The sequence below is a fragment of the Homo sapiens genome, chromosome 3 (assembly GCF_000001405.40).
Source record: "Homo sapiens chromosome 3, GRCh38.p14 Primary Assembly".
Classification (NCBI taxonomy): domain Eukaryota; kingdom Metazoa; phylum Chordata; class Mammalia; order Primates; family Hominidae; genus Homo; species Homo sapiens.
This window is the reverse complement of record NC_000003.12, coordinates 112,516,724-112,800,458: the sequence shown is the minus strand read 5'-3', so window position 1 is coordinate 112,800,458 and position 283,735 is coordinate 112,516,724. Positions and strand designations below refer to the sequence as shown.

The 283,735-nt window shown below is 39.3% G+C and overlaps 3 protein-coding genes, 1 long non-coding RNA gene, 1 other non-coding gene and 2 pseudogenes across 16 annotated transcripts, besides 12 other annotated features; 5 read left to right on the top strand and 2 right to left on the bottom strand.

The window, feature by feature from the left end:
• Positions 30,063–30,357: an enhancer, noted in NCBI's record as "tiled region #12929; HepG2 Activating non-DNase unmatched - State 24:Quies, and K562 Activating DNase matched - State 8:EnhW". NCBI's record gives its function as "activates a minimal TATA promoter and a strong SV40 promoter by Sharpr-MPRA in HepG2 and K562 cells {active_cell/tissue: HepG2 | K562}" and the evidence as "EXISTENCE:reporter gene assay evidence [ECO:0000049][PMID:27701403]".
• Positions 51,140–64,010, top strand: LINC02042 (long intergenic non-protein coding RNA 2042). Its single transcript, NR_110017.1, has 5 exons — positions 51,140–51,228; positions 58,544–58,760; positions 59,448–60,765; positions 61,634–61,781; positions 63,763–64,010. It is a non-coding gene; the product is annotated as a long intergenic non-protein coding RNA 2042 (long non-coding RNA).
• Positions 54,858–55,712: an enhancer, noted in NCBI's record as "NANOG hESC enhancer chr3:112463594-112464448 (GRCh37/hg19 assembly coordinates)". NCBI's record gives its function as "activates a minimal SCP1, AML or CMV promoter by ChIP-STARR-seq in naive H9 embryonic stem cells {active_cell/tissue: H9 hESC(naive)}" and the evidence as "EXISTENCE:reporter gene assay evidence [ECO:0000049][PMID:30033119]".
• On the bottom strand, positions 63,278–63,370 carry MIR9900 (microRNA 9900). The gene has a single exon (NR_162092.1). It is a non-coding gene; the product is annotated as a microRNA 9900 (primary transcript).
• Positions 97,052–105,051, top strand: MAT2AP1 (MAT2A pseudogene 1; annotated as a pseudogene).
• Positions 113,548–114,137: an enhancer, noted in NCBI's record as "OCT4-NANOG hESC enhancer chr3:112405169-112405758 (GRCh37/hg19 assembly coordinates)". NCBI's record gives its function as "activates a minimal SCP1, AML or CMV promoter by ChIP-STARR-seq in primed H9 embryonic stem cells {active_cell/tissue: H9 hESC(primed)}" and the evidence as "EXISTENCE:reporter gene assay evidence [ECO:0000049][PMID:30033119]".
• Positions 135,008–135,581: an enhancer, noted in NCBI's record as "H3K27ac-H3K4me1 hESC enhancer chr3:112383725-112384298 (GRCh37/hg19 assembly coordinates)". NCBI's record gives its function as "activates a minimal SCP1, AML or CMV promoter by ChIP-STARR-seq in primed H9 embryonic stem cells {active_cell/tissue: H9 hESC(primed)}" and the evidence as "EXISTENCE:reporter gene assay evidence [ECO:0000049][PMID:30033119]".
• CCDC80 (coiled-coil domain containing 80) lies at positions 159,316–203,662 on the top strand. Of its 3 annotated transcripts, none has more exons than NM_199512.3 (8): positions 159,316–159,535; positions 160,543–162,431; positions 170,190–170,346; positions 181,355–181,491; positions 183,601–183,749; positions 190,378–190,481; positions 193,203–193,283; positions 194,696–203,662. In NM_199512.3, exons 2-8 carry the CDS (start codon positions 160,554–160,556, stop codon positions 195,040–195,042), a joined length of 2,853 nt encoding a protein of 950 aa, NP_955806.1. In that variant the 5' UTR covers positions 159,316–159,535; positions 160,543–160,553; the 3' UTR covers positions 195,043–203,662. The 3 variants fall into 3 exon arrangements, with proteins under 3 accessions (NP_955806.1, NP_955805.1, XP_047303451.1); NM_199511.3 differs by having other exon boundaries at positions 159,316–160,132; XM_047447495.1 differs by lacking the exon at positions 159,316–159,535 and having other exon boundaries at positions 160,051–162,431.
• Positions 196,402–196,571: an enhancer, noted in NCBI's record as "experimental_64338 CRE fragment used in MPRA reporter constructs". NCBI's record gives its function as "activates a minimal promoter by MPRAs in K562 erythroleukemia cells, with activity observed for both the introgressed and non-introgressed 3:112322820 variant alleles {active_cell/tissue: K562}" and the evidence as "EXISTENCE:reporter gene assay evidence [ECO:0000049][PMID:34662402]".
• SLC35A5 (solute carrier family 35 member A5) lies at positions 214,880–239,139 on the bottom strand. Of its 8 annotated transcripts, NM_001348910.2 has the most exons (8): positions 238,186–238,414; positions 236,926–237,074; positions 231,190–231,288; positions 229,789–229,919; positions 226,503–226,570; positions 219,753–219,913; positions 219,133–219,280; positions 214,880–217,788 (listed from the first exon to the last, which is right to left on the bottom strand). In NM_001348910.2, exons 2-7 carry the CDS (start codon positions 237,053–237,055, stop codon positions 219,162–219,164), a joined length of 708 nt encoding a protein of 235 aa, NP_001335839.1. In that variant the 5' UTR covers positions 237,056–237,074; positions 238,186–238,414; the 3' UTR covers positions 214,880–217,788; positions 219,133–219,161. The 8 variants fall into 8 exon arrangements, with proteins under 8 accessions (NP_001335839.1, NP_001335835.1, NP_001335834.1 ...); NM_001348906.2 differs by lacking the exon at positions 238,186–238,414 and adding an exon at positions 238,985–239,139 and having other exon boundaries at positions 219,133–219,913; NM_001348905.2 differs by lacking the exon at positions 238,186–238,414 and adding an exon at positions 238,637–238,779 and having other exon boundaries at positions 219,133–219,913.
• Positions 234,876–235,685: an enhancer, noted in NCBI's record as "OCT4-NANOG-H3K27ac hESC enhancer chr3:112283621-112284430 (GRCh37/hg19 assembly coordinates)". NCBI's record gives its function as "activates a minimal SCP1, AML or CMV promoter by ChIP-STARR-seq in naive H9 embryonic stem cells {active_cell/tissue: H9 hESC(naive)}" and the evidence as "EXISTENCE:reporter gene assay evidence [ECO:0000049][PMID:30033119]".
• Positions 235,686–236,495: an enhancer, noted in NCBI's record as "OCT4-NANOG-H3K27ac hESC enhancer chr3:112282811-112283620 (GRCh37/hg19 assembly coordinates)". NCBI's record gives its function as "activates a minimal SCP1, AML or CMV promoter by ChIP-STARR-seq in naive H9 embryonic stem cells {active_cell/tissue: H9 hESC(naive)}" and the evidence as "EXISTENCE:reporter gene assay evidence [ECO:0000049][PMID:30033119]".
• Positions 238,116–238,925: an enhancer, noted in NCBI's record as "H3K27ac hESC enhancer chr3:112280381-112281190 (GRCh37/hg19 assembly coordinates)". NCBI's record gives its function as "activates a minimal SCP1, AML or CMV promoter by ChIP-STARR-seq in primed H9 embryonic stem cells {active_cell/tissue: H9 hESC(primed)}" and the evidence as "EXISTENCE:reporter gene assay evidence [ECO:0000049][PMID:30033119]".
• Positions 238,497–267,949, top strand: ATG3 (autophagy related 3). 3 transcript variants are annotated; one of them, XM_011513074.1, is made up of 12 exons: positions 238,497–238,613; positions 242,042–242,083; positions 247,130–247,179; positions 250,197–250,267; positions 251,819–251,926; positions 256,353–256,402; positions 258,575–258,656; positions 262,279–262,313; positions 262,569–262,724; positions 263,857–263,984; positions 266,122–266,190; positions 267,679–267,949. In XM_011513074.1, the coding sequence occupies exons 5-12, from the start codon at positions 251,845–251,847 to the stop codon at positions 267,758–267,760; spliced, it is 684 nt and encodes a 227-aa protein (XP_011511376.1). In that variant the 5' UTR covers positions 238,497–238,613; positions 242,042–242,083; positions 247,130–247,179; positions 250,197–250,267; positions 251,819–251,844; the 3' UTR covers positions 267,761–267,949. The 3 variants fall into 3 exon arrangements, with proteins under 3 accessions (XP_011511376.1, NP_071933.2, NP_001265641.1); NM_022488.5 differs by having other exon boundaries at positions 238,497–239,002; NM_001278712.2 differs by having other exon boundaries at positions 238,497–239,002; positions 266,122–267,949.
• Positions 238,926–239,735: an enhancer, noted in NCBI's record as "H3K27ac hESC enhancer chr3:112279571-112280380 (GRCh37/hg19 assembly coordinates)". NCBI's record gives its function as "activates a minimal SCP1, AML or CMV promoter by ChIP-STARR-seq in primed H9 embryonic stem cells {active_cell/tissue: H9 hESC(primed)}" and the evidence as "EXISTENCE:reporter gene assay evidence [ECO:0000049][PMID:30033119]".
• Positions 260,187–260,276: an enhancer, noted in NCBI's record as "active region_20245". NCBI's record gives its function as "activates an Ori minimal core promoter by ATAC-STARR-seq in GM12878 lymphoblastoid cells {active_cell/tissue: GM12878}" and the evidence as "EXISTENCE:reporter gene assay evidence [ECO:0000049][PMID:35858748]".
• Positions 260,357–260,406: an enhancer, noted in NCBI's record as "active region_20244". NCBI's record gives its function as "activates an Ori minimal core promoter by ATAC-STARR-seq in GM12878 lymphoblastoid cells {active_cell/tissue: GM12878}" and the evidence as "EXISTENCE:reporter gene assay evidence [ECO:0000049][PMID:35858748]".
• On the top strand, positions 275,259–276,273 carry OR7E100P (olfactory receptor family 7 subfamily E member 100 pseudogene; annotated as a pseudogene).
• Positions 278,031–278,531: an enhancer, noted in NCBI's record as "H3K4me1 hESC enhancer chr3:112240775-112241275 (GRCh37/hg19 assembly coordinates)". NCBI's record gives its function as "activates a minimal SCP1, AML or CMV promoter by ChIP-STARR-seq in primed H9 embryonic stem cells {active_cell/tissue: H9 hESC(primed)}" and the evidence as "EXISTENCE:reporter gene assay evidence [ECO:0000049][PMID:30033119]".

The window sequence follows — 283,735 nt, the reverse complement described above, 5'->3', positions numbered from 1 at the left end:
TCAGAGCCACCCAGCCAGTAGCAAGTTCAATTTCGTTTTTTCCTTGGCTGAAAATCTAAAACTTTTTTCTCTTCCATTATGTCCCCTACCATCTTGAAATTTGGATATAAAATTTGAAGACACATGTCCAAGTTGATCTACTGTCAGCTGATATTTTACCTAATATCTTTGAGTGCTTCCTAGGCATCTGGCTCCATTCCAGAGTCATTCATAATATTCCCTTAAATCTTATCAGAACTCTGTGAGTTACAGTATTATAATCCCTGCTTCACAAATGAAGAAAGGGAGGCCTAGAAACTAAACAGTTTACTCATGCCACCTCACCAGGAAGTAGTGGAGTAAATATGCAAACCTACAACTTCTGGCTCAACTAAGTGCTTTTCCTTCTAACATTGGTATTTTAATATTCTCAAGGAAGAGCTCTCATCAGCAGACAATACAAACCTTGAATAAGGTTTACCCCCAAATAGACACATGCCCTTCAGTCTAGGTTAACTGCATTTTGTAGGACACTTGTCAAGCGAATCAGTGTAGCTTGGAGTGTTTTTATATGTGGCTGGGAGCCATCTGGTCATATTAGAAAAACAAACCATTTCTAAATAATGTCATGTGTGAGCCAACAAGAGATCCATTCTTTCGCTTCTTCTCAGGGGGCCTCCTAACCTCCTCTACTGGAATGAGTGTTAAGGCTCTCCTTATACTGACCCAGAGTAATTTGTTTTAGTAATGTCTGAGCACTCTGAGGTAATGGTCTTAATGACCTCCACTAGTGCTTTTAAGGGAGTAAGAACCATGAATAAGTAGAACATTTTAATATTTTTCTTTTTTTCTACATTTAAAAATAACTAGCAAATTGACTGTCTAACAGTGAATTAGGATGCATGTCACCATAAACCTCAGGAAAGGGAATTTGAAAGAATATAGTTACAGGGCAAATTTGAAAATGGCAGACATCTTAGAGAAAAAAAGAGCAAGAAAGAGAATAATAACAGACTACTTTCCTAGACTGCTAACTTGTATGAATGATGAAAACATTGTTTATGGGTGTTTACGTATACCAGGCATTTTATAGGAAGTAACTAATTCCATCCTCATAAAAACCCAGTGAAGTAGGTTTGTCTTATTAGTTCCATATTATAGATGAAGAAGCCGAAGCTAGAAAGTGGCAAGGCTAGAATTCAAACCCAAATCTATCTCTGCCTTTAAAAGTTAGGTCTCCTTTTCACACCAGCTCCCACACTGAGGGCAGAGCATGGAATCCACACTAGTGGGTTCCTGAGTATTGTTGAAAAAGGAGCTCAGGGTAAAAATTTGGGAGAGTTTCTCATTCTTCCCAAATGGGCTTCAGAATTGTCTTCATTCTTCTATCTGAAAAGGAAGTTCTTGGGAGCTCAGTCACAGCCATGGTCAAAAGGAAGAGATGCATTCAGAAGCTGACAAGCAGCCCTTCACTTTGCCAACTTGGAGAGAGGGTGTTGGTCTCTGTGGGTACCTTTAAAAATTTATAAAATGTAATTGCTTCTCTTTTGGATATAAGCCATTTTAATTGCATAAGATGGTATTTCATTATAGCTTTAGTTCTGATTTTCTTTTATCTGATGATCAATAATGTTGAGCACTTTTTTCCTCGTTTTTCTTTTTCTTTTTTTTTGAGCCAGAGTCTTGCTCTGTTGCCCAGGCTGGAGTGCAGTGGCAGGATCTAAGCTCACTGCAACCTCTGCTTCCCCGCCTCAAGTGATTCTCCTGCCTCAGCTTCCTGAGTAGCTGGGACTACAGGCATGCACCACCACACCTGGCTAATTTTGTAATTTTAGTAGAGACAGGGTTTTACCCTGTTGGCCAGACTGGTCTCAAACTCCTGACCTCAAATGATCCACTTGCCTAGGCCTTCCAAAGTGCTGGGATTACAGGTGTGAGCCACCGCACCTGGCCTGTTGAGCACATTTTCATATGCCTGTTTGCCATTTGTTTGTCTTCTTTTGAGAAATACCTATTTAAATCTTTTGCCCATTTTTTTTTATCAAATTAGATTTTTTCCCATAGAGTTGTTTTTAAAAAAAGATGTAAACAGTAAAAGAGAAATACCTCATCAACTTCTCAGCTTAAGAAACAAAACTTGACAAACCCAATTAAAGCCCTCTATGTGCCCCTCCCTGATTTCATCTCCTTTCTCCCTTCTACAGATAACCATGGTCCTGAACTCAAGGTGTGTCATTGTCTTGAAATTCTCTATAGCTTCCACATATATTTGTATCCTTATAAAATATATTTTTAAATTTTGCATATTTTAAATTTTATATAAATGGTTTCATATGTGTTCATTCTCCTGAAATTTATAGGTTTTGCTTCTTCTCATCATGTCCGAAGTATTTATCCATGTTACTGTGTGTAGCTGTTCTTCTTTCATTTTCATTGCTAAATAATATTCCATTGTTTGAATATATCACCATTCGTTTAGATATTCTACCATTGATGGATATTCTCCACAATTTTTCTATGATACATAATGCTGCTAATCCTACATGTCTTATTATGTATATATCAAGAGTTTGTCTTGTAAATATAGCTATATTTACTAAAATTGAGTTTTCTTTCTGAACAATTTTATTTCAAGGATTATCTCTGTAAAAAACTCTTGAGGCTGGGCACAGTGGCTCATGCCTGTAATCCCAGCACTTTGGAAGGCTGAGGCAGGTGGATCACCTGAGGTCAGGAGTTTGAGCCCAGCCTGACCTGATTAACATGGTGAAACCCTGTCTCTACTACAAATACAAAATTAGCCAGGTGTGGTGGTGCATGCCTGTAATCCCAGCTACTTGGGAGGCTGAGGCAGGAGAATCGCTTGAACCTGGGAGGCGGAGGTTGCAGTGAGTGAAGATGGAGCCATTGCACTCCAGCTTGGGCAACAAGAATGAAACTCCTTCTCAAAAACAAAAACAAAAACAAAACAAAACAAAACAACAACAAAAAAACTCTTAACATGTACATAGTGAGATGTAAAATGTCGTAACTCCCAGTTCTCCTAATTGGCTGTGTCAATTTACACTTTAATTTTATTTTGTAGAGACAGAACCTTGCTGTGTCACCCAGTCTGGTCTCACACTCCTGGCCTCAAGCAATCTTCCTTCTTTGGTCTCCCAAAGCACTGGGATTACAGGCATGAGCCATAGTCCCTGGCCTACACTTTAATGGTTTTATTTTTTAATATCATCTCCAATTTGGTTTTGTTAGACTTTTTATCTTTTGCTACTCTGAAGGACCGAAAGAGTATCTCATGATTTTAAAATACATATCTTTGATTATTAGTCAGGTTGAGTGGCTTTTCATTTGTTCATAAGCCATTTTTTTCTTGTGCTATCATTTGTCATTGTTCATATTTATGTTTCCTATTGATTTGTGGGTGTTCTTTATATATTCAGGCTATAATTTTTTTGTCTATGTATGCATTGCAAGTAACTTCCCCTATCTGTAATTGTTTTTGTATCTTGACTTTAGCATTAGCAATGCCAAGTAGACAAAACAAATCACTATTTTACAATTTTTGGTGCTATCGTTTTTACTTTTCAAGAACATTACAATGGGATTTGTATGAAGACTATTGTGATTTAAAATTATCAATGTCACTGGTACTTGTAGTGAAACTTCCATAGAGTTCTCCATTTCAGATAAATTTGAACTTCCATGTAATTTTCTTTTAGGACAAAATAATCATGTAATCAGCTCAAGCGAAGTTTTTACATGTGAATAATTTGGACATAATTTTATGTGACTTTTTTTCTCTTGTTTCAGAAGATGAGAAGAATTGTGTTTTTAGCAAAGCATTTAGATATCAGTATGTTTTAAAACAAATGTAACCAGCTAAAAACTGGAATGTGCTTGTTGGGGTGAGTTCCCTTCAAAGCAAAGATCAAAATTAAAGTTGTCCTCTAATTTACAAGGACAGTTCTTCACAACTTGGTTCTTGGTCATCTCGTGCTAACTACCATCTATCCTGTGTGGATAATTTAGCCTTTCCCTAGTGTAAAATTGAGAAGCAATATAGCATAGTGGCTAAGGCTTTGTGGTCAGAAAGCTCCATCATTTTCCACAGGTTCTTTTTGATCAAATTACTTAAAATATTTAAACCCCAGTTTCTGAATCTGAAAATATGACAAATGCTGCCTTTGTCATGAGCCTTTCTTGGTGGTTAAATTAGATGACATCTGTATTGTACCTGCACATTCAATTAACAGTAGTTACTATTACATGGTTGTAATGAAACCCTCATCCAATTGAAAATAAGCTTTCAAAATGCTATAGCTTCTCAGAAGAAGCACGCTTCATTTTATTCTCTTTAGAGGCACTTGTTGAGGACTAAGGATTTCTCTAAAGAAGGTACAGTTCTGAGAAAGGGAATGAAAGTTAACTTTTTCTTTCTTGATCTTCAAATGCAACCATTGGTTTTGTTGGGCAACTCAGCTACACAAGAACATAGTGTGTTAGGTTGGGCCTCAAAGGCCAACAGAACCTGAAAATATGACCCATTCATATTCGGATGATAGAGACCTAGCCCATGTTGCCCCTGGCAGAACATTTTGTTTGGCCACAATGTTTTTCAAAGCTACAGAACACTCTAGTTGTTCTGTTGTATACAATGTACTTATTCTTTGGCTTTATCCTGCTCTATATTGAAGCTTATTTGTGTATCCCATGGACACCTCTAATACACACACACAGAAACACACCCTTTGCACACACTAATGCTTAAATCGAACTAATGACCTATACACAGAAAGCAACTCTTGGTAACATAATTAAGAGAGACTGGTTTAGACTTCCTTTGCCAATTGTGATCTACCGGTTTCTCCCAGAGACACATAATTTGCTTAGAATTTCATAAATACATGTCTGGTTTTTCTAACAGGGATTCAGACTCTCTTAATGTTAGAAAGTTTCAGTCTTAAGCCACCTATGTTAAACTAACAAATAAACCTAAACATGCTTTGGTGAAATATACATCTGAAAAGGCTACAAATGGGTAAAGAGAATCAGAAATCTTAGCTTGGAATCCTCGGGATTCTATATCATTTACTAGCTGTGGGACCTGAAATGAGTCACTTAATCCCTCTGAGCCTCAGTTTACCTCATTTATAAAGTGAGGATGCTAAAAGAAGTATAAAAACAGAGAGTAAAGACTTGGGCTGCTGGTTATTTGATCAAAGTGAATGCAGGAAAATGCCCTATGAAAACTATATAGTTTGCACTTTTCCAGAATATATCTCTTAGTTTGCACATGAAAATCTATATCCTTTTAAAAGACTTCTAACTTGTTATCTTTACAAGGATAACAAGGGATTTCTGCAGAACCCTGCTGATATCACAAGTCTCACAGGCACCGAGGCAGTAGATAAAGGTATCTGGTTCTGAAGGTCATCTCTCAGGTCACCTAGGCCCAGTAAAGAGGGAAACAGAAGCGGCTCCTTGACCTCATTTTCCCTACTCTGGGCCCGTCTGTAAACAAGTGGCTTGAGGGAAGTATGAGGTCTGCTTGTTGCCAGGGGTTCTGTTGCTTCCTCTTAACAGAAAAAGCTCTTTCTGCTATTTTCAAAGGCAGCAGCTTCTGGCAGGAGCCAGGTAGGACAGGGCTGCCTTTGGCTCACTAACATCAGAATCGTTGCTGACAGGCGCCTGAAGGGTAGGGTCTAGGGCAGGAAAATGTCTTCTCAATGTTTACCTCTCAGAGGTCATTTAAGCCCATGTCCTGGGAGGCAGGTCTCATCTCTTATGGGGTGGAGACTGGAGTGGGCAGGGAAACTGAACTCAAGAGGGAAGGTCGGTTAATCCTGCCTTAGAAAGAAGCAAGGACATTGTGATCAGAGATTCCAAGATTGTTGTGGGTGCTGTTACCTTCAAGGTGACCATCTCAGTTCGGAATTTTCTGCTGAGGGGAAATGAAAGCTCCACAAGCGTTGCTATATGACGAGAAATGTGTCTCCAAGGATAACATGCCCAAACTCAAGATTTTTCTCAAGTGGATTGTGTTCCAATCCGGTGTAGCCTTTCTGGGGAGGGGCTGTGGTATGGCCCGCAGGAACTAGAGGACTCACTTTAAAGGACCCATTCTGTTGAGTTCAAATAGGGCTACTTTTAGCAGTAGTTGCTGCTTCCAGAATAACTTGTTAAATATGTGTTTGAGTGTTTTGTTGAGATATCATTGTTTTCTTTTTGCCTTGTGTTTTCCTTTCCTTCTCCCAGGAAGGTAGCTTTGCCCTCTGAGCCTTTCCCTTGCCTCAAGAGAGGTTTATGTGGTGGGCATAGGAAGCAAAAATTACTATAAACCATGGGTCTTTCTGGCTCTTATGTTCCCAATAACTGAGCCCTTTGAGTGGATTGTACTAGGGAGATGGGGGAGAAATAAGTGTTTTTTGAGAAGGGTGATTCTTTAAGACTGGAGTGAATGGAAATCTGCATGGAGAGTCGGGGGATGTGCTCCCTGCACCATGAAGAAACTCAGGGAGGAGACAAAACTGAAGAAAGCTGCAGCTAAGGTGGCTGGATGCCAGCACAGGGCTCTGCCCACAGACAGCAGGGGATTCTACACAGACACCAGACTCTACAGTATCCTGGAACAATGAAACCTGGACAATGAGCATGTATCATCATCAGGGTGAACTGAAGGCCTCCCTTCAGTTCTCCCTCTATTTCCTACATTCTAGTTGGAGCCTGAGTCTCCCAGATTATAGGTGAAGCCTGAAGGGAAGATTCCTCCCGACCAACCCCAGTAATGAGAGGTTGAATTTTTCTACACCTTAGAAGGCAGGAGGTTTGTGGGGCAGGAAAAATTTTTCCTGTACCCTCATAGGTTTAGTACTTGGTGCCTTCCCAATTAAACTGACAAAAGCAAATTGGCAAGAGACAAGACAAATTTTATGCATGAATGTACACAGAAGTTTGTAGAAAAATATGACTCAAGGAAGTGGTTAAAGTTGAGGGCTTATGTACCATCTTTAGTAGGGGAAGGGGAGTGGGACAAAGGGCATTTACAGGAAAACAAAAGACTTTTAGGAAAGGTAAACTGGCCTTTAAGAGAATGGATGGGAGATAAAGATAGTTTTCTGGCGATGTTTGTTTAGAGAAATTCTTATCCTGGTGCCAACTTCTCCTCTCTAGCCATAGGAGTCAATCTTCCCTGGTTAACTCTCAAGGAGGGGATTTATAATCATTGAATTCCTTTGGGAGGCTCTGCTTTCAAAAAGATAGCTAAGGAGAGCTCAAGAAAAAAATCTCTTCACATATATTCAGCATTTTTTCACACTCAAATTTGGATTAAATTTGAAGAAAGAAATGAGATACTTCTCTTACACCCAACTTTATGGAGTAAGAGGTTTGTATAGGCTACAAATGCACAGGACCCTGGGAGCTAAAATACACAAAATAGACTCAATGGGTGACAATTCAGTGCAGATTGTTTCATCAGGATAGACTCACACTGGAACTAATTTCCTAAAAATGGGACAGATGAGTGGAAAATTTTGAGAAGACTAAAAAAGAGCAAGAGATGAAGACTCACTGGTAGCAGTTGGTTAAAACATTGAGCCATTTTTATGGGACTCCGGTATATGACTTTTTCTATTTATCTATAGCCCAACTTTCTCCACAAGTCTCTTTATCCTTCAAAATCAAATAATCATTAGCACCTGGAGAAAAAAAGTACTGATAAGTGCATAACAATTCCTGTGTGTGTACCTGTTCTCTCTTCCAATCTTCAGAGGACAGTGTGCATAAAATTCTTCTTTTAAAAAATACCTTCCATAACTGGGTGATACCATAAGGTAAATTATTATTTTTGCAATTTTCATTCTTTTTAATTTTTAAAAATTTTTATGTTTTTTAGAGACAAGGTCTCACACTGTCGCCTAGGCTGAAGTGCAGTGGTGCCATCATAGCTCACTCACTACAGCCTTGAACTCCTGGTCTCAAGCAACCTTCTTGCTTCAGCCTCCCTGATAGCTAGTACTACAGGTGTGTGCCACCATGCCAGGCTAATTTTATTTTTGTAGAGTTGAGGTCTCTTTATACTGCTCAGGCTGGTCTTGAACTCCTGGCCTCAAGTGATCCTCTTGTGTAGCCCAAAGTGCTCCCAAAAGTGCTGGAATTATAGGCATGAGTCACTACACTCAGCCTCATCCTTTTTTTATTTTATTTTATTTTTTTAAATGTTTTGTCCCTGCTACATCTTTACCAGTCTGGGATTATCCTAGCTTTCTGATGGCTTCTGAATATAGTCTTTTTTTCATCCCCTTGCTAACTTCAACACTTTTGCATTTCCCTAAACCACTAGCAACAGGAGAATTATTGAACGATACATTATTTACTGAAACTCTGTTAAGGATGAGAGGGGATACCATTTTTCTTATATGCTCCACAGCAAACTCTTTCAAAACACTGTTAAATATCTCTGTTTCCCAAAGTTCGCATTATGGCTACTCAGCAAATGGGGTGTTTCCTTTTTGCTTTTTCCAAGCATGGTCCAGTTTCCTCTATTTTGCTGAGTAATTCAGTTCTTCTCCTAAATTTGCATTCCCTACTTAGCTAGGTGCTCAACAAAGCAAAAAAATCTACAATATATATGACTCCCTTCTCCTCTTAGAAGGAAGTTTAGTGACTGTTACTACTTGAAAATGGACTTGAATATCTCACTCTGCCCTATTTTCAACTCATCCCTGCTATGTAGTTGATCAAAGTGTGTTTTCCCAAATATACAGAGCAATTTCTCTTAGAAGAGTGTTGGTAAATGTAATTTTCTATGCCTAATTCCCTAATAATATGGCTGCCTATCAGGGCCCATTGGCTGTTAGCAGATTCTAGGAACACCAAGATGTTGGAAAGTTCAGCAGTCAAGTGTGTTAGAAAAGATGCCCCTTCCCTGAGGGTGACCCGAAACTTCTGATTTTCTTAAATTTGGAAACGGCCTGAATAATAGTGAGAGACAGGACTAGCTGGATTTCCTAGGCCAACTAAGAATCCCTAGGCCTAGCTGGGAAGGTGACCGCATCCACCTTTTTTTTTTTTTTTTTTTTTTTTTTGAGAGGGAGTCTCGCTCTGTTGCCCAGGCTGGAGTGCAGTGGCGCAATCTTGGCTCACTGCAAGCTCCACCTCCCGGGTTCATGCCATTCTCCTGCCTCAGCCTCCCAAGTAGCTGGGACTACAGGCGCCTGCCACCCCGCCCCCACCCCGGCTAATTTTTTGTATTTTTTAGTAGAGACGGGGTTTCATTGTGTTAGCCAGGATGGTCTTGATTTCCTGACCTCGTGATCCGCCCGCCTCAGCCTCCCGAAGTGCTGGAATTACAGGTGTGAGCCACCGCCCCCGGCCCGCATCCACCTTTAAACACGGGGCTTGCAATTTAGCTCATACCCGACCAGTCAGGTAGTAAAGAGAGTTCATTAAAATGCTAATTAGGCTAAAACAGGAGGTAAAGAAATAGCCAGTCATCTATCGCCTGAGAGCACAGGGGGAGGGACAATAATCGGGATATAAACCCAGGCATTGGAGCCAGCAAGGGCAACCCCCTTTGGGTCCCCTCCCATTTTATGGGCGCTGTTTTCACTCTATTAAATCTTGCAACTGCACACTTTTCTGGTCTGTGTTTGTTATGGCTCCAGCTGAGCTTTCACTGGCCATCCACCACTGCTGTTTGCCGCCATCACAGACCTGACGCTGTCTTCCACCCCTCCAGATGCAGCAGGGTGTCCCCCTGCGCTCCTGATCCAGCAAGGCTCCCACTGCTGCTCCTGATCAGGCTAAACGCTCGCCATTGTTCCTGCACAGCTAAGTGCCTGGGTTTGTCCTAAGCAAGCTGAATACTAATCGCTGGGTTGCACGGTTCTCTTCCGTGACCCATGGCTTCTAATAGAGCTATAACACTCACCGCATGGCCCAAGATTCCATTCCTTGGAATCCGTGAGGCCAAGAACCCCAGGTCAGAGAACAAGAGGCTTGCCGCCGTCTTGGAAGCGGCCTGTCACCATCTTGGCAGCTCTAAGGAAAAGGAACACTCCCCCCACTCCGCTGCCTGCCCCATAACAATAGGAAATAAAAGTGACTACGAAATAATTCTGTTTTGGCTACTATTGCTTCATAACAAATTACCCTAAAACTTAGTGGCTTAAAACAACCATTTTAAAACAACTGTTTTATTTTGCTAATAATTCTTTGGGGCTAGGAATGTGGGAAGAGCTTGGCTGGGTATTTCTGGCATAAGATCTCTCAAGCAGTTGGAGTCAGATGTCACGGAGCTGCTGTCCTCTGAAGATTAGACTGGTGTAGACATTCAAGACAACTCTCCCACTGTTGGTGTTGACTGTTTGCTGGGAATGACACTGGGCTGTCAAGTGCAGTACCCACTTAATGGCCTTTCCATCGAGTTTGGCTTCCTGACATCATGGTGACCTCAGGGTAGTTGAGCTTCTTAACAGGGCAGCTCTGGACTCCAAGTGTAAACATTCTAGCAAACAAGGCAAAAACTACATTATCTATTATGACTCAGTCTTTGAAATCACACAGCATCACCTCTGCTGTATTCTACTAGTAGGAGTAGCCATATGCTTTTTCCGGATTCAAACTGAGGAGAATTAGACTCCCTTCAAGATATGGGTGTGGTGAGATCACATAATAAGAGCAGGAAAGATGGAAATATTGTTGTAGCCATTTTGGAAAATGCAATATCTCCCTTTCTGTGGAGGTAACAGCCAGAGGCAACTATGTGGGTGAACAAAAATCCAATGTAGAATGGGGTTATCAACGTCCTTTCAAAAGAAACAGTTCCACAACCTTCTGCCATTGCCACCATCTCCTACTAGATCATTCATCATTGCGTCAAAGGAAACACACCTGAGGAGACGTGGCTTGAATTTCTTTCTTTTTTTTTTTGAGACAGAGTCTCGCTGTGTTGCCCAGGCTGGAGTGCAGTGGCACAATCTCGGCTCACTGCAAGCTCCTCCTCTGGGTTCACACCATTCTCCTGCCTCAGCCTCCCAAGTAGCTGGGACCACAGGCACCCACCACCACGCCCGGCTAATTTTTTGTATTTTTAGTAGAGACGGGGTTTCACTGTGTTAGCCAGGATGGTCTTGATCTCCTGACCTCGTGATCCACCCTCCTCGGCCTCCCAAAGTGCTGGGATTACAGGTGTGAGCCACTGCGCCTGGCCCGTGGCTTGAATTTCTATGACTGTTAGTAGAAAGAGAGTGTGTAGAGGTCTGAAGGTATATAATAGGTTTCCTCCTTGGGATTTAAGTTCACAATTTTACATGGAAATATAATAATTTTGTTTTAGTTAAAAAGGTTGATTGAACCTAATCATACCTGGGCCTGGACAATCTATTCCACTGGTTTGGCCTACTGAGGACCATGGCAGTATTAGATCTTTAGTCTATGGAAACCTACACAGTGGAGACGTGCCACCCTATTTATATCTTTCTCCAGCTACTCTGTTACCAAGCCCACACAATACCAAATGTTCAGATTGGGCTGAACTAATTATGTATCAAGAAAATAGATTAGATTTGGTGCTATAAAGATTTCTGATGGGTTTGTTTCATACTACAAAGGGATATAGAATGCCCTCACTAGTTTATCCACTGAAAAACTTCAGACATCATTGACTAGCAGGTAGACTCTACGGCTATGGTACATTAAATGGCAAAACATGTGTATGTGAATATAGAGTGCCTTTTCTTCTGGTGAAATTTTAGAATTTCCTTTTATTATATTTTAACTTCTGAGTTACAGGGGTCAACACTGTTTAGTATTAGAAATTTATTTTTTCCTAAATGAAAATATAATACCAAGCCACACTGAGCAGACTGTTTATATTTCTGCATAACTGAAGAGTCCAACTTTATTTAATGGGATCTTTGGGCTCAGCATAGTGGGAAAAACAGGATACCATATCTCACAGAGCCATGGGGCAGTCTTGGAAAATAAACTCCCGATAAAGCTGTAATCCCTTTGTTGGGTTAACTGTGATTAGATTTGAGACAGTGGAAAACACCACAAAGGCTTCGCATGTAAAATGGATGATACCTTTATTATGCACATATTCTCAGGGGGACTGCGGGGAGAGATATCATGTTTTTTGCTAAATGCATCATTTCAGCAATGCTTTAAATTTGAATCAGATGTACCTCAAATTCTGAGATTTGAAATCCTGGTCTTACCTTCACTCCTCTGAGCATCAGATGCATGTAATTCACATGGCAATTAGGAAGGAGGTAATATACTTTCCAGGTCAACGTGAATTATGGGGCAGAGGATGAGCTCTCATTATTTGATTATGGGTTTAAATTCATCTTGACTCAATATCATGTCCAAGAAGAAAACAGCAGGCCAAGAAGTCATCCTTGGCCTACTACATCTACCCTGATAGAAGGATGGGTGGGCTTTGATTAGTCCTGGTAGCTTTGACTCAAATCTGTGAGGTTTTATATTGCTAGAAAGTGCAGGCCGGGTACGGTGGCTCACGCCTGTAATCCCAGCACTTTAGGAGGCTGAGGCAGGTGGATCACAGGGTCAGGAGCTCGAGACCATCCTGGCTAACATGGTGAAATCCTGTCTCTACTAAAAATACAAGATACTAGCCGGGCATGATGGTGGGCACCTGTAGTACCAGATACTCAGGAGGCTGAGGCAGGAGAGTGGCATGAACTTGTGTAATCCTTCTTATTGTGTCCCAAAGAATCCTGATTTTCAGGTAGAGAGTCTGGGCCTCAGAATGTAACTGCTGAAGGGGTTCACTTTGCTGGCTGCCTAGACAGAGCCAATTCATCAAGACAGGGGAATTGCAATAGAGAAAGAGTAATTCATGCAGAGCCAGCTGTGCGGGAGGCCAGAAGTCTTATTATTACTCAAATCAGTCTACCCAAGCAATCAGGGAGCAGAGTTTTTAAGGACAATTTGGTGGGTGGGGGGAAGCCAGTGAGCCAGGAGTGCTGATTGGTCAGGGTTGAAATCATAAGGCGTTGAAGTTGTCTTCTTGTGCTGAGTCATTTTCCCGGTGGGGGCCACAAGATCAGATGATCTGGTTTATTGCTCTGGGTGGTGCCAGCTGATCCATCAAGTGCAGGGTCTGCAAAAATACCTCAAGCACTAATCTTAGGAGCAGGTTAGGGAGGGTCAGAATCTTGTATCCTCCAGTGGCATGACTCCTAAATCATAATTTCTAATCTTGTGGCTAATGTTAGTCCCACAAAGGCAATCTAATCTGCAGGCAAGAAGGAGGTCTGCTTTGGGAAAGGACTGTTATCGTCTTTGTTTTAAACTATAAACTATAAACTAAATTTATCCCAAAGTAAGTACAGCCTACACCCAGGAATGAACAAGGACAGCTTGGAGGTTAGAAGCAAGATGGAATTGATTAAGTTAGATCTCTTTCACTGTCTTAGTCATAATTTTGCAAAGGCAGTTTCAAGAAGCAGGTTTGAGAGCATTGGGCCTCACATCACACTCTTGTCTAGGACCAGAAAAATGGGGAGAGTTTCAAAATTCTGAGGTCAAGACTGTACCTAGCCTAATTAAATCCAAAATGCTGGGGGTGAGGGTCCAGGCTTCAGTAGTTTTTAAAGATTTTAAGGGACTCCCTTACATAAGTCAGGTTGAGAACCACGGTTCCCAATTTCTGCATACAACGTTAGTGAACCAGGGCTATAAATCTCCTGACCTGTGGAATATAACACTTTGTTGGAGGAATTTGGGAATTTAGGATAGGACTGATCTTCACTGTAGATTCAACAGAGATGGAAGGAGTTGAACTCATAAACTCCATCAGGAGTCAGGTCAAAGGCATTAAAAAATATTTTTTATAAAAGCCAGCCCCCTATAGTGGAGTTTTGCCATTTTTTCTCTCTCTCCTTTTCTTTGTGGTTTCTACATCCTTTCATTCACCATCCCAACCCCAGAGTGCTAGCTGGCTATGTTCCTATTTTTAACTAAAAAAAATAAACTCGGGTTATGCTGCCTGTTGCTTGCCCCCACTGATAAGGCAGTCAGCAGCTGTGTTCACAAATATCTGGAAAACGGATCTGTTCCACTAATCTGGAAAATTATGCTGTAGACCACAAAGATTTGCTGCAGTGGGGCCATTGAGTGAGGGTGATAAAGTCTGTTGTATTTCCTTTTTGAAACTGGATGAAGCTATGTGGATAAGGGAGCAAGAATTCTGTAGGAAGTGATATACATAGTTTTGTTGCTACTTATCTCCTCACTTAAAGATAAGGAAGTTGGAAAACAAGTGTCTTTAGAATGGAAAGCTCTTCAGTGTCCTTTCAGACTAGTTGCCTTGAGGCTGGCACCTGATAAGCTCATTCCTGGACAGAATGTGTGTGGGGTACAATCTTACATTAGGTGCTGGAGCACTTACAACTTCTTTCATCCATTATTTTCACATCCATTTCACTGGAAGAAATCATCTTTCAAACTTACAGAGGAAAAATGTAAACAGCCCAATATCCAAAAAGTTTATTTATCATGCAGGTTGAAAATCCTGTTAAGTAAGCTAGACAAAAATTTCACGTGGAAGTATTTGCTAAAATTCCTGCCTCTCTTCCGAAACCTGGATAATATATTCTGCTTTGCTCTTAAACGTCTCATAGTGATGATGATAAAACCATGAAAACGGTGATCCTGCTCTTGGAAAACACACACACAGCTGTTTTTGTATATGGTTGGGATGTGTGCTGCTCTAATTAAATATGAAGTGGTTTGTCTGTGTCATAGTTCATTTTGTGTGGCTGTAACAGAATACCTGAGACTGGGTAATTTATAAAAATAAAGATTTATTTCTTATAGTTCGGGAGGCTGGGAAGTCCAAGGTCTTGGGGCCCACATCTGGCAAGCACCTTCTTGCTGCATCATCCCATGGAGGAAGGCAGAGGGCAAGAGAGCACAAGCTCGGTGGACGGTGGAAGGGGACTGAATTCATCCTAACCACCTTAATCCCCACATCAGGGCAGAGCCTTCACGACCCAATTACCTCTTAAAGGTCCCACCTCTCAACAGTGTTGCATTGGGGATTAAGTTTCCAACGTATGAATTCAAGGGTCACATTCAACTCATAGCAGTCTGTTTTGGGAAACAGTATCTTGAGTTATGCTTAGCTTTACAATTATTTGCTCAAATTATTTTTTGTTGTTGTTGTTTAGAAAATTTTTTTCTGCTCTGAATAACTCCAATCAGTTGATGAAAGTGGATTGATATGTATATCACAAGTGTACATTTTATAAAATGAAGCAATATATGTTCATTAGAGAAAAATAAACAAGGATTTTTCTTTTAAATTTCATAGGGAAGATTAAAGCAAGCACAGTTCAAGACTTTTCTTACTGTCTTTTGCCACTTTAACATCCTCTAGTGTGTCTGAGGCAATATAGGATAGTGGAATAAATAGCTAGCTATCAACTTGCCAGAGTTCAGATCCCAGCTCCATCACCACGGGCCAGGTGGCTTTGAGCAGATTAGTCAGCTTTTCCAAAGCTCAATCTCCACACCTATAAATACAAAATTTAAAATACTATCTACCTCATAGGGTAGATGTGAAGATTAAGCCAGATCATAAAGGCAAAGTAAGTATTAGAATATTTCAAAGATCTCACTTTAGTTTAATATAGCAGTTATTTTTTACTTTTAGAAGGAATTTTTATCTTGATTATAGAAACCAGTTCAAACAAGTTGACTGAACTCAGACCTTTCTTGAGACATATAAGGCATTAAAATTCATAACTACTTTTGAAAATTAGAATGTACTTTTTATTTCTTTATGAAAACTAATAAAAATACAGTGTTATTCCTTAAGAAATGTTGAGCCTTACCAAATAAGATATAATCCAGTTAATAAACTTGAGATTTTTTCCATCCTGCTTTAGATCTTAGATCCTGGAATGTTGAAGCTAAATAGAACCTTAAAGAACATCTCTCCTGTCAGGTCTTTGGAGCCCAAGCTAAGCCATATCCCCCGTGACCTTCACATATACATCCATGGCCTGAAGCAGCTGAAGATCCACAAAAGAAGTGAAAATAGCCAGGTCCTGCCTTAACTTATGACATTCCACCATTGTGATTTGTTTCTGCCCCACCCTAACTGATCAATTGACTTTGTGACAATATACCGTCCCCACCCTTAAGAAGGTACTTTGTAATGTTATCCCCCCACCCTTAAGAACGTACTTCGTAAGATTCTCCCCACCCTTGAGAATGTACTTTGTAAGAAGATATACCCCCTGCCGGCAAAAAATCGCTCCTAACTCCACTGCCTATCCCAAACCTATAAGAACTAATGATAATCCCACCACCCTTTGCTAACTCTCTTTTCAGACTCAGCCCGCCTGCACCCATGTGATTAAAAAGTTTTATTGCTCGCACAAAGCCTGTTTGGTGGTCTCTTCACATGGATGTGCATGACATTTTCAAGTGTAGCTGTGGAGGGAGTAACATATTCAAGCCTTCAAAAGGAGGGAGTCCCATGAAGACACGATCTCTCATCTCTCTTTTCTGTGTCTCTTTCTTTTTCTCCCTCTCTTTTTCCCTCCCACTCCTTCTCTCTCTCATTATTTTCTCTGACAATTCCACTCTTTCCTGGTAAGAAACAGATTCTGTTGTCCTCCTCCCTACCACCCAGTCCCGTTTTGCATCTGTAAACCCCAAATATCAGAGACAGATCTCAGTCAATTCAGGCAGTTTATTTTGCCAAGGTTAAGGACTCACCTATGACACAGCCTCAGCAGGTGCTGACGGCATGTACCCAAGGTGGTCGGGGCACAGCTTGGTTTTATACATTTGTAGGGAGACAGGAGATATCAATCAATATATGTAAGATATACATTGGTTCATTTCAGCAAGGCGGGACAACTCAAAGCAGGGAGGGGGCTTCTAGGTCATAGATAGATAAGAGACAAATGATTACATTCTTTTGAGTTTCTGATTAGTATTTCCAAAGGAAGCAATCAGATGTGCATTTATCTCAGTGAGTAGAGAGATAACTTTGAGTTCTGTCTGTCCTTTGTCCGCAAGGAATTTCCTTGTGGACAAATTGTGAGGGAGGTATATAGTTTTTTGTTTTTTTTTTTTCTTAGTAGCTATCTTTTTTAGAAATAGAATGAGAGGCAAGTTTGCCCTAAGCAATTTCTAGCTTGACTTTTCACTTTGGCTTAGTGAATTTGGTTTCCCTAGATTTATTTTCCCTTCACACATCCTTCACATTTTAGGTGCCTCAGTCCTGGACTGAATGCTGATGAAGACTCCCACTCAGGTATTGCATCAGGGCAGAAAGGTGTGATGCCTTTCCTTACCCATCATAAGGGTCACCACCAACATTCTTGTAGCAAAAGACAGTTTAACAAGCAAAAAGCATAATACAAATTCTTATGTCACATGGGAACTTTCAGAAATGAAGACCAAAAGACCCAGGGAAAAGTGTCCGTTTTTACACTTAAGTTTGATGAAGAAAGCACAGCTGTGTAGAAACGTGCCTAGGCAAAAAGGTATGATCTAATGTTGATAGACTGAGGGGATAAACCCAGCAAGGGCTGTCTGCTCAGATTCTTTCTGGCCTCTCTCTGTAGCATTCCTTTCCCTGGGGCTGGACCCTCTGGAGTGAGGGTCTTGCAGGATGAAGAGAGAGAGTGACCTTTCTAGTTTTCATAGCTTGCTTTGGGCGAGTGGAGTTCTAGTTTTTATGATCTGCCATGGGGAAGAGGAATTCTGGTTTCTCTGACTCCCTTCAGGGAAGAAAGGGAAGTGGAAGACCAGAGGGCGGGGGAAGGTCAGAGAGACCTTGCTTCTGAGGTCCTTCCAATCTCCTTCAGTTCAAAGTACTTAGCATGCCAAGGCACCATACTTTGCAGTATCATGTTCTAAGCCCCCAAATTGCTGACTGTAGATGAGGAGGGTTTGAATTCCAGCCAATGAGAGAAGGTAAAACTGTTGACATCACTTTATTTTGGTCTACTTATCACTTAGCATTCTGGTTTATTTCTTGCTGATTTTCCCAGGGAGCAAGCCACACGTTGCTAGAATGAGCAGTCATTTTTTGGGAGGACAACACAATCTAATCTTATAAGGAGAAAGGGTATTCCTTTTGAAACCAAAACTTTGACCCTATCTCTTATGGAAACATGACCTTAATAACCTTAATAACAGGACCTACTGGCAGTAAATGGCTCTCTTTGCCATTCTGGAGAGTCAGAATCAGCTTTAGGAGGCCAGAGGGCAGAGATTTATCTGCTTTGTTCATTGCTGTATCCCTTGCATATAAGCACAAAGCAAAAGCTAAATATATATTGGTTGAAATAATAAATTTGTTTATCCTCCAAAGTGTCTATCCTGTCCTGCACCCATGAGAAGAAGGAAATTTTAAATTCATCCTGCAATACATGTGCACACACATACACACATACATACTGTTTGGATCTTTCTTTGCAGGGGTAGAAGGCCAGATGCTTTTAGGTCCAGGCTGTTTTTGGTTCCAAGAGACTACTGGTGAACTGTAGAATAGTACATCATTTGCTTTATGGCTGAAGGTGAGTATATCCAAGGGAGAAGTTGAGGAGGGGAAATCTTGGGGTGAGATGATAGGCTATCTAAATATGTTATCTATCTTAAGGAGCTTGGCAGAAAGGGTGAGTCAGGGTATAGAGCCATTGGGATGGAGCGAGTCAGAGATAAAATAAGAAAATATGTTCTAAGTATAACATGGAAGAGTCAAATTTTGGAATCTCCCAGGCAGGGAGCAGCCATGGCTTTTAGAGGGTGCTCATGACCACAGTGGGTAAGGAGATAGTAAAGACATATATAACCATGTGATTATATATGTATATATATGTAAATGTATGTGTGTGTATATGTATCCACACGTATATAACCACACCAACTTGCTGTCTTTACTCTCTCCTTACCCACTGAGGCCATGAGTACCCTGTAAAAGGGGATAGACTTTACAAAATCTACCAGTCCACAAGATAAGGAATTTGTAATTATTTCTTAAGGTTTGAGTCCATTTGAAGAGTGGTTTGTGTCAAGCAATGAAAAAGCCAAATACGATGTAGTATAAATCAGGATCCAGAGAGGAAAGCTCAGTTCGTGCCAGGTGTCCAATAGAAATAATTTAATACAGGGCACGAGGTACAAAAAGACTGGAAGAGCTGAGAAGCCAAATAGGGCTTCTTAAAGATTAGCAGCTTAAAGATTAGTAACAGCAGGAAGCCACTACCACCCACAGGACTGAAGGGACAAAGAAAGGAGATAGTGTGTACCAGAGCTTGGAAGTCAGAGTCACCTGGAGCTGGATGTGTAACATGTGTAAGATGGCTGCTTGGTGGGAGCTGGGACCATGGAAAAGGGCCCATTGGCATTGGCTGGGATTATGGAGAAGACCATGTCAACACTGGAGATACTGCTGGAAGCAGAGGAAGGGAAGATAAATCCCCTGGCTTCTCCATTCCTCTTATTCCTCAATTTCCTCCTAGTGCTGCCAATGACCATATCTAGCTGGAGGCAGTTGGCAAGGGAGTTTGGAAATTTTATTTATAGGTAAGGGTCCAAAATAAATTTTGGAACAAGCAGGTAAATAACCTGTACAGTGAATTAAATAAAGAGAATTCTCTTGGTCTTTCCCTGAGCACCTGAGGTGGCTGGGACAGCTCCAGCTCTAATGTCCATGCGCAAGGTAGGAAGAAGAGGGAAAGGCTATGCCAATCATTTATGTCTCCATTTACCAGCAAAACTAATTTCTATTTTCCAGAATGTGCCCAGTTGACTTCTATTTAGTTCTCACTGGCCTGGACTGAGCAGCTGAGAAACGGGGAAAAGAATGGTCATAATTGGCTTAGTCCATTTATCCCCATCTGAAGTGGTGCACAATGTTATTATAACCAAAATAAAGGTTTCAGATGGTGAGTAAAAGTGGGAAGTGGAGAGTGAGTAGGTAGCTAAAGTGTCTGCCAAAGAATTAAATGTCTTCTGGACTTTCAATCTTTGCTGACTTACTTTGGACTTTAAAGCTTCTGAGCAGCTTGGTATCCTGGTCCTCACTGAATTTTAACTGTTGGCCCCTCCCTGTTAGATATTTCACTATTTGTTCATAACTTAGTTTGAATCACTAGCACTTGTCCTTAATACTCTGAACTTCCTTCTTTAGTCTATTGTCTCCCAGTTTTGATTACATAAGGACAAATTCAGTATCTACTATGTACCAGGCATTGTTCTAGGAAGGTGAGATACATCAGCGAACAAAACTGGCAAAAAAAATCCTTAACCTCTGTAGAGCTTACATTCTGGTGAACCGAGACAGACAATAAAAAGTAAATAGCATATTAGAAGGAAGTAAGTGCTATGGAAAAAAACAGAGTAAAGTGGTTGGGATGGGAAGTTTCAGGGTGGAGTGTTCTCAATTTAAAATAGGACACTCAGGGTAGGGCTCTTGGAAGCTGAAGCCTCATCTGACTACTATCTGCATGGTTCTATTTCTCACAGAAAAGGTCAGGCTGGCCTTTCTCATAGTTAGGGAACCTTCCACTTTTCCTGGCTCTAGGGAAAAGCCATGAAAGTTTTCTTGATTCAGTTTTTCTAGCTTTCAAAGAGTAATAATTATGTTATTTGAAGTTAGAATTTATATACTTATTTTGTTCCGGACTGCTGAAAAGAACATGTTAACAGCAAAATCATTCAAGATTTAAGAAAATAAATCTGCTTGCACCAGCAATTTTAAAGTTTGATTAGTTTCCATCAACATATCCCTTATCTAAACATTTCTGAATTAAATAGCTTTTAAAATAGATATGCTACTGTAAAATAAAAATATACTTGAAGAATTTCTAATCATTGACTTCACACTAATTTCATGCTTAACCATGTAATTCTTCTGATTTAAAATTTTGATCTTTTGAACACAGTTTCTTTTTCCCAAGAAGGGGGTGCTATATAAAGATAATTGCTTGGTTGCAAAGACCAAAGTGTTGCTGACCTTTTGCTTGAATATCCATCCCTTTCCTCTTATATTTCACCAGCTTTTAATATATTTCCATCCTTTTCCTCTTATATTTCACCATTAACTCCATCCCTTTCCTCTTATATTTCACCATTAACTCCAAATGAGCCAGGCCTCATCTTTCACCCTATTCCTATCCTAACCAGTAGCCACAATAAGTTCAGAGTGAGATTCCTCAGATACATCCTACCTGCTGTATCCTGAATAAACCAGCTTGACTTGCAGAATTTTAAGCAGGGTAGCCTGAGCTTGTGGGTAATCATTCTTTGAGAAGGTCAGGAGCAATTGTCACTTAAATCCAAAGCCTTACTGTTACCCCAATTTACATTTTCCTCTATTTATGGAATACTACCTCATTTTCATCACTTTCCTAGAACCTATTAGAAATATGTTTTCTTCTATGACCCTAATAGTAACTCAGGAATACTTATATGTTTTGACATAATCTGGAATTTGTGTTTAGAGATTAAAATCTAAGATAATCCAATTCTGTTATATTATTTTAGTGCTGAATTATGTTTTTTAAAATTGTAGACAAAGTCTTCAGTAATCTCTATGCTGATGATTAAAGAAAACATTGCTATTTTCATAGGTCATAGAGAGGATAACTGAGGAATTCATTGGCAAGCTTGTGGGTGTTGCTTTTTACAGTAATTTATTGTGAAATATAGGTGAGTCATTACCATATTACTGCTACAAAACTGCAATAACCTCAAAAAATTTTTATAAAACATTTCAAATTGGGGTAGAAAAAGAACTTCTGAAGAAGAAAAGAGACATATAAATCAAACGTGTCCACGTGTAGTACTATGTGGTGGCGGGGGGATCCTGATATATCTTTAATCCCTCTTGGAATGTATTGAGTGTATAGAATGTAGAATATCTTTGTTTTAGTCTGTGTATTCTTAACATACCACTACCACCTGACTGAGACCAGCGTTTGCTCTAATACTTACTATGCAACCGTAACACTGGCATTGCAGTGATTCATCATATGGAATTGTAGGCAGAGAAAAGCTATTAGCCAGCCCATGCAATAATTGAACCCTTGAAAGAAAGTTTATTGACAGATTACTGTGCCTACTTTGCAAGGCACTGGGGATGCAGAGATGAATAAGCACAGTTTTTATTTTCAAGAAATTTATAGTACAATCCAGGGCAGATATGACTCTTTTTTTCTTTCCAAGCCTGGATGCTCAGTGGACACACTTTTTCACACAGCGATCTAGGAAGCCATCACATTTCCAGCCCCATCTCCATGATCCTCTGGGTTCAGCCATATTATCTTCAGATCCTTGAACCTGTCCTACACTTTAGCCTTTGAGCTATTGAACTTGCCATTCCTTCCTCCAAAATCACTGCCCTGCCCACACCCACAGACCTCTTCTTTGCTTGGTTCACTTCTACTGGTCCTTTGCATCTGGATTTAGCTCTCACTTCCTCTAGGAAGTCTTTTCTGCCCCACTCTGCCTCCCCCTGCCCTCCTAAGTGTTCCCACTTCCCCATCCCAGTATTTATCACATCTTCCTGAAATTGCCTTTTTACTGAATTCTGTCTCTCACTAGGCAATAGTCTCCATGACCATAGGGACAGAGTCTTGTTCACAACTGTATCTCCAGGAAGGATGAGCATGCCTGTTTCATAGTAGACGGTCCATAAATGTTTTTGAGTGAAGAATCTGGCGCAGTTTTTAGAGCTGGGGGTCAAAGTCAGAGACAGATTAGAGGCCAGAGTGATTGGGTCCAGGACTTAGATAGGTGGGCAAGATTGGGTAAACTTCTCTTCTTGGGCCTGTCTATTCTGGGGCAGGGAAAACCTTTGGATGGGTTTAGGGGCCTCACTTGGAGGGCCACAGAGGCTTGAATCCAGCAGGGCATGGTTCCAGAAGGTAGAGAAAAGGACACTCATTAATACCAATTTGACACCAAATTGGAGAGACAAACCCCCAGCAGATGCCCTCCTCTGGATGCCATAGGGTCTAGCTTGAGCCCTGCTGCCTGTACGCAGGAGTGGGAGGAGGAGATGGGGATGGAATATGCTGTAAAGGGAGAAAACATGGGTAAGGGGAAACTGTAACAGAGTTCCTTCTAGACCCAGATCTCAAGCCTTTACTTCTTTTATTCCTTGTTATTTTACTCATCTCAGCACCCCCCACTGCCTGCACACCAGATCCCTGTCCCTAAACCCAGCACCACTGTCACCTTTCAACCTGTCTCTTCCACTCTTCCATCAGATGCTCCTTGTTTAAATCATCCTTGCCTTTGCAACATCAGTCCCTGCCTTCTCTAAGGGGTTCATTGTAAGCATCATTGTTTCTTAGGCTGACCCACTTTCTAACCCTGGTCTTCACAGGACCTTGATCTCTCTCTCTCTTGAGCCAGCTGTTGGCCCAGGCTTCAGGCCCCTCGGATTCCCATCCTGCCACACATCAGACTAATGCTTCAACCGTAGCTTAACCACCCTCCAGCTGAGATGTTTGTATCAGATTTCAACATTTCTTTAATTTTTTTTTTTTTGAGACAGAGTTTTGCTCTTTTTGCCCAGGCTGGAGTGCAATGGTGCCATCTCGGCTCACTGCAACCTCTGCCTCCCCAGTTCAAACAATCATCCTGCCTCAGCCTCCTGAGTAGCTGGGACTACCACCACCACGCCCAGCTAATTTTTTTGTATTTTTAGTAGACGCAGGGCTTCACCATGTTGGCCAGACTGGTCTTGAACTCCTGACCTCGTGATCCGCCCACCCTCACCTCCCAAAGTGCTAGGATTACAGGTGTGAGCCACTGCGCCTGGCCCATTTCTTTAATTTTAATCAATATTTACCTTATGGTATCAATGGCCATGTGGGAAAGTGAGAGTGGTCTCAAGCCTTAGTGAGATCTGAGAACTAAGTGAGGAGCCCTGTCCTTCACTGACTTCTCACTCATCAACAAATATCTGTTGCTAGATGTCAGCTTATTGCTGTACCGAAAAAATTACATGGAATAAAAAGTAATGAAAAATAAACAATATTTTAAATTGGTGATCTATTGCTATGCCAATATAAATCTTTTTTCACTATCTTCTCTAGCATCCAAAAATTTGAATACTTAGCAGACAGGTCTGAGACCAGAGTGTGAAAGCCTAGAGTCCATCAGCATCACGTGATTGTTGCTTCACTAGGCAGGAAGCTGCTTGCTCATCACCTGATTCAGAGTTTCTTTCTCTGCTTCTCATCCCTGGGGGCTACAAACCTTCATATATCCAAGTGTCAATTTCACTTCCTAGCAGCTTCAGCACAATTGGGAGCCAGAGCGTTACCTTTTAGAAGGGGAGGATGACCAAGTAAGAAACAGCTCACCAGTGGGTGAGGCAATGGGTGAATTGCATGGCTTCTGCCTTTGAAGTTTAATGAACTCTTATGAGACAGACATACACAGAGGAAACAAAATTTTACTGACTTGCCTCTCATAAAACGGAGTATGATGTGGATGCCAGACTGGATTTAGATGGTACACTTACATGAGCCTCCGCATCTCTCCCGGAGCTATATTCATCATCCCCAGGGAGCCTGAGACACACATCTCCTGCTTCACCTACCAAAGAATTATCAGATGTCCAAGTTCTTCAGTGACTACTGCTTAGATCTTTTACACTCTCTGGTACTAACAGGCATTGAGCCCAGAGCCCTCCAAGGTAACTGTTGATAGTGCATGGTCTTCCAGAGAAAATGTGGGCTTAATTCTAAAGAATGAGTTAAATAGTGGCATTTCTGGTATTCCAGGCTGTGGAGAGATCTTTGACAATAGAATAATTTTCTGGAATAAGGGACATTCAGTGCCCCTGACCCATCAAGTTGCATCATCATCTTCCAGCTTCTCCAGGGCCTTGAGCCACTGAAGGGCTGTCCTCCCTTCGTGGTTCTCTGCCTTTTGTCCTGGGCTGACATCATCCATCAGTGACAATGCTTCCCAGAGGCAGGGATTTTACCCACAGGGAATGAACTAGAGGTCCACATCCTTCTAGAGTGTGGAGGTCAGAAGCCCCTGGGGAGGCACGTTGAAGCTCTCCTCCCCATTAGGGTGATTCTGATTCCCCCTTGTTTCATAATCCCCACAGGGCTTAGGGCTCTAGAGTGCAGAATAGCACAGACTGCTAAATCAGCCACGTGTCTTAGAGCTGTTTCTCCATCCAACTTGGACAGAAGTCTCTCAGACAGATGATGTCAGTGCAACTGGAGGGGAGATGTTAAAAATCTGTGCTCTCTCTGGCTGCAAAAACCTTTCCCGGAATGCTCAGGACCTGATGGTGGGATTGTAGACTGGGGTAGTCATTCTGGAGAGCAATTTGGCAGTACATGGTGAAATGAAGTGTGTCTACACCCTGTGACCCAACCACCCCTTTCTAGAGCCTACACCCCAGACAAACCCAGGCATGGACCCATAAAAGGATGTGTATGAGGGTGTTCATTGCGGCACTGGGTGTGGGAATAAAAACGATGATACAGATGCTGATGGCTAACACTTGCTAGATGCTTATGTGTGCTAAACACTTTACATCTTCTCAATACTCTTACTATCTCCACTTTAGAAATGAGAAAACTGAGGCATGGGAGGTGTAGCAAATGGGCTAAGTTCGCACAGCTGGTGAATAGGGTGTCATGCCAGGCAGCCTGCTTCCTGTGGATGAAGCCTTAACCATTAGGCTTGATGCTCTACCTCTGTGTCCACCGCTGGGGAATGGGTAGGTAAATAGGGAACAGTGTGCGTCAAGCTCTGGACAACTCTAAAAGCATAATGCTGAGTGAAAAAGGAAGAGAAAGAATGAGCTTTATAGTTACTACCATTTATATATAGAGAATAGACAGAGATAATGCAACATCATAAAATTTCAAATGTATTGCTATATACACACACCCAAGAACACTCAGTGAGCACGTATTGCGGGGAGGTTGGGGGCAAGTAGAAGTCAGGGATGACTCACATAAAACAAAAAAGAGCAAACAAAACGAGAAAGAGCCTTGCCCAGAGTGATGATGACTGGACACCATGAATTAATGATGTGCTTAATTCTGCTCTCTCCTCCTGATGTTCATATCCTGCACCCCACAATAATTTTTTTTATGAAACTAGATTTAAAGCTTCATTTCTACTTTAGGGAGGATCAGAGAAGGCACATTCATTCTCTTTCTCTTGAGGACTCCATTCAGTGAGCAGCAGAGTCCTGCAATAGGTGTACATTCTAGTTAGTGTTTTATTCCACCTCATGATATAAGCTCATTTCCTTCCATTTCACAGATGTGCAGAGAAGCAGGTCAGAGAGGAAGCAACTCTGCAAGTTATCAGCTGATCTTGCACTTGACTCAGGTCCTGGCACAGAGGTTTAGCCCTGTGGTTTACAGAACACCTCTATTAATTGTCCTGGCAACCACTGGTTTTATTTGTAGAAATAGCCACCTGTGGCTGGGCGTGGTGGCTCACGCTTGTAATCCCAGCACTTTCCGAGGCCGAGGTGGGTGGATCACGAGGTCAGGAGTTCAAGAACAGTGGCAAACACAGTGAAAACCTGTCTCTACTAAAAATACAAAAATTAGATGAGCGTGGTGGCGGGTGCCTGTAATTCCAGCTACTCAGGAGGCTGAGGCACGAGAATCTCTTGAACCCAAAAGACGGAGGTGGCAGTGAGCCAAAAATGTGCCACTGCACTCCAGCCTGGGTGACAGAGATAGATTCCATCTCAAAAAAAAAAAAAAAAAAAAAAAAAAAAAAGAAAGAAAAGAAAGAAAAGAAAAAAGAAATAGCTACCTGTTTCCCAGAAACAGAGCATTTGCCAGTATTACTTGATGAAGACCTCAAAGAGAGGACCATGCCTTCAGGGATGATAGTAAAATTATTTTAATTAAATTTTTCTGAGGTTACATAGAAATAAGGCATCATTGCAGACATTTGAGAACATTATTTATTTACATGTCATGTATCTCTGGTGGCAGCTGACCCTAACGCTTGTCATTGTTTACAACACCCCCACACCTGCATGGCATGCTTGTCTGCAAATGAACATCCCTCAGTCCACTCTTGCCAGTATTTCTTTTTCTTTTCTTTCTTTCTTTCTTTTTTTTTTTTTTTGAAGACGGAGTCTCACTCTTGTCGCCCAGGCTGGAGTGCAATGGCGCGATCTCGGCTTGCTGCAACCTCTGCCTCTCTGGTTCAAGTGATTCTCCCGCTTTAGCCTCCTGAGTAGCTGTGATTACAGGCACCCGCCACCACGCCCGGCTAATCTTTGTATTTTTACTAGAGATCAGGTTTCACCATGTTGGCCAAGCTGGTCTCAAACTCCTGACCTCAGGCGATCCGCCCACCTCGGCCTCCCAAAGTGCTGGGATTACAGGCGTGAGCTACTGCTCCCAGCCTCTTGCCAGTATTTCTAAATGAGTTAAACATGGACATAGTTCACATTACTGCATATCATTGTTTCCTATACAGATGGAGAATTAATTCATAGTTAACGCTGTAATCAGACAGACTCCAAGGAATGATTTAGCAGGACATTATTTGGCAAATGCACAACGACTATAAAATGTCACCTTTTAAGAGTCCTGTTGGCAGGAGAACTCTGTTTCTTTCAGTCCCTGGAGATTTTATTCTCATGACGCTTATTTTTAAGTTGCCTCCTGTTTCTCTGACACTGTGTTGGTAAAAGATATGGCTCTAGTTGGGGGACAAGTTGGCTGTGAAACTGACCAGACTATGACATATGGGATATGAGAACAATGCTGGCTTGTACAGCCCAAACTGTGATTGCAGGTGAGAGCTGGCCTCTTCACAGATCATGTAAACAGCTTACATTAAGGTCCTAAGGAAACTGTTGGGGAGATTTGGAGAGGCAGAGAGGAGGAGGCAAGAAGGAAGAATAGCAGCCCCAAAGTGTGAAGTCAGGAATGAGGAAGAGGATGGAGGTGGATGGTAGGGGTAAGGACAGTGATGAATGAGCCTGAGAAGGGATTGCTTGGCAGGGAGAGGAGGGACAGGCCTGAGGAGGTTGGGGGTCAGGTGGAGATGGAGGGCGTTAGGGCCAGGCTTGGCCTTGGAGACTTGGAGACTTACAGGGACATGGCTGAAAGTAGGTTCTCCCTCATCCTGACTTGTGGATCTGAAAGCCTGTGTGTTCATGAGATTCTGAGTGAGGCCCATTTGGATGTGCACTTTCAGCTCTAATTACTAGAGGCAGAAAAGAGTCTGCCAGGTGGCAGAACATATTTCCCTGGAAGCAGTTGTCAGAATGCTCAGATTCAGGCCGTTCATGAAAGATGCCCCAAATGCTCAGAGCACTCCTGTCCTGAGCATTTGCCCAGGCCGCTCCTCTCACTGGGATAGTCTTCCTCTTTTCTTTCCAGCTCTCTAGACCTGCGCCATCCAGTACAGTGGCCAGTAGCCATATAAACCCTGCAAATGTGGCTAGTCCAAAATAGAGATGTGCTGTAAATCTCATGTGTGCAGTTTCTCAAAATAATCCCTTCAAAATGATCCTTATGACGAGGAGGCATATTTGGGGGTATCATTTTCAGGTCTCCTACAGTCCTACTCTGGATGGCACATTTTTGGTCTTCTACAGCAATAATTATTTAGGTTTGGATATGTGATTCTGACCAATGAAGCAGAAGGACTAATCTGATGGGAGAGTGCTAATCTGATGGGAGAGTGCTAATCTGATGGGAGAGTACAACACAGAGATGTGCTGTAATAGAAAATATCCACAGGATTTCAAAGACTTTTAAACAGTGAAATATCAGTATTTTAAAAATAGTGAACTATCTCATCACTAATTTTATTCTTGTATTTCTTACATGTGGAAATAATATCTTGGATATATCAGGTTAAAATGTAATATTGAAACTAATTTCACCTCGTTCTTGCTTTTTCATATGTGGCTGCTAGATTATTTAAAACCACATATGTGGCTCACTTTCCATGTCTACTGGACAACCTTGCCTTTGCAAGAGGTTCCACTGCATAGTAGTAAAGTTCTCAAGCTCTGAAGACAGGCTGCTGAAAGTTCAAATCCTGGATTCAGATCTTGCCACTTCAACACATGTGACCCAGGGCTCTGTACCAAATCTTTACATGCCTCAGTTTTCTTCTCTCTAACAACAGTGCCTGCCTCATGGGGCAGAGCAAGACCCAGATGCAGTGTCTGCTGTCTCTCTGAGGCCCTCCCCTACACCTTGTTGCGTGAGCCTTCCCTCAAGCAGTGGCTCTCCTTTGGCACTGAGTGTACATGGGTTCATGGTAAAGTTGTTTTGTCACTTCACAAGGCTTCTCATGAGGTTGAACCTTGATAACTCTTCATTGCCTCTCTTATCTTTCTGCCCACTCTCATGGAGGAGATGAGGCATCTCCTCCCAGAAAGGCTGCAGAGCTCCAAGTCAGACTCACATGGGAACCATATTCCACATAATTTTTTTTTTTTTTTTGAGACAGAGTTTCCCTCTTGTCATCCAAGCTGGAGCGCAATGGCATGATCTTGGCTCACTGCAACCGCGGCTTCCCGGGCTCAAGTGATTCTTCTACCTCAGCCTCCTGAGTAGCTGGGATTACAGGCACCCACCACCACGCCTGGTTAATTTTTGTATTTTTAGTAGAGATGGGTTTCACCATGCTGGCCAGGCTGGACTCGAACTCCTGACCTCAGATGATCCACCCGCCTTGGCCTCTCAAAGTGCTGGATTACAGGTGTGAGCCACCATGCCCAGACTTACCACAGAATTTTTATTAACATATAACACACTCAGACAAATATAAAACTCATAAATGTGTACAAATTGATGAATTTTTAAAAACCAGAAATGTGTATCCTTCATAAAATCAAGAAATAGAACATAAAAATCATTCCAGAATTTCCCCTGTGTCTCTCTCAGTCACTTCCCACTCCCCTAAAGATAACTGCTATCTTGATGTGATCACCATAACTTGTTTTTGTCATTTCAAATTTATGTAAATGAATTTGTAACTGCCCAAGGGGTTCACCTTGCCCTCTGCAATAGAGAAAGAGTAATTCACACAGGGCCGGCTGTGTGGGAGACCAGAGTTTTATTATTACTCAAATCAGTCTCCCCAAGCATTTAGGGAGCAGAGTTTTTTAGGACAATTTGGTGGGTGGGGAAAAGCCAGTGGGGCCAGAAGTGCTGATTGGTCAGGGATGAAATCATAGGGAGCTGAAGCTGTCTTCTTACGCTGAGTCAGTTCCTGGGCGGGGCCACAAGATCAGATGAGCCAGTTAATCATCTGGGTGGTGCCAGCTGATCCAACAAGTGCAGGGTCTGCAAAATATCTCAAGCCCTGATCTTAGGAGCAGTTTAGGGAGAATCAGAATCTTGTAGCTTCCAGCTGCATGACTCCTAAACCATAATTTCTAATCTTGTGGCTAATGTTGGTCTAGTCCCCAGGAAAGAAGGAGGTATGCTTTGGGAAAGAGCTGTTACCATCTTTGCTTAAATTATAAACTACAAACTAAGTTTCTCCCAAAGTTAGTTCAACCTACACCCAGTAATGAACAAGGACAGCTTGGAAGTTAGAAGCAAGATGGAGTCAGTTAAGTTAGATCTCTTTCACTGTCTCAGTCATAATTTTGCAAAGGCAGTTTCAAAATCATTCTCATGTTGGGCTTCTTTTACTATGTTTGTGAGACTCATCCACATTGCTATGTTAGTGCTAGTTCATTTCCATTGCTGAGTAATATCCCATTTTCATACATTTATCACAATGTGCTTATTCATTCTATTGTTAATGAATATTTGGGCTGGTTTCAGTTGGGACTCAAACTGCTGCTATGACTATTCTTGTGCACTAAGGAATGGAATTTTGGATTATAGGGTATGTGTTTATATAGCTATTAGTAGATACTTCTATTAAAAATATATTTCCAAAATGTTCATACCAATTTTGCTCCCAAAAACAATGTATGAGAATTCCAGATGTTCCATGTCTTTGTCACCACCCTTTCCCCCCCATTCTGAGAGCAAGGGATGGTTTCAATTTGCATTTCCCTGAATATCTTGTGAAGTTCAAGTCTTTTGCCATTTGCCTCTCCTCTCATAAAATTGTATTTACAATGGACCCTTGAACAACATGGGTTTGAACTGTGCAAGTCCGCTTATGTGCAGATTTCTTTCTGCTTCCACCACCCCTGAGACAGCAAGACCAACTCCTTCTCTTCCTCTTCCTCAGCCTACTCAAAGTGAAGATCATGAGGATGAAGACTTTTATGATGTTTCATTTCCACTTAATGAATAGTACATATATCTTCTCTTCCTTATTATTTTCTTTTCTTTGGCTTACTTTATTGAAAGAAGACAGTATATAATACATAGAACATACAAAATATGTGTCAACCGACTGTTTATGCTATCAATAAGGCTTCTGGTCAACAGTAGGCTATTAGTAGTTAAGTTTCTGGGGAGTCAAAAGTTATACCTAGATTTTCAACTGCACAGGGATTGCTGCCCCCTAACCCCTTCGTTGTTCAAGGAGTCACTGTATTTGAGTCAACTGTCCTTTTCTTATTGATGTGTGATTTCTTTAAGTACATTAAATACTGAATCTTTGTTGGATAGATGAGTTGCAAATATTTTTTCTAAGTCTGTGGCATGTCTTTTTACTCTCTTAGTGGTATCTTTTTTGAGAAGTTCTTGGAATTAATGAAGTCTGCTTTATCAGTCTTTTTCTGTATAAGCAATTTATTTTTGTAATCTGTTTAAGAAATCTTTGCTTACATGATACAGCCTATTTAATGTTAGGAAATTTTATCAACCATGTCACAGTGTTGGAGACCAAAAACTAACTAGAACTTGCCATATAAGACTTCTGAGAATCCACCTGACACAACACACGTTTATACTACTCTAAATGGTGTTAAGTTCTATCCTTTGAGGCTCATTCCACTGCCTCTCCACTGCCCCAAATATCACATTCAGATTCAATGTTTTTTCTGTGGTCTTTCCCTGTTTGGCCTTTCCATTCCCCTTTTTTTTTTTTTTTTGAGACGGAATCTTTCTCTGTCACCCAGGCTGGAGTGCAGTGTCACGATCTCGGCTAACTGCAACCTCCGCCTCCAGGTTCAAGCGATTCTCCTGCCTCAGCCTCCCGAGTACCTGGGACTATAGGTGTGTGCCATCAAACCTGGCTAATTTTTTCAGTAGAGACAGGGTTTCACCGTGTTAGCCAGGATGGTCTCGATCTCCTGACTTCATGATCTGCCCACCTCGGCCTCTCAAAGTGCTGAGATTACAGGCTTGAGCCACCACGCCCAGCCCTTTCCATTCTCTTGACCTCATACACCCCACTCCTGGGCTACCTTTGTGTTCTATGTCAAATATTCTTGGGGCTCTTTTTCATACTTACAATGTCAAAAAACAAAATTTCAATAGATGTAGTTCAATAATCTAACTGGCTTTTGTTAGCAATTCATGAATCAGGCAGCATCTATGAAATATAAAGGCACTCTGCCAAGCTGGCAGGATAGTTGGTTTTTGTAGGGTAGCTTGAACAGGAACACGAAGAAATAGTGTAGTACAAAAAACCAGTAGGATGCTAATGATTAAATATGCAACAAGGCTCACCAAAATTAAGATAAATAATTATAGAAATAAAATTTTCAGAGGGTAATAGAAGAAGCAAAGTTTTCTGAGGGAGGTTTCCTGGGTGAGGTGATCTGAACATCTGCCTACTGCAGGTAAATATTATGGGACAGAGTCATGGGGCTGAGGGTCAGGGGAGGAATGCAAGGAAAGAAGCTTGAAGAATGGAGCTGAGGCTGCCTTTTAGCCCCACAGGAGGGAGGGAGGGAAGTTGGGACAGGGTTGAGCATCCCACACCCTATGAGGGGCTGGTTAGACCCAGCAGCTGAGGAGACCTAGGGGGCTGCTTCCACCTCTCACCAACCTGCTTCTGGGTGTGGCAGTAATGTCTTGTGGGTGAGTCCTTTTCAGTTCCCCTCTCCCTCACTCACACTCTCTCTGTGGGATTTCCATGGTGATAAGATGAGAGAACATGTCAAATGTACCCAAATGAGGAGAGTTAAATGTGGTCTTTGTGGCTTTGGCTCAGCTGTCCAACTGCAGCCTTCCTAAGGTACCTCTTGAGATCAAGACACAGGGAGAAGGAACAACACACACACTCCCTGCTGGATTTAGAGAGAACTGAGAGGAGGCTGCGGTTTAACTGGACCTTCCTTAGGAAAGACTGTCGCAACATTTGTAGAGCACATGATGTGGCTAAGAACATAAAACTTCAAGTTTTCTCATATTTGAATTACAACTGCTTAGCAATCTAACCTAAAACTGGAGACTTTCTTCTTGTGATATTTGTACATATGATATTCTTGTTAATCTAAATATTCCAAAGCAGAAACTCTAAAATAGGAAGGTATGTAAACAAGGGGGTTGATCACTCTCGCATTAGTGTTTACACCCAGCTCAAGAAAGAAACAGAGGTCTCTCTTTGTTCCTAATGTTCTTCCTGTGGACATCCACCTGGACTGACATTTTCCAAGATTCTCTCAGATCAAGGATGGAATCTGGCACTTATGCTGGAGGCAGCAATTGGAAACATATTAGGAATTTAGAACAGTGGTGTTAGGAATAGGCAAATGTGTATGTAGAGTGTGGTATGGTTTGGTGTACATGCATATATGTGCAGGAATTTGGCAGAAGTGTGAAAAGAATTCTCTTTGGTACCCACCCAAGCACCTACCTGTCCCCATCATTGCCCTGTTCTTTTCTCCAATGATCTTTCAGACCCCTCGTGTTACCCTGCTCTTACTCCGGGCCCAAGTCCTAACGCAAAGCTCGTTTCAATCCATCCAGGCTGCTATAGCAAAATGCCTTAGACTGGGTAATTTATAAACAACAGAAATGTAATGCTTACAGTTCTGCAGGCTGGGGAGTCCAAGATCAAGGCACCAGTAGATCTAGTGTCTGGCGAGGTCCTGTTCCTCATAGACGGCACCTTCTGTGTGTCCTCACATGGAGGAAGGGACTTATAAGCTCCTTGGGTCTCTTTTATAAGAATACTAATTCCATGCATAAAGGCTCTGCCTTCATGACCTAATCACCTCCCAAGGGCCCCAACTCTTAATACCACCACAGTGGGGATTCAATTTCAACTATGAACTGAGGGACACGAACATTCAGACCATGGAAAAAGTTTTTAAACCTTTCTAACTGTGATCATGGGAAGAAATATTTGCTTTACAAAGACATACACACATTGAAAAAAGTTTGTGAAACAATATCTACCTGTACCATCTATCTTCTACTTTAATGCTTTCTATTTTTTTTTATTTAAAAATTGTGAACTGCATCTATCAAACTAATTTCACAACCCATGGCGTTTCATAAAGCATGACCTCACCTAGTCCCAGGAAAGGTGTTGATAAGCTAGGTGGATTATTGTTTTGCTTTGCTTTGGTTTTCAATAAGCATCAAGGTTTTGCTACCGCTTGAGCTTTTTGAATTTTATCTGTGAGCTCCAGAAGGCTCTCTCGGCAGCCTGGGTAATGAAAAGAGTTTGTACATAGACTTTTGCTTGCATCCAACTTGGGAGGGCGGCCCCCAGGACTCTTGGGTGCTACTCTGCAAGCTGTGTGGGAAGGACTTGCAGCAGTGGGTGCTCCTCCAAAGCACACTAGAGAGCGCAGTGGGCAAGAGGTGCAGTAGCTTTCCCAACATTTGAATTAATTTATCTTGTTGACATAATACTATAGGAAGTTCTTTGAAACACAGCATTAGTATGATTCATCATAACCATTTTCATTTTAACCTTTGTTTACTTTGAGAACTAAGAAGGTGGTCTTGCAGCATCAGGTTCATGGGCTGCTCCCTGTTTCAAGAAGAAGAGTAGGATGTCACTGGCACACCAATGCTAGTAGGTAGGGACTGAAAATGTCTTTGGGAAAGGCTAAAGCAGGGTTCCTGTGGGGAGAAAGGCAAGAGCTACAATAGACTTAGCTAAAATAAGGCTGCAATGGAGTTGCAGTTACTGGCCAAATGAAGAAGCCAGTAATGTGGCTTTCAGATCATAACAATGAAAAATAAACAAGCCAAATCAGGAACATTAAAGATAGTTAAACATCGATCTGAAAATCAGGGAGGTATATGAATAGAAAAAGTGAGTATTCCTCTACAGTGACTCTGATATAGAAAAGTGATCAGATTTGTAGTTCATTTTCCATTCACTAAGCATCTGCTCAAATTGAAGGGATTTGTCTAAGGTCACACAGCTTGGAACTGGATTTAAATCCAGATCTTGGCCAGGTGCGGTAGCTTACGCCTGTAATCCCAGCACTTTGGGAGGCTGAGGCGGTTAGATCACTTGAGGCCAGGAGTTCGAGACCAGCCTGGACAACATGGCAAAACTCCGTCTCTACTAAAAATCTAAAAGTTAGCTGGGCATGGTGGTACGCATGTGTAGTCCCCGCTACTCAGGAAGCCAAGGCAGGAGAATTGCTTGAACCTGGGAGGTGGAGGTTGCAGTGAGCTGAGATGGCGCCATTGCACTCCAGCCTGGGTGACAGAGTCAGACTTCATCTCAAAATAAAATAAAATAAAATAAAATAAAATAAAATAAAATAAAATAAAATAATCCAGATCTCTCTGATTCCAAAGGTCATGTTCTTTTCACAAAATTCACAGAATTCCACAGACTCCCAAGATTGTTTCTAATCTAGTAGGACTATAAGTGGGTGGTTTTTGTGTGTTTGTTTTTCCTCCCTCCTTTTCTATATTTTTTGATTTTTTTCCTGATTATCTTGAGTGCTTTTTTCTTAAATGAAAAGCAAACCCAATATACTCTGTGTTTTAAAAACATTGCCCACTAGAGAATGATTGCCAGTCCAGAAAAGAAACAGCATTTCATCTATCTCAAACTGTTTTACCACCACTGGTTTTTTTTTTTATTTATTTTTATTTTTTTTCATTGTCTATATTTCTTTTCTGGCCATTTTATTACTTGTATCATCTCATGATTATTTCTGAAAATATTTTTATGTATAGGGGAAGGGGTTGCTCAAAATGATGTACTCTGGACCTAAATTAAAATATAATTGGTACCACCTGTTCATGGAATATTCATACCACTAGTAGTTTTGATAAACATTTTAAAAATGAAAGAATTGCTAAACCCATAGCGACTTAACAAGGGATATTTCATTATATAAGAGCCTGGTGGGTTGGTGGGGAGTAGAAATTTTTATTCTTTTTTTTTTTTTTTGAGACAGAGTCTTTCTCTGTCACCCAGGCTGGAGTGCAGTGGCGTGATCTCGGCTCACTGCAAGCTCCGCTTCCCAGGTTCACGCCATTCTCCTGCCTCAGCCTCCCGAGTAGCTGAGATTACAGGTGCCCACCACCACACCTGGCTAATTTTTTGTATTTTTTAGTAGAGACGGGGTTTCACTGTGTTAGCCAGGATGGTCTTGATCTCTTGACCTCGTGATCTGCCCTCCTCAGCCTCCACGAGTGCTGGGATTACAGGCGTGAGCCACCATGCCTGGTCGCCACTGGTTTAATCTATCTCTAAACATTTTTCAGACTAGAATGCATTTCTTACTTGAGATATTCCTTACTCTAATAATCTGGTCATTCTGGGGCCACATTTTTAGGCTTAATTCCATTTTCTTTCCTCTCTTTATTAGTCAAAACACAGTTAAACTTTCTAGCTCATTTTTTTTTTTATTGGGGGCAGGGGTTGACATAAAGTCCCCAGTGGAAGGAAGTGCATGGAGAGAAAGACTTCTAATTATTAAGGTTAAATAATGGTTAGTATAGCCGGGACTGAAGAGCTCTGATCTTTGAAAGCCTACAGAGAAGTTTTCTCTTTATAATAAAAGGGCACTATAATAAAACGGATTTAGGAAAGTTCAGGAAAGGGGCTGCATAAGCTTATCCTCTTCACAATTAACTTTTTGTTTAACTGCCCTTAATTCTGGGCCATTTTCTCACTCCTATTATCTTCATATGTGAATTGAGCAATCATGACCTCATGCTACTTAGATCCAAAGGTTACCTAAGAAAACACTTGCATGGACTATCTATAACTTGCATCCTGAGAAAATAACCCCACTAATGTGAACATGAACAGGGAAAGTAAGGTAAGTGTGGATTAACCAAACTGGAAAATATGAGCATAATAATTTCGTCAAATGAAACCACAATCTTCTACCCCTCTCTGTCTCCCCGAAACTTGTTTGCAGTGTATACCTTGCTAATTTTTTTTTTTTGCATGTGATCATTTTATCCTCATGGTAAAATAAGAAATAAGTAGTGATTGCTTTATTCCAGTCTTTGGCTGGCTAATTCTTGTTATCATAAAGGGATGGGCAAATTAGAGCATCTTCTGTGGCCTAAGGCTCACTTGTTTCCCCAGAGACAAAAGAGACTGAATGCAAATACTCTAGACAGGTCTAAAGAGCAGATTTTTTGTGGACTGAATAATCAAATCAGAGGTACAAATCACTTAGAAAGTGCCCCAAGAAAACTAAGCACTTCGGACCATGTGTTGCCAAATTTTATTAAGCAAATATCAAAGTTGCAGTGTAATATACATAAGAAATATTGCTGTGGCTGCATTTCTGGAGTGTGCCCTAGAAGGGAAAAGTGGTCAGGGTCTGGATAAGTCTTTCATGTTCTTGTGACACTGGGCATAAACAATCCTAAGTAATGAAATTTCCAGGTTATAACCTGGAAATCTTCTGCAATATGAGAGAAGGCCAAAGAAGAGTTATGAGGGACAATGGGAAGGAGACTTGCTTTGGGAGAAAGAAGTGCATTTCTGTAGAAGGAGTAAAAACCACAAGGAAACTCCCCATCCAGTGTAACACCAGACTGCAGTTCCCAAAGAGAACCATTCTGAAAGGGTATAATCAACTGGCCAATTTCATGGCCTCCGGATCAAATGTAATCAACCAATTAAGAATGGATGTGGACCAGAATTCTCCTGGTCATGACAACAGCAAGGAGAATCAACCAGAAGTGCATCCTTCTGCTGTGTCTGGAAATGCGATTTTAAGTTGGAATCCAAATCAAGGCCTTTCTTGTGAGCACCTCCATTCTGATTCCTTTCTCTGAAACGCCTGGCTCTGGCGCTTTGGCAAGTTGGGCTTCGAATCAGGCCATTTACTTAAGTCAAAAGGCTCTCTCTCTCTCTCTTTCTCTCCCTGTCCTTCCCACTCTCTTTTAGGAAAAAGAAGCCCAAACCTAGAAGCCTTGGGCCCTGATCTCATCTGTGGCCCATGCCAGCAGCATAGTGGCAGAACACACTGCTTTGCTCAAGATGGCTTTTAAGCTTTAATCTTCTCAAATTAGAGGGGATTAAACCTTTTCTAATATTTCTGGCAAACTTGAGGAATATGCATCCATAGAGGTATAAACTTTTCTTTCTCCTTTTCTGTTCACCACTGTCTTTCAGAGATTGCTGCATTAAGAAAGCATTGAACTGCATCTGCTTCTAAACTGGCTCTGACTGACTGAACTGAGGGTCAGAATCAGAGAAGGAAAAACCTACTGAATGCTATACCTGGGGTAGTGGAATGGAGTAGGAGGTGAAGTTAAAAGCATTTGGCACTCCCCTAATTTTAGACAAAATTCATTCAGTAACTTCGATTCTTGTAAATTCTGGTGGTTTAGGGGTCTTGTCTTTGTGAATTAGCTATGAAATCTACATTGATGGAAAAAGTTAGTAAAGCGGGCCAGTCTCTTAACTAGGAGAGAATGTGGACCTCTATGGGAATGTGCTCTTGTTTCCAGGGTTTCCACAAGAAAAAAACTTGAAGCAGTATTTTTTTTTTTTTTTTTTTTTTTTTGCTATAGGGAAATGCACTTCTCATTTATTGAGTTCTATCTTTTTATTCTTCATTGCCTTTTGGGAATGATTTAGCATGTTTATTACTTGATACAGTGAAAAGTAGTTTGAGCTCCACATTCACTTTGAGAGAGTCTGACCACAGAAATCAAAGAAGATGAAACTGTCCAGAGCTCTGCTGTACACCACATGAAGTATTTTCAAAGAGGCAGGTATGGTATGTCTTAACTCTGTCAACTTCTTGTACTATCATCTTCCATATGGTGGGTTCACACCAAAAGCAAAGGAAATGATGGCATTTCCTTTAACTGTGAGTGGGATTTTAGGGAAGACTTCTTTTGTTGTTGTTAAAATTACTCATATAAGCTAAGTATGTCTCCAACAGGATGATGGCATAATGCCTGCTCCTATACTTGTACCTCACCAGTGTTTGGATCAGTTGCATATGGGCCTATTATTAGATTACAGTTAGGTGTGTAGTGGTATATCTCACTTGTTTCTTTATCACCAGCTCCTAGCTGAATTCCTGCCTCATACTAAAAACTCAATAATATTTTCTTACTTAAATTAATTATGGACTCTGATATTTTACTTAGCTTTGGCATGTAGCAAATGGTGCCCCTACCCCAAATATATGTCCCTGTCTTTATACCTGGAACCTGTGAATGTGACCTTGTTTAGAAAAAGGCTCTTTGCAGATGTAATTAAGTTAAGGGTTTTGAGATGAGCTCATCCTGGATGATCCAGGTGGGCCCCAAATTCAAAAACAAATATCCTTATAAGAGACACACAGAGGACAGACCACACAGAGGAGAAGGTAATGTGAAGATGAAGGCAGAGGTTGGAGTGGTGCATTTACAAGTCAATGAATACCCGTAATTGCTGGCAAAAGCTAGAAGAGAAGCATGGAACTGATTCTCCCTCAGAGCTTCCAGAAAGAACCAGCACTGTTCACACTTGAATTCCAGACTTCTAGCCTCCAGAACGGTGAGAGAATGAATTCCTGTTGCTTTAAGCCACCACATTTATGGTAATTCATTATGGTGGCCACAAGAAACTAACACAGGATCTATAGGAAATGCAGAGAAAGCAGAGTATTTATTTTTCAAACATCCCTGTGGAACTGACAGTTTCCATTCCATAGTATGTATAGGTTGACAGGCAGAACGTGGGCCACCATGTTTAACCCAGGGTGCTGTACTCTACTGCAAAGTTTACTGAACAAAGACCTTCTGCTTCTGAGTTCTGGTCCAGCTTCACCTTGGGTGAGTTACTCTTTCTTCCTGCTCTTCAGTTTCCTTGTTACAAAATGGAGGTGCTCTCTCAGGCTGGATCCCATACATCTCACAGAAGTGTCAGAGGCGGGGTGAAGGATAGTGAATTTGTAGAAGGGGTGTAAGTGAGAGAATAATATGAGTGGCATGATTTAAGGCCTAGCTAGCAAAGCATTAACTAGTACGAGATGTCTAGATTTAGTAATAGCCTCCTACCGCGGGTTTATGGCTCCTGTGTAATTTTAGAGAGGGGGCACTTGCTCACTTTTTTTCCACCCAGACCCAGACCAAAGCTATATGTGTGTATCATTACATTTATATGAGGAATTAACAATCTTCAGATGACAACACAGCTGTGTCAGCAGAGTGCCTGCAGCTGAGTCAATATAAATTGTAACCAAGAACATTATACGCTAGAAAAATGGTATATGCTCAAAGAACATCAGTCCCAAGAGAGGCCACCTGGTGACTTGAGCTTTCACATGGGAGGCTAGACCTTCCTCATCAGCCCTTCAAACAGAGCCATCCTTGCTGTTCCACAGCTAGCTTGGGCCCAAGCAGCTGCTGCATGAAATGATTGGGATGCTGCAGACCCTCCCCTTACCTCATCCTGAAAGCTCATGTCAGGGAGCCCCCTGTCTTCTTAGTGCTATGGATCAGCTGAGGGTGGAATGCAGGAACCTGCTCTGAAGGGCCCACAGCAGAAGATGATTCTTAGTCCCCATGAGGGCCCTGTTCCTGCCCTTGTCTGGGTGCCAGAAGTTGTTAATGCAGACTGAGCAATGCCTTGTTGGTCATCCAGCTGAGAAGATTTTGTTAGCAGAGTTTAATTTTCTGAAGGGCCCATGCCACAGAACACACATGGCTAATACTCTGAGGCCTGAAAGCAGGCAGAGCTTATCTCACATGGCCCTTCCTAGCACCTGGTCTAGAGCCTGATTATCTGGACTGGAATCTTGACTCTGTCCTTTCCAGCTGTAGAACTTCTCTAAGTCTCAGTTTCTTCATTTGTAAAATAATACTAATACGAGGTATTGTTATAAATATATAGTCAGATAATTCTTAATAGAATTAATAAAATTAGAAAGGTCAAAATCATACATAATGTATTCTTTGACCATTACACATTTCTACTCATGGGTGAAAGATGAAAGCACAAGGAAAATTAGAAAACACGTTGATATGAATAAAAATAAGAATAGAAAGATAAACTATAGCTTTAAATGCATATATTAGAAAATCTGCAAGGTATAAAAACAATGACATAAGTTTCCACCTGCAGAATCTGGAAGAGCAGGAGCAAAGTAAACACAAACTAAGTAGAAGAAAGGAAATAATTAAGAAGAAAACTCAATAAAACTAAATGTCAACAAGTAGAATCCAATAATATGGCAAAAGGATAATAGAGCATGGCCAAGTAGGTTTTATCTTAGGAATGCAAGTTCGGTTTAACATTCAAAAATCAATTAATGTTATTCACTATATTAACAGAATAAAAGTGAAGAATCATATTGTTTCAATGTGCACAAAGCATTTGAAATATTCAGCATCCTATCATCAAGCTAGGAAGAGTAGGAAACTTCCTTAAACTGATCAAAACAAAACAAAACAAACCCTACAATGAATATCATTCTTTCTGGTGAAAGACTGAATTGCTACACCTCAAATCAAGAAACAGGTCCCTGCTCACCCTCACCACTTCTATTCAATATGTTTTGAAGGTTTTAGCCAGTATGATAAGAAAAAAAATTAAAAATAAGCCATAAAAAGTTGAAAGGAAAAAGAATTTGCAGATGATATGATTGCTCATGTAGAAAATATTAAGAACTCTACAAAACAACTGCTAGAACTGATGAATGAATTTAGAAATGCCACAGGCTATGAGGTTAATATACAATAATCAATTGTTCCTTATACATTACTAGCAAACAATATGAAAATTAAATTTAAAAAATACAATTTCATTTACAGTAGCAAATGAACAACATAAAATACTTAGGAATAACTGTAATAAAAAATGTCCAAGACCTCTACACTCGAAATTGCAAAACATGCTTAGAGAAGTTTGAGAAAACTAAGTAAATGGGGAAGCATGACATGATTATGAATTAGAAGACTTGAGATCATGAAGATTTCAATTATCACCAAATTTGTCAGTGCAATACCAATAACAATTCTAGCAAGCTCTTTTGTAGAAGTTGGAAAGCTGATTTGAAATTATATATGGAAGTGAAAAACACCTAAAATGACCTAACTGATTTTTCAAAAAAGGAACAAAGTTGGAGGACTTGTTCTACCTGATTTCTAGACTTATTATAAAGTCATAGTAACAGAGACATTTTGGCATTGGTAAAAAGATTATATATCTATTAATCTATCAATGGAACAGAATAGAGTCTAGAAATAGACCCACAGATACATGATCAATTGATTGATTACAAAGGTGCAATGGAAATTTAATGAGAAAAAAATGGCTTTTCAAAAAGTTGATGCTTGATATGAATATGAAAAATATCAACCTCTACCTCACAGCATACACAAAAGTTATCCTGAAATGGATGAAGGGCCTAAATGTAAAATGTAAAATTATAAAACTTCAGGAAGAAACACAAGAGAAAATCTTTGCTACCATGGGGTAGGCAAAGATTTCTCAGACCATAAAAAACAAAAACTATAAAAGAAAAGGGATTATAAAATTGGACTTCATCAAAATAAAAACATTGGTTCTTCAAAAGAAAGCAAAAGGGCAAGCCACAAACTTGGATAAAATGTTTGGAACACGTATATCTACCAAAGAACTTGTTTCTAAAACATATAAAAACCCTTAAATATAAGAAGATAAGCAGAAGTCTTATTCAGATACTTCACATAAGAAGATATATGCATGACAAATTAACATGAAAACATGCTTAACATCATTAGTCATTAGAGAAATGTGAACTAAAACCACAATGAGTTATCAGTACACACCTAATACAATAACTAAAATAAGTGACCAATCAAGTTTTGGTAAGGATATGGAACAACTGGAACTCTTCTGGACTACTAGTGGAAATGTAAAATGGTATAGCTATTTTGAAAAAAAGTTTGACAGTTCCTTAAAAAACTAAAAACAATAACTAAAAAACAAACAAACAAAAAACAAACACCTATCACAGACCAGGCCATTTTTCTCCTAGAAAATAGAAGACCTACACCCCCATAAAGACTTGTATACAAATGCTCATAGCTGCTTTATTTTTAATAACCAAAACCTAGAAACAGCTCAGATGTATATCAACAGGTGAAAGGATAAATAAATTATGGTACAGCCATGCATCACTTAATGAAATTGATATATTCCAAGAAATGTGTCATTAGGCAATTTTATCTTTGTGCAAACATCATATGTACTTAGAAAAACCTGCATGGTATAGCCTACTACACACCTAGGCTATATGCTGTAACCCATTGCTCCTAGGCTACACACCTGTACAATATATTACTATACTAAATACTGTGGGAAATTTTAACACAATGATAAGTATTTGTGTATCTAACCACAGAAAAGGTACAGTAAAAAACAGTATTATAATCTTATAAGACCACTGTCATATATGTGGTCTGTTCTTGACCAAGGCACTGTAATTCAGCACATGACTTTATATTCATACACTGGGAAACTACTCGATGGTAAAATGGATAAATTGTTGAGATATGTAACAATGTGCATGTATTAGTCCATTCCCATGCTGCTGTAAAGAACTGCCTGAGACTTGGTAACTTATAAAGAAAAGAGGTTTAATTGACTCACAGTTCCGCATGGCTGAGGAGGCCTCAGGAAACTTACAATCATGGCAGAAAGGGAAGCAAACACGTCCTTCTTCACATGATGGCAGGAAGGAGAAGTCTTAAACAAAAGGGGGAAAATCCCCTTATAAAGCCATCAGAACTCATGAAAACTCACTCACTATCACGAGAACAGCATGAGGTTAACCACTCCCATGATTAAATTACCTCCCACCAGGACCCCTTGCGGCATGTGGGGATTATGGGAACTACAATTCAAGATAAGATTTGGGTGAGGACACAGCCAACCCATATCAGTGCCTAAATCTCAAAATAATTATGCTGAGTTAAGGAATCCAAGCAAAAAAAGAGCACATATTAATATCATTTAATTTGTTAAAAATAAACTGAGGCACATTAAAATATTCAAGAGTTTATTTCAGCAAACAGGGAGTCATGAATCAGGCAACTCCAGACCACAAGTGGTTTGGAGGCTTCCCCAAAGGGTTATGAGGGAAACACTTTTATAGACTAAATGAGGAAGCAAGGCAAAACAGTTTTTAAAAATTGGTCAAAGTGGAGCAGTAACCTTGTTTGGATCATTCCAGTGGAAAGTCCCTAATAAGAGGTTAGTTGCTAGTTTCTGATTGGTTAAGCTTTGTTTTATTTACAGTGAGTTGGGTTTTGGTTTGCTTATGTAGGGACCCAGAGCCCTGGAGCTACCTCAGCCTAAAGGTCTTGTAATTAATATTTTTTAACACATTTACATAAAATTATAGAAAAAATGTAATCTACAGTGACAAAACAGATCAGTGGTTGCCTGGGGACAGTGGTGGATGGAGGAATGGATCACAAACAGGCATGAAGAAAACTTTTGGAAGTAATGGAAATGTTTGTTATCTTGATTTTTGCGATGACTTTAAGGGTGTATAATATGTCAAAACTCATCAACTTATACACTTTTAATGTGTGAAGTGTACTTCAATTATATCTCAAAAAATGTAAAAGAATTTTAAAATGACATAGGCAGAGCAAAAGAAAAAAATTAAACAAAGAATAAAGATAAACCATGTTACATAATTTTAACAACTGTTGAATATGGATGCTAAATACAGAGAGGTTCATTATATTTTGCGCATTTTAGAAAATTTTCATAATATCATTTTTGGAAGTACAATTAACATGCCCATTTGGGAATTATACCCTGCAGAGTTGGAGAGATATAAACTTTTTTTTTTTTTTTTAAAGACAGAGTCTCGCTCTCTTGCCAGGCTGGAGTGCAGTGGCGCAATCTCGGCTCACCGCAATATCTGCCTCCTGGGTTTAAGGGATTCTCCTGCCTCAGCCTTTCAAGTAGCTGGGATTACAGGCGTGAGCTACTGCGCCTGGCTAATTTTTGTATTTATAGTGGAAACGGGTTTTTGTCATGTTGGCCAGGCTGGTCTCGAGCTCCTGAACTCAAGTGATCTGCCCGCCTCGGCCTCCCAAAGTGCCGGGATTATAGGCATGAGCCACCGTTCCCAGCCTAAACTTCAAATCTATAGCCATTACATGGTTTGGTGACTCAAAAGTTATAACACGTAGGTCAAGAAACCAGTGGCAGAAGGAGTGATTCCTCTCACTGTCACTCCCAGTGACCCTCTCAGGACATTTGTACTTCCATTCTAGCACTTTTAGGCTCTGCTGCAGTGGAGGTACTAGTTCACAGGTGTTAAAGTGAACTAAATATGGCCTGAGAAGGACTCCGTAGTTCTACATTTGAGTCCCTGTGGACCAACCGGAACACAACTTAATAGGCAAACATGATTGAAACCTAACTTAGGACTAAGTTAGTTAAGTCTTGGCCAATCCCAGCAGCAGTACGTCAACCACTCATACACTGCTGTGAGTGTTCAAACTGTGTTCAAGTAAGGCAAACACCAACCTATAACCAATCCAGCCGTTTTGTACCTCACTTCCAATTTCTGTACGTCACTTTCCGTTTTTTTTTGTCTGTAAATTTGTTCTGACCACGAGGCATCCCTGGAGTCTCTCTGAATCTGCTGTGATTCTGGAGGCTGCCTGATTAGTGCATCATTTTGTTTTCTTGCTCAATTAAACTCCGTACAATTTAATTTGTCCGAAGTTTTCTTTTAACACAGGGAAGAGTCACAATTATTAGGGAATACTGTCAGTGTGCCATTAAAACTAAAGCAGAGGTCTCACATACTTTGCTCTCAGGGATCTTTTACACTCTTTGCAGACCAATGAGTTTTATTTGTGTGGGTTTTTCTCTACCACTAAATACCCTATTCATAATTAAAACTAAAAATTTTCTTTAGTATTTTAAAATGTAAATAAATTTTAGTATTTAAAATGTAAATAAATATGGTTATTTTAAAATAACCATAGTAAACCCATTACGTTATTATAAATAACACATTTTAATGAAAAATAAATTATTTCCAAACCAAAAAGGTTTAATGAGAGAATGCCATTGTTTTATATTTTCACAAAACCTTTAAATATCTGGTTTAATAGGACATAGATTCTCATATCGGCTTCAGTATTCACTCTGCTGTGATATGTTGTTTTTGTTTAAGTACATGAAGAAAATTTGGTCTCTTGCAGATACGCAGTTGAAAATAGTGGACCTCTGTCACTGGGAACTCTCAGGGCTCTTCAGACCTCTCTTTGAGATCTTCTTACCTAAAGATATAACTTCCTCCTAATCATTTTGGATTCCACATACTAATAGATCAACAGTAAAGACGAGAATTACTATAGTGGGAGTGGTCATTGGTCCTGATTACTGTAAATAAATCAGATTGCTTAGCCAGGTGCCGTGGTTCACGCCTGTAATCCCAGCAATTTGGGAGGCCAAGGCAGGCAGACCATGAGGTCAAGAGATCAAGACCATCCTGGCCAACACGGTGAAACTCCATCTCTACTAAAAATACAAAAATTAGCCAGGCATGGTGGCATGTGCCTGTAGTCCCAGTTACTCAGGAGGCTGAGGCAGGAGCATCACCTGAACCCAGGAGGTGGAGGTTGCAGTGAGCTGAGATCACACTACTGCACTCCAGCCTGGTGACAGAGCAAGACTCTGTCTCGAAAAAAAAAAAAAAAAAAAAAAGAAAAAAAAGAAAAGAAAAGAAATAGGATTGCTCATACGAAATGCCAGCAGGAAAGATGTCTAGAACTCAGTAAATTCATTGGGGCACTTTTTATTGAGTTCATGCACTGTGATCCTTATGACCAGGTAATTCAAGCAGTCATAGTTTAACAAGAGCATAGTAATCAGGGACTCAGATCCCCCAGGAATGAAAGTGTATGTTATCACACGAAGCAAACAACCTAGACTAGCAGGACTGCTAAACAAGGGGTAGAAGAGGGAGATAGCAATTATCAGGGGTGACTTTGGGATCAACTGCAGCTGTCTAGATTGTATCTTACCCTATTAAACTTTCTGTTGTCTTTCTTCTTTTTTTCCCCTCTTTTGAAATTCTGACCAATCATCTCCTGAAAAATCAGTGTCAGGATTGTGTCCATTTAACATGGGACCCAAAGGAATCTGAGTGATACAAAGGCTGGACTGCAGCAGACACTGTTGGTGCCCAACCCATATCCTCTCAGCACTCACTAGTTCCTTACATGCTGGTGGCTTTCTACTCCAAGCTCCTGAGACCCAGGACACTCAACACCATACAAGAAGGGCAATGGAAGTTCTTGGAAAGATGATGTCTGCCAGATCTGTCCCACAGATCCTGGCCAAGCAATGGGTAAAAGGAGTACTCAGGGCTGGGCACCGGTGGCTCACGCCTGCAATCCCAGCACTTTGGGAGGCCAAGGTGGGCGGATCACAAGGTCAAGAGATTGAGACCGTCCTGGCCAACTTTGTGAAACCCTGTCTCTATTAAAAATACAAAAATTAGCTGGACGTGGTGGCACGCACCTGTAACCCCAGCTAGTCAGGAGGCTGAGGCAGGAGAATTGCTTGAACCCGGGAGGTGGAGGTTGCAGTGAGCCGAGATCGCACCACTGCATTCCAGCCTGGCGACAATGTGAGACTCTGTCTCAAAAAAAGAAAAAAAAAAAAAGAAAGAAAGGAGTACTCAGACACAGGTATGCAGTGTAAAAGCAGCTAGGGGACTGCCCGGCACTAGTTGCCAAAGAGTGAGCAGTCTCTAACAGCTGGAGCTACTTGCTTTTATTCAGTACTGACATAATGCCAAAGCCTGGAGCAAACACAATCTGTGGGTAATTAACATTATTGTTCCTCTGTGTCACATGCATGGATGATCAAAGGTGGGTTCCTGGTCAACATAAGTAAACAGGCCTGTTTAAGATAAATTCCCCTACACTTCCTTGTACCTACTCCTTGCCCTCTGACTCAAGGGCAGAGAACAGCTGCCTTCAGCTCTTCTCCCCCAAAGCTATGCAGAGCCTTCTGAATAGTCAGAGCCTTTCCCTGTTGCTTCTCCCACCACTCTGACCAATCTCCTACAGATGTCCCTGGAGCATCCCTCAACCAATGATGAAAGGCAGTTGGTGGATAAATACCCCAGTTCCTTACACCTTGGTTGGGAAAACTCTGAGATGTGTTATGTGTAGTGTCCTAGAGGTCCCCTGTGGGATAAGTCCCAGTTGCCACAGAAGTAAATGGCTCATTATCACACCCCGTTATTCTTTTTTCTTTTCTCTATTTCACTTCACCTCTCCCTGACCCTTGATTCCTTGGCTATGACATCAAATAAATTGCTAGTACTTAAATCTTTGTCTTGACAACTGCTTCTGGGAGAACCAAGTGAAACTTATCTGACCTGGGTGTCATTACAGCAGAGGCATTCCACCTAAGTAACAATTACATGCATTCAAATAAACTGTTCACAGTAGATTTATGTGCTACTTAAATCATGTGCTTCCACATAAAGATGTAAGGTTATAGCAACCTGAAACATAATAAATTAAAAAAATGTGATGTGGAAAAAGAAAACAATGGGTGGGTGGATGGGCGACTAGATGGCTGAGGAGATATGTTGCCATAGCAGGGCCCTTCTTATTATGTTATGGGGAGGCATGAGCTTGGCATGCAGACTGGTCACTTCTTGAACTACTTTTTCTTTTTCTTTTTGGTCACCCTTGCATTCTAATGTGTTAGCATTCTGTTTCCAATATGTGTTTAGCACTCTTTAAAATTTATTGTAAATAAAATTATTTCCATCAAAACTCTATGATCAGCCTTAGATATATCGTTCCATATACTTCTTGTGAAATTCCCATTTTACAAAGAAATGTATATATGGACTTTCACAATAATTCTTTAAATGCAAGAGAGAACAAACATTTTGTCATGTTGTAATCATTCTTCTGGTTAAAAAAAAAAGCATATATTTGGATTGGTTAAGAAAAAAAAAGAGGATATAGAAAATGGCTTATACAACTGCAGCTGTAAGCCAGATTTAAAAGTCCAAAATAGCTACTATATGTACATTTGTGGAGAACTGTATTTGTGTGTTTGTTTCATGATAGCATGATATACAGGCTACCTTTACTGCTAGTTTTGGAGAATTTAAAGCTATTCTTAAAACAGAGCTTTAAATTTTTATCTTGGGAACAATCATTGAACAAACTGGCTAAAATGTAGATTCCTGGGTGCCACTCAAGCCTTACTGAATCACAATCGTTAGCCTGGGGCTCAGGAATCTGCATTTTAAGTGATAATCCCTGGAGATCCTACTGTGGATGGTTCTTGAGTCAGACTCTGACAAACACATAGGCTCTCTTGACTAGAACTCAAGTGGAAATCTTACATTAAAATTTGTCAAAGTTTTAAGAGGGAACTCTGGAGGGACAAATTTTAAAATGGTGCTGTCTATGTTGAGGTCAATTAGGAGGAAATTAGAAACCTGAGTAGGATCCCATGTGAAGCTGGGTCAACTTTTGGTAAACATCTCAGATATTAGGACAAGGTCTGTAAACCCAGGCCCCAGCTAGCTATGGAACAATTATGTGGTACTTCGAAAGTCAGACAAATTTGATCCACTGGTATATTATTTGCTTGTGTCCCTGTTGTTCTCTCTTGGCATGTAACAAAGCCGTCTTGGAAGTTACAGCTTGATTGTATCTATAGCAGACTTTAAAAGGTAATTTACACTCCTCTGGGTCCAAATATGGTGGTGGCTACAGTGTCTAACTTCGGAGAACCCCATGTAGAAGTGTGAGATTTGGAGGGATAAAATTGGAGCTGTTTAATAAGCTCCCTACTTCTACACTGGATTTTCATTTCTGGATAGTCATTGAAAGTTCTGGGTTTTATTTTAATAGAAAAGTAATTTTCCCTACCAGCTTCCTGGGTGTTTGTAATGAACATTTTAAGCCAGTTTTCAGCTACAAGTAGTAGAAAACTGCAAGAAAATTAATTTAAGCAAGGAAATGAATAAATCCGTAGGTAGGGTGGGCTGCAAAAATGGCTGAGTTCGTGACTCAACAAAGTCTTCAGACATTGTGATATTTTCCATTTCTCTCTGTCTCACAGCTTTTGAACATCTTAAGGTTGCCTCCTCAATTTTAGGGGATTATAATATGTTATAAGGTTATTGGAGTTATATGGGATTATAAGATAGCTGCCATTAGGAATCAAGGAGATATGCTTTTTTTTTTTATGTCCAGCAGGATAGAGCAATCGCATCTCTTCCAATCTTGAAATAAAAGTCATTTCCTTTTATCTAACTGGGCCAGTGCCCCAGGTAGTTCACACTCCCCAGCCCTGGACCAGTAGCTGAAACAAGAGGGAATACCATGAGATAATTGGCTTAAGCCTGGATCCTGGACCAATCACTGACAATGGGGATGGGATAACCATGCTTGGATCGATAAGAAGCCACCCCCAAACTGGGAATAGGGTCAGCTTCCCCTAAGTAACAAGGACTACAAAGAAAAGGGGTAGTGGACACCTAAAAATATTTGGGATCTGTTTGGAAAAGATGGAAAAGGGAATAGATACTAGAGAAGCAATCAGTGGTTGACTATACTTAACGTTACAGAGCTTTCCATTTAAAGGTCTCTATCCCAGCCTACATGTAAACTTCTGCCACCCAATCTTTCCACATACAGTTGGAGAGCCTCTTCCCTATGACCCGTGGAAGATTCCAGGGAGCCCCTCAGGCTTAAGGTGTTTTGGAATGTAGTGGCAAGGTGGCTCATAGAGTGCCACCACAAAGAGCATAACATTCTATGGCAAGAATGGTTGCTGTGCCCATCAGGCAGTCAATTTAGTGAAGTCATGATACAGATGGAGAAATAGTCCCCCTGAGGTCTTGCGCACAGATTTTAAGATGATTCTCACTTACAAGAACACTGAGTGGTAAGTTGAGAAAACTATGATTCTCATGTTCAAGACTATTTTCCAATTGTTCACCCTATATTTCCTGTTCAATGCCCCTTTACCCACTTTCTCTGCCCCAACCTGTTTTCCCAGATAATTCTCCCCATCTAGTAACTCCCCTTTCCTTTTGCTCATTATCCCCAACTTTTAGTACTTTCCAGAGTGCCAGCTCTGGACCCTTTATCCTTCAGGCTCAAAGCCCTGTACTATTTTATTTTCTCTGGTGCAATTATCCTCCATAACTGAAATCCAGAGCTCAAATCACTAACAACTAAAAGCTAACTTCTAAGGATGCTTAGTCATCATACACTTCCTAGAAGGGAATAAGAAATATTTACCTTCCCGGCTGGGCGCGGTGGCTCACGCCTGTAATCCCAGCACTTTGGGAGGCCGAGGCGGGCGGATCACAAGGTCAGGAGATCGAGACCATCTTGGCTAACACGGTGAAACCCCGTCTCTACTAAAAATACAAAAAATTAGCCGGGCGCGGTGGCGGGCGCCTGTAGTCCCAGCTACTCGGGAGGCTGAGGCAGGAGAATGGCGTGAACCTGGGAGGCGGAGCTTGCAGTGAGCCGAGATTGCGCCACTGCAATCCGGCCTGGGCTAAACAGCGGGACTCCGTCTCAAAAAAAAAAAAAAAAAAAAAAAAAAAAAAAAGAAATATTTACCTTCCCTCCTGGGTGTGGGGAGTGATGGGAACCAAGTGGGAGCAGAGAAAGTTCCCTCCCTCCTAGAATGGGTTTAATTACTCCTTCCCTTGCAAAGAAGCAAAGAGAAACAGAAAACAGGTAGTGATGTCACCATATCAAAACTGGTTAAAAACTCATATGCTGTTACCTTTATATTACCATATGCTGTGTCTTGTATGTTCAGAATAATTTCTTATAATTAAGGGAAGAAAATTATGATGCCCTTAGAGCTTCATGTGTGTTGGCTTCTGTTCGTCCTCTGTTTGATCATGTCCCAGTGGGCTGGTGGAAAGGATCTGGTGAAAGTGATTTCTTTATAAATTTCTCTTTTATTATTACATTATCTGGGCCCTGGTCACCAAATCTCCCCAGCATCCTTGGCTTAGGTGGAATATTGTTACACTGAGCAGCTTGGATATCCTTGTAGTGTGGAAATGAAAAATGAATAAGAAAAATCAGTTGTGCTTTCATTAGAAAAATCCTTAGATACTACAATGTGCAAGTCAGAGGATTATGGGAATAAGTGATACCAGAAAAAAACCCACCTTGCTCTCTGTTGAGCCAACTCTTGAAGCTTTAAGGACTGAAATATTTTTCTGGTGTGCATAGATAAAGACTTAAAGTTTCAGGTTTGCTTGTCTCTTATTAAAAGGAAGAAAAATATGTCTCTCCCTCCCACCTTTAACCACTTCATTTCAGACCGCAGAGCTTATTAATATTCAGTAATATGTCTAGGCTTGAACAGATAAAAATAGCCAAGCCTTTCATTTAGAAACAGACTTCTCTAAGCACAAGCTTATTTTCTCTATCGCTGCAAGTATAACTGCCTGTCTCTGCAGATAGATCATCCGTCTCCTTCCAGTGACCAGCATGTGAAATGATGGTCACTGTCACTTATTTTGTTTCATGAAAGGCTGCCTGTTAGCACATTTGTCTGTTTCTCTTTCAACCATACTTGAACCTGCACCCCCCCCCCAAAATATTAAAATACGTTAAATATCTGTTAAATATCCCTTCTATCTGTTAAGGGGAAGATTATCCTTCAGTAAGAGGTGATCCTTGGTCACCCCCAATGTTAGCATTATCTGCACATTATAGAGCTGTGCTGTTTAATACAGCAGCTGCTAGTCATGTGAAGATTTTACATTTAAATTTATTAAAATAAAATAATTCAGTTTCTCAGTTGCACCAGCCACATTTCAAGGGCTTAGTAGTTGCATGTGGCTAGTGATTACTCCACTGGGCGGCACAGAGTATTTCAATTTTTTCAGAAAGTTCTATTAGACAGCACTGCTATAGAAGCTCAACTGAGTAAATATATCTGTTGACTAAAGAAAAAAAAATCAAGCTTTTAGAGAATTAAAGTTAATTTTATTCAGAAGTCTTACTGAGGACTATAGACTACCGTCTATAGCCCCAGGGCAGTTCTGTCAGACTGTTTCAGCACAATATTTTAGCCTACAGCTTATGTACATGTGGTAGGGGTTCTGTACTTGTGAAATCACATAAAACTTGCTCTGAAGTTATATTAAAGCAGAATCACCTCGAAGTTTGGGTGTAAAAAGACATCTGGTTGTAGATTACAGAAGCATAATCACTAACTCTGTCAGACATTATCTTATGTCCAGGAAAAGGCAAGGATGAGGGTCATTTATCTTTTACGAAATGTAGTGACTCAGGCAAAAGACGTGAGGTGGGAGGGAGGTGTGTGCTCTCCGTGTTTTGTCTTCAAAACATCTTTCAAAAGAGCTGCATATCATCATAGAGTCAGAGGCTCTGTGAAATTATAATAGCAAATGGAAATGGGCAAACATGGCTTCTTTGCTACTTTGTCTCATATAGTATATAGAAAGCCATTTCAAATTCCAAGTTGACTATGACTATTATTTTTATGACAGTTCATGATTTTTAACTAACTATAAGTTTTGTGGGGGGTTTTTTGTCAAATAGTTCATGTTTTTAGTTTCTTTTTTCTTTTTTTGAGACAGAGTCTTATTCTGTCACCCCTGCTGATGTGCAGTGGCGCTGCCTCAGCTCACTGCAACTTCTGCCTCCCAGGTTCAAGCGATTCTCGTGCCTCAGTCTCCCAAGTAGCTGGGACTACAGGCGCCCGCCACCACGCCTGGCTAATTTTTGTATTTTTAGTAGAGACGGGGTATTACTATGTTGGCCACGCTGGTCTCAACTCCTGACCTCAAGTGATCCACCCACCTCAGCCTCCCAAAGTGCTGGGATTACAGGCATAAGCCTTGGTGCCCGGCCTCATGTCTTTCAATCTGAAAAAAAAAAAAACCCAAAAAAACAAAAAACAAAAAAAAGCCTCTTGGATGCACCACTAGAGAGTAATAATCCAAAAATCAGGCAGTCCTTGGTCTAGTTCATATGTCACCACCACCAGCTGTATGTCTCCCTTAACCTCTGAGTGTAGATTCTTTCCTATAAAATGGAGACAGTGATGTTGCCTGCCCTGCTGTTTCATCATCAATAAGCAGGGATTGTGTCTTATGTCTTATTTATCTTTGTAACCATGAAGCTTAAAACAGTGAGTGGTACACAGCTGGTGCTCAATAAATGTTAATTAAGCTAAACAATGAAATAATTTACATGGCTCCCCTTCATTCCATCAACGTGTTCTTTGATATATAACTAGGTCGAGGGACTTTATCTGCTAAAATTTGAGGGAAGGTGCTGATGGCAACATAAAACTTAGGCAGAAGAAAACATGTCTAAAAAGGATGTTTAGAAAGTTTTAAGGAAATTACAACAAAGATCTAGTAAATTCTTGAAAGCTTTCTGAGTCAGAGTGATGCGATTTAACTGTTACCCTTGGTTGCACCTGGCTTCAAAGCAAGAGTGACTGGGCCTAGTTGTATACAGGTTATAGTTATATGAGAGATTAAAAACAGAGCGTGTAAATTAGTTTCTTAGGACCATTTAAATGATAAAGCATCTTTTTCTCTTTTACCTTCTGTTCCCCACAAGCCTCACTACCTCCAAGTCTATATGATAGCCATAGTTTTGAGAGGGTTTAGAGAGAACACAATAACTTCTTGCCCAGTAGATACCAGCATTTTTTCACAGGTATTATGTATAGGAAGCCACAGTTTTAAAATGAACACTCACAAGGCAAAGCATTGGAGACCACTGACCAATAGGCATGTTTAAAAGTCAGATTTTTTCAAGCAGCTTCTAAATTACCAGGGAAACAAGCCAACCAGCCAGATGTGTGTGCAGTAGAATTCCAGCTGAGAGAAGCACAGAAGTCAGGCTGTACTGGCAGTTTGGAGGAAGGGTTGGGTTACTCTGGGAAGACATTCTGGAAAGAAGGACCAAATGTTCAAAACAGATTAGCACCCTGACAGATTGGGAACGGGTTGAAGGATCTTTTGGGCCAAAAGACTATGAGGTTTACATTGTTCTTTGCTTTTCTTTGTAAAGTCAGAGCCCAGATGTGCTGAGCTCCAGGGGTGAGCTGACCAAGCACATTGCCAGGTCTCAACTCTCTATTTACTTCACAATGAGATGAAAGTCAGCTCTCTGCAGCTCCTTAGCACAGAAGAGCTTGGTTCAGTGTTTTGCCATTCATTATATGCCACCTTTGCTTAGGTGGTTTCACATACATTCGTCTTCATTAGGTGATGCTTTGTGGGCCTACACTCATTTGCATGTTTTACAAGACTTCTATCATGTCATTGAAGTGGTAAAATGGCCCTGGCTGTCTCTTTTCCAATCTGGCTTCTATATCTTATCATCTTCTTTATTTAATGAAATGGGAGTGATGTACAGATGAGGAGGTCTGGGGAGGTATTCATTTTTCTGTCTGGTATTACTTTTATCTGTTATTGATCATATTCTCAAAATACACTTTAAGGATGGTGGAAAATATACTCTCCAAATGTTGATTTGATGCAGACCTAATTCTGCAAATTCAATAAATAACAAATTAATATTCCAAATGCTTTTCCTGACACTTTTGTTTTTTTAGGATAGTGATTCCAGATCTGAGTTCCTTTAGGATGTCAGAAGCTCTTTTGCAGACATCAGGCAGCATTTCAAGTCTTCTCATTTCTATGCTAAAACATTATTATGTCCTTTGGCTCCTTAGGATGCATGGGAGTCTGGATCCTTTTGGCCTAATGCTGGTCATGGTCATATAAGTGATTGGTCAGTCTCAAATCTTGGGCATTGTCCCATCCTCTCATCCACCCTTTTCCAAAACACACACAAACACAGCTCATCCTGGGAGACTGTGTGGTCCAGGGAAAGAATACTGGACAGACAGGGAGTACAGAGGCCTGGGTTCTAGTTGCCAGCAACTAGCATAGGCAATTCTCTCCACCCCTCTGTTTTCTTCAACTGCAAAGTGATAAAGCTGGAACAGGTCATCGATAAGGCTCTGCCAGCTATTACATGGCTTAAATCCATGAAGCCTGGAGAATACTAAGGCAAAAACAATAGGGAGGGCAGAACTCATAAAAAGACTGCATCTTCTCATTGCAAATGTAAGAAAATTTGAAGCAGCAGACTTAGACTTCTCAGTTGGTACTTTTCATCTGGTTCAGAAAGAAATCAGAAAGTAAAAGATATAAGAAACACTTGCTTAAAACTGCTTCTTTTAATGTATTTCTTTTTTTAAAAAATTGCCCTAAGTGTTTCTCCAGAAATAAGAGATTTTTTTCTTTCCCACATCTCTGATTCCAGGAAGTTTCTAAGTTCTCTGTGTTGCAGAACATTTGGTAAAGTATTTGACTTATTGTATGGGATGATGACTATGAGAGAGCTATTTTTGGATACTTTTATCTGAAAATCTTTATGCACTTTTTTTTTTTTTTTTTTTTTTGGAGAAGGAGTCTTGCTGTGTCGCCCAGGCTGGAGTGCAGTGGCACAATCTCAGCTCACTGCAGGCTTCGCCTCCTGGGTTCACGCCATTCTCCTGCCTCAGCCTCCCAAGTAGCTGGGATTACAGGCACCCACTACCATGCCTGGCTAATTTTTTTGTATTTTTAGTAGAGATGAGGTTTCACCGTGTTAGCCAGGATGGTCTCCATCTCCTGACCTTGTGATCTGCCCACCTTGGCCTCCCAAAGTGCTGGGATTACAGGTGTGAGCCACCGTGCCCGGCCTATGCACTCTTAAATACAGTTTTTAAATGTGTGTGTGCATCCATGTCTTAGAATTCATAGTGTATATCAAGAGGAAAATGGATTAATTTCTCAAAAAAGTAAAATTTCATAAATATGTCTACTGTGCAAATTAGCAGCATATTCCTTAGTGTCTTCCCTAAGTTTCCTCACTGAGTTTCTGTGTCATATTGCTTCTCCTCCTGGTGTACTCTTTTCCCACTCCTTTGCCCCAACCACATACACACTAGGTTTTAGAGCAGCAGCTTCTAGCCCATTTTCACAGTCTCTGGTCCTGGCAGAACACCTGTTGAATCTTTGGTCTTTATATCACAACCTTTCGTTCATTCATCTAATCCAAAGAATATTTTATATGCCAGACATTTTGCTAGATAGCGAAGATGTGTCATAAATAAAAGAGAAGAGCCCTGTTCAACCTCTCCACCCAATTGTGGGAGAAATTGACATTAAATAAATAATAGCTGATTATTTTGTTAAAATTATAATAGTGTTACATAGGAGAAGTCACTGTGTCTCAGGAGTGTAGAACGGGGAAACTAATTAGTCAGTGATTGTGTGAGAGGAGTGTTAGGGAAGACCCCTCAGAGGAAATGATATTTTCTTAGACTTTAAAAGAGGATGAAGAGTTGTCTAGTTGAAGATAAAGTGGGGTGATGCCTAATATATTGCTCAATAAATATTTTTTTAATGGATTTGTAAACAAAACTTCCAGAAAGAATTATGGGTATTGATTATATGCTAATCATAGTAGTCAGCATGTATAAGAAGGTAAAAACTACATATATTTTAGGACCAGGCAGCTCTTATTCATTCTGGCAGTGACATGGAAGTGAGAAAGGCCAGCTGACCTAAAGAGATCAAACTTTTGACCTTGCCCTCTTTAATCCAGGACCCTAAACCACTGTGGTAACTAGACAATTGTGATATATGAATACTTTGAAAACCTTAAAAATGAAGAACATTGAGTCTTTCATGAAAATACTCCTGATCACAGTGTTTGCATTACAAACTGAAATCCAGTGGAATAAACCCTGGTGGGCCTATGTGGTAAAACTATCATATTTTTCCTAATGACTGTGCAAACTCATTATAAAATCATAATTTTGAGGTTTCATACCCATCATGAGTCAAGATAGGTTAGTTTTGGCAAAATACATCTTCTTGGCTTTAGAGACTGTGATCCATCTTTGTGGCATCAAAGAAGGGCAGCATAAGTGTTGACTGGAATCCCAAACTTTTCACCTCCCTTTGATGCCAAGCCAAGCCTAAGCTTTCATCAAAAGTACATAAATTCTTTTATATGGTGTAATTAGGAGTTTGTAGCATAATTTGCAACAGAGGTTGCTTTACTTGCATGCTTTTTCCCTTCCTGGATCTTTTTCCCTGACCTGAGAGAATGAAAATAAATCTCACATCATCTTCACCAATTTTCTCTTCATCCCACCTGGATGTGCTTCCTCTTAGGTTACCAACTGCCCAACAGATACGTCAACTGCAAGATGTTCTATCAAGCAATTCACTACTTCCTCCCTTCTCAATCTTCAGGCTCTGCATATGGAAATGAACATTTCATTATGACCCTATGACCTACAAAGCTCCCTCTCTGTCACTCCTTATCATCTTTCCTAGGGAGGCAATCAAAATGAAATGATTTTAAGATTCTAGCACTCCCAACTCTAAGGTAAATAGCATCTGACATCTTCATTAAGTCCATATTCAGTTTTTAGGTCTTCTGGTTGAAAGAAGAATAATCTAGAAGGACAATTAATATTTAAAAAAGTCTTTCCCCTATAACTTAATATTGTAGGTGGTAGTACTTTTTAGGACAGCACAGACTTGGTTTGGAAATCTCAAAATAACAAAAGGTGGTTTAATTTTCTTACCCCTATGTCAAGTTTTACCTGTTTTTTGTTTGTTTGTTTTAATTCTCTAAGTGGGGATAGAACATTTTGTGGTATGAAAAACTATGAAAGATCTTACCTCTGAAAAAAACTCCATTTGAATGAACCCTAATTTAATGGACAGGTGAAAGGTCAGCAACCTAGAAAATTGGAGTGTAGTCACAGAATTTACAACACCTTCTAACATTTCTGGGCCTAAATTTCACGTGTATCTAAAGTAGAAAGAATGGTCCCCAGCCCTTTCCAGAGTTTTAATGAAAGAGTCTATTGCTTTAAATTAAAGACACATCTGCTAGGTTCCTTTAACAGCATCAGAGTTGATGTTCAAACATATTATTTCAAAATTATTTTGCGAAATGTTGAGGTTATCTGTCTTTAAAGTGCTGTTGCAAAAGTATATTGTTGAATTTGTAACTCACAGCTAGAAAGCGATATAAATCTTACAAGTTGCACTGAGATCTTTCTAGATGAAAATGATGCAGCAATCATGAACTCCTGTGTTATCTGTCACTATCTCATAAGTCACATGATTTGAAGAGAAGATCATTCGGAGCAGTGGAAAAATGAAATCAAACATAGCTGCTACCTCAGATTGAAGAGATGTCCTCTCCGATTCTTTAAAGTATTTCCTATTCTCCTACCCACCTCCTCTGTTGTTTGCAAGACTCAAAAAGATAAATTTATAGTGAAATAAGAATCCTCCAACTTACATATTAGAGCTTCTGCAATTAAAGAAAAACAGAAATCAGGCTGGGCGCAGTGGCTCACGCCTGTAATCCCAGCACTCTGGGAGGCCAAGGTGGGTGGATCACCTGAGGTCAGGAGCTTGAGACCAGCCTGGCCAACATGGCAAAACCCCATCTTTACTAAAAATACAAAAATCAGCTGGGTGTGGTGGTGGGTGGCTGTAATCCCAGCTATTCAGGAGGCTGAGTCAGGAGAATCCCTTGAACCCAGGAGGCAGATGTTGCAGTGAGCCGAGATGGCACCACTGCACTCCAGCCTGAGTGACAGAGTGATACTCTGTCTCAAAAAGAAAAAAAGAAAAAGAGAAATCTATGGGTGAAGACAAATGGAATGGCAATACCTTGGAGTAGCATTTACTAATTCAAGCCATATAAACCATACTAAGGTTGTCAGCCCAGAGGGGAGTCCATCTGCTATGTAGATGAGAGAATGCGACCAGGAAAGTCAGGACACAAAGCCATGATTCTTTCAACTTTTTGGCACTTTAATAAGTGAATTGCATGTCCTGTCTTCTCCATGAACTCAGCAAAGCTACAACTAAGCTCCTCATCTTGAGAGTTCACCATGTGCCCACTTTGACCTATGGATGGGCCCCTTGGCACTCTACCTTTTCAGTGTCCTCAACTGCACAAACTTCCTGGGCTGCACTGACTGCTGTACCCAGGCAATTTTTTGGGAGCTCCAATGTCTTGTCTAGCACATGACATGAGGCTGTAGCATGTTCTTTCAAGTATTAGTGCTAAAGAGGTCCCATTCTACTTTCTCTGACTGATCAGGTCACTGTTTTCAGCTACCTGGCCCTTCTAAGTCAGGGTCACTAGAGTATTGGGAGGTTTGTAACTTCTTCATTGGTGTCTTGTGTTTTCCTGTCTTTGAACTTGAGGAAAGCTGGCCCTGGATGTTCACAACATCAACCAAGCAATGAAAACCACAGCACCCTACAGGAAATTCTGCATTTCTCTCAAAACATGCAAAACACAAAATTGGGTGGAACCACAGAAGGTTATGGATAACTCACTACAGTTTGGACTTTCAAAGGTAAAATGTAATATTTGACTCATGGCTATCACTTCTGGGAGATTTTTCAGGAGAGATATCTATGTTTCTGAAAGTCTGTATGCTTGCCTTTATTTTTTCTAACTTACTATAAATTCTTGTCAGTTCTGGACATTTTGGTTAAACTTGTTTCTACTGTTACTTGTTCATGCTGTCGACTAATAAAAAAGACAGTGTTTTTAAGACTGTGCTTCATGGAGCCCTAGGGGCTTGAAAAAGCATTTCAGGAGCTATTTTGGGGCCAGGGAGAGGCTGAGTGAGTCAGGAACCAGATCATGCTGTTTCTGTCACCAAATACAAACACACACACACAGATACAATATCAAGTATAAAATCAGACACAAACTCCAATAAAAATAATCCCTTGTATATACTATAAATAATATGTATTATATATATGTGTATATATACATATATGTGTATGTATATATCTATATGTATACATGGTATATATACATATATACTATGAGGTTGTATATATACTATGCCTCACATAGTATATACACACATCTATAGCATATATGTGTATATACTCTGTGTGTGTGTGTATATATATATATTTGTTTTTAAACTACGAAACTGTACATAAAACTTTGGAGAAACGAGTTCGTTAATTAAAATGAGTTTGAAAATCTCTGGGTCAACTATCCAAAAATGTGTATATAGTTGAATACAATCCATGAAATCCTAAGTAATATACCAGTAGAGAATAGAATTTGCAAGATTACATTCCTTTTAATCAAGTTCTGTGCACATTAGAAAGAATTTAGTACAGACAAAAAGCCATGCTCATTCATTTAGACATTCATTCTGCTACTATTTACTGACACTTTTTTTGTATGTGTTCCAGGCCCTGGGAAAACTATCCTACTTTTGTGAGATACTATTGTTCTACCTGTAATGCAAGTGAACAGATCTTAATAAGGACAAATAACAATTTTTTAAATGTTTACCATATTTTCTCATTTGTTCCTTTCATCAAGCATCCAACCTGCCAGGTAATTATTATTATCTGCTTGCTTCAAATAAGGAAAGTAAACCTCAGAGAAATTAAGCAATTTTTTCATGGTCAGTCATCCAGTGAATAGCCTTTCAACTCTTTCCTAACCCTCTCCAGTTTGTCAGCTTAGCTGTGGGAGCTCAGACAGGGCACACTCTCTCTGAGCTCAGCTGAATCACATATAAAATACATGTAATATCTTTCCTATCTCATATGGTTGCAAAACTTTAAAAGAGCTAATATGTGATAGTGCTTTTCAAGGCAAAAATCAAGCCATATTATACTGGTACCAGGTGATGAATTATTTTTACTGGACTTTGTGCTTGATTTTTCTACCCTGGGCTTTGCTAATCAGAAGGTCAGAATCAATCATTATACAACTATGGATCAAAAGCAAGGCATGGGCAATTGAAAAGACCACAAGTTAGAACAATGCTTCTCAAAATATCTGGGATTAAAAACCAGCTAGTTCTTTTAAATTCCCAGTTCCTCATGGATGAATACACAAAATATAAACACCTCTTTTTTTGTCATTAGCTTTAAGGGATTTAAAATTATTGCATTCTAAATGCAATTCTCAATTTCGGTATGAATCTTGTCATGAACTGATAAGAAACAGTTGTCAGTAGTCTGTGAACACACTTTCAACACTACTGGGTTAGGATATCCTCAAATTGGTTGAAGTTTGAATTTTCAAAATTCTTTACAGAGTTGTCCTTGAACCTACAAATATGAACCAAAAATCAGCCCCCAAAAAAAGAGAATGGGAGAAGAAAAAAGGTTCTTCACACTCTATATCAGGTTCCCTAGTCTAGAGAAATATAAAGGGGAAATTTTGTCCAAAAGCAGTCATTTCATGATTTATGTAATAGAGATGCTCCAACCAAGGACACCATAAAACCAATTTGTGTAAAGCAGGTTTTATGTATATCCATCAGAAAACTCCTCTAAATGCTTCAACTAAAATTGAGAGGTAGTTGAAGGATTTTGCTTTCTCCTCTATAGAGTGAGAGGTTATATTAATATTCCTTCTAATATTTTGTGCTTTTGCATTGGAAGCTAACTCAGTGCCTGGGTATTAGAACAAACCAGCAGAATTTCTCTGGTAGGAACTTTCTGCCCAGAGACCTCTGTTCTATTGCTTTTCCCTTGCTGTTACTCACAACCGCGTGTAACAATCTCATACCTTAGTTCTCTTCTTTTTTCCTGATATTTAGAATGCCTAGTAGAGCCGCAAATGGCATGTCATATTTTGTCAGGAGATGGCATTGACTAATGTGTGCAGAAAACACCCCTGAGTTAGATACTTTGAGTCATGTACGATGACCAGTTCAGTATTTAACACTTGACAAAGCTCAAAGCTGTTTACATGAAATGTATATTTTTGGCTTCTGGTAGTCTATGCTGCTATTACGGAAGGTTATAGTTAGCAGGTTTAAGAAATATTTTTTTGGGCTTTCTAGAATGAATAATTTGAATGGTACCAGCAGCAATTCTTTGTGAGCTGAAGGCTTGATGCAGTCTCTTAGGACCTGTCCTTTTAGAAGTAAGAGCGGGTTCTTAGAGGCCACATCCTGCCTTTCAGATAGAGATATCAGCTTCTACCAGGAATAGTTCCTTTCATACTACACTTAAGTAGGCAGTGAGAATAATCAGCACGATTGAAACTACCTTTGCAAAATTATGACTGAGACAGCGAAAGAGATCTAACTTAACTGACTCCATCTTGCTTCTAACCTCCATGCTGTCTTTTTCATTCCTGGGCGTAGGACGAACTAACTTTGAGAGAAATTTAGTTTATAGTTTAAAAAAAAAGATGGTAACAGCCCTTTCCCAAAGCAGACCTCCTTCTTGCCTGGGGACTAGACCAATATTAGCCAGAAGGTTAGAAATTACGGTTTAGGAGTCATGCAGCTGGAGGCTATAAGAATCTGACTCCCTAAACTGCTCCTAAGATCAGTGCTTGAGATACTTTGCAGACCCTGCACTTGATGGATCAGCTGGCACCACCCAAATCAATAAACCGGCTCATCTGATCTTGTGGCACCCACCCAAGAACTGACTCAGCACAAGGAGACAGCTTCGACTCCCTGTGATTTCATCCCTGTCAACCAGCACTCCTGGCTCACTGGCTTCCCCCCACCCAACCAAGTTATCCTTAAAAACTCTGCTCCCTGAATGCTCAGGGAGTTTGATTTGAATAATAATAAAACTCCAGTCTCCTGCACAGCCGGCTCTATAAATTACTCTTTCTCTATTGCAATTCCCCTGTCTTGATGAATCGGCTCTGTCTAGGCACCGGGCAAGGTGAACCCCTTGGGTGGTTACACTAGCATTGGTTTTTGTTTGCCACTGCAGCATTAATTATGTGTTTTTTATGGCAATAGAAATTTTTTTTTACTGCCTTTCCTCAATGTTACATGAAGACATATTTCACAAGTAGGCCAAGTACAAAGTAGGAATAGAAGCTAGAATGGAATCATAGACCAGATTCTTACATAGATCACATCAGCCAGGCTGAGGCTCCATCTGTGTGCATGGCACGGCACAGCTGCGTTGGTTGCTTATAGCTAGCATCTGTTCTGATTGGTTGGTGCCTGTGGCTTTTCAGTTGCTCAGAGTTTTGAATACCAACCCTGGGTACACAGTTATCTCTGAAAGCTAAAATGGTGAAATATAACACATAATGAATGCAATGAGCCAGCTCTAGACACAACCAAGAGAATTCCCGTAACTGGGAACCTGAGAAAGTATAAAAGCACTTAATTGAAGGTGTAAATGAGAGAAAGCAGGTTTGAAATGCAACCAAAACAAAGCCCACACATAGACAACTGTATTTATAAGTTGTTTCTAAATGGGAATGGAACGGTGTTTTTCCGGGAATCTAGGGAACAGTCTCTCTACGGCGACTTTTCTCATGTGAGAAAACAGACATTTAGCAGAAAACCAGAAAATGTTCATTGGCTTCGGTGAACTTTTATTCCAAGTTTCAATGAGGGACCCTGTGCAGAGGCTTGGGACACGGAGACCTCCCTCTGCTGCCTTTAAGGAAGGTCATTAAAAAAAAAAAAATTCCGTTTTTTTTTTTTTTTTAAAGACGGAGTCTCGTTCTGTCGCCAGGCTGGAGTGCAGTGGCCTGATCTCGGCTCACTGCAACCTACGCCTCCCAGGTTCAAGAGACTCTCCTGCCCCAGCCTCCTGAGTACCTGGGACCACAGGCGCCCGCCACCACGCACAGCTAATTTTTGTATTTTTAGTAGAGATGGGGTTTGAGCATGCTGGCCAGGATGGCCCCGATCTCTTGACCTCGTGATCCGCCCGCCCCAGCCTCCCAAAGTGCTGGGATTATAGGCGTGAGCCACCGCCCTTCTAACTTTTCTATTGTACCACACTGATGGCAAGGAAGGGCGGTAGGAAAGCCTGCCAAGGAAAGGGAGGACCGGCCTGCATATTCTTAAGCGCTGTGGGACACTGTTCTGTAGACGTTGCCCATCCCATTGCTCTCTCAGGGAGGGATGAGCCACGGCCAGGAGCAGCTCCTGGTCATCTACTGTACCACGTGTGCAGAGGGAAGACACACTCCCAGAGAAGAAAATGCTGGGAAAAAGAGACCACAGCCTTTGTATGGTGGCTCAATGTAAGTACTTCTTGACATGTCCAGTTGTACAGCTCCTCTTTGGGGTTGGAGCGCTTTGCTTTCCAGGGTGTAGATTGGGGTCTGGGGAAGTGGTGAAGTGGAGTGAAACTGGAGGCCTGGAGCTCCCCCTAGAGGCCAAATGTATTTTACCCTGACTCAAGAAAACCTGGAGCTGGAAGCTTGGCTCATCAAACCTAAAGTAAGAGTAAGAATCAGCAGTATTGTCGGCACTACCCCGGGAAGGGAGAGATACTAAACCTAGTGAACAGTGCAGGTCCGGAATCCTTTATGTGAAGTTCTAAAACTCAAAAAACTTTGAAAATGGAAACTCTTTTGAGACCTATTTGGCAACAACGTTTACCTGCAATATGAGGACATAGTCTTTATTATCTTAATGTGAGTATTTTTATCTTTTATGACAGATATATTAATTAATGTGTTTAATCATGAGAGGCTGCCCATATTCCTAGTAGGAACGTTAAAAGGTAGAGTACCCACTAGGGGTGTTTTAATGTACAGTATATGAACTGTTTACTTCTCTCAAATCTTAAAAATTCAGAAATCTGAACTACATCTGGCCCCAATCAGCCAAAGGACTATAGGCCTGGGTATTATAATGCTCACTACTGTGTGGGCCTCAATCACAGCTCAACCTGTGCCATGTGACTTTCAACAAGTGACTCACTGGCTAGAAGGCTCAGCTTCTTCTTTAGTAAGATGGAAATATCACTAGTTTAGATATTAAATGAGTTTATGCACCGTGTTCAGCCCAGGACCTGGCAAATAGTAAACATCTAAGAGTGTTAGTGATTATTATCATACTTTGTTATTATTACTTGATCTGAGAGAGTGCATACCTCACTTTACTCTGATTCACAGTCACCAAAGAGTCATTTGACTACCAGCCACCAGGCCCACTATTACCAGGAAGGTGGAATCTTGAAAGACGAACATGAGCTTTTGGGCCACTGATGATCCATTATAAATCAATAATTTGATATTCTAGATCCTATCTCAATCTCTTGAATATCTAGAAAAATCAAATCAAACAAAAATCAGAGATACTCTTGGTTCTGAGACACACCTATACACCTAAAACCTTACTGGTTGCAAGCAGGCTTAAGTTACAGACAGCCAGACAGCCAAGAGCATTTTGAAGGTGGGAAAACTAAGGCAAAGAAATAGAATGATTTTTTTTGACATGAGCACAATAATTGTATGTGGGTCTTGGCTAATGGTTTGTGATTAGTTTACAATGATCCAAGAATCTAGAATAAGATTTTCTTTTCTTTTCTTGTCTTGTCTTGTCTTTTCTTGACATGCAGCCTCACTCTGTTCCCCAGGCTGGAATGCATTGGCACTATCTCGGCTCACTGCAACCTCTGCCTCTTGGGTTCAAGTGATGCTCCTGCTTCAGCATCCCTGAGTAGCTGGGACTACAGGCATGTGCCACCACTCCCAGCTAAATTTTGTATTTTTAGTAGAGACAGGGTTTTGCCGTGTTGGCCAGGCTGGTCTCAAACTCCTGACCTCAGGTGATCTGCCTGCCTTGGCCTCCCAGAGTGCTGGGATTACAGGTGTGAGCCACTGCACTTGGCCTAGAATAAAATTTTCTAAAATGTTGTACATAAAATACTAGTGCTGCAAGAGGTTCTTTGAATAAAAAATTTCCCCAAATTATTTAAAAATGAAACCCTTCTTTCAGGGAATATTTATTAACACCCACAGAATTTGGGTTAGATAGAGTGTACCTGGGGAAATACTGTTTTAGAGAGTATCAACTTCTGTATATAATTCAGGTAGATAATTCTTGGCTATTGGGTAATTTCAAGGGTGTCAAAATTTAATTTTTAAAAAATAAAATAATCACTCTCATCTGAATGTAAAATGAATACATATCAAATATTTTATTTAATACATTAATTAATGAAGGAATCAGTAAGATGTTAAAACTGATTCAAAGAGAATCTGAAGAATAGACACATATAGGCACTCAGCAATACAGAAACAAATTTACCAATTGATGCAGAACTATTTAATGTTTATAGGACAATAAAATGTAACATTTGAAATGATCTTTCCAGCCAGGCATGGTGGCTCATGCCTGTAATCCCAGCACTTTGGGAGGCTGAAGCGGGTGGATCACTTGAGGTCAGGAGTTTGAGACCAGCCTGGCCAATATGGTGAAACTCTGTCTCTACTAAAAATACAAAAATTAGCCGGACGTGGTGGTGGGCACCTGTAGCCCCAGCTACTCAGGAGGCTGAGGCAGGAGAATCACTGGAGCCCAGGAGGCAGAGGTTGCAGTGAGCTGAGATTGCACCACTGCACTCCAGCCTGGGTGACAAAGCAAGATCTTTCCTACAAGGCATAAATCAATTACATACCAGTTAGACAAAATGCATTTGTATTTCTACAGAGAAGAATTATTTGCATCACCCTCAGTTTCTCCATCTAATAAAATGATAAAACAGTGATGGGAATCAGGACATGCTACCCCAAAATATGGCACCTTTGCATATGGAATATATAAATACATTGGTATGCTTTTCTCTTGTTAATCTATATCTTGTTATAGGTGCCCCAGCAAGTGAGGCTAAGATCCATAGAAAGAGATGTGCCATGTGACTTTGAACAAGTGACTCACTGGTTCTAAGGCTCACCTTCTTCTTTAGTAAGATGGGGATATCACTAGTTTAGATATTAAGTGAGATGCACAGCCCAGGGCCTGGGAAATAGTAAACAGCCTTGTCAAAGCAAGGAGAATGTTTCTATAGAATCAGATAACTCCCAGGTTGTCCATTAGATAACAATGAGCATTCCAGTGAACGCACACTGTGGTAGGCAGAATAGTACCCCTCCAGCCCCCTACCCCAAGATGTCTATGTCCTAATTCCCAAAACCTATTAATATGTTATGTTACAAGGAAAAGAGGAATGAAGGTTGTAGATGAAATTCAGTGCTAATCTAATGACTTTAAAATAAGGAAACTCTCCTGGTTTATCCAGATGGACTCAATGTAACCACAAGTGTCCTTTAAAATAGAAAAGGGGAGCAGAGGGAGAGGTCATAGTCAGAGAGAGACTTGAAGATACCACACTGCTGGCTTTGAAGACAGAAGAAGAGGCCACAAGCCAAGGAATGCACTGACCTCTAGAAGCTGGAGAGACAAGAAAATGGATTTTCCTCTACAGCCTTCGGAAGAAAAGAGGCTCTACCAACACCTTGATTTTAGCTTAGCGAGACCCATTTCAGACTTCTCACCTCCAAAGGTATAAAATAATAAATTTGTGTTGTTTTGATCTACTAGGTTTATGGTGTTGGGGCTCAGAAGACACTACCCCAAATATTCAGAAATGAAAGAGCTTGGGAGGACCTCAGAAGCAAGAAGGTCATTGTGACCTTCACCTACTTTTCTGCTTGAGAACTGATCAAAAAAGAAATTCTCTGACCTAACTTGCCTGAAAATATTTCATAAGATGCTCATTCCAGAGAGGTCCTGCCCCATACCTGGGAGAAAGGAATGTTATAGAGAGAAGCCAAGAAGAATCTGAGCAGACAGGTCTTGCCGGGTTTCCCCCTCAGTCTATTACCATTAGATCACACCCTTTTGTCCAGTCACATTTCTACACAGCTGTCCATTCTTCATCAAACCTAAGCATAAAAATAGACAGTTTCCTCTGGGTCTTTGGCTCTTCATTCTTTTTCTTTCTCTTTTCTTTTCTTTACTTTTTTTTTTTTTTTTGAGACAGAGCCTTACTTTGTTGCCCAGGCTGGAGTGCAGTGGCGTGATCTTGGCTCACTGCAACCTCTGCCTCATAGGTTCAAGCAATTCTCATACCTCAGCCTCCCAACATAGCTGGAATTACAGGCATGCACCAGCATGCCTGGCTAATTTTTGTAATTTTAGTAGAGACAGGGTTTCACCATGTTAGCCAGGCTGGTCTCGAACTCCTGTCCTCAGGCAATCTGCTTGCCTTGGCCTCCCAAAGTGTTGGGATTACAGGCATGAGCCACTGTACTTGGCCCTTAGGTCTTCATTTCTGAAGGCTCCTGTATCATATTAAACTTTGGTTAAGTAATGTGTTATGCTTTTCTTTTGCTAACCTGTCTTTTTTTATAGGAGTATCCACCTTGACCCTTATGATGGATGAGGAAAAGTATCACATCTTCCCGCCGCTACAGTGGTAATTTCTCATGGTAGTTAAGAGAAAACCAATAGACACCAAGTAATCTCTGTGCCCATTTCAAAGTCTTTTATAAACGTTTCTAATAAAAGTACCAAACTTTATAAAAGTGAATTTAAAAACTTATAAAACTTCTTTAAATACTTAAAATTTATAATGTAAAATAGTGCATGATAATATAGATAAAAGTACTTAAATTGTTTATCAAATAGAAAAATTACAAGCACAGTAAAAAGAAGTAATTAAAAATATTTGGCTAAGATTATGAAACAATCTAGAAGTCTCTTCAGACTTTTAACAGAGATGAGGTTTTAATGGTTTCTTATAGAATTAGTAAACACTGTGATCATACTATAAATGTCTGCTAAAGAGCCTTACCTAGGGGCTGAGCCAGATCCTGTATTTGAGGCCTTTTGCCTAGATTAGGTACTCATGTAGATACTGCTCTGAATGCAATATCCTCTGCCTACAACTAGGTGGGGATTTTGTTGTTTTGCAAATCATATTTTAGGAACAAGTGAATTTTTTTACCAAAGGGGATTTAACTAATTGTGAACTCTTCAAGGGCTCACTTTTTTTTTAAATTTTATTATTATTATACTTTAAGTTTTAGGGTACATGTGCACAATGTGCAGGTTAGTTACATATGTATACATGTGCCATGCTGGTGTGCTGCACCCATTAACTCGTCATTTAGCATTAGGTATATCTCCTAATGCTATCCCTCCCCCCAACCCCCACCCCACAACAGTCCCCAGAGTGTGATGTTCCCCTTCCTGTGTCCATGTGTTCTCATTGTTCAGTTCCCACCTATGAGTGAGAACATGCAGTGTTTGGTTTTTTGTCCTTGCGATAGTTTACTGAGAATGATGATTTCCAATTTCATCCATGTCCCTACAAAGGACATGAACTCATCATTTTTTATGGCTGCATAGTATTCCATGGTGTATATGTGCCACATTTTCTTAATCCAGTCTATCATTGTTGGACATTTGGGTTGGTTCCAAGTCTTTGCTATTGTGAATAGTGCCACAATAAACATACGTGTGCATGTGTCTTCATAGCAGCATGATTTATAGTCCTTTGGGTATATACCCAGTAATGGGATGGCTGGGTCAAATGGTATTTCTAGTTCTAGATCCCTGAGGAAATGCCACACTGACTTCCACAATGGTTGAACTAGTTTACAGTCCCACCAACAGTGTAAAAGTGTTCCTATTTCTCCACATCCTCTCCAGCACCTGTTGTTTCCTGACTTTTTAATGATTGCCATTCTAACTGGTGTGAGATGGTATCTCATTGTGGTTTTGATTTGCATTTCTCTGATGGCCAGTGATGGTGAGCATTTTTTCATGTGTTTTTTGGCTGCATAAATGTCTTCTTTTGAGAAGTGTCTGTTCATGTCCTTCGCCCACTTTTTGATGGGGTTGTTTGTTTTTTTCTTGTAAATTTGTTTGTGTTCATTGTAGATTCTGGATATTAGCCCTTCGTCAGATGAGTAGGTTGCGAAAATTTTCTCCCTTTTTGTAGGTTGCCTGTTCACTCTGATGGTAGTTTCTTTTGCTATGCAGAAGCTCTTTAGTTTAATTAGATCCCATTTGTCAATTTTGGCTTTTGTTGCCATTGCTTTTTGTGTTTTAGACATGAAGTCCTTGCCCATGCCAATGTCCTGAATGGTAATGCCTAGGTTTTCTTCTAGGGTTTTTATGGTTTTAGGTCTAATGTTTAAGTCTTTAATCCATCTTGAATTAATTTTTGTGTAAGGTGTAAGGAAGGGATCCAGTTTCAGCTTTCTACATATGGCTAGCCAGTTTTCCCAGCACCATTTATTAAATAGGGAATCCTTTCCCCATTGCTTGTTTTTCTCAGGTTTGTCAAAGATCAGATAGTTGTAGATATGCAGCATTATTTCTGAGGGCTCTGTTCTGTTCCATTGATCTATATCTCTGTTTTGGTACCAGTACCATGCTGTTTTGGTTACTGTAGCCTTGTAGTGTAGTTTGAAGTCAGGTAGCGTGATGCCTCCAGCTTTGTTCTTTTGGCTTAGGATTGACTTGGCGATGAGGGCTCTTTTTTGGTTCCATATGAACTTTAGTTTTTTCCAATTATGTGAAGAAAGTCATTGGTAGCTTCATGGGGATGGCACTGAATCTATAAATTACCTTGGGCAGTATGGCCATTTTCACAATGTTGATTCTTCCTACCCATGAGCATGGAATGTTCTTCCATTTGTTTGTATCCTCTTTCATTTCATTGAGCAGTGGTTTGTAGTTCTCCTTGAAGAGGTCCTTCACATCCCTTGTAAGTTGGATTCCTAGGTATTTTATTCTCTTTGAAGCAGTTGTGAATGGGAGTTCACTCATGATTTGGCTCTCTGTTTGTCTGTTATTGGTGTATAAGAATGCTTGTGATTTTTGTACATTGATTTTGTATCCTGAGACTTTGCTGAAGTTGCTTATCAGCTTAAGGAGATTTTGGGCTGAGACGATGGGGTTTTCTAGATATACAATCATGTCATCTGCAAATAGGGACAATTTGACTTCCTCTTTTCCTAATTGAATACACTTTAGTTCCTTCTCCTGCCTAATTGCCCTGGCCAGAACTTCCAACACTATGTTGAATAGGAGTGGTGAGAGAGGGCATCCCTGTCTCATGCCAGTTTTCAAAGGGAATGCTTCCAGTTTTTGCCCATTCAGTATGATATTGGCTGTGGGTTTGTCATAGATAGTTCTTATTATTTTGAGATATGTCCCATCAATATCTAATTTATTGAGAGTTTTTAGCATGAAGGTTGTTGAATTTTGTCAAAGGGCTTTTCTGCATCTATTGAGATAATCACGTGGTTTTTGTATTTGGCTCTGTTTATATGCTGGATTACATTTATTGATTTGTGTATATTGAACCAGCCTTGCATCCCAGGGATGAAGCCCACTTGATCATGGTGGATAAGCTTTTTGATGTGCTGCTGGATTCGGTTTGCCAGTATTTTATTGAGGATTTTTGCATCAATGTTCATCAAGGATATTGGTCTAAAATTCTCTTTTTTGGTTGTGTCTCTGCCCGGCTTTGGTATCAGGATGATGCTGGCCTCATAAAATGAGTTAGGGTGGATTCCCTCTTTTTCTATTGATTGGAATAGTTTCAGAAGGAATGGTACCAGTTCCTCCTTGTACCTCTGGTAGAATTCGGCTGTGAATCCATCTGGTCCTGGACTCTTTTTGGTTGGTAAGCTATTGATTATTGCCACAATTTCAGAGCCTGTTATTGGTCTATTCAGAGATTCAACTTCTTCCTGGTTTAGTCTTGGGAGGGTGTATGTGTCGAGGAATTTATCCATTTCTTCTAGATTTTCTAGTTTATTTGCATAGAGGTTGTTTGTAGTATTCTCTGATGGTAGTTTGTATTTCTGTGGGATCGGTGGTGATATCCCCTTTATCATTTTTTATTGCGACTATTTGATTCTTCTCTTTTTTTCTTTATTAGTCTTGCTAGCAGTCTATCAATTTTGTTGATCCTTTCAAAAAACCAGCTCCTGGATTCATTAATTTTTGAAGGGTTTTTTGTGTCTCTATTTCCTTCAGTTCTGCTCTGATCTTAGTTATTTCTTGCCTTCTGCTAGCTTTTGAATGTGTTTGCTCTTGCTTTTCTAGTTCTTTTAATTGTGATGTTAGGGTGTCAATTTTGGATCTTTCCTGCTTTCTCTTGTGGGCATTTAGTGCTATAAATTTCCCTCTACACACTGCTTTGAATGTGTCCCAGAGATTCTGGTATGTTGTGTCTTTGTTCTCGTTGGTTTCAAAGAACATCTTTATTTCTGCCTTCATTTTGTTATGTACCCCATATTCATTCAGGAGCAGATTGTTCAGTTTCCATGTAGTTGAGCGGTTTTGAGTGAGATTCTTAATCCTGAGTTCTAGTTTGATTGCACTGTGGTCTGAGAGACAGTTTGTTATAATTTCTGTTCTTTTACATTTGCTGAGGAGAGCTTTACTTCCAACTATGTGGTCAATTTTGGAATAGGTGTGGTGTGGTGCTGAAAAAAATGTATATTCTGTTGATTTGGGGTGGAGAGTTCTGTAGATGTCTATTAGGTCTGCTTGGTGCAGAGCTGAGTTCAATTCCTGGGCATCCTTGTTAACTTTCTGTCTCGTTGATCTGTCTAATGTTGACAGTGGGGTGTTAAAGTCTGCCATTATTATTGTGTGGGAGTCTAAGTCTCTTTGTAAGTCACTCAGGACTTGCTTTATGAATCTGGGTGCTCCTGTATTGGGTGCATATATATTTAGGATAGTTAGCTCTTCTTGTTGAATTGATCCCTTTACCATTATGTAATGGCCTTCTTTGTCTCTTTTGATCTTTGTTGGTTTAAAGTCTGTTTTATCAGAGACTAGGATTGCAACCCCTGCCTTTTTTTGTTTTCCATTTGCTTGGTAGATCTTCCTCCATCCTTTTATTTTGAGCCTGTGCGTCTCTCTGCATGTGAGGTGGGTTTCCTGAATACAGCACACTGATGGGTCTTGACTCTTTATCCAATTTGCCAGTCTGTGTCTTTTAATTGGAGCATTTAGTCCATTTACATTTAAAGTTAATATTTTTATGTGTGAATTTGATCCTGTCATTATGATGTTAGCTGGTTATTTTGCTCATTAGTTGATGCGGTTTCTTCCTAGTCTCGATAGTCTTTACATTTTGGCATGATTTTGCAGCAGCTGGTACCGGATGTTCCTTTCCATGTTTAGTGCTTCCTTCAGGAGCTCTTTTAGGGCAGGCCTGGTGGTGACAAAATCTCTCAGCATTTGCTTGTCTGTAAAGTATTTTATTTCTCCTTCACTTATGAAGCTTAGCTTGGCTGGATATGAAATTCTGGGTTGAAAATTCTTTTCTTTAAGAATGTTGAATACTGGCCCCCACTCTCTTCTGGCTTGTAGAGTTTCTGTCGAGAGATCTGCTGTTAGTCTGATGGGCTTCCCTTTGTGGGTAACCCGACCTTTCTCTCTGGCTGCCCTTAACATTTTTTCCTTCATTTCAACTTTGGTGAATCTGACAATTATGTGTCTTGGAGTTGCTGTTCTCGAGGAGTATCTTTGTGGCGTTCTCTGTATTTCCTGAATCTGAACGTTGGCCTGCCTTGCTAGATTGGGGAAGTTCTCCTGGATAATATCCTGCAGAGTGTTTTCCAACTTGTTTCCATTCTCCCTGTCACTTTCAGGTACACCAATCAGACGTAGATTTGGTCTTTTCACATAGTCCCATATTTCTTGGAGGCTTTGTTCGTTTCTTTTTATTCTTTTTTCTCTAAACTTCCCTTCTCGCTTCATTTCATTCATTTCATCTTCCATCACTGATACCCTTTCTTCCAGTTGATTGCATCAGCTCCTGAGGCTTCTGCATTCTTCACGTCATTCTTGAGCCTTGGCTTTCAGCTCCATCAGCTCCTTTAAGCACTTCTCTGTATTGGTTATTCTAGTTATACATTCATCTAAATTTTTTTCAAAGTTTTTAACTTCTTTGCCTTTGGTTTGAATTTCCTCCTGTAGCTCGGAGTAGTTTGATCCTCTGAAGCCTTCTTCTCTCAACTCGTCAAAGTCATTCTCCGTCCAGCTTTGTTCCGTTGCTGGTGAGGAACTGTGTTCCTTTGGAGGAGGAGAGGTGCTCTGCTTTTTAGAGTTTCCAGTTTTTCTGCTCTGTTTTTTCCCCCATCTTTGTGGTTTTATCTACTTTTTGTCTTTGATGATGGTGATGTACAGATGGGTTTTTGGTGTGGATGTCCTTTCTGTTTGTTAGTTTTCCTTCTAACAGACAGGACCCTCAACTGCAGGTCTGTTGGAGTTTGCTAGAGGTCCACTCCAGACCCTGTTTGCCTGGGTATCAGCAACGGTGGCTGCAGAACAGCAGATTTTTGTGAACCGCGAATGCTGCTGTCTGATTGTTCCTCTGGAAGTTTTGTCTCAGAGGAGTACCCGGCCATGTGAGATGTCAGTCTGCCCCTACTAGGGGGTGCCTCCCAGTTAGGCTGCTCGAGGGTCAGGGGTCAGGGACCCACTTGAGGAGGCAGTCTGCCCATTCTCAGATCTCCAGCTGCGTGCTGGGAGAACCACTGCTCTCTTCAAAGCTGTCAGACAGGGACATTTAAGTCTGCAGAGGTTACTGCTGTCTTTTTGTTTGTCTGTGCCCTGCCCCCAGAGGTGGAGCCTACAGAGGCAGGCAGGCCTCCTTGAGCTGTGGTGGGCTCCACCCAGTTTGAGCTTCCCAGCTGCTTTGTTTACCTAATCAAGCCTGGGCAGTGGCGGGAGCTCCTCCCCCAGCCTCACTGCTGCCTTGCAGTTCGATCTCAGACTGCTGTGCTAGCAATCAGTGAGACTCCATGGGCGTAGGACCCTCTGAGCCAGGTGTGGGATATAATCTCCTGGTGCACCATTTTTTAAGCCCATCGGAAAAGCACAGTATTAGGGTGGGAGTGACCCGATTTTCCAGTGACCCGATCACCCCTTTCTTTGACTAGGAAAGGGAACTCCCTGACCCCTTGCGCTTCCCAAGTGAGGCAATGCCTCGCCCTGCTTCGGCTCGTGTACCGTGCGCTGCACCCACCGTCCTGCGCCCACTGTCTGCCACTCCCTAGTGAGATGAACCCGGTACCTCAGATGGAAATGCAGAAATCACCCGTCTTCTGCATCACTCACACTGGGAGCTGTAGACCAGAGCTGTTCCTATTTGGCCATCTTGGCTGCCCTCCTCTTCAAGGACTCACTTTGCAAATAGTAATAGTTGTGCCATCCATTGCTTGAGAAAGGTCATTCTGTCAGCTGGCTTAATGGAAAGAAAGGCTTCTATAAATTATTGTGTAGCAGAGTGGTATGTAAAGTACAGTTGATTCTTGAATAACACAGGTTTGAAGTGTATGGGCCCTCTTACATGTAATTTTTTTTCAATAAATATATTGGAAGATTTTTTGGAGATTTGCAACAAAAAATCAATTTCCTCACCCATCTTAAGGGTCAAAGTGGATATTCCTACAACAAAAGACAGGTTAGCAAGAGAAAAGCATAACACATTTATCTAATCAAAGTTTTATATGATGCAGGAAATTTCAGAAATGAAGACTCAAAGACCCAGAGGAAATTTAAAAAAATTCATAGATGAACCATGTAGCCTGGAAATATAAAAAAAAAATTAAGAAAACAGGTATGCCAAGAATGCCCTAAGTATATGTAGATATTAGTCTATTTTATAATTTACTAGTATGAAATGTACACAAATCTGTTATAAAAGTTAAATTTATCAAAACTTAAGCACACAAACATAAATGGTGCCATTTGCCATTTTCAGTGGAGAGAAATGTAAACAAATGTAAAGATGCAGTATGAAATCACAGCCGCATGAAATAACCTGTCATTATTGCAGTGAGCCCAAGTGTCATGACTATCCACTTAAAACATCTCGTTAAGCGAATCGTCTCTGTGTGAGCAGTTTGTCTCTCCAGTGAACTGCATATCGAGGTAAAAAGTGATGTCTCATGGTTGTCATGTATCTTGCATTGTGTTTAGTGCAATAGTGCAAACCTTGAATAACACCATGAGTCCCATACGAAGTACCACTAGCGATGCTGAAAGTGCTCCCAAGAAGCCAAGAAAAGTTATGACATTATAAGAAAAAGTTGAATTACTTGATATGTACCATAGGTTGAGGTCTGCAGCTGCAGTTGCTCACCATTTTAGACAGGTGGTTCAACTTGTAAACAGACACATAAATGTATGATATACATAAATACATTATAGTACTGTAAATGTATTTTCTCTTCCTTATATTTTCCTAGTAATATTTTCTTTTCTCTAGTTTGCTTTATTGTAAAAGTACAGTATATAATACATGTAACATGCAAAGTATGTGTTATCAACTTTATGTTATGGCTAAGGCTTCTGGTCAACAGTAGGCTATTAGTAGTTAAGTTTTGAGGTAGTCAAAAGTTATACATGGATTTTCCACTGCATGGGAGTCAATGCTCCTAGTCCCCTTGTTGTTCAAGAGTCAACCATAGTAATGGAATGTACCCCTACTGCTCCCTTTCCCACTGGGAAGTTTAATTGAAAATGGTTGTTGTGGATACAAGCCACCTTGAAAATAATGACCCAGAATCCAAATTACCGAATTAAAAGGTTGTTGTTGAGGAAAGTTATCTACTCCTATTCCTTGCCCCAGGAGGTAACAATGACAAGCTTCAGGAGACAGCTGAAGAAAGAGTGCTTGAAAATGAAAAACAGAGAGGGGTGTTGGTGTTGGTGGTGATGTGTTGCATGCATGTATGCATTTGTGCATGTGTGTATGCATTTCTGCATGCATAGGAACATGTGTCTGTATGTTTGTGTATGAGGAGAGGGGTTGCTGGATAGGTCTCCCTGCAAAGTTTGGGAAGTCAAAGAGCAGGGCATAAAGTCATTCTATACCTTGGATGAATTTTACTGAGCACGGCTTTAGAATTGCAGCCAGCACCACAGGGCTATATGGAAACAGGGCAGCAAGGCTCAAAGAAAGCAAAGATTTCCCTGCATGCTGCACCCAATTTTCTTCCCTGGTTCGCAATTTGTGGGACTTTGTAATTTTATTGTGGCTCTATAGAACTCCGGATGTCAGTTGGTAGTGTACATTTATTTGCCAACTCTAAGAGGCCACTTGGTTATCAAGGCAACAGACAGACACAAAGGATGCTCGTTGACTTCTGCCTGGGGGAAGAGGTAGAAGTGGCTATAGTTTCCTGAAATCAACTGAAGTCACAAATCTTCCTAGGGAGAAGATGGTTGTCACATTTTAGCCAGTTTTCAGCTACTAGTCAATGTCAGCTGCTGAGCCTGAGACCAGACTTAATGAGCTCTTTAGTAATGCAGAGATAGTGCAGGACAAATATTAGAAAGTATGGGCATTCCCCTTTATTCTCTCCAGGGCTATTGATCCCAAACTGGCTTGGAGAAGAAAAGAAAGAAATATTTATGTGAATTGAGTGGTTAGTATAATACTTTTGAATTTGACTGGATGAGAGTAAGTATCTGAAAGTGACTAGATTAATTTTCTGCCATCATCACAAATAGAAATTTGAAATCACAAGGTTTATGCTGTTATGGAACAAACTGTTTTTGTGCTCCTGAGTTAGGTGGACAGTTGTAATGGGAAAATATCATACCAGTTTTATCAAGATGAAGAAAATAATCCAGGAGAGAAGTCAGGAGGAACAATATCCCAAAAGAACAATGGAATCGAAACCGTTGTCTAGAAGTTAATGTGTACAGAAAGTAACTCAGAGGAAGGAGTAATTGCATCTTCTGAAAAAGTAGCAGCAATTGAGTCTCTCCTCAAACCCACTAACTGCTGGCTGTTTTGCTGATCTCTTTGGGAATTAATAATACCGCAGCCAAAGGAATCTGGAATGTATTGTTGGTGACTTTGAAGTCCAGGCTACAAATCGAAGCATGTGGAGCCTTGGAAGAGGAAAAGGCACCAGGGAAGTGAACCATTGGCCACAGAAATTATTTTAAAGTGTTGTAGGCCATGATTTTTCATGCCAGAACATCTGAGCCTTGGCAAGGATGATGTGCACCCCATGAGAAAAGGAAAACTGTGTTTGATAGAACTTCTAACCTGTTCAAAAGGGATTTAACCTGAAATATGAAAGAGGATGAGGGGAAAAGAAACCATAGACAAAGCTCTAAAATAAATCTGGTGATTAACTGATACCACATTGGAAGAACCATTGCCAAGAAAGTGCTCAGTTATTCTAACAAGAAAATATCAAGGAAGAGAATCAACAAGTAAATTTATGACCTTGTCTTACTATATATTCCAATGCATAGAGAATGGCTAGAAGCTAATAGAACTTGACATTTAACACAGGTGGTCAATGTGATTTCAGGACATCACTGTGAAGACATAAAGAGATGGGGCTTATAATTGTGAAATGCTGTATGAAGGGTGATAATTAAGAGTACTCCAGCTGGTGCAGCCACATCAAAGAGCAAAGTGGCAGCTCTTGGTCAGATTTACTATATGTATGTCAGCAACCCAGCAATTTGGCCTTTGGGCATATATCTCAGGTTCATCATTATGAACTTAGGCAGGTTCATAATTTATTGCAGCCATTTTGGTGGTGATAGGGAATTGAAAGCAATCAGGGTGTCCTTCGGGGGAAAAGTGGATAACCACATGTGGTAGGTGAATGCCAGAAAGCATCATGCAGCAGTTAGAACCAGCAGACTAGAAGTAGACATAGCCCCATGTATGGAGCTAAAAAAGATGGTACTGAGTAAAAATGTAAGAAATAGGATGATATACACGTAATAGAATATCAATTATATGTTCTAAAATACATTCACATGGAAAAATCATGCACATTTTGAAAGTACATTTATTAACACATGAATTCATTAGACATAGGAGAATGGTTTGGACAGGTTGGGGTATGGTGATAAAAAGAACTTGGACAGACTAATATGATAGTATATCATGAACTAAACAGTATGAAGGGAGGAAGAGAGAAAGATAGCAAGGGGAGGGGTGAGAGAGAGAGAGCAAGAGTGAGCGAGAGAGAGAGGGAGAGAGGATGTTTTAGTAGAAAGAAAGAAGCAGTAGGATCTCTATAGAACAAAATGTACTGAATTACACTTGTAGAGAAACCCATGTGTATGTCTTTGTTCCCGACAAAATCCTGTATGATGTGTTATCAATAACTGGAAGGAAGATGTAAACGTAATACTTAAAAACTTTTGATGAGACACAAACCTGGAATAATTTGTTACTATGTTGGGTAGTGAAAATCAGAAATAACATCTTAGGAGTAACCAGATAAATGGTGGCTCCCAAGCCTAGTGCCACTGTCTTTCTCTGATGGTGAGGTGTAAGATATTTTCGTTGGCAAAGAAGAATCTAGTAATAGGCAGCCAGACTGCTAGAGAAAACAGAGCTGTATCTCTGCATTTATGGGCCATTACTGACTCAATTTTTTTTACTGTAATGGGAGACACTCAGGAAGAGCCCCTCTACATACACCATGGGACCTGAGCTGCCCTGATACCCATGATTTTTCCTTCTTATGAAAAACATAAGGAATTAATATTATATCATTATTCCCTGTTTTTCTAAAGTAATGTTATTAATAATCAGCATTTACTAAACTCATATTGTGACTCTAGTACTATTTTAAATTCTTTAAAGAATTTCTTTTAATCACTTTACAATGACTCTATAAAGTACTATCATTTACTAAACTCATATTGTGACTCTAGTACTATTATAAATTTTTTAAAGAATTTATTTTAATCACTTTATAATGACTCTATAAAGTAATACTACCATTATCCCACATTTGTAGGTTTGGAAAGAAACTGAAGAAAAGTTAAGAAATGTGTCCAAGGTCACACAGCAAAAGGTACTAGAACCAAAATTCATACCCAAACTATCTGATTCTAAATCTATTCTTTTAACCATTACACTGTAGCTCTCCAAGAGTTGAGCTGTATATTGCATCAAGGAAAGAGAACATGTAATATTGCCAAATTCACTACTAAAAGGCCTTTTTAGGTTGGAAGGTGCCTGCTTGCTTTTTAGTTTTTGGGGTTTTGTTTTTTTCTTTGTTTTACAATCGGCAAATGATGTCTTTATTTTCTCTGTTATGCACTAGGTTTGCAAGTTTGCACAGTCAGCTTTATTCTTGACTCTCTCAGGCCAAGCCTGCAGGGCTTAACAGTAGTGGAAGATGATCCTTTTATCAGAAGCATTTGTACACCTGAGAACAGGCACTTGGCTAAATCAATCCATTTCTCCAATTAACTCTGTTTTCTTCAGTGCTTGCTTTCTTTTTGTATCTCTAAAAGAAGAAAGAAAAACCTGCTCATAATATTCCAAATTTAACAGAAGAGTAGTGATAGGATGACACTGTGCTATGCAAGGCAGGCCCTCCTGCTGTCAGCCTCAGGTCACTGAGGGAGCAATGCTAGACCTGGGGCCCAGAACCTTTGGAGAAATGAAGAATCCCACTTTCAGGCAGAGGCCAGACATCCATGTGAGTAATTGCTGAGGATGGCTTGGCACTACATTTGATGGATAATAAAGGGCATGTAAAACCTTATGGTTTCTCTTAGTGCCCTGAAATTTCCATTTCATCATAATCCAGAGAACCAAGTCTGATCTTGCCCAGAAAGGAGAGACATTCTTCATGTTGGCAGCCTCACTACACTTCTTCAGATCCCTTGTTTTTAAAAGCTGTACCACATTTCTTCGTTCAGTCAGGAAATTTCAATCCTTCAGTCTCCTCCTTGCCTCCTCTCCCCTTCTCTTCTCCACTCCATGTCTCTCCCCTCCTGTCTCTGTTCTTTTTGTATTTTGTTTACTTGTATCTGACAAGTATTTTGTGTACTTGTATTTTGTTTACTTATCTGACATCCCTACTACATTTCAAATTTGTTGAGGAAACATATTACATTTTTCTCACCTTTTCCATCCCTCACCTGCCAATTTAGGAGAGTGTTTTGCATATAGCATTTCTCAATAACTATTTGGTGAATTAATGTACATGTGCATGCATCTATTAGTTGTGTTTATTAATTTGTTTCTTACTAGAAACATCTAGGGAAAAGTCATTGTCTCTAGTTATCAGTTGATGTCATTTCATGACTCTGACCTTTTCTTCCACTCTCTGGAAAACGTAACTGATGAGGTCTACAGATGTTCTTTATGTTGGGCTTACACCTCCATACATTTATTTGTAAGTTGAAAATATCATAAGTTGAAATGCATCAGGTTATGTCCTGATAAGCCTATCATAAAGCTGAAAAATGTTAAATCATTTTAAGTTGGGGACCATTTGTATTGTATGAGACTGGAAATAAATTAGCTTACCAAGACTTATCTACAGCTCAGAGTATCTTATTCTCCTCCTTTCTTCTTTTTCCCATCCTTTTTCCCTTTTCTTCATTTAATATTAGCTTTTGTGGTTTTTTTTCAAAAAATAAAATTATTAATTTTAGTGAGACTTAGGCTATCAATAACTTTGATTTATTGGAAGACTATTTTTTCTTTAATCCAATGACCTAGGCTGAATTAGATTGATTTTATTGGCACAAAGATGTAGTGTTGTTGTCTTTTACTTAGGGCAGGGGTTGGGTGGGATGAAGCTAAGTGTGGTTGGAGAAGCTAGCCTTGGCTCCTAGAATTTGATTTGATGCCAGTTGGTAGAAAGTTGAGCATTTCTAGTTCTTTTCAATATGATTATGTAGTAAAGAGAAAAATGTACAAACTAGGCAGCCGAGAAATAATTTTCCTCAAGCCATATAATAAAAAAACTCAAGAAGCATTTTGACTTTAATTTGGCTGCCGTAAAGCAGGGAAAATTAAAGGTTTGTTTGTTTGTTTGTTTGTTTTTTGACAGAGTCACTCCAACACCCAGGCTGGAGTGCAGTGGCTCGATCTCAGCTCGCTGCAACCTCCATCTCCTGGGTTCAAGCGATTCTTGTGCCTCAGTCTCCCTAGTAGCTGGGACTACAGGCACGTGCCATCACACCCGGCTGATTTTTGTATTTTTAGGGAGACGAGGTTTCACCTTGTTGGCCAGGCTGGTCTTGAACTCCTGGCCTCAGGTGATCTGCCCACTTCAGCCTCCCAAAGTGCTAGGAATACAGGCATGAGCCACTGTGCCCAACCTATTTAAAGGTTTTTAATACACCATCAGGAAGCCAACTGCGATTTAGATGATCCTTACAAAAGACATATGTTTTTTTCTGTACAGAAAAAAAATGACCTAACCTGCTTTGAAATACAAAAATGCTAGTGCTTCAAGTGGGATTCTAGAAAATGTCACTTATTAATCAACTTTACAACATGCCTTTACAGTAGGCCGAAATATTTATTTGAAACTATTGATAGTAAATGAATGGCAACTTTACTCTTGCTTCTACCTCTCCTTGTTTTTGACTCTTCATTATTTGTGACATGTATCCAAAGATTCTCCACTTCTCCTCTCCCAAAAATGCAGTTCTAGCTCTCTTGCACTCCTGGCCATACATATTGCAGACGTTCATCTTTCTGGAACGTGATTGGGTCTGGACAGCCTCATGAAAACATTCCTATCATCCCAGCTTTATTCCCATGTTCAGTTTTCCCACAGATGACTGGGAAATGTTGATTGCTATATCATGTTATCTGACAAATATATCTACCCAGGAAACATGGCATCTAGTGATTTATTGCATTAACTTTGTATTCTGGCAAAACTATATAGGGTGATGATATCAGCCATAAAAAAAAATCTTGATAGTCCTGTGTTTTTGGCCAGGCACAGTGGCTCACACCTGTAATCCCAGCACTTTGGGGAGGCCAAGGCAGGCAGATCACCTGAGGTCAGGAGTTCAAGACGAGCCTGGCCAACATGGTGAAACCCCGTCTCTACTAAAAATACAAAAACGAACAAGTTGTGATGGCAGGTGCCTGTAATCCTAGCTACTCGGGAGGCTGAGACAGGAGAATCGCTTGAACCTGGAAGGTGGAGGTTGTAGTAAGCTGAGATCATGCCACTGCACTCCAGCCTGGGAGACAGAGCGAGACTTCCTCTTAAAAAAAAAAAAAAAAAAAAAAAGTGTATGGTTTTGTCCCCAATACTGTTTAGAATATCCTGCATATCTCTGCTAGTTTCTCTGAAGCTTTTAGTATGTTTTTGGAGGTCTATATATCTCAGGCAAATCCAGCGTTGCTCATCTAATCTTCCCAGACTTCCTCTTGTTCCTGGACACACTGCTGGCTTACATTTTCCAACCCTCAAGAAGCTACCTGTGGCCATTTGAGTTCTAGGCAATAAAATTTTAGTAAAAGAAATATGACCACTTTCTAGCTTAACCTCTAAAACCTTGGAGTGATCCTTTAAGCCATTATTCTCAACTAGGGGGCACACACTCATGTATACACACATATACCCTCCCACCCCTCATCACAACTGGCAGATGGTCACTGGCGGCCAGGGATACTGCTAAACATCTTATAATGCATAGAACAGCAATGAGAAATGATCCAGTCCAAAATGTCAATAAAACTGTATTAAAGTTCTTCAGAGTAACAGAACCAATAGGATATACACACATACATATAACTGGATATTTATTGTGAGAATTGGCTCACACAATGATGGAGTCTTAGAAGTCCTACATTTGCCAGCTGGAGACCCGGAAAAACTGATGATATAATTCAGTCTGGGTCTGAAGCCCTGATACTTAGAGGCAGAAAGCCAGAGAACTGAGGGGCAACTGGTAAAAGTCCCAGAGTTGGAAGACCGGAGAACCAGGAGCTCTCATGCCTAAGGGCAGGAGAAGATGGATGTTCCAGCTGAAGAAGAGAGAGAATTTGTCCTTTCTCTATTGTATTATTTAGGCCCTCAATGAGTTGGATGTTGCCACCCTCATTGCTGAGGGCAGATCTTCCTTACTCAGTCTGTTTATTCAAATTCCAATCCCTTCCAGAAATACTCTCATACACATCCCCAGAAATAATATTTTACCAGCTATTTGGGCATCCCTTAACCCAGCCAAATTGACACATAAAATTAACCATACAAATACTGAGGTTGAGAAAGATTGCTTTAAGCTCTTCCTTATTCTTTCTCCAGCCTGGATGCAGAGGGTCCACAAGAGGATTCTGAGAACCTAAAAGTTGGTAGTTACCACCTTTGGTGATTCAGACTAACTCCGAATCCCTACATGATGGCCTTCACTGAATGTCTAATTGGCCTGTGACTTGGGCAAGGAAGAAAACTTGTACTGTGTTAAGTCACTGAGATTTCAGAGTTGTTTATGAAGCTATAGAATAATAATAATAATAAAAAAACTTTTAACTAATACAAGCCCAAATATTGGGCAAATTAATCTCTCTTTATCCTAATTTCCCCATCTATTAAATAGAAATAATAGCACCTACTTCAAAGGTTTTTGTGAGGACTGAATGAGCCTACATTTTTTTTGTTTAAGAGACAGGGCCTTGCTCCGTCACTCAGGCTGGAGTGTAGTGGTACAATCATAGCTCACTGCAGCTTCAACCTCCTGGGTTCAAGTGATCCTACTGCCTTGGCCTCCCAAAGTGCTGGGATTACAAGCATGAGTCACTGCACCCGGCCTGAGTCTGCATTTGTAAAGCACTTAGAACAGTGCCTAGCTAATTGGCTAGTTATTACATTCATTAAAACCTATTTGTCCTGTGACCCATTTCATAATAGACTACTCCATGACAGTTACTTATTTAGTGCCTCTGTGTGTTCAGGCTCTGGAGTTAGCCACATTATATACTATCATCTCATTTAATTACTATGAAATACAATTACTATTGTTGTTTTCATAAAATGATTGATTCCTGGCAGAATTTTCTTAGCTGGCTTAGTGCAAGACAGCGATTTGAATTCATCTTTGACTCCAGCAACAATGCTTTTTGTACTACTCCATTAAGAACTGATAATGGGGCCGGGCGCAGTGGCTCACGCCTGTAATCCCAGCACTTTGGGAGACCGAGGCGGGCGGATCACAAGGTCAGGAGATGGAGACCATCCTGGCTAACAAGGTGAAACCCCGTCTCTACTAAAAACACACAAAATTAGCCGGGCGTGGTGGCTGGTGCCCGTAGTCCCAGCTACTTGGGAGGCTGAGGCAGGAGAATGGCGTGAACCCGGGAGGCAGAGCTTGCAGTGAGCCAAGATCAGGCCACTGCAATCCAGCCTGGGCGACAGAGCGAGACTCTGTCTCAAAAAAAAAAAAAAAAAAAAAAAAAAAAGAACTGATAATGGTTTGTGGCACTGCCCTTCTCAAAAAACCTTTTACATAATGGGTGTATTAGTCCATTCTGACATTGCTATAAAGACATACCTGAGACTGGGTAATTCATGAAGAAAAGGGGTTTAATTGATTCACAGTTTCGCAAGGTGTACAGAAAGCATGGTTGGGAAGGCCTCAGGAAATGTATAAACATGGCGGAAGGGGAAGGGAAAGCAAGGCAGGTTTTCACATTGCCAGAGCAGGAGGAAGACGGAATGAAGGGGGATGTGCCACACACTTGTAAACAACCAGATCTCAGGAGAACTCACTCACTACTATGAGAACAGCAAGGGGTAAATCCATCCCCATGATCCAAGCACTTCCTACCAGGTCCCTTCCCCAACACTGGGGATTACAACTCAACATGAAATTTGTTGGGGGCGGGGGACAAAGAACCAAATCATATCAATGGGATAATTCAGAATTTTAACCAAAGTGGGAGACTACATGTGGATACTTCTCTAGGTTGGAAGCTGTATTAGTCTATTCTCATATTGTTATAAAGAAATACCCAAGACTGGGTAATTTATAAAGAAAAGAGTTTTAATTGGCTTACAGTGCTGCAGACTGTACAGGAAGCATAGTGGCTTCTGCTCAACTTCTGGGGTGGCCTCAGGAAACTTTTAGTCATGGTGGAAGGCAAAGCAGGAGCAGGCACATCACATGGCCAGAGCAGGAGGAAGAGAGCGAAGGCGAAGGGAGAGGTGCCATACACTTTTAAACAACCAGATCTCATGAGAACTCTACCATGAGAACAGCATTAGAGGGAATGGTGTTAAACCATGAGAAACCACTCCCATGATCCGATCACCTCCACCTCCAGCTTTGGGGATTATAATTTGACATGAAATTTGGGTGGAGACACAGATCCATACTGTTTCAGAAGCCGTCTCTTGACAGTGCTGTTCAATATTACTTTCTGCACTGAAGGAAATTATCTACATCTGTACTGGCCAGTACAGTAACAAGTAGCCATATATTGAGGACTTTTGAGGACTTAAAATATGGCTAGTGCAATCAAGAAACTGAAGTTTAGATTTGTTTCTTTGTTTTGTTTTGTTGTTGTTGTTGTTGTTTTTGAGACAGAGTCTCACTCTGTTGCCCAGGTTGGAGTGCAGTGGCACGATCTCGGCTCACTGCAACCTCTGCTTCCCAAGTCCAAGCAATTCACCTGCCTCAGCCTCCCGAGTAACTGGGATTACAGGCATTTGCCACCACGTCCAGATAAGTTTTGTATTTTTAGTAGACTAATCTTGAACTCTTGGCCTCAAGTGATATACCCACCTTGGCCTCCCAAAGTGTTGGGATTACAGGCGTGAGCCACTGCACCCGGCCTTGTTTGATTTTAATTATTTTAAATTTAAAGAGCTACATGCTGGTCACTGCGACTGTATTGGACAGTGAGGCTCTATAATACAGGGAATTGTTCTGATTTGTTCATTGTTGCATCCTCAGTGCTCAGAACTCTTCCTAGCTGCTCAATTAATATACGGTGAATGAATTTCAGCCCATGGAGAAGATTGTTTTTGGGGAAGGATCCATGTCTCTATGTAATGTAATAAAAGCAAAATTATTATGTGTGTTCTGGGCTAAACTGTAATCTGTTACCCTTCATCCTCATTGAAAAGCTCCTTATTTCAGATGTGTGTTAGTTCATTGCGATTCTGAGTTCCTAGAATCTCTCACCCAAGTGTCTGTGTAGCTAAATAAGACTGTCCTCTCCCTGACTTTGTGGTTGCCTCATACATGAGCCCTTTTTCCCACACTGACCAATCCTGAGGAGGGAACACTGATCTATTTATTTCCCCGATGCACCTTGACATTGCTGAGAGGCTGGAGGAGGCCTTTCTTAACATGAACACGAAAGAAACACTGCAAACATGGTGATCACACCCCAGCTATACGCCTTCTTAATACTGTCAGAGCAGGGTCTCTGAAGTTAGCTGGTCTCATCCAACACCAATAGAAATCAGGACTGTGGTTACTTGTCTGCACTTATCTGTGGGAAGACAGGGATGAAGCAGAAGAGGGAGGAGCTTTGCAACCTAGAGATGCTGTGTGGCCATGTAGAAACCTCAGAGACTTGAGTTAATGTGAAAAAGTAATGGAGACCTTGGAGGACTTTGACATAACCAATTCACATTATAGGCTACCTCGCCAGTTCTGTAGGATAGGACACCTACATTTCCTTTTCTATGTTTGTGATTTTACTGACTTTCCAGCTTTTTGTTGAATATGCTGTGTAAAATTGTGACTATGTGCCTTAAAAATGACTGGCAGTGTACACTGATTCCCAAATATAGATGGAGACTATAAATTGACATTTTTAGGGAGAAACTCAACACTTCCCACCCAACAAAGGAAATACAGAGCTAAGTTGGCAGGGCTCAGCAACTTGGTTCTATAGAAAGCAGGTGCAGAAGGTAGTGGCCCTTGAGAAGAGAAAGTGAACTGATAAAGCTGGATCTGCTCTATATCAGGCTCTTTGTCCAATATTTCTATTATTCTTATGCTTCTCCCTACCATCCTGAGGCTTAGCACCCATCCCATGAGCCTCTGTGGGTCTTTCTGCTGCACCCACCCAGGGCATCAATAGTTTCTTTAATTTTTGAAGACTAAGTTCTTCGTGGCAGCAGCTTTTTTTCCAATCCCATCTTTTTCTTCCAATGCAACTCTTCTTAAGGGTTCCAAAATCAAAATCTGTATTCACCTAAGAAAGTGTGGTGGGGCAGAGAGCTTCATTTGTACGAAAGAAAACCACTTAAGCTTCTGATACTTGTTCATGTAGACGCTAGCTGTGTTTCCGAATCACCTGGGAACTTTAGAAAACTACAGATGCTTAGGCCTTACTCCCAGAGCTTGGGATTCACTGGTCTAATGTGCAGTCAGGGTTGAGGTCACTATGTAGAACCTCATGTATAAACAGAAACAGACAAATGAGAATACCCTGAGGAAACAAATAATTTTAGGAACAGAAAAGATGTGTGTGTGTGTGTGTATACACACACAATATATATGTGTGTGTATATATATATATAGAAATAGAGAGAATCAAACAATAGTATATGACAATAATATAACATGCAACAATAATATATTTGTTACTTTATTTGTTACAAATAAGTATTTGTTACCAAAATTATTTGATAATATATACGTAGTATCAAATAATTATGTATATATACATACATATATGTGTTTGTGTGTGTGTGTATATATATACACTATTATTTGAGAATTTTGAGAGGCCATCACAACTGTGAAATAAGCAAGAATGCTGTAAAAAAGAGAAAACATTTGCATATAGAATTTAGGACCCTTTTAAATTTTTTCTTTCCTTGCTTAAACACCCCCATTTCTTTTACCCCAGGATTTTCAACCTTAGCACTGACATTTTGGGTCAGATAATTCTGTGCATTTCAAGATGTTTAGAAGTATTTCTGGTCTCTACCCACTAGATCTCAGTAGCATAGCCCCTCCCCAACCTGAACTGTACTAGGTCTCCAGCAAGGGTTCTTAACTGGGCTGAAATGACTGAAATGACAGAAATAAAATTCAGAATGTCGATAGTAATGAAGATCATTGATATTCAGGAGAATATTGAAACCCAATTTAAGGAAGCTGAGAATCACAGTAAAATGATACAGGAGCTGAAAGACAAGATAGCCAGTATAGAAAATAATGTAACCAACCTGATAGAGCTGAAAAACACTCTACAAGAATTTCATAATGCAGTCACAAATATTAACAGTAGAAGAGACCAAGCTGAGGAAAGAATCTCAAGCTTGAAAAATGGCTTTTTGAAATAAGATAGTTAGACAATAGTAAGGAAAGGAGAAAAAAAGGAACAAACAAAACTTCTGAGAAATATAGGATTATGTAAAGAGACCAAATATATGACTCATAGGCATCTCTGAAAGAGATGGGGAGAATGGAAGCAACTTGGAAAGCATATTTAAGGATATCACTCATGACAACTTCCCCAACCCAACTAGAGAGGCAAACATTCAAATTCCAGGAATATGGAGAACCCCCACAAAATACTTGACAAGATCATGATGCCCAAGACACATAATCATCAGATTTTCAAGGTCAAAATGAAAGAAAAAATGTTAAAGGCACCTGGAGAGAAAGGACAGGTCACCTACAAAGGGAAGTCCATCAGACTAACAGTGGACCTCTCAGCAGAAACTCTACAAGCCAGAATATATTGGGGGCCCATATTCAACATTCTTAAAGAAAAGAAATTCCAACCAAGAATGTCATATCCAGCCAAACTAAGCTTCCTAAATGAAGGAGAAATAAGATCCTTTTAGACAAGCAAATGCTGAGAGAATTTATTACCACCAGACCTGCCTTACAAGAGCTCTTGAAAGCAGCAATAAATATAGAAAGAAAAGACCATTACTAGCCACTACAAAACACACACCTAAATACACAGGGCAGTGACATTATAAAGCAACCACACAGACAAGTTGGCATAAAAACAGCTAACAACAGGTGACAGGATCAAATCTATATGTATCAATACTAACGATGAATGTAAATGGGCTAAATGCTCCCAATGAAAAGGCACAGACTTGCAAACTGCATAAAGGAGCAAGACCCTATGGTATGCTGTCTTCAGAGACTTATTTCACATGCAGTGACACCCACAGGCTCAAAATAAAGGGATGGAGAATAATCTACCAGGCAAATAGAAAACACAAAAAAAGCAGGGGTTGCAATCCTACCTCCAGACAAAACAGACTTTAAACCAACAAAGATCAAAAAAGACAAAGAAGGGCATTGCATAATGGTAAAGGGTTCACTTCAACAAGAAGACTTAACCATCTTAAATATATATGCACCCAATACAGGAGCACTCAGATTCATAAAACAAGTTCTTAGAGACCTACAAAGAGACTTAAACTTTCAAACAATAGTAGCAGGAGACTTTACAACCCCACTGGTGGTATTAGATCATTGAGGCTGAAAATTAACAAAGGTATTCAGGACCTGAACTCAACACTGGACCAAATGGATCTGATATACCTCTGCAGAACACGCCACCCCAAAACAACAGATTATATATTCTTCTCATCTGCACCTGGTACGTACTCAAAAATTGGCCACACAATTGGACATAAAACAATCCTTAGAAAATACAAAGGAACTAAAATCATACTAACCACTCTCTCAGACCACAGTGCAAAAAAATAGAATTCAAGTCTAAGAAAATTGCTGAAAACCATATGATTACATGGAAATTAAACAACCTGCTCCAGAATGACTTTTGGGTAAATACTAAAATTAAGACAGAAATAAATAAGTTCTTTAAAACTAATGAAAACAAAGCTACAACATACCCAGAATCTCTGGGACACAGCTAAGACAGCGTTAAGAGGGAAATTTATAGTGCTAAATGCCTACATCATAAAGTTAGAAAGATCTCAAATTAACAACCTAACATCACAACAAAAAGAACTAGAGAGGCAAGAGCAAACCAACCACAAAGCTAACAGAAGCCAAGAAATAACCAAAATCAGAACTGAACTGAAGACAGCTTTTGAGATACAAAAAAACCATCTAAAAGATCAATGAAGCCAGGAGTGGGGTTTTGAAAAAAAAAATAAGATAGATAGACTGCTAGCTAGACTAATAAAGAAGAAAAGAGAGAAGATGCAAGTAAACACAGTCGGAAACAACAAAAGGGATATTACCACTGACCCCACAGAAATACAAATCACCATTAGAGGCTAATATGAACAACTCTATGCACACAAGCTAGAGAATATAGAAGAAATGGATACATTCTTGAACACATAACCCCTCTCAGGACTGAATCAAAAAGAAATTGAATCCCTGAACAGACCAATAACGAGATCTGAAATTGAATCAGTAATAAATAGCCTACCAGCCAAAAAAGTCCTGGACCAGACAGATTCACAGCTGAATTCCATCAGATGTACAAAGAAGAACTGGTACCATTCCTCTTAAAACTATTTCAGAAAGTTGAGGAGGAGGGACTCCTCTCCAACTGATTCTATGAGGTCAATATTATCCTGATACCAAACATGGCAGAGACACAACAAACAAAGAAAACTTCAGGCCAATATCCTTGATTAATACAGATGCAAAAGTCTATGTTAAGTTAACAAAATACTGACAAACTGAATCCAGCAGTACATCAAAAAGTTAATCCACCATGAAAGCAGGCTTTATTACTGGGATGCAAAGTTGGTTCAACATATCCAAATCAATAAACATGATTCATCAGATAAACAGAACTAAAGACAAAAACCATATGATCATCTCAATAAATGCAGAAAAGGCTTCCATTAAATTCAACATCCCTTTATGTTAAAGGCTCTTAACAAACAAAGAATTGAGGGAAGATACCTCAAAATAATAAGAGCCATCTATGACAAACCCCATAGCCAACGTCATACTAAGTAGGCAAAAGCTGGAAGCATTTCTCTTGAAAACCGGCACAAGACAAGGGTGCCCTATCTCACCACTCTTATTCAACATAGTATTGGAGGTCCTGGCCAGAGCAATCAGGCAAGAGATAAAAGGCATCCAAATAGGAGAAGAGGAAGTCAAACGATTCCTGTTTGCACATGACATAATTCTATATCTAGAAAACCCCATATTCTCAGCCCCAAATCTCCTTAAGCTGATAAACAACATCAGCAAGATTTCAGGATACAAAATCAATGTACAAAAATTGCCAGCATTCCTACATATCAACAACATCCAAGGAAGACTGTTGTCAGTGTATAGGAATGCTAGCAATTTTTGTACATTTTGTACATTGCTTCCAACACCAACATAGGAAACATCACAGTACCCAACTTCAAACTATACTACAGAGCTACAGTAACCAAAATAGCATGGTACTGGTACAAAAACAGAAACATAGGTCAACAGAACAGAATAAAGACTGCTGAAACAATGTTGCACATCTACAACCATCTGATCTTTAAAACAACTGACAAAAACGAGCAATAGGAAAAGGATTCCATATTCAATAAATGGTACTGAGATAACTGGTTAGTCACATGTGGAAGTCTGAAAGTGGACCCCTTCTTTATACCATACACAAAAATTAACTCAAGATAGACTAAAGACTTAAATGTAAAACCCAAAACTGTAAAAAAAAATTTGAAGACAACCTAGGCAATACCATTCGGGACATAGGAACTGGCAAAGACTTCATGACAAAGATGCCAAAAGCAATTGCAACAAAAGCAAAAATTGATAAATGGGATCTAATTAAAGAGCTTCTGCACAGCAAACAAAACCATCAAGAGAATAAATAGACAACTTACAAAATAAAAGAAAACATTTGCAAACCATGCATCTGACAAAGGTCTAATATCCAGCATCTATAAGGAACTTAAAGAAATTTACAAGTAAAAAAATGACCCCATTAAAAAGTGGACAAAGGACATGAACAGACACTTTTCAAAAGAAGCATATGAAAAAAGCTCAATATTACTGATTATTAGAGAAATGCAAATCAAAAACAAAATGGGATACCATCTCATACTAGTCAGAATGGCTATTATTAAAAAGTCAAAAATAACATGCTGGCAAGGTTGCAGAGAAAAGGGAATGCTTATACACTGTTGTTGGGAGTGTAAATTAGTTTAACTATTGTGGAAAGCAGTGTGACAATTCCTCAAACAGCTAAAAACAGAACTACCATTCGACCTAGCAGTCACATTACTGGGTAATATACCCAAAGGAATATAAATTATTCTATGATAAAGACACATGCACACGTACATTCACTGCAGCACTAATTGCAATAGCAAAGACATGGAATCAACCTAAATGCCCATCAATGGAAGACTGGATTAAAAAAAAAATGTGGTACACAGCCAACATCATACTGAATGGGCAAAAGCTGGGACCATTTCTCTTGAAAACAGGCAGAAGACAAGAATGCCCTCTCTCACCACTCCTATTCAACATAGTATTGGAAGTTCTGGCCAGAGCAATCAGGCAAGAGAGAAAAATAAAGGGCATCCACATAGGAAGAGAGGAAGTCAAATTGTCTTTGTTTGCAGATGATATGATCCTATATCTAGAAAACCCCATCAATTCAACCCAAAAGCTTCTTTTTATCTTTTTATTTTTCCATAAGTTGTTGGGGTACAGGTGGTATTTGGTTACATCAGTAAATTCTTTAGTGGTTATTTGTGAGATTTTGGTGCACCCATCACCTAAGCAGTATACACTGCACCCTATTTGTAGTCTTTTATCCCTTGCCCCCCTGCCACCCTTCCCTGCAAGTCCCCAAAATTCATTCTATCATTCTTATGCCTTTGCTTCATCATAGCTTAGCTCTCACATACCAGTGAGAACATACGATGCTTGGTTTTCTGTTCCTGAGTTACTTGACTTAGAATAATAGTCTCCAATCTCAGTCAGGTGGCTGCAAATGCATTAATTCATTCCTTTTTATGGCTGAGTAGTATTCCATCATATATGTATATATACACCACAGTTTATCCATCCACTCGCGGATTGATGGGAATTTGGGTTGGTTCCACGATTTTGAAATTGCAAATTGTGCTGCTATAAACATGCGTGTGCAAGTATCTTTTTTGTATAATGACTTTTTTTCTCTGGGTAGATACCCAGTAGTGGGATAGCTGGATCAAATGCTAGTTCCACTTTTATTTCCTTAAGGAATCTTCACACTGTTTTCCACAGCAGCTGTACTAGTTTACATTCCCACCAGCAGTGTAGAAGTGTTCTCTGGTCACCATGTCCACGCCAACATCTACTGTTTTTTGATTATGGCCATTCTTGCAGGAGTAAGGTTGTATCGCATTGTTGTTTTGATTTGCATTTCCCTGATCATTAGTGATGTTCAGCATTTTTTCATATGTTTATTGGCCACTTGTATATCTTCTTTTGGGAATTGTCTATTCATGTCCTTAGCCTGCTTTTTGATGAGATTGGTTTTTTCTTATTCATTTGTTTGAATTCATTGTAGATTCTGTATATTAGTCCTTTGTCAGATGTACAGATCGTGAAGATTTTCTCCCACTCTGTGGGTTGTCTGTATACTCTACTGACTGTCCCTTTTGCCATGCAAAAGCTCTTTAGTTTAAATCCCAGCTATTTATCTTTGTTTTCTATTGCATTTGCTTTTGGGTTCTTGGTCATGAAATCCTTGCCTAAGCCAATGTCTGGAAGGATTTTTCCAATATTATCTTCTAAAAGTTTTATAGTTTCAGGTCTCAGGTTTAAGTCCATAATCCATCTTGGTTCAATTTTTGTATAAGGTGAGAGATGAAGATCCAGTTTCATTCTCCTACATGTGGCTAGTCAATTATTCCAGCAACATTTGTTGAAAAGGGTGTCCTTTTCCCACTTTGTTTTGTTTGCTTTGTTGAAGATCAGTTGGCTGTAAGTATTTGGGCTTATTTATGGGTTCTCTGTTTTGTTCCATTGGTCTATGTGCCAATTTTTAGTACCATCCTGTTTTGGTGACTATGTCCTTATAGTATAGTTTGAAATCAAGTATTGTGATGCCTCTAGATTTGTTCCTATAGCTTAGGCTTGCTTTGGCTATCAGGGCTCTTTTTTGGTTCTATATGAATTTTATAATTGTTTTCTGTAATTCTGTGAAAAATAATGTGGTATTTTGGTGGGGATTGTGTTGAATTTGCAGATCACTTTTGGCAGTATGGTCATTTTCACAATATTGGTTCTATCCATCCTTGAGCATGGGTTGTGTTTCCATTTGTTTGTGTCATCTATGATTTCTTTGAGCAGTGTTTTGTAGTTTTCCTTGCAGTGGTCCTTCACCTCCTTCCTTAGGTATATTTTTAAGTGCTTTTGTTATTATTGTTGTTTGTTTTTGTTTGTTTGTTTTTGCAGCTATTGTAAAAGGGGTTGAATTCTTGATTTGATTCTTTGTTGGTCGCTGTTGGTGTATAGAAGAGCTACTGATTTGTGTATGTTAATCTTGTATCCGGAAACTTTGCTGAATTCTTTTATGAGTTCTAGGAGCTTTCTGGAGGAGTCTTTAGGGTTTTCAAGGCAAACGATCATATTGTCAGCAAAGAGTAACAATGTTTGACTTCCTTTTTACCAGTTTGGATGCCCTTTATTTCTTTCTCTTGTCTGATTGCTCTGGCTAGGACTTCCAGTACTATGTTGAAGAGGAGTGGTGAGAGTGGGCATCCTTGTCTTTTTCCAGTTCTCAAAAGGGATGCTTTGAACTTTTTCTCATTCAGTATTATGTGGGCTGTGGGTTTGTCACAGAAGGCTTTTATTACATTGAGCTCATGTCCATTGTGTGCCAGTTTGGCTGAGAGTTTTAATTATAAAGAGAAGCTGGATTTTGTCCAATGCTTTATCTGCATCTATTGAGATGATCGTGTAATTTTTGTTTTTAATACTGTTTATGTGATGTATCACATTTATTGACTTGCATATGTTAAACTAGCCCTTCATCCCTGGTATGAAACCCACTTGGTCATGGTGGATTATCTTTTTGATATGCTGTTGGATTCAGTTAGCTAGTATTTTGTTAAGGATTTTAGCATCTGTGTTCATCAGGGATATCGGTCTGTAGTTCTCTTTTTTGATTATGTCCTTTTCTGGTTTTGGTATTAGGGTGATGCTGGCTTATGGAATGAATTACTGAGGGCTCCCTCTTTCTCTATCTTGTGGAATAGTGTCAAAATGATTGGTACCAATTCTTCTTTGAATGTCTGGTAGAATTCTGCTGTGAATCTGCCTGGTCCTGGAATTTTTTTTTTTTTTTGGTAATTTTTAAATGACCATTTCAATCTTGCTGCTTGTTATTGGTCTGTTCAGGATATCTAATTCTTCCTGACTTAAGCCAGGAGGGTTGTATTTTTCTGGGAATTTATCTATTTTTTTCTAGGTTTTCTAGTTTATGTGCATAAAGGTGTTCATAGTAGCCTTGAATGATCTTCTGTATTTCTGTGGTGTCAGTTGTAATATCTCCCGTTCCATTTCTTAATGAGGTTATTTGGATTTTCTCCCTTCTTTTCTTGGTTAATCTTGCTAATGGTCTATCAATTTTATTTATCTTTTCAAAGAACCAGCTTTTTGTTTCATTTATCTTTTGTATTTTTGCTTGTTTGTTCATTTGAATTTCATTTAGTTCTGCTCTGATCTTTGTTATTTCCCTTTTTCTGCTGGGTTTGGGTTTGGTTTGTTCTTATTTCTCTAGTTCCTTGAGGTGTGACCTTAGATTGTCAGTTTGTGCTCTTTCAGTCTTTTTGATGTAGGCATTTAGGGCTATGAACTTTCCTCTTATCACCACCTTTGCTGTATCCCAGAGGTTTTGATAGGTTGTGTCATTATTGTCGTTCAGTTCAAAGAAATTTTTAATTTCTATCTTGATTTCATTTTTGACCTAATGATCACTCAGGAGCAGGTTATTTAATTTCCATGTATTTGCATAGTTTTGAAGGTTCCTTTTGGAGTTGATTTCCAGTTTTATTCCACTGTGGTCTGAGAGAGTGCTTGATACAATTTCAATTTTCTTAAATTTATCGAGGTGCGTTTTGTGGCCTATCATATGGCCTATCTTGGAGAAAGTTTTATGCGCTGTTGAATAGAATGTGTATTCTGCAGTTGTTCAATGAAATGTTTTGTATATATCGGTTAAGTCGATTTGTTCCAAGGTATAGTTTAAATACATTGTTTCTTTATGACTTTCTGTCTTGATAACCTTTCTAGTGCTGTCAGTGGAGTACAGAAGTCCCCCATTATTATTGTATTGCTGTCTATCTCATTTCTTAGGTCTAGTAGTAATTGTTTTATAAATTTGGGAGCTCCAGCATTAGGTGCATATGTGTTTAGGATTGTGATATTTTCCTGTTGGACAAGGCCTTTACCATTATATATAATGTCCCTCTTTTTCTCTTTTGACTGCTTTTGCTTTAAAGTTTGCTTTGTCTGATATAAGAATAGTTACCCCTTCTCACTTTTGGTGTCCATTTGCATGAAATGCATTTTTCTACCCTTTACTTTAAGTTTATGTGAGTCCTTATGTGTCGTAAGTCTCCTGAAGGCAGTAGATGGTTGGTGAGTTCTCATCCATTCTGCAGTTCTTTTAAGTGGAGCATTTAGGCCATTTACATTCAACGTTAGTATTGAGATGTGAGGTATCATCACATTTATTGTGCTGTTTGTTGCCTGTGTACCTTGATTTCTTTTGTTTGTTTGTTTTTGCTTTTAAATTGTATTTTTGTTTTATAGGTCCTATGTGATTTATGCTTTAAAAAGGTTCTGTTTTGATGTGTTCCCAGGATTTGTTTCAAGACTTAGAGCTCCTTTTAGCAGTTCTTGTAGTGGTGGCTTGTTAGTGGCAAATTCTCTCAGCATTTGTTTGTCTGAAAAATACTGTATCTTTCCTTCATATATGATGCTTAGTTTCACTGAATACAAAATTCTTGGCTGATAAAATTGTTTTGTTTGAGGAGATAGGGCCCCAATCTCTTTTAGCTTGTAAGGTTTCTGCTGAGAAATCTGCTGTCAATCTGATAGGTTTTCCTTTATAGGTTACCTGGAGCTTTTGTCTCACAGCTCTTAAGATTCTTTCCCTCATCTTAACTTTAGATAACCTGATGACAATGTGCCTAGGCAATGATCTTTTTGTGATGACTTTCCGAGGTGTTCTTTGTGCTTCTTACATTTGGATGTCTAGGTCTCTAGCAAGGCTGGGGAAGTTTTCCTCTATCATTCCCCCAAATATGTTTTCCAAAGTTTTAGATTACTCTTCTTCCTCAGGAACACCGATTATTCTTAGGTTTGGTCTTTTAACATAATCTCAGACTTCTTGGAGGCTTTGTTCATGTTTTCTTATTCTATTTTCTTTGTCTTTGTTAGATTGGGTTAATTTGGAGACCTTGTCTTCAAGCTCTGAATTCCTTTCTTCTACTTGTTCAATTCTATTGCTGAGACTTTCCAGATCATTTTGGATTTCTATAAGTGTGTCCAATTTTTCCTGAAATTTTCATTGTTTTTTTCTTTATGCTCTCTATTTCCTTGTGTATTAGGGTTCTCTTAGAGGGAGAGAAGTAATAGAATATATATATATACATACATACACACACATATACATATATCAGACTTGTGGGCAGGAAGCATATAGCATGGGAGAAAGATGTCGGCTGGGAGCCTAGACCTGTCTCTCTTTTTCACATTTTTCTGCTCAGTTTATATTCACTGGCAGCTGATTAGATTATGCCTACCAGATGAAGTGTGGATCTGCCTTCCCCAGTCCACGGACTCAAATGTTAATCTCTTTTGGCAACACCTTCACAGACACACCCAGGATCAATACTTTGTATCCTTCAATCCAATCAAGTTGACACTCAGTATTAACCATCACAAGTCCATCCCTTGTCAACTTGAACCCATATACATATCCTGTGATAATACATAGTCTTCAGATAAAGACAATGATAAGGTCATAATTATGCCTAACATAAGACAACTATCCTTCGTACAACCAGAAACCCACCAATCCTCAACTCAAATACTATTACATAAAGTTAATGATACTTAAATGCTGATATGAAGTCAATAAATCTTATGTCACATGATAAAGGAGAAAGGAAATAAAATTAAGATATTTTCTTAGTAAAAGTGTATACATGCACAAACATGTTTAACAAAAGAAGGAGAAAATACTCATGACAATTACAGTCCTCATTTCTGCAGCTGGTCACGTGGTCATAGCTGGTATTGATGACTACCTTCTTCTACTACCCATTCTGTATTCCCTTTGCTTTCAGCAAGCACCTCAGCAGGTTGAGGTTTTTTCCTGGTGGAGTGACCCAAACCTTCATTCCTGAAGGGTCTGGGTCATTTGTAGTCCTGCCTGGATTGGGCTATTGTAGTTTCCCATTGATCTTAATCACAGGGCATGATAACACTAAGATGCCCTAGTTCATCTCCTGTATTCCGTAAGTACTATTCCTTACCTCCATTGTGGAGTAGTAGACTGATTTCATCTTGATAGTCTGGGTCAATCACCCCAGCCAACACTGTAACTCCCTTCTTAGCCTATTGACTTAAAGGTAGGAGGAGCCCAAAGTGGCAATATTAACTTCCAGTTTAATTGAATTGTTGTGTCTCCAGGTGGCAGCATTCCTCCCTCTGGAACTAAGACCTCTAGGCCAGCAGAACGTAATGTCGCGGGAACAGGAAACAAAAATTTTGCTAGTGAGTCACTAGGGGTAATGGTGAGTGGTGCCACTTCCACTTCCACCCCTTCATTCCTGGACCCATAAATCCTGGTTATGGGAGGAACAGTATCACATATTAGACACTGATTCAGAGCATACACAGCCTTCTGGAGGACTTTGCCCCAGCCCTGCAAAGTATTGTCTCCTAGTTGGCATTGTAATTATGACTTCAAAAGCCCATTCCAGCTATCAATCCTGCTGCTCAGGATGATGGGGAACATGGTGAGACCAGTGAATTCTATGAGCATGAGTCTACTGCCAAATGCAATGAGTGTCTTGGTCAGAGGCAATGCTGTGTGGAATACCACAGTGGTGGATAAGGCATTCCGTGAGCCCACAGTTGGTAGTCCTGGCTGAAGCACTGCGTGGAGGATAGGCAAACCCATATCCAGAGTAAGTGTCTATTCTGGTGAGGACAAACCTCTGCCCTTTCCATGATGGAAGAGGTCCAATATAATCAACCAGCCACCAGGTAGCTGGCTGATCACCCCGAGGAATGGTGCCATATTGAGGGCTCAGTGTTGGTCTCTGCTGCTGGCAAATTGGGTTCTCAGCAGTGGCTGCAGCCAGGTCAGCCTTGGTGAGTGGAAGTCCATGTTGCTGAGCCCATGTGTAACCTCCATCCCTGCCACTATGGCCACTTTGTTCATGGGCCCACTGGGCAATGACAGGGGCGGCTGGGGAAAGAGGCTGAGTGGTGTCCACAGAACAGGCCATCCTATCCATTTGATTATTAAACTCCTCCTTCAGTGAGGTCACCCATTGGTAAGCACTCATATGGGATACAAATATCTTCAGTTTTTGACCACTGACAGAGGTCCATTCACATACTTCTTCCCCAAATTTCTTTGTCACCAATTTTCCAATCATGCTTCTTCCAATTCCCTGACCATCCAGCCAAACCATTGGCTACAGCCCATGAATCAGTATATAATCACACCTCTGGCCATTTCTTCTTCCATGCAAAGTGCACAACCAGGTACATTGCTCAAAATTCTGCCCACTGGGAAGATTTCCCTTCACTGCTGTCCTTCAGGGATGTCCTAGAAAGGGGCTATAGGGCTGCAGCTCTTCACTTTTGGGTGGTGCCTGCATATCGTGCAGAACCATCTGTGAACCAGGCCCTAGTCTTCTCTCCCTCTGTCAACTTATCATAGGGAACTCCTTATGAGGCCATCAGTGCAGGCTGGGGGAGAGAAGGCAGGGGGGAAGGAGTGAAGACCATGGGCTTTTGAGTCACTTCCTCATGTAACTTACTTGTGCCTTCAGGACCTGCTCGAGCCTGATCACATATATACCACTTTCATTTGATGATGGAATGCTGCTGTGCATGACCTACTTTATGTCTAGATGGGTTAGAAAGCACCCAGTTCATGAAAGGCAATTCAGGTTGCATGGTGACTTGATGGCCCATAGTCAAACGTTCAGTTTCCACCAAAGCCCAGTAGCAGGCCAAGAGCTCTCTCAAAAGGAGAGTAGTTATCTGCAGAAGATGGAAGGGGCTTGCTCAAAATCCTAGAGGCCTCTGCTGTGATTCACCTATGGGAGCCTGCCAAAGGCTCCAAACAGCATCCATATCTGCCACTGACACCTCAAGCACCATTGGATCTCCTGGATCATATGCCCCAAGTGGCAGAGCATCTTGCACAGCAGCCTAGACCTCTTGCAGAGTCTCCTCCTGTTCTGGAATCCCTCTCAAAATTGGCAGCATTTCGGGTCACTTGATAAATGGGCTGGAATAACACACCCAAATGAGGAATGTGTTGTCTCCAAAATCTAAATAGGCTCACTAGGTATTGTGTCTCTTTCTTGGTTGTAGGAGGGATCAAATGCAGCAATGTATCCTTTATCTTAGAAGGAATATCTCAACAGACCCCACACCAGTGGACCCCTAGAAATTTTACTGAGGTAGAAGGTCACTGAATTTTAGTCAGATTTATTTCCCAACCTCTGGCATGCAAATGTCTCACCAATAAGTCCAGTGTGTTTGCTACTTCTTGCTCACTGGATCCAATCAGCATAATGTCATCAATGTAATGGACCAGTGTGATATCTTGCCAAAGCAAAAAGTGATCAAAATCTCTCTGAGAAAGCTATTAGAGATTGTGAAGAATAATTTCTATCTCCGCCCTGGGGTCATTGTCAGGTAAAGATGGTAAAGCCTATTGCTAGTCAAGTATTGAGGGTATGGGTGTGTGTATATATACTTAAGGCTGAGGAGGTGAAGGTGTGAAGGAAGACTCCTCAAATGGGAATATATTTTAATTCCTAGAACAGTTTTGAACTACTACCTTGGTGAAGACTTAGTTATTTGAGAAATTTAAAATTACGGTGCTCCATGGCTTAGGCTAACGACTCTAGAGAATCTTCCAGATTTGATATTTGAGCTTTGTGCTCTTCTTACCTAAGAGTGTTGAGAAAATAGAGATAAAACGGGATGCTCAAGGTTTGTTACAATGTAAAAACCATGGTAGGGTGTGGGCGGTGGGACCTTGGTAAGTATTCTGTGATCTCAGATGAGCTTTTTGACAATTGAAATTTCTCAGAATAATGACAAGTTTTCGTATTTGTTGAGCCAGGGATGGAAAAATAACTATAGTTACTAATAAGGACTGTGCAAGGAGTTTGGACACCAGGGAAGTAACACTTTTGCCACAAATATTTTTCCTAGCATATCCCAGAGAACTCATTTGCCAGAGCTCTTGAAAATGAGTCTTGCTGATTGTTTTGCTTTATTTTAATTTAATGCTACATATTAAGTTACGGACTTGTCTATTCCAGGGATCTGGATCTGAAGAAGCCAATTTATCAGAGGACTGTAGCCTATGGCCACTTTGGTAGGGACAGCTTCCCATGGGAAGTGCCCAAAAAGCTTAAATATTGAAAGTGTTAGCCTTTTCTCCCCAGACTTGTTGGCATAGGATACAGAGAAGCCTTCAAGCTCTGAGGGAAAGGGCCCTCCTTCCTAAATTTTCCTGTCCTCTTTCAGCTCCTGATCCGTTGCAGTCACTCTAGTCAATGACATGAATTTTAGCTTTTGTGGGGGACTGTAAGTTGGGCTTGCTATTCTGTCCCTAGGTGTTTTGTTCACCATTATAATGAATTTAGTGAGCATAGGTGATCCATGTAACTGCCTAGAAACAACACTGTAGTAAATAATGCTTTGAAATTGAACCTTTGTGCCCTATCACCCAATGCTCCAAAGTCATAATTGCATTGACTTTCCCACCAGATGCTGAAAATGTCCTTGTAATACGCACGTAAAGTACTTGTAGTTCCACTTATAGCCTCTGTCTGGCAATGCCACAGCCCTGTCAGCATGAATTTGTAATGTCTTGAGCTCTATTATGAATGTGAAGCCTTCCCCTTATCCTCCCTGTAACTTGATCCATTTCTAATTATGTAGCTCTTTGTCAGGGAGTGTTCCCTATCCAATCAATCTTGCATGTAACGCAAGTTCCCAGTTGGAGCTGCAGCCTAACATCAAAAAAGGCAGTTACCATTAAACCATCTCCCTGGTGCTTATGCTCTTCATTGCCACCTCTAACAGTACCAAATCAAAATCTCTCCACTTCCAACTGTCTTTTGGAGGATGTAGGTAATAAGGTTTTAATTTAGTAAACCAATCCTATGCATGGTTTCAGCAGTAGCCAAACGTCACCAACTCCTAGTTCTAGAAAAACAGGCACTTGGCAGCCTTGTGATATCATACAGAGAAGTCACAGGGCAGTACCTGAGGGTCTGTAGGTTACACACTTTGGTACCAGATAACTTTTTTTTTCTTTATAAGAAAGCCTGAGTACTCCACACTGCACAATAACTCCTCCCAGTGTTTTAACTTTGTTTTATTTTCAAAACCAGGTCCAATGAGCTTTCTGAACAGCTGGTGTAGCTACAGAGAAACCAGCTTCCTTCAGAGAGCAGTGTTTTTGGTGGGGAGGAGGAAATCCCTTCATACTTGAACATTTTCTAATTGCTTATTGTATTCTGGGGTATGGCGTAAGTACAGAGAAGCCATCACCTCAGATGGCAGCTTTTAAAAGATTTCTTTTTTCTCTCAACACCATGATTCCTTTAACAACATGTTTCCAGCATTCCCAGGTAGGCCAAGGTGTCCTACAGAAAAACCTTGGGTTAGACCTACAGGGGATCTGGCTGGTGTTAACAGAAGGAAGGGCAGAGCTGGTGCAGCTGGCCGTGGAGAAAGCTGACTTGGCTGGTGTGGTACAGAGAAGCCAGCTTGTTTACATGCTTATTCCATGACTGCTTGCCCTAAGCAGAAAGTGCCTTTCAGGATCTATTTTTGGAGGTTTATTACGTATGTCTGGTTCTCAATTCCAACAGTTTAATGAAGATCTAAATAAAATGCTAGGTTCTACCTTAAAAAAAAAACCTCTCTGAATATGATTATGACACAAAGCCAGAAAGTTCATATACCCCTGAGGTAGGACAGTAAAGGTATATTGCTGGCCTTGCCAGCTGAAGACAAATTGCTTCTGGTGGGCCTTACAGACAGGAATGGAGAAGAAGGCATTTGCCAAGTCAATGGCTGCATACCAGTTACCAGGAGATGTGTTAATTTGCTCAAGCAATGAAACCACATCTGGTACAGCAGCTGCAATTGGAGTCACTACTTGGTTAAGCTTACAGTCATCCACTGTCATTCTCCAAAATCCACCTGTCTTCTGCACAGGCCAAATGGGAAAGTTGTACAGGGATGTGGTGGGAATCACCACTTGTGCGTCTTTCAAGTCTCCTTGATGGTGGCACTAATCACCGTAACTCCTTCAGGGATGTGATATTGTTTTTGATTTACTATTTTTATATGTAGAGGCAGCTCTAATGGTTTCCATTTGGCCTTTCCCACCATAATAACCCTCACCTTGCCAGTCAGGGAGCCAATGTGGGGGTTCTGCCAGCTGCTGAGTATTTCTATGCCAATTATGCTTTCTGAAACTGGGGAAATGACCACAGGATGAGTCTGGGGACCCACTGGACCCACTGTAAGTCAGACCTGAGCTAAAACTCCATTAATTACCTGACTTCCATAAGCCTCTACCTTAACTGGAAGACCACAGTGAGGTTTTGGGTTCCCTGGAATCAAAGTCAGCTCAGAGCCAGTGTCCAATAGTCCCCAAATGTCTGATCATTTCCCTTTCCGCAATGCAGTTACCCTGATAAAAGGCCAGAGGTCTCCTTAGGGAAGGATGGGAGAAAGATTCACTGCATAAATGTCAGCAATGTAGTGGATCCTTCCTCAAGGGGACCAGGCCTCCCCTTCATTCAAGGGGTTCTGGGTCTGAAAACTGGCTCAAGTCTGGAAATTGATTGAGAGGCCATGATTCTCTGTTTTTATAATTCAAATTAGTCTTTCATCCATTCAATCTAGAAGTTGTTTGTTTGTATAATTTAAGTAGGAATGCAGTAGGCTTCCTATCAATTTCACTTCTAGGAACACCGTGATTAATTAGCCAATGCCAGAACTCTACACAAGTCATACTATTCTGATTGCCACTTTGTCTCTGCTGCCCATTACAGTAACTATGCCCACCTTGCCTTTGACAGTTGAGTGCTGCCACTTGGCCTTTGCCACCTTTGGATCCAATTATTCCCATTGTATTTAAATTTCATAGTTGAGTGACTGCATCTCCCACTTTTAGCTCTGACATACAGAGTTTGGATCCGTTGCTGGTGAGCTAGTGTGATTTTTTGGAGGGTGTTAAAGAGCCTTGTGCTGTAATATTACCAGAGTTGGTTTTCTGGTTTCTTCTCATTTGGGTAGGCTCTGTCAGAGGGAATGTCTAGGGCTGAAGGCTGTTCTTCAGATTCTTTTGTTCCACAGGGTGTTCCCTTGATGTAGTACTCTCTCTTTTCCTATGGATGTGGCTTCCTGAGAGTGGAGCTGTAGTGACTGTTATCTCTCTTCTGGGTCTAGCCACCCACCAAGTCTATCTGGCTCCAGGCTGGTACAGGAGGTTGTCTGCATAGAGTCCTGTGAGGTGAACCATCTATGGGTCTCTCAGCCATGGATACCAGCACTTGTGCTGGTGGAGGTGGCAGGGGGGTGTAATGGACTCTGTGAGGGTTCTTAGATTTGGTGGTTTAATGTTCTATTTTTGTGCTGGTTGGCCTCCTGCTGGGAGGTGGCGCTTTCCAGAGAGTATCAACTGTGGTAGTATGGAGAGGAACTGGTGGTGGGTGGGGCCCTAGAACTCCCAAGAGTATATGCCCTTTGTCTTTAGCTACCAGGGAGGGTAGGGAAGGCCCATCAGGTGGGGGCAGGGCTAGGAGTGTCTGAGCTCAGACTTTCCTTGGGCTGGTCTTGCTGCAGCTGCTGTGGGGGATGGGGGTGAGGTTCCCAGGTCAATGGAATTGTGTACCTAGGAGGATTATGGCTGCTGTGCCAAGTCATGCAGGTTGTCAGGGAAGTGGGGGAAAGCCTGCAGTCACAGGCCTCACCTGGCTCCCATGCAATCTAAAAGGCCGGTCTCACTCCCACCGTGCTCCCCCAACAGTGCTGAGTCTGTTTCCAGACTGCGGGCAGCGAAGGCTTGAGAACTTGCCCCAGGGTACCCACCTCCCAGCTGCAAAAGAAAAGGGCTTGGTTCTTCCCCAGCCTGTGAAGCCTGCATACCGGATTTGCACCCTCCCCCCAGTTCTGGCCAGGAGGCTTCTCACCCTAGTTCAAATTGTTACAAAGTTCAGCTAGGGATTTGCTTCTCCCTGCGTAGTTTTACTCCCTTCTCCTCTGGTCACCCTCCAAAAGGATCCCTGTGATGCCAGGTAGGAATGGCTTGCTTGGGGACCCAGTGAGCTCCCAGGGCCTTTCTCACTGCTTCTTTTACTCCTGTATTTTGCTTACCTCTCTAAATTGACTCAGTTCCAGCTAAGGTCAGAAACTTCTCCTGCAAACTAGACCTTCAGTTTCCCCAGTGGGGAGGTGTGTTCGGGATCAGAGGATCTCCCTTTCCCACTTCCACAGTGTGGTCACTCACAGTATTTGAGGTGTCTCCTGGGTCCTGCAGGAGCAGTCCACTTCCTTCAGAGGGTCTGTGGGTCCTCTAGGGATTCCTCGTTTGTTCTTCAGTCATTCTGGAGCTAAAATTCATGATGCAAACCTCCACACGCTTCTCTGTCCATCTGAGTCAGAGCTGCAATCTAGTCTTGCTTCCCGCCTGCCATCATGATCCCTCAATTGCTTTCCCAAAGCTATTTAAGCAGATAAACAACTTTGGCAAAACTTCAGGATACAAAATCAATGTGCAAAAATCACTGCATTTGTAGACACCAACAACAGTTAAGATGAGAGCCAAATCAGGAATGAACTCCCATTCACAATTGCCACAAAAGAATAAAATACCTAGAAATACAGCTAACTAGGGAGGTGAAATATCTCTACAAGGAGAACTACAAACCACTGCTCAAAGAAATCAGAGAGACAACAAATGGAAAACATTCCATGCCCATGGATAGGAAGAATCAATATCATTAAAATGGCCATACTGCCCAAAACAATTTATGGATTCAATACTACTACTATTAAACTACCATTGATATTCTTCACAAACTAGGAAAAATTACTGTAAAATTCATATGAAACCAAAAAAGAGCCTGAACAGCCAAAGCAATCCTAGCAAAAGAACAAAGTTGGAGGCATCACACTACTTGACTTTAAACTATATTACAGGGCTACAGCAACCAAAACAGCATGTTACTGGTAGAAGAACAGACACATAGACCAATGCAACAGAATAGAGAACCCAGAAATAAGACTGCACACATACAACTATCTGATCTTAAACAAACCTGACAAAAAATAAGCAATAGGGAAAGGATTCCCTATTCAATAAATGGTGCTGGGATAACTGGCTAGCCACAAGTGAAAGATTAAAAGTGGATCCCTTCCCTATAGCATATACAAAAATTAACTCAAGATGGATTAAAGACTTAAATGTAAAACCTAAAACTATGAAAACCCTGGAAGACCACCTAGGCGATACCATTCAGGACATAGGAACTGGCAAAGATTTCATGACAAAGACACCCGGAGCAATTGCAACAAAAGCAAAAATTGACCAATGGGATCCAATTAAACTAAAGACTTTCTGCACAGCAAAAGAAACTATCAACAGGGTAAACAGACAACCTACATTGTGAGAGAAAATTTTTGCAAAGTATGCATCTGACAAAGGTCTAATATTTACCATCCATAAGGAACTTAAAGAAATTTATAAGGAAAAAAAACCCATTAAGAAGTAGGCAAAGGACATAAACAGACACTTTTCAAAAGAAGACATACATGCAGCCAACAATCATATGAAAAAAAGCTCAATATCATTGATCATTAGAGAAATGCCAATCAAAACCTCAGTGAGATACCAGCTAACACCAGTCAGAATAGCTATTATTAAAAAATAAAAAAAAATAGACTCTGGTGGTGAGGTTGTGGAGAAAAAGGGACACTATACACTATTAGTGGGAGTGTAAATTAGTTCAGCCATTGTGGAAGACAGTGTGGCGATTCCTCAAAGACGTAAAAACAGAAATACCATTTGACCCCACAATCCCATTACTGGGTATACACCCAAAGGAATATAAATTATTCTTTTATAAAGACACATGCACACATATGTTCATTTTGGCACTATTCCCAATAGCAAAGACATGGAATAAACCCAAATGCCCATTAATGATAGACTGAATGAAGAAAATGTGGTACATATACACTGTAGAATACTATGCAGCTATAAAAAAGAATGTGACCATGTCCTTTGCAGGGGCATGGATGAAGCTGAAGGTCATTATCCTTAGCAAACGAACACAAGATCAGAAAACCAAATATAGCATGTTCTCACTTACAAGTGGGAGCTAAATTATGAGAACACATGGACACAAAGAGGGGAACAACAGACTCTGGGGCCTACCAGAGGATGGGAGGATGGAGAGGAGCAGAAATAATACCTATTGGTTATTAGGCTTAGTACCTGGGTGACAAAATAATCTGTACATCAAACCCCCGTGACACGAGTTTATCTATATAACACGCCTGCACTTGTATTCCTGAATCTAAAATAAAAGAGTTTTTTATTTGTTTGTTTGTTTGTTTTAAAAAAAAGAAGAGGTAGCCAGACATAGAACACCAAAAGCTTACCCAGTAGCAGTGAGACTCATGGGAAGAGGATGGCTTATAGTCATACACACCTAGGTCTAAAGTGTGGTGTGGCCAAATAATTCCACTTCTGAGCCTCAGTTTCTTCCTCTGCACATGAGGGATCATGGCGACTAACCCATGCAGAGTTTCAATGTAAGGGATCATGCAGTTTCCGGTCTATGGTCAATATTCCAGCAATGGTAGTTATTCTAGTGGTTAAAAGGCCATTCCTTGCTAATTTACCTCTGAAATTGGAGCCATGGTTCGCAGTGCTCCTGCTTTGAATTCTGGCTTTAGTTTTGACTTTTTATGCTATTTGTTCCTGGCATCAGCACCTAGTCTATATTTTGTGTCTAACTTAGTCACTTGCCTCTCCTGTGCAACCTGCACTGGGGCCTTTGTGTCCTGGGATTTTCCTGTGCCCCTGTGACCTCTGGATTCAGCTTGCCCTGCATTCCTAGCTTTGGTGCCTGCTCCACTGGGCCTGTGTCTGGCAAGGCCGCTACTGAGCTGGGACAATTAGAATTTTTAAAAAGTAGGAAAGGAAAGTATGAATAATGTTTATTAAAAGAGCTGAAGAAAGAATAGCTACAGAAGTAGAAAGCCACAAAATGAAAGCAGGAAAATCACTAATGCAGTAACAACAAAGGCTGAGCAATAGGGTGTAAAAATAAGCCAAGGGTCTTTTGATGTCTTTGTTGCTGTCTACTCTCAGCGCTGATGTAGTAGTAAAATTGCTGTAGGTCAGAGAGCTTGAACCAAATGGGGAATCAACATCGAAGGAGTCTTGAAGTATGGTGAGTTGCTGCAGACAAAGAGTAAACTGCTTGCCTACTGTGGGCAGGAGCCCACAAAACTTAGGAGATATGTGCTTGCAAAGCAAATGCTGGCTTTTTGTGGATTTAAAAACTGCCAGGGACAAATTCTCCCCTCCTTTTCTACTAAGCCTCCTGCCAATACCAACAAGCAATTTTAGCTGAAAACAAAACAAAAAACCACACCTACTTCAGGTTGGCCTTGCAATCTCCAACCACTGTCTGCAAGACTGAAAACATAATTCCATATGATACTTTCTCTTCCTCAATAAGGTGGTGAGCTGGTGAGCTAGGGGCTTTAAAACCGAAGGCTAGAAATGTTCCCCTTGATGAACATTCCTGGTAAGAAGAGGTTAGAACACAGCACATCAAAAAGGTTGACTAGAGTGAGGGAAACTCTAGACCTAAGACTAACAGCTGATAAGTTTGTGATTAACAATCTTTCTGCATTCAGCAGTCTGAGTGCACACCATTTATTTTATTTGAAACAAAAACTGAATCTAATTTTACAGAAATGAGGGGACAGCACTCTGGTTTTACTGATGCTTATAAAAGCAGATTGTTGCCTCAAGTTTAAAAATGTAAAGAAGCAGAGCTTCCCAGCCTTCTCCATTCCCATCAAACTTGCAAACAGGAGGAAATCCTGGAAGGAGAGGGAGAAAGGAATCAGGGAGAAAAGGGTGGAGCACAATAAATACATATGTGTCTGGTTATTGAGCATGGTCTTTTACATCCTACCTGGAATGAGTCACACACAGACAGTTCCTGGCAAAACTTGAAAGAAGCTTTTATATTTCAACTTTGATGGATTCAGCTTGCTGCAATTCCCAGCATAGCCAGTCCTTGGAAAAAAAAGCACACAGAATCCGCATGCCCTGGACCTGCCCTTTTATTCAGTCTCTCCCCCTTCCTGGTTCCTAGTTGTGACCTTCCCAGATGTCTGGTTCCTCTAGGCTGCCGTCTTCCCACTGGGCTCTTGCTTTTTTTTAGTTTTGACCAGTCCTGTTAGCATAGCCAACTTCACCTACTCATGATACTCTTTCCTCTGACTCTATCAAAGTTCCTTTGTGATAGAGGAAGCAAGGGATGAAGGTTATGGACTGGTGGGCAAATGAAACAGGGAAAAAACTTGTAACTTTATTCACTTAACAAATATTTATTGAGTATTCATCCTGTGCTAGCTGCTAGGACTTCAGTGGTCAATGAGGTAGTCATCAGCTGAGCTTTGAAGAACCTGCTCTTGTATGTGCTTGAGTTCTACTTAATACTACATACAAGTAACATCTACTGAGCCCTTACTATATGCCAGGCACTGTGCAAAAACCTTCATCTTACCAAATCCCCACCGCAGCCTTGTAAAGAGGTAAATTTATCAGTTCTGTTTTGTAAATTGAAAGTCAAGAGGCTGGAACTCATAAAGCCTGTAAGAGGTGAAGCTAGGATTTTATCCAGTGTCTAACTCCTGCCCCAGGCCCCTTAACTTCTGTGCTGCATTCCACTGGTTTAGAATCACAGATCCTTGCACATTATCACCCTTAAATGTTTATAGAATTGAACTGTTTGTTCAGGAAAGTGCTTCAGGATTAGCCTTGTGAGTGAGAAGAAGGTGGTGACATAGGTGATGATAATATGATGGATTACACACGTCCTGGAATTCTACCTTTGGAATTTACCCTGGGAGGTGATTTATCACTTTCTTTTACAGTTCTCTTTCAAAAACTAAATAACTCTAGAATATGGAAGAAGAGTCACATTCAGGCCTAAACATCTTAATGAGAATTGGTTTTATTAGTCTTTTTTCCCCTCTGGACATAATAAGCATCCCAGAAAAAGGGGATTTTGGAGTGTTCAGAATGCTTTGGGGGCCATTGAGTCTCCCTTTACCATTTGGAGCCTAGGGCTGGTCCTGGGCTATTAGACCTGGACCTGTTTTACTTGAAACCAACTAGCCTCCTGTGGGACATTATCTTTGGCTAAGCATCTATCTCAGACCATGGCATATCCTCTGGCCATTACTAAGCATTTCTGAGAAACCCTCCACCCATCTGAATTTGCAATGATCTCCCTGTTTGGCTGAGTTGCCAATCAAAACAACATCCTCCTCTCTGGACCAATATGTTTTTTCCCAGCATGGTGAAGTCAGTGCTTGCTGGTGTCCTGCAGATTCGAAAGATTGGAAATTATAGTCAATCAAGCTATCCTGAAGATTATGATAGGGAACCTGCTTTCTCCCCATGTTGGAAATTCTCTGTTGTCAAGGCAAAGGCACACCTCAGTAAAACAAAGACCTGGGCAATTATTTTGAAAGACACAGCCATTTTATTGTCCAGGTCTGCAAAACATAAGCACGGTCCCTTCTGGGACAGTACCCTTGTAATTCAGCTATTGTCTAAATTCCAAAGCCCTAAGTTTTGTTTGGTTTGTGGCTCAGCAGTGACATAATTGCTGTCAATCCCTAGTCAGACATAGCCTGCAAGCCTGTCTGGCTTGCAGGACGAAACCCATCTTCACTGGGAAGCATGAGACAGTTCTAACATTGTTTCAGGCAGTGAAGCCCAGTAAGAGAAGGAAAACGTTAATTTCAGACCTACAAATTGCTTTCTTTCCTGAGCAGACCCAAGGGTGGAAAAGAAGAGGAACCTCAGCAACAGTAATAATTTGTTTCTAGTCTGAGAACCCTCTGCCTCTTTTTTTCCCCCATAAAGAAGCAGGTGGCAGAAAGAATCAGATGAAGTCCAGGTGGTAAAGGATTAAGACTGCTCCAAGGAAATAAAGTCTAAATCTGACCATCTTTCAAGCACTCTACCAAAAATTTTTAAAATTTTATCCACTGATTCTCCCTTTTGAAGATTAGCATAATAATAAATTCTTACACAGTGCTTACTCTGTGTTGGGCACTAATCTTTTTAAAAATTAATGTATATTAAGTCCTTAAATTCTCAAAGCAACTCTATGAGATAGAAAGCATTTTTATTTCCATTTTACAAAAGAGGCAACCAAGGCACAGAGAGGATCAGTAATCCACCCAAGTGTTCATAATAACTAAGTGGTAGAGTACGGAGCTGAAGGGCTCCAGTCTAGCTCTAGGGCTTAAGAAACTCCAAATACTTGTCCCAGAATAAAAGGGAGAATGTAAAGACAGATAAAACAGCATCAGTCTTTTCTTTCCTTTGATGCAGTTGACCATGCTTTATATTTGAATGACAAGAACTAATCCACAATGCTCAACCAGCACTAATGCTCTCTGTCTCTGGAATTCCTCTATCCCTTTGTTTTTACCATTTCCTCCCTGACCAGGCTGGCTACTCCACGTGCCAGCTGGTATCTGTGGACTGGTTATGTTAGAAATGGTGCTGGAGAATGTGTCCACTCAGAAAAGTCACCTTAGAGTGCAGCCCACAGTCAGCGTTTTTGGGCAAATTAGACCAAGTTACTTTCTTTTCAGATCTATTACAGGAGCCCACACATGGATTCTGGTTAGACAGTATGTCATTTTCCAGAACTCAGCACGTGATTGCCAAATTTCTATTCGAAGGTGACATTTTATGAAACACCAGATGTTCTTTGGTATCTGACTAAAGTTAAGTATCAAAACAGCCATGAATCCATAGGAATAGAACAGTAATCCCCCCAGGAAAGTTTTCTCTCTCTCAGATCACTGACTAATAACTGAGTTGACCAATTCAACTAGATGGAAGTGTTGCAAAGTAAAGATAATTGGCTACTGTGGAAAGAGATGTGAGCTAGCTAAGCTCATTTGGGTTGCAAAACATAACTTTGTCATTAATTTATTTCATTTTGTTTCTAAAATCCATTTTAAAAAACCCAGTTTTTCACTTTATGACTCTATTTTTCCTACTATTTTAGTAGTCTCTATTTTATATCCATTATTCAACATTTCACATTGTAAGTTCATGGTGATTGTTTCCAATGCTAAGATCTTCAACTCTAAGAGTTTAGAAAAACATTAGGACCACCCGGGCCAATTATCTTGTTTTGTATATGAAGAGGCTGAGACTGAGCTGGATTAAGGACTTCTCAAAGTTGTACGGCGAGAGAGATGGTGAAAGATGAGGCTTCACAACGACATCTGGTTAGAGCTCAGCTTCCTCTGACCAAAACTGTTGCTGAGGCAGAGACAGAGGGCAGGAGCTGTTCAACGCTGGCTGTATCCGTTCTCCAATCCCTGTGCTAGGTTGCTTTGTTATGAACACCAGATGCCGTATTAGTGACTCTGGAATTAGAAGAGTGAGATGGGTGGGGCGCAATGTATGAGTCTGTTTATTGTAGTGGGCCTGTGTCCAGATGCTGTCTGTCTCCTCATGGTTTTCCATCCTTAACTTCTGGTCATTTGGCCTTGGGGATACCTTCATAGATCCTACTTCAAGAACAGGAGATAGTTTTGGGGCTTACAATTATAAGACCTACACAGACTTAATCACAGACAAAAACAGATTTTTACTTTTTTCTTGATCATTTTTGTTAAGAATAGCTTGTTTTTACTTAAAAGTAGTTTAGGAGTCTACATGGCATCTATAATGATATATGTTCTGTAAATTATCTTGTCCTATGTAGAATATAGCCACAATGTATATATATGTGTATTTATTTATGCATATTTGTGTATATGTTTCTAAATCTACTCACTCTGCCTATCTGAAAGCCTGTGTGGGAAGCTGTGGGTTCCAAGGTTATACATATTTAATCTGAAGTTAAAAGTATCCCCTGACTCTTCTCTACGATCTTCAGACATGGTTTCCCATGTGAAAATGTCTTAAAAAAAAAATCTCTGGCAAAATAATCCCACCCTGCTTAATGGAAATTTCATAATACTTTGGAAAATATTCCTGCCATACTCCAGGGCTTCCAGATGGGAATCTACAGAGGATCCTATGGAATGTGTGATGGATCTTGACTCCTGTTTTATCCTGATGCTTCTATTACTTTGCTAGCATCCACATCATGTGACTGGCCATACTGAATTGTTTGGAGGCACAAGTGGCCTCATCTGACAGAATAATCTCCAATTGACTTGGGGGATTATAAAATACACATTCACCAGGCTCTAGCTCTGCCCATCATTGTGAAATAGGCAGTATTTGCCACTGGTTCCTGATTCTGGCTCTGTGCTCCTCTAACAGTCTGCCTCCCTCTCCCAGTGGAGTTCTAGAGTACCCCAAAACTGTTCCTAACTGGAGCCACAAATCTGATCTCCCTCTTAGGATTTTGTCCTAGACCAGTGTTCTCTAATTCTGTTTTTTTCATCCCACTCTCCTGTCAAATTCTGTCCACATGTCCTGAGTCATCATATAAGAAATAAATAACTCCTTCTGATACACTATTGTTTAATAGGTCGCCCCTCCCAAGGATACTTGCGTTTAGAGGAAAACCCCTGGAGGTAGACAACCTACACTCTTGGGACTTAATTTTCAATGGTGGAACTTTATACACTGGGAACTTTAAACACTGAGATATAATTTTGGCGGGCAATTGGAGTGGGGGTAGATATACCTCCCTAGACTCATTCAAACACTCAAAGTGTTAAAACACATGGAAAACAGGACAGTGTGGTGTTTCTCCCAGAAATAAAAAGGTGCATAGAGGACGATGTGAAAGCTGTGTCTTCTCTCTCAAGGACAAATGGACTGGAAATTAGGATTTGTTCTCAGGTAAGACACAAAATCAGAGGTAAATCCATGGGACTATGGAGGATCACCCTTATAACTATATCTGAGAAATATTCATGGAGAATATAGGATAAGGATTACACCCACTACTGGTATAAATGAAAAGGAGGGGAGTGAATATTTGACTAATAATTTAAAAGTTCTCAATTTTATGAGTCAATGGACTCATTGGAACATTGCTAAGAATGAATCACAAAGAGTTAATAAAATATTTTCCATTGTATTCAGAATGTATTATATTTTCTTTAGCAATATGTTTACCCTCCAGGATACGTTAAGTAAAGGTGGGCTATGAAGGGTTGGGGGTGGGGGACATCTAATCTGGTAGCAAACATTTGTTTTAAATAAGCTACACGGCAGACAACCCACAAATGTGTATGTGAGAAAACTACTATACAACTTTGCTTAACATTGTTTTATTAAGTTGAAATATGTTTTTAAATAATCTGAAAGAAAAAAGGCCTGGCCCTGGTAAAATCAAAGTGCTAAGACAGCTTTAACAAAAATATCTAGGGCCCACACATCATATCAGTAAAGGAAAAGAGAAAACAGATAAATGTTTTCATAATTATAAACATAATTTGAGTCCCTATCGTATTTGTCTTTTTAGGCAATCAGGGAAGAAAACTGTTATTAAAAGTTATGACTTAGGGCTATTTAGAGTCACTAAGGAATCAAGATGCCTCAGCCTTTTAGCTCAGGTAGAAAAAAACAATTCCTGATTCTAGGAAAGAAGTCAGGGTGAAGTTTGTTCTTATGTCTTACAGTTCCAACTAGAGTTACTTTGAATTAAATGGCGATTGCAACAGCTGAATTTAGTAATAAACAGTAGTCCATACACAGGTTTAGAGATTTGTGTTTTTATAATTTCTGTTCCAGGTTATTTAACTCCTTCTTGCGACTAGATGTTAATTCCCTTAACTTGAGATTTAATACAAAGTTAAACTTTTGTTTTGCTTTGTTTTGTTTTTTGTTGTTGTTTGTTTTTTGAGATAGTCTCACTCTGTCACCCAGGCTGGAGTGCAGTGGTTCAATCTTGGCTCACTGCAACCTCCTCCTCTTGGGTTCAAGCGATTCTCCTACTTCAGCCTCCTGAGTAGCTGGGTTTACAGGCGCCCGCCATCACGCCCGGCTAAATTTTTGTATTTTTAGTAGAGATGAGGTTTCATCATGTTGGTCAGGCTGGTCTCAAACTCCTAACTTCAGCTGATCCACCCACTTCAGCCTCCCAAAGTGCTCTTGTTGCCCAGGCTGGAGTGCAATGGTGTAATCTCAGCTCAATGCAACCCCCGTCTCCTAGATTCAAGGAATTCTCCTGCCTCAGCCTCCCGAGTAGCTGGGATTACAGGCTCCTGCCATCATGCACAGCTAGTTTTTGTATTTTTGGTAGAGACGGGGTTTCACCGTGTTGTCCAGGCTGGTCTCGAACTCCTTCCTCAGGTGATGACTGGCCTCAGCCTCCCAAAGTGATGGGATTACAGGCATGAGCCACTGCACCCAGCCTGAAGTTTAACTTTTTAAAGAAAATATTTAATTAGTATTCTCAGTTCATTGAGTCAGGGATGTGCTGTACGTCAAACACAGTCATGAGTAAGACATCCCCCTTTGCCTGTTGGCAAGGCCCAAGGAGAAGCAATGAAAGAAAAATGGGATATTTTTATTTGTGGCGAATATCACAGTATACTTAGAAGCTCTATTTAATTTTCCTGTTTATAAGCAGTGAAAAAACCTCTAAGAGTTCTTTGACCTGACAATGATCATGCAGCCATGTCAAAAAAAGGAAACTGTGGACTATTCTATGTACCCATGTGTCTACCTATTCTACTTCTCTTCTCTTTGTACAATCTAAACTTAGGTTTCGACTCATTGGCTTAGATATTTCCTCAGATAAATAACTCCAAAGTGAGCTCTGAATCATACTTGCCTGAAAATATTTGAAAGTACTCTTTTATAAATCCTTGTATCTAAGGTCTTCAGAAAATAAGGAAAAACATGCTGAAACATCCTAAGGAATTGGCAGAGGCCAGGAAATATGAGCTTGTTATGAGGGGGAATTTTGTTGAGACCTCTGAGGAAGGGAATGGTTTATTGTTCTGATTTTAGCAGTCAGTGAAAGGGACATTGGCTGAATGCCAGGTAGGGAAATGAAACCTGTAATGAAAAAAAGCCCTGCCATCAGAAATCTAACCACATCTTCCCAGCACTCACTGGAATTTTGTAAAATAGCTTTTGCAAAGTAACCTCATAAGTATAAACATTACATTTATGTCAGCCTACTACACTCATCTGCCCAGGATTGGGATGCCTTTCGGCTCCACCAACTAGAGAAAGAAAGGCATTCCCGAAATTGTACCAGACGGATTATTTGTGGTCTTAAGTAGGAAGAAACCCATATAGGAAGGCTGATCCCAGCCCTCGCTGGCGACATGCAGCCTACACAAGACTACTTAGCTTCAAAAGAAACTCCAACTCATCAGGAGTAAAGATTGACAGATGCTAGAGGCAACCTTAATATAGGCCTGGCTTAAAGAGTGTATCTAGATCAGTATATTTTAAGTGATTAAAATCATATGAAATATATTCTTTGATGACAATGAAATAACTTATTAGAAATCAATAACTTATTAGAAATCAGTAGCAGATAGGAATTTAGGAAATTCACAAGTAGATGGAAATGAAACAACACACTCTTGAATAACCAGTGGGTCAAAAACTACCAAAACAGACTCAAGAAAAAATAGAAAGTTTGAACATATCTGTAATAAGCGAAAAGATTAAATCAGTAATTAAAAACCACCCAAAGAAAAGTGCGAGACCATATGGCTTCACGGGAGAATTCCACCAAATATTTAAAGAAGAATTAGCACCAATCCTTCTCAAATGCTTCCGAGAATTAAAAGAGTAGTTCCAACTTATTCTATGAGGCTATTAACCTGATGTCAAAACCAGACAAAAACATTAAAAAAGAGAAAACTATAGTATAATATCCCTCGTGAATATAAATGCAAAAATTTTAAACTAGATTTTAGCAATATGAATCCAATAATATGTAAAAGGGGTAATATACTATGACCAAATTGTGTTTATTCCAGTAGTGTAGTACTGACTTAATATTTTAAAAAATGAACATAATTAACCAAATTAAAAAACTGAAAAAAAACTCTACTGAAATAAGTGAATATATTTATGCAAAACAAAACCAAAAAAAAAGAACTTTGGTCTATGTCTCATGCCATATTAAAAATACATGAAGATGGATTATAGACCTAAGTGTAAAAGCAAAACTGTAAAACTTCTAGATGAGACGTGAGAAAATTTTTGGTACCTGTTAGGCAAAAATTTCTTTTGCCCAATATCAAAAGCACTATCCATAAAAGAGAAAAAAAGATAAATTGGGCTTTATAAAAAGTATAATTTTCTGCTCATCAGAAACACTGTTCAGGGAATGAAAAGACAAGCCACAGGCTGCGATGAAGTATTTGTAAAGTGTGTATTTGAAAAAGAACTTGTATCTAGAATACATAAAGAATTTACAAAAGTCAGTAATATGAAAGCCAACTACCCAATTCTTAAAACTAGGCAAGATATTTGAACAGATACTTCTCTTCATTGGAGAAGATATTCAGGCCAGGCGCGGTGGCTCATGCCTGTAATCCCAGCACTTTGGGAGGCTGAGGCGGGCGGATCACGAGGTCAGGAGATCGAGACCATCCTGGCTAACACGGTGAAACCCCGTCTCTACTAAAAATACAAAAAAAATTAGCCGGGCGTGGTGGTGGGCGCCTGTGGTCCCAGCTAGTCGGGAGGCTGAGGCAGGAGAATGGCGTGAACCTGGGAGGCGGAGTTTGCAGTGAGCCAAGATCCTGCCACTGCACTCCAGCCTGGGCAACAAAGCGAGACTCCCTCTCAAAAACAACAACAACAACAAACAAACAAACAAAAAAGAAGATATTCAGATGACAAGTAAGCAAATGCCAAGATGCTCAATATAGTTAGTCATTAGGAAAATGCAAATTAAAATCCCAATGAGATAACACTACACACCTATTAGAATGGCTAACTTTGTTATGAAGATGTGAATGAAAATGTGGAAGAACTACTTACGGAGATGTAAAAATGACACAACTACATTGGAAAAGACTTTGGCAGCTTCTTAAAAAATTAAAAAATATCTACTCTAGGGTCTAGCCACTTCTCCTAGGTATTTACATGAGATAAATAAAAACCTATGACCACATGAAGACTTGTACACAAATACTCATAACAGCTTTATTTGTAGTAGCCCACATCTGGAAACAACTCAAATATCTATCTACAGGTGAATAGATAAAGTGGATGATATCCATTCAATGGAATACTATTTAGCAATAAAAGGAAGAATTGATACATGGAGCAACATGGATGGATATTAAAATAGTTACCCTGGGTAAAAGAAGACAGAGTATGATTATATTTATGTAAAATTCTAGAAAATGCAAATGAATCAAAGTGACAAAAAGCAAATCGGTAGTTTGCTGGGAGTGCAGTGGGTAAAGGGGGATGTGGAAAACTGGGAGGGAGGGACTCCCAAGGGGATACCTATGGTCTGAATGTTTGTGTTCCCCCCAAATTTATACGCTGAAGCCCAAACCCCCGAAGGTGATGGCATTAGGAGGTGGGCCCTTTTGGGAGGTGATGAGGTCATGAGGGAGGAGCCCTCATGAAGAAGATTGTTCCCCTTATAAGATAGGCCCATGGGAGCTCATTTGCCCCTTCCACCTTGTGGGGATACAAGAAGGCTCCACCTTTGAAGCAGAGAGAGAGCTGTCACCAGACAATGAATCTGCCAGTGCCTTGATCTTGTACAGCCTCAAGAACTGTGAGGAATACATTTCTGTTGTTTATAAGCTACCTAGTTTATGATATTTTGTTATAGCAGCCCCAAAAGACTAAGATAGGGCCCAAGGAAATTTTGGGGGATGATATATGTGTTCACTCTCTTGATTGTGGTGATGGTTTCATGGATAGATACAGATACAGCCTCAAAATTCATCAAACTGATACTTTAAGTATGTATAGTTTATTATATGTCAATTATACCTCAATAACACAACATTTAAAAAATAAAACTATGACTACAAATAGAAATTTTAAAAAATATACTCAGTGAACAGAAAAGGAAGTTTTGGTATTGTGGCTAAACTCCCTTTTTTCTCCCAGTATTAAGTAATAATACGTAGGCATATTTACTAAAATATTGCCATGTACTAGGCATAATATTAGATACTTTATATGTGTTAGTTATTTAACATTCACAACATCCCTGTGAGATAGATAACCCTATTAGACCATTTCATAATTGGAAAACCGATGGACTTAACCAAGTACTCACTTGTAAAAGTGGCAAAGTCAGGATTTAAATCATTCTTGACAACTACACTCACTACCTCACGTGAGACAAAACCCTCATTTAATTGTTAAACTGTGCTTGCTGTCTTGAATTAGAAATACTAGACTAGGAAGGAGACCTCCAGAGAGCCAGAGAGGAAGGCTGAATGAGGGCCAGAAATAATCACCCGGAACTGAGTTTGGAGTGATAAATACTTTAGCTCTGGCTCCATACCTGTCCTGCAACTGCATCCTGACTCTGTGTATAATACTTAACTGCCTGTGTCAAGTAATTCAGCCTAGACCTGACCCTTTCCCTTATTTGTGCAGGTGACTCTGTTTCTGCCCCAGGCCAACCTTAATACCCAAGGCCCTTCACCAGTTTTTGCAGCAAAGATTTTTTGGTAATTTTAGTGGTGATCTGGAGATTCATAGGAAAGAGTCACATCTCCCAATGCTCTGCTCAGTCCCCCACCTCCTGCAGCTACCTATTTCTCTAAGCCTCCCCCGACTTCCCCCACTTCTCCAGCCAGACTCCCATCACTCTTCACATTTCCTCTGCAGTGCTTGGTCCCAGTCTTCCGTCTACTTTCCTTCTTCACTTAAGACCAAGGCTATGTCTTTTACCCACCTCATTGCTATCAAAGCCCTTTCTCCCTTAGGAAATTATCTGGCCAGCTACTAAGAAGATAAATTTGTTTCTGTATCCTGACAGAAGTTATTGCTGTCTTCCCAAGGCTGACCTGACAAGTGTGTTGCTGTAGTAACCACATCTAAAAAAATGTGTGGCCAACAGCAAAGATATGGAATCAACCTAAGTGTCCTGTCAATGGATAATAGGATAAAGAAAATGTGGTATATAAACACAATGGAATACTATTCAGCCATAAAAAAGAATGAAATAATGTGTTCTGCGGTGACATGGATGGAACTGGAGGCCATTGCCTTAAGTGAAACAACTCAGAAACAGAAAGTCAAATACTGCATGTTTTCACTTATAAGTGGGAGCTATATAATGTGTACACATGGGCAAAGAGTGTGGAATGATAGACACTAGAGACTTGGAAGGGTGGGGGCACAGAAGGTGGGGAGATTATGAGAAATTACTTAATTGGTACAAAGTACATTTTTCAGATAACAAATCCAGTAAAAGCCATGACTTCACCACTGTGCAATACATGCATGTAACGAAATTTCGCTTGTACCCTTTAAATTTATACAAATAAAAAATGCATAGAGAATGGGAGGGGACCTTCTTCTCAAAGAGAATCTCAGCCCTTGGTTATTAAAACAAAGGCCAAAGCTCATGCACACCTCAGAAATCAGGTCTAAAATTTTCAGACTGATATCAGATATCCACTGGTGGCTAGCGGGTTCACCTGCATCAATTTGTATGATTTTATTAAGGAGGGGATAAAAAAAAGTTTGCACACTTCTGTCCTCCTTGCAAGCTTTGCACAGCTGCCTTCCTAGGGCTTGCAAAATATAGTTTCAAATGTGAAGGGGGCATTTATAACTCAGCATCTCAGGTCTCCAGGGGCAGGAAAAATGATACTAGGATAATGTCTGCCACCAACCAGGATTGTCTCTCTTACCTCCTCTGTGGCTGCATTTGGGAGAATAAGGGCTGAAAAGGCAGGGAGAGTGGATAGGGCCTCTCCAACAGTTTGGGCAGCATGAGGTAGAGAGCAGAATAAATACTGCTCAAGGAAGTGAAACCCGCTATTGGGTTTGTAATGCCTCTTTGCTGTTCTGCTAGCTCCCGCACTCCAGAGATGACTAAGCAGCTGATTCATTGTGGCACCCTCAGAAAAACAGCTCAGCCCTGAGAGAGGAGTCATGCAAGAGGAGAGGGCGCGCATGTGTGTGTGTGTGTTACGGGTGAGGGGGTGGTGTCTGTCAACATGTCTTTTAATGAGCAGTCACAGTATTTTACAAAGGCTTGAATTAGTTGCCAATATGTTTAAAGAAACACAAAGATGAGGTTTTTTTTGCATGAAAAATCCGAATTTGTGAATATCAGCTGATCTGACACCCTGTGTTACTTTAATAGCTTCCTTGCTGGTCTTCCTGCTTCCATCATTTTCTCTTTTACAGTCTGTTTTCAACCCAGCAGCCAGAGGGATCCTTTTCCAATGTAAATCAAATTATGTCACTTCCTTGATTAAAATCTTCCCATGATGTTCCATCTCACTCAGAGTAAAAGTGAGAGTCCCAGAAATGCTCTGTGAGACCTACCTGCTGAGGTACCCTGTTACCTTTCACCTGTCCTAGTCTTCCCTGTCCTCTTCCTCTCCTTCCCCTTCCACTTTCCTCTCCATCTCCTCCTCTTTCTTTTCCTCCTTCTCCTAGTATAAAAGATGGAACCAGACTATTCTGTGGCTCTATTTTCTGTGTGTTTTTGAGTAAATTACTTAACTGGTCTGTGCCTCACTTCCTCATTGGTGAAATGAGGCTAAAAATCGTATCCTGTTCGTAGTGTTGTTTTGAGAACAAAATGAGTTAATATTTTTAAAGCCCCTAAGACAGTGCCCGACACATAATAAAAATAATCCCATTGCTCTTCTAATCCAGCCATGCGGATTTTCTTAATTTTGCTCAAATAAGATAGGTTTGCTCCTGCCTCAGTGCCTTTGCAGATGCTCCTTTCTCTGCCAGGCTGTGGCTTCTACAAATACCCATCTCTTTCAAGCCTTACTTACCTGTATTTGAAGTGAATGAAAAATTGAAAAACAAAAACCCAAGTGGACCAAAAAATAAACAAACAAAAGCCAGCCAGGAAGAAATGAAGAGTATTGATTAAATTCAGCAAATAAATGGAAGAAAAAAAAAATCTCAAAATAAAGACTCATTTACAAGGTGGCTTTAGGAAAAGAGATTCAAATTAAAATTTAACAAGAAACATTGAAGAAAACTGGAAAATAACCAAAATAATTAAAATTTATAGTAATTTTTTTCTAGAAAATCATGAGGACACCTAAAGTATAAATTAGATATGGCTCAGCACTGTCTAGTTTACAATTTACCTTATGAAGTCAACTTATTGCTCTAAGTATTTGGGTCCAAGCATCTGGGACCAGCTTGTTACCATCTCTGACTATTGGAAAACCTTTTGCCAATTGCTTCCCCTCTGCTTCCTTTTCTAGTCCCGTCTGAACTGTCTTGTCTGGCCCTGTTTCCACCCAGGAAGCCGCAGATCCTGACTCCTTGTGTTTGTTTCTCTGCCCAGATGAGAAACACCCATCACCTCTGACTTTCCAAGGAGCAAATCACGCTCCGTGCCGGGCTCCCCCAACAACACCACTCCCTCTTCCCTTGCGATCTCCAGGTCCTCCTTTGACACTTCACTTCTCCTGAGAATCATACTGCTTCTGTTTCTACTCTGCATGCCAGAAGTTATTGCTTTCATCTATTCAATAAAGATTTATTTTAAGCAATTAAGTACCTGATATGTTTTTTTTTCCACCAGGGAACTTTGTACAATTTTATGTTTTTAAAAATTATTTCCAGAGGGATCTGAACAATTACAAATGGAGGCTTCAGTATGAGTACCTTAAATAAATATCACCTATTATTCAGAGACAAGGAGAGGATGGGAAAGGCACATTCCCTCTCTGGTCCTGGGGAGTTGAGGCCGCATAGAGGGGTCTCCTCTAAGCAGTCTGGAACATTGTTTATAACTCCTGATTGGCCCTGTTCTTGATCATGCCTTTCCTGGACTCCACAGCACTGTGGGACTAATGTAGAAAGGCTCTGTTCAACCAATAAGAAAAAAGACATTTTGTGTCATGCCTGGCAAGAACCTGCCTCCCCACTTTATCCTGAAGTGAGGCTTGTCTGGGAGACCTGGGCTCACTAAAAGGACTCAGAAATACATAAGCTGTCGAAGGTGTGAAAATGAATGTCATATGACGGAAAAGTTTTCAAAATATTAAAAACTTCAGGAAGGGGAAGAGGAACAAGACTATAGAAGAAAACGAAATCTCAAAATAAGAGTGTGGATTTTGTGTGATGTTTGAATTAGAGCTAGAGGAAGAGTAGAGAGGAGAGAGTTATTGGTTTTCCTCTCAGCAACTTTTTTTAAGGCACTTACAAAACTCAGATGTTGATTTATTTTTTTTTTCCTTTTCAGTAACCTTGTCTGATGAAGTCTTCATCTAACCATTCTCTGCCCCTTCAAATGAGATCATTGTTTTCGTAACATGTTTTGGGGTGGAAAAGAGTTTGGTGAATTTGTTCCAGAATAGATAGTGTCAACTCAACTGAGGTTTATTCTTTGATTACAAAAGATTTCCCTTCCTAAAATGCCAACCATGTCACCATTCTGCCACATCCCTCTACTCTTCTCTCCTCTCCTTAAACCAGATGCAGTGTCCTTTGACTAGAGTGGGGAGGAGGCGAGCTGACTCCACATTTCCACCCAAGTGGGACTGTGATGAGCATTGGAATGACCTGTTCAGGATGTCACTGCTTACTGTCTCTGGCTTTTGGCAGAAAGAGGAAGGAGCAAGAAACAATTCCAGAGAAAAGGATAAATTAAGAGGCCAAATAACCTTCACGATTGTTTTTTAATTAAAATTGATGTTCACACAAATGTCAGTCAGCTCTGTAAGTACTAATTCTAGAGAAATACTAATTAGTAAATTTTAACAATTGAAGGCCATATTAATATTCATTTTTGTAGATACACAAAATACCACTTACCCCAGTTTCCCCTTGAATCCCAATAACACTGCACTCTGTGATTATGGAAAATTGCACCACTTGAGTTCTGACTTTTGAAATTACCTATGTTTTTAAATATAAAATGAGCTGATTCTTAAAATTCAGAAGTGAATGGCTTTCAGGCTGTCACACACCTTGAGAATATCAGGGTTTGGGGGGCAATTCTGTGCATGTCCCCGCTCCCTTCAGATCTTGCCATCTGCCCCACGCACACCATCGCCCACCCCTACTCTCTCCTACTGCCTCTGGATGAAGCCTGCCTGTTGTTCACACGTTTTATGCTGTGTTATATAGAAGAGTGCTTAACAGCCTCTTAGCTCCATATGACATTGGGCAAATCACTCAATCTCTGTGCTGTATTCGCCCCATCTTTAATATAAGAGATCATTTAGAACTTATCTCATAAGGATATAAGGAATAAAATAAATTAAGATGCATACAGTGCCTAGAACAGTTTAGCAATGTAGTGTGAATGTTAAATATTATCTTCCAATCCTTGTGTTTATACTATTCATCTGTGAGCCCCTCCAGGATTGTTCTCTCTGATAATTTAATCCTCCCTGTCCTGTCAATTCAGACGAATTTCTTCCTCATGTGAAATCATTACCGGTACCTTGTACTTAAAACATAATATATTCCATGTGTTATTTATTTTTTCTTATGAACCTTTTTTCCTGTCTCAGTTAGACTGATCTCACAGACAGTAATGCTCTTCACACATTTTTTTTTTCTGTGTCCTGTTGAGTGCTTTGCACACAATAGATCCTCAAGCAAATTTTTGTTATTGAGACTATTGAAGATAGCAACTATGTAGAATCCGGAAAGAAAAGCATGGCAAAAAATAAAGTATTTTGGTATGATGTGTTGGTTCCTGTTCTTACACTGAAGAATCCAGTGCAAGAATCTATGCAAGCAAGAAGGCAAAATTTTCATCTTGTCTGGATGGGTGAGCCTGAAACAAATAACTTCCTTTGTGGATACGATGTGGGTTTTATTTGAAATGTCTCTACAAACCACACAAGAATTTTTATCTTTCTGAAAATTGGTCTGCTAGGGAAAGATACTGACATCTTTCAGTCAATGCAGTTTTCACCCTGTTCAGCACTTCTCCCACAATAGTGGGCAGTCCCTCTGCAGAAATCTCTGCGGAGCTTTGGCCTAAGGGTAGCTCAGCACTCTGACACCACATGTAATTATCTAGAATGCAGGGACTCTGCATAGACCCATATGACTGGTGTTCCTGGTGGGATTCTGGTAGTAAGATGGATGCACAAAGGTAACTGCTAGGGAGTGGAGGGCAGAGAGAGACATGCATAATGATAACTTTACACCTCTACTACTTAGGGGGAAGAGCCTGTTCAATCTGACTTAGTTTAGAGGATGTGGGTTTGTCTTGTGAAAAACTGAATGGTAAGAGTTTGCTCTAAGTCTGATCTTAGCACTTGAAAAACAAATGTCAAATTGCTGTCTATTGAATTAAGAAATTAGCGAATGAGTGAGTGGCCTGAGGAGATCTGGGTGGTTCTAGACCTTCAACTCTGAAAGATGTGAAAAAGACTAGGTTGGCCTGTGTTTCTGTTTCTGTGGCTCAAGCCACACCTGAGATGTCTACTGAGTTATGAAATAAAATGGTGTCATGAACTATTGCAATTTTTCTACCCAAGGCCCTAAGCCTTACACAATCCTCTAATCCATTCTTAAAGTTATCTAAGACACAAATGTGATCATGTTACAGACACTCCTTCAATGGCTTTTTTTTTTTTTGCTACACTTGGAAAAAGTCCAAAGTCCTTAGCATAGCGTGCAAAGTTCTCCGTGTTCTGCCTTCTGCCTTTTCTCCCCATCATGTCTCTTATGTCTCCTCCATTCAGTATTCAAAATTCCATATCTTACACCCTGACTATGGAAAGAATTTACTGTTCTGCAATGTGCCAGATTCTCTTAAGCCTTCCTGCCTTTGCATTCCTTTGCCAGGAATGACCACCAGCTTTTTCTGCCTGGCTAATGTCCACTAATTCCCCAAACATTAGCTCACGAGTTTCCTCCTATGTGGCACTTTCTCTGATTCCCTCCAGGAAGAGTTAGGTGTTCTCTTTTCTCTGTTCTCCCAGCAATCTTTGACCGTCTTTTTTGTTACATACTTGTCTTTCCCTCCAGACTGTGACCTAATTTAGGGCAAATATTCCATTGTACCACAGAGCATAATTTTGGTAGATAGCTATTGTTGTCCATAAATGTAATTATGAATTATAATACAGCATAATGATTATATTACACATGTTGAAGTTAGTCGAGCCTGTGTTTGCATCATAGAACCTCCATTTTTCGGAACTGTGCCAGTTTTGTAACCTCTCTAAGTTTCAATTTGTTCATCTGTAAAGTGGAGACAATAATCATGTCTTCCTCATAGCCTTGTGTGAGTATTAAGTAAGACAGTGACTGTGAATGTTTCAGCCCAGTGCCTTGAACACAGTGTGTATTCCATTTTGTAGCAGCAGGCCCAGCTGAAGATAGAATTTGTTTTTGTTTTCTCTACTTCAAAAAGAAAGGAGTGGCTGGGCGTGGTGGCTCATGCCTGTAATCCCAGCACTTTGGGAGGCCAAGGTGGGTAGATTGCTCGAGGTCAAGAGTTCAAGACCAGCCTGACCAACATGGTGAGGCATGTCTCTACTAAAAATACAAAATTAGCCAACTGAACCCAGGAGGTGGAGGTTGCAGTGAGCTGAGATCGTGCCACTGCACTCTAGCCTGGGTGACATAGCAAGACTCCGTCTCAAAAAAAAGAAAAAAAAAACTATACAAAAATTGTATTATAATAGTTTATGACACTGTTTTATTCCATAACTCAGTAGACATCCCAGGTGTGGCTTGAGCCACTGAAACAGATACACAGACCAACCTAGTCTTTTTCACATATACTACACTGATGTCAATTTTTCTTGCAAGTGAATTGCAAGGCGTTGTACTTTTATGGTTTTGTGTTCGTTTGTCTGTGGTTTTTTTTGTTTTGTTTTGTTTTTTGTCTTGCTCTGTCTCCAGGCTGGAGTGCAGTGGCGTGATCTCAGCTCACTGCAACCTGTCTCCCGGGTTCAAGCGACTCCCCTGCCTCAGCCTTTAATTGAGTAGCTGGGACTACAGGCACACGCCACCATGCCCGGCTAATCTTTTGTATTTTAGTAGAGACAGGGTTTCACCATGTTGGCCAGATTCACAACTTATACTCAGAAGGCTGGAATTCTAAGCAATGTTATTCAACATGTGACCCAAGAACTGGTGCTGCAGTCTGTGACAAGATAAGGACAGGTATTGACAGGAATATTTAGAAACTTTCGTAGCAGTTTGGTGTTTCTGTGACATCTAGGCATGTGCTTGCTTTTCTGGCAATTATTTTTATTGTGTTGTACGAAAGAACTAGTCTGCAACCAAATGTACATAAAACAAAAACAAAACTAGAACTTCACCATACACAATTTGAGAAGCATTGGCTGAAAGTACTTAAAAACCAACTAGTTCAGTCTTTTTCATATTGGACTTAAGACTACCAACACCCAGAGAGGTAAAGCAAGAAAATAAGGAACCAGACCTAAAACCCAGGCATACCAATTCCTGTTCCAATGCACTTTCTCAAAGACTCTCAATCCTGAAACTAGAATTACAAATTGTCATCTGGGTTAGAATATCCAGGTCTACTACTTCCTTTCCTCCTCTCTTCTGCAGCTTGTACTTGAGGGCCATTTTCATGCTCACAAATATCTCTGCTAGCAGGGGATTCCAATGTATCTTGGAAGGAGGTTAGAGAATGACCCACATTGTGGACTCCTTGGTCTCTGTGTTTTTCTGTTCTGCCAAGTAAGGTGGCTAGGCATCAGACATCATGTACTCATACATGGTATGGACAAGTGCCTAATCTCAGGAGCCCTGCCTGCCTAGACATATATGCACCATTATTAGTCTGTCTGTAGCCAAGGATCCCAAATTCCTATTACTAGAGCATTGAAAAGCACCCCTTTACCCTTTACCGTAATATGGAATTCAGTTTGTTACATTTCTCTCTTTCCTTGGAAATCTGAGGTCTCTCTTTACCTGAAGATGGCTCATTATTTACTGAGTCCCATTGCCCATCAGGAAAAGCAAACACAACTCCTTCGTAGATATGGAAAAAGAGAAGGATGGTCAATGGGGGACTGAAAAGGGGCTTGCAAACATTAGTCCCCAGAGATAATTATATGGGAAAGGATCCAGGAGGCCAGATTCCCACAACAGTAAGACAACCCAGTCCAAACCATTTGCATTCAGATCTGAGTCTTTCTGAGAAAGGGCATGTTTTCCTTTTAGCCTGTCTCTTCCCATTAGTATTCCCACAGTTTCCTCTTAAATATTCTCTTGGAAAATCCCAACTGCTCTCAGCTTATCAAAGGGAGAAATGAAAACTTAACCTAAGATGGCTAGGCGAGGTGGCTCACACCTGTAATCCCAGCACTTTGGGAGGCCAAGATGTGTGGATCACGAGGTCAGGAGATCGAGACCATCCTGGCTAACACGGTGAAACCCCCGTCTCTACTAAAAAAAATACAAAAAAATTAGCCAGGCGTGGTGGCAGGCGCCTGTAGTCCCAGCTACTCGGGAAGCTGAGGCAGGAGAATGGCGTGAACCTGGGAGGCAGAGCTTGCAGTGAGCCAAGATCGCGCCACTGCACTCCAGCCTGGACGACAGAGTGAGACTCTGACTCAAAAAAAAAAAAAAAAACTTAACCTAAGACAAGATACCTATGAGGATCTGAAGGTACTTGGGGCCAGGGGATGGTGGCCACATGCATCTGGGGAGATAAAAGAGAAGGAGAGGAAACCATGGGATGACTGAGTGTGGATCCCTTTCTGACTGGCATTTCTTCAGAAAAGATCCTCTTTCCTTGTCCTATAGTCCCTCGTTTGCATTAGACAACCAAAGGCAGAGGCACGCTCTCCAGAAGTCCTCAACACTTAGGGGAATGGGAAGAAAGACCCTTAAAGACCTGAGGCTTCATGAGCACCATCGTGAAGATGGAGGAATCCTATTGGCTAACTGTCCCCTTGGAGTACACAAAGCACACAGGAATGGAGATTTTGAGGGCAGGGCAGAGCACCACAGTAGGGGCTAGGAATGCCTAAGGAAAGAAGGCCAGGAAGCTACGGATGAAGAGCTAGAACTGAGGGATCGACCCTGAGAGAGGAATTAGCTATAGAGGTTAACCCCCTCGTGATTTCCCCAGGATAGGTCGATGATGAAGTGATAATGTGATATAACCTTTGCATGGACCCCTTTAGGTACATACACTCTCTTCAAGTCTCTTGGGTCTGAATCAGTTTTTAGGAACTACTTTTAAATTGCAGAAATTTTATTTTTAATAAAAGCAAGAGTGCTGTGTGAGAAACAATATAAATTATCATTAAAAAATGAAATTATAGGGGCTACACCACCAAATAGCTCAGTGTTTCTAAATTTCCAGATATTAAGGAATTGTGAGATCTCAACTACTTGCTAATTGACAATTTATCTATTTATAAGGATCTTTAGTCTTCATTTTGTCAAATCCCAAATTTTGGAAAAATACTCTTCTTGGTATTTCAGGTTCTTTTGTAAGGATTTTGTGAGCTATTTATGTCTACCATCCCTCATTCAATACCAGTCAAACCCACTTATTGATTGTTGCTAACTTCCTAATTTTTCTTCTCTAGTATCTTTAGCATTATCTTAAAATTATGAGCATTCTTCTCAGCAATTCACAAAATTTCTAGAAGAATTTCTGATAATGGAGACATATATATATGTATATATATGTACGCATAAATGTGTAAACGTGTGTCTGCTGCTTCAATCCCCACAGAAACATCTTTATGCCAGGAAGATGGAGATTGAGAGATCATAGAGATTTCTAAGCATGCTTAGCCTGTACTCATGTGTTTCTTTCATTAGCAGTTTGTAGAAAACACTTTTGATGTGGCTAACTGAGCAAAGAAAACATGCAGTATTCTGTGCATGGTTGGTCATTGCAAGGTATTTCCTATAACTCACTGTTAGTTATTGAACTTGAGGAGTTAATATTCATTTACATGTTTGTATAAAATGGCCCTCACGGATTCTCTGGTTTATTTCTCATCAGTTAAAGGTGTCACTATTTTTCCCTTCGTGTTGTGCTTGTGGTTTTGTTTTGTCTATTCTCCTTCACTCATTCTGATTCATCTGCTTCATGTCAGAATAAGAAGAGAAGAGAAAAGAGAGAGAGAGAGATGGAGACACGTAGAGAGAGAGAATGACAGTGTCTATGGGTGTGTAGAACATCATGACATTAGTCAGGCAACTACTTCCTTCAACATTATTTCCATTTATTATTAATATGCTCATTGCTTATGTCTTGTCCAGACCTAGAAAGTCAACTCCCCGTTGGTCAACCTTCTAGGGTTATACCTGCTTAGATCAGGCAGAGGCAGTAAAGAGCTACTATGGTAGGAAATTCCAGTGGGAGAAAGAGGCTGGAGGGGTTTACGGGAGGGCCGTATGACTGTAAGTAGGCCAGAGTTATTCAAAGATCAGAACCAGACATTTGAAGGGGGAAACCTTGATGACCATAGACTGACAGCTAACAACAAGGTTCATGACAGTTGTAAATTCTGAGGGGTCAGGACTAAGAACCATGATGTAAAAAATTGTTATCATCACATGCAGGCAGGTAGAGTTGACAGGGTAGATGGACAGAGCTTTAGAGGTATTTGCAAGGACCTCTCCTCTTGCCTTGTGGTTCTTGAAGGATGCTGATTTCTCTGGACCTGGAAACTGCAGAACTGATCTACAGCCCAGAAGTATGTGTGAAGATATAGGAGCCAAAGAAAAGACTAGTCCCTTATCTTCAGAGCAGGAACTTCTGTTTCTATTTAAGTTGATATGATTATTCAGAAAACTCTGTTTAGGGGTAAGTTTTAAGTTTTTTTAGTGTTGGCATTTCAATGTCCTAAACTTTCTTTACAGATGTTTCTTTCAAGGGGGTTCTTGCAGTGAAAGTGTCTAGCACAAATATTAAGTAAGACCATGAAGGCAGTAAAAAGGAGACATGATATAATACCCTTTTGATAGTGCTTTGCTTTGAAAAATTTGTGCTCACATAAATATTTTGCACTGCATGGGTAGCCATGGGATCAGAAATTTTTACAAAAGATTCTGTGTAATGTTAGTTTTGGATCACATTTTGAGTGTAATGGTTCCATACAAGGATGATTAAATGTTGCTAATCTGTCATGCTTTTAAAACCTTTCTTTAAATCCATATCACAATAATGAGAACATGCTGTGGATACCAAGAAGGGCTCATGGGAATGGTCAAAGCACAAAACTTTGGCCTTAAGGTCTTCTGTTTTGATCTAAAACACTTTGTGATTGACCAATACCTGTTGCTTACCAGTAATTGAGGCCTGCACATAAATTAAGAGAAAACTATTCTGACTACAGCCACAGTGAATATCAAAGATGCAAATTAGATGGAGTAGTAAAAGTAGAATAAGTTAAGCTTGTAAATATGGATAAACTGGATTCCCATAATATTGAAACATTCTTCCTTTCGAAGGAATTAGTTTTCAAACATGGCTCCCCATATGCAAATTGAGATGGAGATACTGCCAGCATGACAAAAAGTAGGCAAAAAATTTTAATAAATAATAGTAATAATCAGACACTAAACATTAAACTCCCTCTTTTGTATGCTTGTGTTAACCAAACACAAAATTTCAAGCACAATAATTTGGCCACCAACGACATTGTGAAAACACTATAAAAGAAGACACAGAAAAATACAAAGCAAAGTTTTCCCTTTTGACTTTAGGTATGAAGAATGTTGTTAAATCAGAAGAAATGTATCTTTCCCCAAATTTCATATTAAAGAGAAGGCAGAAGATTTGGACATTCAATGATAAATTAAATTTTTATTGGAATTTTAAAATAAGTCATGCTTAGGAATAAAAGCAGGAATGTTTTTACTTTTAAAATAGAGGTGATAGAGCAGAACTGAATAAAATTGAGACCCAAAAATTCATACAAAGAATCATTGAAACAAAAAGTTGGTTATTTGAAAGGACAAATAAGGTAAATAGACTTTTAGCAAGACTACTAATGAACAAAAGAGAGTAGATTTAAATCAGCACAATAAGAAATGACAAAAGTGATGTTACCACTGACCATACGGAAATACAAAAGATCCTCAGAGGCCACTATGAACATCTATTCACACAAACTAGAAAATCTAGAGGAAACTGATAAATTCCTGGAAACACACAATCTCCCAAGATTGAATCAGGAAGAAATTGGAACCCTGAACGACCAACATCAAGTTCCAAAATTGAATCAGTAATTTAAAAAAACCTATCAGCCACAGCAAGCTCAAAACCAGATGGATTCCCAACTAAATTCTACCAGTTATACAAAGAACTGTTACCAATTCTGAAACTACTCCAAAAATTTGAGGAGGCACTCCTCTCTAACTCATTCTATGAAAGCAATATCTCCTGATATCAAAACCTGGCAAAGATACAACAAAAAAAGAAAACTACGGGCACATATCCCTTATAAACGTAGATGCAAAAATCCTCAACAAAATACTAGCAAACCAAATCCAACAGGATATAAAAAAGTTAATTCACCGTGACCATACTTGGCTTCATTCCTTGGATGCAAGGTTGATTCGACATACATAAATCAATAAACATGATACACCACATAAACAGAACTACAGACAAAAACATATGATCTCTCAATAGACATGGAAAAACCTTTTGATAAAATCCAACATCCCTTCATGATAAAAACCCTCAACAAACTAGGCATTGAAGGAACATACCTCAAAATAAGAGCTATCTGGCAGGGAGGAGCCAAGATGGCCGAACAGGAACAGCTCCGGTCTACAGCTCCCAGCGTGAGCGAAGCAGAAGACAGGTGATTTCTGCATTTCCATCTGAGGTACCGGGTTCATCTCACTAGGGAGTGCCAGACAGTGGGCGCAGGTCAGTGGGTGCACGTATCGTGCACGAGCCGAAGCAGGGCGAGGCATTGCCTCACTTGGGAAGTGCAAGGGGTCAGGGAGTTCCCTTTCCGAGTCAAAGAAAGCGGTGACTGACAGCACCTGGAAAATCGGGTCACTCCCACCAGAATACTGCGCTTTTCCGACGGGCTTAAAAAACGGCGCACCACGAGATTATATCCCACACCTGGCTCGGAGGGTCCTACGCCCACGGAGTCTCGCTGATTGCTAGCACAGCAGTCTGAGATCAAACTGCAAGGCGGCAGCGAGGCTGGGGGAGGGGCGCCCACCATTGCCCAGGCTTGATTAGGTAAACAAAGCAGCTGGGAAGCTCGAACTGGGTGGAGCCCACCACAGCTCAAGGAGGCCTGCCTGCCTCTGTAGGCTCCACCTCTGGGGGCAGGGCACAGACAAACAAAAAGACAGCAGTAACCTCTGCAGACTTAAATGTCCCTGTCTGACAGCTTTGAAGAGAGCAGTGGTTCTCCCAGCACGCACCTGGAGATCTGAGAACGGGCAGACTGCCTCCTCAAGTGGGTCCCTGACCCCTAACCCCCAAGCAGCCTAACTGGGAGGCACCCCCCAGCAGGGGCACACCGACACCTCACACGGCAGGGTATTCCAACAGACCTGCAGCTGAGGGTCCTGTCTGTTAGAAGGAAAACTAACAAACAGAAAGGACATCCACACCAAAAACCCATCTGTACATCACCATCATCAAAGACCAAAAGTAGATAAAACCACAAAGATGGGGAAAAAACAGAACAGAAAAACTGGAAACTCTAAAAAGCAGAGCGCCTCTCCTCCTCCAAAGGAACGCAGTTCCTCACCAGCAATGGAACAAAGCTGGATGGAGAATGACTTTGACCAGTTGAGAGAAGAAGGCTTCAGACGATCAAATTACTCTGAGCTACGGGAGGACATTCAAACCAAAGGCAAAGAAGTTGAAAACTTTGAAAAAAATTTAGACGAATGTATAACTAGAATAACCAATACAGAGAAGTGCTTAAAGGAGCTGATGGAGCTGAAAACCAAGGCTTGAGAACTACGTGAAGAATGCAGAAGCCTCAGGAGCTGACGCGATCAACTGGAAGAAAGGGTATCAGCAATGGAAGATGAAATGAATGAAATGAAGCGAGAAGGCAAGTTTAGAGAAAAAAGAATAAAAAGAAATGAGCAAAGCCTCCAAGAAATATGGGACTATGTAAAAAGACCAAATCTACGTCTGATTGGTGTACCTGAAAGTGATGGGGAGAATGGAACCAAGTTGGAAAACACTCTGCAGGATATTATCCAGGAGAACTTCCCCAATCTAGCAAGGCAGGCCAACGTTCAGATTCAGGAAATACAGAGAACGCCACAAAGATACTCCTCGAGAAGTGCAACTCCAAGACACATAATTGTCAGATTCACCAAAGTTGAAATGAAGGAAAAAATGTTAAGGGCAGCCAGAGAGAAAGGTCGGGTTACCCTCAAAGGGAAGCCCAACAGCGGATCTCTCGGCAGAAACCCTACAAGCCAGAAGAGAGTGGGGGCCAATATTCAACATTCTTAAAGAAAAGAATTTTCAACCCAGAATTTCATATCCAGCCAAACTAAGCTTCATAAGCGAAGGAGAAATAAAATACTTTACAGACAAGCAAATGCTGAGAGATTTTGTCACCACCAGGCCTGCCCTAAAAGAGCTCCTGAAGGAAGCACTAAACATGGAAAGGAAAAACCAGTACCAGCCGCTGCAAAATCATGCCAAAATGTAAAGACTATCGAGACTAGGAAGAAACGGCATCAACTAACGAGCAAAATAACCAGCTAACATCATCATGACAGGATCAAATTCACCCATAACAATATAAACTTTAAATGTAAATGGACTAAATGCTCCAATTAAAAGACACAGACTGGCAAATTGTATAAAGAGTCAAGACCCATCAGTGTGCTGTATTCAGGAAACCCATCTCACGTGCAGAGACACACATAGGCTCAAAATAAAAGGATGGAGGAAGATCTACCAAGCAAATGGAAAACAAAAAAAGGCAGGGGTTGCAATCCTAGTCTCTGATAAAGCAGACTTTAAACCAACAAAGATCAAAAGAGACAAAGAAGGCCATTACATAATGGTAAAGGGATCAATTCAACAAGAAGAGCTAACTATCCTAAATATATATGCACCCAATACAGGAGCACCCAGATTCATAAAGCAAGTCCTGAGTGACCTACAAAGAGACTTAGACTCCCACACATTAATAATGGGAGACTTTAACACCCCACTGTCAACATTAGATCAACGAGACAGAAAGTCAACAAGGATACCCAGGAATTGAACTCAGCTCTGCATCAAGCGGACCTAATAGACATCTACAGAGCTCTCCACCCCAAATCAACAGAATATACATTTTTTTCAGCACCACACCACACCTATTCCAAAACTGACCACATACTTGGAAGTAAAGCTCTCCTCAGCAAATGTAAAAGAACAGAAATTATAACAAACTGTCTCTCAGACCACAGTGCAATCAAACTAGAATTCAGGATTAAGAATCTCACTCAAAACCACTCAACTACATGGAAACTGAACAACCTGCTCCTGAATGACTACTGGATACATAACGAAATGAAGGCAGAAATAAAGATGTTCTTTGAAACCAAAGAGAACAAAGACACAACATACCAGAATCTCTGGGATGCATCCAAAGCAGTGTGTAGCAGGAAATTTATTAGCACTAAATGCCCACAAGAGAAAGCAGGAAAGATCCAAAATTGACACCCTAACATCACAATTAAAAGAACTAGAAAAGCAAGAGCAAACACATTCAAAAGCTAGCAGAAGCCAAGTAATAACTAAAATCAGAGCAGAACTGAAGGAAATAGATACACAAAAAACTCTTCAAAAAATTAATGAATCCAGGAGCTGGTTTTTTGAAAGGATCAACAAAATTGATAGACCGCTAGCAAGATTAATAAAGAAAAAAAGAGAGAAGAATCAAATAGACACAATAAAAAATGATAAAGGGGATATCACCACCGATCCCACAGAAATACAAACTACCATCAGAGAATACTACAAACACCTCTATGCAAATAAACTAGAAAATCTAGAAGAAATGGATAAATTCCTCGACACATACACTCTCCCAAGACTAAACCAGGAAAAAAATGAATCTCTGAATAGACCAATAACAGGATCTGAAATTGTGGCAATAATCAATAGCTTACCAACCAAAAAGAGTCCAGGACCAGATGGATTCACAGCCGAATTCTACCAGAGGTACAAGGAGGAACTGTTACCATTCCTTCTGAAACTATTCCAATCAATAGAAAAAGAGGGAATCCTCCCTAACTCATTTTATGAGGCCAGCATCATTCTGATACCAAAGCCAGGCAGAGACACCACAAAAAAAGAGAATTTTAGACCAATATCCTCGATGAACATCAATGCAAAAATCCTCAATAAAATACTGGCAAAACGAATCCAGCAGCACATCAAAAAGCTTATCCACCATGATCAAGTGGGCTTCATCCCTGGGATGCAAGGCTGGTTCAATACACACAAATCAATAAATGTAATCCAGCATATAAACAGAGGCAAAGACAAAAACCACATGATTATCTCAATAGATGCAGAAAAAGCCTTTGACAAAATTCAACAACCCTTCATGCTAAAAAATCTCAATAAATTAGGTATTGATGGGACGTATTTCAAAATAATGAGTCATCTATGACAAACCCACAGCCAATATCGTACTGAATGGGCAAAAACTGGAAGCATTCCCTTTGAAAACTGGCACAAGACAGGGATGCTCTCTCTCACCACTCCTATTCAACGTAATGTTGGAAGTTCTGGCCAGGGCAATTAGGCAGGAGAAGGAAATAAAGGGTATTCAATTAGGAAAAGAGGAAGTCAAATTGTCCCTGTTTGTAGATGACATGATTGTATATCTAGAAAACCCCATTGTCTCAGCCCAAAATCTCCTTAAGCTCATAAGCAACTTCAGCAAAGTCTCAGGATACAAAATCAATGTACAAAAATCACAAGCATTCTTATACACCAACAACAGACAAACAGAGAGCCAAATCATGAGTGAACTCCCATTCACAATTGCTTCAAAGAGAATAAAATACCTAGGAATCCAACTTACAAGGGATGTGAAGGACCTCTTCAAGGAGAACTACAAACCACTGCTCAAGGAAATAAAAGAGGATGCAAACAAATGGAAGAACATTCCATGCTCATGGGTAGGAAGAATCAATATCGTGAAAATGGCCATACTGCCCAAGGTAATTTACAGATTCAATGCCATCCCCATCAAGCTACCAATGCCTTTCTTCACAGAATTGGAAAAAACTACTTTAAAGTTCATATGGAACCAAAAAAGAGCCCTCATCGCCAAGTCAATCCTAAGCCAAAAGAACAAAGCTGGAGGCATCACACTACCTGACTTCAAACTATACTACAAGGCTACAGTAACCAAAACAGCATGGTACTGGGACCAAAACAGAGATATAGATCAATGGAACAGAACAGAGCCCTCAGAAATGACGCTGCGTATCTACAACTATCTGATCTTTGACAAACCTGAGAAAAACAAGCAATGGGGAAAGGATTCCCTATTTAATAAATGGTGCTGGGAAAACTGGCTAGCCATATGGAGAAAGCTGAAACTGGATCCCTTCCTTACACCTTATACAAAAATCAATTCAAGATGGATTAAAGACTTAAACGTTACACCTAAAACCATAAAAACCCTAGAAGAAAACCTAGGCATTACCATTCATGATATAGGCACGCGCAAGGACTTCATGTCTAAAACACCAAAAGCAATGGCAACAAAAGACAAAATTGACAAATGGGATCTAATTAAACTAAAGAGCTTCTGCACAGCAAAAGAAACTACCATCAGAGTGAACAGGAAACCTACAAAATGGGAGAAAATTTTCGCAACCTACTCATCTGACAAAGGGCTAATATCCAGAATCTACAATGAACTCAAACAAATTTACAAGAAAAAAACAAACAACCCCATCAAAAAGTGGGCAAAGGCCATGAACAGACACTTCTCAAAAGAAGACATTTATGCAGCCAAAAGACACATGAAAAAATGCTCATCATCACTGGCCATCAGAGAAATGCAAATCAAAACCACAATGAGATACCATCTCACACCAGTTAGAATGGCAATCATTAAAAAGTCAGGAAACAACAGGTGCTGGAGAGGATGTGGAGAAATAGGAACACTTTTACACTGTTGGTGGGACTGTAAACTAGTTCAACCATTGTGGAAGTCAGTGTGGCGATTCCTCAGGGATCTAGAACTGGAAATACCATTTGACCTAGCCATCCCATTACTGGGTATATACCCAAAGGACTATAAATCATGCTGCTATAAAGACACATGCACATGTATATTTATTGCAGCATTATTCACAATAGCAAAGACTTGGAACCAACCCAAATGTCCAACAATGATAGACTGGATTAAGAAAATGTGGCACATATACACCATGGAATTCTATGCAGCCATAAAAAATGTTGAGTTCATGTCCTTTGTAGGGACATGGATGAAGCTGGAAACCATCATTCTCAGTAAACTATCACAAGGACAAAAAACCAAACACCGCATATTCTCACTCGTAGGTGGGAATTGAACAATGAGAACACATGGACACAGGAAGGGGAACATCACACTCTGGGGACTGTTGTGGGGTGGGCAGAGGGGGGAGGGATAGCATTGGGAGATATACCTAATGCTAGATGACGAGTTGGTGGGTGCAGCGCACCAGCATGGCACATGTATACATATGTAACTAACCTGCACAATGTGCACATGTACCCTAAAACTTAAAGTATAATAATAATAAAAAAAAAAAAAAGAAAAAAAAAAAGGAAGCAAGGGTATTTCAGAAAGAGAAAGTAGGTGGGGCAGGTAATCAATCCAATAAACATTTAGTGCACATCTACTATCTGCCATCTTAGTATCAGGTGCTGAGGATTCAACAATTGCCTTTTGACCTTTTCAAAAAGGAGAAAGACATATAGACCAGGTATTCCACACTAAGTACTCAATACAATAATTCAAGGGTTTTGTGATAAATATATATTTGGTCTCTGCTCCTGATTCCTGACACTTTGCTCTTAAAACCCTTGGAAAAAAAAAAAATAAGAGCTATCTATGACAAATCCATAGCCAACATCATACTGAATGGGCAGAAAGCTGGAAACATTCCCCTTGAGAAATGGTACAAGACAAGGGTGCCCACTCTCCCCACTCCTATTCAACATAGGACTGGAAGTCCTAGCCAGAACAGTCAGGCTAGAGGAAAAATAAAAGGCATCCAAATAAGAAAAGAAGTCAAACTATCTATCTTCACTGATTCTATGATTCCATACCTAGAAAACCCTAAAGACTCTGCCAAAAATGCTCCTGGAACTGACAAATGACTTCAGTAAAATTTTAGGATACAAAAGTCAATATATAAAAATCAGTAGCGCTTCTATTCACAAATAACGTTCAAGCAAAGAGCCAAATCAAGAATTGAATCCCATTCAGAATAACCACAAAAAGAATAAAATACCTAGGAATACATCTAACCAAGGAGGTGAAAAATCTCGAAAAGGAGAACTACAAAACACTGCTCAAAGTAATCATAGATGACACAAACAAATGAAAAAATGTTCCAGGTTCATGAATTGGAAGAATCAATACCATTAAAATGGCCATACTGTCAAAAGCTATCTACAGATTCAATGCTATTCCTATCAAACTACCAAAAACTACCAGAACTAGTTTTTTCTACCTCTGTCACTTTTCGCAGAACTAGAAAAAACTATTCTAAAATTCATATGGAACCAAAAAAGAGCCTGAATAGCCAAAGAAGTCCTAAGCAAAAAGAACAAAGCTGGAAGTATCATATTACCTGATTTCAAATACACTATAGGGCTAGAGTAAACGAAACATCATGGTACTGGTACAAAAACAGACACATAGACCTATGGAACAGAATAGATAATTCAGAAATAAAGCTACACTCCTATAGCCATCTGATCTTTGACAAAGTCAACAAAAATAAGCCATGAGGGAAGGACTGCCTATTCAATAAATGGCACTGGGATAGCTGGGTAGCCATACAAAGAAGAATGAAACTGGATTACTACTTTTCACCATATACAAAATTAACTTAAGATCAAGTGAAGACTCAAATGTAACACCTCAAACTCTAAGAATACTAGAAGAAAACCTAGGAAATATCATTCTGGACTTTGATCTTGGGAAAGGATGTATGACTAAGTCCTCAAAAGCAATTGCAACAAAACCAAAAATTGACAAGTGAGGCCTAATTAAACTAAAGAGTTTCTGCACAGCAAAAGAAACTATCAACAGAGTAAACAGACCGGTAGAAAATATTTGCAAACTATGCATCTGGCAAAGGTCTAATGTCCAGAATCTGTAAGTAACTTTAACAATTCAAACAAGCAAATAACAATCCCATTAAAAAATAGACAAAAGACATGGATGCTTCTCAAACGAAGACATACAAGCAGCCAAAACACATATGAAAAAATTCTCAACATCATTAACCATCAAGGAAATGCAAATTAAAACCGCAATAAGACACCATCTCCCATCAGTCAGAATGGCGATTATTAAAAAGTCAGAAAACAGCAGATGCTGGTGGGGCTGAGGAGAAAAAGGGACCATTATATGTTGTTGGTGGGAATGTAAATCAGTTCAATCACTGTGGAAAGCCATTTAGAGATTTCTCAAAGAACTTAAAACAGAACTACCTTTCGAACAAGCAATCCCATTACTGGGTAAATACGCAAAGGAAAATAAATCATTCTACCAAAAAGACACATATACTTGTATACTATTCGCTATAGCAAAGACATAGACTCAACCTAGGTGCCCACTGACAGTAGGTTGGATAAAGAAAATGTGGTATATATACACTATGGAACACTACACAGCCATAAAGAAGAACAAAATCTTGTCCTTTTCAGCAACATAGATGCAGCTGGAGATTATTATCCTAAGTGAATTAACACGGGAACAGAAAACCAAGCACTGCGTGTTCTCGCTTATAAATGGAAGCTAAGCATTGAGTATACACGGACACAAAGATGGGAACAATAGACACTGGGGACACTAGAGTGGAGAGGGAGGGAGAAAGGAAGAAATCTTGAAAAACTATTAGGTACTATGCTCACTAGCTGAGTGATAGGATCAGTGGTACCCCAAACCTCAGCATCATGCAATGTACCCATGTAACAAATCTTCATTTGTACTCCCTGAATCTAAAATAAAAGTTGAAATTATAAAAAATTAAATAAATATATAAATAAATAAATAATATATCAGTGATAATAATATTTACTTTATCAGGTTATTCACCTAAAAGTTCTGGCATTGGGATGGGTGTGGTGGCTCACACCTGTAATCCCAGCACTTTGGGAGGCCAAGGCGGGCAGATCACTTGAGGTCAGGAGTTTGAGACCAGCCTGGCCAACATGGTGAAACCCCATCTCTACTAAAAATACAAACATTAGCCAGGCATGGTGACAGCCGCCTGTAATCCCAACTACTCAGGAGGCTGAGGCAGGAGAATCACTTGAACCCAGGAGGCAGAGGTTGCAGTGAGCTGAGATAGCACCACTGCACTCCAGCCTGGGTGACAGAGTGAGCCTTCATTTCAAAAAAAAAAAAAAAAAAAGTTCTGGCCTGACAAAGAGGTCACTCAGCACATATTCATTTCCTCTCTTCAAAGAGAATCACCAAAATGTAACTATGAATATTCCTCTGGATGACTTAGCACAAAATAAATTGAGATGAGAATTTATTATTTGCTCTTAGATAAAAAAGTTATTTTAGAGGAAAGTAGGGAAATACAGTAGAGGTAGAGAAATCTTTAGAAAATTATCCCCTCTCTTCCAAGAATGCACCCCCAACTACCCTCACACAATGATACTATTGGACTTGGCAATAGTGACTAACACCTTTTCCACTATTTTTAACTCTGGTGTCTGTAACTTACAAAGATAAATATTTAAGTCAAGTTACAGTAATTCTGAACAATTCTTTTTAAAAATGGAATTAGAAAGCAATTGGGGTAAACAACAACAATAACATCAACAAAAGAAAAACAACTTAAAGGCACCTACCTCATGGGAGGCTGATTGTGTGATGGAAAACCACATGCTATCTATAATCGTATAATATAATCATATAAACAGGGTTTAATAAGGGTTTCGATAAAGTAATACCAGTTGAAGGGTTTTATAAGGGTTTCAATTCCAGCTACAAACATAAGCATTGTGTGCCCTGGAGACTACATTTCCTTGGCTGTTAAATGAAGATAATATTGGCTGTGAGAGTAAAACAGTAAATATAGTACACTGAACCCACAGCTTGGCTGATGGTATTCACTCATTTATTCATTCAACAATGTTTGTCTTTTTAACACCATGTTTGGCAATGTGCTGAGCAATAGAAATATAACAGTGAAAAAATAGGCATGGTTCTTGTTTTCATGGAGTTTAACAATATGGCAGAAGAGGCAGACATTAATAATGATATAAATAATAGTTTGATAAATAAGTAAAAGTTAATTCTGATTAAAAGTTAGTTGCCTTTCTCTTCTCCTTATTTGTAATTTAAAAATCATGTTCTTTCTACTTTCACTTTTGAAAATTTAGTGAAGTAATGAATGTGAACCCACTTTGTAAATTCTGAAGTTATCTACAAATATTAATTGCTATATTTGTAACAAAAATATATCAAGCACGCGCTATTCGTAAGGCGCTAAGAAAAGTAGAAAGGTAAACTAGACATAGGTTCTGCCTGCCCCTGCTGGAGGAAGGTAGGACAGCTGGCACTATGAGCTATTTACATAACTCCAGACAGAAAGTACTAATAGGTGCTTTGAGAGAGGGTTGGGCAGAGGGATTTGATATTTGGAGGAGACAGAGATTGGTCCAGTTGGAGAGGGCTCAGGGAAGACTTTATGGAGCAGATGCATTTGAACTGGATCTAGACAATTAGGGGGCATTTGGACTTGAGGAGATCAGGGAACAGAACATGCAAAGGTGCAGAAGTGGGAGAATGAGGGGCAACAACAGTAACAAAACAGTATGTAATGCATTTGGTTGGATTGAAAGAGGCATTAACGGCAGTAGTCGGCAACGAGTTTGGACAAATAGTTTGGGATCAGAGGATCAAAACATAGAGGACCTTGAATGCTGAGCTAAAGAGTGTGACCTGTACTTTTGACAGCTGTGAGCCATTGGAGGAAATTGAAGAAGACAATAACTTCGCTAGAGCTGTGAATCAGAAATAGTGTGCCTTGAGTCAGGAAGAGTAATCTACAACTGCATATAGGATGTATTGTTATGACTATCAATATAATTTTGCTGAAGAATTTGGAAAGAGTGCTTTTAACCGTGTATTTTGGCCCTCTTGAAATCCAGGGTCTAGAAGCTCACAGTTGGAGTGGTCTATGGAACCTGAAGTATTTTTGTATTCAGGAGTACTGAGACATATTGAACACAAACTTCCTTCTCAAAATAATATGGGACTTATAAAATGGACCCAAAGATCTTATTTCTTTGGAAAAACTAAAGCAGTTTTTTTTTTAGTACATTTACCTTAGCACAGGTTACATTCTCTATAATTTAATATCACAGAAATAGGGAAGAGAGACACCAGGAGGTAAAAATGATTGCTCTAAAAACTAAGCTGCTATGATTCAACATCCTAAAATGCACATACCAAACCCCTCTCCCTCCCTCACACCCACTCAGGCCTATGACTTTAGCATTCAGTAATGGCTGATCAAAACATCTATCCCTGCTCCTGGAGCTCCCGTGAGCTGTGTGCACAGAACAAGCTGACCCTGACTGTCTCTTCTCCCATGAGCCTTTCAGAGCCAAACCAGCTGTGGGAGATGTGCGGCAGCTGGTCAGCCAATCAACAAAAAGCTGCCGGGTGACAATCTCCATTTGTGACTTTACATAGATGGTGGACGAAGCCAAGTTGCCCTGCTCAGCTGTGTGGAGAACCTCTCCACTGAAAGAGAATAACAGATGTTCATTTTAAAAAAAAATTTCCAAACCCGAAACATAATTTTACTACACAAATACACGCCAGTGAATATTTGGAGAATAAGAACAGTTTTTGCCAGCCTTCACAGGGTGTCTGGATGACAAACACAAAGAGAATTATCTACATATTTGTAGTCTACATCAGATTTCTATGATGACCTCCAGAGAGCATGAGACACTGTCTTGGTATGTCCCACAGAACAGTTCTCAGTGTTTGCGCTGGATGTGTTTGGAGCCAGGGGCAAAGATGAGGGTAGGCTACTCATTCCCAAGGCAGGGAGAACTAATGAAGTAGGAACAAGATGGGTAGCTGAAGACTTTGTCCTATTGCCTCACATAAAAGTCATTGTGTTAAATAAATGTGTCTGGCATGAATTTACCAACATAGAAGAAAATGATACCAAGCCAACCAGATAAGCTTTTAACAGATTCAAAGTCTAGAATTTAAAATGCTCTTCATTCAAATAAGCAACCAGTGCCTTAGGGTTGGGCCCTCAGGGATGAAAGGCTTATGTAACCAAGGAAGGCAGCCAGAGGCTAAGCCCTTTCTCCTAATGATGAACAAGTAACTGAAGAACTCCCACAGAGGACGATACCTCAGAACCCGTTCTTCAAACACTTTACCTTGCCGCCTTGCCCCAAAGGTTGTATATTTACGACCAACATCTGAGTTCATACATTTTATAAAAGGCACCTAATGCTTAAGTTCTCTGTTAAGGATCCCTCCTCCCACTTTAATTTAACACCTTCTCCAACAGGGTGCTTTCTGCCTCCCCAAGCATCTCTCCCCTTCTCTAAATAGCTCTTATAGAACATCTTCCTTATAGTAAGCTGAAATATTCTCTAATATTTGGGCATGTGAAAGTATAGCTGAAAGGATGCTGGAAAGCACAGTAGAGAAAAAGGAGAAAGAAAAGCAACTGGGTTATTCTTTTCACAGAAGTAAGTTGAATTTGAATAGTCGAGTGAACATTTAACTGGCTGTGTTGTAATTGAAAAACAGGAGATAAATTGGTTCTTTAAATCATCAGTTTATCAAGTTCTGAATATGTGTAAAACAGTTTCAAATATTTCCCCAAGTACCTCTGTCATATCAATAAATTGGGTGGATATTATTCACTTGCACATAATAAAATATTTGTTTAAAAACTCAAAAATAACCTCTGGATTTAAGACATTGTTTTATGCTCTATTTCTACCATAATCACTCGTACAAAAATCTCAATAATTCAGATATACTTGCTCACCATGTATAGGTGTACATACGTCATGTTTTAATGGTCATCTATTTTGAGACACTAATAAATTACAAATAAAATTAAAGCTACAATTTTTAAAAAATAAAATAAGCGTCAGGTGTGGTGGCTCATGCTTGTAATCCCAGCACTTTGGGAGGCTGAGACAGGTGGATCACCTGAGGTCAGGAGTTCGAGACCAACATGGTGAAACCATGCCTCTACTAAAAATACAAAAAAAAAAAAAAATAGCTAGGCATGGTGTCTCGTGCCTGTAATCCCAGCTACCTGGGAAGACGAGGCAGGAGAATTGCTTGAACCTGGGAGGCAGACATTGCAGTGAGCCGAGGTCGCACCACTGTCCTCCAGCCTGGGCAACAAGAACGAAACTCTGTCTCAAAAAAACATACATACATATATATACACATACATGTACATATGTGTACATACACATATATGTGTGAGAATGTATGTATATATGTATATATGTATATATGTGTATATATGTATATATGTGTATATATGTATATATGTGTATGTGTGTATATATATAAAATAAGCTATTTTGTTCTTAAAATAAAATTTAAACCACATCTTCTTTCTTCTTTCTGCCTTTTTTTTTTTCTTAAAAAAAGCAACTCTTTGTGTAGCCAGGTTAATTTAGGCCCAACATGGTAAAAACAAATTCTTTCCATCTTATTCCAAGTTTAGACCCAGGCAAACTTTTTAATAACCAAGTTATTAAAACCCTTAATTAATGGAATCACTGCTTCCCAATTTCCAAATCATGCTACTAAGCTGCTGTTCAACTGGAAGCAAAGGTTCTGTGGCTCTGCTCTCCGTTCATATATGGGAATGTTCACTATTCAATATGCCCTGTGAGGTGTGTCTAGCATGCTTCATAATTCCAGTAAATCTGTGCAGCCCACACTCAAACCCCCAAGTGGTTTTCTCCTGATGATCACAGCCCTGAAGCCATGCATTCTTCTTGAACTTCCCCAGGGCGTCTTCTGTGTCATACTTATCTGGTGGTTAGAGCTCAAAAACTTCTTTACAGGAGGAAATCTCAGGGTAGCAAGCTCCATTCAGATATTACATTGTAGGCATCTCATTACTCCTTTCAGCTGGATCCAACTTCAGACCATCATTAGGTTTCCACTGTTACTGCCAGGATCACTACCTATGTCCCAGCTCAGGGAACTTCTAGGCCCGGGGAGCCTTGAGTTATCTTTCTGAAGTTCTCTGCTCACTTGAGAAAGCAACATCTTTTTTTACTCAATTCTCCAGATTTTATTTTTGATTTCATGCTGCATTTTAGTCCAAAAAGTTCCCAGGCCTCTTCTCCGGTGTCCTGGGCTGCTTCTCACAGCCTGAGATGGTTACACCATTCTTCACTGGTTACACCCAGTGACAGCTTTTTTCTGGCCGATCTCTTTTCAGGTCAGATGACATATAGGGTGACTGCATGTCCTGGTTTTCCTGTAACCATATCAGTTTATACCTGGTGTTCTCTTTTAATTATTAAAAGTGTTCCTCTTTCACTCTCAGAATCCTGGTTTGGATAATAATGAAAAGATTACTCAAGTTGATGTCTTCTTTGCAACCCAACAATGGAGTCAATTCTATGAATTTTTTATTACTTTCAATTGCTTTTAAACATTCTTTGTGTTTTTAAAAATGTGTGAACTTCCCCAACGTATATATCAAGGATATTAGTTATCTATTGCTACATAATAAACTACCCCCAAACTTAAAGCAGCAATAGACATTTATTATTTCACATAGTTTCTGTAAGTCAAGAATTTGGGCGCAGCATAACTGAGTGGTTCTGTCTTGGGGTCTCTCATGAGGTTGCAGTTGAGAAGTTCATTAGGGCTGTAGTTACCCGAAGCCTGGAATGGAGCTAGAGAATGTGCTTCTGAGATGGCCCACTCATGAGGCAGACAAGTCAGTGCTGGCTGTTGCCAGGAAGCCTCATTTCCTTAACACATGGAGCTCTCCAAGGAGCTACTTGAGTGTTTTCACAGGATGGCAGTTAGCTTCCCTCAGAGCAAGTTATCCAAGAAGGGAAAAACAGAAGTCACAGTGGCTTTTATGACCTATGCTCAGAAATCACACTACGTCATTTCACAGTATCTGACTGGTTACTTGGCACATATTTGAAAGGGCCATGGAGTAAAAAATATATCATTGTATTCAATGAGAAGAAAAACTATTCCTTGCAAGAATGAGATAATAGCAACACTAAGTGTGAACCTTATAGGTACAGCAATTTACAGATATGTGTGTGTATATATATATATATATATATGTATCTGTGTATATTTCTATCTGCACACACAAATATATATATATTTGCTTGTGTGTTTAGATTATATGTATATATACATATTTACAGATATGTGTATATCTGTAAACACATATATTTGTTGTATGTGTAGATAGATATAGATATAAATATAAATGTAATATATTTAAGTAATGCTGAACTTTGGGTGAGTTTAAAGAAATAAAATACAAATACCTAGGCATAGTCAGAGATTCTCACATTTATATTTAACAGTTATCAATGTTTGCTTAATCACTGAGTTTCCTTTTCTGACTAAACTAGAAAACAGTTCTCTGCTTACTCTGAAATGCTGCCTTGAATACAAAGCTTATGAGTTTGCATGTATTTGTTATACCATTCACTCATTCAATGAATTGTAATTGGGAGTTTACCATCTGCTAATCAAACTGTGCTAGATGGTGAGGACACAGTCCTTACCTTCAAATTGCTTAACATTTAGAGTAGAGGAACAGACTAGAAATGATACACATTAAAAAGTGAAACCCACAGGTTCTTATAGAGGTATAGAGAGGGGCACCAAATTCAGTTTGGTCAGGGAGAAGCCAGAAAATTATTCTAAGTGTTATGACATGACATTTGAGTAGAGTCTTGAAGGGTAAATAAAAATTAACAGGCAGATCCAGAGTGAAGAGGGAGGAGCTTTCCAGATGGAAGGAATATTATAACCATGAATGCCAAGATATGAGAGAGGAGGTATCCTAGGATTGGTGAGAGAGCTGGTCTGAAGAGTAGTCATGCAAGAGTGTAGGGAAGCCAACAAGATACAAGTGAAATAGACCGTGGGAGGGCTTGTGAGCCTCATTAAGATGCTGAAATGTAACTTGAGGGCAATAAGAAAACTGTTGAGGAATTTGCCACAGGAATGAAACACTGATATTTTAGGAAAATTATAGTGATGGCCACTGGAGGATGGATTAGAGAGGATGAGTCTGTTGGCTGGAAGACCAACTGGAACATATTGCCCTGGCTTCTGATTTCATGACAAATTGGCATGGTAATACTTAATACTTAACAGGTAAATCTCCTGTTTTTCAGTAATTTCTGTTTGTGTTAGATGCTTAGCACTTTTGTCTAACCCTTGAGTTCCTTCTGACCCTGGAATGCAGTGGTGTGATCCTAACTCACTACAGCCTCAAACTCTTGGGCTCAAGCGATCCTTCCACTTCAGCGTCCCTTGTGGCTGGAACTACAGATGCATGCCATCTATGTTGTTTTGATAGACTTTTGCCTTAGGCTGGATGTTAAGAGTTTATGACTGCTCTTGTGCAGGTATTATTTCCTCCACCATTAACTGAGTATTAGCATTGTGGTAGGCACATTTCATTCATTAAAAATAACTATTCGCAGTCAAATTCAAAGAAACAGAAAGCAGAATAGTGGTTACCAGAGGCTAAGGAAAAGGGAGAACAGGAAGTTATTGTTTAGTGGGTCACAAGTTTCAGTTTGAGATAATGGAAAAGTTCTAGAGATGGATAGTGGTGATGGTTGCACACGGTGTGAATGTAGGCTGGGCACAGTGGCTCACATCTGTAATCCCAGCACTTTGGGAGGCCGAGGCAGGTGGGTCACCTGAGGTCAGAAGTTCGAGACCAGCCTGACCAACATGGTGAAACCCCATCTCTACTAAAAATACAAAAAAATTTAGCCAGGCGTGGTGGCACATGCCTGTAATCCCAGCTACTTGGGAGGCTAAGGCAGGAGAATCACTTGAACCCAGGAGGTAGAGGTATCAGTGAGATGAGATAGCGCCACTGCTCCAGCCTAGGTGACAGAGTGAGACTCCTTCTCAAAAAAAAAAAAAAAAGAGGTTTAATTTTGATGATTTACAGTGATATGTCTTCTGTTTCTACTCTTATTATTTAGTACATAGAGGCTAAAGAGACTCCCTGGCTCAATAGCAGTGTCGAGTTTTTTTCTTCTTTTCTTTCCTTCTTTAAAGTGATAGTTCATAGTTGGGTTGCCTTCTGGGATTTTTCCGTCTTTGTTTTTAAATGTATTTGATTGACATGCACTTAAAATTTTTGCACCTTTACTATATACCAGAATGATAAGAAGGATGCAAAATAATGTAACACTAATCCATGTTCTTAGAAGCTAAAGATCTGCTTAGGAGAACACGAACTTATGCGTGAAGTACAAAAAGATCAGAGGAGTGATGCTCTACAGAATTGCTTCTCAGAGAAGAGAGAGCCATCTGGGTTGGAGCATCGGGAAACCCTGTGGAGGAGGTGATGCAGGGCCTGGACACTGATGAATAAGCTGAATCTGGACACATGTAGCAAGGACCTGTGGAGAAACGGCCAAAGAAGTAACATGGTCCCAGCTGCCGGCTACTGAAAACACTGCGTGCTCCTGCCTTTCCCCCATCACACTAGCTGTTCCTCTTTCATGTCCTTTACTCTTTTTCTTCCTCTACCAGTCCCTAAGTAATTTCTTCTAGCCTTAGGCTTTAAATCAGGGGTGTCCAATCTTTTGGCTTCTCTGGGCCACACTGGAAGAAGAGGAATTGTCTTGGGCTACATATAAAATACACTAACGATAGCTGATAAGCTAAAAAAAAAAAAAAAAAAGTAAAAAAAAATCTCTATGTTTTAAGAAAGTTTACAAATTGTGTTGGGCTACATTGAAAGCCACCCTGGGCTGCATGCAGCCCATGGGCCACGGGTTGGGCAAGCTTGCTTTAAATAGCCTCTCGAATTTATAATTCCAGCCTCAGTCCTCCTCGAAGTCCAGACTCATGTATCTAACTGCTTGCTTGACATCTGTATCAGAGTGTCTGATGGGAATTTCAAACAAAACATTTGATTCTTTCTGCCCCAAACTGCTTCTGTCAGCTCTGTTTTCAAAATATATACCACATCGAGTGACTTTTCTGCACTTACCGTGCTTCTAGCACGCTGGTTCAATAGACTGCACCTTTCACTTGTACCACTACATTATCTTCCTCACCAGTTGGTTAACTGTTGTCATTCTTGCAGCCACACTCTATTCTCCAGGCAGCATTCCTAGCATTCCTGTTAAGTCACATATCAAGCTTTGCCACATCCTTGCTTAAAATCGGCCAACATTGCTCTTCTGGAACAAGCTTGTGAAATAGCCCGGGTGTCAGTGCCTGTGCACTCACCATTCCCTCTACTCTGAATGTTCTTCCCCTCCCCCAATACTTGAGTGACTTGCTTTCCATTCTCACTTAAAATCCTTTTCTTTGGATAAGGGTATCTAAAATGGCCTCTTCCCCTTCATCAACATTTACTCCCTCCCTTTAAAAAACAAAAAACAAAAAAACAACAAAAAAAACTCTTTCAAGTACGTATGTAGGCTTAGGTATTTTGTTTTTATTTTTATTGTCTGTTTCCCACCGTTGTAATGTAAGCTCCCGGGAGTCAGGGAATGTTCATTTATGTATCCCTAGTGAGTAGAATAGTGCCTTGCATTGAGTAAATATTTGTCGAATGAATGAGCTGCCATCCTGTTGGTTCACACTTTCTGATGTAAGGTGATATTCTGAGTGATGTGGTCAAGACCTGCCATGCAAGGTCAGTACAGTGAACCGACCACTAAAGGATAGGGCAATCCTAGCAGGACAGGTGCCGGGCCGAAATTGGGACTGGGAAAATGAGATACAACACTTGTCTGCCAGACAAGAGTATCTGGGACTCTAGGGGACTCCACAGCCAAAAGGACATACCAAGCAAGATCTTATAGGTGACACACAGTTGCTGCCATGGCAAGCCTCCTTCTGTGGAAAGCCTGCTCAAGGAATTGAAGAGGCAAATTCTCCAACAGAAATGAACTCTGTGCATACTGGCTGCAGCCATAGTCAGCACTGAACTTTTACATGCAGAGAAAGTTGGCAGCACTGCTGTGGAGAGTATAATATTTATCTTCTCCAATGGGCTGTGAACTTCTAGAGGGGAGAGTCTGCTTGGTTCTGTGTCATTCCCGGTGCTCAGTCTGCATTTTTGCCAAACATTTGAGAGAAGGATTGAAAAAAAGGAGAAAAAAATTATATCATCTTTATCTTCTTGGCCATACCTAAGGGCACGGAGAAAGGTACAATTGGAATGTTCTCCTTCAGATCCAATCGATGTAAATCTTTTGTATGCATTAAATAACCAATGATAAAGACTTTAAATCCACCCCTTCCAGACCCAAGCACTAGTCCCCCAAGCAGCAAATTCATATGCCCACAAGTTCACATCTTTTACATAAAATAACAACCAATAAATAATTGAACTTTAAATCATTCACTCTGGAGATTTAAAATGAATCTTTGGGCCATTCACACAGCTCCTTAATTTCTGCTAGGGCAAGATCTTTAATTTGTACTAGCTAGGAGATGGACATTTTCTTAATTAAGCAACCTGCTACAGGGACAAAAAGGTGCCTACAAGGTTTCCCCAGCAAACTCTAAGTAATTAAAAATAAATGCATAAAGAAAGAATATTAACAACTGTTCTCAAGAGCTTTGACCATTATCCCATTAGGTAACTTTTATTTTTAAAGTACACAGTTTCCTTCAATTTTGGATTAAACATGTGACTTTGTTGACATTTCATGGACAATACTAAGTGTTTCTTTTGGGGGTTACGCTTTCTCAGAACATCCCTGTGAGAAAGGAATAATACAGGGTGGTTGGAGGAGATTAGAAAATTCCAAGCAGCAGTTTCACATGACTAGCAAAATGAAGCTTGAAATAGCTTCGGAAGCTATGGCCTAATAAGATCCTGAAAAAACAGGGATCAAGAGGGCCAGGCGTGGTGGCTCATGCCTGTAATCCCAGCACTTTGGGAGGTGGAGGTGGGCAGATCACGAGGTCAGTAGATCGAGACCATCCTGGCTAACATGGTGAAACCCCGTCTCTACTAAAAATACAAAAAAAAATTAGCTGGGTGTGGTGGCGGGCGCCTGTAGTCCCAGCTACTCGGGAGGCTGAGGCAGGAGAATGGTGTGAACCCGGGAGCAGAGGTTGCAGTGAGCCGAGATCATACCACTGCACTCCAGCCTGGGGGACAGAGCGAGGCTCTGTCTCAAAAAAAAAGAGTAAAGAAAAAGCACCCAGGCTTATGCTTACAGCTTGTCTGCTGGGGATCCTGAACGATACACTGTGGGGGCCACATCCGTGACTAGCAATGACCCTTACTGGAACTATCAACAGGACCAGGTTGATCTAAGAAAAATCATATGGTGACTTGTTTGGTGGAGGGAATGAAACAATATACCACTAAGCCCGCGAACTGTAATAAAATAAGATAAATAAGAAAAGGATGAAAACTCAGCTTTGTTTCAGGGGCACCTTTGTGGAGGACCTAAGAACATATACTAACATTGATCTCAGTACTGACGCTGGCCAAATTTTTCTACAGACACACTTTATTAGCCAGTCAGCACCTGACATAAGAAGAACATTACAGAAATTGGCTTTGGAACTCTACACACCTATTAATGAAATGTTTGGTGTGGCTTTTGGGGTATTCAATAATAGGGACAGAGCTAAAATGGCTGAAATGACCCAGAATGGCAAAAAATGGGATAGACAGCCAGCCCAAATGATTAGCAGTCACTGTAAACAGTGCCCTGCAACCTCAGGGTCACCCAGGAAGACGCTTCACCGCAGACCAAACAGGCTCAACAGCAAACCTGCAGGCAACGGTTGCTGCTCCAAGTGTGAGAAGTCAGGACACTGGAGAAAGGACTGTCCCAGCCAAGGGAGCCCACCCAGACCCTGTCCTCACTGCAAGCAGGAGGGCCATTGGAAAAGGAATTGCTCTCAGCTCTGAAGGGAGAGGAGGCCACCCAGTGCCGTAATGGCCATAACTGAGACTGAAGGGGCTTGAGGTCCCTGGCAGCTCCCATAAAAGGCATGGTCAACACAATTGAGGAGACTCTTGACGTGGCAGATTAGAATATCCTTGAATTCATTCTTTTGACAGTGTCAAGAGCCTGGACACTGGCTGGGGTCAAGGTCCCACTGGCACCTGGGAAACCCCCAGCTCACTGGTATCACCTGGGCTGCAGCAGCACCCTGCATTAATAGTCATCTTTGGCTTTCTCTCTGACCTGGCAACTTATTTATTTAGTCTGTCCTACACTGAAAATACTGAGAAAGAGAAGAATTCTTTTTTCATTCTGAAGGACACAAATGCAGCCTAAGACTGAACATTTGATTGAGTTCTGCAAATGGGAAGGAAAAACACATAGCCTCCTCAGTGTGAGTATTGTCTGTGCTTCTGCCACAAAGGTGTGATAAAATGGCTCAGCTAATTTTCTTGCTGGGGATACTGATGATCACAGAGCAGGAGAGGTGGTTTCCCTCCAAAACCACACTGAACAGCATGCTGTTATCCCCTCCTTTTCTTTTTATTCTTGTTTCTTCTTAAGCAAATGCTTTTTTATTTTAGCAATAGAATTCAGTTCAGTAACATCTCTGAGTGTTACTTTGTGCAAGAGAACCAACGGCATGTGACAGAAACCCTGGTTTCTCTAGCGTGCCTGTCACAGCGTGTTACCCTGAGCCTTGGTCCCAGGTTGCTGAAGTCTTGGATTAGTGTGGGTCTGACCAGTTAGCACACTCCTTTTTGGATGCCTTCTTACATTCACTCCAGCTTTCATCAAATAACTATCCCCACCCTAGTTTCTCTAAAGCAGTTCTAGTTTGTACATTCTTTCCTTTCCTCCCCACAAATTACTACAAAACAAATGTCAGGTAGTTTCCTATCAATTAATTCCCAAATTAGCATTTCTAAAGTCTACTTTAACATTTTCTTCCTTTCACCTTTTTCTGACTCAACATCAATGTCTTCCTTTCAGATATCACCAACCCCCACCACCCTCCCCCAACCCCTAGCACTAATTGGTTAATTGTTTCTTCAGTTGCAGAAAAATAGAAAGATCTAAATGGAGGACTTACAAAATATGGAGCTCTTAAATAACGGACTTGAAATTGAGAATTATTACAAGCCATTAATCATTATAGATCTCCCCGGAAATGAATGAATGAGAATTTATCATTGCTCTTATTAGGTACGTGCCTCCAATACTTCTTCAGGAGGATTTTCTGAAGCCCCAGGTAAGCGTTTAGGCATTGAGATGAAAACAAGCATGAGAAGCCCCACTTTGCCAGTGTGTGTGTATGTATCTGTGTGTGAGAAGAGACTGGGGGAAGGAGTTGGGTGTGGGGTGGGGACTAACGGCGGCGGTGGAGTGTTAGGTCCTCTCTGGTGTGTGTGTTTAGTGCGCCATCTGGTGACTGAAGCTCACAGAGGGAAGAAAGCCTGAGGTCCTAGGAAGACAGGCACAACCCAGGGTTGGGGTGGCTCCTCATGGTCAATTCGGGGTTGCTAAAGTGGCTGTATTTCAGCTTTACCAGCGCACAGGTGACAAATGTTGTGCACATCATGGAGAGGTTTGTGTAAGTCATGACTTATTCAAGAAAAATAATAAAGGGCTTTAAGGACCTATTGAGAAAAGCAAAAAGTACAGTTACACAATTATCCCAGACAGTAGGACTCTAAAAGTGTAAGTACTCTGGTTGAACAAATAAATGAAACTCTTCTACGAATGTGGGAAATGCAAAAAGGAATTGAAGGAAGGGAAAAAACTGAAGGTATGAGTAGAAAATTAAAGAGAGAGGCAGGATAGCATCACGCTTTGTAGGCTGTTCTAAACCTGGGTTCAAATTTCAGAGCTACTGCTTACCTTTTGTGGGACAATAGGCAATTTATTTAAACTCACCAAGCCTCAGTTTGCTCATCTATAAAATGAGGATCATTCTGTTTACTTTCTAAGGATACTGTGAGGGTTAAATAAAAGAATTCACAAAAATACTAAGCCCAAAGCTTCACATGTAAATGCTCAATAAATGGTAGTTGTTATAAGCAGAGAGAAGAGAAGAGGAAATGAAAAGCCAGAAGGGAGAAAGCTCAGTAAGGATAGTGTAGGACGCCTTAGAAAATTATGAGAAAGGAAGTAACATCTAGGACCCTCCAACTTAGCACAAGGCTAGGTTGATCAACCCAACAGGTGAATACCACGAAGGCTGCAATCTATGACTCCAGTGGACAGAGGGTCTCTGCCTGAAGCCCACTTTTGTTATTATCCTTACAAGTGTCTGAGAGAATGCCACAGCAGGGCTGGCCATCCTTCTTGGTACCCCTGGGACTTCAAGGTGTGGCCGGGCAACTCTATAGTTAACCTCTATACAGGACTTTCTCAGTTCCATGCTCGTAGCTTATGTGAAAAAAGTCAAATGTGACCAGGGCAAGATGGGGCTGATCAAGGCATAACAACTAGGGATGAAGTTTGATCCAGTGAGGGACGCTATTAGCATGACTGAGCTGGCAAGGAGGTTTCTGAGAACCCTGGCTTGTCACTGTTGGTGGCAGTTAATAGTGACATGGAGAGTCAGCTCGCCCAGCATGGCCGGAAGAAATATCCACGTAACCTGAGACCCCTTCCTTCTCCATTGAATCCTTATGGCAGACTCAGGAGGTGGAATCCCAAAGCTGCCTCACTCTCTCTTTCAGAACCTGATAAGTCTACTTCTATGGATTGCCTAAAGCCCTTCAGACATCTAAAGTCTCTGCAGAGGAAAATATTGCACTACACACACACACACAAACACACACACTCGGGACCTCCAAGGGAGCCCTTAGTCTACCATCTGCAGCCAGAGCTTTGAAGCTAGAGATCATAATGCCTGTTCCCTGATGTAACAGTCAACTGCAATCTCGACTTGCAGCCATTGCCTGCATTTCTAACCTTTTACCAGCTTCCTTCCATGCCGAGGAGAAACTAGGACCAAGAACACAGTAATATGATCCCCAATTAGCATAAAATAAAAACAACCTAGTCATGTTTTCCATGGGCTTTTCCAACCTCAAACTAAAAGCACAAAGCAGGGAGAAAGATATAAGAATATACACATGGGACTATAAATACATATATACTGTCTGTGTCAGCACAGCCAAGCACCCTGACCCAAATGAGTATCTGTCTCTAAGAAAAGAATGTAGCCTGATGCAGAAATCTGAGAATTTTCTCCTTCCAAAGTACAGTGTAAGAACAGACTGGAAGAGAAGTTACCCCGATGACTTGGTTTGGAAGGGGTTAAGGCACCAGTCATCCTCTTCTAAAGTGATTTATGATGATGTGTGGAGTTTAAAAACTTTACCCCACCCCAAAGAACAGCCTTCTCACTCCTCACTGAGTCCACTCTGAACGTGCTAAAATGGGAAGGAGGCGGTGTTTTGCTGATCTGTTAAATTCTTAGTGAAGTTTCCTTGATTTCCAGTGGCTGCTGTTGTTTGAGTTTGGTTTGGAGCAAAACTGAGGTAGTCCTAACATTTCTGGGACTGAATCCAGGCAAGAGAAAGAAGAAAAAGAAGAAGAAAAAGAGGAGGAAAAAGGTAGGGAGAAATAAAGGGAGGAGAGAAGCACAGTGAAAGAAAAAAAAAGTCCCTTTTCGACATCACATTCCTGTGTTTTCCCTCAGCCTGGAAAACATATTAATCCCAGTGCTTTTACGCCCGGAAACAAAGAGACTAAGCCAGACTATGGGGGAAAGGGAGATAAGAAGGATCCTGGAACTTTAAAGAGGGAAAGAGTGAGATTCAGAAATCGCCAGGACTGGACTTTAAGGGACGTCCTGTGTCAGCACAAGGGACTGGCACACACAGACACACGAGACCGAGGAGAAACTGCAGACAAATGGAGATACAAAGACTTAGAAGGACAGCTCCTTTCACCTCATCCTACTTGTCCAGAAGGTAAAAAGACACAGCCAGAAAGAAAAGGCATCGGCTCAGCTCTCAGATCAGGACAGGCTGTGGATCTGTGGCGGTACTCTGAAAGCTGGAGCTGCAGCACACCCCTTTTGTATTGCTCACCCTCGGTAAAGAGAGAGAGGGCTGGGAGGAAAAGTAGTTCATCTAGGAAACTGTCCTGGGAACCAAACTTCTGATTTCTTTTGCAACCCTCTGCATTCCATCTCTATGAGCCACCATGTAAGTGTGTAATCTTTTCTGTCTTTGATCTGTTTATTTGTTTCTTTATTGCTTATTTTGAAGGAATGAAATGTGAATGTTGTCATAATTAATATGCTAGTTTGCATTTTCTTTGGAGCATCCAGAGCATTAGTTGAAACAGTACAAGCATGCTGACTGGGAAACTGAATTGGATTTCCTGCTTAATGTAACTGTCTCTGTTAAACACTAACAAATTATAGGGGATTGAAAGTAACAGGATCTCATCCCATTTTCCATCTCCTGACCTCCCTCCTTCTCTCTAACCAACCTTTTCCCCTCCCCTTGGCTGAGATACAGAAAAAGAAAATGACCAGCTCTGTTTCCAGATAAATAATTTTCTTTCTTTTTTCCCCCTCCCCTTTGTTTTATGACCTCCGTGCATCGCAAAGTGGATTACACAATGACATGGAGAATGGGACCCCGTTTCACTATGCTGTTGGCCATGTGGCTAGTGTGTGGATCAGAACCCCACCCCCATGCCACTATTAGAGGCAGCCACGGAGGACGGAAAGTGCCTTTGGTTTCTCCGGACAGCAGTAGGCCAGCTCGGTTTCTGAGGCACACTGGGAGGTCTCGCGGAATTGAGAGATCCACTCTGGAGGAACCAAACCTTCAGCCTCTCCAGAGAAGGAGGAGTGTGCCCGTGTTGAGACTAGCTCGCCCAACAGAGCCGCCAGCCCGCTCGGACATCAATGGGGCCGCCGTGAGACCTGAGCAAAGACCAGCAGCCAGGGGCTCTCCGCGTGAGATGATCAGAGATGAGGGGTCCTCAGCTCGGTCAAGAATGTTGCGTTTCCCTTCGGGGTCCAGCTCTCCCAACATCCTTGCCAGCTTTGCAGGGAAGAACAGAGTATGGGTCATCTCAGCCCCTCATGCCTCGGAAGGCTACTACCGCCTCATGATGAGCCTGCTGAAGGACGATGTGTACTGTGAGCTGGCGGAGAGGCACATCCAACAGATTGTGCTCTTCCACCAGGCAGGTGAGGAAGGAGGCAAGGTGAGAAGGATCACCAGCGAGGGCCAGATCCTGGAGCAGCCCCTGGACCCTAGCCTCATCCCTAAGCTGATGAGCTTCCTGAAGCTGGAGAAGGGCAAGTTTGGCATGGTGCTGCTGAAGAAGACGCTGCAGGTGGAGGAGCGCTATCCATATCCCGTTAGGCTGGAAGCCATGTACGAGGTCATCGACCAAGGCCCCATCCGTAGGATCGAGAAGATCAGGCAGAAGGGCTTTGTCCAGAAATGTAAGGCCTCTGGTGTAGAGGGCCAGGTGGTGGCGGAGGGGAATGACGGTGGAGGGGGAGCAGGAAGGCCAAGCCTGGGCAGCGAGAAGAAGAAAGAGGACCCAAGGAGAGCACAAGTCCCACCAACCAGAGAGAGTCGGGTGAAGGTCCTGAGAAAACTGGCCGCCACTGCACCAGCTTTGCCCCAACCTCCCTCAACCCCCAGAGCCACCACCCTTCCTCCTGCCCCAGCCACAACAGTGACTCGGTCCACGTCCCGGGCGGTAACAGTTGCTGCAAGACCTATGACCACCACTGCCTTTCCCACCACGCAGAGGCCCTGGACCCCCTCACCCTCCCACAGGCCCCCTACAACCACTGAGGTGATCACTGCCAGGAGACCCTCAGTTTCAGAGAATCTTTACCCTCCATCCCGGAAGGATCAGCACAGGGAGAGGCCACAGACAACCAGGAGGCCCAGCAAGGCCACCAGCTTGGAGAGCTTCACAAATGCCCCTCCCACCACCATCTCAGAACCCAGCACAAGGGCTGCTGGCCCAGGCCGTTTCCGGGACAACCGCATGGACAGGCGGGAACATGGCCACCGAGACCCAAATGTGGTGCCAGGTCCTCCCAAGCCAGCAAAGGAGAAACCTCCCAAAAAGAAGGCCCAGGACAAAATTCTTAGTAATGAGTATGAGGAGAAGTATGACCTCAGCCGGCCTACTGCCTCTCAGCTGGAGGACGAGCTGCAGGTGGGGAATGTTCCCCTTAAAAAAGCAAAGGAGTCTAAAAAGCATGAAAAGCTTGAGAAACCAGAGAAGGAGAAGAAAAAAAAGATGAAGAATGAGAACGCAGACAAGTTACTTAAGAGTGAAAAGCAAATGAAGAAGTCTGAGAAAAAGAGCAAGCAAGAGAAAGAGAAGAGCAAGAAGAAAAAAGGAGGTAAAACAGAACAGGATGGCTATCAGAAACCCACCAACAAACACTTCACGCAGAGTCCCAAGAAGTCAGTGGCCGACCTGCTGGGGTCCTTTGAAGGCAAACGAAGACTCCTTGTAAGTAGCCTTCTCCTTGGCATTCTTCTATGGGCTGAGGCAGGGCATGTTAACGTCTGTCTTGTTAGTTTTGTAAAAATCATATTGCTAGATGCCAGACTGTGACTGAACCTGTACTGTGTCAAGAAGCTCAGAAGTCTGGCAAAAGAGGGCAGCAGGCCAGTAGCTCCTTCTGGTTTAGTGACCTATGAAGTTCTGCTCACACAACTCATGGCCCTGTGGTACAAAGTCAGTGGCTGGGGACCCTACACATGAGCCCAGGAGAGCACCTGTAGTCAGCTTCCTCTAGACCTGTAGGGACCCTTCCCCCATTTCTACCACTCTCTTCCAAGGGATATTTCTGGACAAAGCTCTCTTTTACCAAGTCCAAAGGATGAAAAGAAAGATGAAATTCCTAAAAGGGAGTGCATTGACTTCAGTTACATCTTAGTAAAAGGGTTTCTCTCTGTCTGACTTAGGAACTAGAATCATGTCTATGGGACAATAGCAGAGGTCCCCTCTTTCACTAATTAGCTCTATATCAACATTGGAGTGCTCCAAGAGGAAAGTAAGACAGCCTGGGTGGGGAGTGGGTATGACTGAGAGTAGAGAAGAGTCCTTGTTGGTATGACCCTCACGGATCCTTTTAAAATGAGCTAGCAGAAATCTTCTCCCCTTAAAGCCTACCTCTCCCATTTCTATCCAGCTACTAGGAAGAGCCAAAGAGTGGAATGTGGGGAACTGGGTTAATTGCTTCAATTTCCGGTACTCTAGAGATACACCTGAATTTAAAATCTAGATGTCAGTTTCTCCGGGGGCTCTGTAAAATGTGTATGTGCATGTGCCTGTGCATCAGTGTGTGAAAAAGGAGACAAGCTGTCCCTACTTGCCCTTGGTCTGCAGTTCTTTGTGCCACTCGTGTTGAGTAAGGCACAGATTCATCTCAGCAACTCTCTGTTTTGGCCATCACTTGCCACCACCAAATGAGGGCTTCGGGCAGGAGTGAGCCAAATATAAGGGCAGTTTTTATCAGTGATGTGCAAATGGCTCCTTCTCCTCTTCTTGTCTTCTCTTTCCCTCTTTTACTGCCCCTCCAAAATTTCCACCCCTGGATCTTAAGACTAGCTTTTTACTCCAGGCTGTCAAGGAGGAAAAGGATATTGTTACCATTAATTCTGAGTAAAAGATCAATAAATTGATGTTGGGTAATGTGAGTCAGGAATGATTTTCTCAGATGCCTGGGTGAGAGAATCAACTCATGCCATTGAGGGCAGCACCCATCCTCTTGAAGGCACAAGGTAACTGCACACCCTGCATTTCCCCCACCAAAAGAGACAGACACTCTTTTCTCAAGGCATTTTTTAGAGGATCTTTTAGGTTTTCCAAGCTAGCCTAAATTTCGGTTAATAATCTGGGCAGAGGAACTCTGGTGCCCATTTATCGTGTGTTGTTTCAGAAAGTTTAAATGTGCATTTGAAATATTACTCAGAGCAAAGTTCTTTGTGATGTTTATCATGAGTGGGACATATCCCAAATTTTCTTAGCTGTTTACATTGATAGTAGGTCTGTGTATTAGAGTAAAACCTAGCTCTGGTTGATTCTAAGGATTTGTGTGTATGTCTGTGTGTGTTTTGTTATATATTTTCTGTATATTGGTGGAATATCTAACCAGAGCCTTAATGTGTCTATATAAACTTGGGTTATCAGGTCGCTTGGATATTCTCAGAGTACATATATTTAAATGGGAATGTTCCCATTAGAACAAAAAAGAAATCAGATTTCAGAGTAAAACTCTACCTGATACTTGAATGTCTGTTAGGGAGCCTGTGGGGGCAAACTGCTCTCTCTGGGGCATGGGAAAGAATTAGTGGTTTGCTCCAGTGCTCTCCTCCTGAGTACCTACAACTTTGTCCAGCCCACTAAAGTACATCACCCAACTCTGTTCATTTAGCCAACAGGGCAGGCAAAATGTTCCTCATGGTCAGGTTTTAAAAACAAAATCATGGGTAAAATGTCAGGATTGTAATTGTGCACCCTTCTGGCAAATATTTCCCATTGCCGCTAGTTTGTGAGTCAAAAAAGGGGGTTTTCACAGTGTATCCCTGATATTAGTCATACTTTTCATTTCTCCCTCCTTCTCCCCACTCCCTTAGTGGGAGATGTGAAAGCCCAGCTGGGCCAATCCTGCTTTTAACAGTATCCCTGCTTATAAATTTCTAGCAAATGAAACTCAAATGACAGCTTCTGCTGATGTCATGTGAGGCAAAACAGAAACCAGCTGGAATTGCTCCTGGCAGTGTTGGTTCTTTGGCCTAGTGAGAGAACCAGGTTTGTTATTAGAAACAAAATACTAACAGAAGGCTTTTCAGACTTTTGATCCTATGTGCGCCCAACTGATGATCATATCAGAAATGTGTCTTCTGCAGAGCTAATGATATCTAAAGTAAGAATGTATTAGAAAAGACCAAATGAAATAGACATGATACCAAAGCAAAAGATGGAGAGAAAAGAATTTTTCGCCAGAGAGGAGACCAATGGGTGAAAAACATTGTTGGTGCTGTTTAGCCTTTTCCACTCACTTTTCCCATCAAACTTGGCTAATGTTACTCAGGAAGCTCAGTGATTCAATTACTATTCATTAAGGCTTAGTGCTCTCAAGCTGTTTAAGTATGGCTGAGAACAACTACCTCCAACTGGCCTTAACTTAACCCAGTATACTCAGACTGAAAGCAGGTTTACATTCCAAGAAATTGTGCAGGACTTTCAGCTCATCTTCTCAGCTTTTCAGTAACCTGGTACTTAACTGCCATTTATTGTAAACCCTTAGTGCTTTGTCTTTATTTATAGCATTCTTTAGATGTGGACGTATCACATAACTGCTACTTAACAATTACAGAAACACTAACAGCAATGATGTGGGTTACAGGCTGATGGCTTCCTATAGGCCTTCACAGGAGCTGCAGGTGGAGCCAGGTGTCCTATTTTTAGATTAGTGTTCACTCTTTCAAACCTCCTGCCTCTAAACCTGTTGACGAAGAAGGGCACATCCTGCAAGGTACTTTGCCAAGACTGTGTGGTTTAATTCTCAAAACAATCCCTCAAGGAATGATTTATTTACCCCTTTCTACACATGAGAAAACAGAACCTGAAGTTACCCAAGATATATAGCTAATATGTGGTGAAGTCGGAATTAGAATTCAGATCTGTTTGAGTTGAAAACTCAAATTCAGGCCAATCTCCCTTTCTGAATTCTTTTGGGTATGAACTTCCTGTGGGATATGCCATAAAGTGAAGGGGAAACTGAGGAATGATCTTGCCAGTTAATAAACATGAATTTAAAAAATTAATACATATGAATACAAATACATTTAAAAATTCATTGTCAACCTTGAGTCACCCAGATAAGTGGTAAATGATTGCTAAGCACAAATGTGGAGTTTCTGCCTTTAATACGCAGCTAGTCCTCTGCACTCAATTCTCTGGCTTTCCAAACAGTCAGTCAAAAACAATAGATTGGATTCCAGTTAACCTAATTCTTCAGTCTGCTTGGTGTCAGTTTGAGGTTGACGATAGTGAGACTATAGGTAAGCTTATCACCAAAACATTGTACTATGGGGAGTATAGCTGAGAAGCCATCATTCTGCGCTCTGAGATCTAGTCACTTGTCAATTAACAAGGGACCTCAAATGCTGAATTCAATGAATTCAAGTGCAAATTTAAGAATTCTTTGGTGACTGAATCTCCTGTAATTCAAGTGGGTTCATATTTCCAACTTTACTTCAGACATCTGTGTATTAGGACAACCATCTACTTATTTGGTTTAATTTTAGGAAAGAATTTAAGGTTTCCTGCTGTACTAAGGCAGACTATTAGCTTGAAAGTTATTTTTCAGAATCCTGTAAAAAAAAATCTAGCATTTTGAGCCTAACGCAGTATTTTGAATAATCTGAGACTTAAAGTGTCTTCCCTCTAGCTTTTTTCCATTGCTCTTTGCTCTCTTTACTTATGCAAACAGGCTTCCTTATCCTCTGAGGCTCATTGAGCCAACACACCAGTTGGAACAGAAGCCATGAAAAAGAAATACAACACAGGTCTAAATTCATGATACATGCCCTGATTTATTGCCATCAAACTGGAAAGAGGCCAAGTGACAGAAAATAGTGTTTACTGAGGAGCTTTAAGCTGCTCTTTTTAGGAAGAGGGGACTGGAAATGGTTCTCATTTTAAACACTGTCTGAAATACAGCCCAACTAGAAAGTGAATGGGATGGAGATGTCAAAACATAGGGAAAGAGTCCCTGAAATGGGTTCAGATGGTCAGTCTTCTCTATTTTCTCTGTTGCAAACTTGAGGAGCAGATTAAATGTAAGGGAGAGTGTTTTCACCAACTGGTAAAGTCGTAGCCTGCATCTAGACATTCACAACAACCAGGGGACCCCTTTATTCCTGAGTCCCTCTCCTCTCCTCTGACTAGGGTGATCTATATAACCGGAGGAGTGTTGGCCAGCATTTATGCCCCCACCATCTGCAGGACAGTAATAGAGTCTGAGGAACTTACATTCTGCCTGGGGAGATGTGACAGTTATATAGTAAATGAAGGAAATGCTTAAATTCCAAGTGGGCGAGGCAGACAAAAAGAACAGTAATTAAAAGGAGGAAGTGATCCCTGCATGCTAGAAAAGACTTTAAGGAGGATAATGCATTGAAAGAAAGAATGAGATTTAGAGAAGGGCGGGGGCAGGTTTCTGAGGTAGAAGGAGTGACTTGGGCAAAGACAGAGGAAGGATTGTGGGTGAATTATTCAGAGGTGACATACCTGTATGTGCTTGGGGGACACATATTTATTTATTAAGAATAAATCAATCTGTAATAAGTTCATGTTATGATCTTATAAAGATATACAGATATATTTACTTTTGCTCAGATCTCACAACGTGATGAGGTTGGCAGGAAAGTTGATTCATTATAACAATGACAATGCTGAGCTTCAGAAGATTAAGTGGATTTATTTAGGCTACAAGCTAGCCAGGAGCTGAACTAGGACCGAAATGACAGCCCCCTGACTTTGACTGCAATTATTCTTTCTCTATGCCTCTCTGCCCAAGATTCCTTTCATTTCCTAATTTAGACTGGGTCTGGCTCTAGGGGGTAAAGAGGTCAGGTAAGGGAGGTATAGGAGGACATTAGCAAAAGAGAGCCCGGGGCCAGAACGTGGAGGGCCGGAAGTTAGAGAATGAGTCCTGCAAAACGAATGTCACCCCACTGGTGGTTAAAGGCATTCTTGGGCAAAGGGTCTGCAGTGAAAATAAACATCAGAGGCACTTATTTATTTAAATGAGATTCCCACTGGGTATCCATGGCCTCATGCCACTGTGTATAGAGCTATGTGGGAGAACCTACCACACAGGGGAGGATAAGGTTCTGTGTGATTACATACTGTCTGATATCCTTAATATACACAAGGGGGAGAAGACTAGAGGAGGGTTGAGGACTCTTAAAATCCTGTCATACCGTGATCTGTCCACAGATTGTAAGGGTCTATGGCAAAGTATGGTATGAATGAAATGGAATCTATGTATGAATTTGAAGTTACAGAAACAGATAATTTTCTGTCATCTAACATCTAAGCAGCTTTGCCCTAGAAACTCCTCTAAATATATTCTAAATATGGCTTATCCTTAATTTAGAATAGGGAGTCCAAAACCATGAACAGTAAGTCCCTTTCTCTTACCTTTGTTTTTACTGTTTTGTGTTTTTACTTAAACATTCATTTTATTTATTTCAGAATAGTGTGGTTTTGAGCACAAAACAGTCAGAAAAAAAGACCTAAAATATACCAACTTAAAATAAAACTTTGGTATCTGCGCTCCCATCAAGATCTGAAGAAATATTTTCAGATGCCATAAAGCTAATTAAAAACAAACCAAGCAACTAAAAATACCATCACCACATCTTTTTATAGCTGCCTTTAATCTTGTTTTAAGGCTAATGTGAATCAATGAATAAATTTGGAGAAATTTTGTTTTTCCCCTTAAAAAATTATGTTCCTAAAACAAGCATTTCCTACCCAGAATGTCCGTATGAGCAGGCATAGAAACACATGAAAAATAAACTAAAGCATGTCTATTTAAAATTAATTATGATCTGAAAAACAAAACAAAACAAAACAAAAACTTCATCCCAGAAAACCTTTGTTAACGTTCCATTCAAAGGCTATTGAACACGTTTAATTTCCTTGAGGGAGAGTATTTTGTCATGCGGGGAGAATTCTTAGAAGGGAAAGCCTGCAGGTAGCAATACAGACATCTCTGACAGAGAAAAATAAACAGCAGGATCAAGCTGAGACCAGATTTATTAACCATTTTTGATAAAATATTTGGAAGAGGTACACAGCCTGGTGATTTGCCCTCTGAAAAATGCCAAGGTAATAGTCATAAATATCGGAAATAGTTTATAAGTTTAGGCGGATAAATAGAAAGTTGGTTGATACATTTGAATGTAGTCAAATGCAAGAAAATTGGCTGATAAATTTGTATTTAGTCAAATGCAAAAAGTTGTTTACAGAAAAATGATTTATAGAGGTTTGCTTCTGAGCTTAGTGATGATGCAACAAAGGGCAAATAGACAGCGTTCATTGCAGACATCAGCCTGGTGATCTATTTGGGATCAAGGATCTCAACAAAGACCTGGTCATCATCACAATAAAATTTCACATCCTCCCACCTCCAAGGTAAGCAGCATTATGCCCACTAGCTTGTGGGATGTGGAACAGAGTTCTAGCTTCAGCTCAAGGATTGAGTAAAATTGGTAAAATTGGAGAAGGCTCAGGGAAGGGCAGCTAAATTAATCAAGAGAGTAGAGAAGCTTTTGTATTAGGTTAGATAAAAATAGTGAGACGTTCTCAGAGAAAAGATTCAAGAGGACCTCTTAAAAGTAGGGTTATCCTTACTGTATCCAAAATAAATTACATTTTCTCAGATTTCTGGTGACTAAAGTATTTCTTTTGATTGCTTTGTCTTTCCTCTTTTTTTTTTCCCCCAGAAGACAGGGGTCATAGGATGAGGATGAAAGACAGAGGGCTAGGTGAAAAATACCAGGTCTGAACCAAAGAGAGGGCTAAACTTAGAGTAAAAAACATCCTGTTGGAAAACTGCAATATCAAAAGACAAACACCACCAACTCTGTGCAGGCTGAATGTGACAGTGAATATATTCTATGTGACAAAACGTAGGCCTAAAAGTCATCATAAAACCTTTCTGCAAGGTTTTCTAATAAGAGTTCTAAATCACAGAATGTTTCGTAGTGCCCAGGGCCTGGCTATGAAACTCTCTTAACCCTGTGAAATGTGAATAATAGTAGTAACCACTGTATTAACCAATATCTAATCAGCCAGTGAGAATAATGAAGATCAAAATTAGGGAAGGAAAATAACATTTATTGAACAATTATTGCATGCCAAGTATTCATGTAATGTTCACAGCAGCCTTGCAAAATAAATATTCCTTTGCAGAGTTCACAAATAAGAAAAGTGAGACATGTGGAGGCTAGTAATGGAGGTAAATAATGGAAGTGAGTAGAAAACTCCAAGCTGTCTTGGAGACAAAAAGAGGCCTTTTCAAATGGCCCTTTTTGGTCCTAATTATGCTAACTGTTCAGCAGAACATTTGTAGCTTAGATGCAGTCACTACCAGCCCTCTCTTCCAAATCATCTCTTTGGGTTTTGCTTCAGTGTGAAACTATCACTATAAATGAGTATTTGTTTGTCTTCACCCACCTCCAGCTGATCACTGCTCCCAAGGCTGAGAACAATATGTATGTGCAACAACGTGATGAATATCTGGAAAGTTTCTGCAAGATGGCTACCAGGAAAATCTCTGTGATCACCATCTTCGGCCCTGTCAACAACAGCACCATGAAAATCGACCACTTTCAGCTAGGTTCTCTTAAACATTTTAATTATATTATTGTTTTTCTCATATCTAAGGTGGGACAAACTTTATGGTAGAGGTACATGGGGGATCCAAAAGAAAATGAAGATGTTCAGAGGGCTCTTTGGTTGTGATAACACAGGTCAGTTTGCCTGCTTATTTAAATAGCCATTCCAGGATGGTTCTCGTTTAAGTTTTAAGCACTGTAAAAAAGAAAAATACGCAAACACTCTATTGTCTGAAAGTCAGTAAGGTGGAAGAAAATGGGAAAAGTAACACAGTGTGGGAGAGAATCAGAGAGGCATTCAGACACTTTTTCTGGGTACTGAGTCTTCTCGCCTGTGAGCAGCCCCGTCTGATCTTCCTGCAGACTCTCCGCTGCAGGTGACTCATCACAGATGGGACTTGCCAGACTCTCGGAAGTACTTGACTCTGGCAAGCCTGAGGAAGGAATTAACCAGAACTGAGAGAAGCTGTTAAGATAAATGAAAAGTCACTGAAAATATGGACTGAACTGCACCCAAGTCCTTTTGGAGAGTAGAAGAATTTGGCTGAATTTAGAGTTTTCGCAATTTTACATATGAATGGTGCATGTGAGACTCATGAGGCGTACAGCCCAGTGTTGGACAGCTGAGATCTAACTCATTGCAGTTCTCCTGGGAACGTTGCAAGATTTACTGTGATTAGTTAAGCCTCATAGTCAGAAGCCCAAAATATGACCCACCCAGTTTATTTCATAATTATTGCATCTCTAGGGCTTTATTTTTTAAAAAGCTTTTTTTCTTATATGCACTTTCTACTGTTTTGTTGTTGTTCATGGTTTAACTACAAAAAAAAAAAACCTTAGAGTAATCCTTTATATTCCATCGTTTGCATATTCTGCATAGTTTCCGTAAAATATATTTCATCTAAAAGCACTTGAAAGAATATAAAATATATTTAGTAATATATAACTAATTATTTGTTAGTCAACATTTAACTTCAATACACATAACATTATCACACAGATTTTTCTGACATACGATCTTGGTGTAATTGAAGACATACTAGTTATATTATGTCACGATAATGTCAACTTGATTTGAATATGGTCTAGCCTTCTAAATCATATTTTTTTTATTGTGGTAAGTACACTTAACGTGAAATCTTCCCTCTTAATACATTTTTAAGTGCACAATACAGTATTGATAACTATAGGTACAATATTGTACGGCAGATCTCTAGAGCTGATTCAGGGTAAAGTATCAGTTATGCATTCTCTACTTTAAATAGCCCACCTTCCTCTGAGGTGGCTACAAAAGAAAAATAAATAGCATCTTTTCCAATGTCCCATCATAAATTATTGTGGATTGATGATTTATTTTTAGACATTTATCCTGCACTGTGTGTATAATTTAGGGGGAGAACAAGCAAAAAAGGAATTTTCTTAACCAAAACAACAATAATGATCATACAAACAAAAGACACAAAATGAATTCTGGAGACAGACAGATTTAAATCCAGGGTCACAATTTACTTGTTGTGTGACCTTGGGCAAGCTACTCCTAAGTCTTAGTTTAGAAGATAATCATATCTATTTCACAGGATTAAATAAGATAGTATACAGAAATGCCAGTCAGGTAATAGGCACTATTATGTGGTCATCCTCTGCATCACCATTTGATCTGGTAGTCATCTGGAAATCAATGAGCTGTCACACTTGTCACTAGAGCACCTATAATGGCAAAATACTTGTTATTGCTTTGTGCTGATTACAGAATGTTGACACAAGAACCCTCACAACAGCTCATCCAGATCAGGCTGCATTATTATTCTTGGTGATAAAACTGAAGCCCAAGAGACTAATACTACAAAGCCACGTATTTATTGGCTAACTAGGATTCAACCATTTGTTTCCTGGATTTTTCAAATAATAGCATGAGGGCAGTGAGCTTAATTACACTCCAGATGTCCAGAAAGGAAGTAAGTATTCAATCCAGCACAAAGACTGGTGCTGGCTAGTGATGAAAGCCCTCACAAACCAGGTGTTCCCAGTGTCAAATGTGTTACCTACCAACACTTTCACAAAGTGTTCTCATTCCTTATTTCAGAGAAGCTTGGAAAAATCATTACATCTTCCACCTCAACTTCTATATGGTCCCATTATAAGCATCTGGTACTGCCTTGGCAAATTTTTAGCATAATCCTACTGTTTTCTAGACATCTGGATTGAATATGAACTGTAGAGGGGCTGTGGGTCTTTTTTTTTTTTTTTTCTGCCTTATTGGAAATCAGGTATTATGATTTGGGCATTTTCCTCACTGAATGGTAGCCGGGACCTGATTTTGGGGTGGGAGATCTTTTATTTTGTTTCTCATCTAATTCCTGGAAGGCCTCTCTTTCCTTGTGTCATGTCCCAGTTTACCCTTATGGGAAAGGCTGTAGCACTGTGAGCCAAGACTGGGAGTCGGCCATGGGATAAAAAGAATTGGCATGAGCCATGGGCTCAGTGAACCAAAAAACTCCAGCCTTGACTGACTTTCAGCTGGAAATCTATCAGATGGCCTTACTTTTCCTTAAAAATAAATCAAGCTCTGCCTACTATTCCAGACTTTTACTGGGCCTTGAAAGCAGGGGCACACATCCAACTACAGTGTGGGCCGTACTCACCAGCTGGTCCATCTTGCTAAAAGTATTTGGACATCACTGATGAACCTACAAACGCCAAGAAACTTACCTTAAGATTTTAGGCTTTCATGTAAATAAAGTTATTTATGCTTGAGCAAATTCCAATGCCTATCTGGTTTTGTCAGCACAGAGTATATTGCATGTGGGGTTTAAAATGGCCTAACACATAAAGGCATTCTTTCTTGTTAGTGATATCTAAAATGTCAGTCTAGGATAGGAATGTTGGGTGTGTATGTTTAGTGAATGGATTACAGACAAATTTTGTCAGATAGGAAAAAGTTGCTGGCTAAAGGCACTTCATTGCAGAATGAAAAAAGAAGTGGGGGGAAATGCACAGCAAGCATGTTTCTTTCTTAGCAATATTTAGAGATGAAAAATATTTTAACATTGGCATTTTATCACCAAATTTTAAGAGCTAGAATACACAGGACATTTAATAGGGCAAGGGAAGTTTTTTGATAACTTCTTTCAAAGAAAGGAGAGTTTGAGGGTAATCAAGAGAGGTAGCAAAGTTCATGGAGGTGGAATATGGCAACAAGGAGAGAGAAAATGTTGATTTCTTACTATCTAATGACTTCATAAGTCAATTTTTAAAATGAGAATGGTACGCCAGGTGCAGTGGCTCATGCTTGTAATCCCAATACTTTGGGAGGCCGACGTAGGCTGATCACTTGAGGCCAGGAGTTTGGGAACAGCCTGGCCAATATGGTGAAATCCCATCTCTACTAAAAATACAAAAATTAGCTGGGCATGGTGGCAGATGCCTGTAATTCCAGCTATTTGGGGGGTTGAGGCAGGAGAATTTCTTGAACCTGGGAGGCAGAGGTTGCAGTGAGCCAAGATTATGCCAGTACACTCTAACCTGGGTGACAAAGTGACACTCTGTCTCAAAATAAATAGATAAATAAATCAATAAATAAACAAAATGAGAATGATAGTATACAAATCAGTCTAAAATACCCTTTCTGTCTGATCCTGTTGAAGAGAATTGTTCTTTCTAGAGAAACCTCAGTCATCAGGATCCACAACAATTCAAAAATGCTGCTTTGCCTCTGGGGCAGTCCTGAAAAATAGACCCTTTTCCCCCAACTTCTCCTTTCATCAGTGGTGACAGTGCCTGGCAGCTGCCTTCTCTAGACCCTGCAACACTGAGCTGGGAGGAGAGGCAGGATGAGTGCTCAGACTTCCACACAGTGGCTGTGTGTCCCCCTCTGCTTTGATAAGTCTTTACTTATCAATCATTCTGTGCCCTAGAGACTAGAGAGCCTGTCTCCTAACCTACTCAGTCTTCTTAGTCCACTGCCCTTGCTGCCTCCAACATCAAGCATATCAGTGTCAAGACCAATCCCTGACATTCCAAGGGGGAAAAGTGCCTGATATGTCAAATGTACAAAACAAGTGTTTGAAGAATGTAGTGGAGGGATTGGCTCTTCCAATTGTAGTCATCAGATAAGGTATTGAAAATATCAGAGAATTTTGAAAAGTAGGTTGATTTAATGGAGGGACCTTGAAAAATGAGTAGGTTTTTTTTCTTTTGATAGAATAATGACTAGATCAAGGTATTTTTGTTTTTGTTTAATTTTTCAAAGAAATACTTTTTTTAAATTTTCAAAGTCAAAGCTATATAAAAAGGTGTACACAGACAAGTCTTGTATCCTTCCTGACCCCTTTACCCTGCTACTCCCTGCACCCACAGGTAATCATTTTTGTTAATTCCTTATTTATTCATTTAGTACTTTTTTAGACAAATACAAATAAATACCTATATATTTTTCTTTTTATACAAAATATAGCATATTATATATATTGTTCCACACCTTGCTTTTTTCACTTAAAATATTTCTAGGAGATCTTTCTTTATGAGTATATAGCAATCTTCCCCATTTCTTATCAAAAAATTGTGAGATTCTCTCATAGTTTAAACATTTTGTCCATGGACACTTGGACTATTTTCAATATTTTGTTCTTACACATATATCACACATACATAGAGCTATATATGAACAAGGTTACGATTAAATTGTGAAATTGTGTGTGCATCTTTCCAATACAGTCTAAGAAACAGGATTGTTAGACTAAATAGAAAATGTAGTCTGAGTGGATACTTCCTGATTTCTCTCCACACAAGTTGAATCATGTTGCAGTTCCAACAACAATGTTTAAATATGTCTATTTCCCCAGACCTCTCCAATTAATGTGTGTAATCAAACTTTTGGATGCTTTTGACCAGTGTAATATGTGAAAAATGGTATCAGTATAGGGTAGTATTGATTTGCATTTCTCATGTTGTGAGTATGATTGAACACATTTTCATGCTTAGGGAGCATTTATATTTCCTTTTTAGTGTTCTTTGCCCATTTTTCTATTGCGTTGTCATCTTTTTCATCCCAATGCATAGGTACTCTATATAAATTGGAAAAAAATTCAGACTCCCACCTCCCCTTTCTACTCCAAGATAATGACTCATTTGTTTAGGAATGAGGTCCAGGAATCTATATTTTAAAATGTTGCTCAGGTGATTCTGATTTGCTATTAGGTTTGATCTAGAGCAGAAGGCTAGGTAGAGGATAAGAGGTGAAGAGAGGGCTAGAAATGTAGTTTGGCACCTGAAATTAGATTTCTAATACCAAGATAAAGTATTCAAACTTTATATGTAAACCATGTGAAGTCACTAAATATTTCTGAATATATTTTTCAAATATATTTATAACTTTAAGATTTGATGGAGTCAATCTGTAGGACAGCAATTCACTTGGACAGGACACACTCTTTATTAATAAGACAAGTTGCTCTTTCTAGAGAAAAAGTGATCAGGAATGGCCAGGGTAGTCCCACCTATCAATTTAATCAGGTCACTCATCTCACAGTGGGGTAGTAGATAGGAAAATGACCCACTCATAGAGTAAAAGGGGAGTAAGCAGATCAATTGCAAAGTAATTTAAACTTATCCATTTCCAATCAAAAGGAAATAAGTTCCAAGCTGGAGGCCAAGGTTATCCTAACTGAAATAACCTGCCATGGACTGCTCAGCACTCCTGGCAATGTTCTTGAGAATAAAAGCAATTTAGCTTCTGCTGGCATCTACCTCCTGGCTTATGCAAAGCACAACCAAGAGAGTTTTGGCCCCTACTGACTTCTTGAAAAGAATCGTTATATTTTAAATGCCTTACAAATATGTTTTATTTAAAAGACCTAATGCATGCAAAACCAATTTTAGAAAAAAATATATATGAATGTGTTTTCTCAAATTACATTAGACTGTGTTGCGGGTTCACAAGATCAAAGGAAAGTGTGAAGGTTTTATGGTGGGTTTTCTACACAGTCCCAGAATCACTCACCTTATCTATACCTTATTACTGTCTTTTTCATATATCTTTCTTATGGGAGAGTTCTAGTGATTACCAAATCTTTACTGAATGCTGGGGTTGTATGCTAGGAACTGTGCCAGCCTGAAAGGATGTAAAAGGTGACCAAAACTCAGTCTCTATTGTTGAATTACTCATATCTAGGGGGAAGACAGATATGTAAACAACTGGTTGCAATGCAAGGTGATTAGCATTATTACAGAAGAATGCCAAAATGTTGAGTGCACAAGTGAGGTGAAGACAGGTTTCAGAGACAATAAGAAGTACTCATGTGGACAGCATTCCAGGAAGAGAGGGCACATTTCTAGAGACCGAAAATAGGGGGCTGGAGCATAACATGTGGAGGAAGAGTTAATAGATAAGTTTATACTGCCATAAATGATCTTGTATGCTATGACAAGGATTTAGATTTTCTCCTCTGGGACAGTAGCTCTTTGTTTTTAGAGTGTATAACAACTACCCAGGAAATTTTTTAAATGCAGATTCCTGGGCTTCACCACCAGTAATTCTGAGTCAATTGATCTGGATCCAAGAATTGTAATTTTAACAAGCACTCCTGGTGACTGTGATGAAGGTGGATAGTGGATCGTACTTTTACAAACTGCTAGAAGAGATTGGGAACTTTCAAAGGAATGCGAGAGGCTAAAGTAGTCCAGGCATTAGTGGAATTGCCTGAACTTAGGCAAGAGAGGGTTGGAGGAGGAGAATCCACGGATGTCACAAGGAAAGCAGTTACAGATGGAAGCTTTAAGCGTAATGCCTAGCACACATTTGGTGTTTAATATGTTATAACTGAAGCTGAATTTTCTGCAGTGTCATTGCTGTCTATAGTGAGTCACGAAAGGACAAATACATGAAAAAATTTAGTACCACCTGAATTTGACTGCTGATGTTTGGGGTTGGAATTTTTAAAGAATAGCACTCTAGGCAAATGTCTTACTACTAGGGCCAGACCTTATCAGCACATAACAGAGTTCACCTTCCCTGGGAATCCCTCACCTCAATAATCTTAGGTCCAAATCCCAGCAAATGGGCTTGAATCTATGAAGCATTTCAGCTGGATCAGGAGTATGTAGACAGTTTAGAGAATGTTTCCTAAAGATTTTTTTCTTCTGGCTGGGCGTGGTAGCTCATGCCTATAATCCCAGCACTTTGGAAGGCTAAGGTGGGTGAATCACTTGAGGTCAAGAGTGTGAGACCAGCCTGGCCAACATGGTGAAACCCCGTCTCTACTAAAAATACAAAAAAAAAAAAAAAAAAAAAAAAATTAGCTGGGCATGGTGGTGCATGCCTGTAATCCCAGCTACTCAGGAGGCTGAGGTGGAAGGATCACTTGAACCGCAGAGGCAGAGGTTGCAATGAGCCAAGATTGCACCACTGCACTCCTGCCTGGGTGACAGAGCAAGACTCCATCTCAAAAATAATAATAATAATTTTTTTTAAAAAAAGAATTTTTCTTTCTAAGCCCTGTAATCCTTACAATCATTAGTGAGCTTAAACAGAGTTTGGATAAATTTAACAAGAACCTGCCAAGTCTATGTTGCTTTTCCAGACTAAAGAGAACCTCAACACTGAGCCCTGATTTAGATAGAATGCAGAGCTCAAGAAAGACCGGTGGCAGGAGCAGGAGCTGAGACAGGATGTAGCTTCACACATACTGGCCTAGAGTGGACTCTGTCCTTCTGTAGAGTTGCCACCACCCTAGTCTGATGCAGTGTTGATTAGGACTTTCATTGTTTTGCTTTGGCAGATTCTCCTACTCAGCACAAACATGTAGATATTCCTATAATCTGGGAGTGCAAAATGTTTTATTTCTAATGTTTGGTTGAAATATTTCAGAAAATATTTTGGTTGAAAGAAAACCGGCTTTGAAATTGGTTTCTTGCCATATACTAGTAAAGCAAAGTTTGCCTTTAATCTTGGTCCTGGGTCCTTTCTACCCTTGAGTGTGAGGCATTTTGGCATAGCAGAGAGAACACTGGGTGGGAGTGAGGTAATGTCACCTGAGTCCTAACCTCACTCTATCATTAACCTGCAATGTGAACTTGAGCAAGTCACTCCTCCTCTCAGGGTCTGTGACAGATTGGGTTTTCTGAGAGACAGAGTCTGAGACTCTGAGTTTTGCCTGCAGGCAGTTAACACAGAAACAATACTTATGAGGGGTGAGAGATACAAGACTGGACAGGGAAAATTTGAGCTGCAATAGAGTTGGACCTTCCAAACTGTCCACTTTGAGACAAAGGGGATAGCTTTTATATCTATCCCCTCTTTTACTACATCAACCATTGAATGTGAGCTGTCCTATGGTAGGGGTGTGACTTGGGGAAAGGTGGCTCCCTTCTAAGTAGATCAATTGTCAGAGATCTAGCTGCTTATATTGACAGCAACCTTAGTTGTGAAGGTAGCAACTGGACAGCACACCACAGTGTCCACTACAGTTTCCTTAGTTTCAACCTTAATAATGTGATGGTGTGGAGCCAGATAATGTCTATATTCAGTTTTCTATTGCCATAATAAGGTGAGGTAACAAAGACCACAAACCTTAGTGGCACATACAGTAAGCATTCATTTAGTGACAAGTTTCTAGGGTTCAGCTGATCTGGGCTGGGCTTGGTTAGGTTTGCTCATGCATCTGCAGTCAGCTACAGGTTGGGTAGGAGGTTCTGCTGATCTTGGCTGGGCTTGCACGCATGCTGGGGGTCAGTGGGCTGTCAGCTAACCTGGGTAGCCTTGGTTAGAATGAGAACAGGGTAACTTGGCTTGACTAAACCTCCAGCAAGCTGGTGTGGGCATATTCTCATGGCAATGGCAGAAGCAAGAACAATCCCTAATGTATAAGCCCATTTCTAGCTTCTGCTTGTGTCATTGTGCTAATATCCCATTGGCCAAAGCAAGTGATATAGATGCGCTCAGAGTCAAGAGGCAGGACAGCTCAACCCATTTCCCATAGGAAGAAGCTGTAGTTACTGGGCATAGGTATAGGGTATAGCTATAGGGAGGGGGGAAGAATTGGTGTTATATTAAAAATCTACTACAATCTCCAACTTCCTTCCATCTGAGCCATTCAGTGATTTTGTGACTTTGTCCATTAAGTAGATGCTAGTGGTCTAATTCTGGTTCTAAGTAGGAGCTTGAACTCTGTCCAAGTTATTGATTTCTGAATCTAGCACTCAGCACAGAACCAATTCTGGACATTAGTGATAAATATTTCGTTGAATGAACAAAAGCAAGAATGAATGTATGTTGGGAATTAAAAATTGTAATTTCCAAATACAAGATAAAATCTGGTTTGTAAAGTCTTAGAATCAGAACATTAGTTAAGAACATTTTTTAAAAAGCAGTTTTTGAATGATTTTCTTTATTATTAGTATTACTATTCACAAAGTAAAATATGTTCCTTGTTAAAATTTGAATAACATAGGTATGCAGAGTAAACAATAAAAGTTTTCACTTCACCTTTTCCTGTGGACTTTTTCCTATGTGTATTTCCAAATGAATGTATCTTCTTTTGTTTTTATTTCCTTACAACCAGGAATAAAGTCATATTATGCATTTTGTTTTGCAACTTGTTTTTAATACTCAACAAGATATATTTAAAAATATAAATCTAATAATTGTAAATTAATTTAAATTTTTTCTAATAACAAAAATGTACATTTGAAAAATAGTTTATATGCATGAGGCCTATCACTTTTTATGTTGCAGACAGTGCTTGGTTCTCATCTAGGCTCTCAGCTCCTTTTCCTTTGGACCACCTCCATGAAGCACTGTTATGACTTTGGGGAGGAAAACAGATTGATTCTTTCCCCTCTCATTTTGATTTGCTTTGGAGAAATAAAGCTCCTTCTTTATACACTTTCAGCAATCCTAATCAAATAAAAGTAACAGTTAAATTGTAATCATCCCCTTTTTATTAATGAAGAGTAATGTCTGTGGTACTCAAATTATAACATCTTATTTGCAAAATTGTGGTTGTTTTTACTGTGATATAGTATTGTAGTACAGTGTTAGTCACTGGGTAGTGATGTTGGTAATAAGTGATAGGCTCTCATTGGTAATTTTCCTGTTATCATATATTTGCTAACATTAATTTTTTCACATTTGTTTTTAATATAGGGGATTATTTTGCAGATAAAATCTTAGGTAGGGTTGAGAGATATACTGTGACTTGTTTTAGCGGGAAGAAGTAAATAAAGCTCTTCTGTCCTTGAAAATGTTAAAATGCTTTCCTGACATACAAGTTGCCATGTAAAGCCACTAGTATCTTGATTTTCATGCTTCCCATTAATCCAGTGACACCTTCTGGAACCATTCTGAATTATAAGGATTTATTTGGGGAGGCTGATGATTGAAAAAACATATAGTGATTTAAAATTTCCATAAATTGTCACATTTTGTTTTAAACTGTGTTCACTTACAAAATTTGCATTATGAATAGCTTGACTTCTTTTGGAGCCCAAATGAAACTGTGACTAGGTTTCAACAGAAACTCTATTTTTCTCTATAGATATGACATGCTTACTGGGTCCCAAAGTTAATTCTATACCAAAAAAGAGGAACAGACACAGGTTTTAGACTCAGAATTATGTTTAATGGAAACAGAACTTAACAAATTGTCTGGGTCGGTCCAGTTCCCCGGTGAGTTAGGGTGAAGACTCACTCCCTGGGTGAGTTGCAGTCTTCTCCTAGGTATGACTCAGCAGTCTCCACTCTCACTTTGTTCCTTTGTTCCTGTTTGCTGTGAACAGGATGGACAGAGATGGAGCCTTGATCATCTATAGAAGAGTAGCTTTCAAAACTTTATTCATGTGTTTATTTCTATATTTATTAATTTACTCCGAAAACTTTTGTTCAAACACAACGTGAGTTGAATATATAAAACTAATGAAGGCTGGTGTGATTAGGCCCAAAGCCTTCACCCATTCACCTCCCAATGATTTCTGCCTTGCCACACCCATATTCATTCACATTTTATTTCCCTTAAGATAATGAGAAGCCCATGCGAGTGGTGGATGATGAAGACTTGGTAGACCAGCGTCTCATCAGCGAGCTGAGGAAAGAGTACGGAATGACCTACAATGACTTCTTCATGGTGCTAACAGATGTGGATCTGAGAGTCAAGGTACAGTTTCTTATTCTGAATAATGTAGTACTATTTCTTAGAATAGCAAATCTGAATTGTTTTGTTAAACAGTCCATTCAATGTACGAGTAAGCATAAATTATTTTATAAATGGGAAAGTTTTGAGATGGGCCAAATTTTCCATGTTGTCCTACGAATTTGCATCCAGAAATGTGGTCTCTGACAAAGACTGAGTTGGAGTGACTTCCCACAGCCCAGCTACTTGACTCAGACTAAATTCTTTTCTAACAACAATGTTTTACATTCATAAGACACTAGTTAAATAGCTATGATGTGCGAGGTCCTGGAGATAAAAGGTGAAGAGTGGTCTCTGCCTTCAAGAAACCCATATTTAACATAGGCCTATCTCAGAGGGGTCTAGAAGTGTGCCTCCTGATCCAATGTGGACAAGAGTTTGGGGTTGTTTTTTTTTTATTATTTTGAGACGGAGTCTCACCCTGTTGCCCAGGCTGGAGTGCAGTGGCGTGATCTCGGCTCACTGCAAGCTCCACCCCCCAGGTTCACGCCATTCTCCTGCCTCATCCTCCCGAGTAGCTGGGACTACAGTAAGCACCCGCCACCACACCCGGCTAATTTTATTTTTGTATTTTTAGTAGAGATGGGGTTTCACTGTGTTAGCAAGGATGGTCTCGATCTCCTGACCTCGTGATCTGCCTGCCTCGGCCTCCCAAAGTGCTGGGATTACAGGCGTGAGCCACCACGCCCTGCCAAAAGTTTGGGGTTTTACACCTAGTTTCTTTCTATGCTTGCGGACAAAAGTTCTGAACCATGAAAAACTATACCATGTAATAATAACAATAACAAAAATAGTCACTTTATCAAGTGCTTTCCTTATGCCTGGCACTTTCTTCAACCCTTTGCAATCCTTAGTCTCACACGTCTAAGATAAATGCTAACATTATTTTTGTTTCACAGAGGAAAAAACAGAGGCCCAGAATGGTTAAGTAACTAGCCCAAGGTCATCATGCAATTAGTGTTGAACTTCATTCCCACAGAGGCTGGCTCCCGAACCCACTGTCTTAACAATTTTGGCATACTGGCACTATATCACTGAAAATACATTTTACTAAAGTTTATCTTAATACTTCTTTAAAGCATTCCCTAAACAATTTTTAAAACAACTTATCAAAATGTTCTTTTAAAATTCCAGGCTTCTGAAACCATGTGAAATGGGGAACACAAAAAATGTTCATGAAAAAGTCATTCATATACCATGCTTGTGTGAGAATCTTCACGGGAAAAAAAGGCTGTCTATGCTATCAGAATAGCTGACCCAACATGCAACATATTTCTGGATCTGGAGAAATGGCATCATTAGTTAATTCTGCACACATGTTGTCTCATCTCTAATGAGAGAGGTTGGGCCAGATAATCTCTAAGGTCCTTACCAGCTCTCACATTCTGTGATTTACTGAATTCCCACAGAGGGCAGAGCTTCGAGCCATGTCCAGACTGCTCTCCAGTTTATGCTGATTACGCTCAGCCAGCCCCTAAATCCATCTCAGGTTGCTTTTGTAAGTCCAGGCAGCTGTGATTCAGGAATCTGAATTTCATTGTCTTTAAGTTGGATCCCAACTTATTTCTGAGAATAGGTGAACAAAAATGACTTAATATTAAGTGATGTTTACTCAGTAAAACAATCCCTGGGACCACAGAACAGGCCTTGGTGGAAAACTACTCTTATTGCTCAGGTTACACACTTGAACATGTTATTCCATTTAGTTTCCTGTGTTAGGTACAGTGTTTCTCAGTTCTTCTCCAGTTGTTAGTAAATAAGAACCAGCTTAGTCCCAAAGGTAGAGAGGTGAACCTAGGACTTGTATGGTGAGGAAGGCATGGACCCTTTCCAATAAAAGGAGCGTAGTTAAGAATTACTTGTAAAAGAGGCAGTTGTTTTATGGACTCCAACTCTCAAAACATCAGCAAAGGGTACTATTGCAGGAGAGCATTTATGAAGCAATGAATCTTCTAGGCTCTGATTTCAAAGATTTCCCCAGAGCTCCTCTGAATTCTCACAGGTTCTCTATCCTCTGAATAGAGAGAAGAAATGCACTTGTACATTAAATGCATTCTGTTTTTTCTTAAACAGCAATACTATGAGGTACCAATAACAATGAAGTCTGTGTTTGATCTGATCGATACTTTCCAGTCCCGAATCAAAGATATGGAGAAGCAGAAGAAGGAGGGCATTGTTTGCAAAGAGGACAAAAAGCAGTCCCTGGAGAACTTCCTATCCAGGTACATCACCTTTGGAGTCGCTAAAGAGGAAGGTGCAAATTTGTTCTGAGTGAGCTCATGAAAATGCCAAAGAAACACAGATCCCACAGGTGTTTACAGAGAGTAATCCTCCTTGGAGAAAAACCTACCCATCTCTGGCCACTGAGCTTAGTCTTGTCCTGTTGAAATGTCTCTGGCTACAGGGCTGGCTGGCTGCAGCTCCAAGCATCAATGTTGATTTGGTGACTCAGGATAGGTCTTTTCTCTGTTTTTTTTTTTTTCTTTTCTTTTTTTTTCTCTTTCTTTGGTACAGAATATAGAATCCTGACCTCCCAAGAAAGTTAATTTACTCAGTCAGTAAATCTGGAGATCTCTGCATGTAGCATTTTTATTTTACATATTTATTTATTAGGCCCCTTCTGGTTCCAAACAGGATTTGGCACACTGTGCTTGATTTTCCGCTTCCTTCCAACTCTGCAGGAAACAACAAAAGCCCCACTAAGACCTCAAAAGGAGAAATCCTCTTGACCCAGTTTCACGAATTTTTCGACACTGTCGTTTATTGAAGGCCATCTTGTGGCAACCCCAGTGTCCATGGGGGAGGAGCATACCCAGAGAAGAGTGTAAAAACAACTCCATCTGTTACAGGACAGGGGTCCCAATCCAGACTCCAAGAGAGGGTTCTTGGATCTCGCGCAAGAAAGAATTCAGGACAAATCTGCAGTGCAAAGTGAAAGCAAGTTTACTAAGAAAGTAAAGGAATAGAAGAACAGCTACTCCATAGACAGAGCAGCCCCGAGGGCTGCTGCTTGCCCATTTTTATGGTTATTTCTTGATGATATGCTAAACAAGGGGTGGATTGTTTGTGCCTCTCCTTTTTAGACCATATAGGGTAACTTCCTGACGTTGCCATGGCGTTTGTAAACTGTCATGGTGGTGGTGGGAGTGTAGCAGTGAGGACGACCAGAGGTCACTCTCATCGCCATTTTGATTTTGGTGGATTTTGGCTGGCCCCTTTACTGGAAACTGTTTTATCAGCAAGGTCTTTATGACCTGTATTTTGTACTGACTTCCTTTTTCATCCTGTGACTTAGAATGCCTTAATCGTCTGGAAATGCAGCCCAGTAGATTTTAGCCTCATTTTACCCAGCTCCTATTTAAGATGGAGTTGCTTTGGTTTAAACGCCTCTGCCAAATCCACTTTTCTCCCTTCCCCTCCCCTCCCCCGATGTAGGATGAAACTTCTACTGAGACTTTGGGGCCCTAGGAGGTGCAAAGCTGCAGAAAACTACACACAACAAACTTACAGAGGTCCCAGTATCAACACCACTCCAACTATACTGTGTGGTTAAGGGGTTCCAGAAACCAAGCAAGCATGTAATACACATTTAGTGCTTGAGCCTCCAAGCAGAATCTTTACTCATGTCTCTAAAAGCACATTCTCCATATGTGAGACAGAGCATTAAGAAGGATATGATTAGTAAGTGGATAAACCGAATTTCTACAGATTTGTGAGGCTTGGGTCTTCTGGGATGTAACATCATGATATATAAAGGGTACAGAACTTACCATTCATCCAAGTTTTGAGTCTGTAACTTACTAGCTATGTTGATCCTTTTCAATTAACCTGCCTCAAAAATCTCTCACCCATAAAATTAAAAACGATAGCAAGCAGCTCTATCTCCATCCATCTCCATTTCACATAGCCATTATACCTGTGAACACTTTTTGTGTGCTAATCTCTGTGCCAAGCACGTCACCTTCATTCCCTAGTTTTACCCTTACAAGAATCCCATGAGCTAAATACTGTGACTATTGTCATGTTGCAGGAGAGACAACTGAAGCCAATGGAGATTAAGTAACTTTCTCTCATCACTGAGCTAGTGTCATCTCTAGGAAGTACCCTGGGACAATCTGACTCCCCAAATCTATCGTCTTATCTTATGCTCCTTTAGAAAATGTGAATTATTATTAGTTCTGAACCTAAAGGCCTAGAATTTGAAGCAAAGGAAGATACTCTTAAAACCACAGAATTTCGGCCCTGAAAGGAACCCAAGGCTCTTCCTTCATCCAAATTCTCAATGCAGTACAAGTATCCGTAATGGAAACAGAAGGCACACACCTTCATAAGGACTTAAAATCAACTCAGCCGTAGGGGCAGCCTCCACTGAGAAAGGGCTCTGAGCTTCACGGGACAATGGCTCTTTGTCTGGTCTCGGGGGTATTAAAACACCAACTTCTGATCCAAGATCATCACTCCAGATGACGATAATTGAAAAGATTTATGCTAAGAGCTTTTCTTTTGCTCTTGAGGTGCTTTTCTTTTTTCTTTTTAAGGTAAAAATTCTTTAGAAGTTTATTTTTTATTTTAACAGTGATAAATATACTTCAAGTTACAAATTCAAGACCTCAGTTCCCAAACTTCTGAATTAGGCTTCGAAATTTTATTTTCCAATTTATAACCTAGCAAATTTTTGCCATCACTTTTAAGAGGGCTTTGAATAATGTTTGATCTTGCTTATAAACCCAGTAATTAAACAACTTCATCATTTCACGTAGGCATTATACATTTAATACATTTCTTTCAATTATTTGAAATTAAACAAACAAAATCTTTCCTAGTACTTAAAGATCTGTAAGTTAATAAGTTAATTTTACAAATACAGTGAATCTAACGTTCTCTCAGATGTTCTAAAAACTGCATACACTGTAAGATTTCAACTTACCTGCATGCCTAAACCAATTACTTAATTACACATTCTAATTTGTAGTTTCAAGTTGTCATTTTATTAGGCCAAATTCTCTTAAGCTTCACAATAATATATTTATATACATATACATATATAACCAGAATTATAGATATATACAAACATATATATAATTATTACTATATTACTATAATTTTGATTCTTTGGAAACTTTTTCTTCTTAATTCTAAATCTTCCAGGGTTAGTGATCTATCCCAGTAAACTCAGGTTGCCCACCCTATAAAGCAGACAGTTATCATCCAGTTCATTGATGTTACTTAAAACCAGAGATCTGTCGTGAGACTGGCAGCTACAGACATCCTCAGAGATTCTTCTCACCATCCCTAGGTAGAGTGTCTTTTTATAACCACTATGTCAAGGGTTTCAAAATTTGAAAGGGAAAGCTGACATTATCTCAATTTTCTTCATTCACAAAAGCTTATAATACTCCTGTAGGTTGGTTACTTAAATTTTGTATTTTTTTTTATTCTCAAGAAAGTACAAATATTATAAAGTCTTTTGTACTAGATGGGGTCCTAACATATGTAAATGTATTTTCCACCTAATGTAAGAGTTTTATGGGCTCTTATCTTCATTACTACTATAGGAATATACATCTTTTATGGATATTCAGAGATATATATAATTACAATTTGGATGTCCCATAGCGGTGCCTGATTTGTAGTCATAACTCATAAAATCATTCTGCTAATAATTGTAATTTATTTGAAGGATTAAAGTGGAATAGTGTACTACTTAAGGCACAAGCAAGACAAAATGAGTTTGATTCCAGGTTCCTCTATTTACTAGCTGTGTGACCCTGAGCTAATTACTTAAACACTCTGGGCTTCAGTTTTCTCATTTGCAAAATGAACATAGTAAGTGTATTTTTGTTTAAGATTGTTGTGAAGGGTACATTCAATACTAAAGGTAATGATGGCCCAGGACCCAGTACAAAGCAAGTAGTCAATAAATGCTACTTATTAGTAGTCCTAGGGTCAGTTATTCTGGTCCTATAGAGAACTTTGCCATCCAGGAAGAGCTACCAGAAAGAGATTTAGTAAATACTCCAGAATTGAAACCCAGGCAAAGAGAAATGAAAAAAAAAAAAAAAAAAATTACAGTCCTGTAATTAAACCAGTATCCAAATGGGAATTTTCCTTCAAATTTGCTGAGTGGTTGATGGGTTTACACAGGCTAGTTTCAGCTGACCAGACCCTGAAGCCAGTCTAGTCTTCAACAGCACTCATTTGGTTCAGGGTATAATCACCTTTCCCTGAGACAGAAACCCCAAAGAGTGGGCAAATGCATACTAATTTGGGCATGCCAGTTAAGAGAAGCAAACACATTCACAGCTTGTAAAGTTTTTATTTACTGGGAAGCTAAAGTGACAGAAAAACAATTTGTCTAAAATAAGGGTCTGGGTCAGTTTCATAACTCTTGTTACATCTTTTGGAAGTTTCCTTCCGTGTCATGAGCTGCAACCTTGTATCTTAATGTGAAGGTCTGTGGGAAGCTGAAACATGACTTAGGGGAAATGACCTTCTCTTAGTTGTGTCTGGGACAGGGAGTCTGACATCCCATCCCTCTCCAATCAGGACTGCATTCAGTGTGCACATAGGTAAACAAACCAAAATAGACCTCACCCAAAATAGCTCCTTCCAAGACACCCTACAGCTCTGTGTGAGGCCAGGAAGGCTAGTCTGGTTTGGATGCTGGCTAGGGGGCCAGCGCTGGTCTGGCATGCCTCCTAAGGAAGCAGGAGAAGTACCTGAGACTGTTGTGTTTGTGATCCGACAGCAGTTACTGTTCCCTTTCCTAAGAAACCTTGGACAGTCTCAGAGGCTCCTTTCTTGTCCTTTGTGCCAGACACATTCAGCTCCCTGTCCTCAGTAGAGATTTTAGTTTTTCTTTCCCTTTTTAAAAAAAAAAAAAAAAAAAAAGCAGAGGAAGTGAATGTAATGTCACAGCAAGCAATACTTGGCGAGCCTTGCGGCAGGCATCCATTCAGAGGTTGTATTTCATCAAACTATCATTTTCTCTTATTCACCCAAACCACTATTCCCTCAAGAGGCCATTTTCTTTGGGGTTGAAAACTCTCATGTTCACTCCTGATGCTAGAAGGGGCACAGGGATCAAAGCCATGAATAAAATTAACTGGCTGTCAGCTCTGTGAGTGCACCAACACCCTGCGGTCACCTGCACTGAAGGCAAAAAGCAAAACACCAGTGAAGATGGAAGTTGAGACAACGCTATACAGTTGCCCCTTAGATGCATACCTTCTCTCTTTTTATACCCTCTTGCAGACCCTGATAGCACCAGCCAAAATATCAGTGTCTGAGGGTAGTAGGTCGGGGAAACCGCTGGACCTGGAGTCAGAGAAGTGTCTGTATTTTGGTAATGCCTCTTAGATTTACTAGTTGGGCAAGTTATTCACTTCTCTAAGCCTTGTTTTGTTATCTGCATAATGGGGAAAATAATCCGCAGCCTCACTGAGCTCTAATGAAGAACCATATTGCGTTGGTGAAAGTGAGCTATAAAATGATACACAAACCTAAGGACTAAGAATAGGTTATTTGATGGTGCCGTGATGGATAATGTCAACGTCTGTTAATGGATAAAGTTCTACACCCAGAAGCCTGCAGATTAAGACATAATCCTCTATATCCATGTTATCATGTGGATAACTTGCATTGATAGATTTGAGAGTCTAATTTTTGTAACATTCCTGTGAACAACATACTGCTGTTTTTGATTTTAGAAATAAGGAAGGCTGGGCGCAGTGGCTCACGCCTGTAATCCCAGCACTTTGGGAGGCCGAGGAGGGCAGATCACCAGGTCAGGAGATCGAGACCATCCTGGCTAACACAGTGAAACCCCGTCTCTACTAAATATACCAAAAATTAGCCGGGTGTGGTGGCACGCGCCTGTAGTCCCAGCTACTCGGGAGGATGAGGCAGGAGAATCGCTTGAACCTGGGAGGTGGAGGTTGCAGTGAGCCGAGTTCATGCCACTGTACTCCAGCCTGGTGACAGAGTGAGACTCTGTCTCAAAAAAAAAAAAAAAAAGAAAGAAAGAAAAGAAAAGAAATAAGGAAAAACTGAGACTTTGGTGAATTGAGTGACATGCTCAACGACACCCAAAAAGACAAAAGCTTTTTCTGCTACTCTACTGTGTTGGAACTGTAAAAACAGAAACTAAGTTTACTATATATTCTAAAATCTTATGGTTCTAGGCTTAATATCATTCCACTTTATAGAAGTACTTTGTAAGCATTGGCGCTTATTAATAATAGGGTACATTTTAGAAATTGCATTTGCCTCTGGAAGAACCACTGGCTACTGAGGAAGGTACATAGGGTTTCGTTTTTCCAGGAATCCTCTTTGAACCTTTAAACCACTCTCCCATTTTCCTTTTTCCTGTCACTGTAATCTACTTAAAATACAGTTATCTTTTTCTACTCTATCTCCTTTCCGTATATTCATTTCTTAACCCCCTCTAAACTCTAGCAGTAACTCCACTAAGACGAGTTCTCTTCAGTTGTCCTCTGAGTTTCTCATTTCCATTGCTACAGTTTAATGTACAATTTTGGCCTGTCTTCATTGCATCTGAGAGTTTGTCTCTCCCCAAGTGACCTCATTAGGCATTGTGACCACAGACTCATGCTTGACACGTCATGCAAATGCCAAAGCAGAAAGACTGTGAAGTTACAACAGAAAAACTACAGGAGTGTAGCAATGCAGTTTAATGGCTTTGAGAAGCATGGGACAGTTCTCTGTTTTTTTCTTTTTTTTTTTCTGGGCACAGAAAAAAATTGCTAGCCTAAGTCACTCTGGTTTCCTACATTGGTTTTTATTGTTTGAAGCAGTAAGCAGTAATGGTGTCCTGCTTTTTTTTTCCAGGTTCCGGTGGAGGAGGAGGTTGCTGGTGATCTCTGCTCCTAACGATGAAGACTGGGCCTATTCACAGCAGCTCTCTGCCCTCAGTGGTCAGGCGTGCAATTTTGGTGAGTGGGAAGCCACCTCATTACTGCTTTCCCATACCACTCTCCTCCTGGTCAATTCTAAAATGGAACATAGAACCTTAGATCATTCAAAATGATTCCTAGTTCAGACTGTTCAGGTTTCCAGACACATACTCTACTATATTGAGTATAAAGTTGCTTTTAGACTGGAGCTTTAGTCAACTGTGGATTTTTTTTTCCCTCAATATTCTCTCCTCTCTAGTTCTTCTTCATTCATGTGTTTGAAAATATCTTCTGATTTACTTTTAATGATCTGTATCATTTATCTTCAGTTTTTTTTTAAATTGTCTCACTTAGGTATTACCATTCACTTAGGTAATACTCGAATATCTACTTACATACCATCACTGGATACTCCATAGATTAAATGTCTTTTTTAAAATAGGAATGGCTCTGGGAATAATATATTAATTGAAGCAGACTATATTGCCCTTCTCTTAAAAATGATTTTTATCTTCAAAACTCAGAAGACTTAGTGAAAGAATTTTTTTTAAAAAAGGATTTTTATCTATAACTGAGCACTAAGAAAGTAGCAAGATCTCTTAAATAAAACCTTATTTTAAAGACAAGCAGGCCAAAGAAAAACATAGTTTACTGTTTTTTGTAGTGAATCGCTCAGAATTTTGAAAACGAATATATGCTTTATTTACCAAACATTTTTATTCTAGTGTCCTGAGAGAGCTAATGTCATTTTGGATATGGATATATAGGCAGTAAAATGAATAGTATATAGAACTTACTACTAAGTTCAATGATAAATCAAGGAGATGACTACAATTTCAAAAGTAGAAGTCATGAGTGAAATCTCATATGAGATATACCTCTGCAGAAGAAGAATTTTGAGAGATTCACTGGGCAGGGGCAGGGGCAGGGGGAAGTAGCTAAGGGCAACAAATTAAAAAATTCTCCATTAGAACATAGATGAATCACCATTATTTTGATGCCTCTATTAGGAGGAAGAATCATCTACTAGTTACAAAACTGTGCTTGATTTGTTTTTTAAAAGGGAGGAGGGTAAGTTTTGTAAAGCATTAACAGAGCCAAGGTCCTTGTTATGACCTAGTATGTGTAAATTATAAGTACATTTTAATTTTAAGATATGAAATAACTCAAAGGAAGGCCAAAACCAAACTCATAATAGTAAGAACAATAGAAAATTCAGAAATTTTTATTTGTACTCCTATTATCAAGGTTAATAATTTAAGACTTTATATTAACATATAAATTTGATTGTGCTAGTATTCTTAAGCACACTTTAAATTATTTATAGCCACCAATGTGGCCAGTTAAGATAGAAATTCTTACAGCAGTTAAGAACCTTTACAAGAAAAATATAAATAAAGCCACAGTTTTTAAATTTTCCAAAGATGCTTTTGTAGCAGCTATTTGGTGGTACTTTATCTTTAAATCTCTGCACACAGATCCTATGTCACATTGTGAAAGCAAACTCTTTTGTACTATACCCAAAATGCGAACAAGTCATGTTCACATTTATTAATTAATGAATAATTAAATTGATGATCTTCCCTTTTGAAAACATGACTAACCAATATGTAGAACAGAATAGTTCACTTCTCTGGGAAAAGAGTAAAGGTGAAAAAAAAATTTTTTTGAATAGCATTTTGCCTAGATTTTAGCTTCTCCTTAGAAGTACCCTCCCATGGCAGTGTTCACTTTTCTCTCCTGGACAATAAACAGCACCAACAACCTTATTATTAGTTCCAAGTTATTATCCTGACTAGGTTGGGACTTTATTTAAAACTATGAAAGCTTGATATGATGGCTTGACAGCCCCTTTGTCCTCCTATTTTCTTTCTCTGGAATCTCTTCATATCCACTTCATCTTCAAAAGAATTCCAACAAGCTACCAAGGCATGACCTTCCCTCCTGTCCTGAAACTTTAGCAGAGGATATGAAGGCAAGCTGTGCTTGCTTAAATGTCTTCCCTTTTAATCCTCTAAATTAGTGATAAAAACATATCCTTTAAGCCACTACAGTTTTGTGTGAGGAAGCAGAACAATTTCAATTTCTTTAACCATCACAATTGATGGAGTCTGTAGTCTTTTCTCTGAAAGTTAAGTTATCCTAAAAGCTGTTATAAATTCAGAACACTAACTAGCTTAGATCAGCTCAGATATTTTAATGTTCCAATGAATTGCTTCATCTTTTCTTTTTTTTGAGACCGAGTCTCTGTCACCCAAGCTGGAGTGCAGTGGCGCGATCTCGGCTCACTGCAACCTCCGCCTCCCGGGTTCAAGTGATTCTCCTGTCTCACCCTCCCGAGTAGCTGGGACTACAGGCACGTGCCACCACACCCAGCTGATTTTTTTTATTGTTAGTAGAGACGGGGTTTCACCATGTTAGCCAGGGTGGTCTCTATCTCCTGACCTCGTGATCTGCCCACCTCGGCCTCCCAAAGTGCTGGGATTACAGGCATGAGCCGCCGCGCCCAGCATGGCTTCATCTTTTCTTTTCTTTTTTGTCATTTAGTAGAATGAGAATCACAGTTCATCTTCTTTGAGGTTTTGAAAGTATTTTCTTCCTTATGGTAAAAATTTAAAATGGATTATTCTTCTCAATCGGGTTATGCTCTATATTCTTTTTAAATTTAAGAGATTTTTAATTGTCAGATATCAGGGCTTTGAAGTAAAAGATAACTTCTAATCCTTTCCTCTAATCCTATGGTTTTCTTTTTTCTCTCAGGTCTGCGCCACATAACCATTCTGAAGCTTTTAGGCGTTGGAGAGGAAGTTGGGGGAGTGTTAGAACTGTTCCCAATTAATGGTAATGTGTTGTTATCTTGAAACAGTATGAACTAGTGTTAAGTTCAGTTAAATTACATTAAGTTATATGCAAGCAGTGGGTGTATCTCTAAGGTGAACAAAGTTCATTGAATCCTCCTCCCACTTCATGCATTTGTGCATGTGTGCCTGTGTGTGCACGGGATATGTAGGGGAAGGGGTGTGGAGTACAGGGACTAATATTATTTCTAATATAAACCATTCCAAGTAACAGTAAAAATATCCATTTTTCTTAACTAAAATAATGCTTTTTGGGGGTCCGTATAGGTCCTTATGGTTTACAAAGCATTTTCTTCTATTTTATATCATTTAATTCTCACAATAGTTTTGTGAGGCACATAGGTCATATCTCATTGATTCCCTTTCAACAGATAAGGACATACACTAAAAGGCTCAGAGAAGCTGAAAGACACATACACTAAAAGGCTCAGAGAAGCCGGGCATGGTGGCTCACGTCTGTAATCCTAGCACTTTGGGAGGCCGAGGTGGGCAGAACACTTGAGGTCAGGAGTTCGAAACCAGCCTGGCCAACATGGTAAAATCCGTCTCTACTAAAAATACAAAAATTAGCCAGGCATGGTGGCATGCGCCTGTAGTCCCAGCTACCTGGGAGGCTGAGGTAGGACAATCGCTTGAACCTCGGAGGTGGAGATTGCGGTGAGCCGAGATCACACCACTGCACTCCAGCCTGGGTGACAGAGCAAGACTCCATCTCAAAAACAAAACAAAACAAAACAAAACAAAACAAAACAAAACAAAAAAAGACTCTTGACTGAAGTTTTCAGAAAGCAAATCCAGTCCTTTCTTCCAAGACCAAGCTCTTTAAATAATGTGTGTAAAATACTTGGCAGAATGCCGGACACAGCAGACTTGAAAGTGTCAGCTCCTTTTCTCCTTCCCCTCTATTCTTTTCACTATTCACAATAGTTTAAATATTCCTCTAGATCTTAACAGAATTGATATTTTCACTTTTAACAATGAAATAAGCTTTTTATCATTAAGATGTGTCAAAAGGTAAGCTGTAGTTACAGAGAAGTAACTAAGCTAATTGGAAATAAACTTAGAAAGATAAACTATATAATCCTTGTTAGTGACAAATTTTAAAGAAATTAGTCTTGCCAGGATTAAATTAAGGAATTGGTTTTATACTTTGTAACATTCCTACAAAAGACACATCGAGTGCCCCAAAGTTTGACCCTAATCGTGTTGCAGAAAGCAGGGACATTTAATTTCTAGTAGAAAAAGCCCCAGCAAACTTCTTTAATTAGATTTTGAACTAAAGAGAAGAGGCTCATGGGTCCTCCCTATTCTCACAGTAATTTCCTCACACTTTAATGTTTTCATGGGCTCTGACTGTTTAATCTACTAACAATAACTATTCCAATGTTATTCTAGGGAGCTCTGTTGTTGAGCGAGAAGACGTACCAGCCCATTTGGTGAAAGACATTCGTAACTATTTTCAAGTGAGCCCGGAGTACTTCTCCATGCTTCTAGTCGGAAAAGACGGAAATGTCAAATCCTGGTATCCTTCCCCAATGTGGTCCATGGTGATTGTGTACGATTTAATTGATTCGATGCAACTTCGGAGACAGGAAATGGCGATTCAGCAGTCACTGGGGATGCGCTGCCCAGAAGATGAGTATGCAGGCTATGGTTACCATAGTTACCACCAAGGATACCAGGATGGTTACCAGGATGACTACCGTCATCATGAGAGTTATCACCATGGATACCCTTACTGAGCAGAAATATGTAACCTTAGACTCAGCCAGTTTCCTCTGCAGCTGCTAAAACTACATGTGGCCAGCTCCATTCTTCCACACTGCGTACTACATTTCCTGCCTTTTTCTTTCAGTGTTTTTCTAAGACTAAATAAATAGCAAACTTTCACCTATTCATGAGTTATTATTGAAACCTCAAATCATAAAGACATTTAAAAGAATTGTTTTTCTAACTGGAGGGGCTCTAGTGCTAAATAATAGTACTGAAAATTGATATTATTTTCCTTTTCTTATATGAAGGACCTTATTTGGCATATAAAATTTTATAAAATATGTATTTAAAGCTTTTTCTTATTTTTTGTATTAATTGGTAAGTGAAAACTCTGTTAAAGATCACACCACAATGTTTTCAAGAAACATCTGAAAAGATAAAACAAAGAACAAATAACTTATAATACTTACTTAAATTGACACTTTTTGAAATGCCAGTCTGAAAATAATTAAGATATCTCTGCTTTGTATGAGTTTCTTTTATGAAACTTGATACCACGGGAGTCCAGTAATATTGGCCACAAAAGCCAGAGAAAGTACCAAGCCCAGCTTTGTTATCATAGCCACTTCCTGCCCTGCTTCTGTTATTTTTAGTGTTTTTTCAGATATAAATCGGGGTCCAGGAAATCCTCACCAGAATCTGGCACTGCAGCCAAAGGCGATACTTCCAGAGTTCTAGTAGGCTGCTATGGAATTTCTGGCATGAAAATTCTTGACCCCTCACACTTTACCCCCTGTACAGCACAGGCATACCATGGAGATATTACAGGATCAGTTCCAGACCACCATAATAAAGTGGATATCGCAATAAAGTGAGTCACACAAAATTTTTGGTTTCTCAGTGCATATAAAAGTTATGTTTACACTCTTTAGTAGTCTATTAAGTGTATAATAGCTTTATGTCCAAAAAATGTACATGTTTTATTTTAAAAATACTTTATTGCTAAAAATTGCTAATGATCATAATCTTTTTGCATTGATGTTGATGGCTGCTGAATGATCAGGGTGGTGGTTACTGAAGGTTGGGGGTGATGGTGGCAATTTCTTAAAATAAGACAGCAATGAAGTTTGCCACTTCGATTGACTTTTTCTTCATGAAAGATTTCTCTGCAGCATGTGATGCTGTATGATAGCATTTTACCAGTAGTACAACTTCTTTTGAAATTGGAGCCAATCCTCTCAAACCCTGTTGCTGCTTTATTAATGAAATTTATGTAATGTTGTAAATCCTTTGTTGTCATTTCAATAATGTACATAGCAACTTACGCGAGTAGATTCCATCTCAAGAAATCACTTTCTTCGTTCATTCATAAGAAGCAAGTCTTCATCTATTAAACTTTTGTAATGAGATTGCAGCAATTCAGTCACATCTTCAGGCTCCACTTCTAATTCCAGTTCTCTTGCTATTTCCACTATGTCTATAGCAGAGCTTCCTCCAATGAAGTCTTGGGCCTCTTAAAATCATCCATGAGGGATGGAATCAGTTTCCGAACTCATTGATCTTCCTATTTTGACCTTCTCCCATGAATCACGATGTTCTTAACAGCATCTAGAATGGTGAATCCTTTCCAGGTTTTTAATTTGCTTTGCCCAGATCCATTAGCGGGATCACAATCTGTGACAGTTATAGTCTTACGAAAAGTGCAAATGACTCCTTGATTCCTGTGCTGCACAATAGGTATTGTGTTAGCAGGCACGAAAATATTAATCTCCTTGTATATCTCTATCCAAGTTCTTGGGTGACTGGGTATATTGTCAGTGAACAGCTATATATATATATATTATAGTGGTCTGGAACTGATCATTTATATATATATTTTATATACATATATAAAATATATAATATATATTATATATATATATATTTTTTTCGAGATGGAGTCTCGCTCTGTCACCCAGGCTGGAGTGCAGTGGTGCGATCTTGGCTCACTGCAACCTCTGCCTCCGGGGTTCAAGTGATTCTCCTGCCTCAGACCCCTGAGTAGCTGGATTTACAGGCGCCCACCACTACACCCAGCTTATTTTTGTATTTTTAGTAGAGATGGGGTTTCACCATGTTAGTCAGGGTGGTCTCGAACTACTGACTTTGGCCTCGGCCTCCCAAAGTGCTGGGATTACAGGCATGAGCCACTGCGCCCGGCCCGAACAGCAATATTTTTAAAAGATTCTTTTTTTTTCTGAGCAGTAAGACTCAAAAAGTGAGCTTAAAATGTCCAGTAAACCATGCTGTCCATAGACATGCTGTCATTCAGGCTTTGTTGCTCCATTTATAGAGCACAGGCAGATTAGATTTAGCATAATTCTGAAAAGTCGTAGGATTTGGGGAAATGGTAAATGAGCATTGATTTCAACTTAAAATCACCAGCTGCGTTAACTTCTAACAAGGAGTAAGCCTGTTGGTTGAAGCTTTGAAGTGAGGCATTGACTACTCCTCTCTAGATACGTAAGTCTGAGATGGCATCTTCTTCCAATATAAGGCTGTTTCATCTCTTTTGAAAATCTATTGTTTAGTGTAGCCACTTTCATTAATTATCTTAACTAGATCTTCTGGATAACTTACTGCAGCTTCTACATCAACATTTGCTGCTTTACTTTGCACTTTTATGGATGCACAAGGCTTCTTTTCTTCAAACTCATGAACCAGACTCTGCTACCTTCAAACTTTTTTTCTGAAGCTTCCTCACCTCCCTTTAGCTTTCATAGAATTGAAGAGAGTTAGGGCCTTGCTCTGAACTAGGCTTTGGCTTAAGGGAATTTTGTGGCTGGCTTGATCTTCTATTCAGATGACTCAAAGTTTCTCCATATCAGCAGTAAGGCTGTTTTACTTTTTTATCATTCATGCATTCACAAAGTAGCACTTTTAATTTCCTTCAAGAACTTTTCCTTTGCATTTACAACTTGGTTGTTTGGCATAAGAGGCTTAGCTTTCAGCCTGTCTCAGCTTTTGACACACCTTCCTCACTAAGCTTATTCATTTCTAGCTTTTGATTTAAAGTGAAAGATTGCAACTTCCTCTCACTTGAAATACCTGGAGGCTATTTTAGGGTTATTAATTGATCTACTTTCAATATTGTGTCTCAGGGACTAAGGAGGCCTGAGAAGAAGGAGAAAGATTGGAGAAAGGTTGGTTGTTGGAGCAATCAGAACATACACACATTTATTAAGTTTACTGTGTTATATAAGTGTGGTTCATGGTGCCCCCAGTAATTATAATAGCAACATCAAAGATCGTTGACTACAGATTTTAATAACAGAGATAATAATGAAACAGTGTGAAATATGGCAAGAATTACCAAAATGTGACACAGAGACATAAAGTGAGTACATACTATTGCAAAAATGATGTCAACAGACTTCCTTGATGCAGGGTTGCCACAAACCTTCAATTTGTAAAAAATGCAGTATCTGAGAAGTATAATAAAATAAGATGTGCCTGTACTTACTTGCTAATGGACCTATTACCATACTGGCATCTTATAAAAAAAATTACAAGGAAGGAGATTATATCCAGGGATTCTTTTTGTTTTCAAGGCAAAGGTTACCAAGTTACAATGGACCAAAGTAGCTGGAATGCAAAGGAGTATAATCCTTGTCTTTGAAAAAAGAGCATTTGTTTCAATCATATGGCATATCAAAGTAAACTTTCTCCCTTCCTCCCTCCTTTCGTTGCTGCTGCTTCTTTTTTTTCTCTTTTTTTTTTTCTTTTTTTGGAGAGGGTCTCACTCTGTCACCCAGGCTGCAGTGCAGTAGTGCAATCTTGGCTCACTGCAAACTCAGCTTCCCTCAAACAATCCTCCCACCTCAGCATCCCAAGTTAGCTGGGACCACAGCCATGCTCCACCATGCCCAGCCATCCTTGCTTCTTTACTACATTTCTTTTTTCAACAAATATTTATCAAGTAATATTGTCAAGTAATATTTATGAGCTTCCCCTCAGATAGGCATTTAGCATCATGATGGCACCATCCTCTAACAATAATGGGAAGGCTATTTTCCACTGTTATTAATCATTAATTCTCCAAATCATTTTAGTATTATTATTAATTCTAATAAGTACAGAGATTAATAAATGCATTCAAACCACATGTGAATATTTGCTATAGGTTTATCTGTGCCTACTGTATGTTCAGATTTTTCTTTATATCTGAACTTTGTTATAAATAAATGACAGTAAAAATGGAATTTATAGTTCAATGAACTTGACAAATCACTTATTCTGCCATTCATTTTCCATAAAGACCATTCATTCTTCCTTGTTTTACAGGTAACTGAGCTCCAGAAAGCTCAAGTGACTTTAGAACTCAGTTCTTAGTGTGTGAATTATGCTCCCATCTCATCCCTCTTCCTTGATGGAGCACTTTCCTCCTCATTTTTTCTTGGATAGTCTGTACAAGCTGCCTGAGGTGTGCAGGAAAGTGAGCCACGTCGAAGTGTACTGCTTTTAAATTTTTGCCAGGATGAAGCATAGCCCAAAGTTGCCAATAAAAATGGATTTCTTTACCTTTCTGAAATTGTGTGATGACAATTTCTAAGTAAAGGACCCAAATCATGTCAACTTCAGGAAATATAATAATGAGGGAGCCAGGAGCAGTGAGGGGCTCACACCTGTAATCCCAGCACTTTGGGAGGCCAAGGTGAGCGGGTCGCTTGAGCCCAGGACTTCGAGACCAGCCTGGGCAACACGGCAAAACCCTGTCTCTACAAAAAAATACAAAAAATTAGCTGGGTAAGGTGGTGTGTGTCTGTGGTCCCAGCTATTCAGGAGGCTGAAGTGAGAGAATCGCTTGAGCCTAGGAGGTCGAGGCTTCAGTGTGCCGTGATCGTGCCACAGCACTCCATCATCATCATCCTGGGTGACAAAGTGAGACCCTGTCTCCCCACCAAAAAAAAGAGGGAGTTTCATCTCCCAAGAAAATGAATTAGATAGGAATAATAGAAAATTTACTCTCAGAATAATAGGGTTCTAGCTCCTGCAACCAAAAAAAGATAGTTCTTTTTTACAACCTGAGATTACTTTTTCAAGCATTTCTCCAGTTCCACTGGCATTGAAATAATAGTTAGCAATGCATCTGAGCTTTTCTTCCTCTAATGAGCAGGCAGAGAAGTCATAGATCATCATTTGGAGGACTATAAAATAAGACATAGCTTAGCAAAAGGACCAAAATACATTCAGAGGAGGATGCTATTGGTGAATGTCCTCAAAGCCTATAATCTGGAAAAATACAAGGCATATCTCTGAAACTGTGAGGATTAGCAAACTAGCTAACCTGAATCTCTGTCTTCTGGTAGTATAAACTAGGTAGTTTCAAATCTGAGTAGTTTCTCCATAAAAGCATTTCTTCCCAAACGTTTCTTACCAAACTCCCAAATAAATGAGAAAAATAAAATACAGTTTTATAATTTTTGAGAAAGATTATGGGATTATGGTATTTAAAAAGAAAAGCATTCTGTAGAGTTGGGGAAATCTGGAAGACTCTTGAGGACATAGCTTTGCCGAAATTGCTGGTTGTCACAAGACTCTTCAAAAACTACTTTTCATCAGACATCTCCCAGGGCTCTGAGGTGAATATTAATTCAGCAGAAAGATCCTTTTCTGCTACATAGGCAGGAGGTCCAGACACAGGGGAGTGGGTGCAACCCAGCTGGTCCCATTTTCTGTAATATAATTAACAATGAAGCTCATACTTTCTCAACTTCTAGAAGCCTGGAGGATGGAAGCAGCCCGAGAGTAGGGTGAATGATGGCCTCAGTGGGCCCTTCTTAATGTGTCTCAGTACTGAATGTGTGGAGATTGTAGAAAAATAGAAGGCCCTTGGAAAAAACCTCTGTTCGTTTCTCTGTTCGTTTCGCTCCCTGATCTCCCTGCCGGATTGCTTTTCTTTCCTTTCTCTTCCTTGGCTGTCCTTTACCTCATGGTGTGGGGTGTGCAGATAGCAGGTTGTGGCTTGGTGAGTGCTCTTCACTTCAGGTCAAGGTGAGGCACAGTTAACATGCTAACTACTTTCCTCAGTTCTCTCTGAGTTGTGTAAAGCTCCCGATGCCAGACTTCCTCTTAATTTTGCACATTATTAAAGTCCAAAGAGTTAAGATTTGGTGATGAGGGGCAAAGGGCCAGCTGTCACAGAAATCAATGAAATGATACACAGAAATGGGTATCATGAAAAGGCCACTGGACTTGGGAAAACTGGGTGCCTGTCCTTGCCCTGCCATGTACTTACCTGTGTGACTGGAGGTGAGATGTTTTACCTATGGGCCTCAGTTTCTCATTACAAAATGACAGAGAAGACTAGATACCTAAGTTCCTAAGTTTGTGACATTTGTGAATTTTTCTTGGCCCTCTGTGAGTAGAGTGCTAAATTTAGAGGCTTCCTGTGGTTGAACTGATGTCCAATTCTCAGGGAACCCAGACTTCTCAGTTCAGAACCCAGTTCCAGATTTTTGTGGGAATAGGGAAAGGTATTAAATAACTCCATTGAATTCTTTCCTGCATAATGCCCTGCTGTGGCTGAGACTCAATGAGGTCATCACCTCCAACACACAGAACCCCTCATCATCTCCTTACAGCCAGACTGGAGCTTCCAAGGACATCAGGTTGGCAAGGATTGTGAGTACCCTAAACATCTAAAGAGGCCCTCTAATAAGGGACATATTTGTTCTTCAACAGTTTCCTAACTTGAGACCACAAATGCGTAATCTCTCTAATATCCTAAAGCTTGGACAAACTGGGCAGCCCCTGAGCAGACCGCACAGAGCTTAAATGTCAGTGCTTTCCTTCCAGAAAGAAAAAGAATGGTCCTACACCTCCCAATCCATGGGCTGATACATATGCCAAGGGAGCCGGATGAAGAAGTGGGTGATTTTAAATAGCTAAGACTGCCCATGGGCAAACGTTCTTTGGCTTTTCTCCTCTGCAATAAGTATACCTTCCTCTCTCCTGGTCCTTTTCTCCTTTCCCAGGCCCCTCTATCAATAATAATTCTGGCTCTCAGATGACTACAGTTGATTAGGTGGAACTGATAGGATAAAGGTGACACCCTTCCCAAGGCTATCTATAATGCAAAAAGATATCCAAGAAAAAGAGAGGTAGGGAACACCTTGGGAAACCATTTCTGGAAGACAGCCAGTCCCTGCTGTAGACAAGCCTCATTTTCCTTCCCCCAAATGTTAAAGAGTAAATTCCTCCTGTAGCCTTAGCTCTCTTTTCTATCTTTGGCTTGCTTTTTATGAACTATCTTTAGAGTGCCAAATTAGAACAGGGTAGGCAGAGGCAGGAATATGCCCAAATTTGGGAAGACCTGGTTGGGAATAGTCGAAAGCCTTGATATGTGCAAAGAAAGAACCATTTGATCAACCCAGTTCTTAATACAGGATACTAACTTAAAATTTAGACTCAAGTTATACGATAATTCAAACATTTATTGTATTTATACTATTCTATATGTACTTTTCCAGGAACCAGGAATACAAAACTGACATTTCTCTGTACAGAGGCTCAGACTAGTAGAGAACAGTTAGGTACGCCGTTAATTATAAACTAATATGTATCATCAATTATGGGTTTTTATGGGGGTTTGGCAGGTGGAAGGGACCAGGGAGAGATGATGAGTGATGATGGTTATGTAGTCTTTAGGAGGATGCAATTATAACATTGCTCTTCCTTTCACGCACCACATGATTTAGCAAGTACTTCATATTGGCTCCACCATTAACATGGTCAATGGCTTCTGGATACTCACAGTTCAGGCACAGTTTCTCCTGAAGATTTTTTACCTCTCCCATCTTTAAGAAATTGTCTGGATGTCCATGAAAGATGCTGACACTTGTATTAATTCATTAAAAAACACCACCCCCTCCCTGAAATAAACTAAAAAGTAATGAATTCATAGAAAAAAATTTCACCAAGATTGAAACTAGAGAATATACCTAGACTTGCACTTTGAGCTTTGAGAAATGTGTACCTATTCACCATTCCAACGTGAAGAAGCTCTGCAGTAGGAAAAATAATTAACACACTTATAGTCTACTGCCCATGTAAGGATCAGCTCCGGCTAAGAGGCCAAAGATGGGTGACATCGTTATGCTCTGCCTTTATTTTTTCTTTCTTACCCACTTAGCTTCCTAATTGGAGGAAGGAGGCGTGGTAAAGGTATATGAAGACTATGGTTTAATTAGACCAGAAAACACTGTCATAATCTCTGGGGTCATCAGAATGTCCAGTTTTGTCTTTGGGCCAAGATAAGGGCAGTGGGATTTATGATGTGTTGTTTATAGTCTGAAACTACTCTGGTGATCACCAGGGTCAGTTTCTTTAATGATGGTTTCCAACTGGCCTAATACATTAAGTAAGACTGGCTGATAACATGACCAGACAGACATAAAGACCCTGTTGGGAATGACATTGAACTCTCAAAGTCAAGATTTCTTACACAAATCTATCAGCTGGAGAAAATGAAGGCAGTGTGGTATATGTGTGCAAATAAGGACATTATGAAGCTTAAATATGGAATGTCTCTTGGACCCCCGATGTCATCTGTATTCTCTTTTTCTTCTTGTACTATATCCTTTGCCTGTAAATAAAAGGTTTATTTGATTATGCTGTGTGGAGTCTGGTTTTGCAGGGCAGAATATATATATTAACATATATACAAAATATTAAATCTAAAATGTTAAAATAGTTTATATTGTACGTTAAACGTATAAGACATAAATATAAAACATACAAAATATTATATAGTATTTATAAGTATAAAATATAAAAAATTCTAATTACCAATTTCACAGCTTTAGAGAAAAGTTGTGTGCTGCTTTCAAGGAACTTCACTTAACCAGATTTCTCACCAAATTAGGGGGCTTAATCTAAAACAAGAGAAGAAACTAAAATTCAACTGATACTCCCTCCTCACAAACAGGAGACAGTAGTAATTGTATCTGTGTGGAACTGGCTCTCAAAGCAGGAGTTTCAAGCAATGTAGAGGAAAAGCACACACCCACAAAATTCCCTCATTGCAATTTTCTATGGCTCCTGCCTTCCTTCCACATCCTTGAAGTAGCTTCCAGCCCTTTAGAATAAGTTAAAGATGGCATTCAAACATTGGTCAGGAAAAGAGGGATTAGGTAAGGAAGATTCTATCTATGCTATTTTTTTCTGGCAAATATTAGGCCCAATTGGAATGTTAAACTCTGTTTAAATATGAGTACACAGGAACCTTAAATAAAGGGCCTATATAAAAGGCATACAAACACTCAAAAAATTGCTTACCTACAAAGAAAACACACACACACTTAAAATAGAGCAGGGAAACCTTTAACGTCTTGGTAATTCTACATGAAACAAAAAAGATTAATTTCTGATGGAAAAAAAGGGTGACTCAAATCATTTTCCAGACAAGCTGTCCCTTGTATTAAATGGCTATAGAAAGTAACAAAAAATGCAAAACCTCTTTGAGTAGTAAGATGAATAGAAAAAATCTGGAGTTAGTAGATAATTATTAGATGCTGAAGATAGATAGATAGATAGATAGATAGATAGATATATATATATATATATATATATATATATACCAAACCTCAGGAAATTTATCAGTCAAAACTCTTTTCAGAAAAGAAAAATCTATTTTAAGACTGCTTCCAGCTGATAGATGAATTAGCATTAAAAAGTTATGAATGAGGAAGTTATGTCATGAACAAATTAAGTTTAATTAGTTGTGATAACTGGGATTAATAAACTAAAAGGCAAACTATTCATTCTTGAAAAAAAACTATATATAGTAAAACATTTTTTAAAAGGAACTTCCAAGTTAACAAATTATGACAGCATAAATTCCAAGTGGCACCACAATTTTATATCCCACTAAGAAAGTACGCTGCTAACTAAAAACAATGCCTTTTTATTACTTAGAATTTTTATTTTATATTTGTTTAAAGTGTGCTTAAAGACTGATTTATCATGTATCACTCTCTAATAACATAAAAGGGAAACAATAAGCTAAATAAATTAATAAAGCTATTCCTAAAACATTTTCCCATTTCAAGCCAGAATCTTTTGAATCACTATTTGATTCATTGCTGTAGATGTCTGAAGTTTTCCACACAGAATAGTTCTCTGCACCATTGAGAGAACTGATGATGATGCCTAATTTCTTAAGGGAGTTTCTCTGCTGTCTCCAGGACTTTTTCTCTAAGCCATCAATATCCATTCTGTATAATTTGAGGCTGTCATGTTCTTGTTCTTAACAGGAGGCATCAAAGGAAGATTTTCAGACAAGTAACACCTTTATTCTCTCCTCAAATGGTCCTTAAGTGGTGTGTTGACTGAAATGTCAAGAAGTTGTACTTATTCAGTCATGCCAAATACCTGCATGCACAGGCAAAGACAGCTTAATCACTACCATCACAAGGCAGCAGCTATTTTAACATGCGATTGTTTAAAACATCCCAATTTCAGAGATAGTAATATGTTAAAACACGAGTCTTAGAATTGATGCAATAGAGGACAGTAGACCTGGACAAAATACCCAGAGCTTATTAAGACAAACTGGGAGTTGGGAGGAAACACATCCTAAGTTCCTCATCTTTCAGTGAAGACAGTACATTAATAATTTTATTTTTTGAACTTGATAACATCATTTAGTTCTAAGTTGCTTTTAAAAATGCAAAACTAGTCACTAGTAATAAAACAGACTAGGAGTATAGGTGTAATACATTTCAAATATTATAAAAAGCTTTCAGACCAGTTAAAAATACCAAACCAATACCAACTTTCTCAAAAAAAATTATTGAGTACTAAAGATAGGCCAAACTACACCTAATAATTCAATAAAAATATGCAAGTAACAATAATTAATATAACATTATTAATGATACCAATATTAACATTAGTATCACTATATTAACATCAGCAATATTGTCATATAATATTTACATTATAAAAAATGCAAACAGTATTATCCATAATAATATTGACAAATAGAATTTAATATTAAATAGCATTAGATGGGAAAAAGTGGTAACTTTCAATTATTAAGGACATATATAAATCAGTTAAGATATAACTGGCATGAAGCTTTTTGCACCAAAAAAAAAAAATGGTGAATGATACAAAATAAAAATAGCCAGAAATAAAATACAAGGGGAAAATAACAATAACCTTATAATAAATTTTGTGCTAAGAAACAGAGAGCATATCTTCTGTTTAAATGCTCATGAAACATTCACAAATTTGTTATAAAGGAAATAGTCATAATTCTATAAAAGGTAGACTATAGATATCACCCTTTAACCAAAGATATAAAAACTAGAAATTAATCATTAACAAAAATTGAGGTTATTGTGAATAAAAACTTCAAACACACTACCCTTGACTCGAAACAGAATAGTTGGAAAATAATGATAATAATAATATTATATTTCAAAGTCTTTGAAGATTGGCCTAAGGTATACATACTTGAAGCAATGATTCTACTAGTTATAAATATATTAACTAATAAATAAGAAAAAAAATGTATTTCAACTACACATAAAAGATATTAGAGCATAAACCCTAGGAAAAAACAAGATATACTTTAATAAAGCAAGAATTAATTAAAGAGAGGATTCTAGGAAGATGACAGAGCAAGAAGCTCTGGAAATCTCTCTCCCCACTTAGACAACAGTACTGCACTGGCAGAATCTGTTTGATATGGCTGTTTTGGAACTCTGGAGTCTACTCACTGCTTACAATTTCCAAGGGAAGGCTTGGACTGTAAATTATCTTAAATTTTGGTCAATTACAGCTCTTAGCACAGCAACAGCTTCCCATTCAACACTCCTTACCCCTGAGGCAGGTAATTATGCCTGTGTTCCTAAAATAGCCTGCAAACAGCTTATGGTATAGGACTCAGGAGAGCATCCTGCAAAAAATTACCCTGTCATCCAAATATTGGATATCTGTGCACTGATCACTGATTGCTGCTTCTGATCACACAAAAGCAGACAAAATGGTGGCAGCTAATGGTGTTACACTTCCTCTCATTGTTCTAAGCCACTTTCTCTTGGATTGAAGTGACTTCTAGGGGATTTAAAAGGCTGGGGCCCTTTTCCTTCTCCCCATCCACTTCAATTTTTCTCTTTCCTCCCTTTTGGGAAACTTTCTGGAGCTGAAAGGTACAAAAACTGAAATAAAAAATTCACTAGAGGAACTCAGAGACAGATTGGAGCAGGTGGAATAAAGAATCAGGAAACCTAAACACACAACAATGAAAATTATTGAGTCTGAGAACAGAAAGACTAAAGAAAATTGAACAGAGACCAAGGGACCCATGGAACATCTTCAAGCAGACAAACACACTCATTATAAGAGTTCAAAAGGAAAAGAGAAAGGGCCACATAGAGTATTTGAAAAAATAATGACTGAAAACTTTTCAAATCTGATAAAAGCCATGAGTATAAATATCCAAGAAACTCAATGAAATCCAAGTAGCAAGAACCCAAAGAGACCCCTACCGAGATACATTGTGTCTAAACTGTTGAAAGACAAAGACAAACAGAGAATTTGGAGAGCAGCAAGAAAAAAGCAACTCATTATAAACAGGGATTCCCAATAAGATTATTAGCAGATTTGTCATCAGAAACTCTGAAGACTAGAAGACAGTGGGCTAATATATTTAAAGTGCTAAAGGAAAAACAAAACAAAACAAAACAAAAACCTGCTAGCCACGAATTCTCTATCTGGCAAAACTGTCCTTCAAAAGTGAGGGAGAAATAGGCATTCACCAATGAACAAAAGCTGAGGGAGTTTGTTGCCACTAGACCTGCCCTGTAAGAAGTGCTAAAGGAAGTTCTGTAAGTTGAAAAGGAAGGACAGTAGCCAAGAGGAAATGAGAAAGAAATTTAAATGTTTCACCACAATAAAATTAACACAAAAGAAGACATTAATGCAAAAAACGAGAGGAAAACAGCTTTAAGACATATGTAAAACAAATAGCAAAATGATAAAAGTAAGTCCCTCTTTATCAGCAATTACTTTAAATGTAATAGGTTAAACTGGAGAGACATAGACAAAAGACATACATAGGCAGAATGGATTTTTTAAAAACCACAATCCAACTATCTGCTTTCTACAGGAGATTTACTTTAGTTCTAAAGGCACAAATAGGTTAAAAGTGAAAGAATGAAAAAGAGTATTCTATGCAAATAATAACCAAAATAGAGCAGTGGTGGCTATATTAATGCCAGATGACATAAAGTTTAAATCAAAAATGATTATGAGAGACAAAGAAGGATATTATATATTAATAAATGGTTCAACATAGTAAGAAGATATAACTGTAGACATTTACGTATCTAATAACAGACCATCAAAGAATATACAGCAAAAATGGACAGAATTGAAAGGAGAAATAGAAATGTCTACAATAATATTTGCAGAATTCAATATCCCACTCTCAATAATGGATAGAACAACTAGACAGAAGATAAGTAAGGAAACAGAGGGCTTGAACAACACAATAAATTACCTAGATTTAACAGACATGTACAGAACACTCTATATATCAACAACAGAATACAAATTCTTTTGAAGTGCACATGGGGCATTTTCCAGGATAGAACATACATAGGTCACAAATTATGTCTCAATAGATTTTAAAAGATAGACGTCATACAAGTATCTTCTTTGACCATAACAGAATAAAGTTACAAATCAATAACAGAAGGAAAACTGAAAAATTCACAAATTTGAGGAAATTAGACAACATACTCTTAACCAATGGATCAAAGAAGAAATCACAAAGGAAATTTTAAAATATTTAGAAATGAATGATAATGGAAATATATACCAAACTTATGGGATACAATAAAAGGAATGCTAAGGAGAACATTTATAGCTATAGAAACATTTAAAAAAAAAACAAGATTTGAAATGAAAAACCTAACTTTACAACTTAAGGAATTAGAAAAAGAACAAAATTACCCCATACTAGCAGAAGAACGGAGCTGAGCAGAAATGAATGAAATAGAAAATAGGAAAATAATCCAGAAAAACAACAAAAGTTGTTTCTTTGAAAAGATCAACAAAATTGACAAACCTTTAGGTAGATGGACTAAGAAAAAAGAGAGAAGATTACTAAAACATACAAATGAAAGTGGGGCCATTACTACTGATTCTACAGAAATAAAAAGAATTATAAGAGAGTACTATCAGCAACTGTACACCAACAAATTGGATAACACACATGAAATGGACAAATACCTAGAAACATAAAACCTACCAAACCAAGTCACAAAGAAATAGAAAACCTGAGTAGACTTAGAAAGGAGATTGAATCAGTAATAAAAAAACGATCAACATAGAAAAGCTCTGGACTGGAGGGCTTCATTGGTGAGTTTTACAAACATTTAAAGAACTAACACCAATCCTTCTCAAACATTTTCAAAAACTTGAAGAGGAGACAACACTCCCTAACTAATTCTAAGAGGCCAGGATTACCATGATACCAAAGCCAGGCAAATACACCACAAGAAAATGAAACTACGGACCAATATCTCTTATGAACAAAACTACAGACCAATATCTCTTATGAACATGTAAAAATCCTCATCATCCACAGAGAGCAAGTGTAGATAAACTCAGAACATGCCTGAGACCTGGTTAATTAATAATACTGACTTCTGGGGAGTTGAAAAGAAGGGACTTCATGGTACAGAGGATCAAAGCTGCCAATGTTGGGAAAGGCAGATTGCTGGGGAAAGGAGTGAGATCTGGACCAAGGTAGCATCCTCTGGAAACTTGTGATGAAGGTAAGAATGAAGAAACTGGTAAAAATTAAAGGTCCTACTAGAACAAAATAGAATCTCTGAATCAGAAAACACACTATGCCTATGCTCCAAAACATTTACTTTTATTAGAGTAACTGCATGTGCACACGTGCACACATGCACGCATGCACACACACACACACACACATTCTCAACAAAACAGTAGCAAGCTGAATTCAGCAGCATATTAAAAAGATTATACACTATGACCAAATGGGATTTATTCCTGGAATGATCAATGCAATATGTAACATTAACAGAATGAAGAAAAACCATGTGATTATCTCAATTCATGCAGAAAAAGCATTTGATTCCCTTTCATGATAAAAACCCTTAGAAACGTAGACAAAAACTACAACATCCAATCCATCCAATCCATATATACAACAAACAATCCATACAATCCATACGTAAAAAACGCACCCCAAATATCATAAGCAATGGTGAAAGACTGAAAGCTTTTCCTCTACAATCAGGAACAAGGCAAGGATCTCCACTTTTGTCACTTCTATGAAACATAGCACTGGAAGTCTTAGCTAGAGCAATTAGGCAGAAAAAAAAATGCAAGGCATTCAAATTGAGAAGAAGTAAAATTATCTCTGTTTGCAGATGATATGATCTTATGTGCAGAAAACCCTAAAGATTCCACAAAACCACCACTAGAACTAATAAATGAATTTAGCAAAGTATCAGGATACAAAGTCAACACAAAAAATCTGTTGCATTTCTATATACTAACAATGAACAATCCAAACAGCAAATTAAGAAAACAATTCTGTTTATAATAGCAGCAAAAAGAATAAATTACTTGGCTGAGTGCGGTGGCTCATGCCTGTAATCCAAGCACTTGGGGAAGCTAAGGTGGGTGGATCACTTCAGGTCAGGAGTTCAAAACCAGCCTGGCCAACATGGTGAAACCCCATCTCTACTAAAAATTAGCTGGGCACGGTGGTACCTGCCTGTAATCTGTTACTCGGGAGGCTGAGGCAGGAAAATCTCTTGAACCTGGGAGGTGAAAGTTGCAGTGGGCCAAGATCAGGCCACTGCGCTCCAGCCTGGGTGACAGAGTGATATTCTGTCTCAAAACAAAAACAAAAACAAAAAGAACAGAATAGATTACTTGGAAATTAACTTAACCATGGAGGTAAAAGACCTGTACAACGAAGGCTACAAAACATTTCTGAAAATTAAAGACATAAATAAATGAAAAGATATACGTAAATTGGAAGACAATTTTATTAAGCTGTCAATATTAACTAAAATGATCTACAGATTTAATGCAATCCATATCAAAATCTTAATACTTTTTTTTTGCAGAAATAGAAAAACCCATCGTAAAATTCATATAGAATATCAAGGGACCCTGCATAGCCAAAACAATCTTGAAAATGAAGAATAAAGCCAAGGACTTATACTTCTAGATTTCAAAATTGACTACAAATCTATAGTAATCAAAAGAGTACAGTACTGTCATAAAGACAGACATACAGACCAATGGAATAGAACAAAGATTCCAGAAATAAACCCTCACATATGTAGTCAAATGATTATTGACGAGGATAACAATACCAATCAGTGGGGGAACAGACAGTCTTTTCAACAAAGAGTGTTGAGAAAATTGGATGTCCACATGCCAAAGAATGAAGCTGGACCCTTACCTAACACCATGTACAAAAATAAACTCACATAAACTCAAAATGTATACAAGACCTAAGTATGAGACCTAAAACTATAAAGCTCAATAGAAAACACAAGGAAAAATTTTCACAACATTCAATTTGGCAATGATCTCTTGGATATGACACCAAAGGCACAGGCAATAGAAGAAAAAATAGACAATTTGGACTTCATTAAAATTTAAAAATTTTGTACATCAAAACATACTATCAACAGAGTAAAAAGGCAAGACACAGAATTAGGAAAAATATTTGCAAATAATATATCTGATAGGGGATTAATATCAAGATATATAGAGAACTCCTAAAACTCAACAATGGCAACAAAACAAACAACCAGATTCAAAAGTGGACAAAGGACTTAAATAGGCATTTCTCCAAAGAAGATATACAAATGACCAACAAGCACATAAAAAGATGCTCAACATCACTAATTATTAGCGCAAGGGAAATCAAGTCTACATCATCACACCCATTACCATGGCCATTAAATAAACAAAAACAAAAACAGAAAACAACAAGTGTTGGTGAGTATATGAGGAACTTGGAACCCTTGTATACTGTTGGAGGGAATGTAAAATGATAGAGCTTCTAAGGAAAACAGTATGTCAGATCCTCAAAAAATTAAAAATGTACCCTTTAATTTATAAATAATTACCATATAATACAGTAATTCCACATCCAGGTGTGTGTGTGTGTGTGTGTGTGTGTGTGTGTATGTGTGTGTATATATATATATATACACACATCAGCTATACCCACCAACATTCCCACCAACAGTATACAAGGGTTCCAAGTTCACCACATACTAACACTTGTTGTTTTCTGTTGTGTGTGTGTATGTTTTAGTGGCCATTTTAATGGGTGTGATGTGATATCTCATGGTAGATTTGATCTGTCTTTCCCTAATAATTAGTGATGTTGATCATCTTTTCATGTGCTCGTTGGTCATTTGTATATCTTCTTTGGAGAACTGCCTATTCAAGTCCTTTCCCCACTTTTCATGTATATATACTCAAAAGAATTGAAAGCAAGATCTCTAAGAGATTATTTGTACACTTATGTTCATAGCATCATTATTCACAAGAGCTAAATTGCTGTAAGCAACCCAGGTGTCCATTGATGGATGAATGGATAAAGAAATGTAGCATATACATAAAATGACATATTATTCTGTCTTAAAAAGCAAGGAGATTCTGACACACTACAACACTGATGAACCTTGAGGACATCATGCTATGTAAAAGAAGTCAGTCACAAAAGGACAAATACTGTATGATTCCACTTATAAATGAGGTATTTAGAATAGTCAAAAACATAAAGACAGGAAGTGGGATGTTGGCTGCCATAGACTGAGGGCAGGGAGGAATGGGGAGTTACTGTTTAATGGGTATAGAGTTTCAGTTTTGCAACATGAAAAGGGTTCTGGAGGTAGACAGTGGTGATGGTTGCATAATATAAATATAAAAATGTGCTTAATAACTACTGAACTGTACACTTACCATGGTTAAGACACGAAATTTTATGCTGTGCATTTTACCACAATAAAAATGGAAAAAAATAATTAGAAATAGCTAGTTAGGACCTATATTTTTACAAAATAATAGAAAAAACTTTCAGACAAAAAATTAAGAATGAGAAATAAAACAGAACTACACCAATGGGAAATTCAAAGGATTATGAGAATAAATCATAAACTCCTATGCAAATAAATTCAAAAATCTGTATGAATGGCTGATTTTTTTTAGCAAAACAAATGATCAAGAGTGAACCAAGAAGAGCAAAAGGAAGAGAGAGAGAGAATGTTGTGAGAGGGAAAAATAAAGTATCTCAAAAAAGTGCCAAGCCTAGGCAATTTTACTAGTGAGTTCTTTCAGAACTTCAGGGAACACATAAAGCTGATATTTTAAAAATCTTTCCAGGGCACCAAGGCCAATGGGAGTTAGTAGCATCCATATGGGATTGTTAGGAACATGAGTTGATAAATCCACAGCAGGACAAAATGCATGATTTGCAAAGTCAACAAGTCTGTTATCTTGACAGCCATAGGGTGGTACTTGAAGGAATTAAAACAGCAAGTGAGGGCAGAAGTTCTGCAGGACTGTTGGGGGTCTGTTATGATTCTATTTGAGCAAAATGTCACTTTCTCATTACATTCATATTTGAAATAGAAATTTATTGGTTGTAAAGCTTTGTATTTTAATTTGTAAATGTTTCGGTTTTCAGATAAAAAGCATAAGCAGTTTATACTTCATATTATGTTTGTACGTATTTAAATAACAGTAAAGTAGAAAAAAGTCCATGCTGACATTTATGACATTTGTTTTTCCGTTAAAAGGAAGTTTAAGAAACTCTGCTCTAGGTTTTAGAGAAAAAAATATCACACTTCATTGAGCTTGACTTCCTCTGCCTCTTCTCCCCACAGGAAAGGTAGATGTTCATGGGAAAAATCAGAATATAGGTAAAGGAAAAAGGAGCCAAGGAGGATATGGCCTATTTAATCGAGCCTATTGGGTCTATAAAGAAAAGCAAAAAGATTCTCTGCAGATCTACCCAGTCTAGTCCAGCTTACAAGTGACAAGGCTTCCACATGGGACTTCAGAAGCAAAAAAAGCCTTAGAGTTATAGAGTAATTTGTCAAGTTATCCCCTCTGTATGTGGATCTTGAAAACCCACGGCAGCAAGATGCAGCTGGACAAGGATTTGAGATCTTGAGTCTAAGCCATCTTTCTCTCTATAACCAACAGCCATATTGATGCTTTCCCTCAGGATTAGGCATATTCCTGGACAGTTCAGTCCTAGGACCAATGACAGAGTTAGACCAGGTCATTCACTGCAGGCCACACTTGTGGCACAACCAAAGCCTATGCAGAAACTATCAAGGGAACAGATTCAGTGCATTATGTGTAGGTCATAACTGTGCAGAAGAGAATCTAAAAATAGAAAGGGACTTTAGAAATCAGTCCAACTTCTACACTCATGAAGGAATCTCTTCTAAAACATCCTGATGACACAATCTCTTCCTAAAAACTTCAGTGATAATTTACTACTATTCTCTATTACTCTTCAGGAAGGTTCTTTTAACTGTTGAAAAGTAACCTATTTTGGCAAAGTCCTCATTATAATAAAATAATAATCACTACCATATAAATCTTACTGTAGTTTGATTCTCCAGAGCAGAAAAATGTCTACTTCCTTTTTCACATGACAATTGCTCCTCTCCAGGTTATACTATCCTCATTTCAGGGGCATGTAGGATATGGTTTCCAGACTTCTGACCTTCTTAAACCAGTGGTGCCCATAAGACCTCCAGTGGATACATATCAGAACTTCGCATCTTAAAAAAAAAAACAACTTTTATTTCAGATTGAAGGGGTACATGTACAGGTTTGTTACATTGCGTATATATGGTACATTGCATAATGGTGAAGTTTGGGCTTCTAGTGGACCCATCACTCAAACAGTGAACATTGTACCCAATACATATTTTGTCAACCCTCATGTCCTTCCCATCTGATATGATTAGGCTTTCTGTCCCCGCCCAAATCTCATCTTGAATTGTAATCCCCATAATCCCCAGGTGTTGAGGAAGGAACCAGGTGGGGGTAATTGAATCATGGGGGCAGTTTCCCCCATGCTGTTCTCATGATAGTAAGTTCTCATGAGATCTGATGGTTTTATAAGCATCTGCCATTTCCCCTGTTGGCACTCTCTCTCCTGCTGCCTTGTGAAGAAGGTGCTTGCTTCTGTTTCGCCTTCAGCCATGCTTGTGAGTTTCCTGAGGCCTCCTCCCCAGCCATGCAGAACTGCGAGTCATTTAAACCCCTTTTCTTTATAGATTACCCAGTCTCGGGTATTTCTTTGTAGCAGCATGAGAATGGACTAATACACCACCCTTCTCACTTTGGAATCCTGTGTCCACATGTACCCACTGTTTAGCTCCCACTTATAAGTGAGAACATGTGGTATTTGATTTTCTGTTTCTGAATTATTTCAGTTAGGATAATGGCTTCCAGCTGCATCCATGTGGCTTTAAAGCACATGGTTTCATTATTTTTTATGGCTGCAAAGTATTCCATGGTGTATATGTACCACATTTTCTTATTCCAGGCACCACTGATGGACACTTAGGTTGAGTCCATGATTTTGTTACTGTGAATACTGCTGTGATAAACATACCACTGCAAGTGTCTTTTTGATAAAACGATTTATTTTCCTTTGGGTAGGTACCCAGTAGAGGGATTGCTGGGTTGAATAGAACATTTTTAGTTCCAGCACATGATCTTGTGCTCTCACTCTTTCTCTTCCTCTCTCATTAAGTGGCAAGTTAACATAAGTAAACTTAACTTTGTGCAAAAAATGCTTTCCAAAGAGGAAGGTGAGGAAAAAAAGTAATCGTAAATAAGAAAATCAATCTCCATGCACTACTGAAATCTGCTATTTAATGTATTCTGTATGTGATACCTTTGTAAGAATATTTTTGTAATTTTTATGTTTTATGAGATAAAAATGTTTTGTATGCCACATTTCCTAGAAAGGTCCTGCTGTACCTCATTTCCCTTACCTTTAAAATAAATCGCCATAATAGATATAATCTTCGTATTTCACATAACTGATGAAAATGCCTTTGTTATTGTTAGAAGTAAAGATCTACTTAAAGAGAAAGTTTTAAAAGTTGTGTAGGTTTTTGTCTCACTCTATTTTTTAAGATTAAAAGTACTCTACATCCCACCCTAAATGACAGAGTGGCAACACAAGACATAGGTTTAATAATTATTTTAATTACAAATTTCCACCAATTCTTGCCAGTCATATTATTGTGGATATCACAAATGAATTATATAATAGTATATTACCTTATATTCATCTGCATGAAACTTAGGAGAAAGGAGAGCAGAAATGTGTAAGTTTCTGAGAATGACACCATAAAGCTCATATTTACAGTATGGTAGTCTGTAAACATACAGGCCTGCCAGTTAAAGCCCACTCTTCTATCATCACCCAGCTGCATGACCCTGAGCAAGTCACTTTTGTTTGCTAATTTTTAATATCATCTATCACCTGACTTCTCTATCTACGAGAGTTAACTGGCTGCATGCAAAATACCATGAAAAATACCATGCACTTTTAAGTGTGAAGTAGCACTGTAAAGTGACTTATATATTACTGGTCTTTCTATTTTTAGAGTATTAATATTCATACATCAGTTAAAAGTCAACATGTGTTTGCTAAGTGATCCTTTTGAAAGGATCCCTTTAAAAGTTCCTAGGCATCAGCTTCACTGACAATCTGGTATGATTCTGAAGCCAGCATTTCAACTCTTGGAAAGATATACAATAGTCACAGCTTGAATTAGTAACTAATAAAATAAAATGCCCTCTTATTCTCCAAAATGTAATAATTCAGGAGTAATGACATCAAGATTTTTCTCCTCAAACTGAGGAGAAAAAAGCCCCACCGTGGCTTGTTTAAATGACTTAAAATACAAGTGGTAACTATGGTGACTAGGGAACCAATGTTTAAAACATCAAAAGATTATTACAAAAATCCAATTTCCCATGAATTTCTAAAAATTAAAATTCTGAGATGTTGTGTCTGAGAAACTGCTTCTTCAGCAAAATATTTAGCACAGACTACATCATCCCAAATCTATGGTATGGCCAGGTATTTAGGTCCTTCAACCAACGTTTTTAGAAAGGGTCCCGTTGCTCTTTACTTGCAAAATGACTATCTCTAGGGCCTCAAAATTCAAGAGACAACCTAGCTTTTATAATGTTAAAAAGGGAAGACTTTGGCATGTAAACTAGAACTACATGATTGTGAATATTTGGCAAATTGATCTCTATGTGTATATACAAGCTATAGCTAACATGATTATTACAAGTTTTTTGGAAGCTTGAAGGCCAAGGAAAATAATCTGCACATATAACTTTCTGATTTATCAAGTACTGAGATATTAATGAATTCTTCATATTGTTACTCCTGTATCAGTTCTTTAGAATTTCTTAGCCTTTGGGTACTCTAAGCCTTGGATGGAACCATTTAGGGAGTAGCTAGATATATGCAAAGAATATTAGGATTTAGAAACATTTCTGGTTTATCAAAGTGAAAAGATAAATATTACAAACACTGAAAATGTGAAAATAAGGTTCAAGAGAGCTGCAAACTATGTGGGTACCAGTTAGAAAGTATCTTCATCTGACTCATCACTCTTGGGTTTGGTAAGTCTTTCTAGTTCTTCTCCATCCTAAAAGGAAACATGAAAGCAGTAATTAGAACAAAACTGGAAATGTAGCATTTTTAAAGGGAAAACCTTACTAACAAATCACTGGTCTTACCTCATTAAGCTATAGATATAATCTGGTCAAATTAAATAAATACTTATGTTCTTGGAAAGTTAACTATAGAAGTATGAGAGGATAAAAAAGTGAAGTGTACTCAGTACTCAAAATTTCAAAGCTAACATGAGCAAAGTGAGGAGCACCACCTGCTGGTCTTGCAGAAAAATGATTAAAGGTTACAGAAATAGGTCTTCATAGGCCTTGTTACCTATATAGATTTTCTTTTGCTTAAAAATTAGAGCAAATGGCATTATCGGCTGTTGGAAAAGAATACAAGACTTCTGGATATACACTCTGGCTAAGAGCAGGGTATCCGAAACTCAAGATCCTAATTTTTTCATCTTTAGAATCTGTTGAATCATGACAGAGGCATTACACCCAGGGAAGCTCTGCTATGAATGTTATTAAGCAATAGATTATTTTTCCCAAAGAGTGAAATGTTCACTGTATAAAATATTTCATATTTTGTGTGCTCAAGAAAATTGTAAATCTAAAGCTAGATGTCTATTTCACTTATTTAAACGTATATTTAACTCCTTAATTGAATCTTCAAAGAGATCATTAACTTGCCAATAAAATGATTGACAGAGCCTTCCAAAACAATTGCAAGCAACTGGGAGATATTCGGAATAATTGCATAAGCATTTTTCTAGAAAATATTTTCCTCCTACTCGCCTTGCAAGGATCCTCTTGAAAACTACCTTTCTAGTGAAATAAACAAACCCTGCCCTTCTGGCATACTGGCTTATGAATAACCACAGGGAGGACTGAGGAGCCAGGCTTTCTATTCAACAGGACTTACTAATACGAAAGGCCAACTTCTCTCACAAATGAGCTTATTTTCCCTAACTATGGTGGAAAAGAAAGAGAAAGGGACTTGGAGTCAGACATAGGTGTACCAGTTCTTTCATTTATTATCTGTAAACCATTTTGCCTGTTTCTTGTAAAACTATGCAGACAGGACAAGACAACCTGTGAGGTATCTTCCAGGTGTATAATTCTATAGTATTCTATGAAGTAACACATAAGGTCCTTGAGATTGACTTATACTTTTTCTCTACACCTGACAGCATTGATTATGAGCCCTTGCAAACATCAGGAGTAAAAGGAATGTTTGTTGATTCGGTTTTAAAAGTCAGAGATCCAATACATTCTTTGACAAATCAGTACTGATTTTATTTTTTTCCTTGAATTAACTATGCTTTAAATTTGGGAAGAACAAGCAAAAAGGAACACCCTCACAAACTTACCCCACTGGAACGCTCCCAAAGATTGCCACTTAGATCTCGGATCCTTTCTTGCCTAGGTGCGTATTCCGGAACTTGAGGCTTGCTGGCATTATAAATAAATATAGAGAGAAGGACTGATGGGGCTTCCAAGAAAAATTCCAGGGAGGGCCTGAAGTCAAAGACCAGGACAGACACTGTTGTGATAATGACAGTGGTAACCTGGGCCATCAAGACATGGAACATGTTATCCAGGAACTTCAGAATGAAAGCCACTGAAAGGCCCTGGAATGCAGTTACAAAAATAAGGGCTACTGAAAATGCACTGTGGCCATAAAAAAATCCACAGTTCTTAATCTGATCACGGTTACTCCTCTGAAGGCCCAGAGTCAGCCCATTAAACAGAATGCCAAAGAAATAGAGTTTGCTGTTCTGTATGAAGATGCTTTCAGTGAGCTGGTTCCCTTCCTTCAGTATCTTTTCATTATAGATATTAGCCATTGAAGAAATAAAACACTGGACTATAATAAGAACATGGCCCATGCCAAGACGGATGTGACTGAAAACTCTGGCTGTGGTGTTCCATTTAGCTTCAGGAAAAGTCCATTCCTTTGCTGTACAATTGTCTTTTCTGGGACACTCACTTCTGAAAAGAAGGCAGGAATTGGAAGGGCTGAAAAAGGCATCGTGATGAAATCCACGTCCTGCCAAGTTGTGCTGTAAAGTTTTAGTCCCGGCAGTCAAGGCCACAATAGACAAAAATAAAGTCAGGAGGGAAGCCCACTGGATCCAGTTTAGACGCCTCCTGTTCAAAGATGAAAAAAAAGATTTTACTACTGTTTTCCCCCCATATCAATAGTTTCTACTGAAAACTCAGACACTTGAGTATTTGGTTGAATAAACTGGACCCAGTTTTTGCTAGCATTTCCTACCACTCAAGTTCAGAGAAAAACTGTTGGTGCCTGTCTCTCAAATTTAATGTTTTAATTCATTTTTATAACACCTATCCCCTAAGGCTGCTCAAGTCATTTCCCTTCTGTGTAGGTTTCCTTTTAACCTACAAGTTTAACATGGCCTCCTTTCTACCTCTAGAGGTATCCTGGACCTCTGGCACAGTAACTTTTATTGTACTATAAAGTTACAGCAGAGATTCTCAACCTGGTTTCCCAGAACCAGAAAGAATGTAGATGAGCTTCAGAAATGTTGTGTACAGATGAATTTCCCCCTATGCAGGAGATCCTGCAAAGCTTTGTCAAATCTTTAAAGGTGTCCATAACCCAAAAAAGATTTAAAGGAGAAGGTTAGCTCTAGATCCATGTCCTAATCGTAGAGCATTAAACAGCAAACTGCTGGCTGACAAGCCAAAGAAAAATGTTATTTTGGGCAGTATTTCAGTTTACAAAGTCCTAACAATCCTTTGTTTATTTTCCTTAGCAACAAACTTGTGAGAAATAAAGGACATGTACTATTATTATTCCATTTTGCTGATTCATTCTATTCAACAGATGTTTAATAAGCAGCTACTACGTGCCAGGCAACCTGGGGCGATAAAGATGACTTATCTCCATGTTCAAGGAATTTATGCTTTAACAGTGAGAAAACAATGAAACTAAATGATTTCAGTATGTGTGAAAAGTGATTAATGGGACAAGTGGAGTAAACTGAGGAACACTACAATCTGTAAATAGTCAGGTATTGCTTCAAAGAGGAAATGACACTTGAGCTAGAAGATGAAAAATTAATTGAAGTTTATCATGTGAAAAAGGAGGTGGTGATATATCCAGGCAGAGGGAAGAGTCTCTATGCAAAGGCAACAAGAATGTACAATGTTGACAAAGAGGAATATCTCACTTTCATTGGCGTTGTCAGGAGGCCTCTTGGGGGAACAAAATCTTGATGTTTGAAGATCAGTTAGTTAGGCAAAGAAGGGGAACACCGAGAAAAAAAGAGGAACATAAAAAATGCAGAAGTGTAAAGCAATAGGTGGGAACCAGAAGTGAGAATTTTTATATCATTGGAGCATTTATTGAGCACCTACCATACACTTAGGCATTTCCGCTCTAAGGGAGGAAACAGTTAACCTAACAGATTTCCCTAAGGTCATGTACTTAAACACTAAAGAAGGGATCGGATCCATGGTTTTGTATGTCTTCCTTCTGCATCATCACACCTCCTAAGTATAATTCTAAGTTTCCAGGATGCACATATAGGAAGTTGTGTGCATATAAAGCTTCATGCTCTGAAACTGCTAAATGCACAGACTAGCCTAGATAGCAGCATACCTGTGCACACTATTATATGCTTTCTCATATGTATGTAATTTTCAAATAGCCTGATCTAGAACTTACTGATGGCGTTAGCGCAGCCTTATGCCATCAGGTGAGAAACTGTGAACTAACCACTTAAATTTCTGAAGGTGCAGCTGATACACATTAAGTAGCAGAAAACAAATAGAATGACCACAGAGATAAAAAATGGGTGTCCATTTTACAAAAAAAATTCCATAATTAATTATTGCAAATCGCATATAAGTGAGGCAATGATATAATCTATAGTTCCTTTAAAAGTTTTCTAGAGCTATACATTTTTCACTAATATTAAGAAAAAAGAAAGAAATCCTTAAGCTAAACAACACCTTCTGTAAACAATTACTCATTCAAGGTAATGCTCTAAGGAACGTAAAATTTATTAAGGATTAAGCTAAAAATTAAAAATGGTAGATTTTTAGGAAAGAAAATAAAGCTTAATAAATTACCCTGTAAAGTCAGCTGACAATCTGAAATGACAACTGAGTCTGCTAGGCCCAATTTGTTCTTCAGTTTAACTGATACAAAACAGTGGAAGCTCACTTCACTCATCTCTCCACTGCCTCGGTAAAACATAGTAATGGATGCTCAGAGCCGAATGCCTGTGGCTAGAAGGCTACTCTTCCTGAGGGCCTCTCCTCCCAAGTGAATTGTTTGCCCACAGAATCTCTGTTCCTAAACATGTTTTTGCCAGGTGACCTCACTGTTGTCACTACATAAAGATTACATAAATGATAAACTATGAGTAAAAGACAAGAAGCTGTTTTTATGAAAACTAAGTTGAACACTTTGGGAAGACTAAGTGAAGGTAAATCATTCAGAAGATAAAAAGCTGTTTTCTAATAACATATAGGTGAGCTAAGGAACTTCAATCAGTAACATACTCAAAGGGGGGGCTTTAGTTCAACATTAGAAGAATGATGAATACATGTATATTTACATATTCTAAGTTAAAATAAATTGTTTAGATATTTTCTATATATACTTATGTATATGATTCATCACTATAAGTTTTCCTAGCAACTAACCAATAGGTTCAAATTGTGTCAGATAAGAGCACTTCTATATTTGGTGGTAGTAAACTAGTGCAGGGTATGAAGACAATTAAATGGAAAGACTCACATAATTGTTTTCTCAAGAAACTGTACAAAACACATTTCTTAGTAGCACAAAGAGAGTGACAAGGGGCAGATTTATAATGAGAAGTCACAGAGAAAATTTATCAACTGAATGAATGATTCTGGAGAAATGCTTGTACTACTACTGAGTGGCACTTCTCTTTGTTCTTCTGCTGTTTCAGACAGTAACTAAACTTTACCCTTACTTCCTAGACATCCACCATGTTTCAAAATGTATTTTTAAATAATTTTTTTCCATACCTTCTCTTTGAGGAAATCAGAGAAACTTATATACATTTTTTAGGTAAAAATAAGTGCTGGTCTTGGTTATCCTTTGCCTCCAATCTCAATGTTTAGGTTGGTATTATTTCCCAAAGCTAAAGCAAACAAAATTGTGCAACTTTGCTTAGGTTACAAGCAAACCAGGGAAGCAAGCTACAAGGCATAATGCCTGCTACCAGTTTCTACCATGAACCAGTGGCTTATACTTCAAAGAACAAATCTATACATTCACATAAAGTTTGAATCCTTGGAAAATAACATGCTAATAATCTAATATTGTGGCTTATACTTCAAAGAACAAATCTATACATTCACATAAAGTTTGAATCCTTGGAAAATAACATGCTAATAATCTAATATTGTCTTTTATGAGAATGCCTTTAGGTATTTTATTCTTTTTAGAAAAGACAATAGGACATTTAGATGATAATATTTTTTTTCCCACTTTCAAATTCCTCCAAGTAATCCCTGCAGTAGTTACCAGACTTACTTTTGCCTGCTTTTGTAGCCTCATATTCTTTTTAAGAATTTTTAAAAATTATTTTTTTTTTTCTTAAAAAATTTTTTTTAAAAATTATTCTATTTTATTTTGTAGCCTTGTATTCTTTACCTGTATGGGAAAGGTATTTGATAGTTCTGATACAATCAAGTATAAGACAACAGATTTAATATTCTAAATGAAAAGTGGCAAACAAAGAATATGTGATAGAACTATTAAGCTGCTACTCCTAGGTCAAAATTTAATCACAAAGGGCAAAAAGACCATCAAATGATTCACAAAGAGTAAATTAAATAGGGAAAACCAATGCACACCACCAACTCCAAAAAGATCAAAATAGAACAAAGTTAAGTTGACTTCAAAATGTAATAAAAGCACATACATCAATGAGATATTTTTCAGCTTTAAAAATTGGAAGGAAATCCTGTCACATGCTACATGGATGAACCGTGAAGACAATATGCTAAGCTAAGTGAAATAAGCCAGTCCCAAAAGACAAATACTGTATGATTCTATTCATATGAGGAATCTAAAGTAGTCAAATTCAAAGAAAAAAAGAGAGTGAAATGGTAGTTATCAGGGGTTAGGGTGAGGCGGGGAAAGGAGAGTTGTTTAATGGACTTAGAGTTTCAAATTTGTAAGGTGAAAGAGTTCAACATCTACTTCACAACATGAATAGACTTAACACTACTAAACTGTATGCTTAAAAATTGTTAAGATGGGCTGGACGCGGTGGCTCACGCCTGTAATCCCAACACTTTGAGAGGCCAAGGCAGGTGGATCACAAGGTCAGGAGATCAACACCATCTTGGCCAACAGGTGAAACCCTGTCTCTACTAAAATACAAAAAATTAGCCAGGCGTGGTGGCACGTGCCTGTAACACCAGCTACTGGGGAGGCTGAGGCAGGGGAATCACTTGAACCCAGGAGGCGGAGGTTGCAGTGAGCTGAGATTGCAACCCTGCACTCCAGCCTGGCGACAGAGCAAGACTCCGTACCCACCCCCACTGCCAAAAAAAAAAATTAAGATGGCAAATTTTTTTTCTTTTTTTCACAATTAGAAAAAAGAGTTAAAAAATGTAATAAGGCCAGGCGTAGTGGCTCACACCTGTAATCCCAGCACTTTGGGAGGCCAAGGTGGGCAGATCACCTGAGGTCAGGAGTTTGAGGCCAGCCTGGCCAAAATGGTGAAACTCTGTCTCTACTAAAAATACAAAAATTAGCTGGGCGTGGTGGTGTGCACCTATATTCCCAGCTACTTGGGAGGCTGAGGAACAAGAATTGCTTGAAGACGGGAAGAGGAGGTTGCAATGAGCCAAGACGGTGCCACTGCACTCCAGCCTGGGTGACAGAGTAAGACTCTGTCTCAAAAAAAAAAAAAAAAAAAGTAATAAAATACTTAAAAGGCATTCTCATAAAAGACAATATTAGATTATTAGCACGTTATTTTCCAAGGACTCAAAACAGAGAGATGTTAACAACAAAGCAAATATATGTCTAAGAATCATTATTATTCCTCTGAAAATAAGAAAGTATGTAGAAATTTTTTTTGAACTTTAATTCATACCAGTGTTAGTTATTATTAAAATTAGCAAAATGCAATCAATATTATAACTAGTATTAAAAGCAAATATTTAAAATGTATAGTATAAATAGATTTAGATTTAAACTTAGAATGAACTTTCTTAATACAAATAGTTAAATGCTTAAAAATTTAACAAGGAATACTTATTATAGGATAGGACTAAAGCTACTGGCCAATTTCAAGTCAGGCAATACATACTTTTAGTCTTTAGTAAATTCAGTTTGAAATTGATGTAATTTTGATGTAATATTTTTATATTATACAACTTCAGTATAATACCATCTGTACTCATTTAAAGTAAATGACAAACACTTTAAAAATACATGTTTTTGAGACCTGTACTCCCTTATTAAATCGTGATCCTTTTATCATCTTGGAATATGGAAATGGTCTTGGAACCATTTTATCTTCACAGAAGTACATCGCTAATCTATCACAGGAATCAATATACAAATATTATTGCTTGCTTACCTTTTCTCAAAAGTCAACTTTTTATACTACAAAGTGAGATTCAAACTGATTTCAAAGACTTCAAAATGTTTTTGGAATATCTTTTTTTTAGTTAAAGAATTATTTTCACAATTCACAAATAAATTGACAGATACGTAGAACAAACTTCGATGTACTCTAACATTTAAACTGGGCTAAATGTAATGTTCACTTTTTCCTTATCTCTCACATTAACTATCAAATTAAATGTTTCCTCAGGGTAAAAGAAAATACATCAGGAATCTTATATAATTTATATATTAAGTATATCATGGACTCAACAAATTAAATCTTTGTACCAAGCCAGTCACCCTTTCATATACACAAATTATGAAAGAACATACTATCACACAGCACACTGAGAATCAATAAATCAAAAAGATAATGTAAAATTTAAAAAAAACAAATCTAATAAGAAATTAATTTTATTTTTTAATCATTATCATTAAGTAAGAAATTAAACTGAAGTTAAGTATCCAGATCCTGTATCATCTTCCTGCCTTAGGACACTCTGGCTTTTGCTTTGAAGAGAGCTTAATTTACTTAAAAATGTTTATACTATTCAACGGTCCTCTTGGAGATAGTAAAAACTGGTGATAACATTTTTAAAAGTTTAAAAAACTATCCTTCTTAACTATAATTTTGACTAGATTCTTCACACACTCTGCTAATTAGTGCTTAAATCACGTCCTCATCTCAAATAGTTTAATAAAAAATTGGCCATTATCTATCATCTCCAAACTACAAATTACAAATATATTAACAATCTTAGGAACCATTTGCTTCCCTATTAGTGCAGAAAGATTTTGCATAAAAAGCTCATTAATTCTTTGTTGAAAATCTGGCACTAAATATGAAAATACTAATTATAACACAGTCAATTATCTTATTTTTAAGATGCTCAAGACATTTTCATTCATCTGATCACAGAGGATTTAGATGGACTAGCACTGGAGCTGCTTTCTACATGGCTTAAACGTGCCCAGTACACAAAGTCAATTAGGAACAAAATCCTGGCTTTGGGATTCTGACGGCTCAGTGTTCTGGGTATATCATTTGAAACCGGGCTATGTTATTTTAAAGTATGATATATGTTTTCACAGCAAGTTACTTACTTCAGCACTATCCTGAATAGAAGAGCTGTTGTTATAATGCTAAAATTTGAGAAGATAACAGCCATGGCCTAGAAAGAAAGAGAAGATAGAGTTACAATCCAAATGAAGTACTGACCTCAGAAATGTCTTAGCTTGGCAGTTCACCTGACAAAAAAAGCTTTTTGGTCAAAAAACAGAGGGGTTATTAAGGTAGCAATTTCAACTAAGGATTAAATTCCAGTTTTGTCGCTTGTCAAATTTACGTAGATATGATCAAATTATTGTCCAGGCATTGCCTGTGTAAATAATCTTTATATACAGATCTGAAATTACTTATAAATTCTAAAGGTTTAGGTTTAGAAATGACAGTTGCTATGCTTATGAAGCCTACTTTTCAAAGTTCTCAAAGCGCCTTATGGATTTTTAACACTGTTTCTACGGTCACATAGAAGGCAGGTACTGTATGGCCCATTAATATAGTAAGAAAACTGAAGTATAGATTTTTTTAAGCATCTTTACCATTCTAGGAATTGTATCAATTTTCCTGGTTGAACTGCAGTAACTCAATACCAAACTCATACTTGACAGCCCTGCGCACTGATTCAAGTTGTTCTAAACACTTAGAAATGTATCAGCCAGATTTTAAAACCATTTGTTTTTACGAATTCAGTCCTATTTCACACATGAGAGTATTAATCTGAACATGTATACATTATGCTCAGAAAGCATGAAATTCCATCATTGCTGCCCATAATTAGATCTGACAATAGTTAATAATTTTTTAATGCAAATCTTAGGATGTACTTCACCCTGCCTTCCTGCTTGCTATCACTTTAAGGTGATTAAACCCCAAAAGATATTAACAGTCATATATACCCACTAATTAAAACAAACATGGCTAATATGAAGCTAAATTAAAGATAAAACTCAATGAAAAATGGCAACAACTCCAAGAATATAACATTGTTGTTTTTCTATTACATTCTTATGGGAACCACCATTTTAAGGTTTTCTCAGTGTACTTCTCTGTAGGCAAATGCCTGTGAACCCCTAGTTAGGAGATGAGTAAGAGGAAAAGAGGAAAGTGGCTGTGAAGTGTGGAAATAGTGGCCTTGATCAATCACATTAAGGGCAGTGCAAAAGTGCCTAACCATGCAGCCTGACGGCTTGATGAATTCTGAAAATTCTGAATACTCTTTCCATGCAAGAGGATAAAATAAAAACATCAGAGCTCTTTGGCCCAAACATTCCATGCATCTCTATTTAATTCCTTCAATAGGCTCAGGCACAGCAATACACAGAGTATGCATGTGTTTTATTCTGTAAGATATATGGTTGTTCACAATCAGGAAGGAAGAGCAAAACAATAAGCTGGAAGAAAAATAAGGAAGTTGCCATTTTGCTTTGGTACTGGGGGACACAGAAAAGAGACACAAATTTAGAGTGAATCTGTGATAAAATACAATAAAATGTATTGAATTTGCATAATTTTGTTGGGGACAGCAATTCTCAAAAATGGAAGAATTTAGGAGAGAACAGATCCTAGGTGGACTGGACACTTATTAGCAACATGCATTACAGAGCCAAAGAAAACTTCAGGTGATCACCTGGCCCAGTTCCCTGCCTTTGAACTAGTATATTATTATTATTATTATTATTTATTTCATAGAGGGGGTAACTGAAACTTAAAGCAGTTGGGCCTGCCTAGTTACACAGCTTCTAAACTGTGGAAAGTCGGCCGGGCACGGTGGCTCACGCCTGTAATCCCAGCACTTTGGGAGGCCGAGGCGGGTGGATCATGAGGTCAGGAGATCGAGACCATCCTGGCTAACAAGGTGAAACCCCGTCTCTACTAAAAATACAAAAAATTAGCCGGGCGCGGTGGCGGGCGCCTGTAGTCCCAGCTACTCGGGAGGCTGAGGCAGGAGAATGGCGTGAACCCGGGAAGCGGAGCTTGCAGTGAGCCGAGATTGCGCCACTGCAGTCCGTAGTCCGGCCTGGGCGACAGAGCAAGACTCCGTCTCAAAAAAAAAAAAAAAAAAAAAAAAAAAAAACTGTGGAAAGTCAAACACCTGTTTTCTACTATAATTCTTGATAGGGTTTGGCTGTGTCCCACCCAAATCTCACCTTGAATTGTAATCCCCATATGTCAAGGGCCAAGCCAGGTGGAGATAACTGAATCATGGCGGAGGTTTCACCCATACTGTTCTCATGGTACTGAGTAAGTCTCATGAGATCTGACGGTTTTATAAATGAGAGTTCCCCAGCACAAGCTCTCCTGCCTGCTGCCATGTAAGACATGACTTTGCTCCTCTTTCGCCTTCCGCCATGACTGTGAGGCCTCCCCAGCCTTGTGGAACTGTGCGTCCATTAAACCTCTTTCCTTTATAAATTACCTAGTCTTGGGTATGTGTTTATTAGCAGTGTGAGAACAGGCTAATACAGTTCTATCTTGAGCCCTCCTTTTCATCCCACTCTGATTTGCTTATATTTAAGAAACTTCACAGAGAAGACTGGTAGCAATAGAAATCCTATTTATAATCAAATGCCTGAATTTACTTTTTAAAGAAATTTAAAACACATTTTGGCAATAAAGGCAATAGAAATCTTCATTTTATAAAATATTAAAGGGAAATATACATGTGACCTATTGTGACCCAAACTGAGTAATAAGTGAAAGCAGAAAAACCAAACTCCAGCTCGGATTACTAATGGCTTTCTAAACTGACACAAAGGATGCCAAGAAAGATGAGAAGTATTTCCAGCATTATCAGTTATAGATGGCATTTCTAGTTGGGAGGACATGATCCCTACCCTTGAAGAATTTGTTGGTTAAATGACATGACTAACAGAAAAGAAAACCATACAAATAAAATTCATATAAACTACATTAAAACAGGTGTAAGAAAGGTACATTGAGTGTTTAACTTTCTGAGTTAATCAGGGAAGTTTTCTTGGATGAGGTCCTGGATGCTGAGATAATTAGAGGTTAGTGGCCACAGGACGTCTCAGAAAATAGGCATACTAATTAGGGTTACATAAAAAGAGGTGGCTTCAGATTTCTTGGTCTAGGGAGCAACTCCCCCATGGTAGTCAGCCCAGTTTAATACAGTAATCTTGACCATTTAAGAGAACCTGGCACGCATATTGATAATTCAGGACTCAGATAATTCTGGGGAAATCTCAGGAAGGCCAGTGAGGACAATGAGAAACTAACAATGCCAACAAAAATGATAAAAAAAAAAAAATTCTGGGATTTATTTCTCTGTATCTTTTCAATGGTATTTTCTTTTTCATATTTACTTACTGGTTGAAGATAGGACAGGACATAGAAGACAATCAAGTTATCCAGGAAATAAAGAAAGGCAGGAATGGACCACTTCATGAAATCAGAGAATTCCTTCCAGGAAGCATATTTCAAATTTCTACTTTGATGATCTTAGAAAGAAACACGGTGTAAATGACCTTGATGAGAATGCCCACATTTTTAGAGAAATTACACTGCACTTGATTACTGATACAATTCTTTAAAGGGAGCTTTATAAACGTGCCTCCATTTCATTACTGTCTCTCTTCAACCCACCAGTTTCATCACTGACAATCAGCAACAACCTTAGGACTACTGGTTATCCTAATTCCTGTTAATTTGAGATAACAGAAGTATTACTTAAGGCAACTCAGAATAAATATGTGGTTTCTCTTGCTGCTGTAAGAGCATAAGGCCAACAGGGAGATCAACAAGTTAAAATAAGTTAAAAAAAAAAAAATCAAGGCTTCATACTGGAATTTTTGCCCCCCAGGGCAAATCAGGAAAGGGGGATACTAAATCGAAATTTATATATATGGAACTAGAGAAAGTTAACTTTTAGTAATCCTGTCAGTTATTATTCCATCTCTAGGTTTCTAAAAACTTAGGCACTGTAGCAGAGAGAATGTAAAACAAAAAGAAAACAAAGGCAGTTTAAGGCCCTGCAAATAATGCATTGAGTTTTATGAGATTAAGAAAAGTAGTCACTAACGAGAAACTGCAAAGTTTGAAACCCTGGAATATGAAAAGACATCTTGCTGGGCAAACACTTCAATGCTCTAAAGTTTACGTTTACCTCATGTGTGAAGGTATATGAAAGAGGCAGAGGGAGGGAGCGGAGGCGCAATAATTGGGGAACTAAGGTGAAGAATTAATGTATATTAAACAGCATATACATTCCATGGAAGGCTATATACTTTACATTTGAGAAAGGAATTAGTATCCCTATGTGATAGCTCAGAAAACTGGAGCTCAGAGAAAATAATCTGCCCCAGAACAGTCTCTTTGATGCCTGTGCACTATGCTACCTTCCCTGCAGGAAATGGGAACTATTTTGAAATATGATACATCTCAAGTTAGCACGATTTAGAAAATCTTTAATTTGAATAAAAACTAACTTACTGTATGAAACTATCACAGAACAAGTAACAAGATAGAGTAATAGGAAGGGCATTAGGAAACATGAGTTGGTGTCCCAGCTCCTCCCCTTCCTATGCAGCTCTGCATTAACACTTTCTCTTTGAGCTTGTTTCTCCACCTCTAAAACATACTTATGTTTGTATCTTAGCTTCCTCATATAAAATTTAATGGACTAAGCTAAATGATACAAAATGTTCCTTCCAGTTCTAACATTTTTTGGTCCTATGATTAACAAGTATATAGTACCATTTCAAGACTTACCTTTCTTTATAACACAGAATGACACAAGCACACAGAAAACTAGCTTCACCAGTTCTGAGCACACATTCACAGTAGTTGGAAGATAATCATACTTGTTTTCTGAAATGTAACAGAAATGTTTTTTAACTATATATTTTATTCCATGTATGTTTATATACAGTATAACATAATTGTTTTAAAATTTAAAAGCTGGATTTACTACTGGTTATATTAAGTTTCTTCCAGTTGCCTTTGCTCCTTTGGATTTTTTAATCAATTCACCTAATGTATTAGCTATCCCTATCCCATTTGGCTTTTTATTATCCTTGAATTTGTTAAACAGCCTCTCATGTCTTCATCCAAGTTGCTAATACATTAAGGAGGCTAGGACTAAGGGCAAAGAAAGCTCTGTGGCATGGCATCAGAGGCTGCCTGCTAAATTGACCATCAATCAACACCGACTCATGCAACAGCTATGAACTGACCTGCTGAATTATTACTCAGCTCATAATTCTTCTTGTGATTTCTTTGCCTTGCTAAAATTGAGGTACACTCTGTCTATGACATCCCCTTAAGAGTTTTCCAATCTGTTTTATATCACGGTACACACAGAAAACATTAATATTTGTTTGGCACTCTGGGATAAATGGTACACTGAGGTAAAGAAGGAAACTATCTAAGGCAAGAGGCAACTGGCCTAGGGCTCTGCTACCTTTAGGGCCGAGAGGAAATACTTGGACACATCCAAACCCACTGATGAGTTGGAAAGCTACATCCTAAACTGCAAATCAATAGAATTAGGAAGTGAGGTTTGGTTGGTATGACTTCATCTTAACTGTTACCTGTCTCTTCTAAATGCTTACAAACAACTCGCTTTACAATTTTGCCAAGGATAAACATAAACTTTATTGGGTACTATTTTCAGGAATGCATTTTCCCCACTTTTGAAGACATTTGCTTGCTTCTCTCAGTCACATTAAACCAAAATTGGCCAAATGTAGGGAAAAAAAGCCAAGTGGACACTGTCTATCCAGAACACTTTCTTCCACTCTCCTGTGGTTTCCCTTGACCTTCTCAAACTAATCAGAATCAATTCTTTATTCATCTCTGTTCTTATAGCACTACCTCTAAACCTCTGTGGCCCTACTTGTCTCATTGGAAGTGTGTGAAGTGAAATGGAATGGAAGATCCTTACAAGAAATGGACCATGTTTGTCACGTTCATATACCTGGCACTTAGCAGGCACTTAATAAATGTTCACCTGAATTTAAATATCTGCCTGTTCAACTTTACCCCATCATTCAAAGCATAGTCAAAACATCTCCTTTTTCTCAGTTAAATGCTAGACTTAACTCACACTCTGTTATCCTCCAATGATACTTCTCATGATCCATCATGATACACATAAGCCAACATGTGCATATAAGAAGGGGGGACTTTGGATTATAACTTTCAAACCCTTGTCACTGTTCTTTAGCTTGTTCTTGCTTTTCAGTGGTTTTCTTGCAGTCCTTTCACGGCCGATCCCAGACCATATGACAACATGGTATGTGATTTCCCTCCACACATCTCCTGCCCACACTAACATACCTTTCTACATGGCATTCACTGGTTTCCCTTCAGCCCCAGAGGAAGGGGCTAAGGCCCGACTATTAATCCAATGTCCCCTTTAAAACCCTCCCTTCTAGCTGGGTGCAGTGGCTCATGCCTGTAATCCCAGCACTTTGGGAGGCCGAGGCAGGTGGATCACTTGAGGTCAGGAGTGGCCAACATGGTAAAACCACGTCTGGTCAACATGGTGAAACCACGTATCTACTAAAAATACAAAAAAATAGCTGAGCATGGTGGCACATGCCTGTAATCTCAGCTATTCGGGAGGCTGAGGCAAGAGAATGCTTGAACCTGGGAGGTGGAGGTTGCAGTGAGCTGAGATCGCGCCAGTGCACTCCAGACAGAGCGAGACTCCAACTCAAAACAAATCTTCCCTTCTCAGATACTTGGCTCCATTTCCTTTGGCTTTAGTGTATCTTTTTGTTTGTTTGTCTGTTTTTGTTTTTTGTTTTTTGAGACAGAGTCTTGCTCTGTTGCCCAGGCTGGAGTGCAATGGCGTGATCTCAGCTCACTGCAAGCTCCACCTCCCAGGTTCACGTCATTCTCCTGCCTCAGCCTCCCAAGCAGCTGGGACTACAGGTGCCCGCCACCACGCCCGGCTAATTTTTTGTATTTTTAGTGGAGATGGGGTTTCACTGTGTTAGCCAGGATGGTCTTGATCTCCTGACCTCGTGATCCACCCGCCTCGGCCTCCCAAAGTGCTGGGATTATAGGCGTGAGCCACCACACCCAGTGTATCTTTTTTATCTTCCTCTCTACTAACTGGCTTACTGCCCTTGGCCTACAAACATGCTCAAAACTCTCGCATCTGAAAAACAAAATATAAAATACTACTTCCTCTAGCTACCATACCTTCTCCATCTCTCCCTGAAACAGTATCAACGTTCTTTATCTGCCCTTTACTCACTTTCCATTCAGGTCTTATCTCCAAGTAATCTGATATCTGAAACTAACTCCTTTCTGAGATTATCAAACATATTCTCATTCTTAACTCTAAAGGGTATCCTTTAATCTTTAGCTTATCATGATGTTGCCATTCTTTCTCAGTCTTCAAACTTTCTTTCCTTTCTATGAGTCATGTGCATTTAGTTATCCCATCTCGCTAATGATGTCTCCTTAATGCTTTTCTGGTGTCCGCATGTCACTTAAATGCTGGCATTCCTCGGAGTTTGGCCCTCTTTATTTTCTCATTCTGCATGAGTCCTCTCTCTGTTCCTTAAGTTTTAAATATCAATTTGACATTAATGTCCCCAAATCTATATTCTAGAACATTTAACTTATTGCCCACTATAAATATCCAAACGAAAACCTACCTCCTATTTATTCATATAATTGGTATTTCCCTCATGTGCATGACATGCCAGATACTGCAGAAAACTGCAGTAGGGACATAGCTCCTGACCTCTTCAACTACAATCTTTTCAAACTCTGCCCAACCTACTCTTCCTCCTAATAGTCTCCATCTCAGCTAAGAACAGCATCAATCCACTCAGCATTCAAACCAGAAACCTTGGAGCTATATGTTATCTTTTTTAATTTTCATATTCAATACATTCTCCAAATCCTGTCTTTTCTATGTTCTGAATACTCCTTATTTATCTTACTACTTCCAAAACACTAAGTTAGTCTTCATCACCTATGGCTTTACTTTGCAATAACCCCTTAACTGGCTATTGAGCTTCCTGTCTTTTCCACTGCCATCCAGCTACCATAACAGTCCCTCATTTTACTCTCCTATTTATAATCCTTCAAGTATCCCTTATCCCTCAGACTGGCCTAGAGACTAAGGTCCCAGCTCCTTACCATGGAATATGAAGTCCTTAAAAATCTGAGACTTACCAACCTCTCTCCAGCCAACCACTCCTTCTCTTTCTTCTGAGTCCTTAAACTTTTTTTTTTCTTTTTTCTTGAGACAGTTTTGCTCTGTTGCCCAGGCTGGAGTGCAGTGGCATGATCTCGGCTCACTGCAATCTCTGCCTCCCGGGTTCATTCTCCTGCTTCAGTCTCCCTCATAGCTGGGATTACAGGCACACGCCAACAAACCCAGCTAATTTTTTGTATTTCTAGTAGAGATGGGTTTCACCATGTTGGCCAGCCTGGTCTCAAATTCCTGACCTCAAGTGATCCGCCGGCCTTGGCCTCCTAAAGTGCTGGGATTACAGCATGAGCCACTGTGCCTGGCTACGAGTCCTTAAACTTTTTGCTTGGTAATTTCAAACTACATATTCTCACAACATATCCTGCTTTTTTATGCCTCTGTTCCCTTTTACAGGCTGTTGCCTCTGTTTTGAATCCCCTTGTTCACCTTGACTTCTAGTGGATCAACTGACTTCTAATCAGCGAAGTGTTCTCTGATCCATTTGAACTCCACATCATCCCCTACCAAACAGAATATATAACTTTATCCTCTAGACAATCTCTGCATCTTCAGGATATATCAATTATTGCAGTTATTATAATGGATTTTCATGATGTGTTTACATTCATGTCTCTCCTAATAAACTAAGTCTTGAGGACAAGGTCTATATCTTATGCACTTTGAACCTGCTGCTAATACTTAGCCTAGTGCCTGGCAGGTAAATGTTAACTGCAGTAGAGACTTGGGTACACATCTGACTCTCCAAGTAGTAGACCATTAAAGGTCATATCATGATTGTATGTGTCCTCAATTGTGGGGAAAAGAGAGATCAGATTGTTACTGTGTCTGTGTAGAAAGAAGTAGACATAGGAGACTCCATTTTGTTCTGCAATCTGTAACCTTACCCCCAACCCTGTGCTCCCTGAAACAGGTGCTGTGTCAACTCAGGGTTAAATGGATTAAGGGCTGTGCAAGATGTGCTTTGTTAAACAAATGCTTGAAGGCAGCATGCTCGTTAAGAGTCATCACCACTCCCTAATCTCAAGTACGCAGGGACACAAAACACTGTGGAAAGCCGCAGCGACCTCTGCCTAGGAAAGCCAGGTATTGTCCAAGGTTTCTCCCCATGTGATAGTCTGAAATATGGCCTCGTGGGAAGGGAAAGACCTGACCGTCCCCCAGCCCGACACCTGTAAAGGGTCTGTGCTGAGGAGGATTAGTAAAAGAGGAAGGAACGCCTCTTTGCAGTTGAGACAAGAGGAAGGCATCTGTCTCCTGCTCGTCCCTGGGCAATGGAATGTCTCGGAGTAAAACCCGATTGTATATTCCATCTACTGAGATAGGGGAAAACCGCCTTAGGGCTGGAGGTGGGACATGCGGGCAACAATACTGCTCTTTAAGGCATTGAAATGTTTATGTGTATACATATCTAAAGCAAAGCACTTAATTCTTTACCTTGTTTATGATGCAGAGACCTTTGTTCACGTGTTTACCTGTTGACCCTCTCTCCACTACTATCCTATGATCCTGCCACATCCCACTCTCCGAGAAACACCCAATAATGATCAATAAATACTAATGGAACTCAGAGGCTGGCAGAGATCCTCCGTGTGCTGAGCGCCGGTCCCCTGGGCCCCCTTTTTTCTTTCTCTATACTTTGTCTATGTCCCTTTCTTTTCCAAGTCTCTCGTTCCACCTAACGAGAAACACCCACAGATGTGGAGGGGCAACCCACCCCTTCACTCAATAACTAGTAAGAAGTACTCAATACAGTTTTGTGGAATTAAAGTGTTTGCTTAAATCCCTACATAAAAAAAGATTTCTTAAATACATACTTATCAAAGCTTATAATTTATACTGTTGATACAATATGACCGCACAATATAATGCTGACACCTTACCATTGATACAATAATTACAATAGTAAGTACCTCACAAATGCCAAGTGACCAAACAAATATATCCTTCTACTTCAAAATAAGGCGCAATTACACATTTTGCTATAGGTCCAGAAACACCTGTTGATTGAATTAACAGTCAAATGTTACGACTGGTTCTTCACCAAAGGGTTTGATTTTTGTATCTGATTGACTCACATTTCATCCATTATCAAACATTTTTTCTTGTTGAGGAATGCAAGGTTAAATAATCAAATTTAAATATGCTTTATCACTCACATGAAGCAAAAGGCATTATTATTTCCATGTTATATATAACAGAACCAAAGGCAAGAGAGAGATGTGTGATTAGATGGAAGTGCTCCATGCATATACCAAGTCTTAACTTACCTTCATTGGCAGAATACTTCACTAGTAAGATGCGACTTGAGCTTAAAGCAATGAATATGGCACCTAGCAGGAATGTATACATTGTTGACAAGGAGCATATTACAGGATGACTACAGCACTGTTTTTCCATTCCACTGTTTTTTAATTACCTTAAAGAGAAAAACACTTTCATGAACGACCTTGTTGGCAGACCCTAAACGCAAATACCATTGATCGTGAGGACAAAAAAGGAATTTTTAAAAAATTTTGGCTATGACTATATCAGCACCAAGAAAGTTGAGGCATAAAGAAACTATGACAAAAGGAAAGTGAAAATCTGATAAGAGGGAGTACTCTGGAGACAGAAAACGTAGAACCAGATTAGACCTGCTGACAAAGGTAGCAGGTGAGCAAATGACACTTTGCAACAGCAGAAAAGAATTCTTCAAAGCAATTTTGAATTTTATTTTTAAATTTTATTTATTTATGTATTTTGAGACGGAGTCTCGCTCTGTCACCCAGGCTGGAGTGCAACGGCGCGGTCTTGGCTCACTGCAACCCCTACCTACCGGACTCAAGCGATTCTCCTGCGTCAGCCTCCAGAATAGCTGGGACTACAAGCGCCCGCCACCACGCCCGGCTAATTTTTGTATTTTTAGTAGAGACGGGGTTTCACTATGTTGGCCAGGCTGGTCTCGAACTCCTGACTGTGATCCGCCCGCCTCTGCCTCCCAAAGTGCTGGGATTACAGGCGTGAGCCACCGCGCCCGGCCTCGCTTTTACTCTTATTAGTAAATAATTTTGCTGTAAGATAAGGCTTTCAGAATTGTATTTTCCTCCTCTTTTCCCTCGGAGGAAAAAGCTTATTAGGACAGACTTCATTACAATAACGACCAAAATGGAAATATCTGAAACACTGCTGTAAAGTTTTACTGAACTAGTTAGTGTTTGAAATGGAGGAGATCGTAGAAATCAATGAATCTAAGGCCCTCTTTTGATAGGCTGAGGACACTAAACCCCAGGTTGGGTAAGTAACTTGCCCAAAGCCTCCCAGCGTACTGTAGGAATAGCGCATAGAGCCTGCGGGGAGTGGGGAGAAATGCCAATACTGACAGCCCCATTGGGCGCACGCCTACAGGACGCCTCCCCGACAGGAGGGGGCCAGATTTCCCTTCACAGTCAGGGACTACCCTTCTAGTCACACATGCGCAGTAGGGCTCTTCACTGGCGCACCCTCCCCTCAGACGCAGGCGCAATTCCTTGCCCGCGGGGCGCGGTTACCTCCCTCAGAAGAGCTTCTAGTGGAAGAACGCACATCCTAGAGCTGAGACAGTAACTGTCTAGCCCCGTAGTAGCAGCAGTAGCCTTTAGGGTCCATACGTGGAGAAGCTACAGTAGGTATAGGCGAAAAAGCCCCTCCCTCTAAGCCGCCTATTGCAGAACAAAAACCACGATTACGTCCGGATTGGGAAAAAGCGGACCCGACACCCATTGCGCAGGCACGTTCAGTGTTACGCTTCCGGAAGGAGGGGAGAAGCGGCTTATCCCGCCCCAGCCCGGCCCCTTTCTCACGTCACGTGCCGGGAGAGTCTAGTGTCACGTGAGGCCCCGGTGGCGGCGCAGCTACGGCAAGAGAGTGAGAAGGAAGGGAAGCCGGAAGGGGCGCGAGTGAAGCAAAGCGAGGACAGACAGCTCGCAGAGGGCGAGGGGTGCGTGTGCGTCCGCTTCTCACCTCAGGTCTCCCTTCGGCCCCGCTGCCCTCCCTCGCGGCTGGGTGACAGCTGGGTCCGGTCCGTCGCGGGCTGCCTGGGGTGCGAGGATCGCGCACCCCGTCTTCGCGCGCTGTGCCTGCCGCCCCGCCCCCTCGTCCCGCCCGTCCCGTCGCGTCGCGTCCCGTCCCCTCGGGTGCTGCCAGCCGGGTGCTGATGCGAGTCGGTGGCAGCGAGGACATTTTCTGACTCCCTGGCCCCTGACACGGCTGCACTTTCCATCCCGTCGCGGGGCCGGCCGCTACTCCGGCCCCAGGATGCAGAATGTGATTAATACTGTGAAGGGAAAGGCACTGGAAGTGGCTGAGTACCTGACCCCGGTCCTCAAGGTAAGCCAGGCCAGGGTTGCCGGGAGCTGTCAGGCACATGCTCGACTTTTCAGGGACCAGGCGCCGCAGGAGTCCCCGCTTTCTCCGGCGGGGCAAGGTGTAGGAAGGCAGTAGGGCTCGAGACACAGGGAAGTGTGCAGCCCCCACCCGTAGTCTTAACCGGCTGTTCGTTAGGGCTTTCTGACTCCTCAGGGGTAAACTTGGAGCGACGCTCTGCGTGTTCCTGCCTTCTCCCGTCATAACTCTGCGCGGTCGGGTACGTCGGGTTGGAAGGGTGTTCGGAGGCTGAGTAGATTGAAGAACGTTAAATCCAAACACTGGAAGTCTTTTAGCCTTTTTAAGCAAGGATTTTGCTTCTCTTTAAAAAATGAATTTAGTGTTTGACACACAGAGGTCAAAAGAGACCTGAGGTGAGGTCACTTTTCCTTTAAGTTTCATGAAAGTCCGCTGTAGTGGGGAAGTTGTGACTGCGATCCCAACTCGTTTAGATTTCAGAGGAAGGAGGTGAAATTGGCAACATTATCTCATTCAGTAACCTTGAACCCATCTAACGAGCAAAACCTTTTTCCCAAGCTTTTCAGATAGCCGTAGCTGGTTATTAGTGATAACAAGGCACGGTTTGACCTTCCTGGCTGTATAATTTTTAAAAATATATTGGCAACAGTACAGCATTTTTAAAGTAAAAAATTGTGACACATTAGCTGTTACAGTAGTGACTGATTTTTTTTTTAAAGGTAAATTTCTACAACTGCCTTCAAGCTTTTCTTTTATAACTCTTTTGGAGTGTTTTGTTGTAACTTCATTTTTGCTTTCTGAAAAGTGAGCAAGAATAGTAAATTAATGGGAAGTTCTTGCTTAGTTTTTGTTTTTTTTTTCTAGTTGTTTTTAAGCTTTCAGTTAGAATGTACCAATCTCAGTGTGGGGGTGAAATACCTTAATATGCTAAGAATAGTGGAGAGTTTTGCTTTGCTCCCTTTCCATGACAAAGGGAAGTACTAGGTCTATACTTTTTAAAATACGTTTTTGTAAAGCTCCTTTTAAAAGAATAACTTATTGGCCAAGTAAGAAATAAACCAGCGATTATAAATGAGAATTTCAACTGTTGCTTTGCTTACATTTGTTTACTGTGAAAGTCATTTTAAGATTATTCAGTCAAACTAAGATTGGAAAATAATTTTCACATTTGAATCAAATGCTTTTACATAATTATGTTAACTTTTCAGAATATCATATCTACCTAGGTATACAGTATTTTAATAATACACCATTGTACAACTTTTTAGTTTCCGGGAGAGAGGAGCAAGAGACTGCCCAAATGAAATATAAAATGTATGATGTAGAATTATGTTTTCAGGAGTCCATCATACTTGCTCACCAAACTGAAAAGGAACTGTTGGCATGTCAGTATGTATGGTATATGTCTTTAGTAAAAAGGAAAGAATGAATGACCGTCTCCTTGATACTCCTGTGCAAACTGTTGTTTACAGAGAGAATCCTTACAGTTTCCTGCTTAGGGAGGGCAAGGAGAAAGAACAAAATCCTCAGGAAATAAGTAATAGCCTTCTCCTAGCAAGTAAAAATTAAGAAAAATCATGTTTTGTTTGGAGTATGTACATGCAGTAAACACTGAAGTTCTTACAATCATCTCTAAGGTTCTGCTTAATTGGTAGAGGCCCCAATCTCATCTGCTCCATCCCCTGACTGCTGTTGCTTAAGCTAACCTGATCTCTTTATTATTCTGTTAAGCACACTCTTGGTTTGGGGTTTTGCATGTGCTCTTCCCTCTATCTGAAACGCGCTTCGCACTTAACAGCCTTATGGCATGTTCCTTTCCTTAAGGTTTTTAAGTCATTATTCAGTGAAGTCTTTGTTCTCTTACCATTCTATTTTAAATGGCCATCTCTCCCCAGCCACCCCACAGATTCCTCTCAGCTTCATTTTTCTTTATGGTATGTTATTCATTACCATTTGGCTTTTCTTCCTCAACTGGAGTTGAAACTCCTTATGAGGGCAAGAATAAATTTGTATTTATGTTATTCACCCCCAAATATCCCCACTGCCTCAAATAGTGTCTGGCACATAGTAAACATTTGTTGAATGAATAATGTTTATAAATGAGTGTTTTCATTTTTGTAGACTCTACCAGAAAATCTTACATATAACTTAAAGTTTAGAAAAATTTAGAGAATAGTGTGTCAGTATCTTGGTGGAGATGAGAATTAGAGGAAAATGCTAAATAATTTCTAGATTTGGTTTCTAACATTATTCAGTTTAAATAAGACTGGCTGAATTGTAAGATGTCTAAACATCTTTAAGACATTTTTGCTGTGCTGTAAAATAAAGGTATTTGTTCATTTCACAGAATCACTGTAAGGCTTTATTTTTATTTAAATCTTAGAATGTTTGTACATAGAGCTTGGCCGGGCGCAGTGGCTCACGCCTGTAATCCCAGCACATTGGGAGGCCGAGGCGGGTGGATCACCTGAGGTCAGGAGTTCGAGACCAGCCTGACAAACATGGAGAAACCCTGTCTCTACTAAAAATGCAAAAATTAGCCGGGCATGGTGGCACATGCCTGTAATCCCAGCTACAGGCAGGAGGCTGAGGCAGGAGAATCGCTTGAACCCGGGAGGTGGAGGTTGCCGTGAGCCAAGATGGCGCCACTGCACTCCAGCCTGGGCAACAGGAGTGAAACTCCATCTTAAAAAAAAAAAAAAAGAATGTTTCTACATAGAGCTTTACTCTATTATAGCACTGATCTGATAGTATTATAATTATTTTCATGTCTGTTTCCTACATTAGACTTGTATATTCCTGTGGTCATTACCAGTGAGTGAAACAGATAGATAGATATAGATAGATACCAATGAGGTAGGTAGATAGGTAGATTAGATAGATTATAGATTAGATAGATAGACTAATTTTTTTTTGTATGTGCTCTATTGCCTAGAAGGGCACCAGGCAAATAATTGCCCCCAAAATATATTTAATTGATAGTGAAACATGATATAATATTGTTTTTCTTTCTGCTTTTTTTAGGAATCAAAGTTTAAGGAAACAGGTGTAATTACCCCAGAAGAGGTGAGTGCTGAAGATATACTGAAGTCTTTTTATTTTACAATAATACTAAACTAGGTGGCTTTTCTGCTTCATAAGAAAACATCTTGAACTTTAATTTTGATTTGAGTAAAATTAGGTTTTATGACTGTGATTTATGGGAATTTCTACTTCCCATAGAAGAAAAGATGTAACTTCCCCGTCAGTTTGCCACTTCTCATATTTCTCTGTAGTTCCTCTTTATTTAGAAATGAGGGTGAAAGAAGGGATCAAAATGAGTCCTATGTCACTTATCCTTGACTTGTATTGGTGTTATATTGAGCTGTGCAGTAAGCTCTGTAATGTCTGTGGTGTCTTGGTTCTGTTTACATCAAATGTGAGTTTTCATGCTTTTCATTGGAAAACTTTGCTTACTACTTAGATATTGTTTTCTCTTAAGAGTTCTATTTCGTTGTCGGTGGAGAAGTAAATACTGGGCTAAAAACCTTTTCAGGCTCCAATTTTATGAATAATTATGGTTTTATCAGACTTAGGTTGTTCTTAATAAGAGACAATTTATTTAAGCTTGAATTTTTTTTTTTCTGCCAATGAAAACACCACTTTTTGGCAATAGAACTTTATTCACTGTTTTGAAACAAACGTTTTAAGCCTTATTTTATGATAAGGCTGCTGCTGTTAAGGTCCAAGGTGTGGAGCTAGAGAATTAACTGATCTTTCAATTTTCAGTTGTGATGGAATTTGTCTAGTTCCAAATCTTTGTGGTTTTTTTAATTTTTTTTTCTTGAGACGGAGTCTCCCTCTGTCACCAGGCTGGAGCACAGTGGCGCGATCTTGGCTCACTGCAGCCTCTGCCTCCTGGGTTCAAGCAATTCTCCTGCCTCAGCCTCCCAAGTAGCTGGGAATACAGGTGAGCGCCACCACGCCCAGCTAAGTTTTGTACTTTTAGTAGAGATGGGGTTTCACCATGTTGGCCAGAATGGTCTCGACCTCTTGACCTCGTGATCCGCCTGCCTCGGGATTACAGGCTTGAGCCACTGCGCCCGGCTCCTTGTGAGTTTTAAGAATGGTTTCTGTGCTGGGCGTGGTGGCTCACGCCTGTAATCCCAACACTTTAGGAGGCAGAGGCAGGCGGAATACAGGCTAACAGGGCGAAACCCCGTCTCTACTAAAAATATAAAAAATTAGCGGGGCGTGATGGTGGGCGCCTGTAGTCCAGCCTGGGCGACAGAACGAGACTCCGTCTGAAAAAAAAAAATGGTTTGCATAACTAATCTTTTCTCTAAAATTGTCTTTTGTTTTTGGTGAAGACACATGGTAGTATGGAAATAACCTAGGAGACCTGCCTTCTAGACCTATTTCTGTAATTTCTTTTTTTTTTTTAATTGATCATTCTTGGGTGTTTCTCGCAGAGGGGGATTTGGCAGGGTCACAGGACAATAGTGGAGGGAAGGTCAGCAGATAAGTGAACAAAGGTCTCTGGTTTTCCTAGGCAGAGGACCCTGTGGCCTTCCGCAGTGTTTGTGTCCCTGGGTACTTGAGGTTAGGGAGTGGTGATGACTCTTAACGAGCATGCTGCCTTCAAGCATCTGTTTAACAAAGCACATCTTGCACCACCCTTAATCCATTCAACCCTGAGTGGACACAGCACATGTTTCAGAGAGCACAGGGTTGGGGGTAAGGTCACAGATCAACAGGATCCCAAGGCAGAAGAATTTTTCTTAGTACAGAACAAAATGAAAAGTCTACAATGTCTACCTCTTTCTACACAGACATGGCAACCATCCGATTTCTCAATCTTTTCCCCACCTTTCCCCCCTTTCTATTCCACAAAACCGCCATTGTCATCATGGCCCGTTCTCAATGAGCTGTTGAGTACACCTCCCAGACGGGGTGGTGGCCGGGCAGAGGGGCTCCTCACTTCCCAGTAGGGGCGGCCGGGCAGAGGTGCCCCTCACCTCCCGGACGGGGCGGCTGGCCGGGCGGGGGGCTGACCCCCCCACCTCCCTCCCGGATGGGGCGGCTGGCCGGGCAGAGGGGCTCCTCTCTTCCCAGTAGGGGCGGCCGGGCAGAGGGGCTCCTCACTTCCCAGTAGGGGCGGCCAGGCAGAGGCGCCCCTCACCTCCCGGACGGGACGGTAATTTCTCCTAATGAGGAAATCAGTTAAACTATCCCTGCCGAGGCTTCATGTTTCCTCATCTATAAAATAACGGTTGTGGGCTAGACATTCTGTAAAGATCCTATTCTGCCTTAGGTTTTATTACCTCAAATGCCAAATAAAACTAAGTTTTGATTTTAAGGATATCATTAACATTCTTGCCAAACAGAGGTGTAATTTGAACATGGCTCTTTATCTGAAATCAAGAGCGGAGATGAAAGTATGCTGTTCTTATTGCACTCTTTGGTTTTATTTCCTCTGTGAAGATGACTAATTGTTGAATATATAGTTGCAGTTAGAGATGCAAAGTCTGTGGTCATTGGATAGAATTAAGCAGTTTCAAAACAGGAATTCATCCTAGAATAAATAACTGTTACACTTAATTACAACATCAATCAATTTATGAATTTTCCTCTCTAAAAAAATCCAAGGCCAAATTAGCCCAGCTGGCTGTCTATTACATAATGCAGGGTTGGGATAGAGCACAATTACAGGATTGAGTTAGAGTAGAATGAGCCTGGAGGAGGAAATGGGAAGGCATCATTTGCTTTGTGTAAATATTATATACTGAGTTGATTTGTTCATTTGTTTCATCTTGCTGTTTCTGAGTTTCTGCCAGACATCAGCTATCTTTTTGTTTTCATTCAGAGGTGTGGCAGTATTGTGCTTAAAAAGAGGGGCAGCTAGTATCTGATACTGTATTGTCAAAAAACAAAGAAAAAACTAATGTTGGATGTATGTATGACTTGTTTAAGTAGAATACTATTAATTGAGGTTAGCTTGAGGAATGGAATTGCTCACCAAGGTGTAAATATTGATTCTTGTTGGAGTTGGTCAGTATTATATACTGATAATAAAGATAATAAGAGAACATTTTTAGTCTCTAAGAGAAAGCTATTGCAAGCAATATTGATCATTTAGAAATTTGAATCTTGCATCATTTGAACACGTGAAGCAAGTTATGATGGCCATTGCTAATGAGGGCAGATGTACACATGTATTATCAGTGTGAGTCTGTGTTTTTTTTGTTTTGTTTTTTGTTTTTCGTTTTTCTTGCCTCCTAGTGTTCTTGTTTTTAAATAGAAGATACTATAGGGACTATGAGATAAAATGTTAGTCTTGTTACCTCAAGGCAATACAATGAAAGAATTTTTTATTTTTAATTATTTTGCTTTCATTTAGTTAAATTATTACTTTTAATGGTAATAAATTAGTTCCTGATAACCACAGAGCTAAATGTAGCATCTGGTTGCAATGAGCTCGAAGTGCTCAAAATTTGGGGAAGAGACTATTGTTTTTATTTTGGTTTTTGTCTTTACTTAGGCTGTTTAAATAATAAGGTTATTCGAAGTAAAAGAACAGAAACATAAAGTTTCTATCAGGAATCCAGTTGCTATATCTTGTTAATGTTTCATCTTAAAAGAGGTTATTCTTAGAATTCTTATTTGATAGAATTATATGCTCAAATTAAACTAGAGTATTTTATATAGGCATACTTTCTCAAAGGTATTAGAGATTAAATATTTTGTAATTTTTTGCTGTGTAGTAAACCCATGAACAATACAAGATTTTAAGCTAGAGCTGTTGCAAAATAGAAGTAATTTGGCAAGTATGTGGGTGTCACATGCGTCCATGTGTAGAGACCACCAAACAGGCTTTGTGTGAGCAACAAGGCTGTTTATTTCACCTGGGTGCAGGCGGGCTGAGTCCGAAAAGAGCAAAGGATGGTGAGATTATCATTAGTTCTTATAGATTTTGGGATAGGCAGTGGAGTTAGGAGCAATGTTTTGTGGGCAGGGGGTGGATGGCACAAAATACATTCTCAAGGATGGGGAGAATTACAAAGAACCTTCTTAAGGATGGGGGAGATTACAAAGTACCTTGATCAGTTAGGGTGGGGCAGAAACAAATCACAATGGTGGAGTGTCATCAATTAAGGCTATTTTCACTTCTTTTGTGGATCTTCAGTTGCTTCAGCACATCTAGATGTATACGTGCAGGTCACAGGGTATATGATGGCTTAGCTTGGGCTCAGAGGCCTGACAATGCACATCCTGCTTGAGTTGGGACACTGCAGTTATGCTTAACAGACTTAAATTTTCTGCCCTCAGAAATAAGCAGGATTTCTGTTCGCCAGTAAGATCAGCTCATGTTCGTGTAAACTGATAATTCTCAAATGGTTAAAGTTTATCTCCCTGAATCTGGTTTTTATTTCTGAAGAAAAACAAAAACTTGTACAATATTCAGCCCGCTTAGGAAGTCTAAGGTTTTTTAGAGAGAATTCAATTTGTTAATTTTGTAGGTGTTTTCAGAGTGAGACCAAAAAGCTTCTAACTTTTTCCCATTGTTTTGGCACTGCATTTCTCTTTTAGAAGTGCAAAAAAGCTTTCAAAATCACTTAAATTTTTAAAAATAATAAAAGAGGAAGAGGAAGAAGTGTGCCCAGTGATATAATAAAGTAGACTTACATTATAGACTTGTATCTATTTAGTAATTTTTTTCAGATTTTTATTGTATTTTCAGTCATTGGCAAGAATGTGTCTACATTTTTGTATCCTTAAAATGGATTTTGACAATTTAAATCTGATAGCCTTACATTTATCAATTTCATTATACTGCTTTTGGCATTACTTAATCCAATTATAAAAACTGAATTTTTAAAAAACAGCACTTGTTTTTTCTTCCAAGATTAATTTGAATTTTTTTATGGACATTAGAAAACATTGCAGTTTAGTCATAATCAAAAATAAATCTTGAGGCTGGTAGAGCAGCTTTGTTGCTGTTTATATTTTTATTGCTTACTGGATTTCAGTGTTACCTAGTGCCATCAGTTTGGTATTTTGCCACCTTGCACATTCAGTGATGTTTGATTTTTCTTTTTCCTTTTTTTCATATTACTTTTAAATCCTGAATAGTTTGTGGCAGCTGGAGATCACCTAGTCCACCACTGTCCAACATGGCAATGGTAAGTAATATTGAGTAAAGAATAGAAAATTAGTAAAATGCATGGCTTCAGAATTATAGCAATTTGCAAAATAGGTTAATGGATGAAAATTAGAATGACCAGTTTAACTTTCCCCCCAGCAGATTCTTCTGTTAAACAATGCCCCTTCAAAATAAAGGAAGAACAAGTGGGTGTTATACCTATGTTATTTGGCTATGTTAGCACAATATGATGGACTAATTTGAGAAAAATGCATTTACTTCCTTTACTATTACTTCTTTTCTTTATAGTGTCTAAGTCTGACCTTCTGGTTCTTTGAATAATAAATAGTTTAATAAAATTTGATCAGGTTTTTGGCAGGGCGCGGTGGCTCACACCTGTAATCCCAGCACTTTGGGAGGCTGAGGCGGGCAGATCACGAGGTCAGGAGATGGAGACCATCCTGGCTAACATGGTGAAACCCATCTCTAAAAATGCAAAATATTAGCTGGGCATGGTGGCAGGCGTCTGTGGTCCCAGCTACTTGGGAGGCTGAGGCAGGAGAATGGTGTGAACCTGGGAGGTGGAGCTTGCAGTGAGCCGGAGATGATGCCACTGCACTCCAGCCTGGGCAACAGAGTGAGAGGCTCCCGTCTCAAAAAAAAAAAAAAATTTTTGAACAGGTTTTTTTTTTTTAAATTAACAAAATTTACTGAACATGTTTGTGGCATTAATAAATGCAGAGATTTTGCAGTTTTATGTTCTTTAAAATATAAAACATAAACGTTTTCTGTTAGGTTCAAAAGTATGCTCCATCTTTAGGAAACTGGCTAAAGCTAAAAGAAAGGTTTATGATACCAATTAAGGCCTTCATTATAAATCTGCTTTTAAGAGGCTTTAAGTTTTTATTTTTTTTCAATACCTTTTATTTTAATTACTAAGGTACCTTAAGCAATTTAGCAGTTTTCACAATCTATATTTTAAAATATTCTGAATAATAACAGTGTTTTATTACTTCCAAGTACTCACGATAAAGACTCCCTGTTGGTAGCTGAAAAAATGATCCCAATATTGGCAGAACTTTTATTTAAACTAGGATTGTTTGGAATTATCACCTTGTTTGTATATAGGTGCTTCAACTTAATATATCTTTTTTCTTAAAAATTGTTTTTCAATTGTAGTTGAAAGGTACAGTTTTGACTGGGGATAGGAATTCTATAATTAATAAGTTTCCAATTGATAATGTTTTTCTAGCTTCAAACTCTTTCATCTGTGGCCTGGTATTCTCCTGCATTTTAATACTTACCGTGTCGCTGAAACAGTTGTCACTGCTTTTTTCAATTACTCTTTATTTTGTAGGGCATTATTTATGTACCAAAAGACTAAAGTTTCAAGTTTGTTTTTATGTATTTTTCTCTCCTACATGTGTTTTTTGTTCCATATTTAAAATTAAATTCATGTCATAGAAGATCTCTGATTTAATAAAGGTGGTTTTTTTTTCTTTCTGTATTCCAGATTTTCTGTTAAAACTATATTTAGCTAGGTTCTGGTCTATAATTTATATGTATTTCAAGTCAAATAGGGAAATGAGGTTTACAGTAGTATTCATTTTGTGAAAATAACTGATTCAGGTTTTTTTCTATATGATAAGCATTTTCTTCATTGAGATTTCTTTGTTCTACCAGCTTAATTAAGTAGTTTAGGTATTTGATTTATAGCATTGTTGTAGGGGCTTGTATATATGGACGGGATCTTTTTTTAGCAGGTACTAGTAGTTTTATTCCATTTTATGAATTAGAGTGATTTAAATACTTTTATTGTAACTTAGAACTGAATTATACCCCACTTCAGTGTCCACACTTTTGGCTAAATTCCTGGGCCAAAGGAAAAATTCATTTTAAATCAGCACTAGAGCCAGGTTATTTCCATGCTTATGCCTTCACGTGCACAAGTGCTATCATGACCTTATTTTAACTCTTTCCTCAGAACTTCGGGTGTTGCCATGACATTGTTGAATTTGACACTTGGGACTAGTCAAAAGAAGTCTAGAAGGCCGTCAAATAATATTAGGGCATTTCCTGACTTTACCTTGTGCCCAGATCTATGGTTTGAACTTTAGACTGAAGCTTGAAAAGACAGCTGAACTCCAAATTTATGGCCATATGTTTGTGAAAGGCACCACATACCACTCCACCTCTCACCGTTTTCAGATGACCCACAAATTCTTAAGAAGAGGTGCCAGAGCAGCTCAGAAATGTTGTAGATAGTTGGCTCTGACCCACAGAGGGAGCAGTGTTTAAGAGTAGGAGCCCTGAAGTCACTTGGCTTTGACCCTTGCTCTCCCACCAAGTTTTGTGATCATAAGCAACTTGATCTGTTTAATCTTTAGTTTACTTAACTATAAAATGGGATATTTATATGTTCTACTGTTTAGAGTTATGAAGACTAATTGAAAATAACATGTTGGAGACTTAAATTCTATACTCAATAAGCACTCAATAAAAGGTTTTTTGTTTTCAAGAATTATTAATATTGTCATTTTATGATTCAGAGCATCTTTTATCTCTTAATTCTGATTTTAATCCAGTGATAGGAACAGGGATTTTGCCAGCCACCTACAGTGTTACATAATGTCATGCAGCTTTTTTTTCTGCCTTTTCTTGTTCTCAAGATGAGCAGCAGTACTTTAGGATTAAAAATGTGAGAGATTATACAGTGGGCTACAACTCACTGAGGAGCAGCATATTTTATTGTTGTTTAGAGGCAAACATAATAGTTGCTTAATAGTTCTATATTATTCTACCTTTTTTGTCTAATATTTAATCCAAATTCTCTTGGGTCTATCTGCATCTCTTAGTATGTTTCACTTAGATTATTGTTGTGCTTTTCTCCATGCCCTGACATGTATTACTTAATGGAGTCCTTCCCAAATCAATTTTAAACCAATTTTCTGAGAATTATGGATTATATCATTTTGAGATTTATATGCAATACTTTCTGCTGTATATTTGCCTATTAAAATATGTTTTGTATTTTGGTGCTTTTCACTGTTTTTAAAGGGCTACAGGGGAAGAATTGAAAGTGAAGGCATACCTACCAACAGGCAAACAATTTTTGGTAACCAAAAATGGTAAGAATTATGTTGCATATATGAATAAATTTTGCGTAGAGGTATATTAAAATGAAGCTCTCGGTTTTTCTATTGCTTGAAAATTTTTTCCTTAGTTTTATCACCTCTTTCTGTTATTTCTTTTTGCCAAAAACATATAGTTGTCAAGATACGAAGGAAGAGGGCCCTAAGGAAAGTTAGACTTCTAAGTGGATTTTTTTGAAGTTGGCTTCATAATAATCTTTCTAGGTATTTGATTTTAATCTTCTTTAGACTGAAATTTTGCATGGCAAATGAAATTCATACTACCTATGACATCTAAAAGCTCAGAGCTGACGATGTTATTATCCGTTGTGTCATTGAAGGACACAAAAATATTTTGAAACAGGTAGTGGTTTTTTTTTTTTTTTTTTTGGTTGTTTTGAGACAGAGTCTCACTTTGTTGCCCAGGCTAGAGTGCAGTGGCCTGATTTTGGCTCACAGGTTCAAGCGATTCTCCTGCCTCAGCCTCCCAAGTAGTTGGGATTACAGGCCTGCCACCACGCCCGGCTAATTTTTGTATTTTTAGTAGAGACAGGGTTTTGCCATGTTGGTCAGGCTGGTCTCGACCTCCTGACCTCAGGTGACCTGCCCACCTTGGCCTCCCAAAGTGCTGGGATTACAGGTGTGAGCCACCGCGCCTGGCTGAAACAGGTAGTGTTTTATTTATGAAGTTAAATTTAAAAACAACATCAAAAGGTTGTTATAGTTCCTAACTAATCACAAAACAATACATTGATTTCTGTTCCAATTTACTCATTATAGGAAAGGGAAAATAAAGTGAACAGAACAGCAGTTTTTTCTTTTCTACAGCATATTTCTTTTTACAAAGGCTGATAATTTATATCCTGATTGTTTTAAAAAAATCAGGAGATTAAAAAGCAATTTGTTGACCTTATACCATAATGCTTTTACCATATAATTACCCAATCTTAGGCTTATGAATAATAATACCTGTTAATTGACACATTTGCTGTATGAACAACTTACTAGTGTGGTATAAAGAAGTAAAAATCAGAAGGTTGGTGAATTTTAAACTGTTTTATCCATTGTGAATAACTGGAACTTAAATATGAATTATAAAATTTATATTGAAAGTTACTTTAGCCTTGAAAACAAGAGTTCACCTTTACCACCACTGACTATGATAGCTGGTAGCTCCATGTTCTGAAAGTAAAGCCATTAAAATAAGGTATTATTATTCATTAGACTGAAATTGAACTATGATATGTATCTCTGACATCAGCCTGCTGTTCTTCACAGACCATCATGGTAAAGGAATGCATAGAACATTCCCAATAGAGCTTTTCTACTTGTCTTCTGACAAAGCAATTTAGGAAAAGGTAAATGTAGCCAAATAATTATGTGTCTATGAGCTGAATGTAACTCTTAATCACCTTTAAAAGTGAAATATTCACTTAGTACTTTGGTGGTATAAACACCCTATTTTATGGACTAAGCTCTCTTCTTTCTAATGGATTTATGGTTAGCAGATTACGTGCTAGTTAACTGTATTTACCATTTTTTTTATAGTGCCGTGCTATAAGCGGTGCAAACAGATGGAATATTCAGATGAATTGGAAGCTATCATTGAAGAAGATGATGGTGATGGCGGATGGGTAGATACATATCACAACACAGGTAAGAGGAGAATAAAATGACATATATTTAGTTTAAATTAAACTCTTTCACAATCTTTTATAATAGCCTTGATTTAAAAAAGAGGATACATAAGGCATAGTTTTGTCCCAATAGACTTACATGAAAAAAGCAGGAGGACAAATTTTAAAAAAGAAGCCTTTAGAGTATGCCAAATTTATTTCTTTTTTTGAGACAAGAGTCTTGCTCTGTCACCAGGCTGGAGTGCGATCTTTGCTCACTGCAACCTCCACCTCCCGGGTTCAAGCGATTCTCCTGCCTCAGCCTCCCGAGTAGCTGGGACTACAGGTGTGCACCCCCACGCCCAGCTAATTTTTGTATTTTTAGTAGAGATGGGGTTTCACCATGTTGGTCATGATGGTCTCCATCTCTTGACCTCGTCATCTGGCTGCCTCGGCCTCCCAAAGTGCTAGGATTACAGGCATGAGCCACTGCGCCCGGCCAGAGTATGCCAAATTTCTATAATACCTGCTACTTCCATTGCAATTTGAAAATATTATTTTCTTAGTTTCTAAATACAGAGAGGGAAAAAAAAGACCGTCAGAGATGCTGAATATGCATACTACTTTGCTTTACAGTCTCTTGCTTACATGTCATTGTCATTCCATTGCTGGATTATGTGCTCCTCTATGACAGGAACTATACTGTATTCACATTTACCCAGAGAACTGACATCTATTAAGTATTTAATAATTATTTGTTAAATAACGACTAAAAGAAATTTTCAGTACTGTAAGCTCCATGAAGGTAAAGATTCATTGTTGAATTCTCAGTATCTATCACAGTGTATGATGTAGAAGTTGTTCAGTAAATATTTGTTAAATGAGTTGAATGCAAGGTTTTTATAAGTGTTTCTATGAGTTATTTGAAACCCTGAATATACTTTTTTATTCTAAGTCCTAAAACACTGTTTTGCCACTATATTTATATAACTATGTACATGCATATTATCATATGCTGCTGAAGCTAACTACCATTTATTACTTAGTTTTGATGAAGAAAATGTGCTCTAAGTTTAAATCCATGATACTAAAAACAAATTTTTCTCCCTTTGAGTCCTAGAGGTTAGGAGTTATATCCTTAGTAGTAGTAATAAAACAGGGTTTCTCAACCTTGGCACTGTTTTTTGGAATGGAAAATGTGCTCTAAGTTTAAGTCCATGATACTAAATATGTTTTTCTCCCTTCGAGTCCTAGAGATTAGGAGGTATATCCTTAGTAGTAATAGAACAGGGTTTCTCAACCTTGGCACTGTTTTTTGGAATGGATAATTATTTTCTGTGCATTGTAGAATGCTTACCAGTATCTCTGGCCTGTAACCACTGGATACCAGTAGCATCCCTCAGTTTTAACAACCAAAAATGCCTCCAGAAATTGCTGAATGTTCTGTTGGGGGAAAAATTGCTGCCTTCAGTTGAGACTCACTGCAGTAGACAGAGGGCTAAGTATCTGCCCAGGTAAAAGTTCCTTCTTAGGTCAGTTTCTCCCCTACTCTGAATAAAGGATACTGCCATCTCTTTCCTTATGGAGTTATAGGCAAAGATTCAGGACTTGGGCTCCTTGATCTGAAATTTATTGGCTTATTAATGAGTCGAGTGCTATATCAAAGCCTAAAGGAAATAACAGATTGAAAAACTTTTAAAAGTAATTTCAAAAATCATCCTTCTTTCCCCCCGCCCCACTGAGTAGTGAAAGTCTTTTAACTCTTCTGCTTTGACTTTTCCATGCCTGGAAGATGTTGGCAACACATCAGTAGGAAATTCTCTGTTGACTGACTGGATCCATTGATTGTGCATTGTTTTTGATGTCAAGTTAGTGACTTATGAGGCCAGATACTGGTTCCTTTTTCAACTCAGTTTCCCTTGCTTTATCCTTGCTTTTCCTGGGCGTTTTCTTCTATTAGCTTGTGTATTAGTCATGGTTCTCTAGAGAAACAACCCATAGGATGTATACAGAGTAGGTTTTGCTTTCTGTGGTTTCAGTTATGTAGTCAACCATGGTCCAAAAATATTAAGTGCCAAATTCCAGAAATAATTCATCAGTTTTAATTTTTGTCCCCACTGTTGGGAGTAGCATGATAAAATCTGCTATCCTGATCCGTTCTGCCCAAGAGGTGAATCATCCCATTGTCTAGTGTATGCATGCTGTATATGCTACCCAGCCATTAGTCACTTAATAGCCAACTCGATTATCAGGTCGACTGTCATGTACAGCGTAGGTAGGGTTTGGTACTATCTGTGCTTTCAGACACCCTCTGGGGGTCTTGGAATGTATTCCCCACAGATAAGTGAGGACTATTGCATAGGTATAGGTATAGATATAGGTAGATAGGTTTTTTTTTGTTTGTTGTTGTTGTTTTTTGTTTTTTTGTGTTTTTTTTAGAGGAATTGACTCATCTGATTATATGGGCTGGCAAGTCTGAATTCTGCAGGGCACACTGGCAGACTAGAGATTCAGGGAGTGTTGATATTGCAGCTTTAGTCCTAAAGCGTTCTGGAGGCTGAATTCCTTCTTCTGGAGGACCTCAGTCTTTTTCTTACAAGGCCTTCAACTAATTGGATGATATCCCCCTATCTTGTAGAGGGTAATCTGCTTTATCCAGTCTACTTACTTAAATGTTCATCACATCTCAAAAATACCTTCAGCAATATCTAGAATGGTGTTTGACCAAACATCTGGGTGCCACAACCTAGCCAAGTTGACATAAAATTAATTACCATAACCCTTTAGAGTATTACTCTCATTAGAGTCATTTGAGCTTTCTTTTTCTTTGTCAACTGTATCCTACTTCTAGAAGTGTTTTAATGGCGTACTACTTATTATATTTTGACAAATTAAAGAGGTTGATTTGCTTTGTTTTTATGTTCCGCAGTCAATTCGTATGTTAAAATTTGGGTTTTACTGTTATGAAATAGTCATACCTATTATATAGTAATTTCTAGAAAAACTGAAGTAAAAGCTTTGTGCTAGACCTGTGGATTTTGACCTATTTTATTTGTGAAAGTGAGCTATTTATTTTGTTTAGGCATGTTGAACAGACATCTCAAAATTTTAGAAGATTAACAAAGGAGCTAAGCATATTCTGTACTTAGGTTTTTTCTTTAGTAACTTTAGATGCTATTGTTTTACTATATTTCTTATTCTTGTTAAACTATTTTGTTAACATTGACAGGTACTTTGAAGTAGAAATGTTATCTAGCTGACTGGTGGTGCTGCCACCTTCTTAAGGCTTTCTTTGAGACAAGTAGGTTTTGAGGTATTTGCCCCGTAGAGTGCAAGAGAATTGAACCAAAAGTTAGCTTGTATGGATTTTAATCCCAATTTCATCATTTGACTGGGTATAACACTCAAGCAAGTCATCTCTCCAGTGACTTCATTTCTTCATAGGAAGACATTATTACTGTAACGTCCTCATAAGATAGTCATTGTGAGGATTAAATAAGATGTGGAAATAGTAGAAAGCCACATATAAATGTGATATGATATTACTACCTTTGGGTATCCTACATTTCTGAAGCAAATAACAAACAGATTGAGTATCCCTAATCCAAAAATCCAAATGAAATGTTCCAAAAGCCAAAACTTTTTGAGCACTGATATGATGCTCAAATAAAATGCTCATTAGAGCATTTTGAATTTTTGTATTAGGGATACTTGACCAGTAAGTATTTATGCAAATATTCCAAAATCTAAAAAAATCAGAAATACTTCTGGTCCCAAGCACTTCAGATAAGGGATAATCAGCCTATATTAAGATAACTAATAGCTTTTTGAGAAAATTTTGATGCAAGTTTAATTAAAATGTACATACGAGTCCTGTAGTTTTTTTAAACTCTTGTCTTTCCTTTTTTTTTTTTCCCTGAGACGGAGTTTCGCTCTTGTCGCCCAGGCTGGAGTGCAATGGTGCGATTTCGGCTCATTGCAACCTCCACCTTCCGGGTCCAAGCGATTCTCCTGTCTCAGCCTCCCAAGTAGCGGGGACTACAGGCACACGCCACCACGCTGAGCTAACTTTTGTATTTTTAGTAGAAACGGTTTCACCATGTTGGCTAGGCTGGTCTTGAACTTCCGACCTCAGATGATCCACCCGCCCCAGCTTCCCAAAGCATTGGGATTACAGGCGTGATCCACCGCACCTGGCCAAACTGTTCTGTTTCTCAGAAAGTGTTGTGATAGAGATTCAAACAAGGAAAGTAATTCATGGTAAAATATTAATGAGTTTTTCAAAATTTGAGGAGGTGCCATTGTGACTATTCTCATTAGAGTTCATTTGTAAAGATACTACTATTATTTGCCTCCTTATTTCAGAGAAATTGTGAGAATTTTCAGCATTTTTATATTGCTTTAATAAGTAAATAGGGTGTTTACAGTTTAATTTTAGTTATTCTTTTCTGCCGAATTTTACATAGGTATTACAGGAATAACGGAAGCCGTTAAAGAGATCACACTGGAAAATAAGGTACTGGTTAATTAGTTATATTTTTAAATTTAATGAGTAGTTATTTGCCTATCTATCTATCTATACACACACATATATAATCACCATATCTTTCTTATAAAAACCCTGGTTTTTTATTATCAAGCTCTTTTAAATTCCAGCTGTTTTCTTCCCCATTCATTTTTCTGTCTCAACACACCAAAACACTACTGCTGCCTAATGCATCTCTTATTTTCCTTAATTTGTAGTATGGTTAAGTAAAACAGCTTTTAGATTGTAACTTGTACAAACTACTAATTTTCACTGACTGGAGCAACTTCTAGGCTAGTTTAAAAGAGATGACTTTTTTGTTTTAAAATGTATTTAGTACCAAATGTCATATAAGTGGAGAATGTTGGGGTGGAATTAACTACTTGCTTACTAGTAGATGCTAATGATATATTAACATTTAAATTTTATAGCTTAAATAGTGCCATAAGCAATTTAATCATTCTCTCTGTATTTTCTTCAATTACTGGTAATTTGGGGTTTATTTGTTTTTGAAAATTTGAAAGCAAACTTTAGCTTGCATCATTCAAATTCATGACATTTTGAATGAATAGAAGCTTAATCTGTTAAGTTTTATTGCATGATTTATGGGGGTAAAACATAATTGGGTAGAGTTTTTTTGCTTGGAAATTTTGAGTTATTTTAGGCTGTTGTAGGTATTAGATTAGCTTTTCATTTCTCAGAGAGATCAACCGCAGTTGTCTTCATGTTTTTATATACCTGTAGTTGTTTGAAATGATATGAAAAAATAATATAAAATGCTTTCACCCTTGTCTTAATTATTTTTTTAACCATCAAATCACTTAGAGGATAGACTATTTGAATGGAATAATTGTGTTCCTAGTCTTATGACACTTTTGCTACAACAGTTACTAAAGATATTCTTTGTGTGTTTTTGTCATTTGGATCTTTCTAGATTTGTTACTGGGGCTTAACAGAAAGTGATAGAAACGAAGACAAGTTTTTTTTTTGTTTGTTTTGTTTTTTTATTTACAGTTTTATGCTTTAAGATTTAGTTCTTTGGCCTGAGAATTCATCATTTTGAAATTAGACTTTTTGGAGTGTTTGAATGACTTACGGAGAAATAACACAAATTGCTTTGCTGTTTTAGAAGATCTTGTTTACTCTGACCATTACTATATATGCTTCAGACTTTGGGAATGATAAATGGCACAGTAGTGTAGATAGTAGTGTTTTTCTTGGACGGGCTTATGGTAATTCCTTTAGTATTTTTTGTAACTTAGAATACTTGCCATCCAAGCAGAAGTATTAATCTTGGTTGTCAATTTCTATTCTACTTTATCAAGTATAAATATCACCAATATGATGAAACTTTTTCTTAATGATTAATTTGTTAAATATTAGCTCATATAATAATTACTCCGACACTGATGGTTTTGTGGTTTTGTGGTTTCAATTTTGGGTGTAAGAATGATTTAAGTTTTAAACATATGACTTAAGTTTCTAGTGTTAAATTAAACCACCCCTAAGTAAAATGTAACCTAGGTAAAACTAAATATTCAGTTTATCCACTTATTATGTTGACTTCAGATTTTCAGAATATTAATTTTGTGAAAACGATACCCAGATGTTAAACCTGTCCATCAATATTCTTTCACTTTAGAGCTAATATAGTTAAGAAATTGAACTGATATCTTGTGCATTTTAATAACTGTAAAGTCTGATAACTTGCCTAATTCAGCTAAGATATTGTTAACAAATTAGAATGTAATAGTGTTTGATTTATATTTTAGCTTATATTTGATTTACAGATATGTGCACTTTTTCCCCTTATAAGTGCACAAGTTAATATAATTTTGAACTGATTTTCTAATACTAATGAATTGATTAACCAAAAATACTGTTTTATTGGAAGTGCAACTGGCAATTATTTTTAAATAGCTTAGATGACTCTTACTGCTCCCATAATAACCTTTGTTATTTTTCAGTCACAGCACTTAGCACGTTACTTTTAATGACTGATATATGAATTCATTATCTTCATTGGAGTTTAAGGTTTTTGTGGACAAGAACTGCCTTGTCATTCTTATTTTCACAGTGGTTACCACTGTGCTAGCACATGGGTGTTCAGTGTTCAAATTAATGTATATACTTAAGTGATTTTAAATATAATTAATTTCAAAGGACAATATAAGGCTTCAAGATTGCTCAGCACTATGTGAAGAGGAAGAAGATGAAGATGAAGGAGAAGCTGCAGATATGGAAGGTATTCCTGTTCTAGATTTGCTTCAGTTCCACTAGAATATTGATTTAGAATATTTGTAATTTATGTGGATTAAGAATTCTTCATTGAGTTGTAAGTTTAGCATTTAGCAGCCTAGTGAGTGTTTTATATATGTTTAGTTCATAAATTTCATTAGTGTAAAACTTATCTTGATCTTGGACTCTTCTATTTTACTCCAAACATAGTCTTGGACAATATCATTTTTATTGGAATAACTATTAGTCATAAATATTTAATACTGGATACGGCTGCAAGATATTAATTCCTAACTGAATTATTTCAGAGCAGAACAAAGTTTGCTTATTATGCATTTTGTATTTTCTTTTCCCTCTTTGATAGCATCTTTCTATTAAAACCTGAAGATAGTGAGTTTCAATGGGGCCTTTTTTTTTTCTTTTTTTGAGACGGAGTCTCACTCTCGCCAGGCTGGAGTGCAGTGGTGCGATCTCTGCTCACTGCAACCGCCGTCTCCCAGGTTCAGGTGATTCTCTTGCCTCTGCCTCCTGAGTAACTGGGACTACAGGTGCATGCCACCACACCCAGCTAATTTTGGTATTTTTAGTAGAGACGGGATTTCACCATGTTGGCCAGGATGGTCTCGATCTCTTAACCTCATGATCGCCCACCTCGGCCTCCCCAAAGTGCTGGGATTACAGGTGTGAGCCACTGTGCTTGGCTAATGGGGCCTTTTGAACTACACAGAATCCCATCAGTTTCCCAAGATTCTGAAAAGTCCTCCTCCTAGAGTTGCCAGTTGAGAATCACTGCATTAGTGAATCATTCTTAAAAGAGAGAGAAACCCACTAGAACAGAGCAGTATGGGTCTGTGAGCACATGGTTATTCAAAGCTTTGTATTTCATGAGCATGATAATCTTTTTCAATACATTTGAAACCTCAGATATTTAAAAGTAGATGAAAAAATTGCTGTCACCAGGGTGACCTCTTTGTTAAATCCAGTTTATCTTTATTACACTTACCTTTTCTGCATTGATTCTGTTAACCATATCTTCCTCTTTTTTTTTTCTCTCTTGGTTTCTATAACACTGGGTTTTCTTACTCTTTCCTGGACTCTTTCTTCTAGTCATCTTCTATGATTCTTTTTCTTTCCCTCAGCTATTAAATGTTACTGTTCCGTGGGTTTCTTTTTTTTTTCCCCTTGCTTACTCTCTGTACTCCCAGATTTTTTCTTCTATAATGGCATTCTGTAGTTTGGCATGAAAATTTGTGCAACAAGAAAGATAGAGTATAAATTACATCCAGTACTTTGTGAGAGTTGAAATATGAATATATTTATATATGTAAATAGGGTGCATGTGTAAGAAGTTGGAAAAAGGAAAGGAATATGAAAAAAAGGCAGGCATTGAAGGCTGTAAGGCAGCTGAATGCCAAAAATACATAGACTTTAGAGTGAGATAGATTGTGTTTTGTAGCATGCAGAAGTAGAAGATGGTGCCAAGTAGAGTTGAAACACCATAATGGCAAGTGATGCTTGCTAGATCAAAAGTACCTTTCTGTTTGTTTTCAAAATTACTTTCAATTCCCCATGAAACCTAGCTATGTCTGTTCCTAAATTTTAGTGAGATTCTTGTCCTTATTTTCATGGTAAACTGCTGTTCCTTAAGGAAATCTGAATGAATTACTTGTAACCAAAATTGATCACAGCAGCCTCACATACCATCTGTATGCTAGGGACTTCCATATCTAGAGGTAGCCTAGATATTCTCAACTTCAGATGTATTTCAGTTTCATTTCCCCCTGGATGTCTCATAGTTGTCAGAAACTGACATCACTTTCTTGGACAAATATTGTTTCTGAATTTCATCTGTCTCTGAATGACATAGTTGACCAAGTTGGGGTGGTGGGGTAGCATAGAACCCTTCGAGTAAAGCACTGTTTTCAAAGTACAAGCTGTGGGATTGCCTTAAATATCTGATAGTCATTTAGTATGTTTATTATATTCCCCCTAGATAGAGTTAAAGAATTGCTATATATGTAATTTTGCTCAACAGTTGTGTTAATGGTATCTAATATAAAGGTAATTTTCATTTATTGAACAAATATTTATTGGGCAGTACAGTATTTATCAGGTATTGTCCTTGGTGTTGGAGATAAAGCAGTAGACATGATTTCATGGAGTTTATATTCTAATCAGTGGAGACAAAAAATAGATAAGCAAAATATATACAGTATTAGTTATAAGTGTTAAGGAAAAAATAAAGGAAGAAAGGGGTTAGAGAATCTTGGGGTGGGAATGAGTATTGCAATTTTTAAATAAATTGGTCAAGAAAAACCTAATTGAAAGTACACGCCATTTAAATAAAGCCTGGAAGGAAGTGAATGAAACTAGGTATTTGAGGGAAGAGTGCAAAGGTACTGAGGTGGGAACACGTTTGGCTTATGTAAAATATTGTAAGGTATGCTTATGTCCAGATAGGAGAGAAGGGAGAGTAGTAAAGGGTGGAGTCAGAGAGGTAACCAGGGACCAGATTCTATAAGGTCTTGACATTACTCAGAGTGAGACAAGCCATTGGAGGGTTTTGTTTGTTTGTTTGTTTTTCAAGTAGAGGAGTGACATTTCAACAGAATCACTGTGCAGTGGTGAGAATAGACTGAAGGGAGAAAGGGACAACAGGAGGCTGTTTGATAATCTAGGCAAGAAATGATGGTGGCTTGGGCTAGGGTCGTAACATTGGTAGGGATGAGAAACAGTAGAATGCTGGAATACTTTGAGGGTTGAGCCAAAGAGATTTGCTGCTGGATTGGATGTCATATGTGACAAGTGGAATAGTCAAGGGTGACTCCAAGGTTTTTGACCTGAGCTTCTAGAAAGATACCATTAACTGAGATGTGGAAAAATCAAAAGTGATTAGCTTTGGAGAGGGAGTCAGGAACTCAGTTTCAGACATGTGATATTTGCAGTGTTCATTAGTTATTTAGTAGAGACGTAAAATAAATAATCCAAGTCCGCAGGCAGGGAATAAATTTGAAAGTCATCAGTATTTGAAGTCATTGAGTCTGGATGAAATCGTTACAGAAATAAGTGTGGTTAGAGGAGAGACAAGGTCCAGAAACTGAGCCCTTGGTTACTGCAGCGTTTGATTTTATGGTTCTTTTTAAAGTAGAGGTGATGAAGAGGAACCAGCATAGAAGATACTGAAACAGCACTCAGTGATGAGGGAGGAAAGCCAGGAAAATATTTTAAAAGCCAAGGAAAGAAAGTATGTTCCAAGGAGAAGGGACTAAATCATGCCACATGTTCCTGATAGGTCAATTAAGATGAAAACTGGGAATTTACCACTGGATTCAGCAAAGAAGAGGTCACCGATGACTACGCAGTTACAGAAGTAGGCTTGTGTACACTGTGGAGCCACTGAGGACTCTACAGTATTATTATGTCAAGCCTTAAACATGCTGGCTTTCTCTGGGCTTTCGCCTTTGGAAGTATAGAATTAGCTCACTTATATCTATCTATTCAATATCTTCACTTAAAAACAAAGGCAAAACCCCAGTTTTTGAATGATACTATGAAGTAATACTTAAATTGGTTTAGGGAATTTTCTTGAACTTGAACTTGATTAATCTTTTGTTGTTTTTTTATAACAGAATATGAAGAGAGTGGATTGTTGGAAACAGATGAGGTTTGTAAATTGAGTTTTCTTTAGTTAATTTTTAATGGATGAACTTGGGGATGCATGTTCTTACTAATAATATATTGATCTTTCAAAGACATTCTAATTTGTTCATATTGATTATAGCATATAAAACGTAGCTTTGAGTTCCAAGTTCATTTACTCTTAAGAAAACAAAATATAGAATGGAAAAAATAAGTTTTCTAGAATGTCACATTCATACCGATTTAATGGTTGTAAATTTTTCTCTTTTATTATTTTCAGGCTACCCTAGATACAAGGAAAATAGTAGAAGCTTGTAAAGCCAAAACTGATGCTGGCGGTGAAGATGCTATTTTGCAAACCAGAACTTATGACCTTTACATCACTTATGATAAATATTACCAGACTCCACGATTATGGTTGTTTGGCTATGATGAGGTAAAAATGAAAAGCATTATATTTTAATATCAATATTTTAAATTGTTGGGTTTTAATTTCTTCTTCATTAGGTCCATGAGTATTTATTGCAGTGTTTCACATTTTGGAAATCATCTGTTTTACAGTTTTATGATTAATGTTGAACTTGATTCTTTCTTATTTTGAATGAACTATGAATTATTCAGTGTAACAATAATGCTAAGACATAAACAGAAATAATCTATTACATATTCCTTTTTTGAAGGCTTATGCCTTCAAAATGTGAGGGAAATTTAACTTGGTTTATTTTATTAAATTTTGTTTGGGATTACATCAGTTGGATATATAGGCATTTACAGAATGACCATGTCACATGTGAAGAGAGTGGATTGTTGTATGTATGTATTTTTCCCCTTAAGACAGAAAACTCATCTACTTAATTGAATTAAAGGATAATTGACAGGAAATCAACTTGTTTAACCTGTCATTCTTATGGCTATACATGGGAAACAAGAAAATAAAGTCAGTCTAAAAGATGAGCCACAAAGTTATAAAATGTTTTGATAGCCACAAACTTGTCTTTTTGTGAGATTTTTTTTCTGCATTGGGGGTAGCTGTCACAGAGCTTGGCTGTGACTCCTTCCTGTCCCTCCCTTGATATTAATAAATTGTAAAATTTCCCAGAAATCATTCTAAACAGTCTAGAATTCTAAATTGCAAGTGATGTGAGATGGAGAACTAAATATATTATAAACCTTGAGATTTAGGCTGAAAGTTTCTAAATAGTAATTTCTTTTTTTTTTTTTTTTTTTTTTTTTTTTTTTTTTTTTTTTTTGAGATGGAGTCTCGCTCTGTCGCCCAGGCTGGAGTGCAGTGGCGCAATCTCAGCTCATTGCAAGCTCTGCCTCCCGGGTTTACGCCATTCTCCTGCCTCAGCCTCCTGAGTAGCTGGGACCACAGGCGCCCACCACCCTGCCCGGCTAATTTTTTATATTCTTAGTAGAGACGGTGTTTCACCATGTTAGCCAGGATGGTCTCGATCTCCTGACCATGTGATCCGCCCACCTCAGTCTCCCACAGTGCTGGGATTACAGGCGTGAGCCACTGCACCCGGCCTTAAATAGTAATTTCAAAGCATTTTTTATGCTTTCAGCAACGGCAGCCTTTAACAGTTGAGCACATGTATGAAGACATCAGTCAGGATCATGTGAAGAAAACAGTGACCATTGAAAATCACCCTCATCTGCCACCACCTCCCATGTGTTCAGTTCACCCATGCAGGTCTGTATATGTAGAGATAAATATATTTTTTGATGTGATTGTATATTTCATGGATTTATTACTTGAGAATCTTTAAACATAGAACCCTAACAGAAAAAAATTTTCTTACTAAAAAGTAAAATTCTCTCTTGTCCTCCTTAGAAATTTTCTTGTGCTTAAATATATAAGAAAAAGGAAAAAAAACTTACCAATTTGTTTTAAGTTTAATATGTTAAGAATTTTTTTGTTCTCTGTGGGTGTTTATAGAATAGATGGATCTTTGTGATTTTACTACACTTTTTAGCTTCCAGAACAGTTTGGAAGATTCTGTTTTTGACTCAGAAATAGTCATTTAGATATGGTTTGCTGTGTTGTGACTGCCTTTCTGTGAATGTAGACTGTGGAGTTAACCTTGTGATTTTTCTAGGTGACCTATTTGCTTTCTTTTATTGATTAGTGAAGGGAGATATATGGATGTATGTTCTTCAGTTGAGAGCTTGTCAGCCTTAGCAAGTCAAGTGCATTTTATAAGTTGGGATTTTCTTTGTATCAGTGTTTTTTCACAGAGCCAAATCTGTGAAGCTGAACCTATATACATGATTAGTTCAGAATTTTTCTTAAAAAACAGTTACTACATGCCAATTTCTTTAGGTTGGTTATTTCTAATAGATAACTTTCCCAGTTGACTGGAAAATACTGGTAACATACTAGTAACAATATTTTTCAGTGAAACTCATATTCTGTTGACTAGTTAGATGAAACATTTTGTTTTCTCTTCCCTCTAGTTAAAAACAACCTTTAATATTTTCTTCTCATATTCTGCAACCTCTTTACTCTCAAACTTTAACTCCGTGGAAGACCTTGCTCATTTTTTCAGTTTTATTATGTCTGAAACTTTGCTAACTATGAAAAATAATTTAGGAGCCATTAGTTTTAGTTTTGAATTATGTAATCTAAAAAGTTTTCAGTTTTTAGAGTTATTCTCTTGATTCCTCTTATGGTTTAAGGTCTTAGGATGGTGCTTATCAAACTGAAGCGTATCTCTCTGAGGTATAAACTTTACTCAGTTGGGGGAAAAATAACTGGTAATTATGTTAAACATTTTAATAAAATAGATGACTGTATTGTGGAATGGGATATAAGTATTTCAAAAAATCTGAGTGCCTATAAAATAAAACTTCAAGGACATTTTAGACCATTCCATGGGCTGCCTCAGATTGTGCCTTCAAATCCTCTGGAATCATACATTTACTCTCATATTCTAAGTTGACTGTCTCTGTCATGAAGATTATAGTCGTAAAAACTGAAGCAGCATTATTTAAGCCAAGGTATGTTAAAAAGACTGTTTCTTTAAAAATTATCTTTTTCTTGGTTTCTGTGCCTAGATACTAACTTTGATATCACTCTTTTCTATAGTACAGGAGAGAGAACAGTTAGCCATGAAAAGATGTATAGATAGGACAAAAACTTCATATAAATAAATACCTTTCTTCTTATAAGCCAAAAAATTTATTTTTACATAGAATTGGATAAATTTTAGAATACCTATTAGGACAAAGAAACAAATACAAACCTCTCAACTCTAACCAATTAGCTTTTCTTAAACCCTCTCAGTTTTGGCTTATTCTCAGCTAAATAAACAGCCCAGATCACAAGATTATAGATACCTCTTTGCTTTTTTGTCCAACTGATACCATGTGTCTTTTTTTTTTTTTTTTTAATTTGCCTGATATGACTCTTGTTTCTTAGAGCAAACAGCTATCATTCCACATTTTCTCCTGGAATGATTTCCTCATCTCTGGTTTTCTGCCTTCCTTGTCTCTCCCAATTATCAGAACACTAACTAATGCCATGGTGTCTGCTGTGACTACCATAGCTTTTTAAGATTATGCCCTCCCCTGGTAAAACTGTTGGCATGGCATAACAATCTGTTATCTTTTGTGTTTCGGAAGTGGAGGGGAGATATTTTATAATTTAACTATTTTAATAAATATTTTATAGTTATTGGGGAGTGGTGGGGGAGATAGTTTATAATATAACTATTAAAAATTAATTCACTGAGAGTAATAGGGTCGATTTCTTTACAAATGAAAATATGTTTTTCTTCTTTCGGTCTAATCGATCTACATTAACAATTTTTTTTTTTTTTGGCTTCTAGGCATGCTGAGGTGATGAAGAAAATCATTGAGACTGTTGCAGAAGGAGGGGGAGAACTTGGAGTTCATATGTATCCTTCCCTGTATGTAAGATTAGTGGCAAAATGGCTGTTAACGATTTTTTTTTTGAGAAATTTAGTGTAACCTTAATGATACAGTAGCTATAACTTGTTTTAACTTCTCATCTGAAAATCCTAGTAGAAGTCTTTCATTTATTTAGAAAATGTTATATTGTGATAGTTATGCCTTGCTTAGTTGATTAGAACATGTCCCCATGTGTAGCAGTAGCTCACCCTTGTTACAGAGGTAACTACTAATTTAGAATAATAATATGAGTATCTTTTTCTTATGTACATTTCCAGTTTAACATGTTACCAAAAATGTACTTTCCCATCAGGTAAAAGTAAAATTAGGTTGTGTCAATCTGAGGTGTCTCTGAAGCAAATAATTCAGCTTAAACAAATACGTTAATTAAAAGTAATGTACTACGTGAAGTGCTTTAGATATTCTTAAAATATAGTACGTTCATTTTTCTCAAGACAGTAGCACCTTTCTTGTATCTTACTATAGTTTTCCTACTCAGTTTTCTTGGATTGACAAAAGTAATACATTCAAGTTAATGCCCAAGCAAACTGTTGGATCCTAAAGTACATGTACTCATAGCATAGATTTATCAAAAACAGTCAAAATCAATGATTTACATGCCAGATAGCTTGAATTAGTTTGATGCTAGGTTAATACTTGACTTGGTGGTGGTTTCGGCTACTATGTGTTAGATTAGATGTGGAGACTAAGATGCCACGTCTAATCAGACTGTGGGGCATTGCTAATAAAGTGTGTCCCTAAGAAGAACTTTGAACTGATTTGATATTGAAACAAACCAAAAACTTCCAGTCCAAACCATATTTACTCCTGAAGTCCTATTATGCCTAACTGGCACATCTCTGCTGGATGCTAGGTAGCAACTTGGAAGACTGTCTATATATAATTCATAATAGTAATTGGTTTCCCCCAATGAAAAGTAAGCTCCTAATGTTTTTAAGTGCAATGAACATAAAAAAATTTCAGAATTTAATTAAAGACAGTCCAGTAGAGCTCAGTCTTTGGCAAATACATACACTAACCTAGAATCAGTCTACTATACAGGATTTTTATTTAATTTTTTTCTCTTTTGCTATAGTACTTCATTATAGTCTATTCTGCCTCATTTTCTGACATAACTCTAGCAAACTTAAAGGAGTCTAGTAAATGAGTACATTTTGTACTCATTTAAACATGTATAGCTTTGTCCTTTTTATGTCAAAGTAATTGTGCTTATATGAACACCTACTCATTAAGAAGTTTCAAATTCAATAATCGAATGAGTGGTCAGGTAGTCTTAAAGAGCCTCATGTTAAATAGACACAAATTTGCATAGTTGAATTCTTTAATAGACTTAATTTAAGATTTTGTGGGGTTTTTTTGAGAAATTAATGGCTTAATAAAATGGATAATTACAACATGGGCTTAAAACATAGAACTATTTACAAATCTTATTTTCCTTAGCTAAAAACCTTTAGGTATCTTCTTATTTTCTTGAAATTTGTACAAGCTGTCATTCCAACAATAGAATATGACTACACAAGACACTTCACAATGTAATGAAGAGAGCATAAAATCTATCCTAATTATTGGTTCTGATTTTTAAAGAATTAACCCATAGATGTGACCATTGACCATATTCATCAATATATACAGTTTCTCTAATAAGGGACTTATATGTTTATGCATTAAATAAAAATATGTTCCACTACCAGCCTTACTTGTTTAATAAAAATCAGTGCAAAGAGAGTTTTTCTTGTGTCTTATTAAAAGGTTATGATTTGATTTCCCCTAAGTAACAATAAGTGAAGACATCTGTCTTATATAGAATGATGACAGATTATTTTTGGTTTACATTTATGAGGAAGGTATTAAGTGTGTAATAGTCTCAAAACTAGGATTAGAAAATACTGTGTGCTAGTTTTCTCTCACCTTTTCCTGTTCTGCTAATAGTTAATATTTATGAAGCGCTTACTGTGTGCCATGAACTCTTTAAGTACTATTGTTTCCTAATTGTAGTGTTAAGTTGATATTGATATCACCAAAATTATTTTTTATTAAGGATTCGGGAATATTTATTGTGGTTGCCTGGTAGAATACTAGAATTTAAAGGGATAATAAGTTTATTCTGTCATGTCAGTTTATAGATCTTGGTATAGGAGTTTAGAAAGGCAAGTTTTCTGCTCTAGGATGCATACTGCAAGCCAAGGAGGAAAACCTAAGCCCTTTATTCCCTTTATACCACTACATGCTTCATCTTTGTTCTTTCAGTAGTCTGCACAAAGTGGAATGGCTAATCTTGTCCATAGTTTTGTTTTATTTTCTCCTCATCATTTAAGAATACCCTCCTTGCTTTCTTTATTTTCCTCCCTTTTCCAATCAATTATTGTATTGCAAGAAAATCTCCATAATGAAGATAATGATTTGGAGGTATTGTGTGTTTGATATGGTATAATATGGAGATAATAAACATGGACATCATCCTCTAATATACTTGAAAATATTCTGCTTGCTCATGTAGCCAGAAAGCTGCTCCCCTTTCTTAAATTGATGTTTTAAACCGATTTTACTGGAATGTTTTATTTTTGAGTATCTTTAAGTTACATGATCTCAAATATTAAATGTTATCACATTGTCAGCATTTTTCTCCCAGTTGTTTTATTTGTCAAAAGTATAGGCATCTTCAGTCCCTCAATTCATTTGTTGTTAAGTGGTCATATTTATCTCAGTCACCACTAGGTGGCATAAATAATTTTTTGGTCAAACCTTTTAAATTTCAGGATCTTTTTTACAACTGAAATATTTGTATGGTTATCCAGTGTATAAACAAAAGCTGGTATGTTGATGGTATAAATGTGTTTTTATGAGTTCAGATTTATAGCACTCATTGAAAACTGAGTTTTGATGAACAATAGATTTGTTTGGAAAAGCTTGAAATTCAGATTATGGATAATCTTACAAATTTTCACTTCGAGTTTATTTCTAATTTTAGTTTTATAGTCTTTTAAAACATCTGATTTACATACATAATAAATGGTATTAACTTTTTTAACTTTTAATTTTAAAATAATTTTATAAAGATTTATAGAACCGTTCCAAAGGTAGCACAAGAGTCCTGTATACTCCTCAGCTTTCTGTATGTTAATATTTTACTAAAAAATTAACACTGATTCTATCAACTACAGATTTTATTCACATTTCCTCAGTTTTCCCACTATTTTTTTTTCTATTTCATAATCTAAACTACGATACTATATTGCATTTAGTTGTCATATCTCTTTGTCTCTTCTAATCTGTGACAGTTTCTCTGTGTAAAGTCTTTCATGACTTTGATACTTTTGAAGAGTAATGGTCAGAAATTGTGTACAGTGCTCCTGAACTTACATTTGTTTGTTCGTTGTTTCCTCATTATTAGCCTGAGGTTATGAATTTTGGGGAAGCATACCACAGAAGTTACGTGTCTTTCCCTTTGTGTTATGCCTTTCTCATTGCATTTAGTACTACTAAGTCTGTAGTACTTAGTTAAGGTGGTGTCTGCTAGGTTTCTCTACTCTATATAGTTAATATTTATTCCTTTCCATTGTTAGAAGTGAGTCACTAAGTCTATAGAAGTTTGTAGCCACAAGGGAAAAGAATTAATCTTTGCTTTCTGGAGAAACCGAGAAACTGCCACAGCAGTAATCAGTAAATTTTGGGAGAGATATTTTGAGGTAATAAAAATATCCAGTTTCTCATTAAATTTCATTTAGTAATTTTAGCATTCATCAATGAATCTTGCCTGAAACAATTATTATTGTAGTGTTCTACTGATGTGCCTATTCTTTTGCTTATATCACCCCCCCCGCCTTTTTTTTTTGGAGACAGAATCTTGCTCTGTCACCCAGGCTGGAGTGCAGCGACGCGATCTCGGCTCACTGCAACGTCTGCCTCCCTGGTTCAAGTGATTCTCGTGCCTCAGCCTCACAAGTAACTGGGATTATACAGGCATGTGCAACCACGTCTGGCTAATTTTTGTATTTATAGTAGAGACAGGGTTTTGCCATTTTGGCTAGGCTGGTTTCGAACTCCTGGCCTCAAGTGATCTGTCTGCCTCAGCCTCCCAAAATGTTGGGATTACAAGCATGAGCCACCACGCCTGCCCTTCACCCCACCTTGATTAGCGTGGTAAACCTTGAAATAGAGTAGTATGAGCCCTCCAACAATTGTGTACACACACTTCGATAGTGGTATGAACACCATCCTCTCCCTCTTTGGATATTCGGTACAATATTTCAGGTGGGGTATACACCACCTGCAATATTGGAAGTAATATTATTTTCTCCCCCACCCGGCTATTAGAAACAATATCACAGGGGGTGTGAACAACCCCTGCGATATTTGGAGTAATATCATGGTCTCCCCTCATGAATATTAAAACAATATCGTAGGGGGAGGGAGGTGTACACCCCCTTGGATGTTTGATATCATCCTCTTCCCCCCTGGATATTAGGAACAATATCAGGAAGGGATGTACAGACCCTGCGACATTTGCTGTCATATAATTGTCTCTCCCCTAGATATTAGGAAAAATGTAACTGGGGATGTGAACACCCCTGCGATATTGGGAGTAGTATCATCCTCTCCCCCCTTGGATATTAGGAACAATATCACAGGTGGGGTGTACTGCCTCTGCGATACTGGGAGTAAAATTATTCTCTCTTCCCCTGAATATTAGGAAGGGTATCAGAGGGGGAGGGTGTATATTCCCTGCGATATTGAATGTAATCTTATCCTCTCCCTCCCAGCGTATTAAGAACAATATTACAGGAGGGGTGTACACCATCTGCGATATTGAGAGTCATATCATCCTCTTTTGCTCTGGATATTAGAAACAATATCACAGGGTTGTGTACACCCCCTGCTATATTGGCAGTAGTATCATCCTCTCTCCCTCTGGATATTAGGAAGAGTATCACAGGGCTGTGTACACCCCGTACGGTATTGGGAGTAATACCATCCTCTCTCCCTCTGGATATTAGGAAGTGTTTCACAGGGGGTGCACCCCTGCGATATTGGGAGTAATATCGTCCTGTCGCCCTCTGGATATTAGGAAGAGTATCACAGGGGTGTGTACACTCCCTGCAACATGGGAGGTAATATCATCCTTTGCCCCCGGATGTTAAAAACCAAATCATGGGGGTTGTATACCTGCTGCGATATTGGGAGTAATACCTTCCTCTCTCCGCCTGGATATTAGGAGTAATATCACAGGGGTGGTTTACATCACGCGCGATACTGGGAGTAATATCATCCTCTCTCCTCCTGGATATTAGGAACAACATCAAAGGGGGGTATCCACCCCCTGTCATATTGCTGTAAAACACCCTGTGATATTAAGAGTAATATCATCCTCTCTCCCTCTGGATATTAGGAACAATATCACGGGGTGGAGGGTGTACACCTGTGCGATTTTGAAAGTAATATCCTCTCACCCACGGTTTTTAGAAATGAAATCACAGTGGGTTGTACACCTGGTGCGATATTGGTAGTAATATCGTTCTCTGTTTCCCTGGATATTAGGAACAACATTACAAGGGGGTTGTACACCACCTGCAATATTTGGAGTAATATGATTCTTTGCCCACTTGGGTGTTAGGAACAACATCACGGCGCGGGGGTCGTGGAAAACCCTGGCTATTTTGAAAGTATCATCCCTTTTTCCCTGGATACTATGAACAGTATCACAGGAGGGATGTATACCTTCTGTGATATTGGGAGTAATATTATCCTCCCCCGCCCTGAATATTTAGAAAAATATCAGAGTGGGGTGTACACCCCTGCGATATTGGGAGGAATATCATCCTCTCCACCCAGGAAATTACTAACAGGGTCACAGGGGGGTGTACTCCCCCTGCGATGTTGGGAGTAATGTCCTCCCCAAACCTGGATGTTAGCAACAAGATCACAGAGGGGGTGTACTCACCCTGTGATATTGGAAGTAATATGATCCTCTCACCTGCTGGATATTGAGAAAAATATCACAGCGCGGGTATACATTTCCTACGGTGTTGGGAGTAATATCATTCTTTTCCTCTCTGGATATTAGGAACAATATCACAGGGGTGGCATACATTTCCTTCGATATTGGGAGAAATATCCTCTCCCCATTGGGATATTAGGAACAATATCCCAGGGGGATGTCCACCCTCTGCGATATTGGGAGTAATATCATCCTCTATTTCCCTGGATGTTAGACACAATATCACAAAAAGGTGTACACCCCCTGTGATATTGGGAGTAATATCCTCTCCTTCCCTGGATATTAGAAAACAATATCATCAGGGGTGAACACCCCCTGCGATAATGGGAATAATATTTTCTCTTTCACAGGCCATTAGGAACAATATCACAGGGGGTGTTTACATACCTTGCGATATTGGAGGTAATATTCTCTGCCCCCCCCCCCCCCCCCGGAATATTACCAACAATATCAAACAGGGGTGGTGTACACCCCCTGTGATATTGGGATTAATGTCATTCTCTCCACCCCTGGATATTAAGAACAATATCACGGCGGGGGGTGGTACACCCCCAGTGATATTGGGAATAATGTTATCCTCTCCTTCCCTGGATATTAGGAACAACATCACAGGGGGGTGTACACCTTCTGTGATATTGGAAGCAATATTATCCTCTCCCCAGCTGGATATTAGAAAAAATATCACACATGATGTACACCCACTGTGATATTAGGAAGAATATTACAGGGTGTACACCCACTCTGACTTTAGGAGAAATAGCTCCCTAAAATATCACAAGCAGTATCACAGGGTATACGGTAATATCTCCCTAGGGTATTACAAATACTATCACAGGGTGTACACCCACTGTGATAACAGGAGTAATATGTCCCAAGGATATTACGAATAATATCACAGGCTGTACACCCACTATGACATAAGGAGTGATATCTCCTTAGGATATTACAAATAACATCACGGAATGTACACCCATGGTGTGCACCTACCCTGATATTAGGAGTAATATCTACCCAGGACATAACCAGTAATAGCACAGGGTGTACATACATGACGTACACCCACTGTGATGTTATGAGAACTGTCTCCCTAGGATATTACGAATGACATCACAGAGTGTACACACATGGTATACACCCACTGTGGCACTAGGAATAATAACTTTCTAAGATACTACGAATAGCATCACAGAATATAAACACATGGTGTACACCCACTGTAACATTAGGCGTAATTTCTCCCTAGGGTATTATGAGTAACATCTAAGTGTGTACACACATGGTGTACACCCACTGTGACATTAAGGGTAATATCCCCCTAGGATATTACGAATAACATCACAGGGTCTTCACACATTGTGTACACGCACTGTAATATTAGGAATAATATCTCTGTAGGGTATTATGAATAATATCACAGGGTGTACAGCCACTGTGATATTAGAGGTAATATATCTCTAAGATATTATGAATAGTATCACAGGGTGTACACCCACTCTGATATTGGGAGCAATATCTCTCTAGGATATTACAAATAATATCACAGAGTGTACACCCACTGTGATATTAGGAGAAATATCTCTCTGGGATATTACGAATTATATCACAGAGTATACACACATGGTGTACACCCACTTTGATATTAGGAGTAATATCTTCCTAGGACATTACAAATTATATCACAGTGTACACCCACTGTAATATTAGGAGTCAAATCTCTCTAGCTTATTACAAATAATATCACAGGGTGTACACCCACTGTGATATTAGGAGTAATATCTTCCTAGGGTATTATGAATAATTTCAGAGGGTGTACACATATGGTGTACACTCACTGTGATATTAGGAGTGATATCTACCTAGTATATAACAAATCACAGGGTGTACACCCACTTTGATATTAGCTGTAATATTTTTCTAAGTTGTTACAAATAAGATCACAGGGTGTACAAACATGGTGTACACTCACTGTGATATCAGGAGTTGTATCTCTGTAAGATATTATGAATAATATCACAGGGTGTACACCCACTGTATTATTAGGAGTAATAGTTCTGTAGGATATTACAATTAATATCACAGGGTGTACACCCACTGTGATATTAGGAGCAATATCTTTCTAGGATATTACAAATAATATCACAGGGTGTACGCCCACTCTGATGTCAGGAGCAATATCTCTCTAGGATATCAAAAATAATATCACAGGGTGTACAATCTCTGCCTTCCAGGTTCTAAGGGATTCTCCTGCTTCAGCCTCCTGAGTAGCTAGGGTTACCTGCCACCACGCCTGGCTAATTTATTTTCACTAGAGACTGGTTTCACCATGTTCGCCAGGCTGGTCTGGAACTCCTGACCTCAGGTGATCCATCAGCCTCGGCCTCCCAAAGTGCTGGGATTACAGGTGTGAGCCATCACGCTCGGCCAAGAGTTATATATTCAATTAATTTGGAAACACAGCTCCCATATTTGAGTGTGCATGTACTTTTATGAAGAAATGATGTCAGAAAACCTAAGGATGATAATTAATATGAAAAGTAACTGGCATGTTAAAAGGTCTTCCGATTAAGAACTGTATAAGGTTTGATTTCGTTTTTAGATAATGCTGTCCTAGCTCTTGTATCGTCCTTTTAAATATTCTACATCAAAGGAATTTGTAGCACAGTGTCAGAATAAAAAAGGTGTATTTCACTGCTTCTGAATTTCTTTCAATTAGACAGATCTTTTTCTTAAAGAGAGAAGAACATTTTTATTTGCATTTTATTTTTTCTGAAATGAGTAGGCCATATTTTACTGAGATCACGGATTTGTTATATATTACATTTTGGTTTTCTAACATTCTTCAGTGGATTTGCTCTAAAGTATGTACAGAAAGAGTTGAATAGCAAAAAAGTAAATCATGTAATAATTCTGAGATTTCTGGGTTTGTCACAACTGAGAAATATTGCTGACGGTGTATGGTCCTCAAATGTGAAAATGTTCCTTGTGAATTGCTTGTATCCAAAATATACACACAGCATTAAGGGCTGGTTTTTATCTTTTATTTTTCCAATCCTCTTTTCTTCTCAAAAAAAGAGGTGTCCAAGTCACACAGAGCCATAGAATCTCACAAGTGTCTCAGAATTCCTTCTCCAGGGACTCTCAGAGGATCCAGAACTGCAGCCCGTCCTCGCTGGGCTGTCCCTGTCCATGTACCTGGTCACGGTGCTGAGGAACCTGCTCATCATCCTGGCTGTCAGCTCTGACTCCCACCTCCACACCCCCATGTACTTCTTCCTCTCCAACCTCTCCTGGGCTGACATTGGTTTCACCTCGGCCATGGTTCCCAAGATGATTGTGGACATGCAGTCGCATAGCAGAGTCATCTCTTAAGCGGGCTGCCTGACACAGATGTCTTTCTTTGTCCTTTTTGCATGTATAGAAGACATGCTCCTGACTGTGATGGCCTATGACCAATTTGTGGCCATCTGTCACCCCTGCACTACCCAGTCATCATGAATCCTCACCTCTGTGTCTTCTTAGTTTTGGTTTCTTTTTTCCTTAGCCTGTTGGATTCCCAGCTGCACAGTTGGATTGTGTTACAATTCACCTTCTTCAAGAATGTGGAAATCTCTAATTTTTTCTGTGATCCATCTCAACTTCTCAACCTTGCCTGTTCTGACGGCATCATCAATAGCATATTTATATATTTAGATAGTATTCTGTTCAGTTTTCTTCCCATTTCAGGGATCCTTTTGTCTTACTATAAAATTGTCCCCTCCATTCTAAGAATTTCATCGTCAGATGGGAAGTATAAAGCCTTCTCCATCTGTGGCTCTCACCTGGCAGTTGTTTGCTTATTTTATGGAACAGGCATTGGCGTGTACCTAACTTCAGCTGTGTCACCACCCCCAGGAATGGTGTGGTGGCGTCAGTGATGTATGCTGTGGGCACCCCCATGCTGAACTCTTTTATCTACAGCCTGAGAAACAGGGACATTCAAAGCGCCCTGTGGAGGCTGCGCAGCAGAACAGTCGAATCTCATGATCTGTTCCATCCTTATTCTTGTGTGGGTAAGAAAGGGCAACCACATTAAATCTCTACATCTGCAAATCCTGCCCCTTAGTCCCATTATTTTTGTTGCTTGATGGCTTTTATTCCTTTCCACTTTTCCTATGTGAATATTGCTTTTTTCATTATGTCTTTGACTGGAATGGGTGAGTATTCTGGGATCTTTTGTGTAGCATAAACCTCATGACTGAATCCTCTATACCTGGGCGGCCTCCTTTAGTTTCTGAGCAATAACCCTGTCATCCATGTGGAATCACAACCATCTTTTTATATACAGGAAGTCCTCACTTCATTTTGGAATTCCCTGAAAATTGACTTTATAGAAACAATGTACAGCCGGTCCTCCAACACCATTGTTTTGTTCAAAGTTGTTTAGTTGTAATGTTGATGAGGAATAAGTGGTTTCACTATCCATAATTTTGCTTAAAGGTGAAGTTTCCAAGAGACTTTCAAAGATGTTAAGTGAGCACATACTGTACATCAAATTCATATCCTCTTCCAGAGTTCATGTGGAACTTCTTTATAAACTGCTTGTAGAGAATCTATTTAGGCAGATTATGTGTAGAGATCCATGTCACGGGTCCTCAATCTTGGCTTTGAATCAAATCACCCGGGGCACTTACAAATGATGAGGCCTGGGTCTCATGACCTGAGATTCTGATTTACTTGCACCTGTGTGGGTATGCGGATTTTTTTTTTTTTTTTTTTTTTTTTTTTTAAAGCACCAGAGGTGGTTCCAGTGATGAAGTTTTTAGAGGCATCAAACCAATGAGTAAGAACAGAAGTTAATTGTAATATGATTTCTTCAAATATTATCTTCAAATGCATTGTTCTTCAACACCATACAAATTTTTATTATGCTGTTTTTTCTTACCATTTGGCATTTTCTTTTTTTCTTTTTTCTTTTTTCTTTTTTTTTTTTTTTGAGACAGAGTTTCACTGTTGTTGCCCAGGCTGGAGTGCAATGGCATGATATCGGCTTACTGCAACCTCTGCCTCCCGTATTCAAGCGATTCTCCTCTCTTAGCCTTTCAAGTAGCTGGGATTACAGGCATGCACTATCACACCCAGCTACTTTGTTTTTTTTTTTTTTTTTTTTTTTTAGTACAGACTGTTTCTCCATGTTGGTCAGACTGGTCTTGAACTCCCGACCTCAGGTGATCCGCCCGCTTCGGCCTCCCAAAGTGCTGGGATTACAGGTGTGAGCAACAGCGCCCAGCCACCACTTAGCATTTTCATTTTACATTTGTTGAAGTTATAGATTTATACACCCATTGATTGCTGTTTTATTATACACTTGCATATCCATAAAATGGGAAATAGAAAAGAATAAAATGGGCACAGTATCCCTAAAGTTTCACATTCTGAGACATTTTAAAAATATTTGCTTTTTAGAAATTTGTGTCAATTAAACTGGTATACACATACAATGAAGTATTATTCAGCCTAAAAAGGACTAAAATCCTCTCCACTGCAGAAAAAATGGATGAGATTTCAGGTCTGTATATTAAGTGAAATAAGCCAGGAACAGAATGACAAATATTACATGTCCTCACTTACATGTAGGAACAAAAAAGAAAATCTTGGCCAGGTGTGGTGGCTCAGGCCTGTAATCCCAGCACTTTGGGAGGCCGAGTTGCACGGATCACTTGAGGCCAGGAGTTCGAGACCAGCCTGACCAACATGGTGAAACCCCGTCTCTACTAAAAACACAAAAAATTAGCCATGCGTGGTGACGCGTGCCTGTAGTCTCAGCTACTCGGGAGGCTGAGGCCCAAGAATCCCTTGAACTCTGGAGGCAGAGGTTGCAGTGAGCCCGGATTGTGCCTGTATACTCCAACCTGGGCAACAGAAAGAGACTCCATCACACACATACACACAAAAGGAATCTCAGGAAGGTGGAGAGTATAAAGGTGGTTAGCAGACGCTAGGAAGAAAAGGGGTGGGATAGGGAATGAAGAGAAGTGGATAATTGGGTCCCAAAATACAGAAAGATGGAATAAGTGAGTTGTAGTGTTTGCTAGTACAGCACGAAAATTTTAGTTCACAAGAATTTCTTGCATACTTCCAGATGCTTTGGTAAGAAGCTTCCTAACTTTCTCATTATGCTGGTTTTTAAGTTATTCTCTTTCTGCTCCTGAAATCATGCTGGTTTTTTGTTTTTGTTTTTTTGAGACAGAGTTTCACTCTTGTTGCCCAGGCTGGAGTGTAATGGTGCGATCTTGGCTCACTGCAACCTCTGCGTCCTGGGTTCAAGCGATTCTCCTGCCTCCACCTCCTGAGTAGCTGGGATTACAGGCATGCGCTAGCACGCCCAGTTAATGTTGTATTTTTAGTAGAGACGGGGGTTTCTCCCTGTCGGTCAGGCTGGTCTTGAACCCTTGACCTCAGGTGATCCACGCACCTCAGCCTCACAAAGTGCTGGGATTACAGGCGTGAGCAACCGTGCCCGGCCCATGCTGTATCCTTATCTGTTGTCTGTTGTTGTTTGTTTGTTTTTGAGCCCAGGAATAACTTCTCACCTATATGTTCAAATGATTTTTAACATGAGTGCTAAGAAAGTCCAGCAATCTCACTACTGGGTATTTATCCGGAGGAAAGAAAATCTATGTATCAGAGAGATTCCTGCACCTTCATGTTTATTGTAGCACTGTTAAAAATAGTCAAGATATGAAATGTCCATCAAAAGATGAATGGATAAGGTGGTGTATATACACAAAATGGAATTCTACTTGGCCATAAAAAAGAATGAAATCTTCTAATTTGTGGCAACATGGATGAACCTGGAGGGCATGTTAACTGAAATAAGATGGCTCAGAAGGATAAACACCACATGTTCTCACTCATATGTAGGAGCCAAAAAAACAAAAAAGAGCTCATAGAGAGTATAATTGTGGTTTTTAGAGTCTGGGAAGGGTAGTGGGGAAGGAAGAGTAGTGGGGAAGGAAGAGTAGTGGGGAGGAGAGGATACGGAGAAGTTCGTTAACAGATACGAAATTATAGCTAAAGAGGAGGAATAAGTTCTAGTGTTCTGTAGCACTGTAAGGGAAATATTGTGTATTTTTTAAAAAGCTAGAAGAGAGGATTTTTATTTTGAATGTTCACATCATAAATGTTTGAGATAATGAATATGCTTAATTACCCTGACTTGATCATTACACATTGTATACATATATTGAAATACTACTATATATCCCATAAATATGTAGTTATCACATGGCAAAGAAAGAAAAACAATGAAATATTAATAGGCAATTTACAGAAACCCAAAAGTCCAACGAGTGTGTAAAGATACTCAAACTTATCAGAGAGATATGTATTAAAACAATAAGATGCCTCTTTATCTAGTGAAAAATTAGGCTGGATAGTTATTAGCATTCAAAGAAATGTGAAGGTAGAGGAACTCTTGTGCACTGCTGATAGGGTATAGACCAGCACAGCCATTTTAGGGAGTAACCTGGCAGTATCGAATCCAATTGAGTATACCTCACTCCTGAGTTTATACCACAAAAGAATACATGCAGAGGACCTTAAAGGATTGTATAGGAGGATGCTCACTGCTGTGTTGGTTGTGGTGGCGGGAGTTGGAAGTAATCTGGTCTCTTACTACTGATAGACTTACAAAGGATTATGCAGCAATTAGAAAGAGATACACGTGAAACAACATGAATAGATCTTAAATATAGATCTGAATTTTTAAAAGTTATTTGTAGTTAGCTCTACCATTTTTATTTGGTTACCTATATGGCAACATAAATATAATATCTAAACCCAAACTCCTGGTTTTATATCTGCTGCCAAAAAAGTAACTGCCACAACTGAACTAACAATTAAAACCCTTGCTCCTCTAATAATCTTTCTCATCTCAGTTAATGCCACTACTCTCCTCAAAATTTGTCCTGAGCCAAAAATTTTAGGAGCCATCTTTTGTTCCTCTTTCTCTCTACACTCACTCCACTAACACATATCCCAGCTCTCAGGAACAAGCTCTGTCCTCTCTACCTCCAAAATACATCCTGGTGCATAGGATTTTCTGCCCTGAAGTAGCACCTCATGTGATTCCAATGCAGGAGTTTCCTGAATCACACTTTGAGAAACTCTGAAAACATGCTCTCCTGCTCTGTTGAGGAGTAAGCTTTTCCTTTTTGGTAATTTTAGGAAGATAATAATTTTTGGCTTTTTAGAATAAAGATCGTTGTGATTCCATTGTTAATAATCAGTGAATCAAAAGATCCCAACTAGTAATATCATTCCAGTTTTATCACCAACACAGCTGACAGATTGAAAGTTTAATGAACAGCAAGTAATTAAGGCCTAGGCTTTAGAACCAATATTTAATTCCCGGGTCTCTTACTTTTAGTTGTGTAACCTTGGTTTGTTTATTTACCTCTGAACCCCCAGGTTCCACATCTACAAAATGAGAGAGCATTATCTAGCCATAGAGTTGTTAGGAGGATTTGGATGTAAAGCATGTGGCACAGTGCTTGACCTCAACATGGCTGCTGCTAAAATGACAATAATGATAATAATCACTATTGCTGTGACTACTACCACTACTAGAACTTCTAGTTTTGAGGCCACAGATACTAAGAACATCCAGCAGAGGGCAATGGAACAGCACAAGATTTAAGTTAGTATATGAGCCTACTGGAGATGTGTCACATTTACCAAGCATTATTTCTACTTTTATATTTCTTATTTTAATGGAAAGAAGAGATGGATGTTATTGATGGACCTCTTTTATATTTGAGATTCTCACTTCCCCAATTATTGAAGAATGATGGTACATCTATATCTATACAATCCTCGCTTAGAACTTGCAATCTCAATCTCCTAATGTATTAGTCTGTTTTCACGCTGCTGATAAAGACATACCCGAGACTGGGTAATTTATAAAGAAAAAGAGGTTTAATGGACTCACAGTTCCACATGGGTGGGGAGGCCTCACAATCATCACAGAAGGAGAAAAGGTATGTCTTACATGGCAGCAAGCAAGGAAGAAATGAGAGCCAAGCAAAAGGGGAAACTCCCTATAAAAATCATCAGAACTTGTGAGACTTAGTCACTATCACAAGAACAGTATGGGGCAAACTGTCCCCACGATTCAATTACCTCCTACCTGGTCCCTCCCACACATGTGGGAATTATGGGAGCTACTATTCAAGATGAGATTTGGGTGGGGACACAAACCATATCACCTAACATCTTTCAAATTTTTTAAATTTAAAAAAAATTTTTATAGAGACAGGGTCTTCTATGTTGCCCAGGCTGATCTAGAACTCCTGGGCTCAAGTGATCCTCTCACCTCAGCCTCCCAAAGTGTTGGGATTACAGGTATGGGCCACTGCACCTGGCCCTCCTAACAGCTTTGTCCCTTACCCCAATGTCCCCCTTTCTAAATAATGAGAGGAGTGGAATAAATATTTGGTTTTTAAGTCCTGTACCCAAGAGCCATTGGTGCTGTTGAGCTGCATCAGGGCTGTCAGGGATAAGTAGGAAGGCTCCACTTCTCTCCCCACCACTGTCTACCAAAGTAACTCAGCATTTATCTGTTTGATACATTGGATTTTCTCATAAGATTTTATTTTGGAAAAAAAAAAAGTTAAAAAATAGATGCTCACAAATGCCCCTTCTGCCTCTATCCAAAGAATCTAGTTTGCTGGGGCCTTTGTTGTTGTTTTAACAAATAATAGTATTTCTTATCTAGCATTTTTTAACATTTGGCCAGTTCATCAGTTGCAAAATCAGTTATTGTGTCTTTCTTAATATGAAATGATGGAATACAATCAAACAAGTAAAAATATCAACATACATTAGCAAGAAAAAATTTTGTTCTTTGTTCCAGCTATGTCTGTCTATGCATACTGGGTAGAGTGGTAAAATTAATTTCATATTGTAGATTGTGAAAAATTTGAAATTTTGAAAGCCACTGCTATATATATATTGAAAATTTGAAAGCCACTGCTATATATATTGATACAGTTTTTGCTTTTATCACTGTATTAATCTGCTAAGGCTGCAATAACAAACTACCACAGATTGAACAGAATGGCTTAAACAACAGAAATTTATTTTCTCACATTTCTTGGGGCTAGAGTATAAGAAGATGTTAGCATGGTTGTTTCCTCTGAGGCCTCTCTCTTTGGCTTGTAGGTGGTTGTCTTCATGTTCACATGGTGTTCTTCCTGTATGCATATTGTTAAAGAAAAAAATTATTTTATAATGCTTGTTGATGGGCATTTGGGTTGATTCCATGTCTTTGCTGTTTGTGAATAGTGCTGCAATGAACATATATGTGCATGTATCTTTATAATTGAATGATTTATATTCCTTTGGGTATATACCCAGTAATGGAATTGCTGGGTCAAATGGTATTTCTGGTTCTATGTCCTTGAGAAATCACCACACTGTCTTCCATAATGGTTGTTCTAATTTACATTCCTACCAACAGTGTAAAACTGTTCTTATTTCTCCACAGCCTCACCAGCATCTGTTGTTTTTTGACTTTTTAGTAATCACCATTCTGACTGGTGTGAGATGGTATCTCATTGCGGTTTTGATTTGCATTTCTCTAATGATCAGGGATGTTGAGCTTTTTTTCATATGTTTGTTGGCTGTACTTCTTTTGAGAAGTATCTGTTCATGTCCTTTGCCCACTTTTTAATGGGGTTTTTTTTTTCTTGTAAATTTGTTTAAGTTCTTTGTATACTCTGGATATTAGACCTTTGTCAGATGGATAGATTGAAAATGTGGTACATATACATCATGGGATACTATGCAGCCATAAAAAGGAACAAGATCATGTCCTTTGCAGGAACATGGTTGGATCTGGAAGCCATTATCCTCAGCAAACTAACACAGGAACAGAAAACCAAAGGCCACATGTTCTCACTTATAAGTGGGAGGTGAACAGTGAGAACACATGGACACAGGGAGGGGAACAACACACCCTGGGGCCTGTCGGTGGGGGTTGGGGGAGGGAGAGCATCAAGAAAAGTAGTTAGTGTATACTGAGCTTAATACCTAGGTGATGGGTTAATAGGTGCAGCAAACCACCATGGCACATGTTTACCTGTGTTTACTTATGTAACAAACCTGCACATCCTGCAGGTTATGTACCCTGGAATGTAAAATAAAATAAAAAACTAAAGTTCAGATCTTGAAATTGTAAAACAGAGAACATAAAGCAAACACACTTAATATGTTACAAAGAAAATGAGAAATGCAAAAATAATAATAATAATAATACTTATTAAAGCACAGTGAAGAAGACTTTATTCAGGACCATTGCAATAGGTATAGGTAACACCACAATGAGATTTTGCAGCCTGGGAGAAAGATTGGACTTAATTCCAAACACAGCATGGGCAAGTGGGAATTTATAGCCAAGGAGCAGGGTGGGGGTCAATGGATGGAAAATTACTAAAAGGAAACATCAGGGGTGAGGAAGATTTCAGCTAAACCAACTT

Excerpts from the sequence above, each read along its gene's own strand:
- CCDC80 (XM_047447495.1), top strand. The coding sequence starts at position 160,521 with ATGACCTCCGTGCATCGCAAAGTGGATTACACAATGACATGGAGAATG. Across the intron at positions 183,750-190,377 it reads CTGGAGAACTTCCTATCCAG|GTTCCGGTGGAGGAGGAGGT; the intron begins GTACATCACCTT and ends TTTTTTTTCCAG. Across the intron at positions 190,482-193,202 it reads TGGTCAGGCGTGCAATTTTG|GTCTGCGCCACATAACCATT; the intron begins GTGAGTGGGAAG and ends TTTTTCTCTCAG.
- SLC35A5 (NM_001348906.2), bottom strand. The coding sequence starts at position 237,055 with ATGGAAAAACAGTGCTGTAGTCATCCTGTAATATGCTCCTTGTCAACA. Across the intron at positions 231,289-236,925 it reads GAAGTATTCTGCCAATGAAG|AAAACAAGTATGATTATCTT; the intron begins GTAAGTTAAGAC and ends GTTACATTTCAG. Across the intron at positions 217,789-219,132 it reads TTTGGGAGCGTTCCAGTGGG|GATGGAGAAGAACTAGAAAG; the intron begins GTAAGTTTGTGA and ends GTTTCCTTTTAG.
- ATG3 (NM_022488.5), top strand. The coding sequence starts at position 238,931 with ATGCAGAATGTGATTAATACTGTGAAGGGAAAGGCACTGGAAGTGGCT. Across the intron at positions 256,403-258,574 it reads AGATCACACTGGAAAATAAG|GACAATATAAGGCTTCAAGA; the intron begins GTACTGGTTAAT and ends TTAATTTCAAAG. Across the intron at positions 266,191-267,678 it reads GGAGAACTTGGAGTTCATAT|GTATCTTCTTATTTTCTTGA; the intron begins GTATCCTTCCCT and ends AAAAACCTTTAG.